The sequence below is a fragment of the Leucoraja erinacea genome, chromosome 4 (assembly GCF_028641065.1).
Source record: "Leucoraja erinacea ecotype New England chromosome 4, Leri_hhj_1, whole genome shotgun sequence".
Classification (NCBI taxonomy): Eukaryota; Metazoa; Chordata; class Chondrichthyes; order Rajiformes; family Rajidae; genus Leucoraja; species Leucoraja erinaceus.
Window position 1 is genome coordinate 50,024,246 of NC_073380.1, and position 288,358 is coordinate 50,312,603.

The 288,358-nt window shown below is 42.1% G+C and overlaps 4 protein-coding genes across 7 annotated transcripts in view; 2 read left to right on the plus strand and 2 right to left on the minus strand.

The window, feature by feature from the left end:
• Positions 1–2,871, plus strand: part of smchd1 (structural maintenance of chromosomes flexible hinge domain containing 1) — a 130,026-nt gene extending 127,155 nt beyond the window's left edge. The window contains exons 46-47 of the mRNA XM_055633455.1: positions 666–783; positions 2,510–2,871. Coding sequence (XP_055489430.1) covers positions 666–783; positions 2,510–2,618 — 227 coding nt within the window. The 3' untranslated portion in view covers positions 2,619–2,871. The remainder of the gene's footprint in view (positions 1–665; positions 784–2,509) is intronic.
• A 27,019-nt stretch (positions 2,872–29,890) lies between these two features.
• Positions 29,891–97,582, plus strand: LOC129696364 (EMILIN-2-like). Its single transcript, XM_055634201.1, has 7 exons — positions 29,891–31,362; positions 32,297–32,422; positions 39,635–39,801; positions 49,611–51,533; positions 77,043–77,348; positions 91,447–91,578; positions 94,835–97,582. The coding sequence occupies exons 1-7, from the start codon at positions 31,190–31,192 to the stop codon at positions 95,164–95,166; spliced, it is 3,159 nt and encodes a 1,052-aa protein (XP_055490176.1). The 5' UTR covers positions 29,891–31,189; the 3' UTR covers positions 95,167–97,582.
• Positions 97,583–98,887: 1,305 nt separating this feature from the next.
• On the minus strand, positions 98,888–189,629 carry lpin2 (lipin 2). Its single transcript, XM_055634202.1, is given in 22 exon segments — positions 98,888–100,505; positions 105,691–105,794; positions 106,015–106,053; positions 106,056–106,131; positions 108,915–109,067; positions 110,083–110,169; positions 113,013–113,161; positions 114,771–114,915; positions 118,185–118,252; positions 121,572–121,661; positions 122,963–123,032; positions 125,634–125,727; positions 130,306–130,493; positions 132,879–132,978; positions 135,232–135,595; positions 139,502–139,634; positions 141,781–141,888; positions 143,754–143,851; positions 143,853–144,014; positions 152,157–152,243; positions 159,217–159,405; positions 189,426–189,629. Coding segments are annotated over 22 exon segments (2,724 nt in total). The 5' UTR covers positions 189,501–189,629; the 3' UTR covers positions 98,888–100,360.
• Positions 189,630–227,144: 37,515 nt separating this feature from the next.
• The window catches only part of myom1b (myomesin 1b), a 113,022-nt gene continuing 51,808 nt past the window's right edge, over positions 227,145–288,358 (minus strand). For 2 of the 4 annotated variants that reach the window (XM_055634204.1, XM_055634205.1), the window contains 22 exons: positions 285,906–286,102; positions 284,504–284,630; positions 282,422–282,606; positions 279,810–279,924; positions 278,032–278,188; positions 275,266–275,372; positions 274,078–274,122; positions 273,852–273,988; positions 269,610–269,754; positions 267,584–267,643; positions 265,530–265,597; positions 264,593–264,706; positions 261,456–261,543; positions 256,981–257,019; positions 256,785–256,890; positions 255,841–256,004; positions 253,350–253,386; positions 250,588–250,610; positions 250,051–250,106; positions 248,875–249,090; positions 232,820–232,946; positions 227,145–227,706 (listed from right to left, as the gene is read on the minus strand). In XM_055634204.1, the coding sequence (XP_055490179.1) occupies positions 227,546–227,706; positions 232,820–232,946; positions 248,875–249,090; positions 250,051–250,106; positions 250,588–250,610; positions 253,350–253,386; positions 255,841–256,004; positions 256,785–256,890; positions 256,981–257,019; positions 261,456–261,543; positions 264,593–264,706; positions 265,530–265,597; positions 267,584–267,643; positions 269,610–269,754; positions 273,852–273,988; positions 274,078–274,122; positions 275,266–275,372; positions 278,032–278,188; positions 279,810–279,924; positions 282,422–282,606; positions 284,504–284,630; positions 285,906–286,102 (2,474 nt within the window). In that variant the 3' untranslated portion in view covers positions 227,145–227,545. Of the gene's footprint in view, positions 227,707–232,819; positions 232,947–248,476; positions 249,091–250,050; positions 250,107–250,587; positions 250,611–253,349; positions 253,387–255,840; positions 256,005–256,784; positions 256,891–256,980; positions 257,020–261,455; positions 261,544–264,592; positions 264,707–265,529; positions 265,598–267,583; positions 267,644–269,609; positions 269,755–273,851; positions 273,989–274,077; positions 274,123–275,265; positions 275,373–278,031; positions 278,189–279,809; positions 279,925–282,421; positions 282,607–284,503; positions 284,631–285,905; positions 286,103–288,358 lie in introns of those variants that run through there. The other 2 variants (XM_055634203.1, XM_055634206.1) reach the window with 1 other exon arrangement.

Consider the following 288,358-nt stretch of genomic DNA (forward strand, 5'->3'; position numbering starts at 1 on the left):
ATGTGAAATAACATTGTTATGAGCTATTAAAGTTGGGAAAAAGGTTTGGAACCCCTGCCCCAGGACTTTACCAGGGACGTGCCCTGGTTTTACAAACCAAAGTGCAACGCCTCACATTTGTCAAAGTTAAATTCCATTTGGCAGTCCTTGGCCCAGCTTCCCAACTGATCTAGATTCTGTTGTAAGCTCAGATATTCTTCCTTACTGTCCACTCTACTACCAAGTTTAGTATTGTCTGCACATGTTAACTATATTGATAAAAATCAGTTTCACGTTGAACTTGCACATTAAAAATCAGTTTCAGGTGTATTCCAGAGTTGTCAAATTTTGTTTTTGGGTGGTTTATTGTTTATTTTTGTGTATATAACAAACTAATTAACTCTGCCAAATACTGAAATGTAATTTAATTTGAAATTTTGTAACACATCAAAATCACATTATTTCCATGTTTATTGTTGGTCGCTAACAAGATTTGAAATGTTACATTATTACAATCACATTTTGAAGGCATTTTTCTGACGAGTTCGTGATATGTTATTCTTTGAAACATGATCCTCTTATTGTCATTCCATTTTGTCATTACACATTACAATAGTTAGCAATCTTTTAAGATTAATACTGCATGTGGGATGAAGATTTGAGCTTGTTCTCTTGTATGTGCACAGGAATGACTCCAACAAGACCAGCTCCTTCCTGCAGCCCTAAAACACTGGCTTTGGATTTATCTGATGGGCAGGCTCCGAACAAAAGAATCAGAAGAGAGAGTGCAAAGAAAACCTACAGGTATTAAAAACATAGGAATTAGCAGCAGGAATAGGCCATTGAACTCTTCAGGCCAGATCCATTTGATCATAATTAGTCATCCACTTCAATTTGTCATTCTTGCTATCTCCCTACATTCCCTGATCTCTTTAACCATTAAAAAAAAAATTGGAATGCCTAATGATGTAGCCTCCGCCATCTCCTGTTGTAGAGAATTCCACAGGTTCACTGGCCTCTGGGTGAGGAAATTTCTCTTGATTTCAAAGGTGGCGCAGCAGCACCAGAGATCCAAGTTCTATCCTGAGTTTGCATGTTCTCCCTGTGATCACGTGGGTTTTCTCTGGTTTCCTCCCATATCCCAAAGATATCCCCTCTCATTCTTCTGAACTACAGAAAATATATGCCACACCAACGGCATGTGTCATTTCCCTTACTGGCAACAGAGGGGTGCAGCAGTAGAGTTGCTGCCCTACAGTGCCAGTGACCCAGATTCAATCCTGACTATGGGTGCTATCCATATGGAGTTTGTACATTCTGCCTGTGTCCACATGGATTTTCTCTGGCTGCAAGGACCTGTGGATTTGTAAGTAATTGTCTTCTGTACATTGTCCCTAGCGTGAAGGTAGAAGTAGGGTACGGGTAATTGTTGGTAGACACAGATTTGGTGGGCCGAAGGGCTTGTTTCCACGCTGTATCTCTAACTTAACTACACTAAACAATGTTATTTTAATAATTGCCATTCTATTTATCCCTTCTAAGATAATTGAATCGAGTCAAGTCAATTCAAGTCAAATTTTATTTGTCATTTGCACATAAGTGCAGTGAAATGAATTTGCCAGCAGCAGTACAATTAAAAAAAAAAAAAAAAGAACACACAATATACAATAAAAATTTAACACAAACATTCACCACAGCATTCATCACTGTGGTGGAAGGCACAAAATTTGGTCAGTCCTCCTCCATATTCCCCCGTGGTCGGGACCTCAACCCTCCGCGGTCGCCGCTGCGGGAGTCCAGATGTTCAGACAAGGTACGTCCGGGTAAGTCCTGAATCGGTGCTTCCCCACTGGAGACAGGCCGCAGGCCGGCAGTCGAAGATCTAAAGTCCCCGCTGCAGCTAGAAGCACCGCAGACTGCAGGGCAGGCAGTCGGAGCTCCTCTCCAGGGATCCCCGGCGAGGGACCCCGCTCCGGATGGCAAGTCCCAGCCGCACCCGCGGTAGAAGTAGGCCACGGGCCGGCGTTCGGAGCTCTTCTCCTCCCGGGTCCCCAACGAGGGATCCCAGGCACCAGATGCCGCCAGCTGGAGCTCTGCAGACCGCGGCTTCAAGCTGCCGTGGGCCAGTGAACGTAGTGCTCCCCTTCGGCGACCCCCGGCGAGGGCTCGCCTGCTCTGCGACGAAAACATCCTCGCTGTGCCCGCTGCTGAAGCCCCGGGCACGTCTCCGGGAAAGGCCACACCGATCCTCGATGTTAGGCCACGGGGGAAGGTGACATGGAAAAAGTCGTCTCTCCATGGAGAAGGCGACCAAAGCGGTTTCCCCCTTACCCCCCCCCCCACGCCAACCCCCACACAAGACGCACAGAGAGACATTAAAAGCACACATTAAGACACACTAAAACAACAGAAGTAGAAAAAACTAACACACTGCTGGCAGGGCTGCCGGCTCGCAGCGCCCCCACCGACCGATTGCTGGAAACTTCATGAAATGACAGTGGGTGACAACTTTTCTTTTACCTTTAAACAGTGCAGAAGAATGGGTTTCAATACCTTTGAGGAAATCACAACAGCTGCCTTCAGGATCGGGATTAATGGAAACAAACGGAAATACTTTGTCACGGAAAAGGAAGGCCTAGAGAAAATGTAGTTGTTGGGGACATATTACCTCAAAATACCATTATTATATCCTTAAGCAGTTATGTCTTTTCAAAAAATTTCGTACATTTCACAAAAGAAAATATCTCATTATAGTGCCGGGAGTCAGATAAGATTGCTTTTGAGGTGAAATAATGTACATAGCGTGAAAGAAAGACTGAGCAATGTACACGTGTTCTACAAAGATTTCTATCCAACTGTCTCAAATATATTAAAACGTATGTTGGTAGATAATATGTTCATTTGTAGTTATTTAAAATGAAAGCCTAATTTTGTACATTTAACTTTGTACTTTTTATTTTTTAACTTTTTTTCCAAACGTTCACAGAACTTTGTCACAGAGCAAGAAATAAAGCCTTTTTATAATTTGATGCTATTTTTCTTAAGCATTTTCCAAAGTGAAATCTTCTTTAACCATACAGCACATACACTAGTTTCTTTGAAACATTGATTATGTGAAACAATTGTCATTGCTTTCCCATTTGTTTCCTCCTTGAATGTTTACCGTTTCTATTTTCCTTGTTGAGAATCAGGTCAATTTGGCCCAGTAGTACATCCTTCTGTATTATTTCTACATTTAGGTGGATAAACATTCCAGTTCTTAATCTAGTTGTGGTCAACATGGGTATCAATAAAACTCTTAAATGTTTTATTTTTCTTAAAATTCAAACATTTCCAAAATGTTTTGTCCATATCTCCATTTTGTTTTTGCCTTGCCGTTTGTTATCTTGAATTGATTGAATACAATCTTAGAAATTTTAATCCCAATTTTGGACCATACCCCAACGTACCAATTTGCTCAGATGCTGTGATTCCCCTTTCCAGATCCCTCTCCCTGGTGCATTTTTTTTTTTTTTTTTTTTTAACAAATGCCATTTTGAAATATTGACGGTATCATGCATACACTTGGTTCTCCACCCTTAGTTCGACCTGGAAATACTTATCAACTTCTAGAATGTTTTTATCTATACATTAAGACGGGTAATCTGTTTTCAAGTCAAGTCAAGTCAAGTTTATTTGTCACATACACATACGAGATGTGCAGTGAAATGAAAGTGGCAATGCTCGCGGACTTTTGTGCAAAAGACAAACAACCAAACAAACTATAAACACAATCATAACACACATATTATTTTACATAATAAATAATGGAAGGAAAAACGTTCAGTAGAGTTAGTCCCTGGTGAGATAGGCGTTTACAGTCCGAATGGCCTCTGGGAAGATTGATTTGTACATTGCTTCTAGATACGTAAACCTTGTGCTTTGTTGTAATTGAATATGAATGCACAAATTCAATAGACAGTTTGGCTCTAAATGTAATGAAAACATTTTGGTGCAAGTCATCCCAGGAGTCTTTATTTATCATGTGCACCGGGTATGAACCGGAACAATGTAATTCTTGCTTACTGCACTTTATAGGCACATTAGACACAATGACAATAAATACACAATAAATGATTCGCTTTTCCAAGTAAATCAGACCATGATGGTGCTGATCCTTTTCTGACTGTTTTTGTACATTATCTTTCATGTCATACCATTTTTATGGACAACATTTTTGTGCTGCCCTGCCTTTGTTTAAAATTATCTTTCTTCTGTTCTCATGTTGCTTGTGCTAATTCTATTTCAGATATCTATTGCCTATAACTTGGGGAGGAAAAAATGTCATGTCATCTTTTCAGACGGAAATAGTTATGCGTGATATGGAAAACTGGCACTGCACTTCAAAAGCAGGCTTGTGAATTGATCAAAATATTTAGATGTGGAATTGAATCTTAGTGATAGGAGAAGAGTTTGCCCTTTAATATTTAACAATCACTTGTGGCATGGTCATATTTTATTCTGATTTAAAGGTGTGCAATAGAATTATAGGGTTACAAACTATTACAAAATGCTTTGAGGCCAAGAAAATGATGTTGGACGATATAACTGCAGACATCCCATGTCTATTAATGTAAGTTCTTGTCTTGATAGGTGTTGTATTTTAACTGGTACATTTAAATATTTCAATTGTGAGTTTACTAAATTTAAACAAAAACATTTAGTCCATGTGTTCAGCTTCTTACAAGTAACGTATCAATGATCGATTGTCAGAAAAGCATACACAAAATATCTAAATGTATGGAGATGCAACAAATTGGAGATGGTGGATTCTTTAGTAAAACACAAAGTGCCGGAGGAACTCAGCGGGTCAGGCAGCCTCTGGGGAGGGAATGGACAGGTGGCGTTTCTAGTCGGGATGCCTCTTTGCAGGAGGCCAACAGCACATTTCACAAAGACATGCACTAGAAGGCAGAAAATGCTGTGACAGTTCTTGTAGGTATCCTCAAAAGCAGAAGGTATGACATTAATAAAGCCTCTATGATGATGGAGAAATTTTTTTTCATGTGGATAACAAGTTTTGCAATGCGTGTCAATCTAGGGCACCCTGCTGGTCTTAGTCTCCCTTGCCATGTTTTTATTCTTGTGCTTGATCATTTGCCACAGTTGTTGATAATGCTTAGCGTTCATAGAGCTGTACTGCATCGGATCAGGCTCCTTCAGCTCATCTTGTCCATGCCGGCCTAGTTGACACATTTGCTATCCCCATTTGCCGGCATTTGGCCCACAGCTCTCTTTCCTATCCACATATCTGTCCAAATGTCTTTCAGAGGTCATAAATGTATTCACTTTTGAAGTGCAAAAAATTTCCCCGAGGTCATGCATAAATATATCCCCACTCACCTTAAGCCTATGCCCTCTAGTTTTACAATCCTCTACACTAGGAAAAGGACTGAGTGTTCACTTTACCCATGTCCTTCTAAGGTCAACCCATCAGCCACCTCAACTAGAAAGAAAAAAATTCCAGCCTATAAATTCAAGCCTGCTCACCAAGGTAACACTATGGTGAATTTCTTCTGCACTTTCTCCAACAGAAACATTGGATGAACCAGGATGTCGGCAATCTTCTGAGGACTAGATCGTAGGCATTCAAATCTGGCAACCCATTAAAATATAATGCATGAAGCAAGTGAGCACAAATTCAGAGCCTCTCATGATTCCTGCAGGCAAATTGTGACTAGTCAGCAAGGATTACATTTTGAAAATTTGAGCAAAGCTTTTAGTGGCGTAAATCCACACCATTAACTTCTGTTCTGATGATCACTAATAGGAGAGGTCGTTGAGTGCAATAGTGGGCAGCAGAATACTTTAATAAATAACAGCCAATTCAATGATAACATCTTTAGGGTGACTGTCCTTGGCATGTGTGTCATATCTAGAATGGCATCTTGTACTAATGATACATAAAATACTGCAAGATGCAAAAGATCCTAGGAAATTTGACACCGGTTTTTTAAACTTGAGAAAGGCTGAAAAGTCTTTTGCTAGCATTTCAAGTACAAATTCAACCAGAAGGGTGTGATAAGGTAGTGATTATGCAGCACAAAATGCTCGCAATATCTAATTCCATTGAAGCTCTAAATAAGCATTTCTATCAACTATGCACGCTAGCATTAATAGAGCACCCGCGATGCCTTACATTCGTACAGCCTTGGGGAACCAATACCTCATGACCTATGAATGGATTTTATATTTTACATTAACCTGCCTTAAAACTTGGTTAACCTCAAATATTGCTTATATAGTAAACTGGATAACTTAAGTATCATAAAGAGTCAAGAGTGTTTTATTGTCATATGTCCCAGACGGGACAATGAAATTCTTATTTGCTGCAGCACAACAGAATATGTGAATTTGTAAACATTGTATATAACGGGAAAAAAAGTTCAATAAATAACAAATATACTGCAAATAACAAATAAAAATAGTCTTTTGCTGTTCAGAGCGCATAGCTTATTCGTTGTGTTTAATAGCATGATGGCTGTGGGGAAGTAGCTGTTCCTGAACCTGAACGTTACAGTCTTCAGGCTCCTGTGCCTTCTTCCTGATGGCAATGGTGAGATAAGTGTGTGGCCAGGATGGTGTGCGTCCTTGATGATTTTGGCTGCCTTTTCGAAGCAGCGACTACGATAGATCCCTTCGATGGTGGGGAGGTCAAAGCCGGTGATGGACTGGGCAGTGGTCACAACTTTTTGTAGTCTTTTTTGCTCCTGGATGTTCAAGTTGCCGAACCAGGCCCCAATGCAACCAGTCAGAATGCTCTCTACCGTGCACCTGTAGAAGTTTAGGAGACTCCTCTTCGACATGCCGAATCTCCGTAATCTTCTCAGGAAGTAGAATCACTGATGTTCCTTCTTTACAATTGCATCTGTGTGCTGGATCCAGGAAAGATCTTAAGATATATGCACGCCCAGGAATGTGAAGTTATTGACCCTCTCCACCATCTTCCATTGTGAGTCCAAATCCCCTACTAAAGTCCACAATCAGTTTCTTGGTCTTACTGATGTTGATAGCCAGGTTGTTGTGCTGGCACCATTTGGTCAGTCGATCGACCTCACTTCTATTCTCTGACTCATCCCTATCTGTGATTTGTCCAACCACAGTGACGTCATCGGCGAACTTGATGGAGTTCGTACTATGATCGGGACGACAGATGGCGCAATGGGCTAAGTGTTCGGCTGACGACCGGAAGGTAGCCGGTTCGAATCCCGCTTGGAGTGCATACTGTCGTTGTGTCCTTGGGGCAAGACACTTCACCCACCTTTGCCTGTGTGTAAATGTAATGTAATTATGTGAAGCACTTTGGGGTCAATGCAAGTTGACTAAAAATGTGCTATATAAATAAGATTATTATTATTATTGGCTACGCAGTTATGGGTATAAAGCAGGGGCCTGAGCACGCAGCCTTGATGTGCTCCAGTACTAATCGTTACTGAGGTTGAAGTGGTTCCTCCAATTCGAACAGACTGATCTGTGGATGAGGAAGTCGAGGATCCAATTGCAGAGGGATGAGCAGAGGCCCAGTTCCGTGAGCTTGGTAACCAGATTAAAAGCCAAGCTGTAGTCTATGAATAACAGCCTGATGTAGGTGTATTTATTGTCCAAATGGTTCAGTGTGGAGTGGAGAGCCAGTGAAATTGCATCCTCGGTTGACTTGTTGTGGCAGTATGCGAACTGTAGTTGGTCGAGGTTGGTCGAGGTTCTTGTCAAGGTAGGAGTTGATGTGCACCATAACCAACCTCTCAAAGCACTTAATCACCACAGACATTAGTGCCACCGGGCGATAGTCATTGAGGCACGTCACCTTGCTCTTCTTGGGCACCGGTATTATTGATGCCCTCTTAAAGCAGGTGGGAACCTCAGACCTCAGAAGTGAGAGGTACACAATCAAGATTTTTATCTGTTTAATTTTTTTGAAAGTAATTGTATATCACATTCTTTTTTTCTTTTTCTAAGGCACTTTACAAGAAGGAGATGCAATATAAATCTAATAAACCGGGATGACCACCCAAGTCCTAAAATTCTGAGGTATTTGGTTGCACCATATGATTCAGGAATATTACCCTGATTACAATGCAAGACGATAGACAAATAAAGAATGGAGGAATTACATTTTGTAGTTGGAATATAAGGGGTGCCAACGAACCAATTAAGAGGGGTAAAATTTTTGCCCAACTAAAATCGTTGAAAAGCGACATAATGTTTTTGCAGGAGACCCACATGAAACAACAAACACAAATAAGATTAAAGGCGAATTGGATAGGCCATACTACTCCTCATTTACTTCTAAATCTAGGGGTACAGCTATTCTTATTAGGAAAGGTATTCCTTTTAAATTAAAGAATACTATATCAGATAAAGAGGGAAGGTATATTATAGTCTCGGGTGAAATTTATGCAACCCCACTAACTTTGATAAATATTTATGCTCCGAATTTTGACAACCCCCAATTTTTTGATAAAATTATTGATATAATATCAGAGTTTAATTACCAAAATGTGATAATAGGGGGGGACTTTAACTGTGTTTTAGATTCATATCTAGATAAGTCATCAAAACAAAAGAAGAGTAATTTAAAATCTAAAACTAGCGAACTTCTAAATACATATATAAAAAATACTAATATAATAGATGTATGGAGATCTGCTAATCCAGTTGGAAGGGAATACTCGTTTTACTCTCCGGTGCATAAAACTTATTCAAGAATTGATTATTTTTTAGTGGACATGAAATTAATGCCTTATACAAACAACCCAACATACCACATTAGTAGTATCTCAGATCACTCACCGTTGACATTCTCAGTAAAATTTGAGGGAATGTCGGGTAAAAAAATTTTTTGGAGGTTTAATACACATATTTTAAATGACGTGCAAGGCTATCAATATTTAAAACAACAAATGAAACTTTTTTTCGATACAAATGATATACCAGGTACTTCGCCTTCTTTATTATGGGAAACTTTTAAGGCATTTATGAGAGGAATTATAATTTCATATCAAAGTTTTCAAAATAAAAAGAATAAGACAGAACAATTGTTGTTAGAACAAGAAATCAGACAGTTAGAGTTGGATAATGCCAAAGATTCAACGACAGATAAACACAATAAGATAGTATTACTGAAATTTAAACTTAATCGAATTTTTATCGGCAAGAGTAATAAGACTATTCCAAATTACAAAACAGGAACATTTTGAGTTTGGTGACAAGCCACATAAACTTTTAGCTCGCCAATTGAAAAAACAAGAAAGGGAAAATACTATAACCAAAATTAAATCAGAGAAAGGCAAATTACTAATACTACCTAAAGATATTAATAATAGATTTGCCCAATTTTACCAAAACTTATATACATCTAAAATTAAAATAGAAGATAGTAAAATAAAAAAATTTCTAGATAACTGTAATCTTCCAATACTGGACCCTTTGGAACAAGAGGAACTAGGAGCTCAAATTACAATCAAAGAAATAGGTGAAACAATAAAATCGTTGAAAAATGGTAAGACCAGGGTTTTAATAATGAATTTTATAAAAAAATTCAGGAGATAACGGCCCCTTATTTATTTAATTTATACTCCCATGCTTTTAAAGAAAACAAACTACCTGAAACACTAACAGAATCAACTATTACGCTTATTCCAAAAAAAGATAAAGATTTAGAAGATCCGGGCTCGTACAGAGCTATATCACTTTTAAATACAGATCAGAAAATTTTAGCAAAGATTTTAGCAAGTAGATTAAGCAAATATATTAGTAAACTGATAAACCCTGATCAAACGGGGTTTATACCTAAAAGATACTCATTTAATAATCTGAGACGCCTGTTTAATATAATGTACTCGCATAAAGTAGAGGAAGAAGATATATCAATTATTTCTTTGGATGCAGAGAAAGCATTTGATCAGGTAGAGTGGCAATACTTAAATAAAGTACTACAAAAATTTAACATGGGAGAGAATTTTATAACATGGGTAAAATTATTATATGATAAACCGATGGCAAGAATTTTAACTAATAACATGTTATCTCAAAAATTTCAACTATCAAGGGGTAATAGGCAGGGATGTGCACTATCACCCCTGCTATTTGCCCTTATGATAGAACCCCTGGCTGAAAGTATAAGAATTCATCCGAATATTCAGGGCTATAATACCAGGGACTCAAAGAATAAAATCTCATTATATGCAGACGATATACTTTTATATATTACAAAGTCACAAACGAGCATACCAAATTTATTAAACTTAATAGAGGAATTTGGGTCTTTTTCTGGATATAGAATAAACTGGAACAAAAGCGAAATCATGACATTAAAACCTCATGAACCTACACACTTACTGAAGTTCCCCTTTAAAATCGCAACAGAAAAATTTAAATATTTGGGTATTCAGATTACTAAAAAATATAAAGCATTATTCAACGCTAATTTCATACCTTTATTAAATAAACTTAATACACGGATTACATTTTGGAAAACACTTCCCTTATCATTATTAGGTAGAATAAATGCAATAAAAATGATTTTCTTACCACAATTACTATACCTATTTCAGTCTATACCGGTATATATACCAAAATATTATTTTTTTAAATTAGACTCTAACATTACAAATTATATTTGGGACTATAAATCACATAGAATCACAAAAAAAAACGTATGTAAACCAAAAGAGGTCGGGGGACTTTCACTTCCGAATTTTATGTATTATTACTGGGCAGTGCATATTAAGAATATGATTTATTGGTTGGATAGTTCTACACAACAGACAGAATGGATAAAAATGGAGAAGGAGGATTGTCATCCTTGTAATATAGGAACGATCCTCTTTTCCCCCAAAAAACTGAATAACACAATATATAAGAAGAACCCAATTATATATGGTACAATAAGAATTTGGAAACAAATAAAATTATCTTTAAAATTAAGAAATCTATCACTGTTAATGCCAATTGCGAATAACCCTTTATTTAAACCATCTCTTATTGATAAGACATATAACCAATGGGAAAGTCTCGGAATTAGAAGGATCAGGGATATGTACGAAATGGGAAACCTACTATCATTCCAACAACTACAATTAAAATTTAAATTGAAAAACAACCAATTATTTTAAATATCTTCAGATTTGCGACTTTGTGAAAAAATATATACAAGGATATCAAAAAGTAACTCCTGACTTATTGGAAGAAGCAATGAATATTGAAGCTGACTCACAAAAATTAATATCCTATTTATATAATAGTATTCTAAATATAGACCTACCATCGACAGAGGTACTTAGAGAAGAGTGGGAACGGGAATTAATGATAAAAAATTACGAAGGTTAAATGGGAAAAATACCTGATATATATTCACAAATGTTCAATTAATGTAAGACATAATCTAATTCAATTTAAAATTGTACATAGATTATATTATTCAAAAACAAGATTGAACAAATTTTATCCAAATATATCCGCCACTTGTGATAAATGTCTAGTCCAAAAGGCAACTATAACACACTCCTTAGTTTCCTGCATAAAACTTTATAGATTTTGGAATGATATTTTTGAAATACTTACAAAATTATTCAAGACAAGAATGGAACCTAATACTGAAATGATTATATTTGGTGTAATGGAAGATGGGAATAAATTGAACACATCTCAAAATCTATTCCTTAATTATGGTTTAATAATAGCAAAAAAATTAATACTTAAATTTTGGAAGGGTACATCAATACCAACGCTTAAAATGTGGACTGCAAGTATGTTGGACACCGCTCATCTTGAGGAAATGCGATTCCTCCTAATGGATAAATCAGACCAATTCATAACGAGTTGGTCTCCATTCGTCGTTTTTTTGGAATCATATGGTGCAACACAATTGTAAAAAATAACTGTTTCAGGACTGGACGAGGGTTGGTCAAGACTATAAATAATGATCTCCTTTTCTTTTCACTATTTTCTCTCTCAACTTTCTTCATTTACTCATTTTCTTTCTTCACACACTATATATTTCACATCTTTCTATCCTTTACTATCTAACTTCTTTTTCTTATTCTCATCTTTTTTCAATGTAACAAAGAAGTTGTACATAAAATGTATTATGAAAATATATATTAGGCACTTTGGTGCCATATGACTGTGCTTACTTCTAATAAAATAAAATATATATCTGTTAAAAAAAAAAAAAAAAAAAGAAGTGAGAGGTTGAAAATGTCTGCAAAAACTCTCGCCAGTTCTGCACAGGTCTTGAGAGCTCGACCGGGTATACCATCGGGTTCATGCGCTTTCCGAGGATTAACCCCCCCCCCCTGAAGGATTTTCTGACGTCGGCCTCTGTGACTATGACTGTAACACCGTCAGGGCGAATAGGGGCTCGGGAAGGCACATCAGTGTTCTCCCTATCGAACCGTGCGTTGAACGCATTGAGCTCGTCGGGGAGTGATGCTTTGCTGTCGTTTGAGCCGCCTCCTGATTTTGCCTTGTGATGGCATTCAAGCCCTGCCACAGTTGCCGAACATCCGTCTCATCCTCCAGCTTAGAGCAGAAGTCCCTTTTGGCCTTTTTGTTGGCCTTACCAAGGTCGTATCTGGACTTCTTATAGACCTCTGCATTGCCAGACCTGAATGCCCCTGATCTGGTCTTCAGAAGAATGCGGATCTCATGGTTCATCCAAGCCTCCTGGTTAAGAAACACTCGGAAGGTTTTTATTGGAACGTAGTCCTCCACACATTTCTTGATGAAATTTGTAACAATTGTGGCGTATTCATTCAGGTCTGTTGCCTATATGCAGGAAGAAGCAGCACTGCTGAATGGTCGGATTTTCCGAAGTGAGGGCAAGGGATAGAGCGATAGGAGTCTTTGATGGTCGTGTAGCAGTGGTCAAGGATGTTTGTTCCTCTGGTGCTGCAGGAGACATGTTGGTGGAAGTAAGGGAGTGATTTCTCCAGGTTGGCTTTGTTGAAGTCCCGGCTGTGGTAGTAAATGCCTCGGGGTAATCTTGTTGACCATGGCGTGCAGCTCCTCCAGTGCCAGACAGACGTCTGCCTGGGGTCGGAAGTAGACCGCGGTCAGGATGATGAAGGTGAATTCCCTCGGTAGGTAGAAGGGATGGCACTTCACCGCCAGGTGTTCCAGGTTTGGAGAGCAGGAGTTAGATAGGACTGCCATGTCTGAGCGCCATGCAGAGTTGACCATGAGGCCTCCTCTCCCTTTCCCAGATGCCAGTGTACGGTCCATACAGTGGATGGAGAACCCTTCAGGCTGGACCGCTGAGTCTGGGGAGCTGGGAGTGAGCCATGTCTCTGTGAAACAGAACACAGAGCATTCCCTCAGCTCCCTTTAGTAAGGAAATACTTTTCAAAATTGAGTTGCTGCTCACTTGCCTTAACAAAAAAATCGTAAATGGATTATCTGACAAAAATATTATGACCTAGCTAACGATGAAGTTGGTCATTTTTAGAAATTGTATTGTATTGTATATCTTTATTGTCATTTCCTGAGTATTCGCATACCCAGAGGAAACAAAAAAACGTTGCTCAACCAGTGTCCATTCAGTGTGCATGAAAAAATAAATAGAAATGAAAATAAAAAATACATGTCATGAACAAATTTAACACTCTACTAAACATTCAACAGCCGTTCCGACCGGCAGTGGCACAACAGTGGCTCTGCTGCAGTGTGGGGGTTTGTGCGCGATACTTAGCAGGGGGCAAAGTCCATTTAACAGTCTTATAGCCTGTGGGAGCTGAGGAGCATCCTGCTGGTTTTGCAGCTAATGCTCCTGTACCTCTTCCCAGATGGGAGGATGGAGAAAATGTCATGCGATGGGTGGTAAGGGTCTTTGATGATGGAGATGGCTCTGTTGATACATCTCTTCCTGTATATGTCCAGCAGGAAGGGGAGTGGAGCACCAATAATCCTGCTTGCGGTCTTCACTATCCTGTCCAGTTGGTGCCGTTCGTACGCCTTGCAGCTCCCGAACCAGGAAGTGATGCCGTATGTTTGTGCTCTCAAAATCTTAATGCTGTGGTGTTTTGGTTTCAATTGTTGACAGTAATGCAGTTTTAATTAATGACATATGAGAGAAGTATCTTTGGAGAACATTTTATTTTTTGTGGCTTCTCTGTTGTATACTACTGGGAGAATAGTGGAAATCAAATAATTTGAATGATGTGCAAGATCTCACCACTATATTTACTGCATTTCACTTATTGGTCACCCACAATGTTCATCTAATTTTCCATAGTTCAATGGATGTTTTGGTGGGCAGAAAGGATCAGATTCTAAGGTAAATGAGTTGCAGGAAGGAGAAAGAATGAACACGAGAGAAACTAAATCCACAGGGAACGAGCTTTGGTCATAATGAGGAAGTTTGGACTTGGGAAAATATTTCAGTCCATGGAGAAAATGAGACTGGGAAGAAGGGAATTTGAAATTGAGGGTTATTATTCATTTGGAATAGGAACATGCAGACAAAGGGAATGATTGAATAGGCCTTGAAATCCAATACAATATTGGAATATAAGTAAAATACAGTTGGCCTTTATTCGGTTTCATTGGTATCTCAGAAATAGTACAAGCATAAAGATATTTGTCTATTTGTGTTAGCACCCTTTCTCGTTAGTTAAAATCTTAATCAATAGTTGAAGACAAGTCAAAACAAGACTGTCATTGCCCTAATACTTTCTTGCTGCGATGTTGCACCTTGCCTCAAGCAAACGTCCTGCAGGAGTGGAACTAAGGTAAAATATTTGACATATGACCACTCCAGAACCGAGGTCACCCCAACCTCCACAGTCAATCTGCAGCATTCATATGGGCGGTATTTCTACGGCATAGTGGCGCAGCGGTAGAGTTGCTGTCTTACAGCGGGAGAGACACGGGTTCAATCCTCACTATGGGTGCTATCTTACAGAGTTTGTACGTTCTTCCTGTGACCGCATGGCTTCTCTCCAGATGCTCCGGTTTCCTCTCACACTCCATAGACGAACAGGTTTGTAGCTTAATTGGCTTCAGTAAAAATTGTAAATTGTCCCAAGTGTGTTGGATAGTGCTAATGTGTGGGAGTGATCACTGGCCGGAGTGAACACGATCTGCTGAAGCACTTGTTTCCATGATGTATCCCTAAAGTCTAAAGGTGCCATTTGTATTTGGGCACCTTTTGGGCACTCTTGACATTGGAATGAAATCTAAAGGAGGTTAGACATCAGGAGAGAATGGAGGAAGTGTAGAGCTGCTATTAAACCAGTAACTAATAGAGGCCAATGATCTAGTTCAGCCTCAGACACAATGCAGAAAGAGAAATTGTGTTGCTGTTTGTGGAACTGTATTGGACAGGCTAGATGCAGGAAAAATGGTTCCGATGTTGGACGAGTCCAGAACCAGGGATCACAGTTTAAGAATAAGGGGTAGGCCATTTTGGACTGAGATGAGGAAAGACCCCTTCACCCAGAGAGTTGTGAATCTATGGAATTCTCTGCCACAGAAGGCAGTGGAGGCCAATTCATTCAGGAGAAAGTTAGATATAGCTCTTAGGGCTAACGGAATCAAGGGATATGGGGAGAAAGCAGGAACGGGGTACTGATTTTGGATGATCAGCCTTGATCATATTGAATGGTGGTGCTGGCTCGAAGGGCCAAATGGCCTACTCCTGCACTTACGTTTCTATGTTTCTATTGCAGTGGGAGACAATAATGATGGCTTCAATTAAACAATTTTTATGTCAAAGGGGGATGGTAATAAGAGAACGTGCAGAAATGTTTTGAAACAAGGAACTGCAGATGTTGGTTTACGCAGAGGGACACAAAATGCTGGAGCAACTCAACGTGTCGAGCAGCATCTCAACTGGTTCAGCAGCATCTCTGGAGAACATGCACTGCTGATGATTCAGGTCAGGACCCTTCTTAAGGTTAAGACTTCATTACCAGATGACCTAGCTTAAAAATGGATAATAACCAAGGAATTATCATGGTGAGTGCATCAGAAGTGGCAATGTGGGAGTAGGTAAAAGAGCCATACAGGTGAGTTCTTTTGGAAATTAGCTTTCTGTTAACAAGATAAAATAATGTTTGGAACTTCCTGCACAAAAGGAAGAATCTGGATATTAGGTAGACCAACAATGGATACCATTTAGGAAACATACCATAGTGCAGCAGTCACACTATTCCTCCTCGTACCACTGTTTAAGAAGTCCATTGAACTCACATTGAGCCCTTATCAGGTTTCTTGACTCAATGTCATTTCAAATGACCTCTTATGAAAATTGCAGAATTACATAGCGAACACTGCCTTTGTCAACTGCTAAATCTAACGGAAGTATCAACTAATAAAATGGGAATGCTGGAGTAACTCAGCAGGTCAGGCACCATTTCTGTAGATAATAACAAGGAACTGCAGATGCTGGTTTACCAAAGAAAGACACAAATTGCTGGCAATAACTCAGCTGGTCAGGCAGCATCTCTGGAGAACATAGATGTGTAATGTTTCAAGTCAGGATTGCGGTTGGGGGGGGGGGGCGGGGAGGGAAGAGGAAGCTGGAAGAGAGGAGGAGCAGGACAGAGCATGGCCAGTAATAGGTGAAAAAATTGGCGAGTGGGGGGGGATTTCTGGAGGACAGTATGATATAGATAAATGTGAGGTTATCCACTTCGGCGGCAAAAACAAGGGGGCAGATTATTATCTCATTGGGGTTAGGTTAGGTAAGGGGGAGGTACAGCGAGACCTGGGCGTCCTTGTACACCGGTCACTGAAAGTTGGCTTACAGGCACAGCAGGCAGTGAAGAAAGCAAATGGAATGTTGGCCTTCATAACAAGAGAATTTCAGTATAGGAGTAAAGAGGTTCTTCTGCAGTTGTATAGGGCTCTAGTGAGACCACATCTGGAGTATTGTGTACAGTTTTGGTCTAATTGGAGAAAGGACATCCTTGTGATTGAGGCAGTGCAGCGTAGGGTCACGAGATTGATCCCTGGGATGGCGGGACTGTCATCTGAGGAAAGATTGAAAAGACTAGGCTTGTATTCACTGGAGTTTAGAAGGATGAGGGGAGACCTTATAGAAACATATAAAATTATAAAAGGACTGGCTGGCCAAGCTAGATGCAGGAAAAATGTTCCCAATGTGGGGCGAGTCCAGAACCAGGGGCCACAGTCTTAGAATAAAGGGGAGGTCATTTAAGACTGAGGTGAGAAAAAACTTTTTCACCCAGAGTTCTGAATTTATGGAATTTCCTGCCACAGAGGGCAGTGGAGGCCAAGTCATTGGATGGATTTAAGAGAGAGTTAGATAGAGCTCTAGGGGGCTAGTGGAGTCAAGGGATATGGGGAGAAGGCAGGCACGGGTTATTGATGGGGACGATCACAATGAATCAAAGGGCCGAATGACCTCCTCCTGCACCTATTTTCTATGTTTCCATGACATGGACCAGTGATATTTCGGGTCAGAGTCCTACTTCAGACTGATTGTGGTATGGGGAGAAAGTTGGAAAAGTGATGGAGGTGGGACAAAGCCTGGCCAGTGATGGGTGGATAAAGGTGAGGGGCTGGGGGGGTTGGGTAGTTTGACAAATGGATGGACAAAGGCCAGAGATGGGAAGAAGAAAAAAGGATGCGAGATAAGGAGGGAAGAGATGTAAAGCCAGATAGAGTGATATACTGCAGGTAGAAGGCGGTGGGTGGGAAAGAATGGGGTGGGACAACAGAAGAAATGCTGCACGGTGGCGCAGCGGTAGCGTTGCTGGCTTGCAGCACCAGAGACCTCGGTTCGATCCCGATTACGGGTACTGTCTCTGTGGAGTTTGTACGTTTTCCCTGTGACCGCATGGGTTTTCTCTGATATTTCTGTTTCTTCCCACACTCCAAAGACATACAGGTTTGTTGGTTGATTGACTTGGATTTGCATTCTTGATACTAGTGTAAATTGTGTGTGTGTAGGTTTGTATTAATGTGTGGGAATCGCTGGTCGTTGCGGAGTTGGTGGGCCGAAGGGCCTGTTTCTGCGCTGTATCTCTAAACTAAATTAAAATCGGTGGGAGGATGTGGGATGCAGGGGAGGGGGAAGAAGAGAATGGAGTACACAATACTCCAGATGTGGTCTCACCAGAGCCCAATACAACTGCAGAAGAACCTCTTTACTCCTAAAATTGGAGAATTCAACATTCATACCATAGGGTTGTAACTTCCTATTTGCATGTGGCCTCAATCTGAAAATAGAGGAGACCCAGGACAGAAAGGTTGGTATGCGAAGGTGAATTAAGGTGAATGGTTAGACACAATGAACTGCATGTGCTGATTTACAAAAACAAAGAAAGTGCTGGGGAACTCAGCTGCAAAAGTTGATAGGGTGGCGTTTCAGGTTGTGACCCTTCTTCGGATTTGGAGCAACCGGCTATTCCTGTTTAATCTGGACTGAAACATCTTATAAATTGTGAAGTATGTTCATTTTGAGAAAAGCAGACGAACTATTAGGCGTTATTATAATAGTCACACTGCATTTGCTCCCAGCAGTATAAACTAATCTGTTCCTCAGACGCCTGAGAGATTCTCTCATCGCGGTAAATTGCTCCGAGCCCGACGTTTATATCCATAAAAGGAAATCGGACAAGAATGTCCGGTAGGTGTCCTAATTCCATCTTTGATTGGGTCCAATTTAAACAAATATCTGCCTGCAGTAAATTTGCGAAGTGTTGGTGCAAACGTTACACACGTGCACACCGGGGTGGGGTAGGGTAGGTGGGCGTTGCGAAGGCAGAGGGGATGAAGAGTGTGTGTGTGTGTGGAGGGTGGGGGTGGTGGAGGGGGGGTTTGAGTGCTGAGCTGATGTTTCATCCCACGGACGCCCGAGTCTGGGATTCAGTGTGAAATTATGCTCTGCTCCGTGACTCATGCTGGCAGCGAGACCAGAATGTGGGATTCGGAGCTGGAAACATTTATTCACAGGGGTCCGAAATTCAACACGGCCCAGCCCAACCCATTATTATATGCGAGTTTTCGTGAAGAAAAAGAAAATCACCAAGTTCGCCTTATACTTTGAAACAAGTATGTCACAACTAAACCAAAAGTTTATTTCTTCAACACACACACACACACACACACACACACACACACACACACACACACAATAAAATCCGAGAAAGCAAATCCTTAATTCTCTCTGATTTAATCACAAACGTCAGCTGGTAAAACTAACTTTTTTAAACTGTTCCTGGCACTTCTGGATTATTTTAGATGAAATTATACTATTTTATGTGTAACAAAGTTTAATTTGATTTAATCTACAAAATCTAATGAAAAGAATCACAGTGATGTTAGACTGTAAGCATAAACCACAAACGGCAGGCAATATAAATATCAGTGAAGATTTCTTATTCAAGTTATGATTAACATTTTGGACGATGCCCACAAATTACCACTTTCTGAAATGAAAATACTCTTTCTTTTTCTCTCCCCCTCTCTTACAGATGGCTGCTCTTCAGTGTCAATGTCAAATCAGAGGCATCCTTTAAAGGGTCTCACCTAACAAGCCAGTCTGTTGTATGTTTCATAAAATGAATGCTGGGAAGATGATTCAATCTTGGGATCTTTACATTTGAAGCCAAGGCTATCGCTCCTAACATCTACTGTAGCCAGCAAATGTGATGTCATTAGCTGGAGTAGGACTCTTAGTCATGGAGCGTACAGAACAGAAACAGGCTGATCAAGATTCCCCATCTACACTAGACCCACTTTTGGCCTATATCCCTCTTAACCTTTAACCTTTTAACATAAACTAATAAACTGCCAACCTGCATGTCTTTGGGATGTGGTAGGAAACCGGAGGAAAACCACACAGTCACAGGGAGAATGTACAAACTACACACAGACAGCACCCGAGGTCAGGATCACACCTGGGTCTCTGAGGCTGTGAGGCAGCAACTCTACTGCTGTGCCACACGCTGCCCAGATAATATAGTAGATGTTATAGTACCTACTTCTAGTACCTCCTCTGGCAGCTCGTTCCATATACCCACCACCTTCTATTTGATGAAGTTGCTCAAGTTCCCATTAAATCCCCTCAGCTTAAACCTATGGTTTATGATTCCCCCACTCTGGGTAAAAGACTATGCATTTACCCAATCTATTCCCCTCGTGATCTTATGCATCCCAACCTCCCTTAGCTCAGGCCCTTAACATCCTCATAAATCTTCTCTGCACTTTGAACAGCTTAACAACATCCTTCCTATAGCAAGGTGCCCAAATCTCAACACACTATTCCAAAAGTGGCCTCACCAACAACTTGTACAACTGTAGCATGACATGACAACTTCTAGACTCAATACTCTGATTGGTGATGGCTGCAGTACTGAGGCCTTCTGTCAAGAAACTATATAGTTGCCCTCCTAGATCCCTCTGCTTTACGACACACCACAGGGCCCTGCCATACTCTTTCAAGGTCTTGACTTCCTGAAATGTAACATCTCGCACTTACTGTATGTGCATTGAACTCCATTCGTGTTCTTCAGCCCATTTGCCCAACTGATCAAAATCCTGCTGCAATTTTTGAGAATCATCTTCATTCTCTACTATACTACCACTTTAGTGTCATCTGCAACCTTACTAATCAAGCATTTTACATTCTCATCCCAATCTTTGATGTAAAGCACAAACAGCAGTGGACCCAGCACAGATACAACTGTGCAGGATTAGCACACCTGCCTACCAGAGTATTGGGGATAGACACAAAAAGCTGGAGTGACTCAGCGGGTCAGACAGCATCTCTAGAGAAAAGGAATAGGTGACGTTTCTGGTTGAGACCCTTCTTCAGATTGAGAGTTAGCATCTAACTGGTATGAATATTGATTTTTGTAACTTCAAGTAACCCTTGCATCCATCTCCCATCCCCCTCTCCCCCTCTCCCCCCTCTCCCTCTCCCCCCCTCCCCTTCCCCCCCCTCCCCCTCCCTCCCTCCCTCCCTCCCTCCCTCCCTCCCTCCCTCTCTCCCTCTCTCCCTCTCTCCCCCCACTCCGAATATGACGTTCCACTGCACCTTGTCTATTTTCTGGAAATTTTGATCACACAAACAATCCAACTGCTGTCTTTTGAAATCTACATAAAATAGAAGAAGATAATTTAAAGGCTGAACAAGCTGACATCTCTAGTTTGCATACTTTGATACCACACCGGACACTGCATTTTCCCATTGAGGATTTATTCTCCTGTTTGACTAGAAATAGACCATTCTCCAGTCTCTTTTAGTTACCCTCGACTGTGTGATTATAATTAAGAATAAGGCTGTTGTAATTACTTCTTAGATTATGTAGTTTGCATTAATGAGGTCAGTTTTAACTATCCAATGTATGTGATGAATAGATAATCAAGCAAACTGGAAAATGAGTTTAACCTAAAATATATTAATGTTTTCAACCCATTTAGTTCCCATAACTCTCTCAGAGAAACTTTTTAACTTGTAAAACCACATTGATTTTACTGGAAGTAAATGATTTTCTCTTAGATAGAATTTTGAGAAATAATATAGTATAAATAAACAAGATTGCATTCCTCCAAAGTTTTGCACACATTTTATTTAAAAGTGCAGTTGCTGTTGGTGTACAGAGAAAAGTTGCAACTGCTTTTGCAAAACAAGATCCCATAAGTAATGTTTTAGTTTAGAGATACAACACAGAAACAGGCCCTTCGGCCCACCGAGCTCGCGCTGACCAGCGATCCCCACACTAACACACTAGGAACAATTTACAATTTTACCAAACCAATTAGCCTACAAACCTGTACATCTGGAGCACCCGGGGAAAACCCATGCAGGAGAACTTACAAACCCCATGCACACAGCATCCGTGTCCAGGATTGAACCTGTGCCTTCAGCTCTAAGGCAGCAACTCGACCGCTGCGCCACTGTGCCTCCAAAGAAGAAACAAACACTAATTTGCTTTTCTGTACTGTTGTTTTGTGGGAAGAGTATTGATTGCTCAGTGTATTGTGTATTCACTTATCCTAAAATAAATAAATTCCTTTGTCTTTACACATTGTCTTAGATTTTTTTTTAAAGCAAAAATATTATTAGATTTTGGCACTATCAAGAAAATACAATCAGTGTAGAGAATCAAACCAGACTGAGTAAATGCAGGTCTGATGTGCTGTCAAACGATGCAAACTGGAAAATCACCAAGCCTGTAAATCATCTACAAATACTACCCGGTGCTGTGGGGTCATGATAATCTGCTACAACTTTCCAGGACTAAAGAAAAGAAAATCAGCCAAGCATCCACTCCTGCCTGTTATCCATATGTTTGCTAGAAACATTGGGGGTGTTAAAAGACGATAGGGCATAGTTTTAAGGTGAAAGGAGGCAAAGTTTAATGGAGATGTGCAGGGCAAGTTTAAAGGAGATGTGCATAATCAAAGACAATTCACATCCCGGCCACTCCCTCATCTCCCCTCTTCCATCAGAAGTGTGAAACTGCTCACCTCCTGTTTCAGGGACAGTTTCTTCCCAGCTGTTATCGGGCAACTGAACCATCCTACCAACAACTCTAGAGGAGTCCTGGGCTACAATCTACCTCACTGTCTACCCTCGGACTATCTTTGAACAAACGTTACTGGACTTTATTTGCACTTATCCTTAATTACGTTATTCCCTTTATCGTGTATCTGTGGATGGCTCGATTGTAAACATGTATTGTCATTCTGATTCAATTCCCTCGTCCAAATCATTAATATATATTGTAAATAGCTGGGGTCCCAGCACTGAGCCTTGCAGTACCCCCACTAGTCACTCCTTGCCATTCCGAAAAGGACTGGTTTACTCCTACTCTTTGCTTCCTGTTGGCTAGCCAGTTCTCTATCCACGTCAATACTGAACCCCCAATACCATGTGCTTTAGGTTTGTATACTAATCTCTTATGTGGGACCTTGTCGAAAGCCTTCTGAAAGTCCAGATATGACAGTGGTTCTCCCTTATCCACTCTACTAGTTACATCCTCGAAAAATTCTATAAGATTCGTCAGACATGATTTACCTTTCGTAAATCCATGCTGACTTTGTCCAATGATTTCACCACTTTCCAAAAGTGCTGCTATCCCATCTTTAATAACTGACTAGCAGTTTCCCCACTATCGATGTTAGACTAACTGGTCTGTAATTCCCCATCATCTCTCTCCCTCCCTTTTTAAAAAGTGGGATTACATTAGCTACCCTCCAATCCTCAGGTACTACTCCAGAATCTAAAGAGTTTTGAAAAATTATCACTAATGCATCCACTATTTCTGGGGCTACTTCCTTACGTACTCTGGGATGCAGCCCATCCGGCACTGGGGATTTATCGGCCTTTGATCCATTCAATTTACCTATCACCACTTCCTGGCTAACCTGGATTTCACTCAGTTCCTCCATCTCATTTGACCCGCGGTCCCCTGCTATTTCCGGCAGACTATTTATGTCTGTACACAACACCCACTAGTGTTTTCTGCCCCTTAGTGTTTCGCAGCTCTACCCATATCGATTCCACATCCTCCAAGCCAATGTCTTTCCTTATTGAATGCGTTAATCTCCTCTCTAACCAGCAACGCTACCCCACCTCCTTTTCCTTTCTGTCTATCCTTCCTGAATATTGAATATCCCTGGATGTTGAGCTCCCAGCCTTGGTCACCCTGGAGCCATGTTCCCTGGAGCCATTTAAGAAGCTTTTAGATTAGCACATGGATATGCGGGGAATGGAGGAACATGGATTGTTTGTAGAGAGAGAGATGATTAGTTTAACTTAGCATCATGGCCGGCAGACATTGTGGGCTGAAGGGCCTGTTCTCATGCAGTACTTTTCGATGCTGTATGTGTAAAGAGATGAAGATCCACTCTAAATGTTAATTTATCCTTATTATGATAAGTTATGATTGCAGCATTGTGTTTTGGATTTCACTTCTAGCAGATTATTGTTTTGACTCATTTCACTTTTCAGATGGGCAAACCATGGAGAGATTGAGTAGGAAGGAACTGCAGATGCTGAATTAAACTGAAGATAGACACAAAAGGTTCTGAAGAGGGTCTCGATTGAATCAGCCATGATTGAATAGCGGAGTAAACTTGATGGGCCAAATGGCCAACTTCTGCACCTACAACTTATGAACCTATGGTGGGCTGAAGGGCCAGTTTGTGTGCTGCACTGTGTTGCTGTATGTTCGATATGTTCTGTCCAGGATTTAATCATCCTCAGAGTCAGGGTCAGGCCACAACATCCAATATTCCCAAAGCAACACATTAATCTGAGCTCCATTACACTGAGATTTCCTGAAGGATAGAGAAAACACTTCAAGGATATTCTCGATACATTCTTAGGCAAAATGCATCATCCTCACTGACTCTCAGTGATCCCTGGTGTGATAAGGAGCAGCTGGAAATGCACCAAGCAGCTCATATGAAATGCACAGATGTCAAGTACAAACTGCAGAAGGCAATGCACAACTTTCTCAAAGAACCCTCCCAGCTGGTTGAACATTTTTTTTTAGACTTTCGATTTTAGAGTTACAGTGCGGAAACAGGCCCTTTGGCCCACTGAGTCCGCGCCGAACAGCAATCACCCCAGTACACTAACGCCATCCAACGCACTAGAGACAATTTACAATTTTACCGAAGCAAATTTGTCTACAAACCTGAGGGAGGAAACCAGGTGGTGCAGTCACGCGGTCACGGGGAGAAAGTACAAACTCCACACAGACAGCACCCGCAGTCAAGATCAAATCCGGGTATCTAGTGCTGTCAGGTAGCAACTCTACTGCTGCGTCACTGTGCTGTCCTCTTTTTTAAATAATTCTATGAGGTAGCTGGAGACGTGGTTTTAGATCACACGCCTCACCTGTGGAGGAGTCCGCAGATCCCACATCTCACTCCCAAAGAGTCTTTAACTCTTCAGCCACTACAGAACCCACTGTAACAAAGTCAAAGCATATCATCCTCAAACCAGGAGGTTGCTTAAGAAGAGTGTATAGCTGAATATCTTAATAATTAAACTCACTGAGTTCCAGGTGCAGTTTTCTCCCCAGCTGTTACCAGGCAACTGAACCATCCTATCACCAACTAGAGAGAAGTCCTAACCTAAGATCTATCTCATTGGAGACCCTTGGACTATCTTTAATCGGACTTTATCTGGCACTAAACGTTATTCCCTTTTTCCTGTATCTGTACACCTTAGACGGCTTAGTTTAGTTGTTTTTGTTTAGTTTTAGTTTAGAGATACAGTGCAGAAACTGGCCCTTCGGCTCACCGAGTGCACGCCGACCAGCGATCCCCGCACATTAACACTACCCTACACACACTAGGGACACTTACACATACACCAATCCAATTAATCTACATACATGCATGTCTTTGGAGTGTGGGACGGAACCGAAGACCTCGGAGAAAACCCACGCGGTCACAGGGAGAACGTACAAACTCTGTGTGTACGGACAGCACCCGTAGTTGGGATCGAACCCAGGTCTCCGGCACTGCAAGGCACTGTAAGGCAGCAATTCTACTGCTGCGCCACCATGGCACCCTGATTGTAACCATGTATAGTCTTTCCGCTGGCTGGAACAAAAAAGCTTTTCACCGTAATATGGTAACATGACAATAAACTAAACTAAATGGGTGCTGTATGTATGGAGTTTACATGTTTACCCCGTGATCTGCCTGGGTTTTCTCTGGGTGCTCCTGTTTCCTCCTACAACCAAAGTGGTACATATTTGTAGGTTAATTGGATTTGGTTAAATGGTAAGTTGTCCCAAGCGTGTAGGATGGTGTTAAGTGTGCGTGCACGGGGATCGGAGGGCCGTGGGGCCTGTTGCAGCGCTACATCTCTAAACTAAACTAATGCAACCTAAACTTAAAGTGTGAATCACAAAATTCAAAACCAGTTTCTGAATCGTTTGCCCCCGCTACGTTGATTTTATTCTGTAGACAGTTGTTGCAATGTTGCAGCAACATTATAACAATGTTACAACATTACAATGAGTAATGTTTCTAAAGTTGATGTCAGCGATTTCATCTAAACACAGGGAATAGCCATTCTCCTCAGTGGCCATATGGATGGATAAATGTTATCTAATGAACCCTGCCTGTGAAAGGAAAAAGCTGGACAACGCTGGCGTCATTTTGTGACAGTGTATAAATCTCTTGTTAGATAGGAGCTTTACCACATCTTGGAATTTTGCCTAAGTCAGTGTGTACAATCTTAATCTAAAACAAATGTAACCAAGTGAATATCCCTTGGGCCATCCCACTTACATACTCGTAAAAATTACCAGCCTTCTGTCGTCAGAAAGAAATGAAATTTCTTGTTATTATCAGTCTGATTGTAAAAAGTGCTTCGAATAAACTCATTTTCAGCCCATTTAATTGTATCTGCGGTTTCTAAGTACACTAACATTTTATTTCACTTCAGTACTCTAAATGTCTTTTGTAATTTATTATACTCCACTAACTTGATTTCTTTGGTTGAAATGGCTGGGGAATATTTATCCTCAATTAAGACAAAGTTAAAAATATCCACAAAACGACTACAAATTAAATAAAATGAATCAATAAAAGACATTTGGGATCTAGCCTATAAATTAACTTTATGGTCAATACCCCCAACTACCACTATACTCTCCAATCATTTATTTTCAGTAGATAGACACAAAAAGCTGGAGTAAGTCAGCGGGACAGGCAGCATCTCTGACGTTTCGGGTTAAGACCCTTCTTCAGACTTTTTCATGATTATTTTATTTATTTCACTAGTTTTCGGTACTAGTTTCTGTAATGAAAAAAAATAGATGGTTTTACATAAATGTAATGAAGGATTGTAACTATAAGAACGGAAGGTAAATTGTGATATTTCTTTATTTATATTAGCCAATAGGCACATGATGGAACTGTATTAAGCATTACACTATGATCCATATTATGTCAGGGTGTTTCCAAAGAGTCATGCAACATGGAACAGGCTCTGACGCATCAAGTCCACACTGACCATAAATCTACCATTAACACTAACCCTTTATTCTTCCCATATTTCCATTAACCCTCCCCAGATTCTACCTCTAGTCTACAGATTCAGGGATATTTTAGTCACCAATCCTCACCACTTGTGGACATGAAGGGGAAGGGCTGGGTGGGGGGAACAATAAACTGCAGAAGCTGGAATCTTGAGCAAGAAACAAACAGCTGGAGGAACTCAGGCAGCATCTCTGGAGGGTATGGGCAGATGATGTTTTGAGTTGGGACTGTTCTGAAGACTGATTGTAGTCGGGGGAGAATGCTGGACAAGAGGTTGGGTAGAACAAAGTAAATTGGCCTCCACTGCCTTCTGCCTGCAGAGAATTCCACATTCATAATTATCTGCCTGAAAAAAATGTTTGTCCTCATCTCAATCCTAATTTACATTATTTTACATTATAAAATAGATTTAAAGTGTCATCTTGACAAAGAGATTCCTGTGCAACAAAATAATTAATAAAGTTTGCAGATGCTGAAAATTTGGAAAAAAAAAACGGAAAACACTGGGTACACACAGATGGTGAAGCATTTCTGCGAGAAGTGAAACAGTGAAATGTTTAGGTCAATGAGATGAGATCAGTTTAAGCAGATGAGATCAGTTTAAGCGGGCACAGAAAGCTGTAGTAACTCAGCGGGTCAGGCAGCATCTCTGGAGAAAAGGAATAGTTGATGTTTCGGTTTGTGACCCTTCTTCAGACTGAGAGGGAACCGAGAGATATGAAAAGGTACAAATTAATGAAAGATATGCAAAAAGACAGATTAAAGCCAGCATTGATGATCGGGGGGAAATGGAGCCCATAGGATCCATTGGTGACTGTGGGGAAGGTGTTAATGAGTACTACAGTGAAACACAGCAGGACGACAATGAAAAGAGTATGATGACGAGGGTGGGGGAGTTACTCCAGTATTTCACCAGGTAGTGCCGTCAGCGATGGCAGCCTCTTTTTGAAAAGACTGGCAGGTGGGCAGAGGGGGTGGGGTAGCTCAGTTGGTGAGGAATTAAATTCAGTAAGGGGTGGCATAAAATCAGGATATAGAGTCAGTATGGATAGAACTGAGGAATTGTAAGGGTAAAAAGACCCTAATGGGACTTATCTACAGACCCCCAAACAGTAGCCTAGATATAGGGTGCAAATTGAATCAAGAGTTAAAATTGGCATGTAGTAAATGTAGTACTACGGTTGTTATGGGAGATTTCAACATACAGGTAGACTGGGTAAATCAGGTTGGTACTGGACCCCAAGAAAGGGAGTTTGTGGAGTACCTCCGTGAACTGAAGCGCTGAAGCCTACTAGGGAGAAGGCAATTCTGGATTTAGTGTTGTGTAATGAACAGGATTTGATAAGGGAACTTGAGGTTAGGGAGCCATTAGGAGGTAGTGACCATAATATAATATTTTAATCTACAATTTGAGAGGGAGAAGGGTAAATCAGAGGTGTCAGTGTTAGTTGAACAAAGGGGACTGTGGAGCCATGAGGGGAGCTGGCCAAAGTTGACTGGAAAGATACCCTAGCAGGGATGACAGTGGAACAACAATGGCAGGATTTTCTGGGAATAATACAGAAGGTGCAGGATCAGTTCATTCCAAAGAGGAAGAAAGACTCCAACGGGAGTAAGGGGCAACCGTGGCTGACAAGGGATGTCAGGGACAGTATAAAAATAAAGAAAAGAACGACAACATAGCAAAGATGAGCGGGAAGCAAGAGGATTGGGTAATGTTTAAAGACCAACAGAAGAGAACTAAAAAGCCAATACGGGGAGAAAAAAAGGCCAAGAATATAAAAGAGGATAGTAAAAGCTTCTTTAGGTATGTGAAGAGGAAAAAATTAGTTAAGACCAAATTTGGACCTTTGAAGACTGAAAAGGGTGAATTTATTATGGGGAACATGAAATGGCAGATGAGTTGAACAGATACTTTGGATCCGTCTTCACTAAGGAAGAAACAAACAATCTTCCTGATGTACTGGTGGCCAGGGGATTTGGGGTGACGGAGGAACTGAAGGAAATCCACATTCAACAGCAAATGGTGTTGGGTAAACGGATGGGACTGAAGGCTGATAAATCCCCAGGTTCTGATGGTCTGCATCCCAGGGTACTTAAGGAAGTGGCTCTGGAAATCGTGGATGCATTGGTGATCATTTTCCAATGTTCTATAGATTCAGGGATCAGTTACTGCAGGTTGGAGGGTATCTAATGCTATCCCACTTTTTAAGAAAGGCATGGAATTATAGACCAGTTAGCCTGAAATTGGTGGTGGGGAAGATGCTGGAGTCAATCACAAAAGATGAAATAGAGGCACATTTGGATAGCAGTAATAAGATCGGTCCGAGTCAGCATGGATTTACGAAGGGGAAATCATGCTTGACTAATCTTTTGGAATGTTTTGAGGATGTAACAAGGAAAATGGACAAGGGAGAGCCAGTGGATGTAGTGTGCCACCAAAATGGATAACCTCACATTTATCCACATTATACCTGGAGGGACTAATGCTTCAGAAAGCATTTGACCATAATTGGTGGTGGGGAAGTGCCAATCACATAGGAGATAGTCGGGCAAAAATTAGGGGGCACATGGTATCTTTTGGAATGTTTTGAGGGGTAGAAAGTGCTGACATGGATAGACTTTCAGAAAGCATTTGATAAGGTCCCACATAGGGATTTGGCAGGGACAGGAAACAGACTAGTAACGGGTCTAGTTAACGGGTCCCTTTCTGAATGGCAGGCAGTGACTAGTGGAATGCAGCAAGGTTCGGTGCTGGGACCGCAGCTATTTACAATATATATTAATGATTTAGATGAAGGAATTACAAGTAACATTAGCAAATTTGCAGATGGCGCAAAGCTGGGTGGCAGTGTGAACTGTGAAGAAGAGGCTATGAGAATGCAGGGTGACGGACAGGTTGGGTGAGTGGGCAGATGCATGGCAGATGCAATTTAATGTGGATGAATGTGAGGTTATCCACTTTGGTAGCAAAAACAGGAAGGCATATTATTATCTAAATGGTGTCAAGTTGGCAAACGGGGAAGTACAATGGGATCGTTGCATCTCCCCTTTTCCTAATCGGCCACCATTCAGATAATAGTCTACTTTCCTGTTTTTGCCACCAAAGTGGATAACCTCACATTTATCCACATGACTGTATGGCAAATCAAATTCCTCGTCTGTTGCAAAACATACTTGGCTAATAAAGTATGATTATGATTTTGTGTCTATCTAGGGTGGGGGAGGGACGGAGTAGGAATTATGTTCGGCACAAACATTGTGGGCCGAAGGGCCGTTCCTGTACTGTACTTGAGACCAGCAACCTCAATTGAATCTGCTTCAAACTGACACACCTGTAACCGAATAATATGCAAATCAACACCGCTTCACATTGCACAGAATTCCCGGTTTATATGGTACGAGTCTGATTTTATTGTCTTCTTTCAACGTGAAAACCAAAAATCTCCCTATGACTGCCAGCAGTAATAGGCTCATGCAAAGTTATCGTATAATGTTGAAATGCAATTACTGTAAAAACGAGCCAAAAATGAGTTGTCCCACCAAGATTACAACATGCGCTATTTTTATCTAATTTACAGCGAGCTGGAGCCAAACTGATTTTTTTTTCTCCTTTTGCCAAGCGAGACTTTGTGAAGAAGTTACTATTTCACCAAACGGAGACGGTGTAATGCGGATGAGGAGGTGAATTGGCATCGCCCTGACATTCCCTCCACCTCGTGTAGCTCAGTCATTATTAGTTCGCTTTTTGAAGCCTTCGCTTTGCTGCAGTTTGTTCACTCTATATGGTTATACGGTGAAGTTACAGTCACCTCCCATCCAGGCGTGGGGATGGAGCTTAAAGCCAACTTTTTTTGGGGAACAGAGAAGCAAAGTTCCTAGTGGTGTGCCTGAAATTCCTATGCAGGAAGATCAACGTCATTCCGTAAAGAAAAAAACCCTCAGACCAGAGTAACAGGAAAAGCCCGAGACCAAGGCATTGCTCTTCGGTGTACTGGGCTGCTCATCTCCAGAGGGCAGACCCACGACCAGTTCAATTGTTGAAGCTTTCTGTCTCTCTCCTGCAGACCTGAAACCAGCTGTTCTCCGGGAGAGAAAAATAAAGTTTGCTCCATCGTTTGCACTGTCAGAGGCTGAGCTGCAACGGAGGGAAAGTGGACACTTGGAACAACTGCCCCCTGCGACAATGGCCGCAAGATTAGCTGAGAGCGAGGCAGTGTTCCTAAGCTGCTCTTTGATTCTGTTCGGTTTCTTGATGTCTGGCGTTGAAACGACTCTTCCTCCATCTGCCAGTTACAACCTCTATTCGTCCAGGTCCATTCCGCAGTTTGCTGGCAGCAGAACTCCAGGACGCAGCAAGTAAGTCAATTCTCGCCTGTCCTGTGTCCACGTTTCAAAACTTTACCAGTGACTATTATATCCGCGATAGGATCTTTGGCCACCAGTACTTCGCCTCATTCTTGCACACACCAACCTATGTTGATATTGCATTAAAACAACTTGAGCTGTCTGGGTGTGTTATCTGCGATTAAGGCGCGTATGATGTTTAAAATAACTGGGATAACTTGCCCTGTTCGGTTCGTTTAATCAAAATAAACTTCATTCAGAATTTAAAAAATAAATACAAGACAAGGACTGCAGAAAAAATCCGATATTCTCGGAGGTTGTACAGACATTCATTAGTATCGTATCCTATAGCAACCTTGTCTTGTTCAGTTTAAGAACCGCGTTCCCAGAGATATCATTGTACCCAGTACTCTTGCCCTGTTTATACACTGTGATTAAAATTGTGCCTTTGTTGCCACTGGTATCCTGGGCGCTTGAGGTCCGAGGTGAGACACCCAGCGCGTTGTCTTTGGGTCAGTGGTAGACTCATACGATCTTAAGTGACAGGAGCACAATTGGGCCATTCGACCCATCAAGTCTACCCCGCCATTCAATCGTGGCTGATCTATCTCTCCCTACGAACCCAATTCTCATGCCGTCTCCCCATAACCTCTGACACCCGAACTAATCCAAAGCTGGGGGTGGGAGACCACTTTGCCGAGTGGTCTGTTATCTCCAAGCCACGGACAAGCCCTTGTGTTAATAGACACAAAGTGCTGGAGTAACTCAGCGGGACCGGCAATATCTCTGGATGGAAGGAATGTCTTATATCCAGAGATGCTGCCTGACTCGCTGAATTACTCCAACATTTTGTGTCGGTCATCGGTGTAAACCAGCAATCTGTAGTTTCTTCCGACGCATCCCCCGTGTTAATGTGTGATCTCGTTCTACCACCCCCGGGCTACAGGAACTGGTGCGCCTACATTGTTAAGAAGAACGTGACCTGCTCGGTGATGGACGGCGCAGAGAGCTACATCAAGGCTGAATACCAGCCGTGTCCCTGGGGTCTACCCAACTGTCCGCCTGCCGTGGTGTAAGTAAGAAGCAACTCCTCTCCCCGCTTTCTCCCTTCCTGGGTTCATCTCTCTGCCTTCCCAGCAACAGCCCGGGTGCCCATTAAAGGCATAATAACAATGGGATTCCGCTGTACGAGGGTCAGGGCAATGTCACGGGCGTGTCTCTACTCTGGGGATGACGAGCTTCGGGCCTGAAGACGCTCTCGCTTTCCACCCAACAACCATCAGGTTATTTATTAAACACGACTACCTCCAACCAAGCCTCCAATTACATGGACTTGGGGCCATTGTTTTTGACTTTGCACTATTCTTTTAAATATACTGCTTTTTTTGGTGTTTAATCTGGTGTTTAAAGAGCACAGTGTAGCAATGTTACAAAATGTTGAGATTTTAAAAATCAAGTCTGCAATTTATCCCATCAGATAAAGCATAAAAATAAGTTTAATTTGACACCTAATTCACTTTCATATCTCAAGTATTTAAAAAGTTATGGCCATTTTCATACTCGGAAATTAGCATCTTGTTCCCTATGGACATAACAAAAAAGCTGTGATCCTGGACAGTCAAAAGCCCATAACTTTCTTAAAAATTAAGAGAACTGAATGAAATTTTCAGTTATCATAGATTGAAGCATTCTGAAACAAATATTAAATAATCTTACTTGGATGACTTGAAATTAAAGCATATAATTAGTTAGTTACCTAATTGTAGCTAATTCCAAACTTCAATTACTAGATCTAAACATCTATCCATTTCTTAATAAATGATTAACATTTTTAAATAGCCTAATTGTCCAAATAATATTCTCAAACAATTCACAATGAAACATGATTTTTAAATCTCATTTACATTAATTTATAGGCCAAAAGGAAGGAATTTAGTGTTTAATTGCTGTAAATTAAAGTCCATTTAGATCAGCTTTCTAGTGGGATCCTGTGAACACGCTGGTTTAGAACGTTCACAATGCGGTAGATTTGTGCCCTCAAATGCCCAGAAAAATACTGCGGGATATAATGGGCCCAAAATTAGCTACTCGCAACATTAAACTTTGTATAAAGGGATCTCAAGAAGCCCTTTTTAACGTAAAAATAAACAGCCTACCTTCCGTTTTCCCCTGTATGAGATCTGGCCCGTTGTCGGCGGTCGGGGGTTTAGAGGTTAATTTTTAACCTACTATAACAATTAAATAAAGCCCTTAAAACTAATAATAGCTCAAGCTAGGGAATCTTCCAGCGATTTTTCGTTAATAATTAACTAGGCTGAAAAACCTTGATTTGACCAGCCTAGTGAAAAATCGCGTTTTAAACCCGCCCCCCTCTAAACGGCGCCAAAATCGCGCACATGGGCTGGGACAGACTTTCAGCAATGCTTCAGGTAGGCTTTGCAACATACCTACACAGTGCTTGCATTTCGGATGTGCTTGCTGTAAGTAAGAATTTCATTGTTCCGTTTTGGGACATATGAGGATAAAACACTCTTGACTTGAAAGATACAAAGTGCTGGAATAACTCAGCGGGTCAGGCAGCATCTCCGGAGAAAAGGAATAGGCGATGTTTTGGGTCAGAACCCTTCTTCAGACTGAAAGTAGTAGTAGTGAAGGGAGGAGGGGGGGGAGGTAGATCTTATCAGAATCAGAATCACACTTTATTTGCCAAGTATGTTTTGCAGCATAGGAGGAATTTCATTTGAGAAAAGGAATAGGTGATGTTTCGGGTCTGAAGAAGGGACTTGACCTGACCTATTCCTTTTCTCCAGAGATGCTGTCTGACCCGCTGAGTTGCTCCAACTTTTTGTGTCTATCTTCAAAGTAATACCATAATGCAAAATCGCTGTGTGGATGAATGAGGGGCTAGCTTTCATGTGATGAATTGTCAGATGGTAAAATACTAAAAATCTTTTAATATCTATGGAGCTGTCCGTGAAAAGGGATTTGTTACCTTAAGAGAAAAGGATACAAATTTGAACAGTACAAATATTAACTATAATTGTGTTTAAACTGCGCATGACCTCTTTGGAGTAATGGCATGAACCTTTTGTACCATTGCTAAATGAATGATGTGCTTTAAAATGGTTACGTCTGCTGTTGGAGAACTTGGAGAACTTTATCTCTTGATCAACATGAAGATTTCCTCCATGTGCACAGACTTCAAAGCACTGAAGCGTCGAGATCTGTTGCCCCGGTTTCCAGACCCTCTTGTGCTACAATATATGCATGGTTTCCTCTCATCAATTACTTCCCCAGATTTCAACAGCCCCTATGTTTCAAAAATACCTTCTAGCCTCTCGTGAAGGAAAACAAAATAATTGAAATGCAAGTTATCTTTCTTGTCATTGTTGGCACAAGATTTCAAGCATTGTATATTTTGTTTTAGAATTGACTCACCATAGACTATGTAATACCTTTAGTGGGGCCTCTTTCTAAAATGTGAACAGGATGAGCTTAGTTCAGCTGTGTCTTCCCTATTGTACCTGTATCTTGACCCATTTCCCGGAGTATCTGACAGATATCTGTGTCAGTATCACAGCTGCATCTTTCGATTTTGGCCAGAAAGTGGCATTATGAATTGTTAAAATGATGTACAGAATAAAATATTTATGCCATAGAGAGTGAAGGATGATTATGCATTCTTAAAAAGTATCAGTTTAAAAGTTGATTTAAAAGCCCTTGCCAGTATTAGGGCAAAACTTTAAGGCCTTAATGGTCAACTTTGATCAGATCGGGAGATTCTCTCAAGGAGATCCTTTCCAATTTTCTAAAGCACGTCTGTGATTTAACCCCCGTAATTAAAACTGACGAGGGAGGGCCATTGAAATGGTCAGCTAGCAACAGTGCTATAAAATTACATTCCTTTCATTATTTTGCTGCACCTTACACTTTAGTTAATTATAAGAAGCTTCAGCTGCAAGGCAAATTTAAATAATAGTTCAACAATCTAGTCTGCAATTGCTGACTTGAGTTGGTTATCTTCCTTTAAAAAGCCCCATTAGTAACTTGGAATTGCTTACTTTAGAGCTTGTGATCCTTGTGACTTCAGGCGACAAATTCCCAGATCATTGTGATTAGACTTTCACAGATGAATGAAGTAGTTTAACTTTCAGTGGATAGTGAATATGTATTTCCAGTCTCCTGTTGAGTAGTGTAGAAAATAGAAACATAGAAAATAGGTGCACGAGTAGGCCATTCAATATGATCATGCCTGATCATCCAAAATCAGTACCCCATGCCTGCTTTCTCCCCATATCCCTTGATTCCGTTAGCCCTAAATGCTAAATCTATCTCTCTCTTGAATACTTATGTGGCAGAGAATTCCACAGATTCACACCTCTGGGTGAAAATGCAGAGAAAGTTAGAATTCTGGTTAATTTGAGCTACTTCTTCGACTTTCAAAATGCGACAATGTCTTTACATTTATTTTTGCACACTACAATGCCTTCCCCCTTTTATGCTAGTCTCACAACATGTAATTTTACTCTAGAAAGTTGCAGGGTTAAGTGACTGAGATCTCTTTGATCACCAACTTTACTACATTGCTTGATCCTGGAGACTCGCCTGTCGTTGCTGGACCCTCCATCTCTAAACCGAAGGAATCAAGTTTAGTTTAGCGATATGGCACGGAAACAGGCCCTTCAGCCCACTGAATCCGCGCTGACCAGTGATCCCTGTACACTAACACTATCCTACACACGAGGAACAATTTACTGACGCAAAATTAGTAAATTGCGATAAAAACGCGAAAACCCCTGCCGTCACGGGGAGAAAGTACAAACTCCAGACAGACAGCACCCGTAGTCAGGATCGAACCTGAATCTCTGGCACTGTAAGGCAGCAACTCTACTGCTGCGCCATCGTGCTGCCAATTCCTCCATGTTCCTTCAATATTTTCATTGTAGGATTTGCGCGCAATCCTCCTCGCAACTTTGCTCCATTTGATCTTTAGTTTATGGCATTGAGATGAAGTGGTTTACATGAGCCTTTATGAATCTCTCTCCTACACGTTCTAGATCATTCTTGGAACTATTTACCTCCAATCTCGAAAATACATTTTTGCATCTCCAATCTACCGAGCACTTGCAGCACACAAATCCTCTCTTTTAAAAAAAACCCCGACATTATGGTGATTTTTACTTTAGTTGCTTTAACTGCCTCCGTTCCACTTTCCCTTCTAGACTCGGACTGTGACCTGAGTCTTTAATGCATTAACACTTCTGCAACAATGTACCTCAGTTTTGACTGCAACTTTGGTTTATAGCTCAGGATAAAATCAGAGAGTCATGCCTTCACAAGGATGCCCGATCTCTCTTACATGGCTCTCTTTATTTAAAGTGTCATTTTCATTGTGCTTGCTGATCTCTTGGCCTCACTAATTTGAAATTAAGTGATGATTCTGAAACACTATTTCTCTTACTAGCAGTTAAAATTAAAAAAAAAAGACACAACGTGACTTTAGAGATACAGCGTGGAACCAGGCCCTTCGGCCCAACGGGTCCGTGCCGACCAGCGATCACCCCGTACGCAAGCACTATCCTACACATTAGAGATAATTTACAATTGTTTTTATCAAAGCCAATTAACCTGTAAACCTTTGGAGCGTGGGAGGAAATCGAAGCACCTGGAGAAAACCCATGTGATAACGGGGAGAACATCAAACTCCATACGGACAAGCACCCGTAGTCAGGATTGAACCTTGGTCTCTGGCGATGTAAGGCAGCAGCTCTACCGCTGCAACACTGTGCTGGAGGAACTCAGTGGGTCAGGCAGCAACTCTGGAGTACATGGATAGGTGAGGTTTCGGTTTGGGACCCTTTCCGAATTGCAAACCGTTATCCAATAGTCTCTTTGCAAATACCATGTGTTGCAAAGTTTGCTCTGAGTTTATTTGTGGTGCATTCAGTGATGGTGAGGATTTATCTCGATTTAAATCTTTTTATTTGAATTTCACAGCAATTTGCATACATACAATGATAACAGACAGTGACAGTCAAGGCATAATTGTGCAACAGTATGTAAGCGACCCTCAAAGCCCTTACCCTTACCCACCTTCAACCCACCCGAATCAGGTCGGAACCAAATGGGGACAAACAACACTCACATACATACACATCCACACAAATATGGTAAGATAAACGAAACAAAAAGTACTAAAAAAAAAAAAAAAAAAGGGGGTCACTAATAACAGTAAATAAGTAAGAAATTAAATAAATAAGTGGGGGGGGGTTAAGGGGAGAGCAGCTGCAGTAGAGCAGACAATGGTGGAGAGCACTCAGTCCTCTTCCGATGCCAGGGACAAGTTGAGAGAGTTAACAAGTTCCAAGAAAGGGTTCCATGTATCTAGGAATGTCTTGGTAGAGCCTTTGAGAGAGAACCTAAGTTTTTCAAGCTTTAAATTGTAAAGCACCTCCTTAATCCAGCGGGCGTGTGTCGGGGGACAGGTGAGCCTCCAGTTAAGCAAGCTCAGTCTCCGGGCTAACAAGGTTGTAAAAGCTAGAACCCGTTTCACCGCAACAGAGAGGTTGGTGTTGGGAGGGGTGCCGAAAATGGCTGACAGTGGGTTTGGAGGAATAGTCTGGCCGTAGGCTCTGCTTATCAAGTCAAAAGCACTCCTCCAAAAGGCTGCTAGCTTAGGGCAAGACCAAAACATATGGTTATGGTTGGCAGGAGATTGATTACATCTGTTGCAGGTGTCCCTAACAGCGGGGTAAATTCTAGATAATCTTGCATTTGTGTAGTGGACTTTGTGAAGGACTTTGCATTGGATTAGGCCATGACGGGCACTTATGGAGGAAGAATGGATCAAATCCAAGGCAGAGTCCCATTGCTGGTCTGTTAGTTTCGTATTCAGCTCACCCTCCCACGCAGCTTTTAATGAGGTATGAGGTTTCAATATAACCGACCCTAACAAGTTATACAACACAAAGATGCATTTCTTCCGGTTGGGATCTAGAGCTAAGGTGAGGATTTATCTCGATCCGTTTTGAATGGCTCTTTACCCGCATTAGAAACTTGCCATATCTTTTCCACAGTGGTCGGAACACATGTGAAAATGGCCTTGCAGACTATTTCCACATTTGCATCGGAGCTCCAAGGCTGTAGTGGGAGGGTTATACTTGCAGGCTAGTTGCTTCAGATGCTTCTCTATATGAACCAATAAACAAAGCTACTGTTTTCCATTATCAATGCCCAAATGCTCTAATGAAGTTCCCTTACTATTTTAGACTTTAGACTTTACTTTAGACATGCAGCACGGAAACAGGCCCTACGGCTCACCAATTCCGCACCGAGCAGCGATCACCCCGTACTGTAGCACTTTACAAACATAGAAAATAGATGGAGTAGGCCATTCGGCCCTTAGAGTCAGCACCGCCATTGAATATGATCAAAGTTAGTACCCCGTTCCTGCTTTCTCCCCATAACCCTTGATTCCGTTTGCCTTCAGAGCTATATCTAACTCTCTATTGAAAACATAAAGTGAATTGGCCTCAACTGCCCTCTGTGGCTGCAAATTCCACAGATTCACAACTCTCTGGGTGAAGACATTTTTCCTCATCTCAGTCCTAAATGGCCTACCCCTTATTCTTAAACTGTGGCCCCTGGTTCTGGACCCCCCCCCCCCAATATCAGGAACATTTTTCCTGCATCTAGCTTGTCAAACCCCTTAAGAATTTTATATGTTTCTATAAGATCCCTTTACATCCTTCTAAATTCCAGTGAATATAAGCCCAGTCGATCCATCCATCCACACTATCTTACGCACTAGGGATAATATACAATTTTACAGAATCTGTGGAGGACAAAGATGGGTGATGTTTAGGGGCCTGACCTGAAAATATTGCTTGTCCACTCCCTCCACCAATGCTGCTTGACCTGCTGATGTGTGATTTTACTCAAGCCCTCAGCATCTGCAGTTCCTAGTGTCTCAATAATTTTCCATTTCATTTTCAAATCTCTAGTACATACAATATTTTGCTTTCAGATGAGGAATAATAGGTCATAATTCTGGGTGTTATCCTGCAAAGCCTGGCGCCTTTCATTACAACATTAGGGCACATGTAACCAACAATGAATTTTACAGTCCGAAGAAGGGTTTCGACCTGAAAAGCCACCTATTCCTCTTCTCCAGAGATGTTGCCTGACCCGCTGAGTTTTGTGTTTGTGTTCCAGAATTTTGTGTTTGTCTTCAATGGATTTTAAATTCTGTATGTTGATGTTTCATGTAACTTTTCCCAAATAGATATCGGACACATTTTCGCCCAACGTATAAAGTTGCTTTTAAGGTGGTGACCCAGCTGGCGTGGAGGTGTTGCCCTGGATTTAAGGGTGAAGATTGTAAGGATGGCCTCTACACACGCACTGGCATTTCTCCTCTGCCATCTTCTGAAACCCGCAAGAGGAATCTTAGTAAGACCACAATTTATACCTGTTTTTTAAATCATGCTAAATTAGGAATATCTTTGTAAAATCCTAGATGATGAATCCTAAATAGAATAACAGGATGTACATTTAAAAATGGAGATAAGGAGAATTTTTTTTTTAGCCAGAGGGTGGTGAACCTGTGGAATTAAGTGTCACAGATGGCTGTAGAGGCCAAGTCAATGGGTGTTTTTAAAGCAGAGATTGATAGGTTCTTGATTAGTAAGGGTGTCAAAGGTTAACAGAGAAACATAGACCAGCCATGATCGAATGGCAGATCAGGCTTGATGGGCTGAATGGCCTAATTCTGCTCCTAAGTCTCATGGTCTTTTTGGAAATTGTACTTTAACCCCTTGCTCAAAGTTTGAGAACATTATAATGTATTAAATCATTATTGTGTACCAAAGCAGTCAGCCTCATGACCTTGCATGTTGGTTCATTATCATTTCTGAGTTGCAGTTGTATACCTTCACAAAGGTCTGAATATGTTTATCATGGAATGAAAAGAAAATACTTTATACCATAAACAATGTCATTCTGTGTTTACCTCCTAAAGTTAGTAGTCTAAAGAACCTGTTTAGTTTGGAGTAAATAGGGCAATAAGTTCATAAGTTGTACTGTAGGAGCGGAATTTAGCCATTCAGCCCATCAAGTCTGATCTGACATTCAATCATGGCTGACCCTTCTTTCCCTCTCACCCCCATTTTCCTGCCTTCTCCCCATAACCCTTGACACCCTTACTAATCAAGAACCTATCAATCTCCACCTTAAACATATCCAATGACTTGGCCTATACAGCCTTCTGTGGCAATGAATTCCACAGATTCACCACCCTCTGACTAAAGAACTTCCTCCTTATCTCCATTCTAAAGGCACATAATTTTAGTAATAAATAAGATGCCCATCGTTTTAACAAAAATCTGCAGCAATAAAATGTTGTGCTTCAAAGTAAACAAAATCTTGAAAGTTTGCTCTGATCATTTTATGAGAAACAATGTATATCAGAAACTGACTTGATATGCTGCTAATATTTGACGAAAGGTTGCACATTTCCCCCCCTTTACACATTTGCACAGGATGTGGGGATGTGCTTACTTTTTGAAAAATCCCATATTTATTCTTTCTTGATTTTGTTTATTTTGGCTATACCTGTAGTACTTTTTTTTTGCAGAAAAAGTTGGTAACGTTAACAAAGGATAATTACAGGTAGAATTTCCAGTAATTAAAATTTGATGTTAAAATTGTCAATTTTCTAAATAGTTAGGAATATTTATATAAATGTTACAAGATGGTCATACTTAATTTGTTCCAGGAAAACATCTCCCTGAAGGTTTAGCAAAATGCCTTGATGTTTGCAAGGTTCTGAGTTCATTAAAGTGCTATTTTTAGGTGTACAGATGACAAAAGATTTCAAACTCCGAAAAAGGTCATTGCTGATTTTGATTTGTTTTTCTTTTATGGATTTTCTTTTGTAACAATTTGGCTCTAATATACAGATGATTTTGGCAGCGTTATGATGTTTGGATCATAATTTTGTAATGGTGCAGGTGGCTCTGCTATAATGTGAGATATGTGTTCCTAAGAAACCCAATGATTTGAAAAAGATGATTGTGTCAGTGGGGCAAAAGGAATTAGAGGCTAAAGAGTATTGAACTTGAAATAATAAAGCCAAAATTCCCATAGAACGTTCAAAGATAAAGGTCTTTTCAGTCGCAATAAATTTTTACTGCAAGCTAAAAATGTTAAAGGTAATACGTTACATTGTTTAATAGAGTGTTCGACAAGTATCAGTAGAATCAATTGCTAGTCAATTTCAATGGCTCCCCATGGTGAAAGTAGCAGCTGTGTTTTTAAGAGACAGTGGTGTCTAATTTTTGTGGGAAGGTTACATGGAAACTGTGTGAAGTTTTGTTTTAATGCAGTTCTATTAAACATGAATTAATCTTTGCAGAGTTTTATTAGTGTATATTTATATGATCTAGTTGTTTGTGCAGTCATCACAAATTCTGTTTGGTTGGATTTATGTTATTCAATAGTTTGTATAGTAAATAAAACCTAAGGCTTGTAATCATTGCAAATAATTTAGAATTTTGGCCTTTATATAAAATTGGAAGAGCTTGCTACAGCAGGAATGTTGTGCATTGTTTAATTCTCCTTGTTTGGTAAGGGGTATACACACTTTGGAGTAAGTTCAGAAAAGTTTTGCTTGGTTGATTCATGGGAATAAGGAATGAGCTATGAAGAAAGGATGAACAGGTTGGGTCTTTTCCCTTTTGTGCATCAAGTGCCAAGAAAATGAGAAGTGATTGCATTGAAACACAAGAAACACAAGTTAGATGCAAAGAGGATATTTACACTCGTGGTGGAATCTGATAACTGGAATTTCAGAAATGGTTGTTTAATTAAGACAAACTGGAAGAATTTATTCTCTCAGTGCATCATGAATCTTATTGTTCCTACACTTAGAGACCTGTGGAGGTGGAACCACTAGTTATTTTCAAGGCCGATGTGGACAGATTTTATAACATAAGGAAAATGAGCATTACTCCTAGTTGTCCTATGCACAGGGTTTATTGTCCTATGCATGGGGTGTAATGAAATTATTTGCGTGAAGTTCACAGAGACAGTGTACATTACCTTAAGGATCAATGCAACAATAAATACAATGGCGATTGCAAAACTGCAGAATGGTGGAAAGATGTAATGCAAAAAGAAAAGTACAATTAGAGAATAGGGAACTGAGCACACGATCTTCAGTAGCACCAGTACTGAGGGACAGGGTGCTGGAAATCTTACGACCAATTCTAACAACTGAGGTCCAGATGAAGGCCCCAAGGGCAAGGTCGAGAGTTTAGGGATGAGCTCATTCAGTGTAATGGCATTGAGTGAATAGCATCTTGATATGGATGCTCTTATAGTCTGTGATGATCCATAGCTGAATGTGGTGCAAAGGAGATGATATCCCCTGTGGACCTATTTTTCCTATACATGCATTCCAATGGATCTAGATTCTCTGTGAGATATGGTTACCAGAAAAATAACCTGGTTGGCTCATTGGTCTAGCTATTGCTCGTGAATTTTTTTCAGGGTTAAGTCCTTTAGTCCTTCTCCCTACTAAGATATACACAATGCAATACAGTTATTTTAAAATAGAGCAATATTAGACTAATAAGTACCAACATCAAACATTCTATTCAAAGGGTTAGTAATATCCTGTTTTTAGAAATTTGATCTGTTTTGACAGAGGAATTTTTGATAATTTTTTCTACATTCACCATTCCACCAAAAGTCTAATATTTTATTTCAAAGTCAGGGTCGATCTTTTTTTCTTTGAAATGCTGTGAATATTTGAACACTAGTTGTATTAAAACTAGTGTATAAAATCAGTGTCCTAGTGTACAATACAATACCATACAATACAATGTATTTGTTGTCATTTGAACCCAGAGGTTCAAACAAAATTTGGTTTTGATAGTGTATAAAATCATGACAGGAATAGATCAGGTAGATGCACAGTGTCTTGTCCAGATTAGGTGAATCGAGGACCAGAGGACATAAGTTTAAGGTGAAGGGGAAAAGATTTAATAGAAATCTGAGGGGTAACTTTTTCACACAATGGGTGTATGGAACAAAGGGCCTGTTTCCATGCTGTATCACTCGATGAGTTATCTCAATAGTCCTGTTGAATTGTATTTTATTTATTTTTGTGGAAAATATGAATGATACATTCAGACAATTCAGGCAAGTGTTTCTGTGCCATGGGGATATGAACAAGCTGAGTAAGTGGGCGAGGTTGTGGAAAATGGAATATAATGTGGAAAGAAACGTGAGGTCATCTACTTACAGTAGGTGCACATAACGGAAAAGGAGGTTATTTTTGAGACTTGGATAGTGTTAATTCTCAAAGTAAACTAGAGTGCTTGTACACAAATCACTGAAGGCCATCGTGTTGCTTTCAAGCTGGAAAAGGTGCAGAGACGGTTTACGAGGATGTTGCCATGACTCAAGGCCCTGAGCTATAGGGAGAGGTTGAGCAGTCTTGGACTCTATTCCTTGGAGCGCAAGAAGATAAGGGGTGATCTGATAGAGGTGTACAAACTCATGAGAGGATTAGATTGGTTAGTTGCACAGAGTCTCTTGCCCATAGTAGGGGAATCGAGTAGCCATACGTTTGCAGTGAGGCTGGAAAGATTTAATAGGAATCTAAGGGTAAACCTTTTCACACAAATGGTAGTGGGTGTATGGAACAATCTGCTGGAGGAGGTAGTTGAGGCAGGTACTATCACAATGTTTAAGAGCCATTTAGACGTACATGGATAGAACAGTTTTAGTGGGATATATGGGCCAAATGCAGGCAGGTGGGACTCGTGTAGATGGGATGTGTAAGTCAGTGTGGGCAAGATGTGTTTCCACCTTCTATGTATCCATGTAGATCCAACGAGCTATTGGGAGTGTCAATGTTATGCAGGTTTGTATTATGAGAGAGTTTGATTTCAGGAGTAAGGAAGTCTTATTGCAAGCCTTGTTGAGACCAGCTAGAAAATTGTGTAATTTTAGTGTAGATCAATAGATCGGGCTATTTAGGACAAGGTTGGACTGGGTTTAGGGCTAGACTAGGAAGTAGGCCTGTTTAGGCACAGTGGCGTATTGGTAGTGTTGCTGCCTTACAACACCAGAGACCTTATACATCGGTGAGACCAAAAGTAGACTGGGCGATCGTTTCGCTGAACACCTTCGCTCAATCCGCCTGGACCTACCCGATCTCCTGGTTGCGAAACACTTTGATTTACCTTCCCATTTCCACACTGACCTTTCTGTCCTTGGCCACCTCCATTGTCAAAGTGAGACTAAACATAAATTGGAGAAACAGCATCTCATATTTCGCTTAGGCAGCTTACAGCCCAGTGGTATCAATCTTGATTTCTCTAACTTCAAGTAATCCCTTGTTTTCAAGTCATTGTCTCTCTCTTCATCCCTCCCCCACAAAAGTTGCACCAGTTTCTCTTTTTCACCCAACAAACAACTAACAATGGCCTGTTTCCTTTATCATCGTTACTTTTCTGCCTATCTTTCATTCATTGTTCTATATCTCTCTACATCATCGTCTATATCTCTTGTTTCCCTCTCCCATGACTTTGAGTCTGGGGTAGGGTCTCAACCTGAAACGTCACCCATTCCTTCTCTCCAGAGATGCAGCCTGTGGTGTTGCTCTCTGATAGTTGAGGCAGGAACATTTACGATGGGGAACAGAAAAAAAGGTCAGCAATTAAACAAATACTTTGGTCACCAGTATCTATTCAGAAATGTCAGGCAACCCTGAGTCTAATGAAGATGAGGAACTGAAAGAATTTAGTATCAGTAAGAAAATAACACTGGAGAAACTTAAGGCACTGAAAAATAATGAATTCCCGGTGGAATAATTTGTATCCACGAGAATTGAGGAGGCAGCCATGGAAATTGTTATAGTTTTCCAGAATTCAATATATTGTGGGATAGTTTCTGCATATTAGTGGGGTTGTAAATCGAATCCCAGAGCGAGGGAGAGAAAGCAAGGTGGTGCTGTGATAGAGTTGCTGCCACACAAAGCCTGAGACCCGGGTTCAATCCTGACTACAGGTGCTGATGTTATTGGAGTTTGTACATTCTCCAGGTGCTCTGCTTTCTTCACACATTCTAAAGACATACGGGTTTGTAAGTTAATTGACTTCTGCAGGTTGCCCGTTGTGTGTGTGATGCGAAAGTGGGATAACGTAGAATTAGTGACCGATGACCAGTGTGGAGTCGGTTGGTCAAAGGATTTGTATCCACACTATCTCTACTCTAAGGAAATGACAGATCTGTGAGTCTAACATCAGCAGTGGGGACAATGTTAGAAACCATTATAAAGGATGAGAAAACAGAACACCTAAAACATATCAGCTCAAGTCAGCCGAGATTTCTGAAAGGAGAATCATAATAAAGCTCTTTTTTAAAAAGTTTTTTGAAGATATAATTGGCAAAATAGATAAGGCATTCAGTCGTAAAATATAGAAGGGATGAACAATATTTAAAGGTACTTTTGTTACTTTGTCGGCACCTCGTGGCGACTCTTTTGTGCACTGTGTCTGCAAAAACAAAGAATATCACTGTACCTTCACAGTGTATATGACTTTATTCTCTCCTCCCCTCCGCTCCCTCCCCTCACCCCCCCCCTTCCCTCACCACCCCCCCCTCCCCTCACCCCTCCCCCCCTCTTCCGTTTCTCCTTTCTTTCTGGAATACACGTTGAAAGGCTACAGCGGCACAGTCCTACAAAATTGCAAAATTGCTTTTCACATATTAAATATCTTCAAATAAATCCAAGAGCAGATCTTTTGTTTCAGAGAGTAACTATTAGCACTGTCAGTACGAAATAGTTTTAAATTACTGCCATAGTACAGTAACCATGGTGTGAGATGAACATGATTTTCTATGGGCAGTTTTGAAGCCAGATGTATAATCGAGATCTGAAAGAGTAGTTATCAGAGATATATTGGAAGATGGATATAATAGCCCTGTGATCTGTTTGTGCATTCCTTGTGGTAAACAGTTAAATAATTTTTCCCAGCTCCTTCCTGGGTGTCCTCATCTAAGTGATTCAGAGATTCCATCTACTGTACAAGGAGTGAGTCAGATGGAAGTCATCAGTCAATGTGCTATGCCTCCAGATAATCCTTTCTTTGTGGTATTGAGCCAAAACCAATGTGGCAATGAATTCATATTGAGGTTAATGAGTGCATATCAAGGGCGGAGGGGGGGGGGGGGGGGGGGGGGGGGTTGGAGGCGTGAATCTGGGACCAATAAATAGAAATGGTGTTGTAAGACAAATGAGAATATCTCTATTAAGTACAAATCATTAAAGCCAGGCCTGAAGTTCTTTGGATATTACACTCTATTAACTGTTTTGTGTACTTTCACCAGTAGATAACAATGGTTTAAGTACAAATAAGACCCATAAGACACAGGAACAGAATTAGACCATTAGGCCCATCAAGTCTACTACTCCACCATTCATTCATAGCTCATCGATCTTTCGCTGTCTTCTCCCCATAACCCCTGACACCCGTACTAATCAAGTACTTCCCTATCTTCTTTGTAAAAATAACCAATGACGGCCTCCGCAGCTGTCCGTGACAATGAATTCTACAGATTCATCCCATTTTGGCTGGAGAAATTCCTCCTCATCCCAATACTAAAGGTAAGTTTTTATTCTGAGGTTGGGCCCTCTGGTCCTTGAATGAGAAGTTTCTGAGGATGTTCGAGAGGACATTTAAGACTCACCTGTTTACTGTAGTTTTGAAGTCATCTATAGACGAGGCTTAAGGGCCTGTCGCCTGTACGAGATAATTCAAGAGTTCTCCCGAGTTCTCCCCTGATTCGAGCTCATGTAATGTACGTAGCGGGTACGTAGGAGTTTGTGGATGTCACGTAGCGGCTCGTACGAGTAGCGGTAGGTACTCGGGGAAATTCGGTAAACTCGTGCCTTTTTTTCAACACTGTGAAAAATGTCCACGGAGAACAAAATATTCGTGCTGAAAAAGATTGTAACATTTTACTCGTAAGAGCCCCTGTGTACCCGCTACGTACATTACACGAGCTTGAATCAGGAGAGAACTCGGGAGAACTCTTGAATTCTTCGTACAGTGGGACAGGCCCTTTAGGTATGGGCTTTATGGATATTCATAATGTCATAAGGAACAATAGTGAATCAAATAGGTATTTACTGGTTTTATGATCCTAACTGTTGTTCCAACTTTTTATTAATTTAAAAACTCATTCCAAATTTCCTAGCTTCAAATGTCCTAACTGTTGTGGAAGTATTTGAACGTCTTGAATCTTTAGTTCAGGCCTCTAGTGTTTCCTGGAACACTGCATCTGAAGGCACTGCAAGAATACTTTCAACCTAAGAACTGAAAAGTTTCATGAGACTGACTTTCCGATAGTTTCCCAAGAAATTTAAATAAAAGATATGAATGCAATGAAGATAGACCCAAACTGTACACAATACTCCAGATGTGGTCTCACCAGAGCCCTATACAACTACAGAAGAACCTCTATACTTCTATACTGAAATCCTCTTGTTATGAAGGCCAACATTCCATTAGCTTTCTTCACTGCCTGCTGTACCTGTAAGCCAACCTTCAGTGACCGGTGTACAAGGACACCCAGGTCTCGCTGCTCCTCCCCCTTACCTAACCTAACCCCATTGAGATAATAATCTGCCCCCTTGTTTTTGCCGCCAAAGTGGATAACCTCACATTTATCTATATTATACTGCATCTGCCACGCACCTGCCCACTCACTCAACCTGTCCAGGTCACCCTGCAACCTCCTAACATCCTCTTCACAGTTCACACTGCCACTGCTTTGTGTCATCCGCAAACATGCTGGTGTTGCTCCTAATTCCCTCTTCCAAATCATTAATATAAATGTTAAACAGTTGCGGCCCCAACACCAAGCCTTGCGGCACTCCACTCGCCACTGCCTGCCATTCTGAAAAGGACCCGTCCACTACTACTCTTTGCTTCCTGTCTGCCAACCAATTTTCTATCCATGTCAACACCCTACCTCCAATACCATGTGCTCTAATTTTAGTCACCAGTCTCCCATGTGGGACCTTATCAAAGGCTTTCTGTAAGTCTAGATACACTGCATCCATGACACCCCTTCATCCATTTTACTTGTCACATCCTCAACATTTTTCAGAAGATTAGTCAAGCATGATTTCCCTTTCATAAATCCATGTTGACTTGGACTCATCCTTTTACTGCTATCCAAATGCCCCATTATTACCTCTTTTATAATTGACTCCTGCATCTTTCCCACCACTGAAGTCAGGCTAACTGGCCTGTAATGAACGGGTTTTGCTGTCAAGGCAAGTATTTTCTACCCATCCCTAATTGCCCCTGAGAATGTGGGTGAACCACTTTGATGACCTCTTGTGAAGATCCTTCAGTACGGTTGAGTAAAGGTTTATAGAAACCGTGCCCATTGCTGGGCATTAAGTACCATGTTACTAGTGACAGAAAAACGACCCTTCGGACTGAAAGGGGTCCCTACCTCAAATATCACCTACCCATGTTCTCCAGACATGCTGCCTGACCCCCTGAGTTACTCGAGCACGTTGTGTCTTTTATTTGTACACCAGCATCTGCCGTTCCTTGTTTCTCCAATGGCAGAAACATTTGTGGATGAACATGAAAGAAACATTGATGAAAGTTCAAATATTCTATTTGCAGATTCCCTCACTTCTGCTTATAATAACATCACTAGATCAATCCCTGGGACGTAACTGTAGTGCTTTATTTATATTTAACTGTTTAGAAATGTTATTAATTTGTGTGCCAAATGCAAGTCAGATTAGGTTTTAAATACGTCAAAGATCAACACGGCCTGGGTGGCACGTTGGCGCAGCGGTAGAGTTGCTGCTTTACAGCATCAGAGAGCCGGGTTCGATCCTGACTACAGGTGCTGCCTGTATGGAGTTTGTATGTTTCCTCTGTGATCTGCGTGGGTTCCTGCCAGGTGCACTGGTTTCCTCCTACACTCCACAGATATACAGGTTTGTGGGCTAATTGACTTGGTAAAATTGGAAATTGTCCCCAGTGTGTGTAGGATAGTGTTAGTGTGCAGGAATCCCTGGTCGGCATGGATTCCGTGGGCCGAACGACCGTTTTCCGCGGCTGTATCTCTAAACTAAACTAAACAGATCTTCTCTTGATAAGAGTGTACATTTTTTTATATAGACCTAATACTAACTGACTATATATTTTATTCAGACCCAGAAACGACAGATGGTCAACGTCATAAAGAACCATCTACTGATGTGCAAAGCCTGAAAATACAGCAGTTGGAATATGAAGTACAACGTCTTAACCAGGTTCTGGAAAAAATGCAGGCTTCAGTAACAGGACTGGGGGACAGTCTGAGGCACACTGTCCAGGAAGATACCAGCAAAACACTTGCAACATTGTTGAACAATCTAAGGCTCTCTGGCAGTGCTGTTGGCTTCGAGACTACCCATGAGAATGGAGACACAGTTTATCAATCGGGAATGGGTGAGGTGATGTCTAGGCTAACAGAAGTAAAGGACACATTGAAGAATAAGAGTGATATGTTGGATGAACTTCACGGAATGGTGAGTGGGCATGATGGACAATTGAAACAGCTGATGGAAGTAGCCCAAGGACCTATCGCTACTCATTCTCCTTTTGCCAATGGCGACTTTTACCAGTCTTACATTGATGGCAAATTTAAAACTCTGAGGGAAGAGATGATGCTCGGCATTGACATGAAGTTTGCAGATCTGAAGAACTCCTGCGAGTACAAGCTAATGTCTCTCAAGCATCAGTGCGAAGAAAATGAATTGCAGTATGAGAACATGGAAAGACGACTTGACGAGAAAGAGGATGGACTGAAAAAGGAAATCGATAATATCAGGAAGGTTCTGCAGCAATCGCCAGGTCACTACAACTGCTGTGCTTCCATAAGCACCTTAAAACGCCGATTGAATAACATGGACATAAGGGTCTACAGAATAGCAGATGCAAACCAGGCGTTGAACGCTAGATTAGACAATGAACTGGAGCGTTTTACGACCTTTAATCTGGAAAACATTTTTGGTGAGAGACTGGAAGAAATTGAATCTCGAATAAATGTGACGGAGAGGAATGCCGAGGAGCACTGCTTTTACATTGAGTACACTCTGAGAGGACATATCGACACTGAAGTTGATGGTGTTAAGGGACTGTTGAAGAAAGAGCTCCAATTGTTACGGACCAAACATGACAATGATTTGGCACTGATTGGCAACACAACTTTTGCTGCTGCGATAGACAGTGAGCTAGAATCGATACTCCAGAAAGATTTGTATTCCAGGAATGATCAAATCAATAATATCATGGAGCATATTGAGAACAGGTTGCAAGAGTTGGAAAATGTATGTCAGAGCGGCTGTACATCTGATGCCAGGGAGATGAGGGACATCAGGAAGGATTTAGAAACCTGCAAGAACAACGACAAAGAGTTGTTCCTAAAAACTGAGCAAAATTTGCATCTTTTTACGTCTCTGAACTGCACAGTTCATGAAGGTTTCAGGAAGGTTCAAGATAATACAGACTTGCAAACGACACACAGAGAAATCAACAAATTGAAATTTATCTTGAACTCCATTGAGGATACCGTACAAACTCAGTGGGAAGGTCTGAACAAGAGCTCTGAAGCACTCTTAACCGTCGAGTCCGCTTTAACGAAGAGGCAACAGGAGTTCCTGGATAAGATTTACAAGCTGCAAGAAAAGGACAGGAACTTGGAAACACAGCTGCAGAGGAATGAGAGCCAGTTAAACGAAATGAAGGAACAACTGGAGCAGCTCACAGGTCAGATGGCAAAAGACATTAACGAGTGTAAGCACGGTACCCAAGGCATCCAGAAGGAAGTCTCCCATATTGACAGCAAGATTGCACACATTGAAAACGTTTGCAGTAAGCTGGATAATATTTCTGGCAGCCTCCAGCGAATTAAAGATGGGCTGAACAAACATGTCAGTAGTCTTTGGAACTGCATCCATCAGATAAACGAAACTGTAAAATGGCACACCACAGATATAGTCACACTGAAGAAACCTACTCGCCGACTCCGAATTCAAAGCCCCAAAATTAGACACAAAGTTAATGGTTTCCTTCCACGCCACCCCATACCAGGTAAGGTTCATTAACTTGGACATATTTAGTCTCTTCCTGGGTTGCTTGAAATTCAGACTCTTGTCACCTGTTGAGGAACATGTTATGTTTTGACTTGTGTAGAAATGAACTGCAGATGTTGGTCTATACTGAAGACAGACACAAGTGCTGGAGTAACTTTGCGGGTCAGGCAACATTTCTGGAAAAAAAGGATGAGTGACATTTTGGGGTCTGAAGATGGGACCTGTCCCGAAATGTCACCCTTCCTCTTTCAATAGGCAACAGATAATAGGTGCAGGAGTAGGCCATTTGGCCCTTTGAGCCAGCACCGCCATTTACTGTGATCATGGGTGATCATCCACATTCCATACCCCGTTCCTGCCTTCTCACCATATCCCCTGACTCCGCAATCTGTAAGAGTTCTATCTATTTCCACAGAGATGCTGCCTGGCCTGCTGAGTTTCTCCAGCATTTTGTGGCTATGTTTTAACGTGTTGTGCTCATGAAATGCACATCTTATAAGTATCCAATGGCGGCATGGTGGCACAGCAGTAGAGTTCGATCCTGACTACGATTGCTGTCTGTGCGGAGTTTGTATGTTCTCCCTGTGACCGCATGGGTTTTCTCCGGGTGCTCCAGTTTCCCCCACACTCCAAAGATGTGCGGGTTTTTAGGTGAATTGACTTTTGGGGTTGAGTAAATCACACATACTCACAGATCTGGCATAACAGTATTTATTGATTAACATGTGCAACACACTACAGCATGCTACTCCTACCATGCAGCAGTACTGACTGGCAGCACATGTCGGGTTGCGATAATATGAATGGTGTGGTAGTCCTGCATCTAGCCTGTCCAACCCCTTAAGAATTTTGTAAGTTTCTATAAGATCCCCCCTCAATCTTCTAAATTCTAGCGAGTACAAGCCGAGTCTATCCAGTCTTTCTTCATATGAAAGACCTGACATCCCAGGAATCAGCCTGGTGAACCTTCTCTGTACTCCCTCTATGGCGTTAATGTGCGGGGATCGTTGGTCGGCGTGGACTCAGTGGGCCGAAAGGGTCTGTTTTCGCTCTCTATCTTTAATATAAAGTATCGAATCAGTAAAATATTGCTTGTCCATCTGACATTTTGATATTAAAGTATCGTAATTTTGGATTCAAGAGAGAGTTGGAAATATCTCTTAGGGTTTACAGAATTAAGGGATATGAGGAGAAAGCAGGAACGGAGTACTGATTCTGGATCAACCATGATCATATTGAATGGCAGTACTGGCTCGAAGATGGCCTGCTCTTGCACCTATTTTCTGTTTCAATTAAACATTGAACCTCAGGCAATATACTATAATGTTGCAATGATATCCTTAATTTATGCTAGTTCCCAACATAACCACCTCTAGTGACAGATGGAGAAATGGCAGTACATCATGCTGGTTTTAATTAACTCAACATGTTCTCTTCAGGCATTGCCTGACTTGGGAAGAACAAAACCTATGCTTATTGTGCCGAAAGTCTTTTATATTTAAAGTGAGAGTTTCACACATTATATCACTTTTCTGAAACCCTAGCTCAGACAATAGTTTTCATTCAATATTCATATTCAATAGTTGACACCACTCTAACGACAGCTGTGTTTCGCAGTGTTGTCACAGGAACAACTAGATACACACCAATTCTTATTTTGTTCATGAAACCAATTCAGTGTCTGAGCCAAGTCCAGAATTGGAGTCAGTGGCAGATTTAAATGTTCCTAAAGGGGAAGATTTGGGCATCCCTTGTCTGAAATTTCTTTCATCCAATTCCTACCCTAAGTTAAAACGGGGTAACTATTGATATTTGATGGCCTTCAATGCCTCTTGTTTTGTTCCATTTTGGCACTTGATTTTTAAAAATATTATTTCCTCGTAACATATTCCTAATTCTATAATCATCCAGTTTTGATTTCCTGTTGTTTTGGAGTTCTGATGTACATTTTGGCTGGCTCTCCCAGTGTCAAAATCATTAGTCTCCGATGTCTGTTTTCGTATTTTCTATGCTTGAGATATTTGCAGTTTTCTTAAAAAACAGAATCCTGCCCTGTCTTTGGAAGCCAGCCAAGAGGAAATGGAGAATAATATGTTTCTGGTGTGAAAGCCCTGTAACTGATGGTGTTCTCGTACGCTGGCCAGGGTGGAAATGGACGATCTTCCAAGATAGGATCCAGGCACCATGCACTTCCCCTTTCAGATACTCCTTATCTGTACCATTATCCCCTGCAGACCAATCTTAGCCTTAGAACCGGCGAAACCCCTTGTACGTACGTGCCTGTTCAATGTCAGAGTTGGGTGTCTAATAATTTTCTTATTAGCCACCCAGAATCACTGATGCCAAAATGTGCTTGCTGTAAATTCCATAAATATTCTTACTCATGCACTTTGGTTGCCAGACCTTCAAATTGAATGTTATTTTTCTTATTGATTTTCCTTCATGACCGCATTGCCTCCAATGACTGACCTTTTCAAGCCTGGTGGCTGCCTGGAGGCGAAATTTGATGGATAGATCTTTCTTCATGGGAGAATCCATCTTCTCCCTCATTCATCAGTCTGGTTTTGACAATCACTTGAGTCACTCCAACCTCTCCCATTTAAAACCTTGTTTACATCTGATATCCATGATCAACCTTTTATTGATCAAATGCATCTCTTGATGCTCCTGAACACATCATCAGTGATTTAACCTGGGGTCATTGGGTGTTTCGGGTCTTCCAACATCAGACACCCTCCCTCGCCCAGGCGACCCAGCCATGGTTGATCGAAGCACGACTTGTGTTCGGTGGCATTTGCTCCTCCCCATGGACCTCCTCCCCTGATGTTTATGAAACACCATTTCTCCAAGGTTTTTGAAGGCTCCACTTCAATGCATGGTGGTTGTGCATTTGATTGCGCTGAAACATAAGATCCTGCGGGACTGTGACAGGATGGATGTTGAGAGATCTTTCCTCTTGCAGGATAACTCAGAGCTTGGGGTCACTGTTCAAAAAAAGTTAATGGATTGGCCATTTACAATAGAGTTGGCATGTAATTCACCCTGAGAGTCGCACATATTTGTAACTCTCTTCCTCAAAAGGCCTAGTGGAAGTAAAAGGTGGCACGGTGGCGCAGCAGTAATGTTCCTGCCTTACAGCACCAGAGGCCCACGTTCAATCCTGATTATGGGCTACAGTCTGTACGGAGTTTGTACGTTTTTGTTTTGGTTAGATCTGCCGTGATATTTGTACACGCAGAACAGACTTAAGAGGCTGAATACCCTGCTTCCTGTCATAATTCATATGTTTGTATGATGTTGAATAATGTGGCAGAATCTTAGCTGCTTCCTCAGTTCAAAACCATTTTTTTTGTTTTGGCTATTAAGAGTGGCAGTGCTGGCATTCCTGTGTGACATTATAACGGAGACCCACTACACCTGCTCATATATAATTCTGTATGTAGAACCTGGAAAAGTACAGCAATGGAACATGCCCTCGGTCCACAAAGTCTGTACCACATATGATTAAACTAATCTCTGCCTATACGTTACATATCCATATGCCTTTTCTAACGATTGTATCTGCCTCCACCACCTCCCCCGGTAGTGAGTTCCTGGCACTACTACCCTCCCTGTATATAAAACAAATCTTGCGCAGTACATCACCTTTAAACGTTGCCGTTTTCACCTTAAAGCTCTGCCCTCCAGTCTTTGACATTACCACTCCGCTTAAAAGGTTCTGCTGTCTATCCGACTTATGCCTCTCATCATTTTATCTGCTTCTATCAAGTCTCCTCTCAACTTCCAGCCGTGAAGCAAAAACAATCCAAGTTTTATACCTCCTTCTTGCTAATACACCCTAATTCAGGCATCATTCTCTTCTGCATCCACTCCAAATCCTCTACATCCTTCCTGTAATGGGGTGAATGGAACTGTACACAAGTCTTATAGATTTGCGTCATGACTTCCTGACTCTTAAACTCGCCAAAACCAATGCAGGCAAGCATACCATATGTCTTGAAAGAAGGGTTTTGGCCCGAAACGTCGCCTATTTCCTTCGCTCCATAGATGCTGCTGCACCCGCTGAGTTTCTCCAGCAATTTTGTGTACCTTCATATGTCTTGAAGATAGGCACAAAAAGCTGGAGTAACTCAGCGGGACAGGCAGCATCTCTGGAGAGATGGAATGGGTGACATTTCGGGTCGTGACCCTTCTTCAGACTGAAGAATACATCATAGGTTTCTTTATTAATCTATCTACTTGCGTTACCATTCTCGGGGGGCTATGCGCTTGGACCCCAATATCCCTCTGTACATTAATGCTTTTAAAGGTCTTGCCATTAACCGTATACTTTCCCATTACATTTGACTTTACAAAGTGCAACACCTTGCACTTGCTCGGATTCAAATCCAGCTGCTCTTTCTCCCATTTAAATAGCTGATTTACATCCCGCTGTATAATCTCACAGTCCGTAACTCCAGCAATCCTGAGGTTATCTGCAAACTTACCAACCAACCCATCAAACTTTATGTCCAAGTCATTTGTACATTTATCATAAACAGCAGAGGTCCCAACGTGGATCCCTCCACTGGTTACAGACCTACGCAGAACTCCACTGGTTACAGACCTACAGCCCGAATAACACTCTTCCACCACAACCTTCTGTCTTCTATGAAGAAGCCAGTTCTGAATCCATTTAACCAAATCATTGTGAATGCCACCCATATCAATCTTCTGGATCATCCTACCATGGGGTCTTTATCAAATACCCAACTGAAACCAGGTATAGAACACTCACATAGAAACATAGAAACATAGAAATTAGGTGCAGGAGTAGGCCATTCGGCCCTTCGAGCCTGCACCGCCATTCAATATGATCATGGCTGATCATCCAACTCAGTATCCCGTACCTGCCTTCTCTCCATACCCCCTGATCCCCTTAGCCACAAGGGCCACATCTAACTCCCTCTTAAATATAGCCAATTAACTGGCCTCAACTACCCTCTGTGGCAGAGAGTTCCAGAGATTCACCACTCTCGGTGTGAAAAAAGTTCTTCTCATCTCGGTTTTAAAGGATTTCCCCCTTATCCTTAAGCTGTGACCCCTTGTCCTGGACTTCCCTAACATCGGGAACAATCTTCCTGCATCTAGCCTGTCCAACCCCTTAAGAATTTTGTAAGTTTCTATAAGATCCCCTCTCAATCTCCTAAATTCTAGAGAGTATAAACCAAGTCTATCCAGTCTTTCTTCATAAGACAGTCCTGACATCCCAGGGATCAGTCTGGTGAACCGTCTCTGCACTCCCTCTATGGCAATAATGTCCTTCCTCAGATTTGGAGACCAAAACTGTACGCAATACTCCCGGTGTGGTCTCACCAAAACCCTGTACAACTGCAGTAGAACCTCCCTGCTCCTATACTCAAATCCTTTTGCAATGAAAGCTAACATACCATTCGCTTTCTTTACTGCCTGCTGCACCTGCATGCCTACCTTCAATGACTGGTGTACCATGACACCCAGGTCTCGCTGCATCTCCCCCTTCCCAATCGGCCACCATTTAGATAATAGTCTGCTTTCCCGTTTTTGCCACCAAAATGGATAACCTCACATTTATCCACATTATACTGCATCTGCCAAACATTTGCCCACTCACCCAGCCTATCCAAGTCACCTTGCAGTCTCCTAGCATCCTCTTCACAGCTAACACTGCCCCCCAGCTTAGTGTCATCCGCAAACTTGGAGATATTGCCTTCAATTCCCTCATCCAGATCATTAATATATATTGTAAATAGCTGGGATCCCAGCACTGAGCCTTGCGGTACCCCACTAGTCACTGCCTGCCATTGTGAAAAGGATCCGTTTACTCCTACTCTTTGCTTCCTGTTTGCCAGCCAGTTCTCTATCCACATCAATACTGAACCCCCAATGCCGTGTGCTTTAAGTTTGTATACTAATCTCTTATGCGGGACCTTGTCGAAAGCCTTCTGGAAGTCCAGATACACCACATCCACTGGTTCTCCCCTATCCACGCTACTAGTTACATCCTTGAAAAATTCTATAAGATTCGTCAGACATGATTTACCTTTCGTAAATCCATGCTGACTTTGTCCAATGATTTCACCACTTTCCAAATGTGCTGCTATCCCATCTTTAATAACTGACTCTAGCAGTTTCCCCACTACCGATGTTAGACTAACTGGTCTGTAATTCCCCATTTTCTCTCTCCCTCCCTTCTTAAAAAGTGGGGTTACATTTGCTACCCACCAATCTTCAGGAACTACTCCAGAATCTAAAGAGTTTTGAAAGATTATTACTAATGCATCCACTATTTCTGAGGAGCTACTTCCTTAAGTACTCTGGGATGCAGCCTATCTGGCCCTGGGGTTTTATCGGCCTTTAATCCATTCAATTTACCCCCACCCCACTTCCCGGCTAACCTGGATTTCACTCAATTCCTCCAACTCCTTTGACCCGCGGTCCCCTGCTATTTCCGGCAAATTATTTATGTCTTCCTTAGTGAAGACGGAACCAAAGTAGTTATTCAATTGGTCTGCCATATCCTTGTTCCCCATGATCAACTCACCTTTTTCTGACTGCAAGGGACCTACATTTGTTTTAACTAATCTCTTTCTTTTCACATATCTATAAAAACTTTTGCAGTCAGTTTTTATGTTCCCTGCCAGTTTTCTTTCATAATCTATTTACCCTTTCTTAATTAAGCCCTTTGTCCTCCTCTGCTGGTCTTTGAATTTCTCCCAGTCCTCCGGTATGCTGCTTTTTCTGGCTAATTTGTACGCATCATCCTTCGCTTTGATACTATCCCTGATTTCCCTTGTTATCCATGGATGTACTACCTTCCCTGATTTATTCTTTTGCCAAACTGGGATGAGCAATTTTTGTAGTTCATCCATGTAGTCTTTAAATGTCTTCCATTGCATATCCACCGTCAACCCTTTTCGAATTAATTGCCAGTCAATCTTGGCCAATTCACGTCTCATACCCTCAAAGTTACCTTTCTTTAAGTTCAGAACCATTGTTTCTGAATTAACAATGTCACTCTCCATCCTAATGAAGAACTCAACCATATTATGGTCACTCTCACCGCCTTACCCTCTTCGATCACCTTTGACATCTCCTCAAAAAACTCGATCAAGTTAGTCAGGCATGACCTGCTGTGTACAAAGCCATGCTGACTGTCCCTAATTAGCCCATTCATTTCCAAATGGAAATAAATCTTACCCTGCAGAATCCTCTCCAATAGCCTCCCTACCACTAACATGAGGCTCACTAGATAGAGAAGATGCCAAGGCTCTGTATACACATGTACAATGTATGTGTTTGTCACTTGCATCTTCCAGAGAATTTTGGTTCAGGTTATACTATCCAAGTCATTTACTGTAGATGTCCCAATACAAATCCCAGTGGAACACTATTGGTTACAGACATCCAGCCTGAATAATGCCCTTCTACCACACCCTCTATCTTCCATCAGTAAGCCAGTTCCGAATCCATACCAGTCACTGGGAATGCCATGCATCTTAATCTTCTGGATCATTAGGTTCTGTTGAGTGAAAGCATGGCTTACTAATGCTTCAAGGTCTGTTTTTCACATTCAGCTCCTTTGAAACATGTTTTTAATAATTTCACAGCCACAAAGATCTATTGGTTCTGTCTGGGTTTTAATTTTGTTTTGAACTTTGTTAACTTTCCATCCAATAACTTTGTAAGTGGTGAAAATGTTTATAAGAACAACAGAAATATGAAATAATAATGTAAAATGTTGGGGTGGGGGGTCAGAAGATTGGGCAGTATCTGGGGAAAGAGAAGCAGTTAATGCTTTGTGTCAAACACTTCATCAGAATATCATAGAAACATAGAAAATACATGCAGGACTAGGCCATTTGGCCCTTTGAGACAGCACCACCATTCAATATGATCATGGCTGATCATCCAAAATTAGTACCCTGTTTCTGCTTTCTCCCCATATTCCTTGATTCCGTTAGCCCAAAGAGCTATGTCTAACTTTCTGTTGAAAACATCCAGTGAATTGGCCTCCATCGCATTCTGTGGCAGAGAATTCCACAGATTCACAACTTTCTGGGTGAAAATGTTTTTCTTCATCTCAGTCCTAAATGGCCTACCTATTATTCTTAAACAGTGACCCCTGGTTCTGGACTCCCACAACATTGGGAACATTTTTCCTGCATCTAGCCTGTCCAATCCCTTAAAAAATGTATGTTTCTATAAGATAGCCTCTCATCCTTCTAAATTCCAGAATACAAGCCCAGTTGACCCATTCTTTCCTCATATGTCAGTCCTGCCATCCCGCAAATTAACCTGGTGAACCTACGCTGCACTCCCTCAATAGTAAGAATATCCTTTCTCAAATTAGGAGACCAAAACTGCACACAATACTCCTGTTGTAGTCTCACCAGGGCCCTGTACTACTGCAGTAGGACCTCCTTGCTCCTAAATTCAAATCCTTTTGCAAAGAAGGCAAACATGCCATGAGCTTTCTTCACTGCCTGCTGTACCTGCATGCTTACTTTCAGTGACTTATGTACAAGCACACCCAGGTCTCGTTGAACGTCCCCTTTTCCTAATCCGACACCATTCAGATAATAATCTGATTTCCTGCTCTTGGCACCATAGTGGATAACCTCACATTTATCCACATTACACTGCATCTGCCATGCATCTGCCCACTCACCCAACCCATCCAAGTCAACCTGCAGCCTCATAGCATCCTCCTCGCACCCAGCCACCCAGCTTTATGTCATCTGCAAACTTGGAGATGTTACATTTAATTCCCTCATCCAAATCGTTAACAAAATTGTGAATAACTGGAGTCCCAGCACTGAGCCTTGTCCCCCCTCTAGTTGCTGCCTGCCATTCTGAAAAGGACCCGTTAATTCCTACTCTTTGCTTGCTGTCTGCCAACCAGTTCTCTATCCATGTCAATTCCCTAACCCCAATACCATGTACTCTAATTTTGCACAGTAATCGCTTATGTGGGACCTTGTTAAAGGCTTTTTTGAATACAATCCAAATACAACACATCCACTGGTTCTTCCTTATCCATTCTACTTGTTGCATACTCAAAAAATTCCAGATGATTAGTCACGCATGATTTCCCCTTCATAAATCCATGCTGACTTTGATCGATCCCGTCACTGTTTTCCAAATACGCTGCTATTACATCTTAATAATCGACTCAACCATCTTCCCCCTAATGATGTAAAGCTAACTGGAATGTGAATAAGGAATCAAGGACTATGAGGAAGGAGATACAAATCAGGATCCATGCCTTTGACAACAATTCAATAAGATCAGTTTAGGAAACAGCATAGATTGGAGTTTGGCGAGTGGAGTGTAGCAGCCAGCATCAATGGTTTGCACAGAGGAATGTTAACGGGACATTTCACTAATTAACTCTGAGAGAAAAGAGGCAATGTGGGACTAACATTAAGGGCCACCTTGGTTGGCATGGACAATTTGGACTAAAGGGCCTGTTTCCACACTGTATGATTCCGATATCCATGGCTGGTTTTACCTTCAAGGGGGATGATAAAAATGGTAAAACGTCTGTGAGGAGATTACATTATTGAAGCTGCTAAGGTGTTTTATAAAATTACTAATTGTTTGCTAACATTCTACCACGTTGTACCTTTAAAAAAAAATAACCGGCCCATTGTTTTACTCAACGTCGATTCCTTGCACTTTTATCAATTATCATTAGTGGAAAGGTATTTTTGTTATTGCATTCAAGTACTGAAATACTATTGCTTTTTATATCTGTAGTCGATCACGAACATGTCAAGTTACACCTTTATTAGTGGGTGACATCATGATCACTGTTTTTTATCACTATATTTGGATATAGTTGGTCAACAATATAGGCAGTCAGTAAAATAGTCATATTCAACAGTTTGTAAGTGATAGGAGCATAATTAGGCCATTTGGCCCATCAAGTTACTCTGCCATTCAATCAAGACTGATCTATCTCTCCTTCCTAACCCCATTCTCCTGCCTTCTCCCCATAACCCCTGACACCCATACTAATCAAGAATCTATCTATCTCTGCCTTGACTTGGCCTCCACAGCCTTCTGTGTGTCAGTGTGTCATGACAAGTGAAGTCATGCACAGGAAATTATTATTTGCACTCAGATTCCCAATTAAAGCCATTGCTTAAATAGTACAGTTACTAATGCATCATCATTAATTTTTGAGGAAGACATTCTCTGACCTTGAATAACCTTTGAGGGTGTAGTTTCTATTGAAAACAAGAAGCAGTAGATGTCCTTGGTGTTGAATTTATATTTAGTGCAAGTTCACGTCTTGAAGAGAAAATATGGCAGCCCTTGTAAGATCACCAAACAATATGCTTCAGAAGGAGGTACATCAGTCTGAGATGACTTAGTGTTAACCTGTTCAAGTCAAGAGTTTCTTTTTGAAAGGTTACTTTTTAAAATTGCATCTTCGGATATGTTTTGTATTAAATTGAAAACTCAGAACAAAAATACACATGATGAAGCACTGCCAAAGCCTAACAATTGGCCCGTGCAAAATCTGGAAGCAAATTGATAGCAGGTGTGGTCATAAAATTAGGCAATCCGGTCATCTTGGGATTGGTGAGATGTAGAATTTTTAATGGGATCCTGGTGCATGGAATTCATTAATTACATCATTCAAGCATGTGTTGCAATGCATGAAACTTCACCATTTCATAGACAAGACTGTGGAAATCCTTTCTTACCAGATGGCTCCGGGTCACTGTCTGGAGCCTAGGGAGATTACTCTTGAGTTGCACGGATCAGATTTTTTTCTGGATCTTGTTAGGCTTTGAGGAGCAAAAGAAAAATCAATGAGATAATGGATACTTTGCATCGTCAATGTAATTATTTCATCCACCATATGCACACAGCTTGCCCCAATCATATCCATTAAGGAACAACATATTCCCTGTCACTACATGACAAGGGGAAAATGCAAGTGAAAATGTTAAACATCAAAAAAGTATTGTTAATTTTTACTGAACTATATGCTTGAACTCCTCGTGTTGTTCATCTGCTAAAAGCTACGTCTGTTTGTGGGATACTTAACATGAACATTGATGGGTATTTTGATTTTCTTGATGTCCCTGTGATTTAATCAGCTCCAGGCAAGTTACTGCTGATGACCATCTGATCCTAATTATCTCAGAATCTCCCATTGTAACTATTAGAAGTTTCTTTAAATCAGCTGGTCTTTTAACAAGTTCTGAGCCAAAGTTGCCTGTTCAACGAGGAAAGGGGCTGTTAACTAAAAACACAAAACACAGACCTCTATTGGTTAGTGCACAAAAATACAGCCAAGACATGCCTAATTTGCAACAGCTAAGCAATTTATACTCAATTCATCACATTTCAACCCATGCCAGTGCTTGCGTTACTACATAAGAATCATATTAAAACTTTCTTCTGGAAGGTCATGAAAGATGGTGGGTACATTTTAAGGGTCTCTTGTTGTAAAATTCTCTCGTACCCAAGGTCCAAAGTGAAGCATTGTGAAGAAACACAAATAAAAAGGTCCACCTCACATGCTGGTGCTGGGGGAGAGAGCTAGTATCTATTGGAAAGCTATTGGGATCTTAAGGGTTGGGCTGGGCCATTAGATATTCAGGGTAATATTGAATGGGGAATAGGTCTTGGTCTGGGTTTTAAACCGAAGATAGACACAAAAAACTGGAGAAACTCAGCGGGTTAGGCAGCATCTCTGGAAAAAAGGAATGTTACATTTTGGGTTAAGACCTTTCTTCAGTCTGAGAGTCAGGTGTAAAGGAAACGAGTAAAATATACGGTGATATGGAGAGATATAGAATAATTAATGAAAGATATGCAAAAAGTAACAATGATCAAGGAAAGGTGGAGCCCACAATGGTCCATTGTTGGTGTTCAGCTAGGTGATAATGAGTTATGCAGACAGTGAAACTCAACACAATGACTAGAGATGCTGCCTGTCCCGCTGAGTTACTCCAGTTCATTTTGTGTCTATCTTCGGTTTAAAACAGCATCTGCAGTTCCTTCCTGCACATTGGTTTGGGTTTTATCAAGATCACTCTGCTCCAGATTTTGTCACTGGCTCAGTCAAAGAGTTTGCAGTGAGCCTGTAACATCAAGACAGCATTTAACTATTTAAAGAGGCAGGTACTGACAATCTCCAGCCCTCACGAGACATTTATTCTCTGTACCACTCATGCAGAGTGGCTGAAATGTGTACCACCTATAAAATGCACTGAGTTACTCACTTAGGTTATTGCAACAGTACATTTCAAACCCATTGCCTCTCGGACCAAAGGTATTTGATGTGTGTGTGGGATCGCAACCAGCAATAACTTCCCCTCCAAGTCGTACATCATCTTGTACTTGGAGATACATTTCTGGTTCTTCATCCTCAATGGGTTTCAATTCTGGAACAGCACTGTGAGATTACCTTCACCAGAAGGGATGGGAGTTGGTTCAAATTGTTAAGGAGGAAATCAGAGGAGGAGCATTGACTCAGAAAATCCCATAGTCTGTTTAGTTGGAGCTAAGAAACATCGAAGGGCAGAAAATGGTAAGCATTGTTAACAGGCTCCCAAATAGTTGTGGTAATGTAGGTGAAGTAATTAAACAGTGAATTGGAAAATTATGAAATAGGGGTATAACAATAGTCATAGATGACATATGTCAGATCGGGGGGAGATCCCCCCACCATGGGTACCATGTAACCTCGTGCTACCTGCTCCATGGTTGGATAGTCGGCGACTAAACCGTCTCCCCCACCTGGTTTGCCAGATGAGGAGGGGGCTGTGGACCCATGGCAAGACCAAAAACAAGACCTGTCAAAGGGCGGATGAGCCCCTAGCAATCCACACTTCAGTAGAAGTTGCGATCATTGTCGTACATAGCATTGTAAGGCACCGTGCCGGTTGATGGTTTCAACAAAGATGATGATGATGTTGATGATGACATTAAGGAATGGACCAACTGGGCTTACATTTACTGGAATTTAGATGGATGAGAGGGGATCTTATAGGAACATATAACAATCTTAAGGGATTGGACAGGCTAGATGCAGGAAAAATGTTGCCCATGTTGGGAGGAGACCAGAACCAGTGGTCACAGATTAAGAATAAGGGGTAGGCCATTTAGGACTGAGATGAGGACAAACGGAGAGTTGTGAATCTGTGGAATTCTCTGCCACAGAAGGCAGTGGAGGCCAATTCACTGGATGTTTTCAAGAGACTTAGATATAGCTCTTAGGACTAATGGAAACAAGGGATTATGGGAAGAAAACAGAAACAGGGTACTGATTTTGGATGATCAGCCATGATCATATTGAATGACGGTGCTGGCTCGAAGGGTTGAATGGCCTACTCCTGCACCTACTTTCTATGTTTTTATTTATCTACATATAGATTGGCCAAACCAAATTAGCAATAACACTAAACATTAAAAACATAGAAAATAGGTGCAGGAGGAGGCCATTCGGCCCTTCGATCCAGCACCGCCATTCATTGTGATCATAGCTGATCGTCCCCAATCAATAACCCGTGCCTGCCTTCTCCCCCGTATCCCTTGATTCCACTAGCTCCTAAAGCTCTATCTAACTCTCTCTTAAATCCATCCAGTGACTTGGCCTCCACTGTCCTCTGTAGCAGGGAATTCCACAAATTCACAACTCTCTGGGTGAGAAAAGTTTTTTCTCACCTCAGTCTTAAATGACCTCCCCTTTATTCTAAGACTGTGGCCCCTGGTTCTGGACTCGCCCAACATTGGGAACATTTTTCCTGCATCTAGGTTGTTCAATCCTTTTATAATTGTATATGTTTCTATAAGATCCCCCCTCATTTTCCTAAACTCCAGTGAATACAAGCCTAGTCTTTTCAATCTTTCCTCATATGACAGTCCCAACATTCCAGGGATCAATCTCGTGAACCTGCCTCAATCACTAGGATGTCCTTCCTCAAATTAGGAGACCAAAACTGTACACAATACTCCAGATGTGGTCTCACCAGAGCCCTATACAACTGCAGAAGAACCTCTTTACTCCTATACTGAAATCCTCTTGTTATGAAGGCCAACATTCAATTAGCTTTCTTCACTGCCTGCTGTACCTGCACGCCAACTTTCAGTGACCGGTGTACAAGGACGCCCAGGTCTCGCTGTACCTCCCCCTTACCTAACCTAACCCCATCACACTGCCACCCAGTTTTGTGTCATCCGCAAACTTGCTAGTGTTGCTCCTAATTCCCTCTTCCAAATCATTAATATATATGGTGAACAGTTGTGGCCCCAACACCGAGCCTTGCGGCACTCCACTCGCCACTGCCTGCCATTCTGAAAAAGACCCGTTCACTACTACTCTTTGCTTCCGGTCTGCCAACCAATTTTCTATTCATGTCAACACCCTGCCCCCAATACCATGTGCTCTAATTTTAGTCACCAGTCTCCCGTGCGGGACCTTATCAAAGGCTTTCTGAAAGTCTAGATACACTACATCCACTGGCACCCCTTCACCAATTTTACTTGTCACATCCTCAAAAAATTCCAGAAGATTAGTCAAGCATGATTTCCCTTTCATAAATCCATGTTGACTTGGACTCATTCGTTTACTGCTATCCAAATGCCCCATAATTACCTCTTTAATAATTGACTCCAGCATCTTTCCCACCATCGAAGTCAGGCTAACTGGTCTGTAATTCCCCATTTTCTCTCTCGCTCTTTTCTTGAAAAGTGGGATAACATTAGCTATCCTCTATTCCACAGGAACTGATCCTGAATCTATTGAACATTGGAAAATGATCACCAATGCGTCCACTATTTCTAGAGCCACCTGCCCGAGGACCCTGGGATGCAGACCATCAGGCCCAGGGGATTTATCATCCTTCAGTCCCATTAGCCTACCCAATACTATTTCTCGCCTAATTAAAATTTCTTTCAGTTCCTCTACCCCCTTTGTCCTCCAGTACATCTGGGAGATTGTTTGTGTCTTCCTTAGTGAAGACAGATCTGAAGTACCTGTTCAACTCTTCTGCCATTTCCTTGTTACCCATAATAATTTCACCTGTGTCTGCCTTCAAGGGACCCACATTTGACTTTGCTACTTTTTTTCCTTTAACATATCTAAAGAAGCTTTTACTGTCCTTCTTTATATTCCTGGCCAGCTTCCCCTCGTACTTCATCTTTTCAGCCCGTATTGCCCGTTCTGTTTCCTTCTGTTGTCCTATGAAAGTTTCCCAATCCTCTGGCTTCCGGCTACTCTTTGCTGTGTTATACATCTTTTCTTTTAGTTTTATTCTATCCCTAACTTCTCTTGTCAGCCACGGTTACCTCCTACTCCCCTTAGAATCTTTCTTCCTTTTTGGAATGAAATGATCCTGCGTCTCCCGGATTATGCCCAGAAATTCCTGCCATTGTTGTTCCACCATCATTCCTGCTTGGATCCCTTTCCAGTCTACCTTGGCCAGCTCCTCCCTCATGCCTTCATAGTCCCCTTTGTTCAACTGCATCACTGCCACTTCCGATTTAACCTTCTCATTCTCTGTGGATGAATTCCTTGTGTGCATTAAGGACCCAACCTGAGAGCAGTCAATGACCCAAAGTGCTGGAGTGACTCAGCGGGTCAGCGGGTCAGGCAGCATCTCTAGAGAAAAGGAATAGGTGACGTTTTGGGCCGGGTCCCTTCTTCAGGCCGGAAGGATCATCCATCTAAAGAAATGTTCCAACCTAAAATATCACTCATTGTTTTTCTCCAGAGATGCTGCCTGACCCGTTGAGTTACTCCAGTACTTTGTGTCTATCTTCGGTATAAACCAGCATCTGCAGTCTATTGCAGGGTATTGGGCAATAAGAATGAAATAATTACCATTCCTGGCATGTGGTCTCTCAGGGGAAAGCAACCATGAAATTATATAGAAAGCTTCATTAAGATGGAGATAGAATATGAAATGGGATTTCCCAGATATGAACAGGAAATTGCAACGGTGTGAGGCTATGATAAATTGGGCAACTTACAAGTAGATGGGTAATGGATAATATTTGAAGAATGAATCCATGACTTACAATTAGAGTCATAGTGCTATACAGCTCAGCAACAGGCCATTTTGCAATAAGTCAGGAAAGATGACTCGACCGTGGCTTACGAAGGAAATTCACACAGTATTAGATCCGAAAGGGAAGCATATTAATAGCTAAATTAAGTAGCAGGCTGAGTTTGGCAGTGTAGAAATCAACAGGACAAAAAGGTTTATATCACGGGGCAGATAGAAAGTGGAGTAAACTTGAAGTGGACATAGGACCATTGATCACACTAGTTCTATGTCACCCTGCTTTCGCATCCACTCCCTGCACACTAGGGGTAATTTACAGAGGCCAGTTGGCCTGCAAACCTGCAAGTCTTTGGGATGTGGGAGGAAACTGGCGCACCTGAAGGAATCACATTGAATGGTGAAGGAGAGTCGAATCTCCACTCTCTATTTTTCTGTGTATCGAGAAGGCCTGCAATGATTTTAGAGGCAGCTCTGCATTCTCAAAGGTAACTATTGATGGTCAATACATTTCCAACAACACAGAGATCCTGAGTAATATAAAAAATACATATGAACTCTGCTCACCCAATATCATATGTGCACATGTACGATAAACACTATATATGCTGCATATTTTGCATACATTTAAGTTAGGCATTGCCTTATATATATGTACCAGGCTTTGCCTATATACACAGTGTACTTGTAAACAAAGGCTTTTTTGTGCTGAGTCCTACATTTGTCAATTATTAATCATGGAAACCCTGAATATGCACATTGGGTATTGTGTGCATATGAACTGTACCTTGCTAAATATGTTGATTACTTAATGAACATGTGTCAGAGATGATCATGCATCATGTAGGATGCTAGTAAATTATACCCCATCTCATCGAATTGACAATCTTTTTCTGGATGCACCTGGTAAACCATTAATCATTTCCACTCCACTGTCCCTGAATTAATTCCACACCGAAACTTGAAAGTGGGAGAATATTGAAGTTTTAATTTGAGTTGTTGACTTTGATCATCAGACACAAAGCTTTGCTGTAGACACAAAAGACTGCAGATGCTGGAATCGTGAGGGTTTCTGCTTTTCCATATTTGTGTGACTGCTTTTGCAGTAATTCAGGATTTCCTCCTTACAACAAGGGAAATCAGCCAATTTCAGTTTAGAGATACAGCGCGGAAACGGGCCCTTCGGCCCACCGAGTCTGCACCAACCAACGATCCCCGCATACCAACACTATCCTACTCGCACTGGGGACAATTTACAATTGTACCAAGCCAATTAACCAACAATCCTGTACGTCTTTGGAGTGGCTGTAGTATAGACCACTGATATTTAAAAAATCGTCCAAATAAATCTTATAATTTCTGGAATAAATTCCCAGGTCGCACTTAAGCTATTAATCTTCAAAGTTAGTATGTCTACCTATATTTAAACACGCGTTTGCAACTAATACTAACATGAAGAATTAATATTGCGTTTTTTTTGTTGACTATTCACACATTTCGATTGATGATAAGAATACTGCTTACAAATATATACGCAAAAAATCTGGAGTAACTCAGCGGGTCAGGCAACATCTCTGGAGAAAAGGAATAGGTGATGTTTCGGTTAGGATGTCTGAACAAGGGAATCAACCTGAAACGTCACCTATTCCCTTTTTCCAGAGATGCTGCCTGTCCCGCTGAGTTACTCCAGCCTTTTGTGTCTACCTTCGGTGTAAACCAGCATCTGCAGTTACTTTCTATATATGTTGTCTGTGTCCAAATATGACGGAGGTGTAAAAATCTATGCTCCACTGTGGAAAAAACAGCAGCCTGCCTGCAGTTTGTGGCTGTGGGAACGTTACACAGCCAGCTGGCGTCTAGATGTAACTGCAATATTAAGCAAATGTGACCGTGGAGTAATATTACACTCTGGGAGACTACATTTACATTAAATAATGCAGTTGTTGTTGAAATAGGCTGGACCATGGCCAGCTTGATCTAGTGATCATGTTTTTGCTTTCATTTCTGTCTCCCACCATCAGCTCAGACTTTTAATTAACCTCCAGTTGTTATTATTCGATGGCCCCACTTGTCCAAGTGTTTGAACTTGGTAAGTTTCCCATGCTTGGAGCCTTGGCGCAAAATCCTATGTAGTCTCTTGAAATAACAAATATCATTTTCCCTCCCCCATTTTCTCACAGTTGTGCCTCCCAGATGGCTGGTTGTAGCCATCCTCCTTCACTAATCATGTTATTGCTTGAGTCACAGCTATGCTTTGATAGGGAGAAGCCTTCCCGAGCCCCCATATGCCCTGATGGTATTACAGTCACAGTCACAGAGGCTGAAGCCAGAAGATCCTTCAGGGGGGTGAATCCTCAGAAAGTGTCTGGAACTGATGGCATACCCGGTCGAGTTCTCACAAACTGTGCAGACCAACTGACTGGGGTTTTTGCGGCCATTTTCAACCTCTCGTTACTGAGGTCTGAGGTTCCCATCAATAATACCGGTGCCCAAGAAGAGTAAGGTGATGTGCCTCAACAACTATTGACCAGTGGCACTAATGTCTGTGGTGATTCCGTGCTATGAGAGGTTGGTTATGGTGCATATCAACTCCGACCTCGACAAGAACCTCGACCCACTACAGTTCGCCTACCGTCACAACTGGTCAACAGAGGATGTGATCTCACTGGCTCTCCACTCCACACTGGACCACTTGGACAATAAAAACACTTACGTCAGGCTGGTGTTTATATAACAACAGGCTGTTGTTTTGGGGGCTGGAAGAGGGTGTGTACCACGTGTATCTGGAGTGTGAGAGGTTGCGGCCCCTGTTCCTTTGTCCAAAGGGACAGCTCCTTGCATTCTGGCTGCATTACACACCCACCATCCTCATCTTCGGACACGCTGTGCATGGGGGAGAGGGTAGGGCCGAAGATGTCCTGGTTGGGTTGCTCCTGGGCCTGGCCAAGCTGGCCATCCACCAGTCACAGCTTCAGGTGGAAGAGGGCTGTGCCTGAGCCACCTGCCTGCCGCTTTTCTGGGGTTATGTCCGTGCCCGGGTGGTGTTCGAGAGGGACTACGCTGCGCTGCCACGGGTGCCCTGGGGGGTTTCCAGGACCGCTGGGCACTGCGGGGGGGTTAAATGCATCCTTGACAATGAGTGTAAGATAGTTGTGTAATAGTTTATTGTTTGTTGTGTATTACAGTGGTGGGTTCTGATATGTTTTTTACTGTACTGTATATATTATTGATATATGTACTGTATATGTATGTATATATATATATATATATATATATATATATATATATATATATATATATATATATATATATTTTATATATCTTATATTACTAAAAGTCTGTTCTTGACCGGTTTTGGCCATCTGTGCTGCGATTTCTGAGAGAACGCCGCCACCTACGGCTGTCATTTTTGGCCACCTTGCTCAGAGCCCGCCTCCGCCATATGTGTGCCGAGGATTTTTCCCGTCGATGAAAAATGACAGAGATATTAATGGTTTTACAAAATTCCCCATTCTCTCTGCTGCCCCCGCTGGCGGCAGGGTGGAGGGACTATAAAACCAGGAAGTGGTGTGCCTCAATCAGTGTCTGCAAGCTGGAGGAAGGCACATGGTCACTTTTCTCTGAGCTGTGAATAACACTGAACACATGTTACTCAAATGTAAGTGTCCTTGATGGTTCTAAAACACTTGCAGAATGTGTCTATTGGTTCTAAAATGTTTGCAAAAAGTGTCTCTTTTGGTTCTACAATGCTTGCAGAATGTGTCTTTTTTGGTTCTAAAATGTTTTTTAGGTCCCCCCCCCCCCTTCCTCTCTCCACCCCCCTTTCCTCTTCCCCCGCTCTCCCCCCCTTTCCTCCCCCTCCCCCTCCCCTCCCTCCTCCCCCCCCCCCCCCCCCCCTCCCCCTCCCCCCCCTCCCCCCCCCCCCCCCCCCCCCCCCCCCCCCTCCCCTCCCTCCCCTCTCCCCCCCCCTCCCCCTCCCCTCCTCTCCTCTCTCCCCCCCTCTCCTCTCCCCCCCCTCCTCTCTCTCTCCCCCCCCTCTCCTCTCTCCCCCCCCCTCTCCTCTCTCTCCCCCCCTCTCCTCTCCTCTCATCTCCTCTCCCCTCTCCCCCTCTCTCTCCTCTCTCTCCCCTCCCCCTCTCCCTCCTCTCTCCCCCCTCCCCACTCCTCCCTCTCTCCCCCCCTCCCTCCCTCTCTCTCTCCCCCCATCTCTCCCCCCCTCCCCCTCTCTCTCTCTCCCCCCTTTTTCAGTTGATTTTGGTAAGCCTATGGTTTGGCTGATGTCTCTAACAGTTTTATTCTTGTTTCTCACTCATAATGGCTTATTTGACTTTTATTGGCACAACTTTGGTCTTCATGTTGATAAACACCAATAAAAGTTTCCAAAGGTGATGGAAAGACTGGAGGAATGATTAGGTGCTGAGAGCTCTTTCATACCTGCATTAAGGAGGTAATTAAACACACCTGAGCAATCACAAGCACCTGTGAAGCCATGTGTCCCAAACATTATGGTCCCCTGAAATGGGGGGGACTATGTATAAATGTATGAAAATGGCCTTTAATAAAATCTGACAATGATTTTTTAATATTACAAATCTCAAATTGTGGAGTACATAAGCAAATAAATAAATGACGGTTCTTTGTCCCAAACATTATGAAGATATATAATATACTAGACCAAGTGCAGACCCGTTGGGTCTGTTCCCCCAACGTGTGGTTGTGGGGGAGGGAGGCGGCATGCAGCGTCACACACACTAACTATCCCCCCCCCCCCGCACTCACGCTAATTACCCCCCTTGATATTATATTAATATTATTAATTTGCTCCTTTTACTCCATAACCACCCTATCTACTGACGCATAGCCCCCAACTTGCAGTCACATCTAGAGGGGGGGGGGGAGGGAGTGGGGGTGAGGGTGTGGGGAGGGGGGTTTAGTGGAGGGATGGTGGGGGAGGGGATGAAGGGGGGAGGAGGGGGCGAGAGAGAGGGGTGGCGGGGGAGAGGAGAGGGGGGGAGAGAGGAGATGGGGAGGGGAGAGAAGACGGAGAGGAGAGAACGGGAAGAGGGGGGGGGGGGGGGGAGGGAGAGAGAGGGGGAGAGGGGGGGGGGGGGGGGGGGGGGGGGGGGGGGGGGGGGGGGGGGGGGGGGGGGGGGGGGGGGGGGGGGGGGGGGGGAGGGGGGGGGGGGGGGGGCAGAGGGGGGGGGGGGGGGGGGAAGAGGAGAGGGGGGGAGAGAGAGAGAGAGAAAGGGAGAGAGACTGGGGGGGAGAGAGTGAAAGAAAGAGGGATAGGGAGAGAGAGAGAAAGAGAATGCATTTTTACTCAACCCAAACCCACCAAACAACCATTTGCAGGCAGTGCTTTTTTCTTCAAACCATAACCATATTTTCATTTTCAAACCAAATTAAGAGTACTTACTCACAGCTGCATAGACATTTGTTCAGTCATTCAGATCTCAGACCTCCATGTTGTAGAGACTGATTGGGGCACACCACTTCCTGGTTTTATCGTCCCTCCCCCCTGCCGCCAGCGGGAGCAGCAGAGAGAATGGGGAATTTTGCAAAATCATTAATATCTCTGTCATTTTTCATTGAGGGGAAAATTCCTTGGCACACATACGGCGGAGAGGCCTCTGAGCAAGGTGGCCAAAAATGACGGCCGTAGGTGGTGGCGTTCTCTCGGAAATCGCAGCACAGAATGCCAAATCCGGTCAAGAACAGACTTTTAGTAATATAGATGTGTATATATATTTCTCTGTTTGTGTATATATATATATATATATATATATAATATGTGTGTGTGTACTTGTGAGTATGTGTATATACAAACACTGAACTTTTTTCCCCTCGTTTATCATATTGTTTACAGTGTACTATGTTTACATATTCTGTTTTGCTGCAGCAAGTAAGAATTCCATTGTTCTACCTGGGACATATGACAATAAAACACTCTTGACTCTCTCTTGACTTGACCCCTTTAGATTGTTGTAGATTGTTGAAATTCCAGAGATCTGTCTTCCCCACAGGATCTCGAATCTGAAACTTCTCTCCCAATTTGCCTCCCCTATTCACTCAGCCAGGAGCTCTGGGAATACTTGCACTAATCCGTGAAAGGCCAATGTCGTTACGATGGTGCAGTTGAGTAAATGAAGTGAAGGTCCGGTGAGAAATATGTCTGTGTAATGTTTAATTGGTCCTTTGGAGGCACCATTGATAACATATCATTGATTAGAGTTGCTGGCTCTTGCTACTGTTTGCTTCCATTGGGAAACAGGCTGCTTCCTATCCCAGAGTCAGGGAACAAATGTTGGATGAAGCACTTCTATTCAGTTACAAAACACTGGTTTCAAGTGTTTGATGTTGCTCTTACTTCCCAGCTTGTTGATTAGATGGATTGAAGTTGTGTGAAAAATGATATATTGATGGAAAGCAGCCAACGCAAATTAAATTCCCACCGTCTAATTTATTCTGGTGGGATTAATATCCTCAATGGATATTATTGTTCTAGTAGTTTATGTGTATGTGTGTGTGTATGTATATATGTGTGTGTGTGTGTGAATGTATGTATGTGTGTGTGTGTGTGTGTGTGTATATATATGTGTGTGTGTGTGCATGTATGTGTATATGTGTGTGTGTGTGTGTGTGTGCATGTGCATGTGTGTGTGTATATATATATATGTGTGTGTGTGTGTGTGTGCATGTGTGTGTGTGTGTGTGTGTGTATGTATATATATATATATGTGTGTGTGTGTGTGTGTGTGTGTGTGTATATGTGTGAATAGACAATTGGTGCAGGAGTAGGCCATTCGGCCCTTCGAGCTGGCACCGCCATTCAATGTGATCATAGCTGATCTTTCACAATCAGTACCCCGTTCCTGCCTTCTACCCATATCCCTTGACTCTGCTATCTTTAAGAGCTCTATCTAGCTCTATCTTGAAAGCATCCAGAGAACCAGCCTCCACCACCCTCTGGGGCAGAGAATTCCACAGACTCGCAACTCTTTGTGAGAAAAAGTGTTTCCTCGTCTCCGTTCTAAATGGCTTACTCCTTATTCTTAAACTGTGGCCCCTGGTTCTGGACTCCCCCAACTTCGGGAACATGTTTCCTGCCTCTAGCGTGTCCAAACCCTTAATAATCTTATATGTATATGTGTGTGTGTGTGTGTGTGTGTGTGTGTGTATATATATATATGTGCGTGTGGGTTTGTGTGTGTATGCGTGTGTATACTGTATATGCGCGTATGTGTGTGTGTGTGTGTGTGTGTATATGGGTGGGTGTATATATATATGTGGGTGTGTGTGTATATGTGTGTGTGTGCATATATGTGTGTGTGTGTGTGTGTGTGTGTGTGTTGTGTATATATACGTGTGCGTGTGTATATATGTGTGTGTGTGTGTGTGTGTGTATTTTCTTGAACTTGTTTTCTTGTTTATATGGTTTACAGTGCACTATGTTTACATATTCTGGTGCTGCTGCAAATAAGGATTTCATTGTTCTGTCTGGGACATATGACGACTCTAGTTAATTGAACATGATTCTCAATTAACTATGTTACAGATTTTCATAATTTTACATCAATTCTCTTAAGATCTCTTATTTCAACAAATATTAATGTTAGTTGAAGACAAAACCCCTCGGTATGAATCCAAAGCTATTTTATTAATGCTATTGCTTCTTTCCTTTCCTCTGATGGTAATGATTTATGCCATTGGACATGTTCTTTTTGTATGCACCCCTTTGATATGTGGTACCAGTTGCAGTTCATTTAAGAAACTCTTTTTTGCCACAAGAGCTTCATAGTTATGTCCAAAAATAATTTGTCAATGGGGCCATTTGACTGCAAAATTCATTAGTGCCAAACCTGTTGATTACCTGTCATTTCAACGTTGGTGAGATCAGCTAACTTGGGCACTTAATTAGTTTAGTTTATTATTGTCACATGTACCTAGGTCCAGTGAAAAGCTTTGTTGTTACGTGCTATCCAGTCAGTGGAAAGACCGTACATGACTACAATCAAGCAGAGACCCTTCTTCAGACTGGTAGTCTGACTGGTAGTCTGAAGAATGGCCTCGACCCGAAACGTCACCCATCCCTTCTGTCCAGATATACTGCCTGTCCCGCTGAGTTACTCCGGCTTTTTGTGTCTATCTTCGATTTAAACCAGTGTCTGCAGTTCATTCCTAAACTTTTCAATCAAGTCGCCCACCATGTACAGACACAGGATAAAGGGAATAAGTTTAATGCTAGATAAAGTCCAATTAAACAATTGAACTAGCACCTTTCTAGATTTTAAAGTCCACTTTGGCATTATGCAGTCAACCTTCTCAGTAGAGAAGCAAACTCTTCCAATACAATCAATCAAAATCAATCAAAAGACTTTATTGTCATTCAAAAATACACCAATAAATGCAAGTCTGAACAAAAAGTTGTTGCATCTGGCTCACCGTGCAACATAAAATAATAAAAGGATAAAATAGATAAAAAGATAAAATAGATAATAGTGGCGGCACATTACATGGAATTCAAGAGTCTGATGGCTCGGGCGAAGAAGCTGTTGCAAACCCTGGCCGTTCTGCTCCTTACACTGCAATACCTTTTACCTGAGGGCGGCAGAGTGAACAGTCCATGATGGAGATGTGTGGGGTCTTTTATAATGCTGTTGGCCTTGGACAAGCAACGTTTGCACGCAATGTCCCGGATTGAAGGAAGAGAAGTCCCGATGATTTGTTTCAGCCGTCCTCACCACTCTCTGCACGGACGTCCAGTCGGAGGCTTTGCAGTCCCCAAACCAGACAGAGACGCAACTGGTCAAAATGCTCTCTATGGTTCCCCCGTAGAAAGTGGTGAGGACGGGATGGGGGAGGCGAGCTCTTCTCATCTGGCGCAGAAAGTGTAAACGCTGCTGCCCACTCTTAACTAGTGATGCAATGTTTTGTGACCAGGTCAGACTGTTTGTGATTTGCACCCCCAGGAACTTAGTGCTACTGACAAACTCCACATCGATGTCATTAATGTGTAGTGGTGTGTGACTGTGCCGGTTTCTCCTGAAGTCAACAATGACCTCCTTTGTTTTGTCAACATTCAGGATCAGATTGTTCGTGTTGCACCAGTCCACCAGTTGTTTCACCTCCTCCCTGTAAGCCAGTTCATTGTCGACCCGGATAAGGCCCACCACTGTTGTGTCATCTGCGTACTTCATGATGTGGTTTGTACTATACCTGGCACAACAGTCGTGGGTCATCAGGCTAAACAGCAGTGGACTCAGGACGCAGCCCTGAGGGGAGCCGGTGCTCAGAGAGATGCAAACAGTGATTGTTCTTTAGTAACTTGTCAGTTTCTTTGTTGAACTAAATTAAGGCGCATGTTGCAATCAAAAGCGCTTGAACAATTGGTTGGCAAGATCTGATTTTGACGTGGAATCTAAAATGGTTGTTAATTTGTGTGTTTTTTTTTTAAATAGTGGAAAGGGGCCAAGCGGGACCGCCGGGACCACCCAACCCAGCAAGCCTTCCACCTGACTCACCGAGACACCCACCCAATTCGGCAAGGATCCCGCCCACCTCTCCACGTATCCCACCCAAATCGGCAAGACGTCCACACAACTCGCCGAGACTTCCACCCGCTGCCGGAACAAGCCAGAGTGTCATTCGGGAAGTTGGTTACGCAGGTCCACCAGGATCGAGGGATATCCCAGATATTAATGGCTCACCTAGGATCAAGGAACACCAAAGCACACCACCAATGACCAGGCAAAACGGAGTCACCAGTAAGTAAACTTATCAGTATGCATTGGCCATGCTTATTTATCGTGAAGCAGGAGGAAGCTGTTCGGAGGTCATCTCTAGTTGGGTAGCTTCTTTTTTTTCCTCCTCCACTGCTAATCTTCACAGCACTCATTGTTTAATGTCTGACTCCATGGCCAACTTTCGGTTTAATAGAGCTGTGATTGCCACCCTCAGCAAAGTTCACCAGCCAGATTTAACACAGAGCAGTACACGGGACAATAAACAAAACTAAACAAAACCTCTGTTGAGTCGCACTGAATAATGCTGATGCAGCAAAGGGAGTCACGGTGGCACAGCGGAGGAGTTGCTGTCTTACAGCACTTACAGCACCAGAGACCCAGGTTCAATCCCGACTACGGGTGCTGCCTGTACGGAGTTTGTCTGTTCTCCCCGTGACCGTGTGGGTTTTCGCCGAGATCTTCGGTTTCCTCCCACACTCCAAAGACGTACAGGTTTGTAGGTTAATTGGTGTAGTATAAATGTAAATTGTCCCTAGTGTGTGTCGCATAGTGTTAATGTGCAGGGATCACTGGTCAGCATGGCTTTAAGTGGCAGCCTTAACTCCTGACAATGAACAGATTAGAAAGTACTTCACTGAATTCTGCTCTGGGGCAGATGAGGACTTTTAACTGGTACTATTATAACTACAATTTAGTCCTTGTTGCCAACGTTACAGTTCGTCTCCCAAACTGTGTTCATTCACTGCAATAGCTCCATCTGTTGGAATTCTGCACATATATTTATAGTTTAATTAATGATATATAAATATGCTGAAGAAAGGAACTGTGGATGCGGGTTTAAACTGAATTAGACAGAAAAGGCTTGGGTAACTCAGTGGATCAGACAGCATCTATGGAGAAAATGAATAGGTGATGTTTCGGGTCGAGACCTTTCTTCAGACTCCACTTCAGACATACTTCAAAGATATGCTGGTATAATTTTAAATATATATGAGGAACCATGAAAAACACTGCACTTCTTGTTTAATGAGAAATAAATGTATAAAAGTGCATCAGCAAAAACAATTTTACAGACCACTGTTAGAAAAACAATCAACAATGTTGGAAATGAACTTGAATGTGTCAGTAACCTGTATGAAGGAACTGCAGATAACTAAAGATAGACGCAAAATGTTGGAGTAACTCAGAGGAACAGGCAACATCTCTGGAGAGAAGGAATGACTGACTTCAGGCTGACCTTTCATTGTCAGAGTGAGGCCCAGCGCAAATTGGAGAAACAGCACCTCATATTTCGCTTGGGTAGCTTACACTCTAGCGGTATGAACATTGACTTCTCTAACTTCAAGTAACCCTTGCTTTCCCTCTCCATCCCTCCCCATCCACCCCTCCACATTCCCAGTTCTCCGACCAATCTTACTGCCTCCAACTACATTTATCTCTGTTTGCTTTGTTGTTAACTTCTCCCAGCTAACAATGATCTATTCTACATTTTCCATAATCTCCATTCCCTCTGTCTTGTTTTCACACCTCACACTTGCTTATCCATCTATCCCTCCCCCCCCCCACCCCGACGTCAGTCTGAAGAACAGTTTTGACCCGAAACATTACCCATTCCTTCTTGCCAGAGATGCTGCCTGTCCCGCTGAGTTACTCTAGCATTTTGTGTCTATCTTCTGTCAGTAACCTATTGTCAAGGGAATACCTTGCTAAGGGTGGACAAGAGGATGACTTGAAATGGGCGAGTCTGTGTTCAGGTTTTTACATTTCCGTATAGACACAAAACACTGGAGTAACTCAGCGGGGCAGGCAGCATCAATGGAGAAAGTGGATAGGTGACTTTTCGGGTCAAGACCCTTCTTCAGACTAATTGTGTGGTGGGGGGGGGGGGGGGGGGATATATGATAGAGGACAATGAGACCTGCTTTTTAAATGGCATTTGGGCCATTGTGGCTAATAGAAATGTGAATTGAAAATCTGTTGACAGACTTCAAGAAGGTGAACAACCTAAATTTGCTGCTGTGGACTGTTCAGTCAAGGGAACGGGCTCATACTGGGCAAAGACACAGGAATGTAACAGTAAAAAGGTGCACAAAGGATTGGGGAAAATAAATAGCACCAGAACCAGAAATGAATGTTTTTAGGCATGTTCAAGCGAAGCTAAACAAGGTTTACAGTCAGATAAAAATACATTGAATAAGGAATGGTGACAAATTTCAGAATGGTGTGCGATACAAAGGCAACATGTAAGTGTGTTGTCATCTTCTGCCTCTTGGTTTTGTTTTGTTCAAGTGATAGTCATACAGCGTGGAAACAGGCCCTTCAGCCAACTTTCCCACACCAACCAATATGTCCCATCTACACTCGTCCCACCTGCCTCCGTTTGGCCCATGTCCCTCTGAACCTGTGTAGGAAGGAAGCACAGGTGCTGGTTTAAACCGAAGATAGACCCAAAAAGCTGGATTAACTCACTGGGTCAGGCAGACGTCCCTCTAAACCTGTCCGATCCATGTACCTATCTAAATGTTTCTTAAACGTTGCGATTGTGACTGCCTCAACTACCTCCTCCTGCAGCTTATTCAGACACCCTCCACCCTTTGTGTGAAAAAGTTAATCCTCATTTTCCTATTAATTCTTTGCCCCCTCATTTTAAACCTATGTCCTCTGGTTCCCGATTGTTGTAGAGGTTGCATATTTGGGAGTAGCCTGGGTGAGTAACTGCAGTCTCTTCTCTAGATAATGCACATTCATCCTACTATTACTGGAAATGAATACTTAGGGTGATGGGGTGCCAACCAAATGGAGTACCGAGGCATATAAATACATTGTGGAGTACAGAGGCAAATAAATAAATGATGGGTCTTTGTCCCAAACATTATGGAGGACACTGTATATGGCTGGTCCTGCTGCAGAGTTTCATTAGTCAGTGATGATTTTCAGTGATGATTTTGTTGACGGTAATTATGGCAATGGTAATGCTATTGAATGTTAAGGGAAAGTGTTTAGACTATTTATTGTTGGAGTTAGTCATTACTTGACTCTTTTGAGGCGTACAATTTACTTGCTATTTATTGGTGCATGCCCAATGTTGTCTATGTCTTGATGTACACAGGCATGGATTACTTAATGTGTTGAGGAGTAGTGAGTGGACTTGAATATTCTGCAGTCATCAAGGAACAAGCTTGATTTTTACTTTAGTATTGAAGGACAATCATTGATTAAGCAGATGAAGATGTTTTGTCTTAGGGCATTCTCCAGCAAAACTCCTCCAGTAATGTTCTGGGATTTTTTGACATGCACAAGTATGCTACCTACGACTTGATGGGCCGAATGGCCTAATTCTGCTCTTCTAACATGAGCATGACTGCGTGGGTTTCCTCCGAGTGCTCCGGTTTCCTCCCACCCTCCAAAGACGTACAGATTGTTAGGTTAATTGGAAAAATTGTAAATTGTCCTTCGTGTGTAGGATCGTGCTAGTTCACGGGGTGATCGCTGATCTCAGTGGGACAAAGGGTCCATTTCTGCGCTGTTTCTCTAATGCAGCAGAAATCTAATAAAGTCAAATTACTTCCCAAGATAGACATAAAATGCTGGAATAACTCATCAAGTCAGGCAACATCTCCGGATGAAGGAATAGGTAAAGTTTTGGTTCGGGACCCTGCTCCAGACTGAGATTCAGGAGAGGGGAAAACATGAGGTATGAAAAGGTTCGGAACAAAATATGAGCCGGTGCCGATGACCAAGGAAAGGTGGAGCCCACAATGGTCCATTGTTGGCTGTGGAAGAAATGATAACAAGCGGATATATGGATGCTAACAGTGAAACCAGCAGGTTGGCTAGGTGGAGGAATGGACTGGAGAGAGAAGGAATGCAGGGGTTACCTGAAATTTAGTCAGAGGGCGGTGAATCTGTGGAAATCTTTGCCACAGAAGGATGTGGTGGCTGTCAGTGAATATATTGAAGGCAGAGATAGATAGATTCTTGATTAGAGGTTATGGGGAGAAGGCAAGAGAATGGGATTAGGAGGGAGAGATAGATAGAAAATAGACAATAGATGCAGGAGTGGGCCATTCGGCCCTTCGAGCCAGCACCGCCATTTAATGCGATCATGGCTGATCATCCACAATCGGTACACCATTCCTGACTTCTCCCCATATCCCCTGACTCCGCTATCTTTAAGAGCCCCACCTAGCTCTCTTGAAAGTATCCAGAGAACCGGCTTCCACCGCCCTCTGAGGCGGAGAATTCCACAGACTCACAACTCTCTGTGTGAACTTGATTGAATGGCGGAGTAAAATTGATGGGCGGAATGGCCTAATTCTACTCCTATCACATGATCTTATTTAGGGAAATCAATATTTATATAGCTGAGTTAATCCAGAATTTTGTGTCTATCTTCAGTGTAAACCAGCATCTTAGGTAACATCGTACACAATTACTGCCCAGTCTAGTTTCAATTAGCAACAAAGTGATGGAAGGTGTTGTCTGCAATGTTATCAAATGGTATTGATGGTAATAATAGGTCACTGCTGCCAAATTGTTCTGGGACTACTCACTCTCGAAACCTCAAACATGGACCAAAGAAGGTATGATTCACTTGGTACAAACATGTGAGACCATTGCTGGATTAGTGTGAGAAACAACAGCCTCCAGGAGTCTGTCGAAAGCTACATGATAGATTGTGGCCTGTCCTTATTCCGACCTGAGTTTGATGCCTTAATTGCTGAGTGATGTAAGCCTTTCTTTAATGATTTAACATGGCAATTTTGAAAAATTGATTAGACTTTCAAAACAGACTTTAGAAACAAAGAACTGTAGACGTTGGTTTATGCCAAAGAGAGACACAAAGTGTTGGAGTAATTCAGCAGGTCAGGCAACATCTCTGGAGAAAAAGGATGTGGTACGTTTCGGGACCCTTCTTCCATCTAAAGAAGAGTTCCAATGCAAAACGTCACCCATTCTTTTTCCCCAGAGATTCTGCCTGACCCACTGAGCTACTCAAGTCAAGTCAAGTCAAGTCAAGTTTATTTGTCACATACACATACGAGATGTGCAGTGAAATGAAAGTGGCAATGCTCGCGGAACAACAAAACAACCAAACAAATTATAAACACAATCATAACACACATATTATTTTACATAATAAATAATAGAAGGAAAAACGTTCTGTACAGTTAGTCCCTGGTGAGAAAGGCGTTTACAGTCCGAATTGCCTCTGGGAAGAAACTCCTTCTCAACCTCTCCGTTCTCACTGCATGGCAACGGAGGCGTTTGCCTGACCGTAGTGGCTGGAACAGTCCGTTGCAGGGGTGGAAGAGGTCTCTCATGATTTTGTTTGCTCTGGAGTTGCACCTCCTGTTGTATAGTTCCTGCAGGGGGGTGAGTGAAGTTCCCATAGTGCGTTCGGCCGAACGCACTACTCTCTGCAGAGCCTTCTTGTCCTTGGCAGAGCAATTCCCGAACCAGATGGTAATGTTCCCGGACAAGATGCTTTCCACCGCCGCTGCGTAGAAGCACTGGAGGATCCTCGGGGACACTCTGAATTTCCTCAGTTGCCTGAGGTGGTAAAGGCGCTGCCTTGCCTTACTCACCAGTGCTGAGGCGTGTGATGACCATGTCATATCCTCAGAGATGTGGACTCCCAGATATTTAAAACAGTTCACCCTATCCACAGGATCCCCATTTATACTCAATGGAGTGTACGTCCTCGGATGATGTGCCCTCCTAAAGTCCATGATCAGCTCCTTCGTTTTTTTGATGTTCAAGAGGAGGCTGTTCTCCTGGCACCAGAGTGCTAGATCAGCCACCTCCTCCCGGTAGGCCCTCTCATCATTGTCTGAGATCAGGCCCACCACCACAGTGTCATCAGCAAACTTAATTATTGAATTGGAGCTGAACCTAGCCACACAGTCATGTGTGTACAGGGAGTACAATAGGGGGCTGAGGACGCAACCCTGGGGCGATCCTGTGCTCAGGGTGAGGGACTTCGATGTATTCCCTCCCATCTTGACTACCTGGGGCCTGGCGGTGAGAAAGTCCAGGACCCAGGCACACAGGGAGGTGTTGAGCCCCAATTCCAGTAGCTTCCCGGCCAGTCTGGTGGGGACTATCGTGTTGAAGGCTGAACTGAAGGCTGAACTCCAGCAAATGTCTATCATATGGGGGAGGAGGTCGGTCATCCTTGAGCACAAAGAACATGAGAAATAGACACATAAATAGATTGTTCAGCTCTTCATGTCAGCTCTCCATTCATTAAGATAAACGTTGAGATCTTAGCTCAACCCACTTTCTTGCATAATCCTATATCCCATGAATCTTTTAATATCTAATTAAAAAAGACTCTGGATCTCTGGGTCTGCTGAGTGGCATTTACAACAAGTCAATTGCTCTTTGTTGGCAGAAAGGAACTGCAGATGCTGGTATATACCGAAGATGGACACAAAGTGCTGGAGTAACTCGGCGGGTCAGGCAGCATCTCTGGTGAAATAGGAGGGGTTTCAGGTCGGGCCCCTCTTCAGACCCTTCTTTGTCATTAGGTCATCATTACTGAGACTAGCTGGAAGGCGCAAAGGAGAACGTTGCGTGGGGGGACCACCATGAATGGAGGGGGGGGGAGAACAATGGAGGACCCGGCATGGGGGAGCAGCCGTGAGAAGAGGAGGGGGGGTGAACAAATGGGGACCTGGGGCAGATACTTTGTCAGCGCGCTTTATGTGCCGTCTATTTGCATATCTTGGGTATGCAAGCAAAGAATTTCACTGTGACTTGACAATAGAGCATTAAAGTATTTAATCATTCATTTGAAATCCAGAGGAACTGAAATTCCTGGGTTGTTAGATCTACCTTTTGAGTTGCTAGTCTGGTAACTGGATCCCGTGTAGTCACCTTGCCTCGTTCTTTCTTTCCCTTAAGAAGTTGGGGTGCGAGGGTGATGCAGAGTATTTAATATTAGCTCTTAACGGCTGCCATTACCTTAAGTGCAGGTTGATTTGATCAATTGCTCTTTGCCCAGTGGCATTTATGTGCAGAAGCTTGCCAAACCAGTCGAGAGAGTCCTTGCATTACAATCATGTTGTTGTTGAGGTTGGGGCACCTTACCTACGCGGTTACACAAAGAAACCAGACACCACTGAAATGAACTTGTTAAATACCAGACCAGGTTTGCGATTCCACTTGGCCACCTCCCCTTTACGCCATGTTATTGTCTAACTAATTTATGAAGCAATCATCAAGGCAAACTAATGCGGCAGGATTTAATTTTAAAATATGGTTGTTTCTTTTTGAATAGTTTCCCGTGAAGCAAAGGGAGATTTTTCTATGTTATAGACCCGTAATAAATACAATATGTTGTGGTTGATAGGAGCAGTGGTTGTTGCTAGAAGAAAACTAAATCCAATGTGCTTGAAATCATGGACTCGACCCAAAACGACACCCGTTCCTTGCCTCCAGAGATGCTGCCTGTCCTGTTGTTACTCCAGCATTTTGTGTCTTTCATGGGTTTAAACCAGCATCTGCAGTTCCTTCCTACACAAAAATGTGCACAGTTGTTCCTTGGATCCAGTTATGTAAGTAGCCAAGACAATTCAATATAAGTCTGAAGTTTGAAGAAAGGTCTCAAACCGAAACATCACCTATTCCTTTTGTCCAGAGATTCTGCCTGACCCGCTGAGTTACTCCGGCATTTTGTGTCTATCTTCAATATAATGCTGGTAGTGTTTTTGCTGCATGCCAATTAGTTTACAACTCCAGGGTGTTCAGAGTGAGAACAAAAGTGTATTTATCTTTCTCTCTTTCCTGGTTCAAATGAAGTGTTTACAACCTGAGGCATTAGCTCTTGTTTTTTCACAGCAGTTGTATGACCAGCAGTTTTTATTTTTACATATTTTGATTTGTAAATAAATTGACACCGCTGTGTCACAGTCAGATGCACACTTCCAACGAGCACTAAAGAATAATAAATGTGTGACACGTGATTTACTGTTACATAAATGTGGCTGCAAGTGGGACTTTACTCTCCTTTTGGGATGGCAATAAAGATACTCCACATACCAGGCACTCTGAAGTCAAGTACCTCTATTTCTGTTAACTGCAGTAAGTCTGGCACAATACCAGGCTCCCAGTCGACAGAATTGCTGGGATTGTCATTACCACTAAGGTGATAAGTGATAGGAGCAGAATTAGGCCATTTGGCCCATCAAGTCTACACCATTCAATCATGGCTGATCTATCTCTCCTAACCCCATTGTCCTGCCTTCTCCCCATAACCCCTTACACTCGAACTAATCAGGAATCTATCTCCGCCTTAAAAATATCCATTGGCGGCCTCCACAGCCTTATGTGGCAAATAATTCTACAGATTCACCACCCTCTGACTAATTAAATTCCTCCTCATCTCCCTCCTAAAGGAACATTCTTTAGTCCTAGACTCTCTCACTGGTGGAAACATCCTCTCCCCATCTACTCTATCCAAGCCTTTCACCATTCGGTAAGTTTCATTCAGGTCAACCCCTCATTCTTCTAAACTCCAGCGAGTAGAGGCCCCGTGCCATCAAACACTCATCATACGGTGACCCTCACATTCGTGGGATCCTTCTTGTAAACCTCCTCTGGACCCGCTCCAGAGCCAGCGCATACTTTCTCAGATGCGGTGCCCAAAATTGCTCACAGTACTCCAAATGGGGCCTGACCAGCACCTTATATCAGCATTACATCCCTGTTTTTTAATTTTAGCTGGCACTGTGTTTGCCTCTCACCTGAATGCTGCTGACCATTTTGTGAAAAGCAGAACTATTAAGCAATCTGATTAATTGTATTTTCTCCCAACCCCCCCCCACACAACAGGTTAAGTGGTTTCATAATCACAGATTGACGTAGGTATTTTGTTCCTCCAGTTCGCTGGTAATTGTTTCTCCGTTATTGGCAAGGTAATTGGCAAACATGGTAATGTTTATAGCGTTTAAGGATGAAAGACAAGGATACAAGGATGGCAAGGTTGCGGAAGCCTGGGTGACAAGGAATCGTGATGGTTTAATGAAGAAAAAGGAAGCATATGGCGTGCACATGTGACTAAACTTGGCACAGAACCTTGAGTACAGAGAGTGTAGAAGAATGCTTAAACAAATTGGGAATGCACAGAGGTGATATGAAACATCACTGGCAGAATGATTAAGAAGAATCCCAGGGTATTTAAAAAGTAAATTAGAGCAAGAGGGTACTGAGAGGAAACGTACATTCCCTTGCATCAAAAGAATAATCTGTGCATGGAATCAGGGCAGGCCATTGAGATGTTAAGTCAATACTTATTTGCATTCACCAAGATATAAAACATGGTAAATGGAGACACTGTTTTTTTTTTAAAGACATAAAGTACTGGAGTAACTCAGGCGGCATCTCTGAAGAACACAAATAGGTGATATCATTGGGTCAGATTTTATTACCTTTTTGTACATTTTGACTTTCTAGCAAGTCAGTAACAGTTGCAAGCAGTTAAATATGATACATTGGTAAAGACATAGCGTTTTGGAATATTTACATATTTCTAGACAGATTACAGTCTAACATAACTAACATGAAGATGACCTGATTGTCTAATCATATAATTAATTATTTTTTATTTTGTATTAAAAATGTTTTAAGTATTAAGCTGGAATGTTGTTCTTTGGCCTAAATCTTGCAGGGCTAGGTTTGCTGGCTGTAGCCCTTGCACAACTGTTAGATACTGAGGGTCAGTCTTTCAGTATCAGTATCAGTATATCTTTATTGTTATTTCCTGAGTACTCACATACCCAGAGGAAACAAAAAAACGTTGCTCAACCAGTGTCCGTTCAGTGTGCAGTACAAATAACAACAAGTAAATAGAAATAAAAATACATATATCATGAACAAATTAAATTAAACACTGTACTCTCTACTAAACATCAACAGGCGTTCCGATCGACAGCTGCTGCAGTGTGTCCAGGTTGGTGGTTTGTGCGCGATACTTTGGCAGGGGGCTAAGTCCGTTTATCAGTCTTATAGCCTGCGGGAAGAAGCTGAGGAGCATCCTGCTGGTTTTGCAGCTAATGCTCCTGTACCTCTTCCCAGATGGCAGGATGGAGAATATGTGATGCGATGGGTGGTAGGGGTCTTTGATGATGGAGATGGCTCTGTTGCTACATCTCTTCCTGTATATGTCCAGCAAGAAAGGGAGTGGAGCACCAATAATCCTGCTGGCGGTCTTCACAATCCTGTCAAGTTGGTGCCGTTCGTACGCCTTGCAGCTCCCGAACCAGGAAGTGATGCCGCTGGTTAATGTGCTCTCGACTGTCCCCCTATAAAAAGTTCGTAGATGTGTAGTGGGGAGACCTGCTTTACGTAGTCTTCGGAGAGGATGTAGTCGCTGCTGGGCTCTCTTGACCAGTGCTGTGGTGTTGGTTGTGGACATCAGGTCATCTGACAGGTGAAGTCCTAGGAACTTCACGCTGCTGACCCTTTCCACATCAGCTCCATCGATGTGCAGAGGTGTATGGTGTTGTTTTCCCGCCCTCCTGAAGTCAACCACCATCTCCTTAGTTTTTCCCACGTTGAGAATGAGGTTGTGGGATTTGCACCATCCTGTGAGCAGCTCCACCTCCATCCTGTACGCCGACTCATCATTGTCACTGATGAGACCCACCACTGTTGTGTCATCAACGAACTTGTTGATGAAGTTGTTATTGAGTCTAGCAGTACAGTCGTGTGTAAGCAGACTATACAACAAGGGGCTTAGGACACAGCCTTGGGGTGAGACAGTGCTCACGGCTATGGTTTTTTATGTCCTACTGCCCACCCTGACTGTCTGCTGCCGTTGTGATAGAAAGTTCTCGCCCTTCACTGTACATTGACCAGAGCTCAGGTGCTTCCAGGACAAAATGTCAGGATATGCCGACAGGCTTTGATATGTTGTGGGGTGTCAGCTTTGACTGGAGATAAAGTCAAATATCTGGCTTATAGGCAAATATCTGGCCGCGTTTTTATTATTTTTTGTCTGTGTTTCTGTGTAGTGTTTGTTATTTTATGTTGGGTGTGTGTGTGTGGGGGGGGTGGGGGTGGGGTGGGGTGGGAGGGGGGGGGAAAACTTTTTGAATCTCTCCCTGCACTGAGACCCGACCTTTTCTCGTCGGGTCTCAGTCGTCGTTGAGGCCGTAACGAGGAGCGGCCTCCAACAGGAAGAGACCGGGGACTCAGGTGTCGACTCACCTCACCGTCGCGGAGCTGGCCGGGTCCGGAGCGGTGGAGGAGCGCTGCTGCTGCTGTTGCTGCTGCTGCTGTTGCTGCTGCTGTGCTGCTGCTGCTGCTGCTGCTGCTGCTGCTGCTGCTGCTGCTGTTGCTGCTGCTGCTGCTGCTGCCGGAGAGTCGGAGGCTGCTGCTGCAGGTCTGTGGACGACGGCACCAGAAGCCCACGGCTCCCTGGGGGGGAGACCGCTTTTCGGGGCTTCTGCGGCGGCGACTTCTCCCGCCCGAGTTGCGGGGTCGAAGAGCTCCTGGAGCGGGGCCTGACACCGCTGCCCCGCGCGGCTGGAATGGCCGCGGACTCTGCGAGCGCACACCAGGGGCACCAACACCAAGACCCGGTGTGCGACCTCGCACCACCCGGCGTGGCTTTAATGGCCGCGGGACAATCGCCATCGCCAGCCAGGGGCTATGACTTTGACTCTGACATCGGGGGGGGGGAGAGTGCAGTGGAGAGATAAGTTTATTTGGCCTCCATCACAGTTATGTGATGGATGTTTATGTTAAATGTAATTATGTTGTGTCTGGGGTCTATTTGTGTGTTGTGTATGGCTGCAGAAACGGCATTTCGTTTGGACCTCCAGGGGTCCAAATGACAAATAAATTGATTCTGATTCTGATTCTGAAGAGTCAAAATTTCCAAAGACTTTAAACTATAAATGCTTTCAATTAATGTACTAAGCAATAATTAGAAACAAAGCAAATTTGTAACCCAGCTGTAGAAACAAGGATGGGAAAGTCAGTCTGAAGAAGGATCCCGACCTGAAACGCCACCCATCCTTTTTCTCCAGAGATGCTGCCTAACCCGCTGAGTTACTCCAGCACTGTGTCTATCTTCGTTTCTATTCCTTTTGGAAATGCTAAAGCTCTCTGATCCTACGAGATCGGAATGAAGATTCAGATTCAATCTTTATTGTCATTGTGCAGTGTACAGTACAGAGACAACAAAATGCAGTTAGAATCTCACCCAGAAGAGCGAACATAGAATAATGGAACAGTAAAATATATATATATGTACAAACAGTAGCAGTAGTGCAATTTTTCTGGGGGAAGGAGGGGGACTGGCAATCACCAAGGTGCAGAGTTAAGTTGTGTAACAGCTGCAGGGAGGAAGCTGTTCCTGAACCTGCTGGTCCGGCAACGGAGAGACCTGTAGCGCCTCCCGGGTGGGAGGAGGGTAAACAGTCTGTGGCTGGAGTGAGAGCAGTCCTTGACGATGCTGCGCGCCCTTCACAGACATCGCTTGCTCTGGACAGACAATGGGGGGGGGGGGGGAGTGAGGAACCGGGTGATGCGTTGGGCAGTTTTCACCCCCCTCTGCTGTGCTTTCCGGTCGGAGACAGAGCAGTTGCCATACCAGACTGTGATACAGTTGGTAAGGATGCTCTCGATGGTGCAGCGGTAGAAGTTCACCAGAATCTGAGGAGACAGATGGACCTTCTTTAGTCTCCTCAGGAAGAAGAGACGCTGGTGAGCCTTCTTGACCAGTGTTTCATTATGGGTGGTCCAGGAGAAGTTATGAAGTAGTATTTCAAAGCGAATTCACCTGGGAAAACTCCAGTAGGAGTGAATACTTTTAGTAAGCTCCACAGGGAATCTTTTGGCTGGGCAATCAGCTATTGGATTACTAATCCATCAAAAATGGACTTTGGTATAAAAATGACAGAATGTCCCCAATAGCGGTGGCACAGCTGGTGGAGCTGTTGCATCACAGCACCAGAGACTTGGGTTTGATCCCGACCCCCGGTGCTCTCTGTGAAGTTTGCACGTTGGAAGTGCTGGACTTCAGGAAGCGAAGTGGTATACATACCCCAGTTTACATTGAAGGTGCCGAAATAGAGATGGTCGAAAACTTCAAATTCCTAGGAGCCAATAACTTCTCCTGGACCACCCATAATGAAGCAACGACCAAGCAAGCACACCAATGCCTCTACTTCCTTCGAAGGCTTAGGAAGTTTGGCATGTCCCCTACAACTCTCAGCAACTTCTACGGATGCACCATGAAAAGCATTTTATCAGGATGCATCGCAGCTTGGTTTGGGAACAGCTCCATCCAAGAACGCAATAAATTGCAGCGAATTGTGGACGCAGCCCCGACCATCACACAAACCAACCTATCTATTGACTCCATTTATACCTCACGCTGCCTCGGCAAGGCCAGCAGCATAATCAAGGATGAGTTGCACCCTGGCCACTCCCTCTTCTCCCATCAGGCAAAAGGTATTGACGTGTGAAAACACACACTACCAGATTCAGGAACAGTTTCTTCCCAGCTGTTATCAGGCAACTGAATCACCCTACCACAGCCAGAGAGTAGTGCTGATCTGCTATCTACCCCTTTAGTGACCCTTGGACTATCCTTGATCGGGTTTTGCTGGCATTACCTTGCACTAAACGTTATTCCTTAATCATGCATCGATACACTGTATGTGGACCGATTGTAAGTATATATTGTCTTTCGGCTGACTGGTTAGCACGCATCTAAGGCTTTTCACTAACTCAGTACATGTGACAATAAACTAAATTGTTCTCCACATGGATTTCCTCTGGTTGCTTCAGTTGCATCCCAAAGATGTGCAGGGTTGTAGGTTAATTGGCCTCTGTAAATTGCTGCTCGTGTGTAGAGTGGAAGTGTGATGACGTCGAACTAGTGTGAATGGGTGATTGATGTTCAATGTGGACTCAATGGGCCCGTTTCCATACTGTATCTTTCAATCAAAAATCTTATGCTTTAATTTTAGAACTGTTGTCCAGTGATTGATGATCAGTACAAAAAAATATAATGTGCAGTAAATAGACTTCTACAATACAACATATTGATAGTATTGGGTTCATATGATACGGTCTGACCTATATTTCTTTTTCTTTTCAGGCAATATAGGTGTCCAAAAGCACGTGGCCTTTTCCGTAGGCCTGACCAGAAAACCATTTGTTGGCGATGCAGGAATAATCCGATTCAATAAAGTTTTAGTTAATGACGGATACCACTACAATTCAAATACAGGTAACTGATAACTTGGAATTGGAATTGATGAATGGTGTAAAACAAATGCTAGAAATATTCAAGTCCGTGGTTATTTTTGGTTGATGACTTTCCATAAGAATTGGAACACTTTGGAGACAGCATAGATGGGGAGGGAGATGGAAGGAGGGACTGAGAGGACATGAAGGAGATCAGTGAATAACAAAAGGCAGGCATGTAGGTAGCATGCATAGGCAAGAGAAGTCTGAAATTATAAAGAGAAAATGCTGGAAAGAGATGCAGCTGAAATGCTTGACTTCAGGGACCTAATATGTAGGGAGAAACTGCAGATGCTGGTTTAAACCGAAGGCAGACACAAAAAGCTTGAGTAACTCAACAGGTCAGGCAGTATTCCTGGAGAAAAGGAATAGGTGATGTTTCTGGTCGAGACCCTTCTTCAGACTGGGTGTCAGTGGAGAGGGCAATGAGAGGAAAAAAGACAAATGAAAGAGACACAAGAAGCAAGTGGGATGTTTTTAAAAGTGTGATGACAAAAGCCTGAGTACATCCCCATTAGAGTGAAGAGTAAAGCAGGCAAACTTAAGGAAGCTTAGCTGACGAGGGAAAACAAGAAGGATGCAATGGGACAGGTATAGGCAACTGGGATCAAGTGTATCCCTGGAGGAGTTTCGGGAACTAAGGAGTAAACTGGAAAAAGGAGGTCAGAAGGGCAAAAGGGGGCCAGGAGATAGCTCTGGCAGGTAGCATTAAGGACAATCCCAAAAGATTTTATAAATACATAAGGGCAAAAAGGGTAACTGGAGAGTGGGACCTCTCAGGAATCAGTGGTCACTTCTGTGTGGAGCCACAGGAGGTGGGCAAGGTCCTCAATGAGTATTTCTCCTCAGTATTTACCGAGCAGAAAGGTAAAGGAAGGAGGAACTACAATTTTTTGTTTAGAATATGCCACTTGGTATTTGTTTGCTGTGGATATGATTCGTCAATGGAAGTGTCTTGGGAGCAGTCAGTGTTACCGTTGAAGAAGTACTGAAGGTACTGTCGTGTATGAAGGAAGACAAATCTCCTGGGGCCTGATCTGTCCGAGGACATTGTGGGAAACTAGAGGAAATTGCGGGAGCCCTGGTTGAAACTTACTGGAGAGTATTTTGAGGAATAGTTTATACAGGCATTTGGATGGGCAAGGGCTGATTAGGGATAGTCAGCATGGTTTTGTAAGTGGGAGGTCGTGTCTCACAAATCTGATTGATTTTTTTGAAGACGTGAGCAAAAAGATCGATGAGGGTAGAGCTGTAGATGTTGTATACGTGGACTTCACTAAGGCATTCAAACAAGGTTCCGCATGGTAGGCTGCTCAGGAAGGTTGGATCGCATGGGATCCAAGGAGAGATACTGTAGTTAAATAGATAGTACATTGGCTCCATGGAAGGAAGCAGAGGGTGATGGTGGAAGGTTGCTTCACGGACTGGAGGTCTATGACTAGTGGTGTGATTCAGGGTTCGGTGCTGGGCTCATTACTGTTTATCATCTACATCAATGATTTGGATGAGAATATACAGGGCAAGATTAGCAAGTTTGCTGATGATACAAAAGTGAGTGGTTTTGCAGATAGTGAAGACGGTTGTGAAAGATTGCAGCAAGATCTAGATGGATTGGCCGGGTGGGCTGAGAAAAGGTTGATGGAATTTAATACAGAGAAGTGTGAAGACGTCTAACAAGGGCAGCACCTACAGTGAATGGTAGGCCTTTGGGGAGTGTTGTAGAGGAGTGCAGGTGCATGGTTCATTGAAGGTCCAGTCACAGGTAGATAAGGTGGTCAAAAAGGCCTTTGGCACATTGGCCTTCATCTGTCAGAGTATTGAGTATAGAAGTTGATAAGAGGACATTTAGAATATTGTGTTCAGTTCTGGGTATCATGTTATAGGAAATATATTGTCAAGCTTGAAAGGGTTCAGAAAAAATTAAGAGGATGTTACCAGGACTTGAGGGTGTGAGCTATAGGTAGAGGTTGAGTAGGCTGGGTATTCCTTGGAGCGCAGAAGGATGAAGGGTGATCTTATAGAAGTGTACAAAATCATGAGAGGAATAGATCAGGTAGATGCACAGAGTCTTTTGCCCAGAGGAGGGGATTCCCCTATTCTGGGCAAAATCCTCTGATATCCCAGAGGATTAACTATTTCACACAATGGGTGGTGGGTGTATGGAACAAGCTGCCAGAGGAGGTAGTTGAGGCTGGGACTATCCCTTCGCTGTAAGAAACAGTTGGACAGGTTTGGACGGATATGAACCAAGCACAGGCAAGTGGGACCAGTGTAGCTGGGACATTGTTGGCCAGTGTCGGGCCGAAGGCCATGCTTCCACACTGTATCACTCTATGACTCTAAGCAACAGTATTCAAGGAAAAGATCCTTTGTGAGCTGTGGGGTAGATGGTAACGAGTTTTACAGACACGAAAACTCAGCAGGCCAACAGTGAAACTGGTTGAAATTAAAAATGAGACCAACAGCCAAAGACTGGAATTGTGCTGGATAATTAATCTAACAGAAGAGAGTAACTCAGCGGGTCAGACAGCATATCTGGAGACGAGGAATAGGTGACGTTTCGGGTTGAGATCCTTCTTCAGATTGCAGCAGGGTCTCGACCCCAAATGTCATCTATTCCCCAGAGATGCTGTCTGACCCACTGAGTTAATCCAGCTTTGTGCCCATCTTTGGCTCAAACCAGCATTTGCAGTTCCTTCCTACAAAATTAATGTGACAGAATTGGAAGCCTGATAGTTGCAGGTTTTAAAACAGCCACTAAATCTGCCCTTGGTTTCCCCAACTTTTACTATGGAATGACAAGTTATGGAACTGGGAGAAGACTATGGAGGTTGATACTATAGTTGGATATCAAATGTACTGAAACAATACTAAATAATTTCAGTGTGATGAGGTTGTGCGTTTTGATACCCCACTCTTAGGGTTCAACATAATAAAGACAAGACAGTTAAATGATTAACAACTGGCAGTTTAGTTTTATAACTGGGGAAGGGGGAGATACTGAAAGCTAGGCAAACAAAAATGCTCTCTATTTGTTTTCAGATTTCCAGTAATAGTTCTAAATTTTAGTGCAGTATAAAAATGGTGAGTTGGTCCTTTTAACGTCCAAAGAATCAACTCCAGAGGATCACAAAATGTGTTGGTGGTTTCACTCTGAAATACTATTTTTCCTCAATCTGTTGTCTCAATTTTAAGTTCTCAATTGCAGGTTGTCCAAATTATCTTTGACTTTATTCCAGGTATATTTACTGTTCCTTTGGAAGGACAGTACCTCATCACTGCAGTTCTTGCTCCTCAGAGGAATGAACACATTGAAGCAACCCTCACTGTTTCTAATCGAAGTATCACACAGATGGACACGGCTGGCTATCGGATAGAGCTGTTGGAATCTCAAAGACCCTTCCTAAGAAGAGAGATTTGTGGGGGAATCGGGACCTTCAACCTGATTCTAAATCTTAAAGTTGGGGATGAAGTGAGTGTCTTTGTGATTGATGGTAAACTAGTCAACACAGATGAAATGTACTCAACTTTCAGCGGGACTTTGCTATACGAAACATCCCCACAGAGCTAGCCAACTTGAAAACTGGGCAAATTAACGTTTAAAATACACCAATTTAGGGTGTGCAAAGGGATGTGGATATTCCTGAATCTGACAGTCAAAAAAATATATAAAATGTCACTTCCTTTAAGGACTAATTCCACCAAGTTAGAATTCTGCATAAGCTTCCGGCTTATGATTTTAACATTCAAGACTTTTAAATAATCTTTCCATAATAGGATTTCACGATCAGTCATTTTACTAACTTAAAAAGTATTGTCTGTTGTGAGAGTTACTTTGAAATAGTACAATTTCACTTGTTCACACAGTTTACCAGAATGTCACAGCTGGAGGGTTGTCCAATCAAATGTTTTACATATTTATGGGTGTGCAAACTTTATCCATGTGATGGCAATTTTTTTTTTTTTTTTTTCATTTTCTGGGTAGTTATTTTCAGTTGAACTGTTGACAATCTGTTCTTAATTCAGCAACAAAATATTCCCCCCCTTCACCCTCACTCTATATTTAAATCACAGGGAAAATGTTCCTTAAAGCTTAAACCTGCTCTGAAATGCAATCTTGGGAGTAAATAGATAAAATTAAGAATGATACAATTACATTATGTCTGTGAAGATGCAATAATTTATAGTAATAATTTACTATTTAAACCTGTGCTCCACTTTATGATATACTGGCTTGGTGTTAATGGTTATAGGGAGAAGGCAGGAGAATGGGGTTGAGTGGGAAAGATAGATCAGCCATGATTGAATGGCAGAGTAGACCTTATTAGACTGAATGGCCTAATTCTGCTCCTATCACTTATGAAAAGTAGCTTTGCTGCATACCATCAAAATGCATCATTTGAAGGGATTATTGCACTTGCATAGGTAAATTCTTGTCTTGTGCTCTCTTGCTACATTTTATGTTCCTGTATGAATCAGTGCACCAATGTAAACCAACAAAACTGAATTTAGTTATGCATGTTGCCAAAATGTTAACATGCATCATCGGGTTCTTTGGTGGAATGGGGGGGTGGTAGAGGAAGGGAGAATCATGTATTTTCTTGACACTTGCTTTAAACAACATTAAGACATGGACAACTACAAGAAAGGTAAAAAGCCATTCGGGAAAAAGCTTTGAAAAGTAAAAATATGCTAAGCGCAATAAACAATCGATGGTGGGAGAATGTGGTAGATGGAATGCAATTCATAATGAATGGCTCACACCGTAAACCACCTCAAACTCAGGTTATCATTGGCTATATTTCTTGGACTCTATAGCCAGTCTCTTAAAATATTTTGTGTCCAAATAAATAGCAATTTGCTTTTGCTAATGTCTTACAATAATGCAATTTTAGGTTGCCTTTTGGAATTAATATTCTATAAACTGAAAATGTTAATTCATACAAATTGGATATCAACTTTAACTCTTTAACACTACTTTATCACAAGCATTTTATAAAAATAAGCTAGAGAAACAATTCAAAGAACATTTGAAAGAGTATTAATATAACTTTTGATATTTATAATAGCTAAATATACAATTTTCCTACTCAACTACACTTAAACTTCAGACAATACATTTGTTAGATTTTATTAAAATAAATAGTTCATTATTTTACTTTGGAAGGTCTCCTTTCTTGTAGCATGAAGATCTTCCTTTAAACAAGATCCTTCGTTAATTTTGGTGCAAAGGAATTACTTGAGTATTCTGGTACAGACAATGGTTAGGCCCAAATGAAATGCTCACACATCCTCCTCCACAGAGCACTACAGTGTTTCAATATTAAATGTTATTTTAAGATGGAAGATGCCAGAGCAGATAATTATATTGAAAGATCCATAATGGTAATGTTTAACCTTCAGTTTTAAAGGAAAGAAAAACAAATAGGAAGTTCTGGGATATAGAAACATAAAATTTGAAATACTCAACCAGTCAGATAGTGTGTGGAGAATATTCTCTGCAGAAGTCGCTTAATTTGAGTATTTCCGGTATTTAAAAATATTGTATGGTCAATTATTCCTCGTTTTAAAAACAATGAAGATTTAGGTCCAAGAAAATTTGCACGGGTCCCCCAATGAGCTAACTTATAGAAAGTCTAGTGTAACCAGTTTTAATCAACCAATTTTTAATTGTTCATTGTTCAAACAATTTTTAAAGCATATCTTCTAAACCTAAAATAAGTAAAATACTCTAGGATCAAGTTAAAATCAGCGATCAATAATGGGTGTGGACTTGATGGGTCGAAGGGCTTATTTCCATACTTCTCTCTGACACTACAGAAGTGAAGAAAAACATGAATTCTATTGAAGTATTTTGAAACCCAAAATGCATGTGAACTTTTGCTCTTTGAATGATCTGGTCTCATGTATTATTGTATCAATGAGGATATTTTACCGTTTTATCAAGGTTAATAATCCTATTGATTAAACATATATTTTTAAAAACATGCACATTTTATGTTTACCTTGTATGCTGTTTTCCTTGGCATTAAAATAACAAACCAATACAAAGTCCACTGAACAAAGTAATACTGCCAGGCAAGTCGGTCTGTATGCAATTCTAATAAAGTTGTGGGTCTGAAACACAATTTTTTTTCTGCTCCGTCACTGAGGAAACCCAGTAGTGAAATGCCTCAAAATACCCAGTGTATAAACTAAAGAGAACTCGCTTAGACTTTGGTTTGACAGGAGTTTGCTCGTCCGTGTGTCAAACGACGTTCTGCCATCGCTTTGCCACAGCCTGTGCCACATCTGTGCCTCTGCGGAGATCGGCCACAGTGCATGCCTCTCCGCCGCAAGTCAGTAGGTGACCCATTGTCTGTACCTCTCCACGGTTGCATTTGTCAGAGTTCAAGAGGCCCCACTTCTTCAGGTTGAGTCCGCAACGTCCGACTCCAGTGCGGAGGCGGTTTAGGGCTTTCCAGGTAGTATAAGGCAGGTGGTGTCCTGATGCCATCTGTTGGTTGGTTTTGGTGCCTGGTACAGTTGGCTCTAGTTCCATGAAGCTGTTCTGACTCTTCAGGCGTTTCTTGGCATGTTGGTGATTGTGCAAGGGGCAGGAGTGAGGGAGCAACAAAGTTGACATTCTATTGTCAGTGAAATATGAGGTCTAGCATAGACACCAAAAATTAACATCCCTCTGTTACTTTATCTTTCAATAATATCACGCTTCCCTACATTACACTATTGACCAGTTCTATTTGATACAGCAGATCCATTTCTCTTGGGAACCAAGTTACAATGTGCTTGCCTTTTGCTACTAGGTCACTTCTGCTAGTTGAGAAATTGCATGTAGGACACAGTCGAATCAAAATTCTCACCTTAAGCTAAAACTTGCCTGTATTCACTCCAGATGATCAGAAAGATTGAGACATTTGGTGATTAAGGTCCTGTCAATTTCTCATCTGCACTCCCAATGTTGCAATATATATCATGGGATTCTTCCCTCACACAGGACAAACTCCCAGCTTTAATCCACTGAAACAAGTTACTTACTCAAATAAAACACATGCTGGAGTAACTCAGCAGGTCAGGCAGGAATGGATAGGTGGCGTTTCAGGTCAGGAAGCTTTTTCAGAATGCAGAAGAGTCACAATGTGAAACTTTGCCCATCCATTCCCTTGAGAGTCACTGCCAAACCTGCCAAGTTACTCCAGCATAGTTGTATCCAAATTTGCAGCATCTGCACTTCCTTGTTCCTCACCGACTCAAATCGTTTTTCAACTCACAGAATACTCTAGATCACACAAACGTACAAGATTTCTGATGTTATATTTATTCCATGACCCACCAAGAATGTGTACATACACACATGGAATGAAGATTGTATTAAACATGGTTAATAATAAGTACACATTCTGCCATACATACAATCACTAAAATCCAAGGTTGACCCACAACGGGTTTCATAAATGACACAACAAAATCAAATTTCAGCTCAGACTTTCTCTTGATAAGGGGTGTGCAAATACTTTCCATTATCAGAAACATAACAATACTGTATTTTCAACACAATGTCACTAAGTGTATAATTTCTTAATTTGAAAACTATACAGAGATGTGTTTAATTTACTACTTCATCAAAATGTGTACAGGTTTTAGTACATTGTGTAAACCTCGTACCAGGATTATAATTGATCATTAGTAGAAAGCCCCTTAGAATTGACTTGGGTTGAGTGACAAATACAAAGTTCATTATTTCTTACCACTTGAACAAATGAAGATATTTCCAGATATAACCACAAATAGTTTAAAGTGAAGAACACTGAATCTAAGAAATATGATTGCTATTTTCCTTTCACCCAGTATAATACAACCAATGTAAGCACTTTAAACAGTATAATTATCTTTTCATACGTGTTGTCATAACACACTAATCCACATCTTTCACAGAAAGAATCACTTGCTGCAATGTGAAATGCCTTCATGCAAAATCCTTCCTGTGCTGCTGGAACATGGCTGACATTTTATTTTAAATCAATGAAAGGTATTCATGAGAGAATAGATGACATTATGGCAATAGGTTACAAAATACATTTAAAGTTACAAATAGCCTGCCTCCACCCAATTAGCCAGCCGTTGTAAGAATTGTCAGGTTACACCTACATCTTTTCTCTTCTATTTAAGTGATCAGGTACCATTTAGATCTGATTTACAGGGATGGAAGTGCAATTTGTTTGATTTAAAAAAACAAAAAACAATTGAAATCACAATACAAAATTGGCATTCATTAACACCACAGATGAAGCAGCACCATATAGCATTAGGTTTTGCAATATGAATCAGACTGTTACACAAGATGTAACGGCAATTTAGTTATTGTTTGATTCCATTATATTCAACAGATTGAGCCCATTTTCCTGGCATTATCACTTTCAAGACACTGAGGAATCTCTAATCTAAACCATGATGTTTTAAAAAGTTACTAGAAGTAGCAACTGGAATGATGAGAGTAGAGTGCGAACAGTATGTGCAATGTTTTTGCATATAGACGGCACATGACTAAAATCATGTTTTTCCTTCTGCTGCAACCAGTTGGTAAAATGAACACTAGACAATATTCCTGAGAATTGTGCTGGTATTAACTGCATATTCATGCTTATACAACAATTGAATCAGTACATAAAATAAACATAGCTATCTTTAATCTATACCCGAACCAGACTTTTGGAAAAGTATGAAAAGTACTTGGGATTTCTTTGACAAGAAATCAATGAATATAATTTCTAATTAAGTTCTTCCATATTGATACTTGGCAGCACATCTCGCCAATAGTTGAAGTGGCTGTATTCTGGATAAATAAAAGCAGAACACTGTTCCTGATTTAGTAAAGGAAAGACATGTTCAACGAGCTCACTCAACCTCATATACCTAACAAGGAGAGAGAGAAAGGTCACAATTAGAACAAATTATTTTTTTTTTCTCCATTAAGTACAAAATAAATCACAAACATACTAATGTTCTCATTAAACAGATGGGATGCAAGATAAAACTCATTGCCTATCACCTATAAACATTGAAGGAAAAGCAATGCATTTTTCAAGTTACAGAATTAATGTTTGTACATTGTTCCTTCCACATCACCTTCAATTTTCATTATTTCTTGGGCAAAACTGGAGCTTCTCTGATTGAATGCCTGTTACCTTACCAAAGTACTTACTTGGATATAAGTTGCAACAGTTTTTATGGAAGGAAGTTGAACAGAAATACTACATGCCCAGCACTGTCCTCATTCGCACACTTTCTCCAGCAAGGATCACAGGATGATTATAAATGTTACTCGTGATTGAACAAAAATTCACAGAGCTCTAATAAAAGGTAATTGACCTGAAATGTCAACATAATATAATAACATAAATGACAACTCTTCTCCACAGATTCTACCTGACCTACTGAGTATTTTCAGCAATCTGTTTTTATTATTGAACATAAGATAGATATCTCTAGATATGATATGCCATTTATTGTCACTATACATGTACAGTGAAACTGAAAGCTGCTCGTACTCAGTGCATACATACAATTTTACACAAAAAACAAGAAACAGAAAAACAAACAGAAGGGAGATGGGGGGGGGGGGGGAAATAGGTGCACAAATTCTACGGCGCTACATACATATATACAGATGGAAGTCCGTGTTGGGCGGTGTAGTCAGTGCATGTGTGGATTTGAATTTATGGTAGATATAATTCTCGGGAAGCAGCTATTCCTGAGTCTGTTTGTCCTGGATTTGATGCACCTATAGCGCCTTCCAGAGGGCAGCAGGTCGAACAGTCCAAACGCAGGATGGGAGCTGTCTTTGGTGATCTTCTTTGCCCTGCTAAGGCAGCGGGAGGTGTAGATGTCCATCAGGGAGGGGAGAGGGCAACCAATGATCCTCTGCGCTGTCCTGGTTACCCTCTGAAGCCTCCCAAAGCAAGGGCCATTGATAAACAGAGATTAACTTCAGTATTAATCAAGCACTAAATTTGGGATCTTTTGAGTGTTTTTTTTGTTAACAACGCTGAAAGTGTTGCTACATACGATTTCCTGTTATATTCGCAATTTGTTTCGGTTGCAGTTCTTGTCAGCAAAAAATAACCTGTTTCTTTCTTTCCTCTGCCTGCATTGCCTCAAAGTGACCACTAAAAATTGCATGTGAACAACCAAGCCAATTATTTGTGGCAACAGAGACTTGTCTCTGTACAGTTTCTCAATCACTTCATACGGATGAGGCCAAAGTAGAGGACTGATCAAATGCTAGAACCTTCAGCTCACAGCTTAGCTAATGTGCATTAGTAAACACACCTGGAATCTGGATAAACATTTAACTGATGAAACACAGAAACATAAGAAGTTATTTTGTTGTACATGAAACTTGATAGAAACTTCCTTAAAAATGAACAAGATATTTATCAGGAATGGATTTAATACTTCACTGTGGCTTGCAGGATTTTGAAAATGCTCTAAGAGCAGTAATGTTAGAATGTTATCAACCCTATGACAATGCTATTAAAAATCTTGATTAAATCTGCATTGTTTGACATAGTAATCAAAATACATAAAGGCTTTAGCAATAAATAGGAATTTATTTGGAAGCCAAAAGGAGTGCAAAACCCCTGAAACTTACACACAAAAAAAAGCACTTCTTAAATTTATGGGATTTATTTAATGTTTATGTGTTTCTTTCCTTCCAACTGCATATCCAATTTTCTCTTGTGTCCGATTGAAATCTAGTTTGCCTGGCGTTTCTCTCCGTTTTCTTTGCGCAATCTAATTGTACTTCTCTTTACCTTGATACGTATTCTCTCAAGCTACTTACATTACAAATCTCTTTCTATCTTGAGGGTTGAAGTAAACTGGATACGATTGTACACAACTTTAATTCAAGTATATTGAGTATATTTTCTGTGAGACTATTTAGGAAATGGGAGATCAACATCGTTTATTAAGAAAATGGCCACATTATACTATTAGCAACCGTGCAATATGTGGAAGGATAATTTGGATTATAAAATTTGGTAGGGATTTGCGAGTGATTAAATGGGCATCAAAACTCAGCATTACATGACAACATCAATACCAGTAGGCCAGCGAAGAACCTGGTCCTCCATGCATCATAATCATTACTTGTCTACCCCAGTGTTGCTTTCCCGCCCAATCCTTGATACCGTTATTATCCAGAAATTTGTTCTAAAGGAATCCAATGTCTAGCCTCCAACACACACCAGAGAATTCTAAACATTTACAATATGATATAACTTTATTTATCCCAGGATGGAAATTGGTCTGCTAACAATCATAAAACACAACAAGATACATGAACCATGAAATTAAAGTTACGAGTGGAAAGACCAGGATTTGGGATGTGCAAAGATTGGGGGGTGGGTGGGGTCATTCTACCCCACGACAAAAGGGGGAAGAGTTGTGCAGTTTGATAGCAACAGGGAAAAAGGATCTCCTGCGGCATTCTGTGCTGCATCTTGGTGGAACCAGTCTGTTGTTGAAGGTGCTCCTCAGGTTGACCATGGAAGTGGTGAGCTGTATTGGCCAAGATGCCCCGCACTTTGAGGAGCATCCTCCCAAGACCATCTCCAATGAAACCAACTCCACTCCCAGGATGGAGCCAACCTTCCTGATGAGCGTGTTGATCCATTTACCACCCTGAATGAAGAAATGTATACCTCTTCTCAGTTTTAAATGACCCAGCCTTATTACAATCTCCGGGTTCCAGCCTATGCAGGATGTAGAGAATTTTGACCCAAAGTTTAAGTGGATGAAGGCTCAGTACAATTTATAATTGGAGATAATAATGGATTTTTTGCATTGGAGGAACATTAGTTGGGAAAAGTGCAGAAACTGAAGAACGGATAAGGAGTATAAGTGTCAGAAAGACATGTTGCAACTTTATAGAGCTGGTTAAACCACATTTGGCAGAGTGTGTGTAGTTCTGATTACCCCAGGAAAGATGTGGAGGCTTTGGAGTGTTGAGAGCTTTACCAGTATGCTGCCTGGATTATAAAGGATACGTGCCTCAAGGATATGTTCGACAAACTAGGATTTATTTATTCTAGAAAGTCAGAAGCTGAGGGAAGAATAATGAAAGGTTAAAATTAAGAGAGGCATGGATGGACAGAATATTTTTCCCAGGATGGAAATAATATTAGAGGACTCTCGCGGCGAGAGGGCCTGAACATTGGACCACCCGTAGCAGCAACTGCGGGGGCTCGGGAGGCCCTGACCACGGGTGAACAACAAAGAGGAGGATGACTGAACTTTTGGTGCCTTCCCTCAAAGTGGGAAACTTTGATTCCGCTGTGTGGGGATATTTATGTTAAAGTCTTTTGTGTGTTCTGGTCTTTTTTATTCGTATGGCTGTATAAATTTCACTGTACCAATTGGTACATGTGACAATAAATGTCTCTTGAATCTTGAATCTCTTAAAATCAGAGTGGAATGTTTAAATGAGATGTGCAGCAGCAACTTTAAAAAAAGAGGCACGCACATACTACCAGGAGTGGTGGTGAAAGCAGATAAAATTGCGGTATTTAAGACTTTTATATGGGCACATGAATATGCAGGGCTGGAGGCACATGGAGTATTGCAGGCAGCAGGGATTAGTTTAACTTGGCTTCAGGTTTGGCATTGACATTGTGTGCGTAAGGCCGTTTCTGTATTATGTTCCATGGAAAATTAAGTTTGGAAAAGAGCTTTGTGTAAAGGAATAACCCAGTGTCAACATTTTGGGGAGCATAAAAGATATTTATGGAGCACCACATTGTGCAGGAGTAGTTGGCAAGGGCAGAAGCTGTGTGTGGCATTTGGAAGGCTGGAACAAAAGTAAGCAATGACAGAGTGAAACAAGAGAAATAATTTGACACATTCTGCAATACTCCCTGCACCCTTCCATTGGGGGGGATGGAATGTAATGTACTAAGAATTGTAGTGAGTTGGTACAAGGAAGTTAACGACAAACTCCCCTTGTTTGTGCGATGTTGTGGTGAACATAATGTCAAGACAAACTAATCCTATCTAGCTGCACATGAGCCATATTCCTTCATATTTATGTGCTGATCTAAAAGCTTCTTAACTGCCATTGTTGTATGGCAGTGCATTCCTGGCACCCAGCACTCTCTATGTTAAAAATATATATAATTTGTACATCTCCTTTAAACTTTATCCATCTCACGTTAAAGCTGTGCTCTCTCAGCAAGGAGATTTAGTTTAGTTTATTGTCATGATGTACTAAGGTACAGTGAAAAGCTTTTGTTGCATGAGACATCCAGGAATGAAGAATGGGAAATTATGGTCATTGATGAGAATTGAGATTTGACATGTATAAAGGCAAATGGTTTTAGACTGAACACATTGAGGAAAGCTGCAACTGGTGTAGGAATTGGCACGTCAATCTGTTCCAAATTCCTTGGCACCTCCGCTCACTGGGTGTGAACCAACTACTTGGATCTGAAATGGTTATTATGTTAAAAAGTGTAAAATTACTGACAATAAAAAAAAATGTGGCAAAGTGCAGCCATAATACAAAAAAAATCTTCTACATATATATTTTACACACGCTCCCTAGTTTTTTTGCCAGCATTTTCCTTTCTCAATTTAAAATATTTTTAGTTGATTTCCCCAGTCATAGAGTTCCTTTAAATGGAACTGTTGTGGCATTTGCTGTCAGTGGTAAAAGAACAACATGTGTGGTTTACATACATGACAGGGTTTCACAGGTGCCATAAGGATATTTCTGATACTCTTTGTTGCATCTTGCACAGCTTCCTTTGGTGAGTGGGTCACGCAGAATATCTGGAGAACATAGGCACGGTTTCAGCTCAGGATCCTTCCTCAGACTGAAGGGTTCCGACCCAAAAAGTTGCCTATCGAATCAGTCTGAAGAAGAGCCCCAACCAAAGTGTCACCCATCCATGTTTTTCTAGAGATGCTGAGTAACTCCAGCACTTTGTCTCTTTTTTGTAAAGCAGCATATGCAGTTCCTTGTCTCTCAGCGTTCCTATGCAGGGCAAAGAACAGGCGGCAAAAAAAAAAAAAAGCTTGGTCCTAAAGGAATACTTACGAAGATTTATTGCCCTTGGTTTGCTCCTGTATTAGTTCGCCTTTAGGATTAACTGTAAAAATTCTGTAGTCTGGGACTCCTACTTGCTTGTAGGCACAAACATCCTAAAAACAATAGCAAAAGATGTGAAATATTGTAATCCTCCTCTTCCTCCCCTTTCCAAAAGTTCCGATATTGAAATCTCAAGTTAACAAATCAGTATTAAATGACAAAGTCTGACAAATATAGGTATTTTAACTTTGTGTGGAATTTTGCATGCTTTCCTACTGTATAAAACATTCACTAGGCCATTTTTAAACTATGGAAGTATTGGTAGTAACTTACATTCGGTCGGTTCCCAAAAGCAGCGTAGAAAGGATGGTGGTGTAAACATTAAACAGACTTTTGATGTCATTCAAACATTCTATCTTAAATTTTTCTGGTTTCTTCTCTATTACTTCTCTGCAATTAAATGGGTAGAACATCAGATGTACAATTCATTCCTGTTTATTATCATTGCTTATACTACAAGTAATAAAGGCACAATGGTGCAGCGGTAAAGCTGCTGCCTCACAGCTCGATCTTGACTACGGGTGCTGTCTGTGTAGAGTTTGCATTCTCCCTGTGACTTCACAGGTTTTCTCCGGATGTTCTGGTTTCCTACCACATCCCAAAGACATGCAGGTTTGTAGGTGTAGGAAGGAACTGCAGATGTTGGTTTAATCCGATTATAAGACACAAAATGCTGGAGTAACTCAGCGGGACAGGCAGCATCTCTGGAGAGAAGGAATGGGTGACATTTCGGGTCAAGCCCCTTCTTTGTAGGTTGATTGGTTTCTGTAAAAGTGTGTACGGGTGATGGATGGACAGCATTGACTTGGTGGGGCCGAAGGGCCTGTTTCCACACCATATCTCTAATACTAAAAAAACTATATACAGAGGGAGAATGGACTTTTACTTGTGCATAAAACCTGTTCCACAAACCTTAGTCAGGATTGTGACTTGGAATCCTACCAGCTATATGTCATGTTTTATTTGATAGGTTGAAATGCAAATAATCCATGACAGACAAATGAAACTAGTTTAGAGATAATTCCGCCTCGGGGAAATGTCACTGTCAAAGATTTTGAGTAATTTACCTTTTACTTCTGTGGTTATGAACACAGATAACACAAGTTAATTCTGGAAAATGTTCCTCTAAATGTTTTAATTTACAGCTACTTTGACAGTATTGAGAATTTTTTCAATGAAACAATAAAATGTTTAACATTAATATGGAAAACAAGCTAACAGAGTAGGAGTGAACCTATGCTGTCAGATGTTCACAACTCCACTCTACCAGATGCAATCTAGCAATATTGTTGGATTATCTTTGATGCCTGGCCAAGTCCAACAGGTTTTGTCAAGAAACATTTCCGGCACTGTAGCAGATTCAACTACCTAATAATTAAACCTCATATTTTATCAAGACATCTAATTTCTATCTACCTTGTGTGAGAACAAATGATCCCTGTCCCTCGCTACATGTGACAATAAACTAAACTAAATCTACAGAAGACCTATTAACATAGAAACATAGAAACATAGAAATTAGGTGCAGGAGTAGGCCATTCGGCCCTTCGAGCCTGCACCGCCATTCAATATGATCATGGCTGATCATCCAACTCAGTATCCCATACCTGCCTTCTCTCCATACCCCCTGATCCCCTTAGCCAGAAGGGCCACATCTAACTCCCTCTTAAATATAGCCAATGAACTGGCCTCAACTACCCTCTGTGGCAGAGAGTTCCAGAGATTCACCACTCTCTGTGTGAAAAAAGTTCTTTTCATCTCGGTTTTAAAGGATTTCCCCCTTATCCTTAAGCTGTGACCCCTTGTCCTGGACTTCCCCAACATCGGGAACAATCTTCCTGCATCTAGCCTGTCCAACCCTTAAGAATTTTGTAAGTTTCTATAAGATCCCCTCTCAATCTCCTAAATTCTAGAGAGTATAAACCAAGTCTATCCAGTCTTTCTTCATAAGACAGTCCTGACATCCCAGGAATCAGTCTGGTGAACCTTCTCTGCACTCCCTCTATGGCAATAACGTCCTTCCTCAGATTTGGAGACCAAAACTGTACGCAATACTCCAGGTGTGGTCTCACCAAGACCCTGTACAACTGCAGTAGAACCTCCCTGCTCCTATACTCAAATCCTTTTGCAATGAAAGCTAACATACCATTCGCTTTCTTTACTGTCTGCTGCACCTGCATGCCTACCTTCAATGACTGGTGTACCATGACACCCAGGTCTCGCTGCATCTCCCCCTTTCCCAATCTGCCACCATGATATTAATGAGGAAATCAGTCTGCTTATCAATAGCCAGATCCATGAACTCCTTTACAAGCCAATATATCAATTGGTGAAAGGTCACAAGATGCTGGAGTAGCTCAGGAGGTCAGATAACATCTTTGGAGAACATGGATAGGTGACATTTCTGGTTGGGACTCTTCTAGTCAAACATTACCTACCCATGTTCACCAGAGACATTGCCTGACCTGCTGAATTACTCATGCACTTTGTTTCCTTTTACTATAAACCAGCATCTGTAATTCTTTATTTCTACAATTGGTGAAAGAGTGGCGCAGCAGTAGAGTTGCTGCCTTACAGCCAATGCAGCGCTGGAAACCCGGGTTCGATCCAGACTATGGTTACTGCCTGTGCGGAGTATGTAAGTTCTCCCCGTGACCTGTGTGGGTTTTCTCCGAGATCTTCGGTTTCCACCCACTCTCCAAAGACGTACAGGTTTGTAGGTTAATTGGCTTGGTAAATATAAAAATTGTCCCTAGTGGGTGTAGGATAGTGTTAATGCGTGGGGATCGCTGGTCGGCGAGGACCCGGTGGGCCTGTTTCCGCGCTGTATCTCTAAACTAAACATAAACTAAACTAAATTAAAGCAACCTTCTGCACTTTATTTTCGATGGTTAAACTTCAGTCATAAACTATGCACAAAGTAAGTTTCAACTCACTTATCAAACCTTCGGGGGTTTGTAGATGAGGCCATGTCTCCACTAATTCCGCAAAAAGGATTTGTTATTACAACACATTTTGGAGTTTCAAAAGTGGTTAAGAACTTTCTGGGCAAGTTAGATGGCTCTCAAAATTACATTTATACCACGATTCAAGCCAAAATTAAAATCAGTCAACAGGGAATCAGCGAAATAAGAGTTTAAAATTACTGATTGGAGATCCTGCCATATACATACCTGTGAAGAGCTGAAAAGAGACTGCTAGGGGACAGCAGTACAGGTCCTCTAGGAAGGATTGTTCCTTTATCATTCACCCAATGCAAATACCCTCTCGTCATGTCTGCCATGCCAATCGCACGTGCTGAACAGTAAAGAAATTTGTAGCCATTCCTTTAAGCAAATAAAGAACAGTAAATTGTATTATCAGTGAATACGACCTGAAATGGAATACATTGTAGACATTAAAACAAGATCTCAATTAACTCCCGTACAACAAATGTTATTTATTTTATGTTAACATGAATTTGTATTCCTTGCACATTTTGATTCCTAACTTCATAAAGTCATGGTTAACCATCTGCCCCACCTACAGTGTGTGACTCTGTGGCTGATGTTGTTATGTTGTTTCTGGAAGTATAAACGGTAAAATTTAACACTTTGCAGATAAAAATGTCTAAACCAAGTAAGGAACAGCCGAATAGTAGAGGGGGCTGCAGTGAGGTGAGTGGGGTGTAGCAGAAGGATCTGGCTGTCAACCCAATCCATTCACTAATTCCAATTCAGCCAGGAAGATGCTCAGCTGGCTTGCTCTCATTCTATATACCTATCCATGATATAGACATTCTATATACCTATCCATGTTCTTCAGAGATGCTGCCTAACCCACTGAGTTACTCTAGCACTTTGTCTCTTTTTTGGCAAACCGGCATCTGCAGTTCCTTGTGTCCACAAATTAACTCTGTTTTTCTCCCCAGGGATGCTTCCTCAACTGCCATTCATTTACAGCACCTTCTGTTATTACTTGAAGTGGAATTGGCAGCATGAAAAAAAAGAATGTGACTTTTGTGTTTGGCCATTATTTTTCATAGAACATAGAACAGCAGAGGACAAGAACAGGCCCTTCGGCCCACAATGTCTGTGCCGAACATAATGCCAAGACCATCTGTTATCTGCCTGCACATAATCCCATCTCTCTCCATTTTTTGCATATCCATTTGCCTAGACAAAACGCACTACAATTGTCACTATTATATTTGCTTCAACCACAACCACTGGCAATGTGTTCCTGGCACTCACCATCATCTGTGTAAAAGACTTGCCCCACACATCTCCTTTTATCTTTGCTCCCCCTCATATTAAAGCTATGCCATCTAGTAATCCTGAAATATGGTTCCTAGATACTTACTCGTGTATCTTGTGATAAAGCTTTGCGATCCCTGGGTGGGTCCAGTCCTTGCCCAGCTGTGGAAGGATTTGTCCCAAAGCATCAGACCTAGAAGAAATATCACAATAAGTTACCTGCAGACAATAAGCTTAAAGGAAATTGTTAAAAGACCACCATAAACAGATGATCTTAAATAGACTTGTCATAAATAAGAGTACAAATTGATGGGAATTAAAATAAGTGTCTTATTAGTAATAGGAAAGGCAGTCACACATTTGATAGCTACAAAATAAAAAAGTGATTAAACAAGCACTTAATCAGTATTATTATAACCTGAAGGTGGATGCATCTTTAAAAATACGTTCCTATTTTATCCCATGTAGTGAATGTTTACAATTTACTGGAAAAGATATCTTGACAGAACAAACTTTATGGAAACAGATAATGCTGGTCAATGAATGTGCATTACCACATACATGTTAATACCGTTTTAGAAATGGGCCTGAGAGATGATGGCTAGGATAATCCCAAGAGGGCAGTGGGGTAACTAGTTGTTAATGTCTTATGTAAAATATATATATATGTGTGTGTGTGAGAGATGTATTTAAAGAGGCATGGAGAGGGTCGACAGTCTGACCCCTCGTCCCCTCCCCCAGGGAAATATTAAGGACAAGAGGGCATAGATTTAAGGTGAGAGGTAAAGCTTAAAGGAAGATGGACACAACAAGCTGGAGTAACTCAGCAGGTGAGGAAGCATCTCTGGAGAAAAGGAGTAAGTGATGTTGTGGGTCGAGACCCTTCTTCCTACAAAGTTTAAAGGAATGTGCAGGACAAGCACACAGAGATTGGTGGGTGCCTGGAATACCCAGCCAGGGGTGGTGATGGAGGCAGATACATTAGTGGCGTTTAAGAAACTTTGATATAGGCACATGAATATGCAGGGGTTGGAGGAATATGGAACACATACAGGCAGATAAGAGTTGGTCTTGGCATCATGCTCAGCATGAACACCATGAGCCAAAGGGCCTGTTCCTTTGCTGTGCTGTTTTATATTCTATGGCCTTATCAGCAGTCAAATGATATTTGTGTGAACGGGTTACGAATGGCAATAACATAATGCACCGACTGATTACAATTTATTCAAAGGCGGCTAATTAATTCTATAAGCCAGCATCTGCAATTCTTCCCTACACATAATTAATGATGGTCTTTATATCAAAAGATCTGGAAAATTTCTGGACAAAATCCTGCTTGGACCACACAGCAGACACATCTCAGCAGGACAGCATTATCTATGGAGAAAAGGAATGGGTGACGTTTCAGGTCGAGACCCTTCTCTTCCTCCTCAGAGATACAGCTTGTCCCGCTGAGTTACTCCAGCATTTTGTGTCGATCTTCGGTGTAAATCAGCATATGCAGTTCGTTCCTAGACCACACAGAGTTACTGGTGAATATATTGGTCTTGGAGGGAGCAAATAATTTTTAGGAATCCAAGGGTTAAATATCAAATGAAAGCTAGGACTAGATGCATTGAATTCAGATGGTCAATAATCTGGACAAAGATAATGAAGTAAAACAAAAGCAGGCAGGATCATATGAAAATCATCGGAGGATAATGAATGCTGCAGACTGCAATTGGACCACTAGAAAGTTCTTAGTAAAGTTTCAAAGATTGTAAGCCATACCTTTAAATAGGAAAAAGTGCAGGACATAAATTAGTTTACAAATAGCACATGATTTGGTCAAAGCTTTCAAAGATTTTAAGACGAAAAATGGCAAAGTTATTAATAAATGATTTTTCTTGTATAGGAAGTCGAGGATATTGAAACATTGTTTAAAAAAAGAGCAAGCCTTGTACAAATGAGTAACAGAGACCTGGAACTCTTCTGCAAGAGTGTTAGGGGTCGATTGTTAATTTTAAAGCTAAAAATCGATGGATTTTTGGTATAAGGAATATTGGAAAGTGTATTTAGTGCAAGATTGCAGGCTCAGTCTTCCAATGACTGCTCAATTTTAAAGTGCTAAACAGCCTTGCCCTATGCATTCTTTGAAGTTTCTAGCAGCCAGTCCCAACACAAAGGATCAAAAAGCCCAGAGATTTATGGCCCACAGTGCTCAGAGCGACTGAGGAAAAGTTTTTTTTTAAATGCACTCTTACATATATACACACACACATACAATTCTTTAAGAACACATGAAAGTAATAAAGGAGAAAATAGAAACAGATTTATAAATTAGATGACCTTTGAAAATCTTGGTCCTGTTGAGTAGAAACTTAAAACTTCACTGTAAGAAGCTGTTCAGAGTCGTTATAGAATGATTCAAAAGGATATGGACACTGGAAAAAGACAATGAAGCAAAGAACAAAAGGCTGGATCATACGAGAATCAAGAGAGTGGGGATAATGAATGCTACAGAGTGCAACAGGGCTATTAAAAAAAGTTCAAAGTACAGTTTAAAAGATCACAAGTCATTTTTAAAGAGGGAAATGTGCAGGAATGCAACAGAAATGAAACCATCACTTATGGAAGCAATCAACAAAACACACACACAGTTTAGTTGAAAACAAAAAGAGAGGGTAAGCTTCCATGATTTTTTATTGACAAGACACTAGTATGAATTCAAGAATGGCATTCAAAATACTTTTTCTTAAATTGCACAACAAATTACTTGGCAAAAAAACTGCATCATACTTAAAAGCAACAAAAACCTACATAAATTTCAAGGTTCATAGATAAAACTGTATTGAAGACAGACACAAAATACTGGAGTAACTCAGTGGGTTACTTCAGCATTTTATGTCTATCTTTGGTGTAAACCAGCATCTGCAGTTTCTTCTTACACATTGTATTAAAGGTTGTTTCAAGCAACTTGTTTGCCACCCAAAAAATCGCTGTTTTTAATGAAAAGAACCCGATAGTGTATATGTACTTTCTATTTCCACAACCTACTTAGTAATTGTTCCATCAATATCAGATATGATGACTTTGTCATTCCAATTCCAGAGGTATATCGTTCCTTCACAGCGGCAGGTACCTTGGTACTGTGTTGTTATACTAAAGACTGCATCGTTTGGCCCCTCTTTCAGTTTAAGACTTGCCTTTGGTATACATGAACACAAGAAGAAGAAAAATTAAGACTCAAGAGTTTAACTATTTTCATTCACACTTCATTCTCAAATTACATTTAACCATATAACCATATAACAATTACAGCACGGAAACAGGCCATCTCGGCCCTTCTAGTCCGTGCCGAACACTTACTCTCACCTTGTCACCAGTTTCTCTAAAACCAAGCCATCAGTCACGACTGGAGTAAACGTTTCTGGAAAAAGGTTTGGCAGCGGCACGTTGGCGTAGAGTTGCTGTTTTACAGCACAGCACCAGAGAAACAGGGTTTGATCCTGACTATGGGTGCTGTCTTTATGTAGTTTGTATGTTCTACCCATAACCTGCGAGGGTTTTCTCTGGGATCTCTGGTTTCCTCCCACACTCCAAAGACGTACAGATTTGTAGGCTAATTGGCCCTAGTGTGAAGAATAGTGTTAGTATGCAGGGATCGCTGGTCGGTGTGGACTCGATGGGCCAAAGGGCCTGTATCTGCCCTGTATCACCAAACTAATTTAAAAAAAAAGATATTTGGTCTTTTTCTGGATGGCAGACAATATATAGTGGTAGTTGCCTCAAGAAAATGTCCAAGAATGACACAGATTTCCATCATGATTGTCAAGGAATAGAAGTGAATAACTTGGCTTTTTTTCATATTAAAGTTGTAAGCTCCTCTCTTTCCCAGAATCCCTAAACCCACTAGAGTACCCTCACTGTTTTATCAGCACAAACTTTAGACCTGCCCAGAATTGTATTATTTAATTTAAAATTGGATATAGTCATACAGCATGTAAACAGGCCCTTCGTCCCAACTTGCTCACATCAGCCACCTTGTCCCAGTTGCATTAGTCCCACCTGCCTGCGTTTGGCCCATATCCATCTAAATCTGTCTTATCCATGTACCTGTCTAAATGTTTCTTAGTAATGTCTCTGTTAGTACCTTTCTCAACTATCTCCTCTGGCAGCTCATTCCATATATCCACCACCCTTCGTTATCCCTCAGGTAATGAATAAAAATAAATATACTATGCTCATAGCTCTTGCCCCAGTTTTGGTACACACTTCACGTATCTGCTGGGTTCAGAAATTCAATTGTAGAGCAAATATATTGCACACACAGCAATCTTAAACATATTTCAAAATATTGATGGCAGTACAGTGGTGTAGCAAAGGTGGCACACTAGTAAAGCTGCTGCCTCACAGCACCAGAGACCCAGACTTGATCCTGATCTCGGAAGCTGTCCATGTAGAGTTTGCACACTCTCCTTGCGACTGTATGGGTTGCCTCTGGGTGTTCCAGTTCTCTTTCCACATCCCAAAAAATTGCTGCTTTGTAGGTTAATTTGTTTCTGTAAAATTGCTCTTAATTAGCAGGGAGTGCAATAGCACACAACTAATTTGAATAGGTGGATGACATGGTCTCAGAGAGTCGAAGGGCCTGTTTCCGTGCTGTATCTCTAAACTAAAAGTACTCAAGCATTTTTGTTGCAAGAAGTTAAATGTGCATCTGAGAAATCTAGTATGTCTTGAACCCCTATGTACTAAAAATGAATAATAATATCTAAATGAAGCAAATAATCATGTGGTGGAAGACTTTCTTACAATTTGTTCCGAAGATAACCGCAGAGACTTCTTGTAGGAAACAGAGTATCCCTGAGTGGGGTTCTCAGTATGTTTTGAATCATTTGCTGCTGGTTCATTTGGTTGAGTTGGGTCTTCATCACTAGAAGAACCCTCTTCCTTGGATCTAATCAAGAGGTAAAGTAGGAAAATTATCACTCACATGTAGTGCCAAAAATTAACCGTTCTCAAAAAATTCCTTGATCAAATCCACATCAGTCATAGTTTCACAATTGATATTTGTGTGAACACAGACAGCATGCAATTATACATTTAGCAAAATAAAGCACAATGTTTTCAATTCAACATACAATAATGCAAATTCAAGTTTAAGTCAAAAATACTATATTTTGTGCAGTGTCACCATTGCTTGGGGGTCTTCTGCTGTATGCTGCAGCGGTAGAGTTGCTGCCTTACAGAGCCAGACACATGGGTTTAATCCGGACTATCATTGCTTTAGATTGGTTTATGCATGAAAGCCAATCATGGTAGAATAGCATCACTTACCCCACCCTACTGTATGATTCATACTAACACCCACTTCCTACATTACTCAGTCTTAGATGCGGTCACGATGTACTAACAACCTGCTGTACCGTTATATATGGGTACTGATTAAAGATGATCTTGAACCTCAGATTGTGTACTTTGGCTATTTACAGTTGTTGTCTGTGCAGAGTTTATACGTTCTCTGTGTGGGTTTTCTGTGGATGCCTCCCATATTCCAAAGAAAGGGAGGTTAATTGGAGTCTGTAAATTGTCCCTAGTGTGTAGAAAGTTGGATTACAGAACTATTGTATGGGTGATTGATGGTCTGCGTGGGCCGAAGGGCCCGTTTCTATGCTGTATCTCTAAACTAAATTGCATTTTCTACTCGTGCACTGCTGTGCATGAACAGCAAGAAGTAAGACAATTACACTTGCAGAAGATTTCCCAAATTGGCAGTTTAAAATATATATGGCTGGCATCACATGAATATTATCAGTTGCTTAATACAACTTGGCTGCAAACCTACTAATGGTTCTTTCCTAGATCCCACCATTGTTAGACATTATCTACAGGAGACCTGGTACCCTTTCTAACATTAGCAACTTTGTCTCACAAAATAGACTGATGCAGGAAGTTCTAGGTAGAATAATTCAGCGCAAAATTACTTGCAGATGAAAAACGAGAAGGTTTGTTGAGAGCAGCTGAGAAACCAAGGGAAAGAACATGAGGAGAAAATAAGAAGAATGCAAGAAAAAGAGATAGAAAGATCAGAAGCCATCACGTCTTCAATAGTTAAAATCTGAAGGAATAAAAACCAATGATCACAGATGAGCAGAGTATCTTTTTTCAGTGCTATATATCCATAATAATGCTCTGATTTGTCAGTCCAAGTTATGTTAAATGGCAGCAATTAATAGCTATAATCTCTATTATTTTGCATCTGTGATAATAAGTAACCATAATTGCATGTTCTATTTATATCTACCAAGATAGCAATTTAATTTAAATTACAGTGAATCAGTGGCCTTAGACATAGGACCTGATGTAGTAGTGTGTTAGATTGGAAAGAATCCAAGCATTAGTTTGTTTGGTAGTGGGAAGGAAGTTTTAGCATTTCTTGCCGAAAAGGAAATAAAATTAATAAAGATGCAGAGAAGCTTTTGTATTCAAAGTAGAAAACAGACAACTTTATTTCACTCCTTTTTTAAATGTACACATTGGGCGGCATGGTGACACAGCAGTAGAGTTGCTGCCTTACTGCGCCAATGACCCAGGTTCGATCCTGACTATGGGTGCTGTTTGTACGGAGTTTGTACGTTCTTGCTTGGGTTTTCTCAGAGATCTTCGGTTTCCTCCACACTCTAAAGACGTACAAGTTTGGCTTGGTGTAAATGTAAATTGTCCTTAGTGTGTAGCAGGCACGTGCCGTCAGGGTAGGCAAGGTAGGCACTGCCTACCCCGACTAAAATTATAACATGGTAATTACTAAATATAAATATTAAAAGCATTGGAGAATTACGCCTATCTAAGAGATCGATCTCTTAGATAGGCATAATTCTTCGTGCCTTTCATCCGCAGCACTTGTAACCCTTGAAGGTCTGTGCAGCTCACGTGCCGTCAGCGCTGCTGGAATCCGTCAATTTCAAGCGAGGCTGAAGGCAGCTGAAATTCTGCCTTTGCAGCACTGAGCAGGTGCAGCATCCTACTGCACATGTGCAGCGCTAGTTTCTTGGCGGGATTTTCAAATATGGATTGTCATTATTTTAAGTGTATCTTAGGAAACAGGGAGAGAAGAATGGAGCTTGTGTACTGATAATGTGGCAAGTACATTTCTTGGTGATGTTTTTAAATACCGTATTTCCCGGGGTGTGGGGGTGGGGGGGCGAGCTCCTTTCACAGCGTTTGGGGAGTCTGGCCCGGGGAAAAGTTGTGGGGAGGGTAGAAGCGGACCGGACAGCGGAACTGGCCGCCACCTCAGCGTCTTCTGCCGGCCCCCGCTCACCTCTGGCAGCTCTCCATCTGAAAACCTCTCTCCTGCCACTCACTGGCCCCACTCATGTCAGCTTCCCGCAAATCCTTAATTACTGACAGCGCTATTGAGGTTACTCGGTAGTGGGAATTTAAGGATTTGCAGAAAGCGGTTGACACGAGCGAGCGGCAGGTGAGAGGTGTTCAGACAGAGAGCACTGCCAGAGGTGAGCAGGCCGGCAGAATGCGTTGAAGTGGCGGCCAGTTCTGCTGTCGGGTCCCGGCAGCCGCTCGCAGCTCCCTGAGCTGCTTCTATCCCCGGCTAAAATGTGGTGGCTCCACGCCTGGAGCACTGCGGCAGCGGTGAGTGAGTTACTGGCATTATCCCCGACCCCCTCCTTGTCAACACTCCTGCCCTCCCCGCAACTTTACCCCTGGCACAGACTCTCCACACACTGTGAAAGGAACTCTCCCCCCAATTGGTCCCTTGAACAAGTGTTGTCATTCAATTAGATGACAACTGATTCAACTTTTCCCTGTGCTCCCGTTTTTCCCCACCATCTCTCCACCTGCCATCACCCTTCACCCCCCCAACTCATACCGTTTTTATTTTTATTTTTTATTTTTACGCAGAGAACAATCTGCGCACGTGCGGTTTAAGTTTTTTTTTATAAACCGACGGACTGGCTGCCCCGAGAAATTACTCACGGCACTTGCCTGGTGTATAGGATAGTGTTAATGTGCAGGAATCGCTGGTCAGTGTAGACTTGGAGAGCTGAAGGGCCCGTTTCCGCACTGTATCACTAAACTAAACACAGGTTCTCCATCTTATAAAAGCAGCAAATATTAGTGAAAGTCAAAGACATGCAAATTTAAGATTTTGAGGTTTGGCAAAAGTAATTGTTACTGGCTTGGGGTCCAAAGTGTGTCAAACTTTACCTGCTGGTGACAGTGTTTCGGAGTTGATCAGGTTTGTTGGCGTCATTCAGTTTTTCTTGTGTTTCAGGCTGCCAAAGCATGTGAAAACAACGATTACAGAAATGAGGGGAGAAGGAACCATAGAAGCAAAGGTTGAACAAACCCTCTCAAACTAATTTCTTTCAGAATTTGTCATGATTCGGCCTCAATCTATTCAAGAAAGATTTTTCCAAACAAAAATTCTCTCTACACCTAGCACAATTGGCCAGGTCAGATACACCATGTAATATGTTGAGTAATGCCTGTTAACATAAAATACATACAAAAGCACTGATTAGATTCTAAAACAGTAATATCTCCTATATATTATTTAGCAGTGTCTTGGGAGTACTCTCACCATCAAAATAGAGCATGCTGGTGTCAGAAAATAAATTCCAACAGTCCAATAATAAATTGGTTTAAAAGGTTAGCACTGCAATCTTCAGATGCCTCAGCATGGAATGCTCCATACCCGTCTGTAAATACATGTTAAAAAGCCCTCTTTCCATTTGGGTATTTGCCGAATTTTGCGGTGGACTTTCTGCCACTAGCAAGAGTAAAGCAATCATATGGCTAGAAGACATGGGCGGCACAGTGGGCACAGCAATAGAGTTGCCGCCTTACAGTGCCAGAGAACCAGGTTTGATCCTGACTGCGAGTGCTACCTGTACAGAGTTTGTACATTCTCCCTGTGACTGCGTTGATTTTCTCCAGTCGCTCTAGTTTGCTCCCACATTCCAAGGATGTGCAGGTTTGTACGTTAATTGGCTTCTGTTAATTTGTTCCTATCGTGAGTAGGATAGAACTAGTGTACAAGTGATCATTGTTCGATGCAGCAGAAGGGCCCTGTTTCATAGAAACATAGAAACATAGAATTTAGGTGCAGGAATAGGCCATTCGGCCCTTCGAGCCTGCACCGCCATTTAATATGATCATGGCTGATCATCCAACTCAGTATCCCGTACCTGCCTTCTCTCCATACCCTCTGATCCCCTTGGCCACAAGGGCCACATCTAACTCCCTCTTAAATATAGCCAATGAACTGGCCTCAACTACCCTCTGTGGCAGAGAGTTCCAGAGATTCACCACTCTCTGTGTGAAAAAAGTTCTCCTCATCTCGGTTTTAAATTCCCCCTTATCCTTAAGCTGTGACCCCTTGTCCTGGACTTCCCCAACATCGGGAACAATCTTCCTGCATCTAGCCTGGCTTTCCACGCTGTATCTCTAGGAACCAAGGAATGGTGGATATTTGACAGCTCTGGCAGGTTAGAGGGATGGAGATTCTGAAGGTAGCATTAGGCCCTGGTGCAGGAGAATACCCCATGCTTGAATCTGTCCAGCAAGGAGTTGCAGTATCACTCAACCTACCTGGACAAAATTGCCTGGCAGGATGGAGCAAAGGGAGACCCGGTGTGAGTGAGGAGGGAGCACTCTAGTTTTAAAATCCTCTGCCCAGGGGACAAGCTTGCATTTGTTTGTTTCGTTGTTCGTTCCTGTTAAGGAGCCGTGCACACGGCAGCCAGTCAACAGCCACTTGTATTTTTCTTTTTTTTTCCACTTTTAATTTAATTTTAATTTCATGTTTTTGTTTACCTTGTTGTGTGTTGTGGCTGTTGGCAGACAAATTTCCCTCTGGGGATGAATAAAGTTCTATTGTATCATATCAGAACCACTCATGCTTGCCACCTCCGAACAAGCTGTGGCTGCTCTTACTCTCAACAGATCTTCAAGTGACAATTGTTTGAAGTTTGCCTGGTAAAGACCATCCCCAGCTTTCCACCTAAATGCACCACATATGCGCAAGCCAAATTAAGATCATAAGACATCGGAGCAGGATTAAGCCATTCAGCCCTTTGATTCTACTCTGACATTCAATCATGGCTGATCTATTCCCCCCCCCCCCCCCCCCCCCCCCCCCCCCCCCCCCCCCCCCCCCTCAACTCTATTCTCTTGCCTTGTCCCAGAAACCTTTGACACCCTTAGTATCAAGAACCTTATCAATATCTGCTTTGAAAACACCCACTGTCTTGGCCTCCACAGCAAAATGTGGCAATGAATTCCACAGATTCTGGGTCTGGCGGCGCCTAACGGCAGCGGCTCGACTACAGTCGTTGGCTTTTTTAATTTTTTTGTCTTGTTAAATGTATGTCGAGCTAGTTTCTATTATTTTTTAGCTGATTATATGTGGGGGGTGGGGGGGGGCTGTGGGGGAAACCGTTTAATCTCTTCCCTGTGCGGGGACCCGACTTTTTCCCTGTCGGGTCTCCGATGTCGTTGGGCCTAACAACGAGGAGCCGGCGGCAGCCTCCGGCCGGGGACTAGCCTGAGGGCTCCAGTCACGGAGCCTGCGGAACTGACATCGCGGAGCTGGCCGTCTTCGCAGCGGGAAGAGCTGTGGTGGCGCACGGCTGTGACCTGGCTTTTGGAGCTTCGGAGGCTCCGGCTGCAGGCCCGGTGGACGGTAACATCGGGAGCTCGCAGGTCCCTGGTGGGAGACCGCTTTTCTGAGCTCCCGCAACGGCAACTTCTCCCGCTGGAATCGCAGGGTTTAAAGGACACGGAGCCGGGGCCTAACATCGCCCGGCGCGGCTTAAACGGCCACAGGACTTGCCATCGCCCACCGGGGGCTTTAACATCGGATCCCCAGTTTGCCTCGACGCTGCAGTTGGACTGCTGGACCGCGGGAGAAGAACAAAGGGAAGAGATAAAGACTTTGCCTTCCATCACAGTGAGGAGGTGTTGGAGATTCACTGTGATGGATGTTTATGTAAACTATGTTAAGTGTGGGTCTTGGGTTTTTTTTGTAATATAAAAACTGTAGGAAACAAAATTTTGTTCAAACCAAGTTGTTTGAATGACAATAAAAGGCATTCTTCTATTCTCTACCACCCTCTGGCTAAAGAAATCCCTCCTGATCTCTACGCTAATGGCACTTCCTTTTATTCTGAGGCTGTACTCTCTGGTTCTTGACTCTACTATTACTGGAGACTTCTTTCCACTTTCACTCTAACTCAGCCTTTCATTATCCAATAGGTTGCAATGAGAAACCCTCTCATCCTTATAAACTTTAGCGGGTACAGGCTCAGTGCCTTCAAATGCTCCTGGTGTTTTGATAGTTACTAAGCCATGCCTCTAGAATTAGCTTTCCGTCAAAAAGATAGTTACTAGATGTCCGATATTGAAAAAAGTATTGGACTATTAAAAAATATTGAAAAACACATTTAATACCAAATATATTTAACTTCAATCCAAAAGAATTAAGTTTCCAACCTATTTGTTGAAATAAATAGAATTACTCAGTCTAAACAAGACTACTGATCTCTCAGCAACAAGGTTAACCATAATGAAATAAATTAGCAATAGGCTTACCTGTATGACAGTACTGTCTCTTTTGCGCCAGAACCACCACCTGCCAGACTTCTTTGGCATCTTCACTTTTACCCAGTCATCAATTGTTTTCTACAAGTGCAGAATGAATGTGGGTGCGTCTTAATACAAGTTAATTATTGGACGAGTTTTAAGGTATATGACCCATTAATTTAATTTGGTAATTATCACTTTTTGTTTATTTCCATTTAGTGACTGCATATTTAGTGCCGAACTGACGTACATTTTTGCCTAATAAGACATATAATTCTGCACACCACCTACATCATAAACGTTGTCCATAATTAGGAAAAGATTATGTTAAAACTATATAAATCATTAGTTAGGTTAGTGAGAGACTGCATATTTAGTGCTGAACCAATTTGCCTATTAATGTATATATTTCCACAAACTAAACCACAAATGTGTTCTAGAGTCACAGCAAGATGATCATACTGAATCACTTCTCAGGCTAGTAAGAATATTATGTCTCTTTTTGGACACATTTCCAGTATATATGGAAAAGCATGGAGAGGGTGCTGAAGAGATTTACAAGATCAATACTTCAAAAGAGACTTCAAAAGGAAATCTGAAAGTTTCAGATAATGTGAGTTAGGACAATATCTTCAGTAGCTGGAAATCAGAGGGTACAAATTTGCAGAAATTATAATTTGTTTCTAAAGCTTAATATACTTTTAGGGTAAATTGATGTCACAGAAATAGTACTCGCTGCAGAAAGTCAAGCGTTAAAATGTCAAAAGGTGAGAAAAGTGAATTACAATTCAGAAAACAATTACATGGGGAAGTTGAGGAAGTAATGGCAGGGTTGAACAACGTAAATTGTAAAGGGCCAAGTAGCCTTCTGCACCAAACTCATTGAGAAATGTAGCTATCTTTAACATCCAACATCTGGAACACATAGAACTGATTTTCTCAGTGTGTACCTCAAAATGGATTAAAATTCCATGTGGCATAACGGCTATTTGTGGCTGCAGCAAACCACTGATCATATGCATTTGCAAAAAAATAACAGAAACATGGAACCGCATATTCTGGTTTACAATAAAAAGACTGTGCTGGAGTTACTCAGCAGGTCTGAAGAAGGGTTACAACCTAAAAAGTTACCCATTCCTTCTCTCCAGAGATGTTGCCTGTCCTGCTGAATTACTTTTGTGTCTGTCTTTGGGGTCAACCACTAAGTTGCACTGGCACTGTGTTGCATCTTCTTTTGGTGAAAATTAACACATTGTTTTTTAATAAAAGGCATATTTAACAATTAACAGCTTAGCAATGATTAATACACTGATTATAATTATATCCGTGCCATTTTATACAAATAAAACTTCTAGTAATCTTAAAAATGCAACGCAATGGTTAAAGTCTGTTTGCTTTACCTTGGGTAGGCACTTTTGGAAAGCTTGCATGCTGAGAATCATGGGTGCAGCCAATGTCCAGTTATAGTACCTGCACAGTAACACAATTTATATAAATTCGAGAAAAAGTAGACAAAATATATGCTCAACACCAAAAATATACATAACATATTAGGTTAGAAAGAATACTGACTGGTGATAAAAGTTCAGTCAAAGATAGACCCAAAAATGCTGGGGTGTAACTCAACGGGACAGGTAGCATCTCTAGAGAGAAGGAATGGTTGATGTTTCAGGTCGAGACCCTTCTTTCTTGAGTCTGAAGAAAGGTCTTGAACCAAAAAGTCACCCATTCCTTCTCTCCTGGGATGCTACCTGTCCCGCTGAGTTACTCCAACATTTTGTGTCTATCTTTGGTTTAAACCAGCATCTGCAGTTCCTTCATACACGATAAAGTTCAGTCAATGAGAATCTAAAAATTTTTTGTGAAGTGTGGATAAATGCATAATTACAGAAACTAAAGCAGCTGCCGTGCTTAAATGCACCAGGTTCCTTGCCATTCACAGTTGGTTTAGTCTAATTTTCCTCCACATTATATACGCAGTAACAGAAGCATATTCACGTTCCATTTCAAGGTAATGTAACAAATCGTCATTGCTTTAATATCAAAAATCTAGGTTCAGGAATAAATGCCCTTTGCTGCAAATAGATTTCACTACCAGTAAATGCCAGTAAGAAATTCAACCACAAGCACTTCATATTTAGATTTCTTTAATTATCTATTTTTAGAAATATTAATTGTATGTTATATTTAATTATTTTAGTTAATAATATCTGTAGAAAAGAAGCAATTAGACATGTACATGGATAAGACAGGTTTAGACGGACCTGGACTGAACGCAAGGAAGTGGGACTAGTGCAGATGGGACGTGTTGGTGGGGTGAGCAAGTTGAGCCGAAGGGCCTGTTTCCACGCTGTATAGCTCTGAGAGAAGCTAAATGATCAGATTAATTTAAATTAAGAGTAAAATCTAAGGTTCAGTTCTTAAAAACCAATGGTTCAAGACAAACAATTTGTGTAATTATTTATTTAGGGTGGATTAATGTGTATACAATGAGCTCATGCCCCGGGACACAATCTACAACAACCACAAGTCAGTAAAGCAGCATACTAATACAAGATATATTACAATGTTCAAAATGCTGCAAAATAATTACATTTTACTAGATTTGTTAAGGGTTTTGTTACAATTATTTCATGGCTCGATGTTTGTTTTAATTGGTTGAGTACTGTATGAAGCAAGGTTACTAGGTTGTTTGAACATTTGGGACGGGGTGGGGGAAGAGAAAAAAGTCGGAGTGGGAGGTGAGCAATGAACTCGAATACTTGCCCTTGAATCTTTCTGGTCCAGTATACCCAAGAGTACAAATGATTGAGTAAATTGAAGGCCTTTTAATTTTGTATCAATGTGGTCAATACATTGCAATTTCCACAGCTGTGCGATCAATAAGGGCACTATTTCATTAAAATAATTTGAGATGCTTCCGAATGGCCCTTCCATAATATAGGGTACTGTTCGATTCACCTTACCACAGAGGACACTGGATTTTTTCTCAGAAACTGAAGTGCTTCAATGCCAAGAACTATATTCAGCATTCTGTTTCTTCTCCCCTGATCTAGCTAATGTACTCAAGTTTGACTCTGAACTGATTGCATTTATGTATAGTATTATCCGTTCTATTGGATAGCATGCAAGCAAAGCTTTTCACACCACCTTGGCACATGACATTAATAAACCCAAAGACGCAAGGCTAATAGAGCAAATAGTTGGGCTTGAAAAAACAATTGAACAAAAACTAATCAACAAATAAAATACCAAAAACTACTGCTACACCGCAAGGTGTACAGTAAACCCTTGTTTTAATGTATCTTAGGTGTGGGAATGGTGTCCGTGATTGCTGATTGTCTGCTATAACTAAGGTATTATCATTGTATAAGTGGTAGAAATAAACAACTGCCGTTGCTGGTTAATACACAACAAGACACAAAGTGCTGGGGTAACTCAACAGGCCAGGCATCATCTCTGGAAAACATGGATAGATAATGTTTTGGATCAAGACCCTTCTTCAGTCTCTCGATCCAGAACGGGTCCTGGAACTCGGGTGAGTTGACAGCCCTTGCCTACTGGCGGAGAGGCAAGGATCAGTGGAATCAATTATCACGGCCCATGGGAGGCCAGAATTCACGTAAGGGTCGGTGGTGGCGCCGATGCTGTAAGGGACTAGGGAAGCTGTGAGAACTGGCGGGTGGCGTGGGCATCCGGGGCGGGCAGTGCTAGCTGGGGATGGCATGGGCAGCCTGGGCTGTAAGTGGCAGGGGAGGCAGTGCGAGCTGGGGGTGGCCTCAGCAGCCGGGGCTGTACGTGGCAGGGAAGGCAGTGCGAGCTGGGGGTGGCCTCGGCAGCCATCAGTAAGTCCATCCGCTATAACCAAAATCTGTAATAAAGAGGTCTGTTAAAACAATGATATACTGTATAGCTTCTTGTTCCACGTACACAAAGTGGAAATAAATCAAATTTGAGACAACTTGTACCTGGAAATGTTGCTTATATAATCCAGCATTTTTTCCAGTTGCATTACAAATTCTCTTTACATAAACTCTAACAACAACATGTTCATATCATCAGATATCATACCTGTTATTAATTCTTAGAACAATATTAGGATCATCTATAATTCCAGGATTTTCAGCAAATTCTTGATATGTAACAACATGTTGCAAAAATTTCTCTGCAAAAGAATGGAAGACAAGTAAAAGCTTGAATATTTGTCTATTTTGTCCAGTTCAGAGATTCGCTTTTTATGGTTAATACATTCAATTTAACTTATGCTGCTCCCCCTTTTAAATACGAAATGTAGACGAATCACACTTTTCCTTGCTCCATTTTCTCTCAATCTGTAAATCTAATCAAGGTTCAGCTGATATCTTGGAAGTACTTGGTAAAATTAATCATGAATATTTTCTAAACTCCAGACTTCACTGAATACTTGTCCAATATGGTTTGGCTGCACTTGTAAACTCAGCATGCCAAAGATTCAGAGAAAAACCCGAGTCTCACCACAACTACAGACGATGCCAACATTCTCTACTTAGTGTCATTTTATATCAATTTAAGTTGAACAAAAACTTAGCACTTATTATTACACTTATCATAAAAGGATAAAGCAAAAAATGAAATTAATCGATGTTTGCTGAGTGATTATCAATGTTGGGTTTACAATAGAAAACAAGAATGGAACATCAGAAAATAACATCCGTCCACGTACTCTTTATTTAATGAAGTAAGGAAAGTAATTTTTCATTTCCAAAATCATGAGGTAAAACTTTTTTCTTCTACCATGAAATGGGACATATCGTGAAGTGATTTCAGAATGAAAACACATGGTCAGACAAAGGATATCAAAGGTGCCCTGTGCATAAATCTTTGAGCAAGGGCATAATATGGAACAAATGCCAATTCAGCTGCACTGTACTTCATAAGCAATCTGAATGAATTTATCATTAGAAATAAAGTTACTAACCTAAGATTTAAAGGAAAATAGTGGCAAATCAGAACTACCACCAAGCAAGCCGCTGTTTTTAAACACCTTACCACTAAACTAACAACTGGGAGGGGCAGGTAGGGAAGAAAGGTAGTAGTGAAAGCTGTTTGTACATTTCTTATAAAAGAAACCGATGATCATTAAAAATACAAGCTAAAGTGGAGGCCAATGTAAATAAGTAAGTTTATTGGCCAAGTATTCACATACAAGGAATTTGCCTTGGTGCTCCGCCCACAAGTAACAACATGACATACAGTGACAGTGCATTAATAAGAAGTATTATAGAACATAGTGGCAAAAAATAGAAAATGGAGATTCAGTTAACAAGAAAAATATTAATTAGCCGTATGTGCATATCATCCAATGTATAACAAAGGTATATTTTAAGCAAGAACCAAAAATAATTGTAGGAAGAACTGATGATTGGCTTCATGATGAATAAAACTTAAATATTGCAGGATAATAATAGATTTAAATATGATAACAAAGGAAAAGGGAATAAGATGCCCATTTTAACTGAATTAAGAATGATTGAATGTGTCTCCACCCAAAGGGAATAAATGAACAGATTGTTGTATATATCACCCAATAATGGATGTAAAATGGAAGAGTTAGGCGAGTTTGGTATTCTGAAAAACGCAAGGAATCATGGGATTTGTCAAAGGTCGAGTTTATTTAAGGGGCTAGTGGAATCAAGGGATATGTGGAGAAGGCAGGCACGGGTTATTGATTGGGGATGATGAGCTATGAGCTGGCTCCTCCTGCACATATTTTCTATGTTTCTATGTCGAATGCTATAAATAAAAATCAAACAAAGCACTGTAGATTCAGTGAGTATATTCTGGGTCCGATTTTTTAATCTTTTTTCTGTGGGAGACCGGGGGGTGGTCGCAACCGTGCCCGGAACACCGGCCCCCCAAGCCCACCACCAGCACGGAGAAGCGCCAACTCCAGTTCACCTCCGCCTCTCCCGCTGGGCCAACTGACAGCCCCGTCCGACGACATCAGCGACCCCAAGCCCACAGCCAGCGCCAACTCCAGCCCAACCCTGCTCCAACTCCAGAGGAACCCACATCCTGATGGGCAGCGACAGCGACAAGTGCCAGTTTGCCCACAACCTGGCCGAGCTGCGCTCCCTCAACCATCACCCCAAGTACAAGCCGTACCTTCCACAACACCAGCATCTGCCCCAATGGACCCACTGCCACTTTATCCACAACCCCGAGGAGGAGCGAGGGCCAAGACCTCACCCAAGCCAGAGCTTCAGACTGGGCTCGCCCTCCTCTGACCTGGCGCTCGACTGGGCCACGTCGCGGGCGGCCTTCAGCCCCGACCTGGAGTTGGAGCTGGCCCAGACTCGGGCTTGAGGCTGGGCAAGCAAGGGGGAGGAGGTTGCTGCAGCCGCCAACACCACCAACAGCACCAGCAGCTCCAGCGAGTGCCCGGCCTGCCCATGGCCGGCAGGAGCCCGTCCACAGGCTCTCTCTGTGACCAGGACGACTCCAGTAGCCGTGGCTCCGAGAAGTTCGTCTTCGAGCAGGACCGGCGGCTGCCCATCTTCAGCAGGATCTCGGTGTCGGACTGAGGGGAGCGGGGTGGAGGTGGAGGGCTGCCGGCCAACCCGGCGGGACAGGCAGAGCCGAGCTGGAGCCAGTGGCTGCAGCACCGGCTGCAAGTCCAGGGCCGCCCACCCAGCCCAGGGCCACCCCAGACAGAGATGAGACATCTGGGAGGGGACGGCCCAGCAGCAACTCAACAGCGGCCACTGCGACAGAGAGCCGACCCCGACCCCGGACGAAATGCAAGCCTGCACACAGTGCAGCACCACCGTTGCCAAGATTATTTATAGCTAGTGACCTATGACCTGGGCATGCGCAGTCGGAATACCGAACTCACTTATTGAGCATATGAATTAGGAGCAGACCATTCAATCCCACAAGCCTGTTCTGCGATTTAACAAGATAACGTGGTGTCAGGGGTTATGGGGAGAAGGCAGGAAAATGGGGTTAGGAGGAAGGTATGGATCAGCCATGATTGAATGGCAGAATAGACTTGATGGGCTGAATGGCCTCAAAACTTCTGATCGAATTGTAACTTCAACTGCATTATTTGCAGTGACCTTTGACTGCTTTGTTTATTAAGAAACTATCTGCCCATTGTAAAAAATACTCTATGACTCTCCTTTCTTAATGGGTGACGTTTAATGATTCAACAGAGACCCTTTAGTTCTAGATATTCTCAAGAAGAAATATCCTCTCTAGGTCCACCTGATCAAAACCTCTTAGGATCTAAAATATTTCATTAAAGTCATCTCTCATTCTTCTAAACTGTAGCAGACAAACCTAAACTGTCCAATCTTTCCATTCTAGGCATCTTTAAACCTTCTCAGAAATGCTTCCATTTTTAATTATGGGCACTCAAGGGCACTTTTAATTGAGGGCACTTAATTAACAGCATTCAAGATGCATCTCACCTGTTATTTACAATTGAAGCATAACCTTTATGTTTATCATAGTTTTCCCTAGCAATAAACTGTAACATTATTTACTTTCTTAATTATGATGCTGTGTTGCATGCTTATCCCTTTGTGACTCATGCACTGGAATGCCTCAGACCCTCTTTATTTCAGACCTTTGCATTTCCACAACATTTGGATTTATTTTCCATTTTCATCGTCAAAATGGCGTATCATTACATTTCTCACATTAGCTCCATTTGCTGGATCTTTGCATTCTTAACCTATCTCCATCACTTTGTGGCCTTTTTATATCTTCACAACTTACTTTCCTACTGCCTTTGTGCCATCAGAAAACTTAGCAATTTCCATCCAAATCATTTATAAAAATTGGAAAAAGTTGAGATTCCAATACTAATACCACAGCCAATCATTCCTTGCATATTGTACCAAGAAAAAGCAATAATGTCTGTACTGTGTATTCTGCTAGCCAGTCAATTTTCTATCCATGTGAATGTGTTACCTCCTACAAGGTCTAATTTCTGGAAAAAACGTTTGAATCACCTTCTCAAAAGCCTAGAAGGCAGTGGTAGAGTTGCTGCCTTACAGCACTTGCAGCGCTGGAGACCCGGGTTCGATCCAGACTATGGGTGCAGTCTGTACAGAGTTTGTACCTTCTCCCCGTGACCGCGTGGGTTTTCTCCGAGATCTTCGGTTTCCTCCCACACCCCAAAGACATACAGGTTAAAATTGGCTTGATGTATGTGTAAATTGTCCCCAGTGTGTGTAGGATAGTGTTAATGTGCGGGGATCGCTGGTCGGTGTGGACTCGGTGGGCCAAAGGGCTTGTTTCCGCACTGTATCTCTAAACTAAACACAAATACATTCACTTTTAGCTGCATCGCATTGCAACTCGATAAAATGAGCACAAGGCAATTAACAGAAATCATAATTTCAACTACCACTAATAAAATGTTTGGAAGATGGAGTGGAAAGGATAAGAGAACTTGCACTGGGTACAGGGGTTACACAGCACATGGAATCAATGTGGTACACCGATTAGATTTTGTAAATGGGAGATAGACCAGAGAAACTGAGAGAAATTAGTAATTGTAGAAGAAATAGATGATCGTAATACAAAGAAAGCTGAACTGAACGGTACATTTCTATATTACAGATTCAGTATTAAGCTGATGCAACTCATCTGATCAAAGGATGAAGAGCAATCTCAATTGTCTTACAATTTAGGTACAAGTGAAGAATATTTTCATGAAACTTCAATAATGTTTTTAACACATGTTCCATCTTACCTTTGGAAATCTCAGTATTTTCACTTAGTCCCCCACAGAGCGAGAACACAAGATCTGGTAAGTCAGAGGGCGAATCATAGGGACATTCAGTGCCACTGTCCATTGCCACGTTCTCCACCAACTGTGGGGAGTGAGAAGCAGATTGCACATCTGATTCAGTCCATTGTTTAGAACTGCTGTCAAACTCACTGCAGAAGAGAAAAAAGGGTACTGCACTTTATTTAATGTACATTGCATTAAGAGCCTTGCCAACCATAACAAAGATTACTGGTATCATAATTAGTATCAATTAAACTTCTGCTCATTCCCAGATGCAACAAATGGGGGACATGCCAACCTACTTTTGCAAGTCCCAAAGAAAATCAATCTATACATGTTTACAATACCACCATTTTACAAAGTGGGTACAAAGTTAATTTCAAATATGAATAGGCAGTTCCTAAATAGTACAATTGTGAATAACTATTGAACAACATAATGTACTCATGGATATACTGGAGGGATAAATAAAGTGGAAAAATCTTTCCGGGGCATGGCGGCACAGCGGTGGAGTTGCAGCCTCACAGCGCCAGAAACCTGGATTAGATCCTGTCTACGGATGCTGTTTGTACAGAGTTTGTACGTTTTCACTGTGACTGTGTGGGTTTTCTCCAGGCACTCTGGTTTCCTCCCACACTCCAAAGATGTACACGTTTGCAGGTTAAAGCTTTGGTAAACTGTCCCAGTGTGTCGCATGGTGCTGGTGCACAGGGAACTCTGGTCGGCATGGATCAGGTGGGCCAAAGGGCCTATTTCCATGCTGTATTTCTCTAAACAGCAGGGGGCATAGTGGGGGTGGGATGGGTGGATGAGAGTTAGATTCACCATGATAAAGAGCGTTTTATTTTGAAAATAATTTTGGTAATCAGTGAGGATCACAATCCAATGAATCCTAGCACCATTGATTTATTAAATCTCAGCCTGAAAGACTTTCTGATCCATCCACTATATGTCACTTGGAACAAAGAGGCGGGCACAGTTTATCACCAAGAAGCCTTATCTAACTGAAGCTAGGAATTCAGCATAGCCCAAGAGGATAAGCTTTATCTTGCACTGTATGCAAATTTTGTTGGTTAAGTGGGCTGGGAATAAATATTATCTTAAACCTGTAATTACTAAGTATATATGGAACAAAGGGAGTCATAGAAACAACAGCACAAAGTATGAAGGTCAGAATGATTCACCTAGATGGATGTTGGGATATGAACAAATATAGAGAAGCGAGGATGGCTGCAAATATCATCATCGAATATATAAAAGTGAGGCAAGGAAATTGGTGATTGTCTTAAGACCAAAGATGATGAATACTCAGACAGGAATGCAATATCAGTAGAAGACCAGGTTTTGGTTAACCAGGTGATTAATTATTAATTTCTGAACATTGAAGGAATATAAATTGGGAGGGAGGTGTATGCCTCGTAATTCAGACTGAAGGAGATGAGCTGGGAATCCTGAAGTATTGTGTGGGATTCTAGTTACCACATGATGGCAGTGTCTAAAACAGGTCATGATTACAGGTTGAGAGGTAGGAGATTCAGAGGAGATTGGAGTGGTAACCCACCCCATACACAGAATGGTTAGAATCTGGAACACACCATCTTAGGGGATAAGATAGGAACATTTAAGAAGCATCTATTGCAGCACGCAAATCGCCAAGACAGAGAGTGAATGACTGATTAAGTATTTGGGAGGTTGAGCAAAAGACATTACTCGGTCTCATATTTGCTCGACCATGAAATTTCCATCATGAGGATATTTCCGTCAGATAGGAGGGATGTTCATTGACCCCAAATGGTCAAACAAACAAAAACATTTTATACAAGCTTAAGAATGAAATGATCAACAACTTTAATTGATCTCGTCCTGTTAAGCGAAGAAAATATGTATTTAGGTACTGATCATTTTCCTCTTCACAAGTTCATTTCGAGGCCAATTCTGTTGTGACAACAGTCTGACACAAGGCTTGAGTAGCCACATGATTAATAGTATATACAGAAATTAAATTGACACAATATACATCTGCTCTCAAATATCATTTGACTCAAATAGTTAGCTGCAAATGGCAAAAAAAAACTGATTACCAGCTATTTATCACATTGGATTAAAAAACAGAACATTTATCCGCACAGCTAAAAGCTATTAACATCCAGATGTCAGATGTCTCTCCAGTACCTTCCTTCGTCCAAATTCCCAAACCAGTCCATCAATTCAGATGGACAACATGGTATATATACAGCTGCTCCTCGACCGACAATGGGGTTACGTTCAGATAAACCCATCGTTAATTGAAAATATCGCAAGTCGAAAACGCATTTAATACAATTTGATCATGTGACCGGACGTGAGGTGCAGCTCACTGCCATTACCGAGTGTTTGCACCATCGTAAAGCTGAAATATCATGTCAAAGCATCATAAATCCAGGAACATAAGTCACAAAATAACTGCTGGAAACAATCAGCAGGTCAGGCAGAAGCCGTGGAAAGAGAAAGTGTTAATGTTTCCCTTCAAGTGGCTGTGTCAGACAACACAGTACCTTTTAGGAAAATAACGAGCAGCAACTTCTGGTTCCAACACAGTCAGATCATCCAAATAAATGTCTTCAGGTCCTTGGTGCTGACTTCGTTTATGAAGACCTGCAAAGACACACAAAACAGAATTTCTACCCATAATTTTAATAGCTTTCCACACTCTTCAATTATTTAATACCCCAATTTCCTCTCTTGATTTACTTTTGGGGGGAAAATATCTAGGCATAGTTCCTCTCAAAAACCTCACAACAAATTCAATAATTTTCTCCAAATGAAGACATGAAAGGTTTGAAAAGTTAGATATTAGCTCTGTATGAGGATTTTTGTTTTCTAACAAGCAAAGCATGCACATGCACAATTGTTGACTATTTGATATTTTGCAAACTTTACGATTCCGAACTCTTCCGTTCCTCTATCTCTGGTTTCTGCCCAGGATTTATCTATCCCAACTGCCTTCTGGAAACATTTGGGTTCCCCAAAGATGCTGATAACACAGAACACAAATACAATTGGTGCCACTGAATCTCCACTACTTTTCAACAAGATCATGCCTGACCTATAGAGAGCCAGAACCTTTTTCCCCAGGATGGAAAAAACAATCAAATACTAGAGGGCATAGCTTTAAGGTGAGGGGGCAAAGTTTAAAGGATGTGTGCAGGGCAAGTTTTTTAAATTTAAACAGAGGGTAGTTTAATTGCATTGCCCAGGGTGGCGGTGGAAGCAGATACAATAGTGACATTTAAGAGGCTTTTGGATAATGTAGGAAATGGGGGGTATGGATTAGTGCCAGCAGGAGTTTGCCATGGCATCCTGTTCGTCATAGACATTGTGGGCCGAAGGGCTTATTTCTGTGTTGAACTGTTCTATGTTCTATCTGAAACACTATTCTAATCTAATCTATCTCTGGTTTCTGCCCAGGATTTATCTATCCCAACTGCCTTCTGGAAACATTTGGGTTCCCCAAAGATGCTGATAACACAGAACACAAATACAATTGGTGCCACCAGACTGATTCCTGGGATGTCAGGACTGTCTTATGAAGAAAGACTGGATAAACTTGGTTTATACTCTCTAGAATTTAGGAGATTGAGAGGGGATCTTATAGAAACTTACAAAATTCTTAGGGGGGTTGGACAGGCTAGATGCAGGAAGATTGTTCCCGATGTTAGGGAAGTCCAGGACAAGGGGTCACAGCTTAAGGATAAAGGGGAAATCCTTTAAAACCGAGATGAGAAGAACTTTTTTTCACAAAGAGAGTGGTGAATCTCTGGAACTCTCTGCCACAGAGGGTAGTTGAGGCCAGTTCATTGGCTATATTTAAGAGGGAATTAGATGTGGCCCTTGTGGCTAAGGGGATCAGGGGGTATGTAGAGAAGGCAGGTACGGAATACTGAGTTGGATGATCAGCCATGATCATATTGAATGGCGGTGCAGGCTCGAAGGGCCGAATGGCCTACTCCTACACCTAATTTCTATGTTTCTAATCAATCCTAATTTCACCAGATTTCTTGAAAATCCAGAAATCTATCCATCTCTTTGTTGAACACAATCAAATTTGATCTTTTGTGCAACCTGTATATGGAGTTTTGTACATTCTCCATGATCAGATGGATTTCTTCCACAACCTTACCCTCCCCATCCACAACCCCCAGCGCTTTGGCGTTCTCCCACATCCCATGGATGGGGACCTTTGTAGGTAACTTGGTGACAAAATGACTCCTAATGTAGGTGGGGTTGAGAAATATTGGGAATGTGGGATGAACAAGTTATAGGGAAAATTAGTACGGGTTGCTATAAACTGGTATAGACTCGATGAGTTGAGTGGACTTGTTGTCAATTTGTATAGATGCCATGTAGAAAGCATCATATTACAACCAATCTGCGCAAGACCATAAACATTTGCAGATGGTTGTAAATGCAGCCCAGCCCATTACTCCAACCTGCCTCCCACCCCCCCCCCCCCCCCCCCCCCCCCCCCCCCCCCCCCCCCCCCCCCCCCCCCACTCCCAAGGATCACTCACACCTCAGTCATTCTCTCTTCTCCCCCCTCCATCAGACAGAAGATACAAAAGTTTGAATGCACATACCATTCTATTCAAGAACAGCTGCTTCCACACTGTTATCAGACACTTGAACAGACCTCACACATGCTAGGGACTAATTACTGATCTTCCAGTCTACCCTGTTGCTGCCCTCGCAATTTTTTTTAACCTGCACTTTTTTGTAAACCTCAACTCTGTATGAATTCTGCACTCTGTTTATTTTCTCTTTTGTACTACCTGATGTAATGTATGATTTGCCTGGATAGTATATAAATCAATGACAACACACACAATACTAAATACCATTAGATATTACCTTTTTTCTTTGATGGAGAATCTAACTTTGCAATAACTGGAGGCTCCATTCCAAGATCTGTAGCAAAGCTGTCCATCTGAGGTACTACAGGAGTTGTAGTTGCTGGGACACTCTGTAGAGGTGCGGGTTGTGAAAGTGCTTCATTGGGAATTTCCTTTGAGGATTCATCTGTGTTGTCAATAACTGTTTGGCTATTGCTCACATGTGATCGAGGCTCAGGTTTTACTAAAGTATGAGTTGTGCTTTCCCCATCAGTCACATCTACATTCATGGCATCAGAGCTGAGGATAACCCTGAAGTGAGTCTTTTCAGATGGTGTAATCGTGAAGGCTCTTAGTTGTTCCAGTTTCTCTATTTTATTAACCTGAAACATTCAAATCAAACATATTGGTCATTCCACATGCAGCTGCACACAATTTTACTTTGACTTACAAAAGCATGAAATAACATTTAACCAAATCACAAACTTAACCAATTCAGTGAATAGATTGTGTCATCTTTATTAAAGATTTGAATGGCAATGTTGATTTGTGGATGACACCAAGATTGGTGTCGTGGACAGGGAGAGAGGGCTGGGAGTGGGGGAGGTTTTCCAAGTTTACAAACATATCTGGATCAACTAGGGAAGTTGGTCAAGGAATGGCAAATGGAATTTAACTCTGATGAGAGAAGTGATGCCTTTTGGCGTCAAACCAGGGCAGGACTTTCATAATAAACATTTGGACCCTGGAGTGTGTTGTGGAGCAGAGGCTGGTTATGGGCCTGTCCCACTTAGGCAATTTGTTAGGCGACTAGGCTGTCGCCACGTGTCGCCTGTATGGTCGTGAGTAGTCTCCTCAGTCGCCCAAAGAATCGTAGCATTTTTCTGGTCGCCGCTGGACTTTGAAATGTTCAAAACTTTTCGGCGACTGTCGACTTGACGTCAATAAGCGTAGCTTGACTTCTTCTGAAGTAGGCGCTGTCGTAGGTTATCGCCAGGATGACCTAGGCTGTCGCCGGTGCTGACCAGTGAATTCCATTGGTCACTACCTACGTCGAGCTATGTCAACCAGCGACTGAATTGTCTTAAGTTGTTGTAGGTTGTCGCCAACAGGGTTGTACCTTGTCGTAGCTTGTCGCAGATGGACGTAGGTTGTCGTAGATGTGATCGTAGGTGGACGTCTTAATGCGACAGCGGTTGTTGTTAGCTTGACATCGACTAGGTGGTAGGTTGTTGTAGACATTGTCGTAGGGAGGGGGTCCAGTCACCTGTTTTTCGGCGACCTGCTACGACTATGACAGTCGCCGGCATTTGCCGAAAAAAATTGCGTAAATGTGACAGGCACATTACACATTTCCTTGAAAGTAACCACACAGGTACAGTCTACCCTCATTATTACGGACCTCTTTGTAACAGATTTTGTGTATAGTGGATGGAGCATCCCCACAGTAATCAGAGACCACTGTCTCTTTAAGAACACAGGCAGCTAGTTAAGGGGATGTCCCACTTGCGCGACCTATTTGGCGAGTTTAGAATTAGAATTAGATTCCTTTATTGTCATTCAGACCTTTCGGTCTGAACGAAATTATTTTGCCTGCAGTCATACACAGAACCAATAAAAACAAAACATACAATAAACACAAATTAAACATCCACCACAATGAGTTCACCAAGCACATCCTCACTGTGATGGAGGCAAAGTTTTAGTCTCCGTCTCTTCCCTGCGCCGAGGCATTTGATCCAGGCCGGAGATGCCGCCCTCCAGTCCAGTGGACCTCCGTGGTGATGTCGCCGCTGCCGAAAGCCGGAACGCCGTCTCCGTTCCGAGATGACCCACCACAGCATCAGCTCCTGGCAGCCGCCCCAGCTCCAGGCCGCCACCCCAGCTCTGGGTCCCGCAGTCTCCGCTCCGGGCCGCTGCCCCAGCTCCGAGTTGAAAAAAATGACATGTTGAAGACCTCCTTCGACTATGTTGAAGACCTCCTTCGACTATGTTGAAGACCAGCTTCGACTAGCGACGACTAACTTCGGAAAAATTGACTCTACTAGCCCCTAGAGCTCTATCTAACTCAATCAACACTTGTGCAATGATACACTATGAAACAATGTAACAAACAGCCTTTTGTATTTTTAGCTTGCAGTAGCAAAAATACATTTTAGCTGTTAAAAAGAACTTTGTATTTGAAATCAACTTGTTTCACGGAATGATTGCTGGGTAGTTGGAGTGAATCCATTACTTGGTTATAGCTATTTGATTTACCATACATCCATACCAAAAAAGCAAGATACAAAACTACATAAAGATTAAACATAAATAGCCGCTGTGGTGGCTATTTTAAAATTAAGAACACTAATTCAGTTCACAATATTATTCACAAACGGCTAAGTATGTAGGCACAGCATAGCAATTAAGGAATTAAATAGTGTTACAGTTTATTACGCGGGAAATGAAAGGTTAACATCAAGGCCATGCTTCAGTTGTAAATGACATTGATGAGACACATCTTGACTCAAATGTTTAATGACCCTGTCTCACGGTGCGAGTCCACACACGAGTGATCCCAAGTGAAAGAAAATCACACTCGTGGTTGTCTACGAGATTCCAAGTTTATGATCACGAGTTTAAACGAGTTCCCACGTGTATGTCTAAGTTTGCCGTTTACTTCTCATTTCTGTGAGTTACCAAGTTCATCTCCCGAGTTACTCTTGAGCCAACCGGGAATGAAGGCCTGTTTTAAGTATCAAATAGAGGAGCTGGACAGCATCTCATACAGTAAGTATATTCCGATTCAGTATTGAAAGTTATTCAATTTCAGAACTTAAAAAACCCTTTTGATTTATGGTCCTTCCTTAAGCTACGGTACTCCAATTCACCTCCCCTCTATTGTGGACACTGCACTTTGCCTATGGAACGGATGCTTTTTGATGCTGAGTACATTCTATACTCTGTAACTTCCCCTATGCTCTACTGGAGTTTGGCTTGAATGTATTGATGTGCAGTATTAACTCATCAGTTGAATAGCATTCAAGGGAAAGCTTTTCACTGCACCTCAGTACATATATGACAATAATAAAGCTAAACCTTGATAAAGTGGAAGTAGAGGACATCCTGTTCCAACTTGGATTTTCTTCTTTTTTTTCTTTTCCATGTTAGTTTCAACTTCCCCCTCACCCAGTTCAGATAATGTCCACCAATCTTTTCAAACCTTTGCAGAATTCTCCTTGATGCCCTAGGAATGCTAATCCTTTCTATTTAGTTTAGTGATACAGATACAGCGTGGAAACAGGCCTATCGGCCCAACGGGACCGCGCCAACCAGCGATCCCCGCATATTAACACTATACTACACATACTAGGGACAATTTTTACATTTACCAAGCCAATTAACCTACAAACCTGTACGTCTTTGCAGTGTGGAAGGAAACCAAAGATCTAGGAGAAAACCCATGCAGGTCAAGGGGAGAACGTACAAACTCAGTACAGACAGCACCCGTAGTTGGGATCGAACCTGGGTCTCCGACGCTGCAAGTGCTGTAACCCGACCGTTGCTCCACTATTACACCACTCCTGTCGTGTGTTAGTTCATGCATCTTTTCACTTTAGATGAATGGCATATAATACTGACAATTATTTCTATTTCATTCTTGCACTTAAAATTTAGTTCATAGTTCAAAAGCAAACTACAATGCTATTCCTTCTTACAATCAGTAATATAACAAGTTCAACCATTAAAACAATCACAGTCTTCATGATGAAGTGTGGTTATTTTATTTCATCCATGACACTTCCGAACATCACTAAAATATAGGAACTACAGATGCTGGTTTACAAAAAAAGAGTGCTGGTGTAACTCAGCGGGACAGGCAGCATCCCTGGAGAACATGGATAGGTGATGTTTCAGGTTGGGACCCTTCTTCAGAGTGAATGTGATGGGGTGTGGGAGAGGACGAGAGAGCTGAAAGAGAGGAGGGGCAGAACAAAGCCTAGCAAGTAATAGGTGGATACAAGCAAGGGGGGTTTTCATGGGCAGAGGTTTGGACAAAGGAGAGCTGCATCACCTATCCATGTTCTACAGAGATGCCATTTGACTCACTAAGTTACTCCAGCATTTTGTGTCTTCCATTCCATTCCTTTTTTTTTTTTTTTTTATAAACATTTCTTGGAAAAGTCTCTATTTCAATTTATTCCTTGAAATTCTCGTGTGCCCGATAATCATGCCATGATAGTAATAACTAAGTTAGAAAAAGCTCCAAAGGTATCACAAATATATCAGTTGGAAAATGTAATTACATTATTTACCCTTGTTGACTCGGGAAACTCTCCCCAAGACCACTGCATGTGGGACTCGGACAACAGTAACTCAGTTGGTTTCACCATCAACTCCGAATCACTTTTAGGAGAAGCAGGCTGGGAATAGGATGTACTAATAACAAATAAAAGGAAAGAATATATTTGTTAAAAAAATACATTTATTAAAGTAATGAGCCTGTCAGTGTTTTTTTTAATTATTTTTTCCGATAATCAAAAATTGGTGGTTTAAATATGGCGGACCTAGATTTACAATTTGTGAACCATTTTGAGCATAATCATGCCCACAAATAACCTTAACATTCTCTGCATTTATACAGAAAAATAAAATCCTTTCTAAGTGCCCAGTCCAAAGTAAGAGAATTTTCCTGATCCTTTTTGGCACAGGTGCTGCACAGGTACAGAATCATGATGTCATATGACGTCTTAGGCCCTTTGGCACGTTAACAATGCTGCACAAAATGCCCGATCTACATTACTCCCAACTGCCACGTTTGGCCTATATCCTTCCCATCCATGTAAACCTTCCCATCATGTCCCTGTCCAATTGCCTTTTGAATGCTGTTTATAGTTCCTCCGTCAACTACATCCTCTGGCAGCTCGTTCCATGTACCTACCTCCCTAGTACGAAAAGGTTGCCCCTCAAGTTCCTAGTAAATCTTGCCCATCCCATCTAAACCTATGTCCTCTGATTCTTGATTTCCCTTGCTCTAGGTAAAAACTGCGCATTCACTCTATCTATTCCCCTCATGATCTTATACACCTTGGCAAGACCTCTGGATACTTTCAAGAGAGAGCTAGATAGGGCTATTAAAGATAGCAGAGTCAGGGGATATGGGGAGAAGGCAGGAACGGGGTACTGAGTATAAATGATCAGCCATGATCACATTGAATGGCGGTGCTGGCTAAAGTGCCGAATGGCCTGCACCTATTGTCACCCTTCAGCCTCCTGCAATCCAACTAATAAAGTCCTAGCCTACCAAAACTCTTCCGAAAGCTTTGGCCCTCTTGTTCTGGCAATATCCTCGTAAATCTTCTCTGCACTCTTTCCATCTTAATAACATTGTTCCTGAAGCAGGATGACCAAAACTGAATAGAATATTCCAAATGCAGCCTCACCAACATCTTGTAGAGAAAATATTATTAACTGTGAACTGACTCCCATTACAATGTACTTGGGCACTAATAATATGGTTATTATTCCAGGATTCTAATCAGATGCAGAATGCAAAATGGTTTTTGTTTTTCCCACACTGCAACAGCATCGTCAAAAGTACTTTATTGGTTATAAATTGGAATGCGCTGAGAAAAGGAATGCGCTGAGAAAAGGAATGAAACAGTACCAGCCCTTGTCTTTTTGTACCCAGCTGTGAAACACAACCTTTCAGCTCAGAAACATCTTTGCATAGCACAATCGAATTGTTCATAGAAATGTCTATCATGATTCAAATAATATAGGCATCTGCAAGATGCACAACAGAATGTGTGCTTGTTCGTTTAAATATAGTAGAAAATCCAGTATATTCAACATGTTACAAACTGGACAGCAAAAACAAAGCCAAAATTATTCAACGATTCGTACTCACAGAAGGTTAAATATGACACGGATAAATAGAACATAGAAAAGTACAGAATGAGAGAACAAGCCCTTCAGCCCATAAACTTGATGCCAAGATAAATTATTCACCTGTGCCTACACATGATCCATATTCTCCGCATATCCATATGCCTATCTAAAAGCTTCTTAAAAGCCACTGTCGTATCTGCCTACCATCATTACCCTTGTCAGCGATTTCCAGGCACCCATGCCACTGTAAAAGACTTGTCCCGCACATCTCCTTTAAATTTTGTCCCTCCCAACTTAATGCAATGTCTTCTCCACTTTGACATTTCCACCATTGGAATAAAGGTTCCAAGTCACCACACTGGTTAGTGCCTCCTGTACATTTTATACATTTCTATCATGTCCCCCCTCAACCTTCAGTATTCTAGAGAAAACAATCAAAATTTGCCCAACCTCGCCATGTAGCCCAAACTCCCCAATTCAGGTAGCATTCGGGTAAACCTTTTCTGCACCTGCTCCAAAGCTTCCCCACCTTTCCTGTAATGGAGCAACTGCATGCAATACTCCAAATAAGGCCTAACACAAGTCCTACAGATAAGCACATGCAGTTATAAAATCTCTGCTCGAATATACACTGCAATTAAAAAGATGGGATAGTCTGTTATAATATTTTTTGACGTTGGACTGCAAGACGTACCTCTCAGTTGGATACAAGTCACCATCAGAATGTGGGTAAGTGACCTCATGGTGAAAAGCTGGAGATTCTTTCAAGTCATTTTCCTTCAAAGAAGAATATATCGATCCCCTGAATGAAGAAAATAATGGGATACGTTTTAAAGTTACATTTAAACATAATTATATTTAACAGTGGGATATTACAAAACAATGTTATTTATAATTAATAATGGGATATATTTATTATTATTATAATTATTAAGTTATAATCAGATCCTTTCTTAAGTGACAATATGGAAAATAACTGCAAGTAGAACACGAAACAAACACATATCAGCAACAGATGCAATTTCTTTGATCACAATTTATTCTTCCTATATTTCCTGCAAAATTAGATTCAAATTCAAGTGTAATTTACTTCCTTATTTTTCAACATTCAAATTATCCACCATGTTTACACAATGCAGTGACAAAACTGGTAGAGGTACAGTCCCAGGTTTACAGCGACAGTCCCAAGTTAGATACTGATCTCTAAATTGATCTCTAAATTGTCCCCAATTTGTAAGTGAGGGGTAGAATTAGTGGGGTGGGGGAAAAAGGTGAAGTGAAAAATGTGTGAAGAATAGAAATGGGATTAATGTAGGGTTAGGGTGAATGGGTAGTAGGACTCAGTAGTCTGAAGGGTCTGTTTCTATGCTTTGTTTCCCTTGGATTCTTTGTTAATCATTCACTAATGGAAGCATAAACATAGAAAACAAGTGCAGGAGTAGGCCATTTGGCCCTCCGAGCCAGCACCGCCATTCAATATGATCATGGCTGATCATCCAAAATCAGTATCCAGTTCCTGCTTTTTTCCCCATATCCCTTGATTCCTTAGCCCCAAGAGCTAAATCTAACTCTCTCTTGAAAACATCCAGTGAATTGGCCTCCATTGCCTTCTGTGGCATGAGGATTCCACAGATTTACAACTCTCTGGGTGAGAGTTTTTTCCATAAGGCCTACTCCTTATTCTTAAACTGTGACCCCTGATTCTGGACTGCCCCATCATGGGGAAATTTTTCTTGCATCTAGCCTGTCCAATCCCTTAAGAATTTTATATGCTTCTATAAGATTCCCTCTCATCCTAAATTCCAGTCGACCCATTCTTTCATCATATGTCAGACCCACCATTCTGGGAACTAACCTGGTGAACCTACGCTGCACTCCCTCAATAGCAAGAATAATACTAAAGGAATGGAATTGGAGGTGGACATCAACCATTTCCATGATGCTGCAGTCACATCACTTTTAAAGCCAAAAGATCATCCAGAAATGATTAACAAAGTTCATGTTAAACAAATGCAAAATAATTGTTTGTTAAAGAAACTTTAAAAAGAACAGATTGGGCATGCCTGATACCATTACTATGGCTCATATTTATAAACAAAGAGGCCATCTAATACTCAGTAAAATTGTATAAATCTTGAATAGGCTAAAGGATAATTTTTTTTCCCCCAATGAACAGAGGAAATACATTCTTTCCTAACAACAGCAACATATATTGGATTTAAGCCAGCAAGCCATTTCCTGGAACTAACAATAAAATAATAAAATTGGCCAGTAGCTCAATTTACAAGTCACAGGATTTATTTCCCCTGTACAAATCGTTGTCCCATTTCAACATTACTGACAAGTTTTCATGAAAACTTAGATGCTGCCTCACCCGCTGAGGTTCGCCAGCATTTTTGTCTACTTTCAATTTTTCCAGCATCTGCAGTTCTTTCGTAAACAAAACTTTTCATGAAGAGATCATTTGTTCACCCAACTTGCCAATCTACTGAATTTGTGTTTTTTTTTAAACTATTTCATAGCCGAAAGGTTCACCACTCCAAACAATAAGCGCCTTATTTATTCTCAAAACTCCCAAGGTATATTTTGCCAAAATCAAACGTTAAGCAGTGCTTAAAAGATTTTTTTTTACAGTACAAAATTTACAAGATAAAAATTTGCTTCAACCTGGACGAGTGTACCGGCTTGTCTTCCTCAGAACTCAAGTCCATTTCAAATATATCTTCAGGTTTAATTTTTTTCTTGCGTCGTTTCTTCTTCTTTCCCCGAGCCGGAACATATAGTCTCTGGGCCAGCGCCCTGAACAACATTCTCCAAGTTCTGCCCCTCCCTCAGATCAGTTCCAGGTTTCTCCAACTTCATTTCCTTGAAGAACTGTCCTTCTTCCGTATGGATGGGAGAGGTGGCCAAGTGAGGAGGAACTTCTTCCTGGTGAAATAAAAATCAGAAGCCCATTCAAACTGCAGGTTATGTCAACGGTAGATTGAAGATCATTTGCTGTACCATTTTTAAATATAGCCTCAAGTTCATAAAATTCAGAGAATTTAATCTAAACCTACTCAAATTGCTGCCACCTATTTCATGAACACTAACTCGGGACGGGTCTCACCCTGACCACCCCATCTTTTCCCATTTCCCATCTGGTGAAAGGTATAGAAGTGTGAAAATGCACACCTCCAGATTCAGGGACAGTTTCTTCCCAGCTGTTATCAGGCACCTGAACCACCCTACCACCAACTAGGGAGCAGTCCTGAACTTCTATCTACGTTATTGGAGAACCTCAGACTACCTTTGATCGGACTTTCGATTTATCTTTCACTAAACATTATTCATATTGTTCCCTTTATCATGTAAACCAGGGCCGGCCTTAAGCCAATTGGACCAATTGGGCCCCATGCCTAAGCGCTCTGTGCTAGTGCCGCTAATCTTCATCTAGTGAAGACTATATTGCGGTCTGCAGTTGCTTGGACTGTTGCTGCATGTGCGGGAGAGTTGAATCCCTTTTGCATTGCTTTTAGTAACGACATCTTTTATACGATGCAACGCAGCCTCACCAATTGTTCCCAATTGGGCCCCGCACCTCCTAAGGCCGGCCCTGATGTAAACGCACACTGTGAATGGCTCGATTGTAATCATGTATTATCTTTCAGCTGACTGGTTAGTTAGCATGCAACAAGAACTTTTCACTGTACTGCAGTACACGTGACAAAACAAAACTAAGCTCAGACACCTCTGAAATATTACTTTTGGATTATAACGCAGTTTGATACATTAATTTATGAAATTCTGTAAAATATTAATTGGTCCTGAATAGCTAGCAAGATACTATAGTCTTTCAAGACCTACTCATTGCTGTTAGTACATCAATGTGACCCAAGGGATTGCCCAAGGATAAACAAGCTTCCCATTTACCAGAACCATGCTCTTCTACACATTCAGTTAATGGCACACATTCCCAGGGAAACATGCTTTTTGGACAAAAGGCCAAAAACCGAAACAAGGAATTGAAGAACATCAGAGTTCAGATTTCTTAAAACTTTAGAGTAAATTTTCTTGTAAAAGCATTACATTCAAATGTTGTTGTGTCAAATTCGAGACCGTGAATACAGGAAGGCTAAAGTAGATGAAGGAAACCATGGAAACCAAAAGCTGATGAAATAAAATGCATTGTAAGAAGGCGCTCACAAAAGGCTATAGAAAGCATATAATTAAAACCACATGTCTTGGCTGCTGCCTGAAGCATATGCTCTCAACAAGAGAAGCAAATCTTTTTTTATGAGTGCAATTAGTTACTTCCTCAGAACTTTTTAAAATACCGCTGCAGGAATTTAAAAAAACAAAACAGGAATAGAGTCAATGCTTTTTAAAAAAAAAGTTATATTTCCTTGAGCAAATTGGACAGCCAAGGAAAAAAAGTTGCAATTTGAAAGGATCATGACAGACATTTTCTAATTTGAACTGTTTGTGCTTTTTTTCCCCCCTTCCTACTAAACTTAATGTTTTAGACCAAAACTTTCACTTGTGTAGTCAGCAGCAGTAGATTAAAGCTGAACTGCTCCAAATCAGTAATTGATCATTGACACAACATCTGTCTAGCACTCGGTGATCATCAATGAGACTGGCTGGCTTGTTGGCAAATTCCATGCCACTCATTCATCACGGCCGGCCGTGTGGGAAGTGTCAAGTGGCTGGTTTAAGCAAGTCAGCAACAAAGGCAATTCCCTGCTCCCCGCACCCCATTGCCAACTCTGCCACATGTAGATATCAATTTACAAGTCATGAATTTGCTTCTGGCTCCATAATTTTCTTCCCTGCCCAACCTTGACGGGATTTCCATTGCTTATACTCCGTCGTTCTATCCTTATTTTCAGCCAAAGAAAACATCAGTAGAGGTGAAAACACAACAGTGGCTGCCTGACAATTGTTTTACTTTCTCATCTTTGTTCCCCACAAAGTAGGGCCACTTTTGTGTGCTTATATATTCCGCTTTGGAAAAAGATTAACTAGCAAACTTGGCTCCCGTTTTCCTTTTCATTGAGAACAGCATGTCAAAGTAACCTTTCCATTGAGACGCAGTTTAAAAGAAGCAGTTCTTTGCCACACAATTGTAGTTCTAACAGGCCACTGCATCATGTTGCTATAACAGCTATTATGGAGCCAACTGTGCAAAAAGTCAGACAAAAATAACATCTCCCCCGTGCAGAAGAACCAAACGGATTTAAAATGAAGAGACTATTGTGGGCTGCCATCTCATTTAATAACCACATTGATTGCTTGCTGGCTAAAAATAGGAATAACGTGTACAGCAGGCACGTGCTGTCAGGGTAGGTAAGGTAGACACTGCCTACCCTGACTAAAATTATAATTATTAAATATAAATAGTAAAGGCACGGGAGAATTCTGCCTACCTAAGAGATCGATCGTGTGCAGTACATGTAACACTGGAAAGTGTGTGCAGCCCACATGCCGTGGATGCTGCTTCAAGCTGCCAATTTCAAGCAGAGCTGAAGGCAGCTGTAATTCTGCCTTTGCAGCGTGGACTTTGTACGACTCATGCACAGCGCAAGCAGCTGTAAAGTGGGAAGCGGCTGTAAAAGGACAGCGCCGCTGCTGGGGGGGGGGAAAGAGTTCCTTTCACAGCGTGTGCGGAGTCTGGCCAGCGGTAAAGTTGCGGGAGCACAGGAGCGTTGAGAAGAAGGGGGTCGGGGATCATGCCAGAGCAACCAGCTCAAGAGCAGGTCAGCGTGCGATGGATAACAGGACAGCGGGCGATGGAGCTTACTCCATGTGTCAGTGCGAGTAACCTCAATTGGTCCCTTGTTCGCGCTGACACAGGCGTGTCCACTGCCCGCTGTCCTGTTATTCATCGTCCGCTGACCCGCTACGCTGATCTTTGCTCTTGAGCTGGTCCCCTCACTGTTCAGACGGAGAGCACTGCCAGAGGTGAACGGGCTGGCAGAAGGCGCTGAGGTCTGGCGGCCGCTCGCAGCCACCCGAGCTCCTTCCCTCCCCGGCCACAATGCGGTGGCTCCGCGCCCGGAGCGCCGCGGCAGCGGTAAGTGAGTGAGTTGCTGGCATGATCCCCGACCCCCTCCTTCTCAATGCTCCTGCCCTCTCTGCAACTTTACCCCTGGCCAGACTCGCCACACGCTGTGAAAGGAACTCTCCCCCCAATTGGTCCCTTGAACTAGTATTGTCATTCAATAAGATCACAACTAATTCAACTTGGCCCGGTGTGCTCCCGTTTTTCCCCACCAACTGTCCACCTGCCGTCACCCTCCACCCCCCACCCATTCAGTAATTCAGAATGAAGAAGATTTGGAAGCCTTGGGCAAATTGAATTTTTACTTTCTTTTATTTTTATGGAGAGGAGAACAATCTGCGCATGTGCGGTTTAAGATTTTTTTTTTTTTTTTTTTTTTTTTTTTTTTTTTTAAGCCGACTGACTGCCTACCCCGAGTAATTACTCACAGCACGTGCCTGGTGTACAGTTATACAAACACAATTTATAAAATATAATTATGGCACAAAAATGAATCTACAGCAAAAATCACCCCTTTAGTAATTTTTTTAAATTTTAGCAATACAACCCTGTATCTGTATACAGCCAGCTTTCTCCCACAATAGACAATATGTGCAGGAGGAGGCCATTCGGCCCTTCGAGCCAGCACCGCCATTCAATGGGATCATGGCTGATCATCCACAATCAGTACCCCATTCCTGCCTTCTCCTCATAACACCTATCTTTAAGACCTCCATCTAATTCTCTCTTGAAAGCATCCGGTAAACCGGCCTCCACCCCCCTGGCAGATAATTCCACAGACTCACAACTCTGTCACTTTCCTCATCTCCCTTCTAAATGGCTTGCCCCTTATTCTTAAACTGTGGCCCCTGGATCTGGGCTCTCCCAACATCGGGAACATGTGTCCTGCCTCTAGCGTGTCTAAACCCTGAATAATTTTATATGCCTCAATAAGATCGCCTCTCATCCTTCTAAATTTCAGACTATACAAGCCCAGCCACTCCATTCTATCAACATATGACAGCCCGCCATACCGTGAATTAACCTGGTGAACCTACGCTGCACTCGCTCAATAGCAAGAATGTTCTTCCTCAAATTTGGAGAACAAAACGGCACACAATACTCCAGGTGTGGTCTCACTTGGGCCCTGTGAACTGCTGAAGGACCTCTTTGCTCCTATACGCAACTCCTCTTGTTATGAAGGCCAACATGCCATTCACTTTCTTCACTGCCTACTGTACCTCCATGCTTACTTTCAGTGACTGATACACAAGGACCCCCAGATCCTGTTGCACTTTCCCTTTTCCCAACTTGACACCACATTCAAATAATAATTTGCCTTCCTGTTTTTGCCACCAAAGTGGATAACCTCACATTTACCCACATTCGAACGACGTACAGGTTTGTAGGCAAATTGGCTTTGGTAAAATTATAAAGTATGCCTAGTGTGTAGGATAGTGTTGGTGTATGGGGTGATCTCTGGTCGGCGAAACAGGCACTTCGGCCCATCAAGTCCACGCCGACCAACGATCACCACGTACACCAACACTATCGTACACACTAGGGACACTTTACAATTTTACCAAAGCCAATTAGCCTACAAACCTGTACATCTTTGGAATGTGGGAGAAAACTGGAGAACCCAGATAAGATTCACGTGGTTACCGGGGGTAATGTACAAACTCCGTACAGACACCACCCGTAGTTACGATCAAACCCGGGTCTCTGGCACTGTAAGGTAGCAACTGCAACACTGCACCACCATGCCGCAAGCTGGATAAAAAGCTCTCAGCTTATTATGACCCATAATTCATAACTTCCTTATTTTCCCCTCTCTATAACCATATAACAATTACAGCACGGAAACAGACCAACTCAGCCCTTCTAGTCCGTGCCGAGCACTTATTCTCCCCTAGTCCCATCTACCTGCACTCAGACCATAACCCTCCATTCCTTTCCCGTCCATATACCTATCCAATTTATTTTTAAATGATAAAATCAAACCTGCCTCCACTACTTCCACTGGAAGCTCATTCCACACAGCTACCACTCTCTGAGTAAAGAAGTTCCCCTTCATGTTACCCCTAAACTTCTGTCCCTTAATTCTCGTCATGTCCTCTTGTTTGAATCTTCCCTACTCTCAATGGGAAAAGCTTATCCACGTCAACTCTGTCTATCCCTCTCATCATTTTAAAGACCTCTATCATGTCCCCCCTTAACCTTCTGTGCTCCAAAGAATAAATACCTAACTTGTTCAACCTTTCTCTGGAACTTAGTTGCTGAAACCCAGGCAACATTCTAGTAAATCTCCTCTGTACTCTCTCTATTTTGTTGACATCCTTCCTATAATTAGGTGACCAAAATTGTACACCATACTCCAGAATTGGCCTCACCAATGCCTTGTACAATTTTAACATTACATCCCAGCTTCTATACTCAATGCTCTGATTTATAAAGGCCAGCACACCAAAAGCTTTCTTTACCACCCTATCTACATGAGATTCCACCTTCAGGGAACTGTGCACAGTTATTCCTAGACCCCTCTGTTCAACTGCATTCCTCAACACAATACTATGCGGTTTATTTGTCACATTGCACATAAAGTGCAAGTGAAATGAATATGTCAGCAGCGGTACAATGATAAAGAACACAAAAACACAATAAAAAATTTAACATAAACATCCACCACAGCATTCATCACTGTGGTGGAAGACACAATTTGGCCAGTCCTCCTCCATTTTCCCCCGTGGTCGGGACCTCAACCCTCCACAGCCGTTGCTGTGGGCGTCCAGATGGTAAAAGGACAAGGTACAAGTCCAGGTAAGTCCAGGATCGGCTCTTCCCCATCGGAGACCGCGGCTTTAAATTGGTGTAGGACGCAGGCCGGCGATCGAGATTTAAAGTTCCCGCCGCTCCGCAGCCAGAAGCACTGCAGACCGCAGGGCCGGCAGTCGAAGCTCCCCTCCAGGGGTGATGGTAAGTCGCCACCGCGCCAGGAGTTGGCCGCGGGCCGGCAGTGATGGCTTCTTCTTCCCCCGGGTCCCCCATGAGGGATCCTGGGCTGTAGACACCGCGCCAGCTGGAGCTGTGCAGACCGCCCGCGGCTTCAGGCTGCGGGCTGCCCCGGGCCAGCGAAACGGAGCACTCCCCTCCAGCGAGGGCTCACCCGCTCCAAGCCGAGAGTCCACGCTGCGCCCGCCACTGAAGCCCTGGGCTCGTCTCCGGGAAAGGCCGCGCCGATCCTTGCTGTTAGGCCGCGGGGGAGGCGACCTGGAAAAAGTCGCCTCTCCATGGAGGAGGCAGCCAAAACGGTTTCCCCCTCACCCCCCCCACCACACCACCCCCCACACAAAGAAACATTAAAAACATACTTTTATATACTTAGCACTCTTCCCGTTTTTAATGACAATTGAAATATTTCTGTCATAGCCCCTGCTATTTCTACACTAACTTCCCTCAATGTCCTAGGAAATATCCTGTCAGGACCTGGAGACTTATCCACTTTTATATTTTTCAAATGTGTTAGTACTTCCTCTTCTTTGATCCTCATAGTTTCCATAGCTACCCTACATTTTTCCCTTACCTCACATAATTCAATATCCTTCTCCTTGGTGAATACCGAAGAAAAGAAATTGTTCAATATCTCCCCCATCTCTTTTGGCTCTGCAGATAGCTGTCCACTCTGACTCTCTAAAGGACCAATTTTATCCCTCGTTATCCATTTGCTATTAATATAGCTGTAGAAACCCTTTGGATTTACTTTCACCTTACTTGCCAAAGCAACCTTATATCTTCTTTTAGCTTTTCTAATTTCTTTCTTAAGATTCTTTTTACATTCTTTATACTCCTCAAGCACCTCATTTACTCCATGCTGCCTATAATTATTGTAGATCTCTCTCTTTTTCCGAACCAAGTGTCCAATTTCCCTTGAAAACCATGGCGCTTTCCAATTTTTACTATTTCCTTTCAACCGAACAGGGACATAAAGATTCTGTACTCTTAAAATTTCATCTTAAAATGTCCTCCATTTCTCCTCCACATCCTTCCCGTCAAACAAAATGTACCAATTCACTCCTTTTAAATCCTTTCGCATCTCCTCAAAGTTAGCCTTTCTCCAATCAAAAATCTCAACCCTAGGTCCAGTTCTGACCCTCTCCATAATTATATTGAAACTAATGGTTTTGTGATCACTGGGCCCCGAAGTGCTCCCCAACACATACCTCCCCCACCTGACCCGTCTCATTTCCTAACAGGAGGTCCAGCACTGCCCCTTCTCTAGTAGGTACCTCTATGTATTGCTGCAAAAAACTATCCTGCACACATTTTACAAACTCCCTGTTCAGAGATCAATGAAAACTCAGCATTCGAATCTCCAAATTAGGTGATTGCTTGCTGGTACGAGAGCTAAAAGGTTAAACTCCCAAAGGCTTGGAAACTAACTATCTGGCGGACACCTTTAACAACTGAATGCTAATCCAGCAATATCCCAGTGCGAGATCCTTGCCAGAACTTTAATATCATCGGGCTATCTCAACATTCTGGGAATTTCAATGGGCAAAGATCACACGGGAGTCTTGCACTCATCATAAATGTGATTATAATAATCTTTCCCATAGTCTGAGAAACAACCTATAGCTTTAGTGGCTCAGTCTTTAATCTGGTGCAAGAACAGGTACAAGGACCCTGGAATCGCTGATTATTTTCTTTGTCATCAAAAGCAATCCTTCCTTTTCATAGTTAGCACTAATATTTTTATTCAATTTTCAGGAAACAAAATAGAGTTTAGATTACAATCATATTTACTATATTCAAAAGTTATGGTAATAAACATAACCAACAGCTAGGAGTTTCAATTCACAGAAAAAAAGAGATTTCAGTTCTGCACTTTGACACAAAGCATCATTTGTCAGACAAAAATGAAATGCTACTTGACTTGATAAGCAGTCTAAAATTAAACAAGGTTGTAGAACAAACAAATCTCTCTTTCATTGTGCCCATCATTCATCACAATACCACTTTATTTGTAAATATTTAAAGTTGTTACGTACATTTTCTTCTTGTACAAAGAATGCTTCTCCATTATCGCCCAACTTCATGTGCAGATCAACAGGGTCGCCATTAATCTCGATGTCAATCTGCAAATCCCAAAATAACAAATCTCAAAAATCAAGTTCTCCGTGTATCTCCTTCATGCATTGGATCAAATCAGTTACAAAAGTGCTCAACATTTCATGAACATAACAGGATTAGGATGTCCATCAGCCATTGGTTTGAGGTGCGGACAAAGGCGAGCAAGCACGCATATAAAGCGTTGAGCATTTGCGCGTGAGAGTAACGGTTGGCCATTTGGACCTTAGGTCATCAAAGCCAGTTCTACTACTTACTAAGATCACAGTTGGTATTTTACCTCAGTTAATTAATTACATTATCCTATAACCTTTGGGTCCTTTAATATCCAGAAACTTGGGAGTTGCATTTGGAATTTCAGTTTATTGATTGAGATGAGCCTTGGCATCAAGCAAGGTTGAGAATTCCAATGATTCAGCATGAAGCCATTTCTCTCCATCTCACCCCTATCACTGGAACTGTGGCGTGAATTTGAGATCAAGGTGGGAGGCAATGGCGAAGTTGATAAAAGTTACAAAATCCATGCACGTGCTTGGGGCAATATCAATCCAATCATCAATGTACCAGGAAAAGGATTGGTACCAGAGTAGTTTGGAGTGAAAAGGTTGTGCTAACAGGGGGTCCTTACCTCACCTATCTTTTGATTTGATTTGTAGAAAGGGAAAGGAAGCAGATAAGTTGTTCAAGTCATGTTCAGTCAGGCAAAGGATAGTGTGAGTAAAGGGGAACTGGAAGTTGAAATTATAATTGTTTATCACAAGTAGGATATGTGAAGTTTAATTCACTTCTGTAGATTTATCACACAACACAGTTAGTAAGAACAAAAAGGTCACAGCTTGTATAAGAATTAAGAAAATCGGATCTATTCATTTGTTATCTGTATTACTACTTCAATTAACTGGAAACAATGACTGGAAGATTTGTTTATACTATCAGCGACTGCGTAAGTTCTTTCACTGATATTCCTGAGTAGTAATGGCAATTAAAAGTTGGACATTGGAAAGTTAAGAAATTACCATTACCTTGCCTCTCTGTGCCCTCCCACCCAGAAATATTTGACTATTCAAAGCAATAATTTTACTCTGCATTTGAATAAGTTAGCAAACTCTATGCAAAAATAAACAATAGCTTTCATTCAAGGGGTTAGTTCCAAACCAATCTCCTGTGCAGTGCATCCATCTTTAAACTGTCTGGAGAGCGCCATCCAAAAGAGCATTTGCCAAAGTCTGCTGAGATAGTATTACACACCAATTAAGGTTGCTTCAACTCTTCTCTCAACTTACTTTTGATATTCAGATTCTCACACAGTGTAATTATGGCATTGCAAAGAATTTGATGAACCACCTATTTAATATTCCATTGGTGATCTTTGGATCAAAAGATACAAGAACCACACTTATAATTCTGGATACATTTCCTGATTGTTAATTTGCATCAATAGAATGAGAGTAATGAAGTGCAGGTCATAGAGTGATACAGTGTGGAAACAGGCCTTTTGGCCAACAATGTCCCAGCTACACTAGTCCAACTTGCATGTGCTTGGTCCATATCCCTCCAAACCTGTCCTATCCATGTACCTGTCTAACCTTTTTTTTAAAACGATGGGATAGTTCCAGCCTCAACTACCGCCTCTGGCAGCTTGTTCCATACACCCATCACCCTATGTGTGAAAAAGTTACCCCTCGGATTCATATTAAATCTTTTCCCCTTCACCATGAACCTATGTCCTCTGGTCCTCGATTCCCCTATTCTGGGCAAGAGACTCTGTGCAACTACCTGATCTTTTCCTCTCATAATTTTGTACACCTCTATAAGATTCCCCCATCATCCTCTTGTGCTCCATGGAATAGAGACCCAGCCTACTCAACCTCTCCCTATAGCTCACACCCTCTGGTGCTGGCAACATCCTCGTAAATCTTTTCTGAACCATTTCAAGCTTGACAATATCTGTCCTAAAATGGTGCCCAGAACTGAACACAATATTCACAATGTGGTCTCATCAACGTCTTATACAACTGCAACATGACCTCCCAACTTATATACTCAATACTCTGACTGATGAAGGCCAAAGTGTCAAAAGCTTTTTTGACCACCTTGTCTACCGGCAACTCGACCTTCAAGGAACCATGCACCTGTACTCCTAGATCCCTCTGCTCAACAACACTACCTAGAGGCCTACCATTCACTGTGTAGGTCCTGCCCTTGTTCGACATCCCAAAATGCAACACCACACACCTCTCTGTATTAAATTCCATCAACCATTCCTCAGCCCACCTGGCCAATTGACCCAGGTCCTGCTGCAGTCTTTCACAACCATTCACTATCTGCAAAACCACTCACTTTTGTATCACCAGCAAACTTGCTAACCTTGCCCTGTTTGTTCTCATCCAAATCATTGATGAAGATGACAAACAGTGACTGGCCCACCACTAGTCACAGGCCTCCAGTCCGAGAAGCAACCTTCCACCATTACCCTCTGCTTCCTTCCATGGAGCCAATTTGCTATCCATTCAGCTATCTCTCCTTGGAATCCATGCAATCTAACATTCCAGAGCAGCCTACCATGCGGAACCTTGTTTTATAGCAATACCATCTAATCCAGGTAGCATCTGGTAAACCTCCCATGCAATCTCTCCAAGGTCCCCATATCCTTCCTGTAACGGGACGATCAAAACTGTACACAATACTCCAATTACATCCAAACCAAAATGTTTTACAAAGTTGCATCATAACTTCCTCAAGATTCAAGAGAGTTTATTGTCATGTGTCCCAGATAGGACAATGAAATTCTTGCTTTGCTTCAGCACAACAGAATATAGTAGGCATGAATGCAGAACAGATCAGTGTGTCAATATACCCTTATATAAATATATACACACATGAATAAATAAGCAGATAAAGTGCAAATAAACAGATAATGGTCTATTAATATTCAGAGTTTTGTTTCAGTTGAGTTTAATAGCCCGATGGCTGTGGGGAAACAGCTATTCCTGAATCTGGACGTTGCAGTCCTCAGGCTCATGTACCTTCTACCTGAAGGTAGCGGGGAGATGAGTGTGTGGCCAGGATGGTGCGGGTCCTTGATGATTCTGCCAGCCTTTTTGAGGCAGCGACTGTGATAGATCCCCTCGATGGTAGGGAGGTCAGAGCCGATGATGGACTGGGCAGTGTTTACAACTTTTTGTAGTCTTTTCCGCTCCTGGGCGCTCAAGTTGCCGAACCAAGCCACGATGCAACCTGTCAGCATGCTCTCTATGGGCACCTGTAGAAGTTAGAGAGAGTCCTCCTTGACATACCGACTCTCCGTAATCTTCTCAGGAAGTAGAGGCTTTCTTAATAATTGCATCAGTGTTCACGGACCAGGAGAGATCTTCAGAAATATGCACGCCCAGGAATTTGAAGCTCTTGACCCTTTCCACCATTGATATTAGCGGGACTGTGGGTCCCCACCCTACCCCTTCCAAAGTCCACAATCAGTTCCTTGGTTTTGCTGGTGTTGAGGGCCAAGTTATTGTGCTGGCACTATTTGGTCAGTCGGTCGATCTTTCTTCGATACTCTGACTCGTCCCCATCAGTGATAAAGTCCCGCAACAGTGGTGTCGTCAGTGAACTTGATGATGGAGTTCGCACTATGACCGGCTACGCAGTCATGAGTGTAGAGTGAGTACAGCAGGGGGCTGAGCACGCAGCCTAGAGGTGCTCCCGTGCTGATTGTTATCGAGGCTGACACATTTCCACCAATACGAACAGCGTGGTCTGTCGATGAGGAAGTCGAGGATCCAATTGCAGAGGGATGCGCAGAGACCCAGTTCTGCGAGTTTGGTAACCAGCTTGGAGGGGATCATTGTATTAAATGCCGAGCTGTAATCAATGAATAACAGCCTGACATATGAGTTTTTGTTGTCCGTGGTCAAGATGGCGCCTACTTGCTGCGACCTTTTGCGAACGGCACAACGGAAAACAATAAGATACAGCATTTATGAACTCACCTGCATCAGGAAATCCACTAGAATCAATGCCGTAAGTAGTGAGCTGCTAATGCATTAAATGCATTTAAAAGCATTAGTGCTACTGAGAACTCCTGTTGGTAGCACTGGTAAGGGAATCCCCGGGCAGAGGGGATTCCCCAACCTCACGGAGGAGCGCAGGTACAGCGAGAGCCTTACCTGCAAACATTGGGGAGGCCTTCATGGTCCGGAATCGAAGCCGTCGGGCTGGATCACCCAGCAGCAACGGAGCTAGAGGTGCAGACTATATGGGAATTCCTGATCTCAGGGGATTCCCCGACCTCGCGGAGACCCGTAAGTACTGTACCTGTAAACAGCGAGGAGGGCTCCATGGAGCATGGAAACAAGGCCGTCGGGCTGGACTACAGGTCAGACTGAAGCGGAGGTTACTTCAGCCCCCTCTCCCTACTATCCTACTAGCTAACGTACAGTCACTAGAAAATAAAGTGGAGGACCTAGGGGCATGGCTGCTTTATCAAAGGGAGCTGAGGGAATGCTCTGTCCTGTTTCACAGAGATATGGCTCACCCCCAGCTCCCCAGACGCAGCGGTCCAGCCTGAAGGGTTCTCCATCCACCGTATGGACCATTCGCAGGCATCTGGGAAAGGGAGAGCAGGGGGCGTCAGCCTCATGATCAACTCTGCGTGGTGCTCAGACGTGGCAGTCCTGTCCAACTCCTGCTCTCCACACCTCGAACATCTGGCGGTGAAGTGCCGTCCCTTCTACCCTCCGAGGGAATTCACCTCCATCATCCTGACCGCGGTCTACATCCCACCCCAGGCAGACGTCCGCCTGGCACTGGAGGAGCTGCACGCCGTGGTCAACAAACACCAGACGTCTTATCCCGAGGCATTTACCACCGTAGCTGGGATCTTCAGTAAAGTAAACCTCAAGAAATCGCTCCCTAACTTCCACCAACATGTCTCCTGCTGCACCAGAGGACCAAACACCCTCGACCACTGCTACACCACCAACAAGGATGCCTATCGTTCTATCCCTCGCCCTCACTTCGGTAAATCCGACCATATCGCGATGCTGCATCTTCCTGCCTACAGGCAGCAATTGAAGAGCGCACCCCCAGAGGTGAGGACTGTACAGAGCTGTTTGAGGGGCGCAGAGGAACAACTCCAGGACTGTTTGAAGTCTGTAGACTGGGCAATGTTCTGAACGAATACGCCACAGTCGTTACAGACTTCATAAAGAAATGTGTGGAGGACTGCATCCCAACAAAAACCTTCTGAGTGTTTCCCAATCAGAAGCCTTGGGTGTACTCTGAGATCCGCACTCTTCTGAAGACCAGACACTGGGCACTCATGTCTGATGATACAGTGGTCTACAAGAAGTCCAGATACGACCTTGGTAAGGCCAACAGCAGCTGTGGCGGGGCCTGAATGCAACCACCTCCTACAAGGCAAAATCAGGAGATAGCTCAAATGTCGGCGAAACATCACTCCCTGACGAGCTCAATGCGTTTTACGCATGCTTTGATAAGGTGAACACTGATGTGCCTTCTCGAGCCCCCATTCGCTGTGATGGTATTTGTCTCAGTCACAGAGGCTGACGTCAGAAAATCCTTCAGAGGGGACCAACTGGCTGGAGTTTTGACGGACATTTTCAACCTCTCACTTCTGAGGTCTAAGGTTCCCACCTGCTTTGAAAGGGCATCAATTATACCGGTGCCCAAGAAGAGCAAGGTGACGTGCCTCAATGACTATCGATCAGTGGCACCAGTGGTGATGAAGTGCTTTGAGAGGTTAATCATGGCGCAAATCAACTCCTACCTCGACAAAAACCTGGACTCACTGCAGTTCACTTACCGCCACAACAGATCAACAGTGGATGCGATCTCACTGGCTCTCCACAAGGCGGATTCTTATACTCAATATCCTAACTGATGAAAGCAACTATGCTATAGGCCTCTTGACCATCATCTACTTATCATTTTACTTTCAGACAGAGGACTTAAAAAACACATCAAATTCTTCAAAAAATCCCATTGAAGAAACCCCAACGTGTAAAACATGATGTGTCCATTTCCCTCCACTGATGTAGCCTGACCTGTTGCACTCTTCCACTAGTTTGTTTATTTTGCTCAGGATCTGTAGTCTCTCTCGTCTCCAAGCTTAGCTTAGTTTAGAGATACAGCGTGGAAACAGACCCTTCAGCCCATATAGTCCATGCTGACCAGCGATCCCCTGCACCCTAGCACTATCCTACACACCAGGGACAATTTACTATCTTTACCAAAGGCATTTACCCTACAAACATGCCATGTGTTGAGTGTAGGGGAAAACCGGAGCACCCGGATCACTTGGTCACAGGGAGAACGTACAAACTCCGTGCAGACTGCACCTGTAATACGGGTCAAACCAAGGTCTCTGGCGCTGTAAGGTAACTCTACTGCTGTGCCACCGTTCAGCCCTACATTTATGAAGATAAAGCTTTGCCCCTCTTAGCTTCATGAATACAAACAACATATCAAAAATTAGCACATTGCCCATCATAGTGAGATCAACAGTTTTATGTTATGGGCCTGTCCCACATCAGCGACTCTTTAGGCGGCTGCCAGGGACGAGTTTAAATGAAATTCACCTACGACAAAACCTACGTCAACCAACAACAGCAAAAATTGTCACCACTGTCGCCGAAAAATATTCCACTTGTTGAAAATGTTGTGGCTGTTGCCTGTAGTCGCCCAAAAAACTCGCGTAAGTGGGACAGGCTCATTATTCTACATTAAAGGCTGCATTGCATGATCACACTTTTTACAACATCAAAGGAAGCCTTTGATTTGGCACACAGAGTCTCTGCTGCTGTTGTAAAAAGACCTTTTACCCTGCTTATTTCCTGTAACCTATTCTCTCCCACATGCCTCTATTGACGTAGAGTGACAAAAAATATGACCAATATGTCGCCTCAAATAGAGTTTGCTAATTTAATGTGACTTTTTTACTAATGAAAATTAGGAACCCACCACATTTTCCTTCGACCGAAGCACCCCAAGCTTTCCAAACCGAACATGAAATGGAGAACACTGGTAAGTGCCATCTTGTTGTTGCACCACAATGACATCTATACATCCCGAGAGCGTTGCAGGATTTAACCCCCTGTACAGTTCTTTGACTGTTATCAGCCATTGTCCAACATAGTTCATGGTTTGCGACTGGAAGGGAAGCACAAAGACAGTGTTAAAACACCCGTTGCAGGGTCATTATACACTTAATTTAATTTTATGCACAATATATTTCCAATTTCAATGCAAAGCTCTAATCACATCATCAATATAAAATGATATAGTTCAAGTTCAAGTTCAATTTATTGTCACATGCACCAATTGGTGCAGTGAGATTTGAGTTACCATACAGCCATACGAATTTAAAAAAAAAGAACACAATACACGATAGTATTTAACATGAACATCCCCACACGTTCAATCAACATTCCCACTGTGAGGGAAGGTAATAAAGTTCAGATATGGGGCGGCACAGTGGTAGAGTTGAAATGAAATGAAATGAAATGATTCAATTTATTGTCATTGTCAGTGTACAGTACAGAGACAACGAAATGCATTTTTAGCATCTCCCTTGAAAGGGAGACACAGGGCGTCGCGGTGTGCCCGCGCCTGCCGCCGTAAGTGGTAAGTGCCATCTTGGGCCTGTCCATCAACTGTAGAGTTGCTGCCTTACAGCGCCAGAAACCTGGTTCAATCCCGACTACGGATGCTGTCTGTACGGAGTTTGTACGTTCTCTCCGTGACTGCGTGGGTACTCTGGTTTCCTCCCACATTCCAAAGATGTAGGTTTATTGGCTTCAGCAACAATGTAAATTGTCTCTAATGTGTAGGATAATGCTGGTGTACGGGGTGATCCTTGGTTGGCTTGGACTCCGTGAGCCGAAGGACCTGTTTCCGTGCTGTATCTCTACACTAAACCAGATGTTCACATTAAAAGTATTTAAGTATATGAAAGAACTGCAGATGCTTGTTTAATTCAAAGGTAGACACTCAGCGGGACAGGCAGCATCTCTGGAGAGAAGGAATGAATGACATTAGGGGTCGAGACCTTTCTTCAGACTGATGTCAGGGGAATGGGCAGCACAGAGATAGAATGTAGTCGGAGACAGTAAAGGGCCTGTCCCACTTGGGCACCATTTACGTGACATAATTTACGCATCACGACGCACGCGTCGTAACACACGTGTGACGCGAGCATTGAGTGCATTACGCGCGCATGGCGGGTGGTGACGTAGGCAGTGATGGGCGGTAGCGCGCGGCGCCCCAGGATTTTGGAATTCTCAAAATCCTCGCACACCACCTGCGTGACGCGCAAATGATGCCCAAGTTGGACAGGCCCTTAAGACTGGTGGGAGAATTGGGAAGGGAATAGTTAGAGAGAGGCAAGGGCTATTTGAGGTTAGAGATGTCAATGTTCATGCCGCCGTGGTGCAAGCTACCCAAACGAAATACAGAGCCCTCTATAATGTTTGGAACAAAAGCCTATCATTTATTTATTTACCTCTGTACTACACAATTTGAGATTTGTAATATTTAAAAAAAATTACATATGGTTAAAGTGCACATTGTCAAATTTTAATTAAAGGGTATTTTTATACATTTTGGTTTCACCATGTAGAAATTACAGATATATATATAGATATATATAGATATATATAGATATAAATAGATATAAATATAGATATAGATATATATAGATATATATATAATTGCTCAGGTGTGTTTAATTGCCTCCTTAATGCAGGTACAAGAGAGCTCTCAGCACCTAGTCTGTCCTCCAATCTTTCCATCACCCTTGGAAACTTTTATTGCTGTTTATCAACATGAGGACCAAAGTTGTGTCAATGAAAGTCAAAGAAGCCATTATGAGACTGAGAAACAAGAATAACTGTTAGATACATCAGCCAAACCTTAGGCTTACTAAAATCAACTATTGGAACATCATTAAGAAGACAGAGAGCACTGGTGAGCTCACTAATGGCAAAGGGACTAGCAGGCCACAGCTGATGACAGAAGAATTCTCTCTATAATAAAGAAAAATCCCCAAACATCTGTCCGACAGATCAGGCACACCCTTCAGGAGTCAGGTATGGATTTGTCAATGAGCACTCTCCGCCGAAGACTGCATTAACAGAAATACAAAGCTACACTGCAAGATGCAAACCACTGTTTTTCAACTATTTGCTCCAATGCTAACAATAATTAAATGAATAGAATATAAATTAATGTTGAAATACAAAGTGCTTGTGCTATAATACCAGGATAAACGCTCAACCAAGAAAATCAAGCCCATTGTCAAAATAGTATCTGAAGTGCTTGTACACTTTTTTGCTATAGGACAATAACTAACTCCATATTCAGTAATAAGCTATCTACATGTTAACACACACACAAGCTACATGTTTAACCAAGAAACTTAACCCAAAGGGACATGAGAATCTAAGATGCCTTTATACAGTTAAACAATGTGACAGCAAAAACTAAGCATGTAGATGCCAATATATCATTGGGGTTATCAAGTGGGCACCTCCCTTCATTGGTGTTTCATTGAGTTATGCCCACGACACCTCGATAAGGCTCAACCAACTACTGTATGCAATAGTAAATGAATGGCATAAAACATATTATTACAATTCTGAAAAAATTATTTAAAGCTTTGTGGGGGAATTTGCCTAAAGTCAGATCTTCAGTAGACCATGTACTCACAAGGCATCCTAGATAGGCCATTTCAGTACTTACTTTGGCAGCGATAATGCCAGACATTCCAGCACAAAGGTGCACACTAATTTACAGGGAACCCCCTTCTGCTGCTCAATTTAATGTCTCATATAGTCTCGCTGCTAGTCTCTGGATTCCAATCAATGAATCAATTCCACACATGTACCGAGGCGCAGTGGAAATTCTTAGCTTTGGCATACAATACACAGAGTATGCAAAGAGTATCTGGCACTGACAGAGTTGCAAAAGTACTGATTAGAGTTCCAACGGTCCCTCTTTGTTCCTGGCACCCCCACCCACCACCCAGCCAGGTCCCTCTGCTCTTCCACGGGCCCCTCTTTGTTCTCAGTTCTCCAGCCTCACCGTGCCCATCTTTGTTCTTGCCCCCCCCCCCCCCCCCCCCCCCCCCCTCTGTTGTCAATACTTGCTCTTGTTGCCCAACTTGCTTTTGTTGCCCAATAATCACTGAAAATACTCTCATAACCACAAAGCTGTCAATTCCCAGAACATATTCTCAAGGTCATCAAATCCAGTCTTTCCCCTTTGTTGCTAAATCTAAGAAATTTATTACCAACGCTAGAAAACAACAATTCAGCCAGAATTGTACATTTCACACACATGATATTTTGGTGAAAAAGTAGATGCAAAAAAACAAATTACCAGCTCAAGATACTCTACATGGGGTTCACCCTTTAATGCCACTTTAGGGCTGTTGGGGTCAAGTATGTCTAGCCTCTTATCATGGTAACAGTTCAAAAACAATCTAAATTTTAAAAAAGCATTCAAATGCTTATTGTTTTTATCCTAAATAAATGCTAATTTTTGAAAACCTGGCACAGTCCAACCTATACAACATACTCACACTCACCGCCACAGCTGCGTTGAATTATATCTTTTTTCTTAGTGCCAGTCACTGAAGAAGGGTCTCGACCCGAAATATCACCCATTCCTTTGCTTTATAGATGCTGCCTCACCCGCTGAGTTTCTCCAGCTTTTGTGTCACACTTCCAACTAATACAGGCCCACCAGTCATTTTCTGGCAACTGATGGTCTGCCCCCCCCCACCCCCCTTTAATCTGTACAAAATCAAACCCCCTCAACCCCCTCAACCCCCAGAAGTCCCTCCAAAAATGTGCACCATTCTAGGTGAGGCAGTCGATCTCAACCTCATCGGGACTTCCACAGCCAAACAGCGGGTCGAATTTGCCCTCTACGTTCGGTGCTCTGTAACTCCATTCCCAAAGCCGACTGCCACGGCTAACTTTGTGGGTCGGTATCCCAATCCCCAAGGCCGAGACTTCTGCTGGTCCGGCAAAATGGATAACACTGCCAGGCTCTTGATGGTGCCAGATAATCAGTGGTGACCCTGCACTCAACTCCATCAACCAGGTGAGCATGGTCTACTACACTGCTGTAGATCCTGCACGGTACTACAGTGCACAAGTAATACCAAAGTATTTATGTAGCCATTTAAGCAAGCAACTCACCACCACAAGCAACAACACCCAAATTCAGTATTGAAAAGCATGCATTTCTTCCAAAGTTAAATTCAAAATTATTATTATTTTTTTTTAAATGTTAATATTTTTCCATTGGGCTTAAAACCAAACTACAACTAACGCGGTTAATTGTGGCGGAAAATTAATTTAAGGATAAAAAACGTAAATGTCACCCTTTTTGCTTGTAGCAGAAGAAAACATGGCGAAAAGTTAAAGCAACATGGACCAAAATGACAAATTGCACATAACATACTTCTATACTGGATTTGAACTCACGCCAACACAGCTGAATGTTGGGGCCAACAACACAACTCATTGTTGGCCCCATCTGTCACCACCCCCACCTACACCCCTCTGCTTCCCGGCCATGTGTGTGACCCCTTCCCTCCCCAGCTCCCCGCCCATTGCGCCGGCTTTGCACCGTTTTCACGTCGGCGATGCCAGCAGGTCAGTGCCAGTCGCCGACGTGAAGACAGTGCAAAGCCCCTGCGGGTTAGGTGAGCAGGAGAGTGGGGTTGTTTGCAGTTACAGAGGGAGGGGGCAAGGGCGGTACAGTTCCCAGTCTCAGCTCCTGTCCAGGGGCGTGGCCGGAGACGTCAGGACCAACGGGACACCGACCCCCAGGCCCACAGCAAGCATGGAGAACCCAGAGACCCACAGCCAACAGCAACTCCAGCCCAGCCCCGCTCCAACTCCAGAGGAAGTCCAGATGGGCCGCTACAGCGACAAGTGGCAGTTCTCCCACAGCCCGAGATGAGGGGGCACCGAACCCACCCATCCCCCCTCCCCCTTTCCCTCCCAACTCCAGTCCCATTCCGACCCCCTGGGAAACTGAAGGGAGCGACTGCCTCGGGGCGACTGGCTTTGACCTGCTGGCATCGCCGACGTGAAGACAGTGCAAAGCCCCCGCGCCGATGCAATGGGCGGGGAGCTGGAGAGGGGGGGAGGGGTCACACACATGGCCGGGAAGCAGAGGGGTGTAGGTGGGGGTGGTGACAGATAGGGCCAACAATGAGTGGAGAAAGACAGAAACACCGACGTGCAAAGGAGACCTACAACAGTGCATGATCTCTCTCGCGTTATGGCAGGTGATTGTCGCCTGCCCGCTGTTTCTGACGCTAAAGCCTTGGGATCGTTGCCCTTCGTGTTGGCCTGGAGGGGGAGGGGGGTATTGTGCTGTTTGGACGCCCCCTGCTATCCCAGGGACAGGGAGACACAGCGGTTTTTGAGACTGGTGGGCAATCACTTCCAAAGTGTCTGCCCACACAGTCAGTACACCTCTCCTACACTTGTCTCCCGCACTAAGATCATCCCGCAGAGAATGATCCCAGCCTAACCCAAGAGCCATGTCACCCCAGCCAGTTTAATGACGTCCCCCAACCTCTCTCCACCTAAGCAGCTCAGGAGGCGAACCTGGAGCTCCGTCTCACAACAATCTGATGTGCACATCCGTCCACATTCAAAGATTTCATCTCCCGTCTCCCCGTAGTGTGTAGACATGGCAATAAAATCAATTAATACATATCAAACCTGTGTGTTTCAAACAAATCATAAGTATAACTGCTCTGGCACTGGATGGTGCGCATTTTTCCCCTTTTTAGGTCACATCAATAGATGCGGCCGCTCTGAATTATATCTTTAAAACAAAGCCACAGGATGGGGAGGTCTTAACACTGTTGCTTATTAAAACAAACCTTCAATCAGGATTGGCTCAAGAGTAACTCGGGAGACGAACTTAGAACATCACAGAAATGACAAGTAAACGGCAAACTTGTCATACCCGTGGGAACTCGGTTAAACTCTTGATCATACACTCTTGATGCAATCTCGTACACAACCACGAGTCTTTCACTCGGGGTACCTCTTGTGTCAACTCGCAACGTGAGACTCAGCTTTTAGTTCAAACCAATCTGCATAGCTACAGATCATCCACATTCATTTCTTCTATCATCTGCACACAGTAGCCGCATGGAGAACCTTTTACAAAATGTAGTGCAGTTACTCAATTGCCTTTTGATAGAGTTAATGGGTTTGTGAGGTGCCAGGGCTCGAAATTTGTGGTTGCCCGGGTGCCAATGACCACCCAAAGTGCCACCGGGCAAACTAAACGGCGAGTCATTTTGCCCGGCTGGGAGCTGCAGATACTGGTTTACACCGAAGATGGACACAAAAAACTGGAGTAACTCAGCGGGTCCGGCAGCATCTCTGGAGAAAAGGAACATGACGTTTTATGTCGGCGACGACTGTCGTGCGGGGCAAAGATACCAGGTGCAGGGTGATGAAGAGTCGGAGCTAATGATGGGCCCCGCACAGCTGCGACAGCGGCTCCTCCTCCTCCTGCTGCACCCGCCCGCCCTGATAGCGGCCGCTGCTTGCAAATCCGCTAACGGCGAAAACCGCTTTCAAAGCAAACCCTCTCGCACGCCGAGGCTGGGAGGAGGGAGGGAGGGGAAGGCCTCCTTATGCCGTCTGAAGCAGCTGCACCGCTCGGCCCCGCACCTTCCTGTTGGCCAGTGGGGGGCGGGGGGGAGGCAGTGGTGAGGAGATCCCAACCGCCTCCCCCTTCGGCGGCACTTGGCGGTGGACAGGGACGGCCAAGGCAGCAGGGTGATGCTGTCCGAGGAGCACTGACCTTCATTTCTCCCCACCTCGCCCCCTCTCTCTCTCTCTCTTCTCGTATGCCCCCCTCCTCCCCTCTTAACCTGGGACCCCCCCCCCCCCCCCATCCCGCACTGATCCCCATTCCCGCCTCTATTCAGTCCTCATTGACATCCCCTGTGCTCCCCTCCCCATCTACCCTCCCCCCCCCAATCTATTCATCCTGCGCTGATTACCCTATACATCCTGTACTGACACCCCTTCCCACCCATCCTACACTGCTCCACCCATTCATTCTGCACTGCTCCCCCACATTCATCCTGTACTGACCCCCCCCCCCTCCATTTATCCTGCACCATACCCCCAGCCATCCCGTATTGATCTCCCCATTCATCTTTTACTGACACCCCATTCATCCTGTACTGATCCCCCTCATTCATCCTGTACTGATTCCCTCATTCATCTTTTACTGAACCCCCCATCCATCCTATATTGACCCCCCCCCCCCCCCCATTCAAGAAGGGGGGGGTGTGGGAAAACAGTCTGAAGAAGGGTTTGGACCTGAAACATTGCCTATTTCCTTTGCTCCATAGATGCTGCCTCACCCGCTGAGTTTCTCCAGCATTTTTGTCTATATCCAATTCATACTGGTACCATCCATCCTGTACCCCCCCATTCAAACACCACTGACATCCCCGTGCTCTCCCCCCCCCACAATTTTACATACTCCAACCAACACATACCAATTCACCTGCCTCAATCCATCCATTCTGCACCGATTGCCTTTCTCACCCCCCCCCCCCCCCCCCCCCACACCCCCCCCCCCCGCCATCTATCCCCCCCGCCATCTGATCCACCCCACACTGATTCCCCCCCCCCCCCCCCCCCCCCCCCCCCCCCCCCCCCCCCCCCCGAACCCTATTGTGCTGGAAATGTCTTCAGAGCGAACATTGACTGTTTAATAACGGAATGCAATCAAATTTTAATACCCAATGTTATTAATTGTTTGAGTCCATATAGATGGATTAATTAAATTGTGAACATGTGAAACATTAAACCCCGAGTGTTCGATTGTCACTGCTACCGTTGACACGTTATTACAGAATTAATTTTAATGGCAAATCAATACTCTTAATATGGAGTATCAGTACTGTAGTTATTTAATGAGCAACATTCACAACTATACGTTGGATTTATCCACTTTTGCTTCTACAGTCGGTCATATACACCACAAATTTGATCTGGAAATATTTCTGTTGAAATTTTAAGGTTAATTCTGAAGTGGGAATGATGGAAACAGCGTTTATCAATAATAATATATATATATTTTTTTTTTAAATGTGGCGTGTACGAACTGGGTATCTTCATTGCAGTTCACAACACATTCATCTAATCTGAATGTCCGGTAATGTGGCATTTTGACACCTTTAAACATATTACCAAAATAACATTTGCTGCAGTTATGTCCTTTGGCCATCTCTTGTCAGTTAGTGTAATATTTAACCTGTTAGGTGCGTATAGTCGGTTTTAACACCTATTATCATAAAATGTCTTTAGAAATTTCCATGCAACCTGTATATTTTGTTATGGATAAATTATGTGGGAAGCGAGAGTGTTTCTGTGCCAATAGCAATAATGACCCATGCTATGGCCATGTCATGGTAATTTTCAGTCCTTCATAGAAAACATGCTTGCATCAATCTGTAGTGTGCATGGTTAAGCATACATGTTACCATGGTCCAGGATTTATTGACACAGGTTGATCATACGCTGAATAATCCAACCACATTTTTGTTTGGAAGTGGAAAGAACCAATAGAAATTACATTAATTGCAATGTGTAAAAAGAGTTAAGTTACTGTATTATAATTTTGCTGCATGTCATTGTGATACAGTGGCTTGCAAAAGTTTTCATACCCCTTGAACTTTTCCACATTTTGTCACGTTACAACCACAAACGTAAATGTATTTTATTGGGATTTTATGTGATAGACCAACACAAAGTGGTGCATAATTGTGAAGTGGAAGGAAAATTATACATGGTTTTCAAATTTTTTTACAAATAAAAAACTGAAAAGTGTGGCGTGCAAAAGTATTCAGCTCCTCCGAGTCAATACTTTGTAGAACCACCTTTCGCTGCAATTACAGCTGCAAGTCTTTTGGGGTTTGTCTCTGCCAGCTTTGCACATCTAGAGAGTGATATTTTTGCCCATTCTTCTTTGCAAAATAGCTCAAGCTCAGTTAGATTGGATGGAGAGCGTCTGTGAACAGCAATTTCCAAGTCTTGCCAGAGATTCTCAATTGGATTTAGGTCTGGACTTTGACTGGGCCAATCTAACACATGAATATGCTTTGATCTAAACCATTCCATTGTAGCTCTGGCTGTATGTTTAGGGTCATTGTCCTGCCGGAAGGTGAACCTCCGCCCCATTCTCAAGTCTTTTGCAGACTCTAACAGGTTTTCTTCCAAGATTGCCCGGTATTTGGCTCCATCCATCTTCCCATCAACTCTGACCAGCTTCCCTGTCCCTGCTGAAGAAAAGCATCCCCACAGCATGATGCTGCCACCGCCATGTTTCACAGTAGGGATGGTGTGTTTAGGGTGATGTGCAGTGTTAATTTTCCGCCACACATAGCGTTTTGCATTTAGGCCAAAAACTTCAATTTTGGTCTCATCTGACCAGAGCACCTTACATATAACATATAACAATTATAGCACGGAAACAGGCCATCTCGGCCCTACAAGTCCATGCCGAACAAATTTTTTTTCCCCTTAGTCCCACCTGCCTGCACTCATACCATAACCCTCCATTCCCTTCTCATCCATATGCCTATCCAATTTATTTTTAAATGATACCAATGAACCTGCCTCCACCACTTCCACTGGGAGCTCATTCCACACAGCCACCACTCTCTGCATAAAGAAGTTCCCCCTCATATTACCCCTAAACTTCTGTCCCTTAATTCTGAAGTCATGTCCTCTTGTTTGAATCTTCCCTATTCTCAAAGGGAAAAGCTTGTCCACATCAACTTTGTCTATCCCTCTCATCATTTTAAAGACCTCTATCAGGTCCCCCCTTAACCTTCTGCGTTCCAGAGAATAAAGACCTAACTTATTCAACCTATCTCTGTAACTTAGTTGTTGAAACCCAGGCAACATTCTAGTAAATCTCCTCTGTACTCTCTCTATTTTGTTGACATCCTTCCTATAATTGGGCGACCAAAATTGTACACCATACTCCAGATTTGGTCTCACCAATGCCTTGTACAATTTTAACATTACATCCCAGCTTCTATACTCAATGCTCCGATTAATAAAGGCTAGCATACCAAAAGCTTTCTTTACCACCCTATCTATATGAGATTCCACCTTCAAGGAACTATGCACGGTTATACCCAGATCCCTCTGTTCAACTGTATTCTTCAATTCCCTACCATTTACCATGTACGTCCTATTTTGATTTGTCCTGCCAAGGTGTAGCACCTCACATTTATCAGCATTAAACTCCATCTGCCATCTTTCAGCCCATTTTTCCAAATGGCCTAAATCACTCTGTAGACTTTGGAAATCCTCTTCATTATCCACAACACCCCCTATCTTGGTATCATCTGCATACTTACTAATCCAATTTACCACACCTTCATCCAGATCATTGATGTACATGACAAACAACAAAGGACCCAACACAGATCCCTGAGGCACCCCACTAGTCACCTGCCTCCGACCCGATAAACAGCCATCCACCATTACCCTCTGGCTTCTCCCATTCAGCCACTTTTGAATCCATCTTGCTATTCCTGCATTTATACCCAACAGTTGAACCTTCTTAACCTGCCTCCACATGTTTGCTGTGTCCCCCACATGGCTTGTGGCAAACTGCAAACGGGACTTCTCATGGCTTTTTTTCAACAATGGCTTTCTTCTTGCCACTCTTCCATAAAGGCCCGATTTGTGGAGTGCACGACTAATAGTTGTCCTGTGGACAGATTCTCCCACCTGAGCTGTGGATCTCTGCAGCTCCTCCAGAGTTACCATGGGCCTCTTGGCTGCTTCTCTGATCAATGCTCTCCTTGCCCGGCCTGTCAGTTTAGGTGGACGGCCATGTCTTGGTAGGTTTGCAGTTGTACCATACTCTTTCCATTTTCGGATGATGGATTGAACAGTGCTCCGTGAGATGTTTAAAGCTTGGGATATTTTTTTATAACCTAACCCTGCTTTAAACTTCTCCACAACTTTATCCCTGACCTGCCTGGTGTGTTCCTTGGGCTTCATGATGCTGTTTGTTTACTAATGTTCTCTAACAAACCTCTGAGGCCTTCACAGAACAGCTGTATTTATACTGAGATTAGATTACACACAAGTGGACTCTATTTACTAATTAGGTGACTTCTGAAGGCAATTGGTTGCACTGGATTTTATTTAGGGGTATCAGACTAAAGGGGGCTGAATACTTTTGCACCCACACCACATTTTTCAATTTTTTATTTGTAAAAAAATTTGAAAACCATGTATCATTTTCCTTCCACTTCACAATTATGCACCACTTTGTGTTGGTCTATCACATAAAATCCCAATAAAATATATTTATGTTTGCAGTTGTAACGTGACAAAATGTGGAAAAGTTCAAGGGGTATGAATACTTTTGCAAGCCACTGTATATACATGTCTTGATTAGTGAAAATATTGAGTTTGTGACTTTATTTGAAGCAGAAATTATATGTGAATGCTTCATTGAGCATAATTCTGACTGGTAACTACACAATTCGGCCGAGCACATTATCGTACGTGTCATGCAAATAGTCTTAAATGACCACCTAAACTGTCATTTGGCAACCTAAAAAGCTGCCTAGGTTGCCCGGCTAGAAACAGGGAAAAAAAGTTAAGTGAGAGCCCTGGGTGCTATCACAAGAATGACAAAACTTTCAGCACACAAGAACGGCATCAGCTGCAAGTTCACCTCCAAATGCTTCGTCACCCTGACCACGAATGGTCGTTTTTAAAACAAAACTCCATTGACAGTTTACCATTTCAAGCACTGCTCGGCTTCAGGTACTTTCCAATAGAAAGGATAACAAACATATGCACATTTACCCTTGTATTTCAAACATCCATTGCATTCATGCACACGAGGTACTGAAAAAAAAATCCAAACAACGGACATAGAAATAAGACCGAGACTAGTTCACCAAATAAATGATGCCATTTATAGGTATGTCTATCAATAGTCAAGTACCTTATTTCCTGTTCAAAACAGAACTGTGATAGAATTTCAGACTACCTTTCCTCTCAGATTTTTTAAGTGTAACAAATAATTTGTGCATTTGTTTACGCATTGCTTCAGCGTTATGACTAACTGTAATGCTCACTGTGAAAAGATTTACAATCAAAAGGGATTATTTTGTCAGAGGTTTCTACTGGCTGAATGCAAACCCCCAATTTATTTATACATGTCATCACAAACCACACTTCACTCGACCTATAACGGTCCTTGTCATACTGTTTGCGAGTAATTTCCACCAGTTTGCAACTGTTATCATCTCATGAAAGGAGTTTAAAACCTTGGTAATGTCAATATTTTAGAACTTAACATACACGCAAGTCAAAAGCCAATGATTAATATTTTCTTTAGTCAAAACCCAGTAATAGACTTTCACATGCTGTTTGGCAAACTCTTACATTTCACAATGCTGCATCTTTCTAGTGAGCAAGTCAAACACTTCCTGAACAATAATATCGTTAAGGTGGAAAGAGTGCAAAAAAGAAGAGTGCACAAGGATGTTGCCAAGACCCAAGGGCCTTAGCTACAGAGAGGGTTTGGCTAGGTTAGGACTTTATTCCTTGGAGTGCAGGAGGCTAATGGGCCTGTCCCACTAAGGTGATTTTTCAGGCGACTGTGAAGTCGCCGGCAGTCACCTGAAAAACTGGCAACTGGAACGGCGACTGTCAAAGTGGCACACACACCGCTTCCTTCACCAGCCTGTTATGCAGGCAGGGAACAGGGCTAGTGGGGGGAGCGCTGTCAAGTGAAATTCACATGGTGCAAAGCCAATGTGATACAGACACACACCATGATGAACAGGAAGGTTGGCGCGGTAATTAAGACGGTGAAAGCACAGTGTACGGGAATGGTCACATATGTCCTTTAAAAGAGGGGGAGGGGAAGAGGGGGGAGAAGGAGTGGAGACAACTTTTAAGACGCCAGAGATACACGGCTGTGAAGCTCAGCGGACATTTAACATTACCGGTCGGTTCTCCTTGGTTCTGAAAACTACTGCTTCCATTTTTTTCCCCCAATGAGTCAATGAAATTCACCAGACAGCACCGACTACAACCTACGAGAACCTTCGACCTCCTGGCAACGTACTAGGACCTCCTGGAGACCCGCCTACGGCAGGAGAATTCACGCTACTGTCCATGGCGGCTTCATTCTGATCGCCGCTAATTTTTCGACGTTGAAAAATTCGCAGCAACCATAATGAGGCAGCGACTAGTTCCCAGAATGCGGGAACTCCTCACAACCATGAAGGCGACTACCCAGCAACCCACCCGCGAACATGTGGTGACCATGTGGCATATGCCTCCTGCAGTCACCTACAAAGTCACCTTATGGGACTGGCCCATAAGAAGTGCATAAAACCATGAGGGGAATAATAAATGCACACATTTACCCAAAGCAGGAGAATCAAGAACCTGAGGACAGGTTTAAGGTGAGATGGGAAAGATTTCATCAGAGCTTGAGGAGCAAATTTTAGAGATGTATAAAATCATGAGGGGAATAGATATGATGAATTCACAGTGTTTTTTGTAGGGGAATTGAAAATCAGAGAAGGTAAGGTGAGAGGGGCACGATTTAATAGGAACTTGAGGGGCAACTTTTTCACGCAGAGGGTGGTGGGTATATGGAATGAGCTGCCAGAGAATGTAGTTGAGGCAGGTACTATAACAATATGTAAAATACATTTGGACAGGTACATAGGTAGGAAAGGTTTAGAGGGATGTGGGCCAAATGCAGGCAGGAGTAGTGCAGTCAGAGCATCTTGGTCGAACTGGAAAAGTTGGGCTAATGATTGTGTTTGTGTATCTCATTTGCTAGATCTGTAAACATGAGCATTCAGTTTCCAGAAAAACTCTCCACAATGCTGGAACACCGAGCTTTTATAACACTCCAGTTTTATTTAAAAGCACAGCATGAGCTCCATTATGGATTATGATCATTAACAGTGTTTGCCAATTCAACATTAGGTTAGAATCACTTTGTTTAAAACATGCGAAAGACAAAAATAATTATGCTAAATCCACTTTCTAACGGCCAATTTCTATAATTGCCCCAGGCACTGCTATTGAGAAACTTCAGTATTGGTGCAAGCTTCTCACAGGAACAGAAAATCACATTTCATAAGGAAGATTTCACTTCTCAACACTCAATGGCAAAAGTCAAATAACCCTAAATTAATGGTAAATGAACACTGAACAATAAAAAACTACTGTGCAGTATCAAAAGGGCTAGATGTTGATTAAGTTGCTTTGTTACATTTAGGAGAAACATTCTTTGAAACAGGCAACAATGTTTTAAATCCTTTTAATTTGTGTTCAATATACAATGTAACATATACAGTGTTGTTTAAGTTCCGGTCACATAATGGCATGAAGGCTCTGATTCTGGTGGATAAAGGGCTATGTTTGCATCACAATTAACCAAAGCTACCCAATGTCTTTGACAAAGAAAAATGCCAAGTGGAAGGAGGTTGATTCTATCACAAGTTACCAAACTGTTTAACTAAGCAAGCAATGGATTAAACATCTCTCGATAGCCAAAATGAGACACAAACCGACTCAATTCCAACAATAAATCCACATGTACATTTCACAAAAGCAAGCTATAAACATCAGAGCTCACTGATGTTTATTAATGACAGGTTGTTAAGTAAACTGCCCTATTGGGAGCAACAAAGATAAATAACTGCAGGCTATTGAATAAAACCCAATGTAGAGTAAACAAATAGGAATTAACAAGGGACAGTTTATCTTGGTGTTTGGTTTCAATTTCATATTCATGAAGGTATTGTACCTTTCAGGGAACCTTCAATGATATTAGTATCCGGAGAAGTGATTTATCTGTTATTTTTGACAAGGGGACGGAAAATGCCATGAAGGAGGATGTGGCTGAAGCACAGATGTCAAGATGAAAAATTTTAATGCAAGCAGAATTTCTGTTAATGTTCACTGATAATGTCCTTGATTCCTTGTTAGGGTAAAAACAGAGCACTGGGATAAATTTTGCTCAGCAGTTAACAATGGGAGAAACCACTTATATCTTTGTTTTGTTTAATCACCCTCGGGACTGTAACAAAAGGTGCATTGTCACACCACTGATATTTACCATTCACGATTACAAAGTCTCTCAAACATCACGTGAGCAAGATAAAACAGTGGTTGTAAGCACGTACGTTTTCAAGAGAGGGTTAGATATCACTCTTAGGGCTAATGGAATCAAGGGATATGGGGAAAATGCCAGAACGGGGTACTGATTTTGGATGATCAGCCATGATCAAATTGAATGGCTCGATGGGCCGAATGGCCTACTCCTGCACCTATTTTCAATGTCTCTATGTTAGAAGGAACAGGATCTTTAAGCTCAACTCAAACTGGATAATTTTTTGTTTTGTTTTAGTTTTAACGATACAGCACGGAAACAGGACCTCAGCGGACCGAGTCCACACTGACCAGAGATCCCTGCATGTTAACACTATCCTACATACACCAGGGACTCTTTACAATGATTCCAAGCCAATTAAACAAAAAATCTGTGTATCTTTCGAGTGTGAGAGGAAACCAGAAATCCCAGAGAAAATGCACACAGGTCACAAGGAGAGCACACAAACTCTGTACAGACAAGCACCCACAGTCAGGAACGGAACCGGGTTTCTGGCACTGTAAGGCATCAACTCTACCGCTACGCCACTGTTCCATCACATAATTGTTCCATGTATGTGAATGAACTTTGCGTTCTAACCACTCTCTGCACTCCTGCGGAAAGATTTTGGGTGCAATCAGGGGAAGGGAGAAGAGTTTGTTTAGCCTGAGTGAATCTTGAATTTATAGGCCTTAATAATGATGCCTCTTTATCTATGGCAAGAGTTGCAACCTAGAAGAAAGAAATGTCATTTGTATAAATGCCAACTTTTTGATCGATCAACACCACTCTAACCAACAGCACAGTCTACAGCCAATCTCCCAGGCAGGGAAAAGCACCAGGAGAAACAGTATGCCAATATTGGGCATACACATTAGTGCACTCACCCGTTAAGACTAACGTGCGCATTCAATTATCAGCGTCACAACGGACTATTTCTTCAATAATAAATCATTCTAAAAATAATATCTCACCAACCATACATCGTTTGGGGCCAGGTTTGAATGTGGGAGGAAGATAAATTTAAATATCATCCTACTGCATGATGGCACAATAAACTGCAAATGCTGGAATCTGAAACCAAAGGCAATGTGCTGGAAGAATTCAACAAGTCAAGCAGCATTTGAGGAAGTGAAAAGTGCAAGTTGAGACTTTTACTTTCGGTTTGAGGCCTTGCATCAGCACAAAGAGGGAAGACAAAAGATTGCCAGTATATAGCGTTAGTGTCTGGGAAAAAGAGAGACAACGAAATGCAGTAGCATCATGATGAAGGGAAATAGAAAAGGGAGGGGATGATGGGTGGGGGTAGGGAAATAATATTTAAATAAATAATAATAAGTCGGTGGGGGGGGGGGGGGGGGGGGGGGGGGGGGGGGGGGGGGGGTGATTGGCAGTCACCGAGGTACGTTGTAGAGTGACAGCGGCCAGAAAGAAGCTGTTCCTCGACATGGTTCAGCAACGGAGAGTGGGGGGGGGGGGGGGGGGGGGGGGAAGTGACAGCAGGGGCAGGATTGAAGGTGGGGGGGGGGGTGGGGGGGGGGGCGGGGGCGGGGGGGGGGGGGGGGGGGGGGGGTGGGTGGGGGGGGGGCGCCAGGGGGTAGGGGAGAAGGGGGAAAACAGTTGGGGGTGGGGCAGGCCTGGCGATGCTGAGGCTCCCCTCCGCAGCAACGGGCGCTTGCTTGGACAGGAAACGAGCGTGGGAAGATGCGTACATAAAATTGGAAAGGTGGAACCGGTCTGCAATTTTCACCACCCTCTGCAATGCCTTCGGTCGGAGACAGAGCAGTTGCCATACCATACTGTGATGCAGTTGGTAAGGATGCTCTCGAGTGGTGCAGCGGTAGAAGTTCAACCAGGATCTGAGGAGACAGATGGACCTTCTTCAGTCTCCTCAGGAAGAAGAGACGCTGATGAGCCTTCTTGATCAGAGTAGAGGTATTGTGGGTCCAAGAGAGGTCATCGGAGATGTTGACTCCCAGGAACCTGAAGCTAGAAAAACGTTCCACCTCCGTCCCGTTAATGTGGATGGGGGGTGTGCGTGCCGCCTCTGGACTTCCTGAAGTCTACAATGAGCTCCTTGGTCTTCTTGGAGTTAAGGGCCAGGTTGTTGTGCACCATGCTGCTAAGTGCTGGACCTCCTCCCTGTAGGCCAGCTCATCGTTGTTGCTGATGAGGCCAATCACCGTTGTATCATCTGCATACTTGATGATGGTGTTAGTACCATCTACAGGTGTGCAGTCATAGGTGAAGAGGGAGTAGAGGAGGGGGCTCAGCACACAGCCCTGAGGAACGCCGGTGTTCAGGATGAGGGTTGAAGAGGTGTGCTTGTCTAACCTCACAGACTGGGGTCTGTTGGTTAGAAAGTCCAGTATCCAGTTGCAGAGGGAGGGGTCGATGCCCAGGTTACCGAGTTTGGTGATCAGTTTTGATGGAATAATGGTGTTGAATGCTGAGCTGTAATCGATGAACAGCATTCTTACATAAGCATTCTTACAAAAGATTGCCAGTATATAGCGTTAGCGGCTGGGGAAAATGAGATAGAGGTCAGTAGGTCATATAGGGAATGGAAAGGGAAGTTGATGATGGGAAGATGAAAGCAGGTAGGGGGAAGGTGGTAGAGTCAATTATTGGAAGAAGAAAACTAGGCGGACAGGAAAGGGTGGGAGAAGTTCCCACGGTTTTGGGGAGTGTGGGGGGAAGGAAACGACAGCATGTTACCTAAAATTGGAAAATCAAGGTTCATAACATTGGGTTGTAAAGGTCATAAGTGATAGGATTAGAATAAGGCCATTTGGCCAATTAAGTCTACTCCACCATTCAATCATGGCTGAACTATCTCTCCCTCCAAACCCCATTCTCCTGCCTTCTCCCCATAAACCCTGACACCTGTACTACTCAAGATTCTATCTATCTCTAACATTAACACATTTGCAGATGACACAAAGCTGGGTGGCACAAAACTGTGAGGAGGATGCTATTAGGATGCAGGGTGACTTGGACAAGTTGGGTGAGTGGGCAGATGCAGTTTAATGTGGATAAATGTGAGGTTTTCCACTTTAGTGGCAAAAGCAGGAAGGCAGATTATTATCTGAATGGTGTCAAGTTGGGAAAAGGGGAGTTACAACAAGATCTGGGGGTCCTTGTTCATCAGTCACAGCAGGCAGTGAAGAAGGCAAGTTGGCCTTCATATCAAGAGGAGTTGAGTATAGGAGCAAAGAGGTCCTTCTGCAGTTGTACAGGGCCTTAGTGAGACCACACCTGGGATATTGTGTGCCGTTTTGGTCTCCAAATTTGAGGACGGACATTCTTGCTATTGAGGGAGTTCAGTGTAGGTACACAAGGTTAATTCCTGGGATGGAGGGACTGTCATATGTTGATAGAATGAAGCGGCTGGCTTGTATAGTCTGGAATTTAGATGGATGAGAGAGGATCTTATTGAAACATATAAGATCATTAAGGGTTGGGACACCCTAGAGGCAGAAAACATGTTCCCGATGTTGGGGGAGTCCAGAACCAGGGGCCACAGTTTAAGAATAAGGGAAAAGCCATTTAGAATGGAGAAGAGGGAAAAAAAATTCACACAGAGGGTTGTGAATCTGTGGAATTCTCTGCCTCAGAAGGCACCGGAGGCCAAGTCTCTGGATGCTTTCAAAAGAGTGTTAGATAGAGCTCTTAAAGATAGCGGAGTCAGGGGGTATGGCGAGAAGGCAGGAATGGGGTACCGATTGTGGATGATCAGCCGGTGCTGGCTTGAAGGGCTGAATGGCCTACTCCTGCACCTATTGTCTATCCATGTAGAAAATAGAATATTGTTCCTCCAATTTGCAAAGGGCATGCTCACAGCAATGGAGAGCAGAGGGTGAAGGTGGATCTTGATACAAAACATCAATGCTGCCTGACCTGCCGAGTTACTTCAGTGCTTTGTGTCCTTTTGAGGATAGACAGGTCTATTTGGAAGCAAGGAGAGTTAAAATGACCAACAAGTCACATACACATTTAGAGGGGCAAAGACAAAACTGAACAAAGCTGGCAAAGTCAACAGTTGATAGACAAATTTCAGGAGTAAAAACTGTGGGTCAGGACTAGGTGTTCAAGGAGGAACTGCAGATGCTGGAAGATCGAAGGTACACAAAAATGCTGGAGAAACTCAGCGGGTGCAGCAGCATCTATGGAGCGAAGGAAATTGGTGACGTTTCGGGCCGAAACCCTTCTTCAGACTGAATAGGTGATGTTTCATGTTGGAACCCATCTTCAGACTGGTGTTCAAAAAGTCAACAGTATTCCACTCAAAACCTTTCTTCAAAGATTCTTGAGAACCAACTCAAGAAGAACGTCAGTGTCAATCAGACGCCAGCTGAGAATAATACATTAAACATTTGTCACTCTGCCCTTATCTTGTTTTAAAGATCTCCGGAAAACCACTTGCGGTGTCATATCCAAAACTACTACTTCATCTCGCAATAGGCTACAGTAAACTTGCAAATTATCGTGCAACTTATCTCCAGTGAGGTGGTTTCCTGATCACTCCCTAAAGTACACCAGTTACATTCCAACATCAGATTAGACATAATCAGCTTCTGACTGATCTATTTATGCAGTTATTCCCTCATTAAATCACTAAAAATCTCCCTGCATTAATAAGACAAGCGCACACGCACCTGAAATTAAGTGGGAAGGATTTTATTTATAAAAATCTCTTTAATATTGAATCTGAAAGAATATGATGCCACATTTATAAGAATCAGTTTTCCATTGCCTGTGGCATCATGGCAGCAATCAAGATCTCATGTGTCTTTTGAAAATCACCTTGCATTAGAAAGGACCATGTGCAGCAAGTGTGTATTAGATGTGTATCAGCCAATTACAGTAGCATCAAGCTGATCCACCTAACTTGAGGCAGTGTCTCATTGATACCCATGACTTTATAGCTACACTCAGTTCCAATGCCATCTTTAAGTTCACTGACAATACAACTGTTGTTGGACAAATAACAGATAAAGGGAGTCAGAGTACAGGAGAGGGAGGCGACTAATCTAGTTGAGTGGTGCCAGGACTACATTCATGCTCTCAACGTTTATAAGACCAAACTGCCGATTCCCAACTTCAGGATTGGAAAGTCAAAGGACCATTCACCTTCCTTCATTTGTGGGACAGCCGCAAGCCGACAGATTCAAGTTCCTAGGCATGACCTGTCCTGAGCCCAGCACATTAATGCAATTGCAAATAAAGCTCATCAACACCTCTACTTCCTTAGATGTTTGAGGAGATTCGGCATGTCTAATTATTGATCTTCCACAGGTGTACAACGGAGAGCATACAGACTTGTGGCCGCACGGCTTGGTTCTGTAATTCTAATGCTTGAGAACGGAGGTGGTTGCAGAAAGTGGACATTGTCCAGTCCACAGATATTGACCTCCCTTATCATCGAAGGGAACTAGAGGAAGCGCTGCCTGAAAGAGGCAGCTAATACCATCAGTAACTCATACAACCCTGGTCACACTCTCTTCTCACTGCTACCTCTGGGAAGGTGGTAGAGGAGCTGAAGAATCATTAATGATACATTGTTGTCACATGTAGCTAGGTACAGGGAAACTCCCTGTTTTTGAATACAATCATACAACAGACCTCACCTAGGCAGTATACAAAGTCACCACATTTCTGCTGCTGACAAAAACATTACCTGCAAGTTCGAGAATAGCTTCTTCGCATTAACCACTGGGCTCATGAATAGCCCTGCACAACCCTAACCATAACCCTCCCTCAGCAACAAAGTCAGGTATAGCTCTCAGACCTAAAGGAATCATGGGATATGGGGAGAAAGCAGGAACGGGGCATTGATGTAGATGATCAGCTATGGCCATATTGAATGGCGGTGCTGGCTCGAAGGGCCGAATGGCCTACTCCTGCACCTATTTTCTACGTTTCTATTATGGACTTTGTACTATTAAGATTGTACTATGTATTTTGGCTTGCACCATCATTGTCTGGTTTACCCGGAACTGATAATTTATTCTATATTTAATCAGTTGTATTATTGCATTTAATGCACCCCTGAGCTGCAGTAAGTAAAGAATGTCATTGTTCAATGTTTAGTTTAATTTAAAGATACAGCCTTACGGCCCTCCACACTGACCAGCCATCCGCGAATATTAACACTACCCATACCCACCAGGGACAGTTTTTACATTAACCAAGCCAATTAACCTACATACGTGTACGTCTTTTTACTGTGGGAGGAAAGCAAAGATCTCAGAGAAAACCCACGCAGGTCACGGGGAGAACGTACAAATTCCGTGCAGACAGATCCCATAGTCAGGATCGAACCCGGGTCTCTGGCGCTACATTCGCTGTAAGGCAACAACTCTACTGCTGCGCCACCGTGTCACCCAGTGCCTGGTGCATATGACAATGAAACACTCTTGGCTTGCTTGATGAGATCCCATTATTGCGCACTTTCTAGATGGACGAAGGGCTGCATCTGCAGTTCCTGGTTTCTAAAGGGCTTTGCAAATTGTGCAGTTGATAGTCTGATCTCTAGAAACTGCCATGTTATTTACACTTTAACCTCATTTGGGTCTAATGGGGGGAAAAAAATCAAATATTCAGCTACATGCTACAATGCTTTTTTTTTTTCACACAGAGAATGGTGAATCTCTGGAACTCTCTGCCACAGAGGGTAGTTGAGGCCAGTTCATTGGCTATATTTAAGGGGAGTTAGATGTGGCCCTTGTGGCTAAGGGGATCAGAGGGTATGGAGAGAAAAAAAAAGTTGGATGATCAGCCATGATCATATTGAAAAAATCAAATACTCCTCATTTCTACATACGCTACAATGCTCAAATAACAGTAAAAAAAAAAAAAACTACAGAGCTCAAATCAACACCATTTTAAGTATTAACACGTTAACTTGATATTGGTAGTCAATTTTAGATATATTTTCATGCTTCATTTTCAATTAGATCGACAGCCATTCACCATTAAGTTTGGCGCCAATGCAGAAGCAAGCTTATCACGATTAGCCGCAAGAGGCAAATCAAAACCACAAATGAGCAGGAAGCTACAAGTCACAGGTTAACGCTCATTGTTGCTGCCGTACTTCAAAAATACCTCTGCAATCGTCAGTTGCAAGTTGAACAGTCAGCAGTAAATCCTGGGTAGGCACAAAATGCTGGAGTAACTCATCGGGACAGGCAGCATCTCTGGAGAGAAGGAATGGGCGACGTTTCGGGTCGAGACCCTTCTTCAGACAGGGTCTCGATCAGAAACGTCACCCGTTCCTTCTCTCGAGATGCTGCTGCCTCGGTTACTCCAGCATTTTGTGTCTGCCTTCGCTTTAAACCAGCATCTGCAGTTCTTTCCTACACGACAGTAAATCTTGATTACGATACTGTCCTTGCCTTATTTACATCACCATTTCCTCCCAATCTACACCATTCACTTTCTTACTGTGACTCATGCAAGTTTGCTTCACACATTTTTAAGATAACTTTAGAGACGGCAAAATCAATTTAAATTGGCTTCAGATACCTGGGACACTAGTTTGAGCATGAAAGTTACATCTGGGAGGGCAGCACAGTTGTTTGTCATGCAGACCAATCAACAACTCCGTGGTTATAAGCCAGTTCGGTATTACGACTGCGCTGGCACAGGTCATAGGTTGCTCAGGCTTAACACACGCAGCCGCCTTGTCGCTGCATGGGTGCAGGCCTGCGTCTCATCCCTATCCAGCCGCCGCTGGGCCATCCCCGTCCCCTCCGGAGTGTCCCGTCCGCGGGCGGCCGCGGGCAACACCGGACGGGAGCTCGTCTCCAGCTCGACTCTGCCTGTTCCGGTGGGGCGCTGTCCCATCGCAGGCCCAGGCACACAGGCGGCGCAAAAAGGAAGCACCAACTCCAGCTCAACCCTGCCCGTCCTGTCGGTGGGACGTACTCGACCTGGGGCCAGCGCTTTCCCTCCCCTCGATTGCTGCGGGCCTGGGCCGACACTCCCATCCATGGACCTCTGGATAGAAGAACCTCCTTCAGACTTCCTACACGTTAAACTTTTGCACCGTGGTTGGGATGGATGGGAGTGGGGATTTTCACGGGCACAAGGAACAAATGACCTAATGTTTGCGTTGAGTGAACTGAGTATTCTTAACATCCTCACCGTACACCGGCGTTTTGTGAGAGTGGTTGGATCCCAGCTTCAGCTCAACCAATGTCGATCACATTATCAGGACAGGCGGCGGGGGAACAGGAGCTGATGTGAGGCTTCGGCGATGCTCTGGAATCCTAGTCGGCTGCTGCCGAGCAGCGGGGTCGAGGAGGCAGCGCCCGACCCAGGAGTAGGGGTGCCTGTTCTTCCAGCAGCGAGCGGAGAGGCACCAGCTATCGCGGGCCTCTCACCTGTTGGGGGCTCTGACTCCTGGACCCCGGGATCCAACCACTCTCACAAAACGCTAGTGTACGATGAGGACAGTAAGAACACTCAGTTCACTCAACGTAAACTTTAGGACTACGTATAAACACTGCTGTATTTTCTACATGGTGAAACCAAAATGTATAAAAATGGCTTTTATTAAAATCTGACAATGTGCACTCTAACCACATGTGAATTTTTCTATTACAAATCGCAAATTGTGGAGTACAGGGGCAAATAAATAAATGATGGGTCTTTGTCCCAAACATTATGGAGGGCACTGTAGGTCAGGGCTTTGATAAGCTTGCTATATTTATACATCACAACCTGCCGTCTTTCACCAGTAAGCCAGTTTTAGGTCCATATGACCAAGTCACTGTGAATCTCGTGCATCTTAATCTTCTGGATCAGCCTACCATGGGGGCCTTTATTAAATTAAATATCTTATTAAAATCCACATACACAACATCCGCTTCCCTATCTTCATTGATCACCTTTGTCACCTCAAAAAAATCGATCAAGTTAGTAAGTTTTGACCAGCCATGTACAAAATCATGTTGGAGTAAATCCTATCACAAAGAATTCTCCCCTAAGAGGTCTATAGGGATTTAGAATTTCCTGGATGTTCTCCATTTCCCTTCTTAAATAAAGGAACAACTTTAGCTACTCTCCAGTTCTCCAGGACCTCACCTGTGGCTAGAATGGGCGTCAAGATCTTTGTCAAGGCATCCACAATCTCCTCTTTGCCTCTCTCAATAACCTAGGATAAATCCCATGAGATCCTGGGGATTTATCCACCTTAATGCTCTTCAAGAACTCCAACACCTGCTCCTTCTCAATCTCAAACTAACCTTGCAGATCAGTAATCTAAATTTGGCATATTAATAAAGTCAATTAAAGCTCGTATAACAGAGAGAGCAAAGGGGGAGATACAGAGCACCAAAAAAAAATCTCAGCATTGTTGCACATCATTTCCATTGATTATACATGCAAGAGATCCTCTTGCACCTGACAGAATGGAAGTTCAATCCGAGAGCACTCAGAACTTGGACTTCTTCCAACCTCCTTGAAGGGAAACACTGATGAACTTTAACGCTACTTTCAATATAAAAGGACACAAAGTGTTGAGAGTTTGGCTTGGAGATACAGAGTGGAAGCAGGCCCTTCTGGCCATCGAGTCCACGCTGACCATAGATCACCCGTTCACACTAGTTTTATGTTATCTCACTTTCGCATCCACTCTCTACATACCAGGGGCAATTTACAGAGACCAATTAATCTTCAATCCCACATGTTTTGGGATGCGGGAGGAAACCAGAACACCTGGTGGAAAACTTCATGGTCACAAGGAGAACGTCCAAATTCCACACGGACTGCACTAGAGTTCAGGGTTGAATCCGGGTCACTGGTGCTGTGAGGCAGCAGCTTTACCACTGCACTTGACTAAAGAAGAGTTCCAACCCCAAATATCACCTACCCACGTTCTCCAGGGATGCTTCTTGACCCGCTGAGTTACTCCAACACTTTGTGTCCATTTTGTGTAAGCCAGCAAATGCAGTTCCTTGTTGCTTCACTTTCAATATGTTATTCTGGCTTTGGCCATTTGGGAATTAAAAAATGTTTAAGATCAAGACCTTGACGTTGGCGTGAAGCTCACAATCTAAAGGGCAACATTGGCCCCTGCCCCCCTGAATGCTGCAAATTATGCAAATCTATACTCAGGAAAAATGCTCAACAGTCTCTGTAAAGCTAGGTAGGAACTGCTGCAGATGTTGGTTTAATCTGAAAATAGACAAAATGCTGGAGTAACTCAGCGGGCCTGGTAGCATCTCTGGAGTGATGGTTTGGGTGACATTTTGATTTAAGACCCTTCTACAGACTAGCCAGGGGAAAGGCAAGTCAGAGATATAGACAGTGATGTAGAGAGCTAGAGAACAAATGAATGAAATATATGCGGAAAAGTAATAATGATAAAGAAAACAGGCCAGTCTAAAATCCTCTTAATCAAGTGGTAGGATAACCAAACCATGTTCAGTGTTCTATGCCCAACATACAGGCCTGAAGTTCAGTCAGCTCCAATGAACAGGCCAAATGAATCATGTTTTCAAAATGTCCATGAAATGCACAACATCCCATGACTGCTCAAAGTGCAGCAGCAGCATTTGGGAAGGCAACAAGAATCCAAATTCCATTTGTTAGGAACACACACAAGCTCAAGTAAACACCAGAAAGAAAACAACACTGCCCAGACTACGCATTTATCCTGTCAACACATTCCCTGCCCCCTTCCTGTGACAATCTGTAAGTCGTACATTAGCACCAGCCACTTCAGAAGTGGAATGGAAAGTCATCCCTGGCACTGCCTATCAAGAATAAACCTTAAATTATGAGTTCTGGCAAGTATTAACAAGTGATTCTATCCATTTTGCATTCAGCAGCTAGAAAATCTTTGCTCCATTTTCAAAGTTCATTTGACTTGTTGACATTGAGGGGGAGGTTTAGTTTATTGTCACATATACCAAGGTACAGTGAAATGCTTTTGTTGCATGCTAATCAGCCAGTGGAAAGACAATACATGATTACAGTCAAGTCATCCACAGTATACAAGATACAAGATACATTTAATTGTCATTTGGACCCCTTGAGGTCCAAACGAAATGCCGTTTCTGCAGCCATACATTACAAACACATAGACCCAAGACACAACATAATTAACATAAACATCCATCACATCGCTGTGATGGAAGGTCTAATAAACTTATCTCTCCACTGCACTCTCCCCCCCCCCCGATGTCAGAGTCAAACAAGTAAAGCTAACAAAGCCCCGGCTGGCGATGGCGATTGTCCCGCGGCCATTAAAGCCACCCGGGTGATGCGACCGTTCGCACACGTACAGATACATGCCCCTGGGAATAATGGCGGCCACATTTAACGTTTAGTGCAAAATAAAAACGGTTGTTTTTTTTACTCCATTTTCCACCAAGTGGATCGATCTCCGACCCGTACAAACAGTCTCATCATTGGGAGAGAACGTGCCCGCGTTTATGGTGTCATCGGCAATCTTGCCGATGATTTTGAAGCACAGATCTGAATCTACGACTAGAAACTCAGACAATAGACAACTCAGGGCAGAGTTTTTGCTGCATCTACTGTAGCTGTTTCACGTGGGGTGGATCAAACTAGCTCAGACTTGGCTTGTGATAATAGGACCATCAACTGGAGGGCCACGGTGAATCCCCTACTCATCTCTTCTCGCGATTATGCTCGGCTCTTGCATTCTTGAGTTGTGCTTGGTAATCAAGATCAGTGGCATTCAATAAGTTGCTCGCCACTATTCACAACTTCCTCTTGGGGTTGGCTTCCAGACATCTGTTCGCCAAGGCATCACTCATTTGTACAAAATAAGATCATAGGTGATAGGAGTAGAATTCTGCCATTCGGCCCATCAAGTCTACGCCACCATTCAATCGTGGCTGATCTATCTCTGCCTCCTAACCCCATTACCTCCGACACCTGTACTTATCAAAAATCTTTCTAATCTCTGCCTTAAAAATATCCACTGACTTGGCCGCTATAGCCTTCTGTGGCAACATACTGTCATGGCCAAAAACTCTGCACTTTGCAATGGACATTCTGAAAACATCTTGCAACTATTTAAATTTAAGAACCAATCAAACACAAATCAGAGAAACCAAACAGGAAAATCATTTATTTTAAAAATCAGATCTAAAGTTCAATGCCAGGCAAACGAACATTCAACATAAATCCGAAAACCAATCATGATGCCAAAGGTCGAGTTATGCAAATTGAAGAATGATAAGGAGTATTTACGAGAACTGGTAGTGCATAATAGGAGGCATGCTGTAAACAAAATGCAAGCATTTTTTTTTATAGTAATAAAGAAAGTGAAAGGTTTAACTGCTGCCAATAGTTTAACTTCCCCAAAGATCTCAATTGCTTACTGAAGTATGCCTCCATGGATTTTATACATTTCCTATTCAAGTGTGTCATGCAAGTGCCCCTTTGGAAACTTCAGTCAACATACAGTGTCAATAGACTGTTCAATCAATTTGGTGACGGGGGAAGTCTGAAAGGGACGTACGGGAAGAAAGGGACACGGCAGATGCCAGGACATAAAAGCTAACCTTCATCTGTTTATTTTTCTACTTGATTCCACTTGTGCAGCAATGCCCAAAGTGTTCAATTCAATTTCTAAATTGTTTTTCTGGATATGCAAACTTGCTAGGGAGATGAATTTAGCGATATAAATGCTGGAATCTGGCTAAAATCTATCTCCAGAGATTTAAATAGGAACAGAACTGTTGCAATAGTTCACCAGAATCATAAAGGTCAAAAACCATATGTTCAGTAATGGCCTTTTCTTCACCAATACATTGTGCAGAAACTGGCACACCAATTACAAATAGATCAGTCACTACATTTAGTTTAGAGATAGAGCGTGGAAACAGGCCCTTCAGCCCATTGAGTATGCGCTGACCAACAATCACCCATATACTAGTTATACCCATACACTAGTTCTATCCTACACACGAGGGACAATTTAGAGAAGCCAATTAACCTGCATGTTTTTGGAATATGGGAGGAAACCAGAGCAGCTGAAGGAAACCCATGGGGTCACAAGGAGAACGTGCAAACGCCACACAGATAGCACCCGAGATCTGGATGGAACCAGGTTTCTGGTGCTGTGAGGCAGCAGCTCTATTGCTGCACCATAGTGTCCCCGATTTAGCACACCCTGGTCCAGACTCTAATATTAGGACATAAACAAGCCTTCTAAGCCTTCTATAAAGCCCTCAATTATCCCAGCGCTCAAGGCTACTGGTGACAAATTTATGCAACTCCCTTCTCCATTTCAAAACTGACACTACATGTACACTGCTGGTGACTACATTGCATCCCTTTCAAAACAAAATCTCCTCCTTGGGAAATCAATGCCCTAAATTAAACATCAAACTCCATCCAGTATGAAGTCTGACCAAAGCCCGGAACACATTCCCCAAGCTTCACAACAAGGTTTAAATGTTTCAAAAGGAAATACAAAACATGCACTAAGCACAATTCAGAAACAATTCAGGAAGTATTTACCGCAAAAGTAATTTCAACGTTGCTGGAAAACAATTACATGGGAAACAAACCAATGATCAAAAAATAAAGAGCTGCCATTATAATGGTAGGGTTTAAACTATAAAGTATTTTTTTAATTTTTCATTGCTGCAAACTGAAACTGAAAATTATGGAATCAATCGGACTATATCTGCAGTCTCATGGCAATGGATACATTCAGACAATCAAGGAAACTCATTGTTGACACTTAGCAATGAGTGAATGCTAATTATATAGCAATTTTTTTCCCTAAATACCTCTTGATGTTAAACATTTAAAACAATTATTCATGATCAAAACAGAATGTGCAAATATCAGAGGGGGGTTTTACATTGTAGAGCCTATTGCGTCTGTGCTCCGTTTTGGATTTGGAACATTTGCAAGGATGTATTACATTTTCACTATGGATATGCAAGGTGTTATTAAGATTTAAAATTAGCAGGGCATGTGGCATAAATAGAGTGATACAGTGTGGAAACAGGCCCTACATCCCAACTTGCCCACACCAGCCAACATGTCCTATTTGCTCTAGTCCCATCTGCCTGCGTTTGGCCCATATCCCTCTAAACCTGTCCTATCCATGTATCGGTCTAATATTTACTTAAATATAGCGATAGGAGCTGCCTCCTCTGGCAGCTCATTCCATCTGCCTGCCACCCTTTGTGAGGAAAATGTTACCCCTCAGATTCCTGTTAATCTGACATGAATTTGTTCGAAAAACAAATTAGAAAATGCTGCAGATGGAGTTCTTTAAAATGATACAAGCTTAGATAGTATATACAGAGAAAACACTATTGAGAGGGAGACTCCACAATCTTAGTTATTCCACTAAAGGAGTAAAAATTAATCACACTTATTTGCCATAGAAATGCTAGTAGCTTTTATGTTATATATTACATAGTTCAATGTACAAACATTTTACAGCTTCACATCTATTAAAATGAGGCTTTGTTTATACAGAGGCCATCTCCAGGTTATTAACACCCAACATGGACTCCCCATGTGTCTAAGTCCCTATAAAGTTATTAAATTCAGAAGTCCAACCTACGTCCTATAGGGTTATCCTACAAATGGCAGAACTAGTTTCCTTTCATTCTCCATTTTTATGAATTGTTCCTTCACACCAGTCCCGCACATTTCGTGACAATAATGTGGAGGTAGATTACAACAGGGTCATTTTGGTGTACTTTCTGGCTTAGAAGAAAAGGCAACTTAGAGATATTTGTACAAATGGAATCCATTTGTTACCCAGGGACAGCCGTACCATGTTAAAAAGTACCTTTGTGAATTGATCTCATGAGCTTTGAGGATTCAAACAGAACAATCATGTCACAACTAGTTATGAAAGTAAGCACAGATGTTTCTCACCTGCCATCTAGTTAAGGGCTTTTGCTTTAGTTATACAACTTCTCACTTACCCAGATCCAAGATTTTCCAAAAGTGCTATCTTCACTTTCACAATCCCCTTCAAACGAGGAGTCAAAGTCCTTCATGTACAATAATATTAAAGAGTATTTCCTTGCCAAACTTTTTACAAAGTGCAGCTCGTTGTATCAGTTTCACCAATACTACAGTCTCACAGGTAGGTGTCTTCAACATGCATGGAATTTCAAGTTTACCAAATGGCCTGTTATAAAGTACCTCAATTGAAAAACAAAAAAAAGTCGCTAACCAATAGAAAACACAAATCTGTACCAACCTCTTAACAGAAAGATAAAAGGACACGGTCAAAGTCTGCTCAGGGATGGAACTGATAGGCCAGTCACGCCTCTTTCAAACATAATCTTTTACCCAACAGGAAAATTTCCAAGAGATATATGGAAGCTTGCAAATAAATTAAATGCTTCTTAAAAATGGTATAAATAAACATTTGTTAATGGCATAAGTTCAGCTTTGTTGAGAGATGCAGCGTGGATCAGCCCACCAATCCATGCCAACCAACGATCCCTGCACACCAACACTATCCTACACACACTAGGGACAATTTACAATTATACAACGCCAATTGACCTACAAACCTGAATGTCTTGGGAGTGTGGGAGAAAACTGGAGCACCCAGAGAAAACTCACGCAGTCACAGGGAGAACGCACAAACTCTGTACAGTCAGCACCTATAGACAGGATCGAACCTGGGTCTCTGGCGCTGTAATGGCCCTGTCTCATGGTGCGAGTCCACCCACAAGTGACCCCGAGTTTAAAACAAATCAAACTCATGGTAATCACGTAGAATTAACGTAGCAGGAACGTCGGAATTCGTAACGCTAACGGCAGGTACTCGGGAAACTTGTTAACTCATGAATATCTTTCAACATGATGAAAGATTTCCACGAGAGAAATTTACTCTTGAAGCAAAATTTTTAAACTTTTAAACTCGTTGTAAGAACGTAGTAGCTCGTGAGTTTACCGTAGTGACTCGTGAGTCTACCGTGGGCACTCTTTAACTCAGCGGGACAGGCAGCATCGCTGGAGAGAAGGAATGGGTGACGGGATGACGTTTCCAAAATTCTTCTGCGTCTTTGTGTTACTCCAGCACTGTGTGTTCACTTTTTGTCAACCAGCATCTGCCCTTTCTTGTGTATGACATTATTTGTGTCCGTGGCAGTTGATTGTTGCTCCCTTCAGTTTCCCAGGGCGTCCGGATGGGACTGGAGTTGGGAGGGAAAGGTGGGGGAGGGTTGGGGTGACTTAGTATGGGAGACAAGTGTAGGAGAGGTGTACTGACTGTGTGGGCAGACACTTTGGTAGTGATTGCCCATGGGGTTCACTGCAGTGAGCATTATAAATAGTTGCCGCAAAAAAAAAGAAAGATTTTGTGTAGATCTGGTATATCTGGGTATTGAAGGCGCTTCTGGTCTGCAGTGTGCAATAGTCATCAAAATACACTGCATCTTTAGAAAGGAAAAATACAAAACATGTCAATCCCACTGGATAGGCCTTAGTCATGGTGCTGTACAACATGGAAACAGGTCCTTCGGCCCAGTTTGGCCGTGCCGTCCAAGTTAGCGTCTTGGGGTAGTACTATTTGCCTGCATGCGGCTCATAGCCCTCTAAACCCTTCCCATCCATTTATCTGTCGTTAATAACCTCAAGAAAATATTAAGTCAACGTGAGCCTGCTTCAGTTTCCTGGGTCCAATTCAAGAGAGAAGTCTCCCCCCTTTCCAGGGTTAATTGCTCCACTGTTTATAATGCTCTCTGCATTATGAAGTCCTCGACAGTGAACCCCATGGCAATCACTACCAAAGTGTCTGCCCACACAGTCAGTACACCTCTCCTACACTTGTCTCCCATACTAAGTCGCCCCAACCCCCCCCTCTCCCTCCCAACTCCAGTCCCGTCTTGACCCCCTGGGAAACTGAAGGGAGCGACAATCAACTGCCACGGATACAAATAATGTCATACACAAGAAAGGGCAGATGCTGGTTGACAAAACTTGAACACACAGTGCTGGAGTAACACAAAGACGCAGCAGAATTTTGGAAACGTCATCCCGTCACCTATTTCTTCTCTCCAGAGATGCTGCCTGTGTTAAGGAGTGCCCGCGGTAGACTCACGAGTCACTACAGTAAACTCACGGGCTACTACATTCTTACAACAAGTTTAAAATGTTTACTTCAAGAATAAATTTGACTCCTGGAAATCTTTCATCATGTTGAAAGATTTTCACAAGTTTCCAGAGTACCTGCCGTTAGTGTTACGAGTTCCGACGTTCCCGCTACGTTAATTCTACGTGATTACCACGAGTTTGATTTGTTTTAAACTTGGGATCACTCGTGGGTGGACTCGCACCGTGAGACAGGGGTTCATTTTATTTATTTATTTATTTATTTTTATTTTTATTTTTATGAGAAGTACAATAAGTTACAGTAATACACACCACATATATCTTATTACATTTGATGTACCCCTTCATTTTTTGAGCTTTAAGAGAGATAGAAATAAAAGAAGTAAGGAAAGTGAGAAAGAGTCGTGATAGTGCAAGAAAGTGTTGGGAAAAGAAAGCCCATTAGAAAGAGAGTTAGAGAAGAAAGTTAAGAAATAGATCCTAGAAAAGAAAGAAAAAAAGAGAAACAATCGCTCTATTATAAAAAACTCCGCAAAAAGGGATATGCCAACCATATTTTTCAGGGGTTTAAGGCAGCCCAACCACCATGCCACAATACCATTGGTCATACCACTCAATACTTCTGAAAAGTATCATTAGATTGGAAGCTTCTACAGCTCATAACGGCCACACATTCATTGCAAATGGAATGCAATGGAAATGAAACACTTTTAAAAGAAAAGCTGAACTTAAAACACAGCATTGGGAAATGGCAAATCAAACATTTTTAAATCCAGCAGTTAATATTTCTCCATCATCCATGCACTTTGGGCCACTTGAGGGAGCTAAAAGAAATCCGTAAAGACTAAATGAACTAATTGTTTAGTTAAGCCCACCCATTCTCATTAACTTGTGCCAATGGTTAAACATTTGTGGATTCCAGCATTGTTGTGAGATTTTAATGCACTTTCCTAATTGACATGAAGGTGTGCGACAGCACTCGGGTGGACATTTGGTCGTGAATCTATAGCATATTCGACTAAAGATATTATTTATTTGAACTGAAATCATGGATCTTACTATATGGAAGTGCTTAAAGATAAAAAAATATTGCCCATTTCTTTCGCTGCCTCGTGATAAATATACACGAACAATCATGAATTTAAGCCTATGGTCAAGAACCCAAGTGAGCTGCCGGACGAGGTAGCTGAAACAGGTACAAAAATGACATTGAAAATACATTTTGACAGGGACATTTATAAGGAAAGGTTTAGGAGGATATGGGCCATTCTTTGGCAGATGGAACTAGCGTGGATGAGGTATCTTGTTCAGCATGGACAGGTTGCGTCAAAGGACATGTGTTGGTGCTGTATCACTGTCTCAATGGCTCTAATCCATCATGCCAAAAACAGGTCCTTCCCCCGTAAATCAGTGGCTAAAATCAGGTTAGTTCTCCTTTGTAATCATGAACCCTATGAAAACTTTAAAGAATTAAATAATCTCACAAGACAGATAGAAATGAATGCAACGTTGCAAAAGTTAAATCCAATATGCTGCAGGACGGAACAACGATTCTACATGTTTTAGATTAAAATTCACAATTCTGCTCAGTGCTTAAGAATTATATTTTAACAAGTGGTTCGTCACTGATGACCCTCGGACTATCCTTGATTGGACTTTGCTGGCTTTACCTTGCACTAAACGCCATTCCCTTATCATGTATGTAAGGGTGGAACAATGGCACAGCAATAGTGTTGCTGCCTTACAGCGCCAAAGACCCCAGTTCAATCCCGGCTGCAGGTGTTGACTATACGGAGCTTGTACATTCTCCGTGACTGCCTGGGTTTTCTCCGGGTGCTCTGGTTTCCTCTCGTACTCCAAAGACGTACAGGTTTGTAGGTTAATTGGCTTCTGTACATTTGTAAATTGTCCTTCGTGTGTAGGATAATGTTAGTGAGCGGGGATCGCTGGTCGGCACGGATTCGGTGGGCCGAAGGACATGTTTCAGTGTTGTATTTCCAAACTAAACTACACACTGTAAATGGCTCGATTATAATCATATAATGTCTTTCTGCTGACTGGATAGCACACCACAAACAGCTTTTCATTGTACCTCGGTACACGTGACAATAAAGTAAACAATGTGTTTTTGCAACATGTAAATTCTGTGGGTCACAATAAAACATGAAAAATTCATTATGTATGGAAATAAAGTAAATAAAAACTGGAATACAACTTCTTTATCTGATACACAGTCTAATTTAACACGGGTGTGTATTATATGCTGGAAAATTACAAAGACTATTGATTATCACAACAACAAATGCTGCCTTTCAGAGTCAAAAAAGTTTCTATGGTTGATATGCACATTCTGTTTCGGGAATGCAGAAGTACTGAGAATGTCGAGCTTAAAGTATGGGAAGTACGTAATAGAATTATTACATTTGCTAAAGATAGACACAAAATGCTAGAGTAACTCAGCGGGACAGGCAACATCTCTGGATAGAAGGAATGGGTGATGTTTTGGGTCGAGACCCTTCTTTCTTGAGTCTGAAGAGGGACCTCGACCCAAAAGGTCACCCATTCCTTCTCTCCAGTGATGCTGTCTGTGCTGCTGAGTTACTCCAGCATTGTGTCTATCTTTGGTTTAAACCAGCATCTGGTTCCTCACTATTACATTTACTGTGTACTTTGCTTCAAAACAAGCAGCTGCTATGAAGAGATGAGTTTTATCTTATCCAGAAGTGAAACCAATGTACTATCTAGGTTATGCAGGTCGCCCTTCACAAAATGACTCAAAGATACCATGAACAGAAAGATATTCTGGCAAAGGCAGATAAGGTATCACATTGAAACTTAATTTTTTGTCAGTAAAAAAAATAATTTAAAGTTGAGAATAAGGAGTCGAGTCAATTGTTACATGCACTAGGAAATGAACAATATAGTTTTTACTTGATCCAGCTTTACTGGCACATTGACATAACACAACAAAATAAATATACAATAAACAATAAGTTATCAGTTATTCTAGGTAATTAGACTATAAATGTGCAAGGCAAAATTCATAGTACCACCTATAAAAATAACAGTGTGTTTGTTGCTGAAGTAGGGTTGTGGTTGAATAACGTGGTTTAAGAGCCTGTTGGTTTATTGTAAGAAGCTGCTCTTAAACTTGGTCGTAACAGTTTCTGTTTTTTCCGATGGTAACAACGGGAGGAGACTTATCTTTGTCAAGTGGTGAGCCTTTGTAATGCTCTACCCCAAATAGCTGTGAAATTTCACATATTGAATTCATTCAAAACAGTGATCAATAGATTTCCAGGCAATTGGAGAATTAAGGGATGTGGCAACGAACTATCCTATTAAGTTATTCCCTTATCTTGTATCTATGCACTGTAAATGGATCGATCATAATCATGAATTGTCTTTCTGCTGACTGGTTAGCTCGCAACAAAAAAATTTCACGTGACAATAAACTAAACTAAGTGGCACTGAAATAGGGAATCACTCATGATCTTGATAGCAAGCGAACAGGCTTGTAGAGCCTACTCATGTTTCTATTTATCACGTACTTGAATTTTGTTATATAATTCATAAAAAAACTCTGCCTAACCACTTTACTGTACATGCGTACATCCATATGGTATTTATGCAACTCGAGAACCCAAAATGGGCATGAACGACATGATTAACCACCAGAAGACAAACTACAAGAAGGTTTTGATCTCATAATACATTCAATCAATATAAATGTTTTCAATGACAAATTACAATAAGTCTCACAGCGTTCAAAATTCACAATTAATAGCAATAATTAAATTCTTGTTGACAAGTTAAAAAAATTCCTACCAACATGACCTCATCTAATTTAGGACCACTGACCAAACAGATGTTGCTATTGAAAGCGTAGGAAAGAACTGCAGATACTGATTTCTGAGCTAAACACAAAAATGCTGGAGTAACTCAGCGGGACAGGCAGCATCTCTGGGGAGAAGGGTGACATTTCGGGTCAAGACCCTTCTTCAGACTGATAAAATTGGATGATAGATTTAAATCAGCATCTGCAGTTCTTTCCTACGCTTTTAATAGGAACATCTGTTACTCCAGCAATTTGTGTCTATCTTGGCTATTAAAAGTTCACCTTTGAAGCCAAGACAAAAAGGAAAAAGGAAAATGATAGTGCTTTTGCAATTTCCCCAAAACATTGTTTTTGTTTCTTTATAGGACTTTATAAAACTTTCCAGTCAATATTTCTAAAATGAAAATTAGAACACCGTCATCTTCAACAACTGTCGAACAATCTGCAATCATAGCTTTGAGAGTTATAAAATACCACATCTGCACACAGCGAGGAAACAGCTCTGGTCAGGACTGTTCTTAAGATCCTGCAGATGTTGGAAACTTGAGCAAAACAAACACAAAGTGCTGGAGTACGGATCAGGCAGCACTGCGGAGAAAATGAATGTCACATTTCGGGTCTAGATCCTACTTCAGACTGGCCCATTGAGTTACTCCTGCACTTTTTTTTTTCAAGATTCAAGAGAGTTTATTGTCATGTGTCCCTGATAGGACAATGAAATTCTTGCTTTGCTTCAGCCCAACAGAACATCGTAAGCATTGACTACAAAACAGATCAGTGTGTCCATATAACATTATATAAATATATACATACATGAATAAATAAACTGATCAAGTGCAAATAACAGATAATTGGCTATTAATATTCAGAGTTTTGTCCGGGCCAAGTTTAATAGCCTGATGGCTGTGGGGAAGTAGCTATTCCTGAACCTGGTGGTTGCAATCTTCAGGCTCCTGTGCCTTCTACCTGAAGGTAGCAGGGAGATGAGTGTGTGGCCAGGAGGTGTGATACTGCCAGCCTTTTTGAGGCAGTGACAGCGATAGATCTCCTCGATGGAAGGAAGGTCAGAGCCGATGATGGACTGGGCAGTGTTTACTACTTTTTGTAGTCTTTTAGAAACATAGAAATTAGGTGCAGGAGTAGGCCATTCGGCCCTTCGAGCCTGCACCGCCATTCAATATGATCATGGCTGATCATCCAACTCGGTATCCCGTACCTGCCTTCTGTCCATACCCTCTGATCCCCTTAGCCACAAGGGCCACATCTAACTCCCTCTTAAATATAGCCAATGAACTGGCCTCGACTACCCTCTGTGGCAGAGAGTTGCAGAGATTCACCACTCTGTGTGTGAAAAAAGTTCTTCTCATCTCGGTTTTAAGGATTTCCCCCTTCCCCTTAAGCTGTGACCCCTTGTCCTGGACTTCCCCAACATCGGGAACAATCTTCCTGCATCTAGCCTGTCCAACCCCTTAAGAATTTTGTAAGTTTCTATAAGATCCCCTCTCAATCTCCTAAATTCTAGAGAGTATAAACCAAGTCTATCCAGTCTTTCTTCATAAGACAGTCCTGACATCCCAGGAATCAGTCTGGTGAACCTTCTCTGCACTCCCTCTATGGCAATAATGTCCTTCCTCAGATTTGGAGACCAAAACTGTACGCAAGTCACAGCCTATCCAAGTCACCTTGCAGTCTCCTAGCATTCTCCTCACAGCTAACACTGCCCCCCAGCTTAGTGTCATCCGCAAACTTGGAGATATTGCCTTCAATTCCCTCATCCAGATCATTAATATATATTGTAAATAGCTGGGGTCCCAGCACTGAGCCTTGCGGTACCCCACTAGTCACTGCCCGCCATTGTGAAAAGGACCAGTTTACTCCTACTCTTTGCTTCCTGTTTGCCAGCCAGTTCTCTATCCACATCAATACTGAACCCCCAATGCCGTGTGCTTTAAGTTTGTATACTAATCTCTTATGTGGGACCTTGTCGAAAGCCTTCTGGAAGTCCAGATACACTACATCCACTGGTTCTCCCCTATCCATGCTACTAGTTACATCCTCGAAAAAATTCTATAAGATTTGTCAGACATGATTTACCTTTCATAAATCCATGCTGACTTTGTCCAATGATTTCACCACTTTCCAAATGTGCTGCTATCCCATCTTTAATAACTGACTCTAGCAGTTTCCTCACTACCGATGTTAGACTAACTGGTCTGTAATTCCCCGTTTTCTCTCTCCCTCCCTTCTTAAAAAGCGGGGTTACGTTTACTACCCGCCAATCCTCAGGAACTACTCCAGAATCTAAAGAGTTTTGAAAGATTATTACTAATGCATCCACTATTTCTGGAGCTATTTCCTTAAGTACTCTGGGATGCAGCCTATCTGGCCATGGGGATTTATCGGCCTTTAATCCATTCAATTTACCCAACACTTCCCGACTAACCTGGATTTCACTCAATTCCTCCAACTCCTTTGATCCGCGGTCCCCTGCTATTTCCGGCAGATTATTTATGTCTTCCTTAATGAAGACGGAACCAAAGTAGTTATTTAATTGGTCCACCATATCCTTGTTCCCCATGATCAACTCACCTGTTTCTGACTGAAAGGGACCTACATTTGTTTTAACTAATCTCTTTCTTTTCACATATCTTCCTCTCCAGGACGCTCAAGTTGCCGAACCAAGCCACGATGCAACCGGTCAGCATGCTCTCTACCGTGCACCTGTAGAAGTTAGAGAGAGTCCTCCTTGACAAACCGACTCTTCATAATCTTCTCAGGAATTAGAGGCGCTGATGTGCTTTCTTAATAATTGCACCAGTGTTCTCGGACCGGGAAAGATCTTCAGAGATGTGCATGCCCAGGAATTTGAAGCACTTGACCCTTTCAACCATTGACCCGTTGATATAAATGGGGCTGTGGGTCCCCATCCTACTCCTTCCAAAGTCCACAATCAGTTGCTTGGTTTTGCTGGTGTTGAGGGCCAGGTTATTGTGCTGGAACCATATGGACAGTTGCTCGATCTCTCTTTTATACTCTGACTCATCCCATCAGTGATACGTCCCATAACAGTGGTGTCATCAGCGAACTTAATGATGGAATTCGCATTATGACCAGCTACGCAGTCATGAGTATAGAGTGAGTACAGCAGGGGGCTGAGCACACAGCCTTGAGGTGCTCCGTGCTGATTGTTATTGAGTCTGACACATTTCCACTAGTACGAACAGACTGTGGTCTGTGAATGAGGAAGTCGAGGATCCAAATTGCAGAGGGATGCACAGAGACACAGTTCGGCGAGTTTGCTAACCAGCTTGGAGGGGATGATTGTGTTAAATGCTGAGCTGTAATCAATGAATAACAACCTGACATATGAGTTTTTGTTGTCCAAGTGGTCCAGAGTGGAGTGGAGGGCCAGCGACATCGCATCCACTGTTGATCTGTTGTGGCGTGTAAGCGAACTGCAGTGGGCCCAGGTTTTTGTCGAGGTAGGAGTTGATTTGTGCCATGATCAACCTCTCAAAGCACTTCATCACCACAGGCGTTAGTGCCACTGGTCGATAGTCATTGAGGCACGTCACCTTACTCTTCTTGGGCACTGGTATAATTGATGCCCTTTTGAAGCAGGTGGGAACCTCAGACCTCAGAAGTGAGAGGTTGAAAATGTCCGTAAAAACTCCAGCCAGTTGGCCCGCACAGATTTTTAGAACACAACCAGGTATACAATTAGGTCCAGACGCTTTTCGAGGGTTCACCCCTCTGAAGGATTTCCTGACGTCGGCCTCTGTGACTGAGACTGAGATACCATCACAGCGATTGGGGACTCGGGAAGGCACATCAGTATTCTCCTTATCAAAGCGTGCGTAAAAAGTGTGGAATCTTTATGCTCAAGATTCCAGCAATGCATGGCTTAGTCTGTGGCTCCAGGCAACAAGGCTCGAATCTCCTTCACAACTTCAAATTAAAATGTTTCAATCGACATTGTATCTCAATAAGTACAAAGATCAAAGCACCGTTTGTTTGTGCAACCCATTGCAGGGAAAAAATTCCTTTGGGTAAGATCAAATTACCTTAAACTAAAGTAACTTAAATCAATCAGAAGAAGGGTCTCAACCCAAAACGTCACCCATTCCTTCTCTCCAGAGATGCTGCCCGTCCTGCTGAGTTACTCCAGCATTTTGTGTCTACCTTTGATTTAAACCAGCATCTGGAGTTCCTTCCTACACCTTAAACTAAGCAATCCTAAGTAAAGCTGTCCTTCTGAACACTGTAGATCTATTACAGACCACTGATAGAATTGGATGATACAACTTTGGAGCTACAGATGTGAGCAACTAAACATTTTTAATACACAATAACTTAATTCAGTTAAATTCCAGAAACAATACACTTGGGAGTATATTCAGAGAAAATAAACATGCATCACATGGAAACAGAAAACAGCTCTGTGGTATATTTGTTTTTTTTTCCTTTTCGATTCACTTAAATGCACTTCATTGTGTTACGTTTGCGTTCAGGACGTGCAAATGACCATTAATGTGCAGTGCAAATCAAATATATTAATGAGCCCTGTTCATGCAACGAAAATTAACTTTGTGTGGTTACAGCAAGTTTAGTTCACATTATATTGAACAGGAGTGCATTATACCAGGAAGATTTAAATTTAAGGCCCTCATTTAAAGTAATTTGATATCTTTCACTGTAATAAAAAGCATTCCTTCTTGCAGCCAACAAGAATAAGTTGACCTATTAATCAGTCATAGACACAAAATGCTGAAGTAACTCAGCGTACAGGCAGCTGGAGAGAAGGAATGGGTGACGTTTCAGGTCTAGATCTTGAGAGATGCAGCCTGTCCCGCTGAGTTAAATCAGCTTTGTGTCCATCTTCGGTTTAAACCAGCATCTGCAGTTCCTTCATACACTATTAGCCTGACAGACACCTTTTCAAATGGCAATAAGATATTTAAAAGGTTGTACTTTTCTCTTGTTCTGTGTGTGTTGCTGGAGAACTCAGACATAATACTGTTGCCTCTGGTTCTCTAAATCAGATGCTAGAATTAAAGCTTTGAATGGTCTTAATAATTTGTATTTTTGTCTGTTTCCAAGTGAACTTTTTCAACAATATAAATATATGAACAATCTTATGTCTCGGATTGATACATTTTAAAATTTAAGTGTATTTCTATGAAGCCTTGCTCCCTGCAGGGAGATTCATTGGTTATCAGTGCATGCAATCAAAGGACAAGGCCGAGCTTCCAGACAAATCTGCTCATGAATGTGGGACTTTATAAAAAAATAAAATAAAAAAAAAGCATAACTACAATAAATTTCTGCAGCGATCAAAACAGGCAACAAATCCAGTTCATTAGCAGGATGCTCCATTTTGCAGGATCCTTGGTTCGGCACATTTTGTAAATTCTGCTTTTTCAAAGTTGCATTTAGCACGTTAAACTATTTCTGCAGACCAGAACCAAGGTATGTGAATAAGCGGAACTGAAAAATCATGTGGCTTGAACAATGATGAATTCCTACACAACGAGTTACTAGGGCAGCACCACGGAGGAGTTGCTGCCTTACAGCATCAGTGTAGCCCAAAAATACATTTGTGGCCAGCCTGAATGAGCATCGGTTCATCTAACTACCCATTAAATGTTATAAGATTACATATCTCCACCATCCCATCTGGCAGTGCATTCCGATATCAACCACTCTCTGGGTGAAAATATTCTTCCTCAAACCCCTCCAGATATCTTGTCCCATATTTCAAGCCAAAGCTTCTGGTTTGGCTTGAAATAGACACAACTCTTGTTTTACATAGTTGTACTAAACCTTCTTCATTCTTATAGTTTAGTTTATTGTCAACCTGGACAGTGAAAAGCTTTTGCCGGGTGGGCGGGGGATGGGGAGACCAGGCGAAGGGGGGGGGGGGGGGGGGAAAGAGAGAGAGAGAGGGGGGAAGACACATATCGGAACATATATAGCTCTGTTCCCCGGGCAGCTCCGGATCATTGTTTAGTTCACCTCATTCCGACCTACAGGCAGAAACTAAAATCTGCTAAGCCTGTAAAAAACAATGAAAAGGTGGACATGCGAGGGCATTGAAAACCTGCAGTCCTGCTTTGACTGCGCTGGCTGACACAGGGAAGCAACCATAAGCCTCAATGAATATACAGACATCATATGTCAGCTTTTGTGAGGACAGTTGCATTCCCACTAGGACCCGGACCTGGTTCAACAACAACAAGCCCTAGTTTACAGCAGAACTCAGACAGCTCCGCCAGTCTAAAGATGAGGCTTAGAGGAGCGGGGATACAGACCTCTACAGGCAGGTCAAGTACAAGCTGAGAAGAGGAATCAGAGCTGCCAAGGAAAGGTACTCCCCCCCCCCCCACTCCTTGGACAATCGTCAGCTGACCAACAACCTGAACAAGTTCTACTGCAGGTTCTATAAACAGAAACAACCCTGGCACCCCCCCCCCCCCCCCAAAATCACCACTTCACACCTACTTACAGCCCGACTCCAGCAGGTAGAGAGGCTATGCCAAAGACAGAAAAGCCGGAAATCGCCAGGACCCATGTTTCCCCTTTTACTCTCAAGCTCTGTGCCGAACAACTGGCACCGGTCGGTCTACAAAGACATTTTCATCCAGTCCCTGCAAACCTGTACTGTCCCTGCCTGCTTCAAACTCTCCACTATTATCCCTGTACCCAAAAGACAAGGATTACTGGTCAATGACTACAGGCCTGTCGCACTGACCCTCTGTAGTCATGAAGACCCTTGAACGACATGCTGGCCCTGCTGAAAAATATCACAGGGTTTTCCTCTGCAGTTTGCTTACCCGGCCAATAGATCTGTGGATGATGCAGTCAATCTAGTTCTGCACTTCATCCTCCAGCACCTAGACCACCAGAGGACCTATGCAAGGATTTTGTTTGTGGATTGCATTCAACACCGTTGTGCCAGAGCTACTACACTCCAAACTCTCCCAGTTGACTGTGCCTGAACCCCTCCGTCAATGGATCACCAACATACTGGCAGACAGGAAGCAGCATGTGAGGCTGGGAAAGCACATCTCGGACCAGCAGATCCTCAGCATAGGAGCAACAGCCAATAGGTGCAGGAGTAGGCCATTCGGCCCTTCGAGCCAGCACCGCATTTCAATGTGATCATGGCTGATCATCCAGAATCAGTACCCCGTTCCCGCCTTCGCCCCATATCCCCTGACTCCGCTATCTTTAAGAGCTCTATCTAACTCTCTCTTGAAAGCATCCAGAGAACAGGCCCAAGGCAGAGAATTTCACAGACTCACAACTCTCTGTGTGAAAAAGTTTTTCTTCATCTCCGTTCTAAATGGCTTACCCCTTAGTCTTAAACTGTTGCCCCTGATTCTGGACTCACCCAACATTGGGAGCATGTTTCCTGCCTCGAGCACGTCCAAACCCTTAATAATCGTTTATGTTTCAATAAGAATCCCTCTCATCCTTCTAAATTGCAGAGTATACAAGCCCAGCTGCTCCATTCTATCAACATATGACAGCCCCGCCATCCCGGGAATTAACCTCGTGAACCTGTCCTTCATCAAATTTGGAGACAAAAACTGCACACAATACTCCAGGTGTGGTCTCGAGACCTGTAGAACTGTAGAAGGTACTATTTGTTCCTATACTCAACTCCTCTTGTTATGAAGGCCAACATGCCATTCATTTTATTCACTGCCTGCTGTGCCTGCATGCTTACTTTTAGTGATCGATGAACAAGGCCCCCCAGATCCCGCTGTACTTCCCCTTTTCCCAACTTGGCACCATTTAGATAATAATCTGCCTTCCTGTTTTTGCTATCACATAACCTCACATTTATCCACATTAAACTGTATCTGCCATGCATCTGCCCACTCACCCAACCTGTTCAAGTCACCCTGCATCCTCATAACATTCTTTTCATAGTTCACACTGTTGAATGTTTGAATGCTCCTTTATTAGAAAAATGTAATAGATACAGAGGGACGTAAATCAGATGGAAAGTTGGGTAGAGCGATATCACGTAATTCAATCCAGACATGAGCAAGGTAATGCAACTTGGGCTGTCCAATTTGTCTCAGACCTGTACAGTAAATAACAGGGACCTTCGAAGCATTGGTGTACAGATGCATCTTGGGGTGGAAGCTCATAGATCCCTGAAAATGATGGATAGTCGCCTACAAAGCACTTGACTTGCTGGCCTTTACAGCACAACAGTCAGAACATCATGTTACAACTGTGTAAGCCATTTCCTGCCACGTTTGCCCTGTCGCTCCTTTCTTCCAGCTTTCTTTTCTTCCCCGCACATTCACCCCACCATACAAACAGTCTGAAGAAGGGTCCCAACCCAAAATATTTCATATTTCGCTTGGGTAACTTACACACCAGCGGTATGAATATTGACTTCTCTAACTTCTTACTTTCCCTCTTACTCCATACCTCCCCCTTCCCAGTTGTCCAACCAGTCTTACTGTCTAACTAAATTTTATCTCTGTTTGCTTTGTTGTTACCTTCAACCAACTAACATTGATCTATTCTACATTTTCCTTGATCTACATTCCCCTTGTCCTGTTTTCACACCTTACACCTCCTTATCTATATATTTCCTTATCTATGTGCTGCCCACTCCCCTGACATCAGTCTGAGGAAGGGCCTCGATCCACAACGTCACCCATTCCTTCTCTCCAGAGATGCTGCCTGTCCCGCTGAGTTACTCCAGCATTTTATGTCTCTCAGATTTGTAGGTTAATTGGCTTTGGTTGTAAATTGTCCCTTGTGTGTAGGATATAACTATTAATGGGTGATCGCTGGTCGGTTTGGACACTGTGGGATAAAGGACCTGTTTCTGCACTGTATCCCTAAACTAAACTAGCCCTACAATTAGCATTTTAATCTCCTCAACTAGCAAGCCCAAAATACTAATATTTGCAAGACAATAAAGCAGACCTATAACCTAATTATTCATTTTTGAAACTTACTAAACAAGCACTCCGGGAAAAAATCGGCAGAATAGAGCTAAGTACAGTACCTGGAATTTATTAATAAACGCTGACATTTCTGTGCTGTGAAAGCCGCTAAACAAACTATTCGTGGAAATGGCTATGACAGTGGGAAAGAAAAACAGTACGATATTGAAACAAACATTGCTTCTTGATGTTAATCATCTCCAATGTGTTTCTATCCCATGTGACCAACTGAATTCAATCCCATAAATAGAAAACCAAATAGTATTAGAATTATTAACTCCCATCGGTATTCCACAGATTGACAAAACACGTTTAAATTATTGAGTACAGTCTTGCGACACGTACAAAGGTTCCCTGCACCCTTCTGCTCAAATGTAATGACTTGCTAAAAATGCAAGCTGATAAAAGTACTGTACGGAACAAAGGTCACCACAGTCTTAATTACAGGAGCATTCGTAATAAGGTGGATGAGCTGAATGTGCAGATAGCTATTAATGACTATGATATAGTTTGGATCATGGAGACATGGCTCCAGGGTGACCAAGGCTGGGAGCTCAACATCCAGGGATACTCAATATTCAGGAGGGATAGAGAGAAAGTTTGTATACTAATCTCTCCAATAAGTATTTACCATATGCAGGTAGGGAATGCAGAGCGATTCACTGACACCACTATAATAATTATGTATTTAATTGGGGACGGTCTAAAAATCTGCATTTAAAACCCTGGAATCTTAATTGAGCTCTAAAATAAATTGACCATCTTCACATGTCTTAAGACAATCGGGATTGAAGATCACCAACATTTACTTCACTTCCATGGGTTCCAACATGACTGATAAGGTAAATGTGGGGGCCTAAGCCCCCAATGTCGATGGGGCTTAACAGGATGGGCAGGTGGATAATTTGCAAGTGGTGCAATGTTTCCGCTTGGATCCTGTGTGCTCCCAACACACCAGCCCGAGACTGTTAATGCCATCCACGCAAGCTGTTAAAGTCCACATGCCAGCGATTCCCACGTCAGCGAACATAATGCATTTCACCACCATCCCCAGCCTTCCTCAGGAGGCATTGAACACATGTGAATCTTTACCTCTGTCCACCTAAGAACTTCTTGCCATGGCAAAGCACGGAATATACAAACTGTCTTGGGTGCACTAGGGACATCAAGCTTTGTTTTGTTTTGCACTACATTGTTTTCTTTTAAATTGATTGGACTTTTTGTTGGTTTATTTTTTTCTAGCGGATACCACATTTACAAACTTGTAATGCTGCAAGTAAGAATTACATGGTTCCATTTTGGTACATATGACAATTGAACACTCTTGCTTGACCCTTGGGAGACTGGTTCCACAGTCTGGTGTTGTACATGCAAATAACCTAGCCTGCAAAGGGAAATCAAATGTGAGATTAGAGTGCAATTAAAAGGGCTCCGATTCCACTGCTCATACAAGATGCAGATACAATGGGTTCTTTGCAAAATCAGGTAAAGGCAGGGGCGTAATTCTACATGTGTAAACATTAATGGCAAGTATTGAAATGAACAAGTTCTAGGAGATTCAAGAGTCAAGATCATCAAACATCATCAAAGACCCACAACATCCTGGCCACACACTCATTCACCGTTGCCAGTGGGCAGTAAGGACAGATGCCTGAAAACTGTAACATCCAGGAACAGCTTCTTCCCTACAGCCATCAGGCTATTAAACACGACAACAAATAAGCTCTGAATTACAACAGACAATTATTATTATTGCACAATATTTGTTTATTTATTGAGTATGTGTGCATGTGTATATGCACAAACTGAACTTTTTTTCTCTCTCTTACATATTCTGTTGTGCTGCTGCAAGTAAGAATGTCATTGTCTTATTTGGGACATATGACAATAAAACACTCTTGAAAACCAAAGATAGACCCAAAAGGCTGGAGTGACTAAGCGGGTCAGACATCATCTCTGGAGAAAACGAATAGGTAACATTTCTATTCTAAATGTCACTTATTCCTTTTCTCCAGAGATGCTGTCTGACCCACTGAATTATTCCAGCTTTGGGTCTACCTCTACATTAACCATATGTGCACATTTGAACATCTTCAGAGCTACATTTCTAGATTTTTTTTTGCCTAAATTTTCTAATCTAATTCAAGACCCACGTTTGAATCCTTAATTATATATTAAAATATTGACTTCAAAAGACATGCCCACAAACCTGCAGATTAAAAAAAAATCAAGGATACAATAAATTTACTTAAAGTGACATTTCCTAGTTATGATACACATTATCACGCAAACCCAAAAGATTTCTCCTTCATCGCAAAAACAAAAAAGACAACTTGACAGGTAAGTTGCAAATGAATGAGACCTAAAATTTAGAACGTGAAAAGAGACCATCACCTTAGACCAAAGATAGACACAAAATGCTGGAGTAACTCAGCTGGACAGGCAGCATCCCTGGAGAGAAGGAATGGGTGACATTTTGTGGTCGAGACACTTGTTCAGATGCAAAATCGTCACCCATTCCTTCTCTCCAGAGATGCTGTGTGTCCTGCTGAGTTACTCCAACATTTTGTGTCTACCTTGGATTTAAACCAGCATCTGCAATTCCTTCCCACAGATCACCTTAGACCATTTCAGCCATGCCATATTTAAACATTTATCTGTCTGCTAACCACTCTACGAGGCTTTATCACATTTTATCTTAAAGTTTATTCTACCACTGTATTTTACAATTTCTCCTTATGACAGGAAGACATAACTGTGTACACCACCGTGCTTAATTGTCCAAGGTTAATAAACGTCCCTAATGTCATCTTTTCTTGATCAGCCCCACCAGGGATTACCGAATAATTATAATCTTGTCGCTTCCAGTCAGAGCCAGCACGAAACACCCCAGGACTAAATGAGTTCACCGCCGTGACAGTAGTCGTAAGCACTACTGCTAACTGGGTTTTTAAAAGTAAAAGGTTAGGAAGCAATAAGATTCCGAGACTTCTGTTAATCCTTGAGAATCGTTTTCTACCGCTTACAGTGATGGATGGGGTCAAATTGTTAACGACCTAGTCGAGCCGTAAAACAATCATACAATTGAGGCTCATTTAATAGTTTGGTCCAAGACATGAATTAGGAATCGATGCATGCTCAATCAATGATCGCCATCCCAGCTTCGGCCCTATTTAAATATAATACGGCAAAGTGCCAGTTCAAACGGACCGATGAAGATACCTGCATTAATTTAAAGCAAATCGTCAGGCGAGGTGCCATTTTCATAGCACTGGCAGGCAGAAGTACCACATCATGCGAGGAACACAGCATGAAGCAAGCACTGTTGCAGACAGGATCCCTGTGTGGATCCCAGTAGAGGAGAGGCTCAGGATGGATGAGGTGGCACCATGCAAGGAGTGCGAGGTGAAGCAACCAGCTCGTTGAGCACAAACCCTGACCCTTCATCTCAACCAGCGGGGGGGAATCAAAAAGAGAAAACGGAGTTTGAACGCTACAGCAAGTAAACCACACGTATAAAGGCAAACTACTGACTATATCTGAGCAAGAAGGGGACAGAGAGAGGGGGGGAGAGGGACAGAGAGAGGGGGGGAGAGGGACAGAGTGAGGGGGAGAGAGGGACAGAGGGGGGGGGGGAGAGGGACAGAGAGAGGGGGGGGAGAGGGACAGAGTGAGGGGGGGAGAGGGACAGAGTGAGGGGGGAGAGAGGGGGCAGAGAGGGGGGGGGGAGGGGGGAGGGGGGGAGAGGGGGTTGTTGAGAGGGGGGGGTTGGGAAGCGGGGGGCGGGTGGGGGTGGGGGGGGGGGGGGGGGAGACCGGGGGGAAGAGACCGTTAATCAACAGCAGCATTAAGCAAAGATCCGGCAGGCGGCAAATGGTCTCCGGACCCCCTTTACCTTGGTTGCACCACCGCGAGGTGCTGGTGGTTTATGCACTGCGTTCAGCAGCCGCGGCGAGGGACCGAGCCATCCACAAGCGAGCCCAGCCCAGCCCAGACCAAACCCAAGCGCTGCGCCTCTTCTCTCTCCCCACCTTCTGCTCTACTCGCTGCTTTGCTGCCGACCGCCGTGTGTCTGTCTGCGAGCACCCGCCTCACGTGACGGCGCCCCGGGGCCGCGCCTCCTGTGCGCGCTCCCGGCCCCCAGTGCGCGCTCCCGCTCGGGTCCGGGCTCTGCACCAGCTCTCCTCGGGGAGCCGCTGTTCACGGTAAAAATCCACTGCACGCTCTGTTCTCTTTACTTGGAGGGGAACGCGCGTTTGCATCTGGGGAAGTGGATTGTGGAGATAATATTAGAACATAATCCAGAGCAGCCTATTATTAAAGTGGGAAGGAACTGCGGATGCTGGTTCACACCGAAGATAACCACAAAATGCTGGAATAACTCAGCTGTCCCGTTGAGTTACTCCAACCTTTTACGTGGGAGCATCTGAAACCAGAGGTCATAGTAGCAATGTTACAAAATTTTGAGATTTAAAAAATTAAGTCTGCAATTTATCCCATCGGATAAAGCATAAAAAGAAGTTTAATTTGACACCCAATTCACTTTCATATCTTCAGTATTAAAAACGTTATGGCCATTTTCATACTCGGAAATTAGGGAATTGCATTTCCATTAACTTAACACAAAAGCTGTGATCAAGGACAGTCAAAAGCCCATAACTTTCTTAAAATATTTAGAGAACTGAAATAAATTTTCAATTATTATAGATTGAAGCATTCTGAAACAAATATTAAACAATCTTACTTGGATGACCTGAAATTTAAGCATATAATTAGTTAGTTACCCAATTGTAGCTAATTACAAAATTCAATTACTAGATCTAAACATCTATCCATTTCTTAAGAAAAGATTAACATTTTTTAATAGCCTAAGTGTCCAAATAACATTCACACAATAATTCACAATATAACATGATTTTTAGATCTCATTGTCATGGATTTATAGGCCAAATGGAAGAAATTTAGTGTTTAATTCCCATAAATTAATGGCCTTTTAAATCATCTTGCGAGTGGGATTTTGTGGAACGTGATCGTTTGGAACTGTGAATTTGAACCCCATATCGGCAGGCAGAGGACGCTAGTCATTTCGCTGGTCGCTTCGCTGGTCGCTTTGCTGGTCGTTCTCCTCCGCCGGGATCAGTGTCTCCGTTTTCTCTTTTGCGACATCGGCGCCATCTCCGACTCCATGCCGGGCCAGGCCGGGCCGTTTCCCTCCGAAAAATAAGTCCGATTGGAGACCTCCGCCGGCCATCCTGAGCCTCCCACAGCTGCAGTAAAGACGCGATTGCACAGGAAGGGGCGGACCACCCCGCTGAGTGACAGTAGAAGGGACCAATCCGCGTGGCGCTGAATGGCAGGCGAGGCAATCGATCTGCGCACGTGCGGTTTTTAAGATTTTTAAACCTCGATAATTCTTACCAGCTTCCGCCGATCGGAACGAAACTTGGTTCAATCGCAGCACAGGAGAAAACTTACCTTCAGCGGCACTGTAGTTCTGTCACTGGCCGTGTGCGCGACTTTGGCGCCTTTGAGAGGGGGGCGGGCTTAAAATGCTGTTTTTCTCCAGCCTGTTCAAATCGATCTTTGTCAGGCTGTTTAGTTGCTGATGAAAAATCGCTCCGACTGCCATTATATCAAGTTTATTAAAATTACTGCTTGATAATTTAATAGAAGGAGTAAAATTAAAATCGTCTTCTAAAGCCGTCAACGCCAACAACGGGACGGATCTCAAGTACGGGACAAAGCAAGATGCGCCGTTTATTTTTACATATAAACGTGCTTCTTAGGATGCCTTTAATCAAAATTTCACGTTGCTAAAATGTGATTATGTAAATATACGAAATGGCAGTATTTTTCCTGCCGACATGGAGTTCAATTTCACTGCAACCGCAACGTTCCAAATGATCGCGTTCCACAAAATCCCACTCGCAAGATGATTTAAATGGCCATTAATTTACAGGAATTAAACACCAAATTCCTTCCATTTGGCCTATAAATTCATGACAGGGGTGGGGTGCTGAGGAAGAGGATTTCTTGGAATGTATGCGGGATAGTTATCTAAATCAACATGTAGAGGAACCAACGAGAGAGCAGGCTATTTTAGACTGGGTATTGAGTAATGAGGAAGGGTTAGTTAGCAATCTTGTTTTACGTGCCCCCTTGGGCAAGAGTGACCATAATATGGTTCAGTTCTTCATTAGGATGGAGAGTGACATTGTTAATTCAGAAACAATGGTTCTGAACTTAAAGAAAGGTAACTTTGAGAGTATGAGACGTGAATTGGCCAAGATTGACTGGCAATTAATTCTAAAAGGGTTGACGGTGGATATGCAATGGAAGACATTTAAAGGCTGCATGGATGAACTACAAAAATTGTTCGTACCAGTTTGGCAAAAGAATAAATCAGGGAAGGTAGTACATCCATGGATAACAAGGGAAATCAGGGATAGTATCAAAGTGTAGGATGATGCGTACAAATTAGTCAGAAAAAGCAGCATACCGGAGGACTGGGAGAAATTCAAAGACCAGCAGAGGAGGACAAAGGGCTTAATTAGGAAAGGGGAAAATAGATTATGAAAGAAAACTGGCAGGGAACATAAAAACTGACTACAAAAGTTTTTATAGATATGTGAAAAGAAAGAGATTAGTTAAAACAAATGTAGGTCCCTTGCAGTCAGAAGCAGGTGAGTTGATCATGGGGAACAAGGATATGGCGGACCAATTGAATAACTACTTTGGTTCCGTCTTCACTAAGGAAGACATAAATAATTTGCGGGAAATAGCAGGGGACCGCGGGTCAAAGGATTTGGAGGAATTGAGTGAAATCCAGGTTAGCCGGGAAGTGGTGTTGGGTAAATTGAATGGATTAAAGGCCGATAAATCCCCAGGGCCAGACAGGCTGCATCCCAGAGTACTTAAGGAAATAGCTCCAGAAATAGTGGATGCATTAGTAATAATCTTTCAAAACTCTTTAGATTCTGGAGTAGTTCCTGAAGATTGGTGGGTAGCAAACGTAACCCCACTTTTTAAGAAGGGAGGGAGAGAGAAAATGGGGAATTACAGACCAGTTAGTCTAACATCGGTAGTGGGGAAACTGCTAGAGTCAGTTATTAAAGATGGGATAGCAGCACATTTGGAAAGTGGTGAAATCATTGGACAAAGTCAGCATGGATTTACGAAAGGTAAATCATGTCTGACGAATCTTATAGAATTTTTCGAGGATGTAACTAGTAGCGTGGATAGGTGAGAACCAGTGGATGTGGTGTATCTGGACTTCCAGAAGGCTTTCGACAAGGTCCCACATAAGAGATTAGTATACAAACTTAAAGCACAAGGCATTGGGGGTTCAGTATTGATGTGGATAGAGAACTGGCTGGCAAACAGGAAGCAAAGAGTAGGAGTAAACGGGTCCTTTTCACAATGGCAGGCAGTGACTAGTGGGGTACCGCAAGGCTCAGTGCTGGGACCCCAGCTATTTACAATATATATTAATGATCTGGATGAGGGAATTGAAGGCAATATCTCCAAGTTTGCGGATGACACTAAGCTGGGGGGCAGTGTTAGCTGTGAGGAGGATGCTAGGAGACTGCAAGGTGACTTGGATAGGCTGGGTGAGTGGGCAAATGTTTGGCAGATGCAGTATAATGTGGATAAATGTGAGGTTATCCATTTTGGTGGCAAAAACAGGAAAGCAGACTATTATCTAAATGGTGGCCAATTGGGAAAGGGGGAGATGCAGCGAGACCTGGGTGTCATGGTACACCAGTCATTGAATGTAGGCATGCAGGTGCAGCAGGCAGTGATGAAAGCCAATGGTATGCTAGCATTCATAGCAAAAGGATTAGAGTCTAGGAGCAGGGTGGATTTACTGCAGTTGTACATAGTATTTGTGTGACCACACCTGGAGTATTGCATACAGTTTTGGTCTCCAAATCTGAGGAAGGACATTATTGCCATAGAGGGAGTGCAGAGATGGTTCACCAGACTGATTCCTGGGATGTCAGTACTGTCTTATGAAGAAAGACTGGATAGACTTGGTTTATACTCTCTAGAATTTAGGAGATTGAGAGGGGACGTTATAGAAACGTACAAAATTCTTAAGGGGTTGGACAGGCAAGATGCAGGAAGATTGTTCCCGATGTTAGGGAAGTCCAGGACAAGGGGTCACAGCTTAAGGATAAGGGGGAAATCCTTTAAAACCGAGATGAGAAGAACTTTTTTCACACAGAGTGGTGAATCTCTGGAACTCTCTGCCACAGAGGGTAGTTGAGGCCAGTTCATTGGCTATATTTAAGAGGGAGTTAGATGTGGCCCTTGTGGCTAAGGGGATCAGGGGGTATGGAGAGAAGGCAGGTACGGGATACTGAGTTGGATGATCAGCAATGATCATATTGAATGGTGGTGCAGGCTCGAAGGGCCGAATGGCCTACTCCTGCACCTAATTTCTATGTTTCTATGACAATGAGATTTAAAAATCATGTTATATTGTGAATATTTGTGTGAATGTTATTTGGACACTTAGGCTATTTAAAAATGTTAACCCTTTGTTAAGAAATGGATAGATGTTTAGATCTATTGTTTGAATTTTGTAATTAGCTACAATTAGGTAACTAACTAATTATATGCTTTAATTTCAGGTCATCCAAGTAAGATTGTTTCATATTTGTTTCAGAATGCTTCAATCAATAATAACTGAACATTTCTTTCAGATCTCTTAATTTTTAAGAAAGTCATGGGCTTTTGACTGTCCTTGATGACAGATTTTGAGTTAAGTCAATGGAAAAGCAATAGGGAACAAGATGCTAATTTCCGAGTATGAAAATGGCCATAACTTTTTTAATACTGAAGATATGAAAGTGAATTATGTGTCAAATGAAACTTCTTTTTATGCTTTACCTGATGGGAAAATTACAGACTTAATTTTTTAAATCTCAAAATTTTGTAACATTGCTACAGGACAACGGTGAGTATGCTGGCGAAAATCGTAGCGCTATCGCATACCGTTTTTGCGCAAATAGAATGACCGCCAAACAAAGATAACAAGATCAGATCTTTATTATGTATAGATAGATAGATAGATAGATAGATAGATAGATAGATAGATAGATAGATAGATAGATAGATAGATAGATAGATAGATTTTGTTAAGTCAAAGGGTGGTGAATCTGTGGAATTCATCGCCACAGATGGTTGTGGAGGCCAAGTCAATGGATATTTTTACAGATTCTTGATTAGTAAAGGTGTCATGGGTTATGGGCAGAAGACAGGAGAATGAGATTAAGAGGGAAAGATAGAAAAGCCATGATTGAATGGTGGAGCGGACAATGGGCCGAATGGCCTAATTTTGCTGCTATAACCTCTGAACGTGAAATTGTTTCTCCACTTTTTAAAGCAATCCACAGTGCTTCATTTCCATGTGCTGTTAGAGTCAGTGATGTTAACATAAACAGACAATTCTGTGAAAATGAAAGCAGGGTGATCCAATGAGACCAGGCAACATTCATACTTGATGTTCCTTACACAACTAGGTCAATGATGCTTGGTGTGACAGATTGTTCCATTTGCTGTGTAGCTACACGTGAACCTACTGAGGCTCCTCAGAGCACCAGAGACAAGATTCAAGATTCAAGAGAGTTTATTGTCATGTGTCTCTGAGAGGACAATGAAATTCTTGCTTTGCTTCAGCACAACAGAACATAGTAGGCATGACTACAGAACAGATCAGTGTGTCTATAATACCATTATATAAATATATACACACACGAATAAATAAACTGATAAAATAAACAGATAATGGGCTGTTAATGTTCAGAGTTTTGTCTGAGCCAAGTTTAATAGCCTGATGGCTGTGGGGAAGTAGCTATTTCTGAACCTGGTCGTTGCAGTCTTCAGGCTCCTGTACCTTCTACCTGAAGATAGCGGGGAAATGAGTGTGTGGCCAGGATGGTGTGGGTCCTTGATGATACTGCCAGCCTGAGGCAGCGACTGCGATAGATCTCCTCAATGTAAGGGAGTTCAGAGCCAATGATGGACTGGGCAATGTTTACTATTTTTTGTAGTATTTTCCGCTCCAGGGCACTCAAGTTGCCGAACCAAGCCACGATGCAACCGGTCAGCATGCTCTCTACTGTGCACCTGTAGAAGTTAGAGAGAGTCCTCCTTGACAAACTGACTCTCCGTAATCTTCTCAGAAAGTAGAGGCGCTGATGTGCTTTTTTAATAATTGCATCCGTGTTCTCGGACCAGGAAAGATCTTCAGAGATGTGCACGCCCAGGAATTTGAAGCTCTTGACCCTTTCAACCATCGACCCGTTAATATAAACGAGATGCATCAAAAGTTTCAGAACATTTATTGTTATGGTTCAATGTTGCGAATACCTGTTGATCTGTTTGTGCTTCTATACAATTCATTTCTCGCTTGAACTATATAATTTACCTGTGCAATGTGCTCTGAAGAGTTGAGGCTGAATGGCAACACTAGCATGGTTGAGCTTTCTCTTTAGTGGCATGCTGTCTCACCAGTTGTACTAATCAATCTACCAAGGGCTGCTATTGTGTTTTCTTAAACTTCACACCAATTAAGGTTGTAAACCATAGGTACAACAATGATCTGATGATTAAATTTAAACCCCGATCTGATAATAGGTAATTTATGTGTAGAAAGGAAGTGCAGATGTTGCTTTAAAGCAAAGACAGACACAAAAAGCTGGAGTAACTCAGCGGGTCAGACAGCATATAACCATATAACAATTACAGCATGGAAACAGGCCATCTCGACCCTTCTAGTCCGTGCCGAACACATAATCTCCCCTAGTCCCATATATCTGCGCTCAGACCATAACCCTCCATTCCCTTCCCGTCCATATAACTATCCAATTTATTTTTAAATGATAAAAACGAACCTGCCTCCACCACCTTCACCGGAAGCTCATTCCACACAGCTACCACTCTCTGAGTAAAGAAGTTCCCCCTCATGTTACCCCTAAACTTCAGTCCCTTAATTCTCAAGTCATGTCCCCTTGTTTGAATCTTCTCTACTCCCAGTGGGAAAAGCTTTTCCACGTCAACTCTGTCTATCCCTCTCATCATTTTAAAAACCTCTATCAAGTCCCCCCTTAACCTTCTGCGCTCCAAAGAATAAAGCCCTAACTTGTTCAACCTCTGGGGAAAAAGGGGCATCTGGGGAAAAACCTCTGGGCATCTCTGGGGAAAAAGGTATAGATGACGTTTCGGGTCAAGACCCTTCAGACTGGGAGTTGGGGGAGAAGGGAACAAGAGATAAAGATGGTACAAGGAAACATGAATGGAAAATATGGAAAATAATGGCGATAATCAAGGAAAGGCAAAGCCCATAATGGTCCATTTAATTTAATTTGGGTAATTTAATTTAGGTTGTGATTTAACTAATTTAGCAATTGTGATACATAAAATAGTGGTGAATAGAACAGTAACAGATTGTTGTAAAAGCCCATCTAGTTCACTCGTGTTTTTTGAAAAGAAATGTCCTTGCCTGGTGCCCCAACTCTTGTGTATTGAGTTTGCTCTTAAGCTTAGTATGTGCCGAATAGTTCATAGGTTCGAGGAGCAGAATTAGGCCATTTGGCCCATCAAGTCTATTCTGCCGTTCAATCAGGACTGCTCTTTCTTTCCCTCACAACCCCATTCACCTGCCTGCTCCCCATAACCCCTGACACTCTTACTAACAAAGAATCCGTCAATCTCAGCCTTAGAAATATCCATTGACTTGGCCTCCATAGCCATCTGTGGCAATGAATTCCACAGATTCAGCACCCTCTGACTAAAGAAATTCCTCCTCATCTTATTTCAAAAGGTATGTCCTTTTATTCTGAGGTTAAGGCCTCTGGTCCACGACTCTCCCATTAGTGGAAACGTTCTCTCCACATTCACTATATCCGAGTCTTTCACTATTTGCTATCCTACTAATGTATAGCAGGATTTAGTTTCGTTTAGAGATACAGTGCAGAAACAGGTCCTAGGACCCACCGCGTCTGCACCGACCAGCAATCCCCGATTGTAACTGAATTATTTGCAAAAAAATAATTTCACTGTGACAATAAAGTACCATTGAGACCAATTGGTGAACCCATGACACCATGGTTGCATTATTAAACCTATTAAGCCAATCAGTTCTTCAGAACTGTTGTTAGCAGTTCCCACTAATGTTGTATCTCCATGCTGCATCTTTAAACTAAAGTAAACATGGGTGTGGGATTTTGCCATTCAGCCTTGAAGCGGCACATTCATTTAAAATGATAATGGCTTCTTTCTCAACTTTATTCAAGAGCCAAGACTGTTTTATTGTCACATGTCCCGGATGGGACAATGAAATTCTTACATGCTGCAGCACAACAGAATATGTGAATATGTAAACATAGTACATATTCCTTGCTATTCTGGTGTTTCTTGATTTCCTTTTAGTATCTGAAAATCTATCACACACCTTTGAATAGACCTAAAAACCTACACATGCATAACATTCTTGGATATCAAGTTCCAAAGATTCACAATGCCCTGAGTAAAGATATTTCTCCTCACGGTAATCTAATCTAATTATTGTAAGACCAGGACTTTTCATTCTAGGCAACCAAGCAGAAAAAATAACACCTTGAAACCATTAGCTCCATCAGACGCTTTAAGAATTTTTATATCTATTTTAATCGTTCAATTTGTTTGGGCCGTAATGAAATCTCTATCAATAACAATACACAATTATTTAATTCGCTTTTCTCCCAGAGGTCCTTTAATACAATTAATACTTTTAGTTTAGTATTTTGTTTCATGTACTGAGTTACAATGAAAAGCTTTTTGGTGCTTAGTTTTTGTTGTGTGCTATCCAGTTAGCGGAAAGACAATACTTGATTACAATCGAGCCGTCAACAGTGTACAGATACATGATAAATGGAATGATGTATAGTGCAAGATAAAGTCCAGTAAAGTCCAATTAACGATAGGTTCGCGGGTCACCAATGAAGTAAAAAGTAGCTCAGGATCGCTCTCTAGTTGTCGAGTGAATGGTTCATTTACCTGATGACAGCTGGAAAGAAACTGTCCCTGACTGGAGGTATGCTTCTTCACATTTATGTACATTTTGCTGAGGAGAATCTCTTGAAAAATGTTAGATCAACACAATGATCTATAAAACTACATTCAATATATTCCAATAATGTTTCTACCCATTATTACTGAAATGTTGTTATGTTCTATCTACATGAAGATTATAGTACTCTCACTATCTATTATAACCTCTAATTTCATGATAATTATCCTACATGTAACAACAAGCTCTATTTGGGGTGCTACAACTCAGTCCATAAGTATATTCACCCTCATCTTGTTTCTTAGTTTCACTCAAGTTGTTTCACTCAAGTTGTTATTATTATCATGGTTATCACCCACCATCTGTACAATGGCTGCCTCACCCCCAGTCTGTCTCCTCCCTTTCTCTCTTTGTTGTTTTTTAGTCTGTAGTTCAATGTTGTTTTAGTGTGGGGGGATGTTTTGGTGTTGAATTTCTTCTTGAATGCTATGTTGTATTTTTATTAGTGTGCTGCATGGACATCTGAATTTCCCCTGAATAAGGGGATTAATAAAGTCTAATCGAATCTAATCTATCTTTAGTTTTGTATTATTTGGGGGGTGGTGGGGGACATTTTTAAATCCCTTTCCTCGACGAAGGTGCAACTTTTTCCTTCTCGTATCTCCATCTGCACTGCGAGAACATCGTGGAGCTGGCAGCCTCGTGCTGGGATTTGATCTTGGGAGCACCAACCACGGGAGCCTGTGGATTTAACATCTCAGAGCAGGTGATTCCTTTGCCTGGGATCGACCTCGGGAGACTTTAACCTCGTGGAGCCTGCGGACTTTAACATCGTGGAGCTCACGTTATCTGGTTAGGGACCGGCTTCGGGAGCTCCAAGCCACAGGAGCTTCAACCATCCCGATCACGGGAGCTTTGATCGTTTCCACGTGGGAGGTTCACTCGTCGGCAGCAGAAGCAATCGCCCCGACTGCGGATGGTTCAACTCCCCCGGCCGCGTGAGAAGAAGGAGGAAAGAAAGATAAGACTTTATTGCCTTCCATCACAGTGAGGAATGCGGAGGAGCCGCTGTGATGGATGTTTATGTTAAATTTTTATGTGGTTGCGTGTTTTATTGCTTTTTTGGTCTGACTGTATGACAAATCAAATTCCTTGTATGATTTACATACTTGTTTTGTTTTCATACTTAGCTAATGAAATCAATTACAATTACTCTCTCCTTTCCGATCCTGTCTATCTCTGCCAAAAGTCAAATATATAGGAAGTAATTGCTTATTTATAGCAAGAGAAACAAGAATTCGGCATTTGAATAACACTTTTAATGTAACATAAGTTCACAACAGCATCACATGAGCAGTATCATGCAAACATTGATTTTGATTTGCATCACAAAGTATTTGGACAGTGTCCAAAAGTCTGCCAGGATTTTAATTTCAGGGTGAGAATTTGTAAATTCAGATAAAGCAAGGGATGATTATTTTTGAAAGGTATAATTTAAAAGGGAACAAGGCAGTTCCTGAGGGTATAAACCATTTACAGTATCATCTAACGAGAGGTCCAGTAAGGAAGGTTTTAGGTCAACAGGATTAGGTGGATAAAACGGATTGGGTAGACTTGTCGGTGGGAGAAAGGGAGATAGAAGATCAAAGCAGCAACAGGAGAGGTCCTTGGCAAATTCTTACATTTACTGGCAGAGCAAAGGTATGAATGCTGCAGGGGCAACTAAATGGATGGCCTAACATGATGATTAAGACATTTTGTGGATGACACCAAAATTGGTGGTATAGTGGACAGTAAAGAAAGTAATCTCAGAATCAGAATCACACTTTATTCGCCAAGTATGTTTTGCAACATACGAGGAATTTCATTGGCCAGGTCAGTCATACACTGTGATGGAAAGCGAAATAAAGTGCAAGTCCTTTCCCTTAGTTCTTCCTCGGTCGTGGGCCTCGAGCCCCCGTTGACAGGACGATCTTGACTCCCATAGCCGCCGGCATTTCGGGCCCTCCGCGTCGAGGCAATCCGCTCCTGCATCGGGGGGATGTCAGCTCCCCCGCGCTGGACGATCAAACCTCGCGTCGGGACAGGTCGACCCTTCTGCCGCGTTGGAGCTCCCGACAAGCCTCTCCCGAAGACTGCGAGCTCTTGATGGAAAAGTCTGCGGTGGACACGGTGGGAGCGATCCCAGGCAAGGGATCAGCTCCGATGTTAAGTCGGTGGTGGGGCTCACGACAGTCCGAGGAGGCCTCCAGCTCCAGCAATGGAAGGCCACAGAGCCCGGAGAATGTGATCCGAAAAATAATCACATCTCCGGCAAGGTAGGAACTTGAAAAATAAATTTCCCCTGATCCCCACATAAAACAAACCGAAGAACATTCAAACAAACTTTTAACACACTAAAAAATAACAAATATAATTGAAAAACGAACAGACTGCCGGCAGGGCGGCCATCTCCCCAGGGCCCCTGTTGGTCTAAGATTAGAACTGGATGTACATAAACTGGAAAAGTGTGCCAAGGAATTGGCAGGTGGAATTTAACTCAGACTAGCGTGAGATATTGCATTTTGGTAAGTTAAACCAGAACAGGACTTACACGGTAAATGTTAGAGGCTTGGAGAGCATTGTAGAGCAATGGGGTACAAACATATCATTCCCTGCAGTGGCCACACAGCTAGATAGGGTGGTGAAAAGACACTTGGCATGCTTAGCTGCATCAATCAGGGAATTGAAGACAAGGGTTGGAACGTCATGAGAAAATTTTACAAGGCAATATACAGTCCACACTTGGAGTACTGTGTGCAGTTCTGGTGGCCCGACAAAAATCACATGGAAAGAGTGCAGAAAAGATTCACAAGGATGCTACTGGGACTGGGGGGCTTGAATAATGCGGAAAGACTGGATAGATTGGAACTATTGTTTCTGGGATCTAAGAGCCTGACGGGGACTGTATAGAAGTATATAAAATCACGAGGGCATAAATAATGTGAATGGCCAGTCTTTTACCCAGGATTGGGGAGTCCAAAGCTAGGTGGTTTTAATATAGGTGAGAGGGGAAAGATTTAAGGGGGCCCGAGGAGCAACTTTTTCACACAGGGTGATGGGAATGTGGAACAATCTGCCAGAGGAAGCAGTCTAGGTAACTACAACTACAAAGCTTAAAATACATCCGGACAGGTACATGGATCAGAAAGGATTAGAGATATGGACCAAACACAGGCAAATGGGGATTTAATCATATAGGCAACTTGGTTGGCATGGATGAGTTGGTCCAATGGACCTGTGTCTGTGCTATATAACTCCATGATTCGAGTTCCATGACTGCCATGCATTTTAAATTAAAGGCCATTGAAGTAGAATTTAATGAGTCAATTGATAATGGACTAAAGAAGCCAATAGCAGCTTAACATTCTAGGATTATCCTAAAAAAATTAGCAATGCCTGGTCATGCCTATAGCCTGGACCAGCTATATTTTATGAAGAGTTATTAAACCAGTTTGCAAAAGAAAAATTCAGATTCCATCTGTCAAGTGTGTGGATAGACACAAAAAGCTGGAGTAACTCAGTAGGACAGGCAGCATCTCTACAGAGAAGGAATGGGTGATGTTTTGGGTCAACCTTTCTTCAGATTCAAATGTGTGGGTCTACTGGGAGGGTTAGGGATCACAGGTTTAAAAAAAAAATTGAACTAAAAGAACGTCATGTATGGGGGCCATGTCTTCAGAAGATCCAGGAACTAGGGGAATTGCTCTCAGCATTCAACACCAGCAACGAAGCAGGTTAGGAGGTTGCAGAGCGGAGATTAGGATTCAGGATCAGATGACAATAGGAGTGGAAACGGATTAGGGTAGAGATGTATTTACACCTATTTGATTTAATTCATGGCATGAAGGAGTGCTCATCTTTCCAGCACCAGTTTCAAGTAAGTTGTGCTAATTGTTGCTGCCAATTCCAGTTTTCTTTTCTAGGTACAGCCTGAAATCATGCTGGCTGCTTCTGCAAAGAAGTCATGCAGGTGGCACGTCTCATGAGATAGGACTTGTATATGTATTTCTACAAGGTAATCTTTGCTCAGCAAAGCAACCAGCATATTTACTTATGGACATTTGAGAACATGTTCTACCTGCCAGAATTTCCAGTGTTGTTAAAGGGAGTCTCAAGGTCAGGTCGTGCTACCTGCTCCATGGTCAGATAGTCAGCAACTAAACCATATCTCCCACCTGGTTTGCCAGGTGAGGAGGGGGCTGTGGATCCCCAGCAGGACCAAAAACAAGACCTGTCATAGGGCGGATGAGCTTCTAGCGAGCCAACAGTCATCCACGCTTCAGTAGAAGTTATGATCATTGTTGTACATAGCATTGTAAGGAATAATAATAAAGCACACACACCAAAAGCCTATACTTCCAGCAGTGGAAGTCTGCAGGAACTGGAGGACAGAGATGTGTGATGCGTCCGTCACCGTTCCCATTGGAAACCAGCACCACTGTGTCGCTAATGTTTTCAACGATGATGAATGAATCAATCAAGTGTCTTTCAAAGAGGTGAAAGTTTTACCAAAATTGTATTAGGTTATCCTGACAATTTGCTAAAACTTTAATGGAAGTTAAACTATGGGAAGTCCAATAGGTAAGATGTATTTTCTCTGGGGTTTCCACAGATCTTCCTTCCAAATGATAAAGAATCATTAAAAATTCAATTTTTATGTTTATTTCAATCAGATTTTTTCAAATGGTATCTTTAATTTGTGGATTTTTGTCTGGTAGTTATTTTCTCAATGTCATAGCTGAATGAGTAGTTGAATTCACAATATATAATGTGATAATAAATAAGTGGGAAATTTAACCACATTGCATTGCAGAGGAACTTTAGTGGCCAAGAATACATTAAAAATTAATTACGTTATTAGAAATCATATTTTGCTTGTGCAGAAGGCGGACATGGAAATATTTTTGTCAAATATCTTATATGCAGTGTTCTTCAACTTGCAGATCATATTGGTCCAATAACTTTAATTCGCAACTCACTTATGGGTGGCTTTTAAGAACTGGAAATTTGAAGGCCTCAAGAGAGTGCCAAAAGCATGGCATCTATTTGTGTATTGCCTCGGTGAAGTCTACAATTCTTTCACACAATCGTTGCATATTAGTATTTATTTATGTTTATGTTGATGTATAGCATGATTTTACTCAATTGCATACAAACAAAATATTTCACTATATCTTGATACATGTCGCAATAAAGTAACGTTTAACCATTGAACCATTGGGGTCTTAGTGTCTCTGAGGGAGTAACCACCAAAAAGAAGAAAAGGGACAAATTTAGTAACACAGTGTACAATCAAAGCTTTGCAAGAAAGCAGTGCAGGTTAACAACAGTGATAATAAAATTGGTCTGATTTCTATTCAAAGCTCATAGGATTTGACCCAAAATCACCACTTCAAACCACATATACATTATAATAGATATCACATAGATTGCAGTCTATTTCAAAGAGCAGTGCCTCAGAGGATTCAGATGACATGATAAAATGCTTTCATGACTTTTTACAAGTGTATTACTCATCTAACCTAAATACATGACAGAAAATGTTCAAGATACTCAACAGATTAGGCAATGTCTAGGGAGAGAGAAAAATGGGGTTAAAATGTAAGTGTAATAATCTTTCACCAGAACGGGAAAAGTGAGAAAATGTGCAAGTCTTAAGTTGCATAGAGACTGTCAGTGAAATATTAAAGGCTAAGATTGTCCGGGTGACAGAACTGTTATTGTGACCTCAGATCAATGGCAATTAATGTTAGCGGATCTGATTGCAGGAGTGTAGAGGGAGAGAACAAGTACAATAGAGAGATAATTAAATGCTGCAACTTGTGAGGTGCAGAACACAACTTCAATCTGAAATAAAAGAGAAGGCTGGAAATATCCAGATGATTGGAGTCTTAAAACAGATGGGGTCAGGAATACTTTGGTTGTCCTCTTTCAAAATCATGCCGATTCTGGAGTTATTCCTGGAGATTGGTGGGCAACAGGTGTGACCCACGACTTAAAAAAAGGAGGGAGAAAGAAAATAGGGAATGGCTAATCTGTTAGCATAATGTCATTGGTAGGGAAATGATGGAATTAAAATTTATGGTTGTAATAACTGAATACATTAAAATAATAATACAATTGAGCAGAGTTAAAAAGTGATTAACTATTTATTTAAATTACTAACTCACGGTCTCCTGTGGGTATCTTGATGATCACTCCCTCCAACATTGCATCTTGAAAGAACTCCATTCCTTTCTCCCAATTTCTGCATCCCAGTGGCATTTGTTCTAATATTGAAACTTTTAATACCAATACTTCTGAGATGATTTGTTTTTATCTTGTCTGTCACTACCTTCTTCCATGATTGACAGGTCCTCTGGCAATGTTGTCTCGATTTCCTGAACTTCTACTCTCGTCTTCTCTCCTAGAAGCCGGAATAAGAATAGGGTTTCCTTTCCGCCTTTGGCCCACCAACTTCACGCCGACCGGTGCTCACCCCATACACTAGTTCTATCTGACACACTAGGGACAATTTACACATTTTTATTGAGGCTAATTAACCTACAAACCTGTACATCTTTGGAGTGTGGGAGAAAACAGGAGCACCCTGAGAAAACCCACACTGTCACGGGGAGGATGTACAAATTCCAAACAGACAGTACCCATAGTCAGGATTGAAACCGGGTCTCTGGCACTGTAAGGCAGCAACTCTACCACTGTGTCACCCTGTCATGGCACTTCCTTGTGCAACCACAGAAGGTGCCACATTTACCTTTTTACCTCTACCATTTCCAATATCTAGGGACCCAAGCAGGGTTTCCAAGTAAAGCAGAAATGTTGTGCTCACTCTTTGGTCTTCTCAACATTGGATAAATCAGGTGCAGATTGAGTGACTGTTTACACAACATTTCCATTTAGGTTACAAGGGTGATTCTGAGCTTACAGTTACCTTAAACTTTAATTCATCATTCTACTTCCACTCCGACCTCTTCGTCATAGGCCTGCTGCACTGTCCCAAAGAAGTCCAACATAAACTCAAGGAATTATCCATCGAGGCACATTTTAGCCTTAATGACTGAATATTGAAACAAAAAAATTCAAATAACTAACCTTTCCAATTTGTGTCAGAATTGGCCAGTTCCGATGTAAGTGTATCCACTTTTAGCATACAATAAAAATGTATTGCAATATTTACAGACTGTTAACATTTCCACAATTTATTTTCACGTCAGAGTTCCTGTAGCTGTGCTGGATTACTTCTCACAGATGTAGCATGGTTTATTTTTCTTTCTAATCCCATTGTTTCCCCGTATTTACACTCCTGTAGTTCGATCATCTTTGATTTTAAAGCATTCACCACTCCAATGAGGATGGTTCTGTGGATATTTCAGTCAACTGGACAATCTTAGTCTCCACTTATCACAAACATTCCCATTGATCTTTTTATCCTTCTTCATCCCTGCAAAAAAAATTTCATCACTTTTCCTGTTCTAATGATATAATTATCCTAAAATTAAACTCTTTCTCTTTCCCGATACCTGACGAGCTGAGCATCTCCTGCATTTTCTATTTTTATTTCACATTACCAATATCAGATGTTGTTTGTTTGCTTCCCTTAAAAACACTGCTGTTTTGTAGCACATTCCGATACATGTGTCATTCTATTTTTATTATGTAGTATTTCAAACTGATGTGTTATTTTGAATATATGTTAATCTACAGTCTTGCCAAGCTAATTCTTGAGCAACTTGGCTACCATCATTATTTCTAAATATATCATCTGTTTGCTTTATCGGCAACTTATCACTACTTTCAATCATTTGGATTTTGAAACATGCCTGACTGTGAAGTTTGTATTGTACAAAATTATAATGGCTGCTTATGTTCCTCCTGGTTGTTCATTTCACCTACTACTTCTTTGTTTGTGGTCAACTTTGACATTGTTTTCTCTTCCGATCCAGGAATTATTGTACAATCAGGAGTTTCTTCAATTGCAATAATTTCTTCCACCTGTGGCTTTATCAAATCTATTTAGGATATAGACAAACAATGGTGTCAGTGGGCTGGCTAACAGCAAAATTAAACTCGCAAAATCAAATAATTTACCTAAATGAAAATATTAAAATAAAGGAAATTCAAAGCCTTTTTCAAACCAGCGGAGATAGTGGAGGAATGAAAAAGGATGATGGGGAGTTCAGATAAATAATTTGAGGAAACTGAGTGCATCAAATTACTGCTTTGTTCCAGACTTAACCATTACTAAGCTTTCTTTGTCTCAAAACTTGTGAGGTGCAGAACACAACTTCAATCTGAAATAAAAGAGAAGGCTGGAAATATCCAGATGATTGGAGTCTTAAAACAGATGGGGTCAGGAATACTTTGGTTGTCCTCTTTCAAAATCATGCCAATTCTGGAGTTATTCCTGGAGATTGGTGGGCAACAGGTGTGACCCACGACTTAAAAAAAGGAGGGAGAAAGAAAATAGGGAATGGCTAATCTGTTAGCATAATGTCATTGGTAGGGAAATGATGGAATTAAAATTTATGGTTGTAATAACTGAATACATTAAAATAATAATACAATTGAGCAGAGTTAAAAAGTGATTATCTATCTATTTAAATTACTAACTCACGGTCTCCTGTGAGTATCTTGATGATCACTCCCTCCAACATTGCATCTTGAAAGGACTCCATTCCTTTCTCCCAATTTCTGCATCCCAGTGGCATTTGTTCTAATATTGAGACTTTTAATACCAATACTTCTGAGATGACTTGTTTTTATCTTGTCTGTCGCTACCTTCTTCCATGATTGACAGGTCCTCTGGCAATGTTGTCTCGATTTCCTGAACTTCTACTCTCGTCTTCTCTCCTAGAAGCCGGAATAAGAATAGGGTTTCCTTTCTGCCTTTGGCTCACCAACTTCACGCCGACCGGTGCTCACCCCATACACTAGTTCTATCCGACACACTAGGGACAATTTATATTTTTATTGAGGCCAATTAACCTACAAACCTGTACATCTTTGGAGTGTGGGAGAAAACCGGAGCACCCTGAGAAAACCCACACTGTCACGGGGAGGATGTACAAGTTCCAAACAGACAGTACCCATAGTCAGGATTGAAACCGGGTCTCTGGCACTGTAAGGCAGCAACTCTACCACTGTGTCACCCTGTCATGGCACTTCCTTGTGCAACCACAGGAGGTGCCACATTTACCTTTTTACCTCTACCATTTCCAATATCTATGGACCCAAGCAGGGTTTCCAAGTAAAGCAGAAATGTTGTGCTCACTCTTTGGTCTTCTCAACATTGGATAAATCAGGTGACCAGATTGATGATTCTGACTGTTTAAACTTTAATTCACCACACTTTCCATTCGTTAGGCCTGGCACTGTCCCAAGGGTGATTCTGCACATTTTAGCCTTACACTGAATATTGAAACCAAATAACTAAACTTTAATTCATCCATTCTACTTTTCCACTCAGACGACCTCAATTTATTTTCGTCATAGTTTTCCTGTAGCTGCACTCACAGTAGCATGGTTTATTTTTCCAATCCCCTTGTTTCCCCGAAGTCCAACATAAACTCATCAGGAATTCACCCACTCCAATGAGGATTGGTTCGATATTTCAGTCAACACATTTTAGCACTTATCACAAACATGATCTTTTTGAATATTGAAACAAAATCACTTTTCCTGTTCTAATGATATAATTATCCTAAAATTAAACTCTTTCTCTTTCCCGATACTTGACGAGCTGAGTATCTCCTGCATTTTCTATTTTTATTTCATATTCCCAATATCTGAAGTTGTTTGTTTGCTTCCCTTAAAAACACTGCTGTTTTGTAGCACATTCCGATACATGTGTCATTCTATTTTTATTGTGTAGTATTTCAAACTGATGTGTTATTTTGAATATATGTTAATCTACAGTCTTGCCAAGCTAATTCTTGAGCAACTTGGCTACCATCATTATTTCTAAATATATCATCTGTTTTCTTTATCGGCAACTTATCACTACATTCAATCATTTGGATTTTGAAACACGCCTGACTGTGAAGTTTGTATTGTACAAAATTATAATGGCTGCTTATGTTCCTCCTGGTTGTTCATTTCACCTACTACTTCTTTGTTTGTGGTCAACTTTGACATTGTTTTCTCTTCTGATCCAGGAAATATTGTACAATCGGGAGTTTCTTCAATTGCAATAAGTTCTTCCACCTGTGGCTTTATCAAATCTGTTTAGGATATAAATAAACAATGGTGTCAGTGGGCTGGCTAACCGCAAAATTAAACTCACAAAATCAAATAATTTACCTAAATGAAAATATTAAAATAATGGAAATTCAAAGCCTTTTTCAAACCAGCGGAGATAGTGGAGGAATGAAAAAGGATGATGGGGCGTTCAGATAAATAATTTAAGGAAACTGAGTGCATCAAATTTCTGCTTTGTTCCAGACTTAACCATTGCTACGCTTTCTTTGTCTCAAGAAGCCAGGCAGCCACAGGAGACAAGGGATCCAAGGCTTCCCGCCGAGCCGCAGTTGCGGACAGGGAACCCGGCTGGAGGCCTTTATCGAGGCACCACAGTCCCGATGCCACCCCGGAAGGCCCCGAAGGCTCAGCGGAGGGGGGGAGAACAAAGGAGGACATGGCATGAGATACTCTGTGTAACTTTGCCAGCACCCTTTATGTGGCGACTAGTTGTATACCTTGTGCATGCAAGCAAAGAGTTTCACTGTGACTTGTCACATGGTATGTATGCCTTTACAGCACTACTTTTTGACAGTGGAGAGCAGGACGAGCCCTCTCCCTACCCATCCCTACAGTTTAACCTATAGACCTCATCAACAATAATGATGTGCTGGCTTTGGAGAAAGTCCAGAGGAGGTTTACGAGAATTATCCCAGGAATGATTGGATTAACATACGGTGAGCGTTTGATAGCACTGGGCCTGTACTCCCTGGAGTATAGGATGAGGGGGGACCCCATTGAAACTTACCGAATAGTGCAAGGCCTCGATAGAGTGGATGTGGAGAGGATGTTTCCACTCGTGGGAGAGACAGGAGGTCATAGCCTCAGAATAAATGGAGAAGGCAGGAAACTGGTGTTGAGAGGGAAAGATAGATCAGCCATAATTGAATGGCGGAGTGACCGAATGGCTTATTCTTCCCCTATAACTTCTGAACGTATCTATCTTATATCACCGATCCACTTCCACTATAATTAATCTGTGACTCACAGTCTCCTCATTCCTCCATCCACCACAAATATTTTATCGGACCCTTACAGTCTATTTCTTTCCCCTCTTGACCTTACCAGCCTCCATAATCCCCCCCCCCCCCTCTGACTATTGAGGGGGAACCTCATTGAAACATATAGAATAATGAAAGGCTTGGATAGAGTGGATGTGGAGAGGATGTTTCCACTAGTGGGAGAGTGTAGGACTAGAGGTCATAAGCTCAGAATTAAAGGATGTCTTTTAGAAAGGAGATGAGAAATTCTTTTAGTTAGAGGGTGGTGAATCTGTGGAATTCTTTGCCACAGAAGGCTGTGGAAACCAAGTCAGTGGATATTTTTAAGGCAGAGGTAGATAGATTCTTGATTTGTCCAGGTTATGGGGAGAAGGCAGGAGAATGGGGTTAGGAGGGAGAGATAGATCAGCCAAGATTCAATGATGGAGTAGACTTGATGGGCTGAATGGCCTAATTCTACTCTTATCACATGACTTTATGACCTTTGGCACCCTCAGGTTTCCATCCTTATTTTGCCACCTCAGGTTTCTGACTCTCTTTGATCTATTCACCCTCATTGGCCCTAACTCTGACCTTCTCCACTCCTCCTCAATCTCTCAGGCATCTTCTGTGATACTCTCCCAATTCAGTTCAGAGAATGTGACATGGCAGTCATTGCTAATAAATGGTTGCAAGATTTTCAGTACAGGGAGCTAAATATTTTGACTTACAGATTCCGCAAGAATGAAAAGGAAAATGAGTACAATTAAGAAAGGAGAAAAGGATTAAAGATGCCAAACAGAATTTTATGGAGTTCTGCATGTTCCCCCTCACAGCACAAAAAGATGTGAGATAATGTATAAATGCAGGAAGTAGATAAACATGCCGTAAATACATATTGGTTTTAATGCTGAATATTAACTTCTTTCTGGATTGGGATAAGATTGGCTCAATTTTGGGACAAGCTCATAAATAAAAAGTAGAGAATTTATTAAGTTTGGGATAGTTTGCTGCAGGAATATTGTAGAACCAAAAGGGAAACTGGTTATTGCACGAGAAAACATGTTTACTTTACAGCACCTTGGTGAAATCCAGCTGGAATTTTGCATGTAGCTTTGGTCTCCTAAGGTGAGGAAGGGTGGTTTACTGGATTTATTCCAGGGATGGAAAGACTGAGATATAGATGGATGTGGGTTGATGATTGAGCTTAGCAGGAACTGGGCACCACATCTTTAAAAGAGCGGCGCGGTGATCATCCTCTGAGTCTGTCATTATTTTTCTGTCAATGGGGTGGGAACACTGGAACCCGAATCCATCTCGTGGCGTTGTCGTTACACGAGGAGTGCAGGAGAATTTTCCAGGACTCACCGTCGCCGTGACATCCGATCATCAAGCTGCTGCTGCTGCTGATACATAAGTAAGCTGCTTGTGCTTCATTGAAATGCTTAGTAGGCTGCTACTGCGGGTCTGCGGAACAGCCTAATGATTGAAGCTTTTTTAAGGGAGTTGCGGGGTCGAGAACTGATGGGATAGATTGTGGACAATTTATTTCCATTGGTTTAGAAGTCCAAGACTAAGGGGTCCCAGTGAGCTTCAGGGGTGCAGGGATATTCATGGTCAATGACAGGAGACGGTGAGGACACAATGAGCTTCAGAGGAATGTGGAAAAATATCACCTTTAAGTCTGATGCCTAACTAATTTCCAATTAGTCGGATAGTGGATTATCAAAGTCTTCTGCCCCTGTCCCACCAAGGCGATTTTTAAGGCGACTACAGACGACTAGGCTGTCGCCACATGGTTGCCGGGGTGTTGCCTGTATGGTCGTGAGTAGTCTCCTCAGTCGCCCAAAGAATCGTGGCATTTTTCTGGTCACCGCTGGATTTTGATATGTTCAAAACTTTTCTGCGACAGTTGGCTTGTCATATGTTGTCACCAGGATGACGTAGGTTGTTGCCGGTGCTGACTTCAGTGAATTCCATTGGCGACTGCCTACATCAACCGGCAACAGGTTCTGGTGACTGAATTGCCTTACCTTGTTGTAGCTTGTCGCGGGCGGACGTAGGTTGTCGTAGGTGTGGCCATCGGTGGACGTAAGTTGTCGTTGGTTATTGTTGGTGGATGACCTAATGGGTCACCGGTTGTAGGTAGCTTGCCTTAGCTGGACGTCGACTGGGTGGTAGGTTGTTGTGGACATTGTCGTTGACATTGTCATAGGGGGGTCCAGTCACCGTTTTTTCGGTGACCTGCTACGACTATGACAGTCACCGGCAGGCCCATTACTTGTTTTACCAATAGTGTGATAATAGTTCACTGATAATTGCAGAATGTTCATTTCCAATCTTAATTCCTCAGCAAATCAAACAATCCATGTCCACATGCAAGAAGATCTGGACAACATTCAGGCCTGGGCGGGTTACTGGGAACTAATATTCATGTCACAGTTACAATACAATGATGCAATCTAGTGAGAGTTTAATTTCTGCCATTGACTTTGCCTTCATTGGGTTCTTACCATCAACATTTAGGTTGGCACCATTGTCCAGTAATTCAACCAGAACAGCCATATAAATACCATGGGTAATTAGTTGAGAGGTTGGATATCCCTGAGATGAATGAATCATATCCAAACATAGCAAAGTCTTCCAGCATCCAACATCTCATATGCCAAGGTCTATGGGATGCTTGCTTTCATAGGTCGGGGCATTCAGTATAAGCCAGGAAGTCATGATGCAGCTTTACAAGGCTTTGATTAGGCTGCATTTGGAGAATTGTATGCAGTTCTGGTTACCGCTTTACTGGAAGTGTGTGGAAGCTTTGGGAAGAGTGCTGAGGAGGTTTATTAGAATGATGCCTGTATTAGGGGGTATTGGTTACAGGGAGAGGTCAAGCAGACTTGGATTGTTTTCTCTGGAATGCCAGAGGTTGTGGGAGATCTGATAAAATTGAGAGGCATAGATGGGGTAGAGAGTCAGAACTTTTTCCCCAAGATGGAAAAGCCAATTACTAGAGGGCATAGCTTTAAAGTGAGAGGGGTAATGATTAAAGGAGGGCACAAAATGGTGGTGAATGCCTGGAACGTGCTACTACTGGGGCTGGTGATTGAGGCAGATATGACGGTGGCATTTAAGAAATTTTTTGGGATATAAGGCAATAGACAATAGACAATAGGTGCAGGAGTAGGACAATTGGCCCTTCGAGCCAGCACCGCCATTCACTGTGATCATAGCTGATCATCCAGATTCAGTACCCCGTTCCTGCCTTCTCCCCATATCACCTGACTCCGCTATCTTTAAGAGCTCTATCTAACTCTCTCTTGAGACCATTCAGAGAATTGGCCACTGCCTACTGAGGCAGAGAATTCCACAGATTCACAACTATGGGTACATTTTTCCCCTCATCTCCATTCTAAATGGCCTACCCCTTATTCTCAAACTGTGGCTCCTGGTTCTGGACTCCCCCAACATCGGGAACATGTTTTCTGCCTCTCGCGTGTCCAATCCTTTAATAATCTGATACGTTTCAATAAGATGCCCTCTCATCCCTAAATTCCAGAGTATACAAGTCCAGCCGCTCCATTCTATCAACATATGACAGTCCCACCTTCTCGGGAATTAACCTCGTGAACCTACGCTGCACTCCCTCAATAACAAGAATATCCTTCCTCAAAGTTGGAGACCAAAACTGCACACAATGCTCCAGGTGTGGTCTCACTACAGCCATGTACAACTGCTGTACCTGCATGCTTACTTTCAGTGAGGGATGAACAAGGACCCCCAGATCTGTTTGTACTTCTCCTTTTCCCAACTTGACACCATTCAGATAATAATCTGCCTTGAGGATGCAGGGAATAGAGGGATGTGGATTATATGCATGCAGATAAGAATTTGTCATGGCATCATGTTCGGCACTCATTGTGTTCTTGTGCTGTATCGTTCTATGTTCTAATGGAAAGATTGCTTTGTTTTTATTGGCATCTTTCTTTGAGGTCAGTAGAGAGCGCCATTGGTTTATTGTTGACTGCAGAAACCAGCTCTATGTTTTTTGAGTGGAGTTGTGGCAAGTGTCAGAAAATATTGATAGTTTTTATTCCACTCAACTTAAACAGGCTTTACTCACCTTTGTCTGTATTTTCTCCATTTGTAGTTTTTGTTGTGACTTTGGTCAGTGATTCCTGAACATTGCCTGCAGCATCAGCCACGTACATTGCCATGCAGATTTCTCCAGAAGCTTGGACAATCATTAGCTAGTCAGAAAAATAATTAATTGTTTGCAAGAAAATAAGTTGTTCTGTGTGTAAACAATGAAAAACAAAGAACATAGCTGTAAAAATGTTGTATTTTCTTCTTATTTTAGTTCAGTTTTTAGTTTAGAGATACGTCGCGGAAACAGGTGCATTTGACCCACCGAGTCCGCACCAACCAGTGATCCCTACATATTAGCACTATCCTACACACAATTTTACATTTATACCAAGCCAATTAACCTACAAACCTGTACGTCATTGGAGTGTGGGAGGGAACCAAAGATCTTGGAGAAAACCCACGTGGTCACAGGGAGAACGTACAGACAAGCATCGGTAGCCAAGATCGAACCCGGTTCTTTGGTGCCGTGAGGCAGTAGCTCTACTGCTACGCCACCATGCTGCCCTTATTGAAATTATACGGTGGGTTACCATCTAGACATTAATCTAATTAATTTAATTAATTAATCGTTCTAAAATCTGGACACATTGAGAAAATGAAAATACAAATCTGATAACATTGTTTATATTTTTTGTAGTTTAAAGGAATAGTATTGCTAAATTGATCATCACGAGAAACTGTAGAAAAGAGATATCAGTATACAGCACCATCCAACACTGACCTCTACACAACAATAACTAAAAATGTTCAGAAATGTCCTGCTCGCAAAAGGACAAATTCAATTCAACTTGCTATCAGCCCAAATAGTCTACTCTAACTCATCAGTGAAGAGGTGGAAAATGTTGTTTACAGTTCTTGTAATCAACAGTTACTCACTAATAAGATGGTTACCGATATCCAGACTTCACCATAGCCTGTCCAAACTTGACCAAATCTGAAGGTTAACATTGAGCGAAAAGCGATGACCCTTCACATTTGACTAAGTGCAACATTAAAGAGCTCTGGAAGAGAATGGTAATCCAGAGAAACACATTCCAATAGTTGAAGTCAAACACAAAAGAGATTAAGAATGTTAGAATCTAGAAGAAAAACAAAATAGAAGGCTGGAAGAATTTAATGGGTCAAGCAGCATCTATGGAGGTGAAAGGTGCATGTCAACATTCCGGTTCGAGACCCTACATTGAGATTGTAATGGAAGAGGAAAGATTGCCAGCATATAGCTGTATCAGGGAGGGGTAGGACAGAGTATGGTGTGTGATTGATGGAACCACTCGGGGAAGGGATGGATGGTGGACAGATGAAACCAGGTGGGGGATAGAGAAGGAGATGGGAAAGATGAATCAAGGGAAATTAAATCTAGATGCTCGTTTGTGGGAGTGTGTGGGTTGCAGTTGTCGGAATGGTTGGAATCATACCTTGCACAAAGGACAATGGTTGTAGCTGCTGGAAGTCAATCTTCCCAACCACAGGACAATGGTACACACGTTCACATGTCATAGGAGTAGAATTAGGCCATTTTGTCTCTCAAGTCTACTCTGCCATTCAATCATGCCTGATCTCTGCCTCCTAATCCCATTTTTCTGCCATCTCCCCATAACCCTATGACCCCTGTTCAAATCACGAATTTGCCTATCTCTGCCTTAAAAATATCCACTGATGACCTCCACAGCCCTCTGTGGCAATGTTCCACATATTAACCACCCTCTGACTAAAGAAGTTCCTCCTCATATCCTTTCTGAAAGAGCGCCCTTTAATTCTGAGGCTATGACCTCTGGTCCTAGACTCTCCCACCAGTGGAAACATCCTTTTCACATCCATTCTATGCAAGCCTTTCATTATTCTGTAAGTTTCAATGAGGTCCCCGCAACCTTCTAAATTCTAGCGAGTAGAGAGGCCTGTACTGTCTATCGCTCATCATATGCTAATCCACTCATTTCTGGAATCATTCTTGTAAACCTCCTCTGGACCCTCTCCAGAGCCAGCACGTTCTTCCTCAGATATGGGGCCCAAATTTGCTTACTCCCAATGTGGCCTGACCAGCGCCTTGTAGATCCTCAGCGTTACATCTGTGTTTTTGTATTCCAGTCCTCTTGATATAAGTGCTAGCTGCTCTAATCAGTGTCCTGGACCGAACCATCTTCAGCCACATTACCCATGGCCTTCTTTCCATCTTACTGTCAGAAGTGAGGTTGTTCACAGCTAAGTGGAAAGTGTTAATTTCTGATCTCAACTCTTCAGCAAATGAGGCAGCCCATGCTCAAATGCAGCATGATCTAGACAACATTCAAACATTCTGGCTAGGGTGGATACGTAGCAAGTAACATTCACTTGTTACCAGGCAATGACAAACTCTAAAAAGACCATTTAACTATCACCATTGACACTACCTTCATCGAGTTCTTGTCATCAACATTTACCAACGTTTCAACCGGAACAGCAATGTAAATACCGTGGTAGCAAGGGCAGTTTAAAGGTTGGATATCCATGCAGTGAATGACTCACCTCCAGACACTGCAAAGCCTTCCAGCATCTACAAAGCATAGGTCAGGAAAGTTATGGAATACCCCCCACTCACCTGGAGGAACAGTATCTCATATTTTGCTTGGGCAGCTTACAGCCCAGTGGTATGAGTATTTATTTCGCTGACTTCAAGTAACCCTGACATTCCCTTTCTCTCTATCCCTCCCAAACCCAAGTTGCACCAGATTCTCATTTGCACCCAACAAACAGCTGCCAATGGTACTGTTTCCTTTATCCTTTTTTGCATATCTTTCATTTATATTCTTTATCTCTCAACATCATCGTCTATATCTCTTGTTTCCCTTTTTCCGAATTAGTCTGAAGAAGGATCTCAACCCGAAACGTCACCCATACCTTCACCCCAGAGATGCTGCAGAGTTACTCCAGCTTTCAGTGTCTATCACCTGGATGAGTGCAGCTCCAATAACATTCAAAAACCTGGACACCATCTGACCAAAGCAGCCTGCTGGAGTGGCACCCAAATAACAACTTTAAACATGTATTCCCTGCACTGTTGTCGAGGGATAGGCAGTAAATATTGCCTTGTTGCATTCACCCAGATACTATCAAATAAGTAAATCAAAATGAGGGCATACCTGTCAGCCAAGGTATGCTGTGGTGGAATGTGTGCATATTCTCAGTAGTTGAGAGTATTGCTTGGTAGTGAATAGTTACGACTTGTTTTGGACGTTGAAGCTGAATATTACAGATGGTGGGAAGGCCCTGTGGTCAGAAGATATGGTGGTCACTGCATACTAGGACGTTGCTGACAGGAGACTTGGTGATGACAACACGGTTGAATGAAAATAATGAGTAATTAGACTCATTTCTCTTGATGTTGTGAGGAGCAGATTGATAAATATCAGCCCATGAATGTTATCTAGTTTTTCCTGCATGTGGTGGATAGATCCAGGTTTATTAAGCAGCAATTGCATTATATTAAACATCCAAGTAATTGGACGTTGGGTCGTGGGCTTGCAGTAGCCTGGGCTTACCTGGGCTTACCTGCATCGGTGGTGCTCCAGTCATTCCGGCATGTGGACTGGACTTTGGACTTTTTCTTTCTCTTTGTAAACTGTGCCAAAATATGGCGATTGTGCATTTGTGGGTTGTGCAAAAGAATTTCACCATGCTGCGCATACGTGACAATAAAGAACCATTGAGTTTCAGCAGCTTCAATAACTATGTTCTGTCTACCATAAAGTCATGGAGGGGACTTACTTCGCAATATTCAAATTACTTGGATTTATTTGGACCGTTTTTTAGTTTTATTTAAATTATTGAAAGTATTTGGAACCATGATACTGTACGTACTCTGTTTCCTTCCACAGCTCAAAGACGTACAGGTTCGTCAGCTAATTGGCTTGGTATAATTGTAAGTTGTCCCTCTATATCACCGTCACCTGTGCGGGGATTGCTGGTCGGCAGGGACTTGGTGGGATGAAGGGCCTATTTCCGCACTGTATCTCTAACTAAAACGAATTGGTCTATGAAAAATCTACTGTTGTGTTCTGGGACTGAGATCGATTGGCCTTTGATAATTGTAACCATCTTTCTTTTTGTTTGGAATGGTTCCAACAATTGGGGAGTTTTCCCTTTGTTTCCCATTGAATGAGCTTTTATGAGGCTGCTTTTCGAGTGCTTCCATGCTGGCTAGGACAGGTTCCATTCATCTATCTCTGGGATTGAGCTCTTTCCTTCCACCTTTGGAGCAAGGTTGCAATGACTGGAATGGAGCTGTCCTGGTGGAAACTAAATTCACCATCATTACTGGAAAATGGTGCTTAATAACATTGTCAGTGCAGCCCTTCATCTATTCGACCATTGGCATCAGATAAAAGGGATGTAGATACATTAAGTGGTTGAGCTTTAATCTGGCAAAATGTCATGAACTTTGATAAGAGGAATCTAAAAGTGAGTTATTATCAAAAAGAAGTGAGACTGCAAATAAGTGAAATTCAGACATGTCAATATGTTCTGGAATCATCAGAAGTTAGCAGGCTGGTCTGACAAATAGTTAAGAAGTTAAGTGGTGAATTGGAAAAGGGCTGAAGTTTAATAATACGGTGGTTTTGTCACAGTTATACGGGTGTCAGGCCTCAGAGTCTTGGTCCCCTTGGCTTCAAAAAGATATGGTAGCATTGGAGGCAGCCCAAGGAGATTCACCGACTAATTGCTGGGGTGAATTCCAGGGATGACTATCAAAAGAAGTTAGAGAGTTTAGATCTGTAGTCCTTGGAGTTTAGAGGAATGAAGGGTGACCTTAATGAAACATATGTTCCTCAGGAGATTTGATAGCTTATATGTTGAGATGATATGTGGCAGAATCATCAGAGACAAGAGGAGGGTCTGGCTATTTAAAATGTGGATGTATAGAAATGTCTTATTTCAGAGGGTGGTGAAAGCCAGATCATTAGATATATTTAAGGTGAAGGTGGGTGAAGATTTGAAAGATTAAGGAATTGAGGATTAGGGGGGAATTGGCATGGATGAGGGGTAATGCCAATATAGATTAATCGTGGTCATATAGAATGGCAGGGCAGGCATGATGGGCAGAGTGGACTACTCTTGCGCCAATTTACTTGTGATCCTCTGTTTATATGTTGTGCTAACTGGCTGAAATTGATTTTCCCTTGTTTGTCTTTAGGACATATTAGTCTAGTTTTCTATATAGTTGGACATTTGGCAATGTCAAATTTGTACCGGAAAAATTGTTAAGGAGAAGAGACACTTCTGGAGCATTCAGCACTGCATCCACCTTTCTGTTTAAGATCATAGACTTTGTTATATACAATGTATTCAGCCCTGCATTGGGTTCAGATGGAGTGAGTTGAAATAACTGAGGACTGGCTTCTGTGCAGGTTGGATGCCACGAGGAAGCTGAGATGGATCAGCGACTTAGCACTTTCACTGAAGATAGTTGCAAACACTTCAGCCATGTTTTTCATAGGCTTGGCTGGATTTCATTATGATAGTGGATGGGAATGTCCAGGAGGCTTCGTCAGTCTAGTAGTGTTTAATTGTCCACCATCACTTATATCTGGATGGGACAGGACTGTAGAGCTTTGATCAGATCAATTGGTTATGGGATTGCTTAACTCCAGACAGATGTTTCTACTCTTCAATGTGCACAAACCCCTATATTTGAGTTTGAGTTTAGTTTATTGTCAGGTGTACCAATGTACAATGAAAAGCTTTTGTTGTGCGCTAACCAGTCAGCGGAAAGACTATACATGATTACAATTGAAGAAAAAATATTGCAGTTAATCATCTTCAGATGAAAAGGACTCCATGGAATACCAGAGGAAAATACTCAGACTGGAAACCTGGAGCCATCCATCCACAGTGTACAGATACATGATAAAGGGAAATAACGTTAATAACCTTCAGTGCAAGATAAAGTCCAGTCAAGTCCAATCAAAGATAGTCCCGTGGTGTCCAATGAGGTAGATAGTAGCTCAGGACTGCTTTCTAATTGTTGGTAGGATGGTTCAGTTGCCTGATACGTTGTATGAAAACCCAATTTTAGGTTTGCTGAGTTGGTTCCCCAGATTGACAATGGATCTTTAAATCACTATCCAACATCTCCCAAGGCCTGTACTTAAACAGAATTGTGTTTATATTCCCATTTTATTGAGTGTTTTTGCATACTTACTGAATATCTTTTTGAAAGCTCTCCATTTCGATTTTGCCCTTGAACGCTTGAAATGTCAAAAGATCAACAATGTTGATGAGGAAGATTCTTTGCATTCTATAATCCTCACAATTACATACAGGTATTATCACCAGATGGTTGGTGCATCTATAGAATATGATTATGGCTTTGTGCAAATGGATATACAATTTATGTCAACATTTCTCACCAAAAAGTCATCACGTTCCTTTGAATACTGTTCACTAAAGCAGTTGAGAATTGAAGAAAAATATTGCAGCTAATCATCTTCAGATGAAAAGGACTCCGTGGAATACCAGAGGAAAATACTCAGACTGGAAACCTGGAGCCTTCTAAGTGTTAGCAGGACTACAAATTAATCTGGGAAATAAAGGAATAATTGAGATTCCAGTGCCTGCAACTTTCCTAAACAATTCTATTGAATTCAAATGGCCTGGGTCAAAAGGACACAACGTATCAGATGATGCTTTCTTGGCTTTCAGTGCTCAGTCTTGACTATAGTTATAATGGCTGAAGCACACAGCAGCAGTGAGTCTGAACCTCCATTATCAATTGGATCATGAAGATGAGGAAGTGTGAATGAAATCACAGAATAGTACAGAAGGAAGATTTAACCTATTGTGTGTATCTATCTCTGGAGTAGAATTCTCCCTCCCCAACTCTATGGTATGTTCATTTAAAAATAAAATTCAGTGCTCCCTCTTACAAAAATTACCTGATGAAACTCGGTCATGATTTGTAGATGGGTGCTTCTAATCATTCATATGTCAGCACTAGATTAAATTGAAAAGGAGATGATGTCTTTTTATCTATGAGAAATTTAAGAGTAATTATTTCCACACCATTAAATTAGTTTTCTGTGCAAATGCCATCCTTTTCTGCATATAAGAATGTTTGCACACGTGTCAGTTATTAGGTCAGATTGAAGTTATTTGCACTTTGATTCTTGTTTGGTGGGCAAATGTTCTGCTTTGTTTATGAAGGAATTTAGACCAGTAGATCTTCTGCAAAATCAGGAGGTGATAATGATGAGAGGTGATAGTGATATAGAGGATGAGCAGGGCTGAGGTGAGTGAAGAAGGCATAGAAAATGCTATCATTGGCCTGTTTGTGGCTATCCTCCATGACCCCACCTTTATCTACAAGGGAATATGGTTTTGTCAGTGCTTGTTCTTTCTTTGTGTATTATTTAGCCATGAAACACATCACAATTGAGTTTGATCTTGTCATCGAGTATGATGGTTGCCACAAAGGAAATTAACAGGCTATTTTTTTATTCTCTTCTCACTAAGTCAAAGTATTAGCAGCAAATGAAATCCATGCTAGTGCGTGGATATGTGCAATAGTTTACTTTGGTATGAAATATACTTACAAAATCTAAGAATGGCAAAATTGCAGAGCTTCAAGGTCGACAGGTATCAGGTGTCTGAGTGTGTGATTCAGAAAAGGCATGTGCAAAAAGTATTTAGGAAAGTTGGTATTTGTGGAGGGACTGAATATAAAAATAATTGAGCCAAATATTAATTGCTGGAGGAACTCAGCAGCTCAGGCAGCATCTGTTGAGGGAATGGACAGATGATATTTCCTGACCTGAAATATCATCTGTCCATTCCATCCACAGGTACTGACTAACCCACTGAGTTCCTCCAGCACAAGATTCAAATAGTTTCTTATGTCTACAGAAATAAGGGGTTTTGCATCAATTATATAAACCATTGGTGAGACAACGTCTCTAATATATCAGTCTGATTTAAGAAAGTATGTAAATCCAGTTGCAAGCAATTCAGAAGATATTTACCATCTACAGCATGGATGGATTGTCCATTTAGCATGTTTTGGACAAACTGTGCTTATAACTACTGTTGTTTAAAAGAATGGGGGAAGGTGGTTTGATTGAAACATAAAGTCCCGAGGAGTCTTGACAGGGTAGACATAGAAAAGATGATTCCTCTTGTGGGAGAACAAAACATAGGTGTCTTTAGGCTTTGGAGATACAGCGCAGAAACAGGCCCTTTGGCCCACCGAGTCTGCGCCGACCAGCGATCACCCCGTACATTAACATTGTGGATGATTTACAATTCACAGAAGCCAAAAAACCTACAAGCATGTATGTCTTTTGGAAGATGGAAGGAAACCGGAGCACCCAGAGAAAAAACCTACACGGTCACAGGGAGAACGTACAACCTCTGTATGGAGAGCACCGTTAGTCAGGATCGAACTCGAGTCTCTAGCACTGTAAGGCAGCAACTCTGCCGTTGCGCCACTGTGCCACCCGCGGCAAAAGTTTTTTTTTCTCGCTGCTGGTTATGAGTTTGTGGAACTTCCCCATTCCTGGCTCAGAAGAAAACACCTAAATAAGACAGTGAGAGATAACTGCAGGGAGATGGGAAAGCAAAACTGTGATTACAAACAGATATGCAATGATCTTATTGACTGGCAGAGAAGACCCCAAGGAAGACAGACCTGTTCATAATTCTTGTTTAATTAATCACAATATGCTTCAACTTTCAAAGCATGTGCTTTAGTCCACATAATGTATGAGCGATATTGCGTTTGGTAATGAATGATTAGATACTATCCCACTAGACCTATACACGAGCCGTGTGCTGGAGCTAGTTTATATGCTTTGATAGAATTTTAATAAACCTACAATGCTTGCATAAAAACATTAAATAGGAAAAGCATTCAATTGACTTGGATCTTGAGCTCTGAGAAGACAATTTGTTCGAAATCCAATATTAGGAGGGTTGAGTTACTCTGTGAATAGATGGCTTGGCAAATATATGGATGCAAAGTGCGTTGTACTCTATGGAATGTTAGATTATCATTCTACCGTCTGAAATACTCTGGAGAATTTACCGCTCCTGCCAAGCTGCCAGCTATCACAAAACCTTTGCTGATTCCTCCCAATGAAACTGCTGAATTGAGAAGAATGTTTTGAAATGAAGTTATGGACAGTGAGTAAAATGTGTTGATATCCATCAAGATCCCGGGGGGCTGTAGAGTCACCAATGTGGTTTCTTTGTTCAAGAAGGAATTAAGAGATATCTCTGGAATTTATAGGTTGTGTCTTACTAACTTGATTGAGTTTTTTTAATGACGTGAAAAAGACGACCGATGAAGGTATGGTAATGGGTATTGCCTACGTGGATTTTAGGAAGGCATTTGATAAAGTCCCTCATGGTAGGCTGATCCAGAAGATTGAGATACATCAGATCCATGGTGATTTTGTAGTCTGTATTCAAAACTGGCTTCCCCATAGAATACGGAAGGTTGAGATGGAAGGGGGTTATTCTGGCTGAGATTTGTGACCAGTTGTGTTCCGCAGGAATTTGAGCTAGGACCTATTGTTTATGTTACATATAAATGACATGGACATAAATGTAGATGGGTGGTTAGCAAGTTTACATTCTACACCAAAACAGGTAGTGAGAAAGGATGACAAGGATACAGCAGGATTTAGATCAGTTACTAATATGGGCTGAGAAATGGCAGATGGATTTTATGATGTGAGCAAGTGTGAGGTGCTGTACTTTGGGAGATTGAATGTAAAGAGAAAGTACATGGTTAATATGAAAACCCTTAACAGAATTGATGTCTAGAGGGATCTTGGGGTCCAAGTCCATAGCTCCCTGAAAATGGTGACACAAATAGATAGTGGTAAAGGTGAATGGTATACTTGACTTTATCGGTTGAGAGGTTGAATACAAGAGTCAGGGAGTCATGTTGTATAAAGTTTAATAAAACTTTGGTAAGGCAGCATTTGAATATGTGTGCAATTTTGGCTAACCCATTGCAGAATGGATTTGGAGGTTTGGGATAGGATGCAGAAGAGGTTTATTGGAATTAGAGAATATTAGCTGCATGGATTGGAGGGTATTAGCTGTATGGAAAGGTTGGACACATTTGCATTGTTTTCTCTGGATCATCAGAGGTTGAGGGAACACCTGATAGAATTATATAAAATCACGAGAAATCACCATAGATAGGGTTGACAGAACCTTTTTCCCACAGTGGGAATGTCAAAAACCAGAGGGTATACAAGGGAACTGTTAAAATGTAGTTTTTGGGACTATATTTGTCTGTCCAGCGAGAGAGATTGTCAAGTGACCTTCAGATGGGCATTTTGGTATGCAGGGAATGGAGGTGATATGGATCACATATAGGCATAGGAGATTAACAGCATCATGTTCAGCTCAGACATTGTGGCCTCAAGAGCCTGTTCCTGTGCTGTATTCTATGCAGTATGTACTTCAGTTCCCAAAAGTGATATATTGACTGTCCCCCTTTCTAAGTGCTCATCATAGAATGTGTTTCCTCCTGAGTGATCTGTATTGAACATAAATTTGGCAGCTTTTTCTGTGAATGTTCAGCAAGGTGTTATGTTCTTTAGAAGTGTCTTTAAATAAATCGAACTGCTGAACATTTAGAACTACTTCAAAAAGGGCACGTCATCATTTTGAGGCCTATAAAAAACTTTAGGGAATCCCAACTACTGCCAATCCTGCAAATGGCAGATTCAGCAAAGACCAAGAATTGCATTATGATGACAGGGAAGGCCATTCCTAAATGTTAAGGAAGGCCTGTGCTGAGTGCGATGAGAAGAAGGGATTGGGTTCTTCGATCATGTTGCCCACAATTAAATCACCCAGCAAAACTCATTGCTAACATACGAAGGGCAATTTCCTGTGCAACGTGTTAGAGCTTGGGGTGACCTACACTTACTTGAGACAGATAAAGAATCACCAGGAAATTAATTTGACTGAAACCCATGAATGGCTTCTCTTGTCTGTCTATCCAATGTTTCCAAATTTTTAATCTTATTTGTATAAAAAGAATGACTGGTAGAAAAGTATTCCCAGTGCAAATAGTGATCCTTGCCAACATCTTTGGCATGCTACTCATTTCAGATAGACACAAGATGCTGGAGTAACTCCACGGGTCAGGCAGCATCTCAGGAGAAAAGGAACAGACAGAAGTCTGAAGAAAGGTCTCGACTCGAAACGTCAGCCATTCCTTCTCTCCAGATATGCTGCCTAGCCGCTGAGTTACTCCAGCATTTTGTGTCTATCTTCAGTGTAAACCAGCATCTGAAGTTCCTTCCTACTCATTTCAGATATCATCTCCGGAAGCAGGGCTCAGTGCTCTCTGCATACCTCCACATATATTTTTTTCACTTAATTTGATCAGCGAATGCTGATTATTCGAACAATAATTTAAGATTAAAAAATCAACGTGTTACTGTGCGATACATGGTTTCTTTCTCTTCTTTCCATGCTAAATAAATTGAACTGCCTAATTACCCAGAAAATACTACCAGAAGGTTGTTTCTTTTAAGGTAGTCTTCAGTTCTAACTGGCCCTTCAATTTAGGCAGATTCCTTACTAGTGGAAAGTCCAGGATTGGGGAAGGGGACGGGGTGGGGATTGGGGGGGGGGGGGGGGGGGGGAGGGGGATCAGTCTACCCCCACAACAGGGGGAGGAGTTAAACAGTTTGATAGCCACAGGGGAAAAGAAATTCCTGTAGTGTTCAGTGCTGCATCTTGGTGGAACCAGTCTGTTGCTGAATGTGCTCCTCAGGTTGACCAGTGTTTGATCAATGTGAATGCTAAGCTAAATTTACTGGTATGTTGCATCTCATATGCTATGTTCAATTACCCCACTTTCAAACAAAAATACACGTTCACTGAACAACTATGGGGGTTAATGGGTGCTAGTGGCCCAGCTTTGCCACAAAATAGAGGGATACAGGTTTATTGCAAGCAAATGCAATTCACAAAGATAGGCATCACGATCGCCAGTGAAGAGGTTGGTAGAAAGAGCCCATTTCTGTACTGTATGATTCTATGAAAATGCCAGAGATGCAACTTGATGACTGTTTAATGAGGTAAATGAATACTTGCTGCCTGCTGAATATTCATCCCCTATCTTTGACATTTTAAAGCAGCATAGAAACAAATAGAATAAGATGTATGATGAACTAGACTCTAAAGTAGATACAGTGAGAAATAACTGGAGAGCAAAGAAGTCTAGATTCATAAAGAGAAAGGAGAAAGGTTGGAAAGATAAGTAAAACACATAAAGTGTTATATTTTGCAGTAATGAGGTGAGATAGTTTCAATTTTCACTTTCTGTATCTCTAAAGTCTAGCAGAATGGCAGGAATATAAATCTTATCGTTACGTGGATTCTTATGATACCAATAATGGCTTTCACAGTAAACCTATCTTTTATGCAATTTCTGTGCCATTTATGTCTAACTTTTAATTCATAAGGATTTATGAAAATTACTGTTTGAGTCAATGGCCTAATAATAATTATACATACAATTTTCATAACTTAAATAAGGTAGACAAACCAGAATGAACTCTGCCTGATATGATTATGACAACTGCTGGTTTCCCAAGTTTGTGTTTTATGTAAATAGTACTCATTAAAATTTATATTCATAATTTACTTTCCATTCATGATTATCACAATGGATTTGATATTTACAATAAAAGTTTTATCTTGGTCTTATCATATCACAAGTCCCCTCCAGTTGCCAAACATCTCAATTATTGGCATCCCTAACAAACATGCATCTGGTAGACCAGCAGGATGGATGGGAATGGATTTGCCAGCTGCAGTGGGGCTGCAGCAGCATCTTCTTCTGCTGGGCGGGAATGGGGATATCTGCGTGCCCTCCCATTCCTCACCAGCAATCTCTGGAGAGAAGGAATGGGTGACGTTTTGGGTCTAGACTCTTCTTCACCCATTCCTTTTCTCTAGTGATGCTGCCTGTCCCGCTGAGTTACTCCAGCATTTTGTGTCACAGCTTTTTCTGTGATCCTCTCCTACACACTCTGCTCATTTCCAACTCATGAACAGCTAAGGTTTTAGTCTTAGAGATATAGTGTGGAAAGAGGCCCTTTCAGCCCATTCTGACCATTGTTCACCCAAACACTAGTTCTATGTCCTAGACAAGGGGTGACAAACTCGTGGCCCGCGGGTCGGATGAGGCCCGCAAAGGGGTCTGATCCAGCCCGTGGGATGATTTCCCCGGTGCCAGAGTGGGCTGCAGCTGCTCGCGATGCCGGATCGGGCTACGTCCGCGTGTGCGCGACGCGATCTGGTGCGCATGAAGTCGCATTTTGCCCGTGACTTAAAATTAGTTTAAATGAGTTTGACACCCCTGTCCTAGACTGTGCAGTGGCTAATTAACTTACAAACCTGCATGGCTTTGGAATGTGGGAGGAAACTGGAGCATCCAGTTACAGGGAGATCATGCTAACTCCACACAGAGAGCACCCATTGTTAGGATCAAACTCAGGTCTCTGGCGCTGTGAGGCAGCAGCTCTACCAGCTGTGTCACTGTGCCGCCCAAAAGTTGGAACAGTTTTCAGGAATTAAACCCTATTGTAACCTGGCGACTTTCTGTACTTTGTCAAGAAATACTTTCTGCATCCCGCACTTCATTCCCATTCAATGTTATATGAATTGAAGTTTGCCTATTAAACAAAATTAAAATATTAGTTAATTTAAGTGATAATCATTACTGTGTTTGTGTTTCATATTCCACAGAAAGTGAGTTTAGTAAAACATTCAGGTCAAGAAGCATCTGTCATTTATTCCAGTTATAATGAAATATTATTTTAGTGTTGGGAGTGGAGTGACTAAAGGTTTTAATATCAAGGGATGAGCTAGTACTAAGTTATTTGTTGTCTTAACATACAGACACACACTAAATCCCATACACAGTGAGCCTGACCAAATGACCACAAAATCATTGACAGATCAGTTAGGTTAACAAGTGTGTTCATATAAAGAATTAACATTGGAAAACAATAGTTAATCTTTTTCATTTAGAATTCATTGTTGCTCCCATATTGAACATGTGAAAATTATAGCATTCTCTATTAGGAATTGGCATTGAGCCCTTACTGATATTTGGAATCCATCAGTATATTTGAATCTCTATCACTAAATTCCTTGAGTTGTTTATTTTTGAAGGTTAAGGGCCTCTCCCACTTGCCGATTTTTTCGGCGACTGCTGGCGTCGTATCAGTGTCGTCAAAAGATTTTGAACATTCCAAAATCCAGCGGTGACAAAAAAATGTTGCGACACTTGAAAAAACACCGCGTGTCAAACGTCATCACGCCACAAATTTTTTGGTGACCTAATACGTTAGTCAATGATGCGGGCAGTCACTGAAAAAATTGCCAAGCGGGACAGGTCCTTTAGATGCTCTTTGCTGCAGTAGTCTAGTTATGTGTGTGTTAACCGTCATTTGCTCATCACGCAGGTGGCACACGAAGATTTTGTGAATCGCAAAATCCTGGTGCGCTGCACGTGACCGCGCGTCACTGCCTACGTCACCATGCACCATGCGCGCGTAATGCATGCAACGCGTGCGTCGTGACGCGTAAATGATGTCGCGTAAATGACGTGCAAATGACGCCCAAGTGGGACAGGCCCTTAAGTTACTTTAATGTCAATACAGCATGGAAATAGGTCCTTCATCTGACCAAAGTCCATGCCGACCATTGATCACCTGTTCACACTAGTTCTATGTTATTCCATTTTGCCTAGACATTAGGGACAGTTTACAGAGTCCAATTAACCTAAAGACCTGCACATCTTTGGGATGTGTGAGGAAATCAGAGCACCCGGAGGAAACCCATGCGGTCACAGGGAGAATGTGCAAACTCCACACAGACAGCACCCAAGGTCAGGATCTCTGGCTCTACACCACTATGCCACCCCAGTGTCCACCACTTCCAGAAGCTGGTTCAGTGTCTGGAGCACAAAAATGCCACATAGAGGAAAACTGACAAAACCCTTGAGGGCAGCATAAAAGTTAAATAATGGGTGACTTCAACTGGTCAAATTGGTATTGTTTAAACACACCCAAGGCAAACCCTACTGCATGACAGTACTACAAAAGAGTTCATGTTCATAAGTTCTAGGAGCAGAATTGGGCCATTCGGCCCATGAAGTCTACTCTGCCATTTAATCATGGCTGATCTATATTTCCTTCTCAACCCCATTCTCCTGCCTTCTCCCCATAACCCCTGACACCCGCACTAATCAAGAATCTATCAATCTCCGCCTTAAAAATACCATAAACGTGGCCTCCACAATCGTCTGTGGCAATGAATTCCACAGATTCACCACCCTCTGACTAAAGAAAATCCTCCTCATCTCACTTCTTCCCTTCAAATACTCATTATATATTAACCCAATCATTCCTGCGATCATTCTCATAAATGAGCACCTCATCCTTGAATGGAAAATGTGTCAAATTCACTGCAGCATGGGTCTTGCACGGCAGGGGTTTAATTTGAATGAATGAAGTTATCATTGGAACTTAAAGTGCAACATGGGAGCCAATGAACCAGGAAGAAGTAGTGAACAAATGTGACAATATTCCTCAAAAGAAAACACAGTGCAAACAGGTGGAGGTAAGTGTGAAGGATTTGTGCACCATTTATTAGTGAATTGGGATTTTATTCAATACAACATTGACATCATTTGGTGTTCACATTTATATGTGGGACACAAGAAACAGTTGACCAAAAATACTATATTACGGGATACTAATTCTCTAATTCAAAACTTTAGATTCATTCGGTGACTAGTTTAGTAGACCTGCTCAAAGTCTCAAAAATTGCTTCTCGAAAGTCATTCCTTCAGACTCATCGCGTAACAAACTAACCTCCACATCAAAAACATACACACTGTTGATAATATATGTTAGCTTTCTTTTTATCTTCCTCAACACAATTGCCTCACTTTTTCTTTGTTGCTTTCTCCTTTTCAACTTGCTCCTCTTCCTCGGGTAAGAAAACACTTACTGTAAAGTCACCTGTCTCGGTGCCGTATTTGTTTTTCACGAGGATGCTGTATTTGCCAGAGTCCGTGGTCCTGACATCGGTGACGGTAAACGAAGCAAACTTTCCAGATTCAAACTTAAGTATCAGATGATCATCTCCGATGAGTTCCTTTTCGTTCTTCAACCAGGAGACGGCAGGAACTGGATCTCCCCACACGTTACAAGTAAGGTTAAGTGACTACAAACACAATAATGATATTCAATAATTTTATCAACAAACTACAAGATTGCTGTTTAAAACAAAATATGCTTATTTCACACTCAAAATGCATTTTCTTCAGTTTGTACATTTTCTGATAGAGATACAGCATGGAAACAGGCCCTTCGGCCCGCCGAGTCTGCGCCGACCAGCGATCCCCGCACACTAACACTATCCTACACACACGAGAGACAATTTACAATTAAACCAAGCCAATTAACCTACAAAACTGAACATCTTTGGAATGTGGGAGATCCCGGAGAAAAGCCACACAGGTCACAAAATGTACTAACTCTGTACAGACAAGCATCCGTAATCAGTATTGAACCCTGGGTCTCTGGCGCTGTAAGGTAGCAACGGTAGGGCAGGCACCATGGGGCAGTGATAGAGTTGCTGCCTTACAGCACCAGAAACCCGGTTTCGATCCCAACTACAGGTGCTGTCTGTACTGAGTTTGTACTTTTACCCCGTGACCAGGTGGGTTTTCTCCGAGATCTTCGGTTTCCTCCCACACTGATACAGGTTTGTAGTTTTCCTCCCAAGACATACAGATTTGTAGTTTAATTGGCTTGGTATAAATGTAAATTGTCCATAGTGTGTGTAGGATAGCATTACTGTGCGGGGATTGCTGGTCGATGCAGACTCAGTGGGTCAAAGGCACTGCTTCCACGCTGTATCACTAAACTAAACTCTACTGTACCACTAATGCCACTGTGCCGCCATTTAGATTGTAGTCATGTGTATTTGTAATTAGTTCTTTTGTTAATCAGTGGAAAACTACCAGGTGCAACATCTGTCTTAATAATAATTGGAAATCTAGTAGGTCCAATATCTGTGATGATATGTTTGACATATTATTAATCTTTACTTAGTGTAATATTCCATTAAATATAGAAAGTTTGCATCACACTTGCCATCTAGAAGTATGCCAACATTTACCTTTCTTTCTTGGATTGTGACAACATCAGGCAAACCTCCAGTAACCCGAGCGCGATCTAATAGAAGAGATTTCAAAAATGTTTTTGGCGTTACACCAATTAAGCCATGTATCAAATTACAAATCTTTGGAATCTAAAATTATGGGTGTGCAGTCATCTAGTCGAGCCAGAAACGCACAGAGATTAGGTGGGAATTTGGTGTTTTCTCTATGTGGAACACAGAAATATTAGAAGTAGAATGTTAAAACATTATTAATGTCATATCCTTAGCTGGGCATTTCTTGAGGAAATTGCAGAACACTTGACATGCAACTGAAATGGTCCCAGTGAATGCTGGAAGAGGTTTAAAGTGGTGAATAGCTGCCCTCTGAATCAATAACTATGTAATTTCCAGATAAATATATAATTCTATATTCTCAGGAACAAAGTAGGATTTTAAATATATCTATTATAATTATTAGTAAATGATTTATTAAAACTGCAATTTTATATTAATATTTTTATGTAATCATAATATATCTAAGAATGTAATACTCACTTTTCTCAGCAATTGCAGCCTGTCTGTATTTAGAAAGTTGAAAAAGAAATTAAGACAAAATTAACCAATCTACATGTGATGTATACAATCATAAAACATGTTTTATCTCAAAAGAACCATACTTCCTTAGAAGTGCTTGTTTAACTATTAGTGTTCATAAAGATAGGACTCCATTAAGAAGAGGAAATATAAATAATTCTAATGATTTACTCATTGTGGTAGACTGAAGGCAGAAAACCTTGTAATAAATAATATAGCTGTTTACAAACCAACATATTTACATACAAATGACACATGGTAATAAATTATTTAATTAGGTAATAAATTTATTTGAGCTGATTTAGCAATTTAATTTAATGACTTTCTTATTGTTATCCCAATTTACTGGGATGAGAATCCAGTTAAACGATATTGTAGTGTCCTGTGAAAGCACAGCTGTTTAACACTGATAAACATATACAAGAGCTACATCCCAAATAAAAGGAGGGGGGGGGGGATGGGGGGGGGGGGGAAGGGGGGGGGGGGGGGGGGGGGGGGGGGGGGGGGGGGGGGACATGAGAGGAGGACATGAGTGGGGCTGTGGGGAAGAAAGAAAGAGTGGACATGGGGAAAGATCGAGAATGGATAAAGATTGCAAAGGAGACAAGAGATGTACTGACGGTGAAAGAATGGGAATTATGGATGAGGAATGAGAAGAGAATGGATAGTGTGAAGGGGAAAGGAAAATAGTGATGTCAAAATCTTCCAATGCGATGAAGTGAATTTCTAGGGAAGGCTTTAGCAGGAAATTCCTCTTTTTTTTTTAATTAACTTGGAGCAAAAGGGATGTTTGAAAAACTAGGCTTCACCAGAGAACACAGCATCTTCTGTTTTTATCTCACTGATATCAGTCAAGTTTCTGTGTCTACAAATCCAACCCAAGTTGGTAGAGATTGAGTGGGGATTGTTTTGATACATTGATTTGATAGCAAGGTTCACTACTCTCCCAAAACACTTACATAAAGATACATGAATTCAGATTTCAAATTTCAAGGGAGAATAAAAATTGCTACATGGTAATCCAGAGTTACTATATGTTAGCAAATAACAGTGAAAGCATAGACAGATACTTCAGACAAACTTGATGTAAAATGTATCAGTTCAATATATAACTATATAAAATGTCTTTCAAAATATATGATATAGCGTCAAACTCTGTGTGCATTTTTCATCAAGTTAAAAATGACTTGCATTAATGTGTTTCAAGATCTCAGGAAATCCCAACAAAACAATAATTACAGGCAATTAATTATGTTTTGAAATCCAGTCACTATTGTATTGCTGAAAATGTAGCAGGTAACTTGCATGCTCTCACGAAGAGTGGAACACCAATGTCCAGATATCTACTTTATTAATATCCATTGATTGTTAAATACGAGCAATGGCATGGCTACTTTCCTCATCAAAATAATGCAATGAGAGCTTTCAAGCATAGTTTAACATTTCATCCACAATCATGTTTCACCACCTAATTACTAGACTGGAATGTCTCCCCAGATTTCAAGTGACTGAAGCAGGATGGTCCCATGAGAGTGCTGTTAATTTTAAAATTTAAGGTAAGATGGACAAAATGTAATAGGAACCTATGGGATAACTTTTTCACTCAAGTTTTCACTCAAGTGGCGAGCATGTGGATCGAGCTGCCAGCAGGGGAAGTTGAGGAAATATTAGTTGATATTGGAAAAAGTTTTTTCATCTGAGGAAGGACAAGCCATATGCAGAGACGGACCAACTGATTCCTTTGTCTTATCAAGTTTATACTCAAGATTGGACGGGATCTTATAGAAACTTACATTCTTGTGGATCGAGCTGCCAGTCCAGGGGAAGCTTAAGGATAAGGGGGAAATCCTTTAAAACCGAGATGAGAAGAACTTTTTTTACAGAGATTGAATCTCTGGAACTCTCTGCCACAGAGGGTAGTTGAGGCCAGTTCATTGGCTATATTTAAGAGGGAGTTAGATGTGGCCCTTGTGGCTAAGGGGATCAGGGGGTATGGAGAGAAGGCAGGTACGGGATAAAGGATGATCAGCCATGATCATATTGAATGGCGGTGCAGGCTCGAAGGGCCGAATGGCCTACTCCTCACCGTTATTTTCTATGTATACAATGAAACTAGTTTGGACAGGACAAAAGGAGATATTTAGAGGGATATGGGAAATTGGGAGGCAAAAAGGACTAGTTTAGATGACTCATCTCGTTCTGTATGGATGAGTTTGGAAGAAAAGCCTGTTTCTGTGCCGCATGTACCTGTACAGATATAGAAATGCAGTGCAGAAACAGGCCCTTCAGCCCACCAAGTCCACGCTGAACAGCAATCCCCGCATATTAACACTATCCAACACACACAAGGGAAAATTGACATTAATACCAAGCCAATTAACCTACAAACCTGTAAGTCTTTGGAGTGTGGGAGGAAACCAAAGATCTCAGAGAAAAGCTCCACGGGTCATGGGGAGAACGTACAAACTCCTTACAGGTTTGAACCTGGATCTCCAGCGCTGCAAGCGCTGTAAGGCAGCAACTCTACCACTGTGCCCCTTGAATGCTAATCAAACCATAGTTGTAAAGGACACATAGTGTGCGCACTTGTCGTGCATTTAAAAAGGCATATTGAGCAAGTAGAAAATCTGTAGCAGTGGATATACATTCCAGTTAGGCCATGCAACTGAAAAGTCCCCATAAAAATGGACAAATGAAATACTTAGTAAAATGTTAGTACTTACTTCAGCCTCTGGAATTCTGCAAACGCTTCATCAAATACTTGAAGAGGAACAGAGACAGGGATGGTTGTTAAAATGTATCAATTCGTTCAGCAAGTGTAATTAAACGAATGCAACCAAATAGATTTGCAATTTCCTGTCCTGGTGGAAAACTGCTATTGAAGATTGCTTGATACTATGGAAACTGATCAATTTTCTGTTTCAGTTTTTCCCGATAAGTTGCCAACATGCACAATAGGATGAAAATCCACACCAGATGTTCATATTATAATTTCTGCTGTCATGGAATTTCAGTTCTTTCCACAGATCACGCCTCCCATTTTCTATTTAGGAAGGAAATTTGGCCGTTCTGTTGCACCACACCAAACATCACGAAACTTGAGTTTATGACTTCATCCCCACATACCACGTGAAATTCAGAGAAAATTAAATTAACCACACTGACTCCAAACATTTCCCTGTCAAAAGAACTGCCCTTCTTTTTCACCTGAAACGTCACCTGCTCCTTCTCTCCAGAGATGCTGTCTGACCCCCTGAGTTACTACAGTTTTTTGTGTCACCCTTCTTTGAGGCTATTTTTTGAATGCAACTGGTTAAAGAAGTAATGAAACAGGTCTTTTTCTTGAAGCAAGAAAGTCAGATAGAATGGCTGGATCGAAATGAAGGAAAGTGCTTGTGGAGTACCATTCTTCACTATGATAAAGCACTATGACTGAATTGTCAAATGCTGATTCTGAAGTCTTATTTCATCAAATATATAAATTTTCAGAACTTTATAATGCAAGGCGCTATATGGGGTGCACAGCAATCAGCACAGAGTTCAAACTCCATACAAACTGAAAGTAATATAAATTCTGTCAGAATGAATTCATTACTTTCAAAATAGAAATAAATAAAAGTTTAAAAAAATTGTTATTCATAATAAAGAAAGAAAAGATATTCTCATTGATATGGGTCAGCGATGTGCACATATCATTACATTAACTAGTTGACACATTTTGAGATTGGTGCTTCTGATTGGTACCACCGAGATAGCAATGCTTAAGATTTAATCTCCAGTCTTTTAGCAATCATAAAACAATGTCGATTTTTTTAATGTTCTTGTTGCTTCTTGACACAAGGCAATTTTTCACTGATCATAATCAACAGGTGAAGTTTCTAGTTTGTTTTTCCACCTCAAAGTTTATCATTGTTTGACTTTTCAATAGATCTATTCTTAGGAATTGTTCTTGCTTATCAAAGTAAATGGGAAAAATTGTGGGAAAATGGGAATTTATTTAAACTACGTTGGCAGTCAATACGATATTGACTTTGAGCACACCTGCTTAATTATAACATGGACTAAAGGCTCCCTTGAAAAACATTTTTCAGATTAAAGCTCAGTTCCAAAAACATGATGATTATATTATTTACATCCTTCATCTTTCTGAATAACATCTTCAACATGCCATAATTCTTTCCAACACATTTTCTTTATGAATTTTACAAATATTGGAACATAGAGTGTGATTTTATCAGCAAAACATGTGAGAGGAGAGGAAACACATTACAGTCTATCATGGAGCACCTTGGTTTCACTTTATATCAGATTTGACGGTGCCTTGATTGATAATAGTAAAATCAATTCCAGAAATTCTAGTGCCCTGGATCACAAGTAATGTTTATCAGAATGCTGTCAGGATTAGAGGGTTTTAGCCTCAAGGAGTGGTTGGATAGATTTGGATTGTTTTCTCCAGAAAGTCGGAGGTTGAGGGGAGACCCGATAGGTTATGGGAGATAAAAATGATGAGAGGTATGGATAAGGTAGATGGTTGAAACCTTTTTCCCCAGGGTGGAAATGTCCAACACCCGAGGGCATAGCTGCAAGGTGAGAGGGGGAAAGTTTAATGGAGATGTGCGGGGCAAGTTTTTTACACAGAGAATGGTGGGCGCCTTGAATGCATTGCCAGGGTTGGTGGTGGAGGCAGATATGATAGTAAGTAGTTAACAGTTTAGGAAGGCAGTTGCAGCTAAATAGTAGTTTGAGGCTTTTAGATCGGCACATCAAAGGGCGGGGAATAGAGGGATATGGATAATGCACAGGCAGTTGAGATTAGTTGAACTTGGCATCAGGTTCGGCACAAACATTATGGTCTGGAGGGCTCTTTCCTGTGCTGTGCTGTTGTTCTATGTTGAATGTTATATTAACAGGTAATGGCTCACCTAGCTGATTATATTCAAGCCACATTATCAAATATGCTTACACTGCTAAATTGTCCCCATTCATTTGAGGAAAGCTCATTTACATTGCAGGTGGCTTAGATGCTGCCAGCAATGTACAAATATTCCTGATCCCAGCAAATGGGATATGGCCATGAGGAGCTTTGCCCCAAATCTGCTCTGGTCGGCTCTCCATCCGAGCTTCTGGTGGGTTTTCAGTGGGAGGATGGACCAGCAGCAACATTTTATTACAACATCATCATTAAACTGCATGAAGTAGCTCAGTCACCCTTACCAGTTCCGCTCAATTCGACAGATTTTTTGTGACCCTCCTTTCCATCGAAGAGTTCCAGAGTATATTTTCCCTGGTCCTTCTGTGTGGGCTCATTAATCTGCAGCCAGATCTGTTCCCCTGTAACACCACTCTTTACTCTATCCGTCGATGCAAGTTTTGTGTCGCTGCAGATAGACAACTGGCATTTTAAAGGCATTCGGAACTCTAGGTTGCATTTTTAAAAATTCCGTTCCCAAATAATGTAATGAGAAACCAGGTCAAATACCAGGCACTGTTAAACACTGTTAAACTGGCACAACATTTAAAATACATTGAGGCATGCACATGGATAGGAAAGATTTAGAGTAAAGGGATATGCACCCACCACGGGCAGGTGGGGCTAATGTAGATGGGCCAAAGATGGCATGGGCAAGTTCATAAGATGTAGGAGCAGAATTGGGCCATTCAATCATGGCTATTCTATATTTCCCTCTCAACCCCATTCTCCTGCCTTCTCCCCATAACCTCTGACACCTGTACTAATCAAGAATATATCAATAGGCGCCTTAAAATGATCCATTAACGGCCTCCACAGCAGTCTGTGGCAATGGATTCCACATATTCATTACCCTAAAGAAAATGCTCCTCATCGCACTTCTTCCTTTTATTCTGTGGCCTCTGGTCCTAGACTCTCCCACTAGTGGAAACATCCTCTACACATTTACTCTACCCAGGCCTTTCATTATTCGGTAAGTTGGGCCGAAGGGCTTGTTTCCATGCTGACTCTATGACTGACTCTATGACTGAACACCCTACCTAGTTATGCTTCACTGTGAAAAAAAATACAAGAGGAGAGTTTTGGGAGCCTCTCTGATTGAGGCAGCAGTTGGAAAATTAGTCATGGTCAACCCACCTGCAAAGCTCCTAACCTTCAGGTACGAAGTGTATTGAAAATGATTTCTTACTTGTGGTGCCAGATGATCTTCAAATCCTCCAGGTAGTAACTAACAAAGGAGTAGAGTCTGATGCCGTGCTCTGTACTCTGTACCTTCACCTCAGTTGCAGTCAGAGCTACAATGTTAACAAATAAACACTCAGTTTCAAAGGTCAATTTGGGAAAGCGGAAAATTAGCAACAATATGTTCTTCAGAAAAAACTCACCAGCCATACGACAAACTTCAGTTATCAGGTCACTGAAAGCTGCAAAATTAAGATCAAATGAGCTGGATGTAGATATAATAATATTCTTTCTGCTTCAATTTATCATAGATGACACATATTACATTGCAATAGATTCTGCTTCATATTCCTCCTACCTACTTATTTATGCATAGGGAGCCAGTCAAAGGTTAAAATGTCTGTTAATTTAGTTGTTTAACAAAGGAGGTGGGTGGGGAGGAGAGGTTTGTTATATACATGGGAATGTATAGGATTTACAAGTAGCATTACCCAGAGGACTGAAAGCCAATGTTTTTACTTGTAACCTTTGCATTTAATATTTTGCAACTTCACATTACCTCTAATACATCCCTTCATTTTTAGTAGGAAGGAATTGCCAATGCTGGTTTACACCGAAGATAGACACAGCCGGAGTAACTCAATGGGACAGGCAGCATCTCTGGAGAGGAGTCTGGAGAAGGGCAGGGCTGCCAACATTGGGTGAAAGTTGGGTGTGAAAAATTGTGGGAGACCAAGCCTGAGGTGTCCCCCCTCCCATTGGTACAGAGCTTTCACATTTTTCAGCTTGAAATTGTGCAGTCTGGTGCATACTGTAGTGAGTCTTTTAACTTGCACTTGAATGCAATATTTATGATTTAAATTGGATTAGCTATGAATAAGGTTAGGCTAAATTACATTCCAAATTACATTCCACAGTACAGCCAGGCTCTGATCAACAGGTGCAGCACATGAATGATCTTAACATATTCATGTATGGAAATCAGATTATAATCAAACACTTGGCCCATGTTGACCAACCTGGGTCTCACTGCACACCTGGTACTACTCCTGACCCTGACTCCAGTTGCATACCTTCTCTCATTCCTGACCCTGAGTCCAGCTTTACACCTGGCCCCCTATTCTACCCTGATCATAGCTGCTTAGCTGCTTAGGTTCCCAGTCCTGAACATTCCCATTGTCCCAACTTTGACTGCACACCTAGTACTATCCCAGATCTTGACTGGATGCACACTTGGCCTTGCTCCTAGCCCCTCTGCACTGACAATATATCTGGCCCACACATAAAGCCCCATATCTGACCCCCTGGACTTAACCTATTACGTTCAAGTCCACAGGTGCTTATCTAATGCAGTAATCTTTTATGGGGCACTTCACAGACCAAATTGTCTACAACAAAATTTGCCACATCCATTGGCTTCCTAGTTATCTAACATGCTAATTACTTTGTCAAAGAAGTCATCAATTGTTTGAACACAATTTCTCATCCATAACATTATACTCACTCAGCTCTATAAGTATTCTATTACCATTTCCTTCATTTTCTTAACAAACTGTTCTGAAGTCATTTTCACCCCCAATATTTTCAGTATTTTGCTCTCTTCCTCTCAGCTGGGACTTTTCCGAAATGCAAAGTCCAATAACTATATATTTAAGCAATATTATTCTATTAAATGTGATCTTGAGAGTACATAATATTTTCTGTGGTATTCATAACACAACAATGATAAAAAAAATCTTTGTTTTGATTGCACCTACCAACATGCATACATTATTATATTACAGTTAATATGTACCGAGGGCAAATCTTTGTTCCAATGCTCCCCATTCCCAATTACTTTTACATTGAAGTTCCCCGCTCACATCTGGCAATGATCTCTGTCTGAACCAGGGGCCACAGAGCTTTTTTTAAAGTGGGCTGAGCGATTACTGATCACTGGCCTTAGGGTGTAACTGGCGAGAGAGTGGAGCAATTAAGTGGGGGGAGGGTGTGGGAGGGGGAGCGTCCCCCCTCCCACGGTAGGGACCTTTTGAAATGTTATGTATTAAAATCATGTTTTAGTGCATTGTAGAAATATGATTTCAATGTTTTTTGTTTGAAGTATTTTTAAGAGGTAACTTTTTAAGGGGTAACTTTTTCCACACAAAGGGTGATGGGTGTATGGAACAAGCTGCCAGAGGAGGTAGTTGAGGCAGGGACTATCCCAACATTTAAGAAACAGTTCGACTGATACATGGATAGGACAGGTTTGGAGGGATATGGACCAAAAGCAGGTGGTGTAGCTGGGACATGTTGGCGGGTGTGGGCAAGTTGCGCCGAAGGGCCTGTTTTCATACTGTATCACTATGACTACATTATACGTCCACCATGCATGAATGCTTCAAAATCAAGTGGTCGAGTTTTATTGCCATATACTCAAGCATAGAAAAATAGAAAATAAGTGCAGGAATAGGCCATCGGCCCTTCGAGCCAGCACTGCCTTTCAATATGATCATGGCTGTTCATTTAAAATCAGTACCTCGTTCCTGATTTTCCCCCATATCCCTTGATTTTGTTAGCCCCAAGAGCTAAATGTAACTCTCTCTTGAAAACATCCAGTGAATTGGCCTGCACTGCCTTCTGTGGCAGAGAATTCCACAGATTCACAACTTTCTGCGTGAAGAAGGTTTGTCCCCATCTCAGTCTGAACTGGCCTACCCTTTATTTTTAAACTGTGACCTGTGGTTCTGAACTCCCCCAACATCGGGAACATTTTTCCTGCAATTAAAGTAAGTGAAAATCTAGCAGGCAAGCAGGATGCTTTCACCAATCACCCCCATTTGAAGTCCACTATCTTCCACTGCTTCTACCCAGTGTTTGGTACTTACTTCTGGTTGTCCTCCAGGATGCACCGAGCCGCAGCCTGATCCATGCCAGTCACCTGGGTGAATTCGGCACAGAGTCTCTCACGGCAGCGGCGCAACGCTTCCGACGCCTCCGACGGCCTGGGACTCTTGAACTGAGGCTGCTCCATGGCCAGAGTGCATGCCTCCGATGGCCCTGAGGCTTGCACTGAGGCTGCTCCATGGCCGGAGCTGCAGTGAGTGACTCGCCAGCCCGGCAAACACTCGCCAGCTCCGGCTCCCCGTCCGCATCTGACCCCACCACTGCTTCTGCTTCTGCTTCTACTTTCATCCCTCCCTCAGCCCTGGCTCTCCAACACCCGCGGCCCATGCACTTTTGAAATTTTCGTTGATCACAGAATTTCTCACGACAGAGTGTGCGAAATTTGTGGTCAGCGTGAGAGCGTGAGAATTTGGCCAAATGCATGATTCTCACGCTCAATGCGTGAGAGTTGGCAGCTGTAAGAAGGGTCTCGACCCAAAATATTTGTTCTCTCCAAAGAAGCTGCCTATCCCGTGGTGTTACTCCAGCATTTTGTGTCTATCCCTTAATTTTTGTTATCTGGTGTCATTCTCGAGGGAGCTAGAAATAAAGGAAGAAAACGCTGGAAACACTCAGGAAGCAGGTCAACCAACAAATCCTGAGTATTTCTAGCAATTTATGCTTTTTATTTCAGATTTCTAGCATCTACAGTCTTATTTCTTTTTCAGGGGGTCCACTATTGAATGTGGTTAAATCTGGAATAACCTAAGCATCAATTCAAGCTCATGGCCTATATTTTTCGGGTCTGTTACCATCTAAACATATATTATGATGCACAACAGATTTAAAGCAGGGGGCATAGTGAAAAGCTTATTGTTATGTGCTAACCTGTAACCAGATTGTGAAAAGAGAGCCAAAATGGAAGGAGGCTGTGGGAACAGATCAGAGCTTTACTCATGGATGGACTGGGATCTCAAGGGTCACATTGGAGTATCAAGAATGGGGTGGAGGGTGGATGAGAGGAGTGCTATAGGCTGCTTTGGGAGGTCAGGGGCATAGCTGGGCCAGAGTCTAATGATTGTAATTCCTGATGGTGAACTCCACTGAGTGTGGTTTATGTTGGCAACAAAAAGAGCTAAATCTTCATTTCACTTCTATAGAGGAAGTTTCACTTCCACAGGCTTTGTAAAAAGTCTTAAAACTGGGCCATCATTAATATCTGGGTCACATTCTTCAGATTATATTTTCTTTAGTACCTGTACCTCACCTGGCTTGTGCATATGACAATTAACTCAACTCGACTTCATTTGAAAGTGTGACTTTAGAGTTGGCAATTCCTCAGCCAGCGATCAGCTGGATGGCTTCCAAGTGGGTCGGCAATCCCCTAGAGAAGGCTCCAAGATCAAAGCAGTTTGGTCCGCTCCTGATAATTGATTATTCCTAATCTCCATGAGGGGGTAATTTTGGGAACAATTTGATTCCCAACCCTACAGATCTTTTCACGGGAGTATGTTCTGATGTGGGTGAGATTACAAGGAGGGTACTCCTGCCGCCAGCTTTCCCAGGTCAGCCGTGAAAAGCAGATTAAATCAGTCACCAGCTCGAGTGAGGTACTTGCATTGGCAACCTGCCCAGATCAGTGGGTTGACAGCCTAGGCCTTCAGAACACTGCTTAACACCTGGACGTTGGCTTGTTGAAACCGTGTTCCTAACACATTCACAATTGCTCTTGATTTAACTCCTTACTGACCGCCAACCACACATTCTCAATCATGTAAAATCTGGGACATGGTAAATGTCAGTAAAACCGTACCTTTCTCAAGCAGTCGAAGTACACTTGAATCTCTTCCTCTGTCGTCTTTCAGTACAATTTCATAAACACCAGCGTCCTTCTTTGAAAACTATTGGTAAATATTAAATCAGGAATATTGCATCAAGCACAGATATTTATGTTTACCATAATTATTCTTTGCCAGCAACCTTTTGAAAATGTGGCCTGTGTGCCTTTTAAAAATAAATTCCAATATTCACATACAAACTCTAGTGGAGTTTATATCAGCTTATTTTAGGATGGTAATAAGGAGGTATGTATGTATGTATAAAAATCTGCAGCGAATCACATTGCTATTTCATATTGTGGTGAGGCGATTTAAAGTACTAATAATCCAGATATACCCTTTAATTTTCTGTTGGCTTTGGAAGCAAGGCTGTGATAAATTTATCTCTATAGTCAAATAGCCCAAATGCGTGCTGGGGGTTCATAAGTTTGTAAGTTCTAGGAGCAGAATTAAGACATTTGGTCCCATCATATTACTCCGCCATTCAATCATAGCTGATCTATCTTTCCCTCTCAACCCCATTCTCCTGCCTTCTCCCCATCACCACTGACTCCCGTACTAATCAAGAATCTGTCAATCTCTGCCTTAATAAATATCTCTGCTGCCAATATACATTTCCTTTGACATTAATTAGTAGAACTGCTTTCCATCTTTGCTGGCAGCTGTTCTCTTATACGTTGAGCTATTCCTAGAAACTTTGATGTGTGGTGTGGGTTAATTTAGTGCAGTAATTCAATAGATTGATTTTTTTTTGACTGGAGAGGAATGCAATATAGAAACATAGAAAATAGGTGCAGGAGGAGGCCATTTGGCCCTTCGAGCCAACACCGCCATTCATTCTGATCATGGCTGATCGACCCCTATCAATAACCCGTGCCTGCCTTCTCCCCATATCCCTTGACTCCACTAGCCCTTAGAGCTCTATCTAACTGTCTCTTAAATCCATCTAGTGACTTGGCCTCCACTGCCCTCTGTGGCAGGGAATGACATAAATTTTGTAGAGTTTTGGGTTGGGCTTTTCAACTCTGAAAATTCAACCAGGCATTTTTAGATGGAATTCACTCCAGAAAACCTGATGCGATTTCTGCATCAGAAATCAGGTGGCAAGGTGGTGCAGTGGTAGAGCTGCTGCCTTACAGCACCAGAGACCCGGGTTTGATCCTGACTACGAGTGCTTGTCTGCACAGAGTTTGTACGTTCTCCCCTGACCTGCGTGGGATTTCTCCAGGTAGCTCCGGTTTCTTCCCACACTCCAAAGACATAGAAACATAGAATATAGGTGCAGGAGTAGGCCATTCGGCCCTTCGAGCCTGCACCGCCATTCGATTTGATCATGGCTGATCATCCAACTCAGTATCCCGTACCTGCCTTCTCTCCATACCCCCTGATCCCTTTAGCCACAAGGGCCACATCTAACTCCCTCTTAAATATAGCCAATGAACTGGCCTCAACTACCTTCTGTGGCAGAGAATTCCACAGATTCACCACTCTCTGTGTAAAAAATTATTTTCTCATCTCGGTCCTAAAAGACTTCCCTCTTATCCGTAAACTGTGACCCCTAGTTCTGGACTTCCCCAACATCGGGAATAATCTTCCTGCATCCAGCCTGTCCAACCCCTTAAGAATTTTGTAAGTTTCTATAAGATCCCCCCCTCAATGTTCTGAATTCCAGCGTGTACAAGCCGAGTCTATCCAGTCTTTCTTCATATGAAAATCCTGCCATCCGTCTGGTGAACCTTCTCTGTACTCCCTCTATGGCAAGAATGTCTTTCCTCAGATTAGGAGACCAAAACTGTACGCAATACTCCAGGTGTGGTCTCACCAAGACCCTGTACAACTGCAGTAGAACCTCCCTGCTCTTATACTCAAATCCTTTTGCAATGAAAGCTAACATACCATTTGCTTTCTTCACTGCCTGCTGCACCTGCATTCCTACTTTCAATGACTGGTGTACCATGACACCCAGGTCTCGTTGCATCTCCCTTTTTCCTAATCGGCCACCATTCAGATAATACAAAGACGTACAAGTTTGTAGGCCAATTGGCACGGTATAATTGTATTTTGTCCCAAGTGTGTGTGGGATGGTGCTAGTGTACGAGGATCTCTGGTCGGCGCCATCTCAGTAGGCCAAAGGGTCTGTTTCCGCAAACTAAACTAAACAAATGTGTACATTCATGGAATTCCCGCTGCATTATTCCTGTCTGGAAATTAGTACATTGTTTTAGCTGGGAAAAACATTGGGTATTCCAGGGACAACCAGGCTGTCACTGCAGTACCTCAGGTTGTAATTTCATTCAGGGAAGTGTCACCCTCCAACTCCTCTCCTTGTACCTCCATGCTGCCAGCATAACCCTGCACATTCTCTCACATCTCACCCCCAACTTGGCATTGGCCTGAATCCTTCAATGTCCTGACCAATCCAGGACACCGGCACTGATATCCAAGCCTGCCCCTCAGCAGATCCTCCTCCACGACCTTTCCTGTGTACCGGGAATTAGGTCACACCCGCATCCCTGGATTGGTCTGTCCAACAATTCAATTCAATTCAATTATACTTTTATTGCCACATATACCTAGGTACAGTGAAATACTTTGATGTGCATACAACCCTGCAGATCTCACCTAGGCAGTACTCAAGTGTCACATCATGTCTACTGCCGACAAAGTTACAAAAGTTCACCGAACATTTCTATCTACTGCCTGCCCATTGCAAGTTGTGGGCCCCCCCCCCCCCCCCCCCCCCCCCCCCCCGCTGGTTCCCCCCATTCAATCGTGGTGGCTCCCTGCTGGTCCCTCCATTGTTCTTGACGGTTCACCCCACTTATGATGACCATTCAGCATTGGTACTGATTTCCAATACTCAATATCCTGCTGGGCCCAGGGTTGAGAGCTGCCTGCTCCTGCGGTCTCCAAGTCAACTCGAACAAGGAATCCGTCAAGAAAAATAGATGTTCGTGGTGGCATTAAAACTCCACAACATGTGTGGGAAACCTGTGTCCACATTTCCCGACTGCAGTGGTTCCATCTATTGCTTCAACCCTGCTGCCTCTAACAGGTCACACTTCCTATTGTCCGGGTAATTAGTCTAGATATCTGAACATTACTTTCATACCTGTTGCACCAACAAAGTACACACACCATCCTTGAAGTCATGCTTCTCATCAAACATTATCTCTCTGTCATCTTTATACCAGATGATTGATGTCTCTTTCTTAATATTAGCCACCTAAATGGAAAGAAAGAAAAGAGGAGTTTTAGCTCATATGTTTGGTTCTCCCTTTCTTCTGAAATGTTCCAGGCGGCACAGTGGTGCAGTGGTAGAGACCCGGGTTCGATCCTGACTACGGATGCTTATCTATACGGAGTTTGTATGTTCTCCCAGTGAATCTCCCAGTGCATTAATGGGTTTTCTCCAGGATCTCTGGTTTCCTCCCACACTCCAAAAACATATGGGCTTGTAGGTTAATTGGCTTTGTATAATTTTAAAATGTACCTAGTGCATGTAGGATAGTGTGAGGATTGCTGGGCGGCGCAGACTCGGTGGGCCGAAGGGCCTGTTTCCACGCTGTATCTCTAAACTAAATTAAAAGATTCACAAGCATGGCAATGGGGTGTTCTATTTGTTTTTCACCTCTTCTCAAAACCTCTCTCCAAACAATTCCTCGAGTTGGCCTGTGATTCAATTAGCATTCGTTAATCTCAGAAAATTATAGAAAATGTGATATTTGGCATTAATATTGTTCTTTTAAAATATATTAATTCCTATTTGGAAGGGCCCATCTATCAGCATGACATCTGGAATAGAAAAATAAAAGGTCAGGGATGTTCCCTTCCCAATCACTTTTCTAATGCATAATAGGATTTATGCATTAACTCCAGTGTTGTTGCTGTGTTTTGCATGCTTTTACAACTTTTATATAAAGAAAACACTGACTATTATCTTTCTCTTCCGGACAAGATACTTAACTGCCCTTTAAATATTTAAGTCATTAACTCTTTTATTGAATTGGAGAATCAAAGAGCATGCTTTAACAAAATAATTGCTTCACCTTGCATTTCAAAAGTACGTTGCATTCGCTTGTAACTTCCCATTCAAGATACTCAACAAAATGTGGACCTGTTGGCACAGAATTTTCCACAAGATTAAAAATAATTCAGTTTTGTTTTTATCCCATTGATGGAATGGACATAGATTTCATCTCGTGTGTTTTATCATCTGTCTTTACATTTAAAGAAAACATTTCTATGACTTTCTTAGCATTTTTGTTAGCAAGGATCTGCTTAAGAAGTAATAATGTTATATCATTGGTTTCATAAACAACTATATTGTATCTGATAGGAAGGGAGTGGATACATTAAGTGCTGGTGTAACTCAGCAGATCAAGGCAGCATCTCTGGAGAATATGGATAGGTGATATTTTGGTTCAGGACCCTTCAGGCGGATTGTGGTGGTCGGGGGAAGGGGTGAGAAAGCTGGAAGAGAGGACAAAGCCTGGTAAGTGATTGGTAGTTACAGGTGAGTGTGAGAGAGGGTTTGGATAGACAGATTGTTGGACACTGGCCAGAGATGAAAAGACAAAAGGTGTGAATCAAGGATGGAAAAAATGTGAATTGTGAGTCAACCCCATTTTACCTTGGGCTGATGGTCCTGTGAATAGGGACAGGGAGAGGCAGCAATCAAGTGATGCAGTGTGGTATTAGCTCCTGATTATAGTCCATGGAGGTTCGGTTAGATACCTGTGGCAAGTGGTTGCTCAGCTGAAGGAAAAATATGTTACCCCGCAGATAGCTCGCATAGAGAAGCAAATAAACCTTGGATCTTTTCCCAGTTACTTGGAAATGGGTCACAAGGGCAACAATATTTCAGGCCTGGGCTAACATTTATCCAGCATCAGATTCATTGGTTGCATCCAACACAACTCTCAGAAAGTGGAGCTTCCAGGGGAAACCTACAACCTTCAATCATAGAGTCATAGAATGATAAAGTGGGGAAACAGGCCCTTCGGGCCAACTTGCCCACACCGGCCAACATGTCCCAGCTACACTAGTCCCGCCTGCCTGCATTTAGTCCATATCCCTCCAAACTTGTCCTATCCATGTACATATCTAACTGTTTTTTAAAAGTTGAGATAGTCCCAGCCTCAACTACTTCCTCTGACAGCTTGTTCTTTACACAAACCACCCTTTGCTTACAAGACACACGAAGAGCACATTCACAGACTTGGACACAACCTATTGTGGCTCAACCCTTGTTTTGTAAGTGCTCCGCAAGACATCTTTGCTGTTGCGATCTATGCTTCCATTATAAAGCCTGACATCACCTGGAAGACTAGTCGGTTGACGGGACCAGGAACTTTGCCCGAGGGCTCGTCAGGGCCCACCTGAAGGCTCATAGGACGGAGTAACCGACTGCTGACATTGGGCACAAGGAGGGTGAACTGGGGTAATGCCTCTAATGCCTTCAAGGATGGCTGTAGGGGGCACTCCTGGGACACAAAGATGGTCAGGAGAGGAAAGCAGATGGACGTCTGTCCATGGGAACTGCTCCAGTCCACTGAGTGCATGGGCCAACCGGAATTTGGACTTTGAATGATGGTGCCAAAAAATGGCAGGGGTAGCTTGTGTAATATATGCAAAATGAATTTCACTGTGCAGTTACATATGTGACAAATAAGACACCATTGACCATAGGACAGCACTCAAGGTTAGGATCGAACCCGTCTCTGGCGCTTTGAGACAGCAGCTCTACATGTGGGCTACATGTGACACTCCACTACTGCATCCTACCTTCCTCAGCCCCCAGCCTTCCCAATTCACTTCTCCAACAGCCTTTTACACTGCTGTCCTTTTGCTGCGAAGGGTGGAACATTCTCGAGTATGTTGCACTATATCTCGTTTCCCAGTGATCTCAGCAACAAGATCCCAAAGGATCTCTTGCTTAGTTCTTTAGCCTTGGATCAAAGTAATTGTGATAGCTTTTTTTGCCCGAAACCTTTCAGGAGAAGGGTTGGCCTTTTGTTCTTTATGGAAAGCACGTTCACACATCAAGAATTGATGAATTCCAGTTTCTGCATAACAGTGCGTTAGTCGAAAAGTGTATTACCTTGTTTCCTGAGCCACTCGCCTCTCTGGAATTCTGCCTCTTTCTGCAGATTCTTAAACACTGAAAGTAGGAATAAAACACAAGAACAGTTGAAGTCTCACTCAGAATTTGTGACATCAAATTGATCGACATTGGCTTGTCATCAGTTTCACTGATTCTGTGCATCTTAGGCAAAAATCAGAAAAATTGTATTTGTGAATCAATGCTCTTTTACAGGCCGTGGAGCTTGGCAGCTTTCCCCATTACAATCATAGGATTGCAGATTGGTAGAATAGTCTCCAGAAATGAACAAATTACACTTCCTAGTGGGAGACATTCTGCAAATAGATTTTTAATGATGTACTCAAACATACCAGACAAAATTAAATATATTATTTTATGTCCATGGATTGTAATTCGCTCAAATAGTTCAAAGGTTGATAGCTTGAGTTCATGTCATACTTGCAGAATTAGGCCATTCAGTCCATCTACTTCACCATTTAATCGTGGTTGATCTATCTTTCCCTCTCAACCCTATTCTCCTGTCTTCTCCCCAAAACATTTGACACCCTTATTAATTAAGAAACTGTCAATCTTTGCTTTAAAATACTCTTTCTGCAGATTCTTAAATACTGAAAGAAGTTCATAAGTTCATAAGTTATTGGAGCCAGAGAAGACCATTCAGCCCATCAAGTCTACTCCACCATTCAAACATGAATGATCTATCTTTCCCTCTCATTCTGCTCATATCGCTTATGAACCTATGCCAACATAATGGAATGATACAGCGGGTTGGATGCAATGTTGGAATCATCTACATTCAATGAACATCACAAATTGTGCAGTAAAAAAATGTGCTTCAGTAGACTCTTTTAGAAATACATCAAGAGATGACCTATAAATAGTGCTATTAATAAGTGAATTTAAAATTAGAATCTTAGTATTATTCAGTGCATCCTATCTCTATTAATTGTGATTGGCATCTGTGTACACAAAGCCTATCATAGAAACATAGAAAATAAGTGCAGGAGTAGGCCATTTGGCCCTATGAGCCAGCACCGCCATTCAATATGATCATGGCTGATCATCCAGAATCAGTCCCCTGTTCTCGCTTTCTCCCCATATCCTTTGATTCCATTTGCCTTAAGAGTTATATCTAACTCTCTCTTGAATCCATCCAGTGAATTGGCCTCCACTGCCTTCTGTGGCAGAGAATTCCACAGATTCACAATTCTCTGGATGAAAAAGCTTTTCCTCATCTCTATCCTAAAACACTTACCCCTTATTCTTAAAGTGTGATCCCTGGTTCTGGACTCTCCCAACATTGGGAACATTTTTCCTGCATCTAGCATGCCCAATCTCTTAAGAATTTTAAATGTTTCCACAAGATCCCCCTCTAATCATTCTAAATTCCAGTGATATAAGCCCAGTCGATCCATTCTTTCATCATATGTCAGTCCCGCCATCCCAGGAATTAACCTGGTGAACCTACACTACACTCCCTCAATAACAAGAATGTCCTTCCTCAAATTAGGAGATCAAAACTGCACACAATACTCCAGGTGCGGTCTCACCAGGGCCCTGTACAACCGTGGTAGGCCTCCTTGCTCCTATACTCAAATCCTCCCGCAATGAAGGCCAACATACCATTAACTTTCTTCACTGCCTGATGCACTTGCATGCTTACTTTCAGACTGATGCACAAGGACACCTAGGTCTCATTGCACCTCCCCTTTTCCTAATCTGACACCATTCAGATAATAATCTGCCTTCTTGTTCTTGCCACCAAAGTAGATAACCTCACATTTACCCACATTATACTGCATCTCCCATGCTTCTGCCCACCCACCCAACCTATCCAAGTCACCCTGCAGCCTCATAGCATCCTTGCAACTCACACTGCCACCTAGTTTTGTGTAATCTGCAAACTTGGAGATGCTACATTTAATTCCTACATCTAAATCGTTAATATATATATTGTAAATAACTGGGGTCCCATCACTGAGCCTTGTGGCACCCCACTAGTCACTGCGGTACAAGGACTCACCATCTCCAATCAGAACCAGAGTCGACTGGTTACTTGCTTTACCATCTTGGAGTTGAACAGTGAACGTGCCTTCATCTATATCCTCCAATTTCTCCATAATCATTTCCACCAATCCAGTCTTGTGATCAACCTTTATTTTATATTTCTGGAAAGGACAAAGGATGTTTGAAACAAAATAAAAGCAATTTTACTTGCAGGCCTCCTCATTCTGTGGGATATTATATCACAATGGCATAATTATATGATGTATTTAACATGGCCAAAAGCATTACAGGAGAGATATCACAGTTGATTTCAAATTGAGCCACCTATATATATATATTAGAGAAGAAGCCAAAAGGCTTGGTTGAAGAATTGGGTCAGAGAACCAGTGGTCACGGTGGTGCAGCAGTAGAGTTGCTGCCTTACAGCGAATGCAGCGCTGGAGACACGGGTTCGATCCCGACTACTCTGTACGGAGTTTGTATGTTCTCCCAGTGACCTGCATGGGTTTTCTCCGAGATCTTCGGCTTCCTCCCACACGCCAAAGACATACAGGTTTGTAAGTAAATTGGCTTGGTAAATGTAAAAATTGTCCCTGGTGGGTGTAGGATAGTGTTAATGTGCGGGGATCGTTGGTCGGCGCGGACCCGGTGGGCCAAAGGACCTGTTTCTGCACTGTATTTCTCATCTAAACTAAACTAAACCATAAGATAAGATAGAATCACATAGGATGAACAGCATGGAAACAGGTTACTTGGCTTATCAGATTAATGTTTGCATTTATGTTTCACTCAAGTTGCTTTTTTCTTGCTGAATTGTTTGGCTTCTTTTCGGCCTCGAGGTTAGTTTTGTTTAGTTTTTTAGTTTATTTTATTTTAGATACATCATGGAAACAACCTCTTTGTCCCACAGAGTCCACACCGATCAGTGATCACCCAGGAAGGAACTACAGATGCTGGTTTAAACCGAAGATAGACAGACACAAAAAGCTGGAGTAACTCAGCAGGACAGGCAGCATCTCTGGAGAGAAGAAATGGGTGATGTTTCAGGTCAAAACCCTTCTTCAGAGGATGCTTCCACTAGTGGGAAAGTCTAGGACTAGAGGTCATAACCTCAGAACTAAAGGACGTTCTTTTAGGAAGGAGATGATGAGAAATTTATTTAGTCACAGGGTGGTGAATCTGTGGAAGGCTGTAGAGGCCTGTAGAGGCCAAATCAGTGGATATTTTTAAGGCAGAGATAGATAGATTCTTGATTATTACAGGTGTCAGAGGTTATGGGGAGAAGGCAGGAGAATGGGGTTAGGAGAGAGAGAGATACAGTAGATCAGCCATTATCAACCTCTTATTTTGAACCTGTGACTATGGTAATCTCATTCAGGACAGGATGAAGAAGGGTCTTGACCCCAAAACGTCGCCCATTTCTTCTATCCATAGATGCTGCCTGTCCCGCTGAGTTACTCCAGTTTTTTGTGCCATCAGCCATACACTAGTTCTATCTTACATACTAGGGACAATTTATAGAAGCTAATTAACCCACAAACCTGCATCTTTGTAGTGTGAGAGGAAACTGGATCATGTGGAGAAACCTGTGTACCTGGAGAAAACCCATGCATTTACAGGGAGAATATACAAACTCCCTGTAAACCTGGTCTGAAGAAGGGTCTCGACATACAGGTTTGTAGGTTATTTTGGCTTCGGTAAATATTATACATTGTCCCTGTCCTGTAAGAAAGTGCTATTGTACGGGGTCGCTGGTCGGCACAGACTGGGTGGGCCGAAGGGCCTGTTTCCGCACTGTATCTCTAAACTAAACTAAATAAATTACAATGAAAAGCATGGAAAGTCTTTCATCCCAACACTGTGTCAATTAACTTTAAAATCCGTTGCTGGTTTGCTATCTGCTCTCATACTTCAAGTATCAACACTGCTATGTAATTTTCCCAAAATAAATTGATTTATTTTGGGACAGAGAGGTTTCTGGTGTGAATACCAGTAGTGTCTGTTACTCCACAGCTTGTGGCTTGTCAGTAGCTTGATTTAGTCTGACTAATCTTATTTTATACTGATAACAACTGCTATTCAGTGCATTGTCTCTAAGTCGGCATCGAGGGGATTCATCCCATCAGTCACATTCCCCATCTCCCTATATTTCTGTATTCCTGCAAATTTCTCTCACACTTATGCTCATCAATACCGCTTTGCTTATTTTTGCCATTGACCTACGCCAAGTGGTAATTTACACTAGCTAAATATCTTACGTCCTTTAGACGTGGGAGGAAACTGGAGCTCTTTGAGCAAGCTGATGCAGTCACCGAGAGAATTTGCAAACACCACCAAACTGCCTGAATCTGCACCAACCATCAATCACCCATCAACACTCAGTACACTGAGGGCAATTTATAGAGGGCAATTAATCCACAATAATCAATAGACAACAGACAATAGACAATGGGTGCAGGAGTAGGCCATTCGGCCCTTTGAGCCAGCACCGCCATTCAATGTGATCATGGCTGATCATCCACAATCGGTATCCCGTTCCTGCCTTCCCCCCATATCCCCTGACTCCACTATCTTTAAGACCCCTATTAAGTTCTCTCTTGAAAGTATCCAGAGAACCAACCTCCACCGCCCTTTGAGGCTGAGAAGTCCACAGACTCACAACTCTGTGTGAAAAAGAGAGCCCCACATCTTTGGGATGTGGGAGGAAATCAAAGCGGCTGGAGGAATGATCAAATAGAAAATGTGCAAACTCCACACAGACAGCACCCAAGGTCAGGATCGAACCCTGGTCTCTGGCACTGTAAGGCAGCAGCTCTATTAGCTGTGCCACTATGCCACTTTGATCAACAGCAATAATATAATTTAAACATGGTCATTTTGATGGAGAAAAAAATCCCTCCCCGTGACCAGATAACGGTGAGAACATTTCACTAGTTGGCTTTCACATTGCTGTTGTAGGAGTTGGACATTATATCAAGGTTGAGAGACCACAATTTACACCATCTAAACAATAGAAGCAAAGGAAATAGAAGGGAGAAGAAACCATCTCACCCCTCGTGCCCACATCCCTATTCACTGCCTGATATTTTACCTCAAATCCATTCTCCCTGACTAATCCGCTATGCCTTGGTTCCCTTGATATTTGAAGATCTATTAACCTCTTTCTTAAATATGCTCAGTGCAAAGACTCACTCCCATCTGGGTGAAGACATTTCTTCCCATCTCTATACTGAATGGACTACTCCTTATTTTAAACCTGTGGCTATGGTAATATGAGGTAGATAAAGTGCAGATGAATTTTCCAAATTAGGGGGGAGTTTAAATGATTAGTTGCCAGTGGAGAGACATGAGTTAGTTATTATTTTAATGGGCCAGAAGTCTAAATAGAGGTGGGTCAACTAAGATCAAATCGTTCACCGTTGTAAATATCCTTCACCACCCTAACCAGAGATGATCATCTAAATGATGTTTAGCTGCTCTGTCTTCTCGTGAATGATACTATTGTTAAAAAGAAGAGGACTAACAGAGACTAAAACTATTCCTGCAGTTAATATCACTGATACTATTTGGAAATAGTGGCGACACAGTGGCACAGCCGTAGAGATGCTGCCTCAGAATGCCAGAGTCCTGGGTTTCGATCCTGACCTCGGGTGCTGTCTATGTGGAGTTTGCGCATTCTCCCTGTGACTGCATGGGCTTCCTGCCGATGCTCTGGTTTCCACCCACATCCAAAACATGTGTGGGTTTGCAGGTTAATTGGTCCCTGTAAAATTTCTCTCAGTGTTGGGGGTGGATGAGAATGTGGGAAAAATATTATTTTTTCTGTTGGAATTGTTCACAATCGTTTTAAAATCTATCAACAACTCCATTATTTTTAGCCTTCATCGTGATAATAGGGAATGTTTAAATAACACAATTCATGTGCGTAGGAAATTTAGTTTAGTTTAGTTAAGATAAACAGCGTGGAAACAGACCCTTCGGCCCACCGAGTCCACGCTGACCAGTGATCACCCGGACCCTATCCTGCACACTAGGGGCATTATACAGAAGCCAATTAACCCACAAACTTGCATGTATTTGGAATGTGGGAGGAAACCAGTGCATCCAGAGAAAACCCACGCAGGTCACGGGGAGAACGTATAAACTCGGTACAGACAGCTCACGTAGTCAGGATCGAACCCGGGTCTCTGGCGCTGTAAGGCAGCAACTCTACCTCTGCGCTGCCCTTTGAGTTTCATAAAGAAGTAAAATAACTCACGTCATCATTTTTAATCTCTTTGTCATTAAATACAAATTTACACTGTGCATTTGGAGAGAGATGTTCAGCCTCCAACCAGAATCGCACTTGTCCTTTGTCCAGGAGTTCAACAGCTAGCTCGGACTTCAGAGGTACAACTGTGAACACAAGTAAGGTGATGGCGTATGACTATTAATCTGCATTACGAACAACCACTACTCCAGCTAACCATGTTCACAATACTTACCTGGGAATTTGTGTTCGTGACTAAGTTCAAGAAGACGCAAGAGCTCTGCAAAGACAAAAACACGGATTCAGACAACTTAACAACATGATACAGTTGCATGAATTTGTCTGTAAATTTTCTCCAAGTTTGTTAACTGGGAAAATATAATCTGTGTTTTAAACACGTTGCGATGGAGTCAACAGACGTTTGTAATTACATAGAAACATAGAAACATAGAAAAATAGGTGCAGGAGTAGGCCATTCGGCCCTTCGAGCCTGCACCGCCATTCAATATGATCATGGCTGATCATCCAACTCAGTATCCTGTACCTGCCTTCTCTCCATACCCCCTGATCCCTTTAGCCACAAGGGCCACATCTAACTCCCTCTTAAATATAGCCAAACGTGATAGATCAAAATTGTGACATCTTCTACCTTTATCATATCTACTGCTGCCCTGAAATCACCGACCCCTATCCTTGTTCCAGCATGGCCCAAGCGTGGTCTTTTGCTGGGAATTTGTTCGAATGCTCAATAGGAGTTGTCTCAGGCCAAGGCTAACAGCTGGGGTCACAGAAGCACTGTGACAGCCGGGGAGACTCTGCAGCCAGCAAACCCCAAATAAGAAGCGGATGAAATGCTAGCCGAGAAAACATTGGAACAAATGTCAAAAGCTGTCAGCGTGTTCAAGCCCATGGAAAGGTTGACATTCACAAACATTCAGCAACACCCAGGGCATGTAAAATGAAAATGCATGGCTAGTTTCTTTTAATATCTGTACAGCTCATCTACATATTTAAAATAAATTAAAAATTAATGACGAGAATTTTATTTTTTTTAATCCCCAGGAGCTGACATTCCTATTCCAAGCCACCCTGCTTGACGCAGGCACCCCAGACAGATTTCCCACTTGAGCCCTGACAACCTCAAGGAAGATTGTACAACCCTTCTGGAGGGAAAGATAAGTTTTCCCATTTCACAACCATCACTCACAAAATAAGGCGCTAAAAGATTTAGCTAAAGGGCTGTACATAATATCTTTATCTCTTAAACAGGGATGAATCATTTAACTACCCTTCATCGCTGAAACCAGTGGAAGATAGGAGGTGGCTGGCTAACCGGAGAGAAATAATGTGTTCTAGGAGGCTGTCAGAAGTCGTCACTAGTTTTTTTCCATAAACATAATTTTTAGAATAAGATATAACATACCTGCTTCATCTATGGCATAGCTGGAAGAAACTCCATCTGTATCAGTGACCGCGCAAGAATAAACACCCAAATCGTCCTTCCCTGGATCATTGAAAATGAGTCTCGTCCTATTTGACAAAGAAATAATAAAAATATTTCTGAACACACTGTTGAGCAGGGTATGCAATGCATTCATTCCTACATAGCAGTTGGTTGCTTTCGTCTCCCCCCTGTCATTATGGTAGATGATAGAAAAAGTTTATCTACCTATAACGATAGTGCTTAGCAACTTATTTACCTATCTTTTACGGATGTACATATGATATTCCCTCCCTTCCTGAAAATAACTATTCCTGCCTATTACCTCTTGGATTGCACAGATGAGATCTAATTGACATAACAGAGGAAATGGTGGGGAATGTGCCATATCAATTCACAGCATGTGTTTCTGGATGTCAATGCCCTGTACTATCTTTCTATACTTTCCTTTAACATTATTGTCACAAGTTTCCTGAAAATAATTTACAGTGACTCATGTTGATAATCAAAGTAGTTTTTGCTCTGATCACTTAGTTTAGTTTAGTTTAGTTTCGAGATATAACACGGAAACAGGCCCTTCGGCTCACCGGGTCCGTGCCGACCAGCGATCCCCACACATTAACACTATCCAACACCCACTAGGGACAATTTTTACATTTACCAAGCCAATTAACCTAAAAACCTGTACGCCTTTGGAGCGTGGGAGGAAACTGAAGGTCTTGGAGAAAACCCACGCAGGTCATGGGGAGAACGTATAATCTCCCTACAGACAGCACCCGCAGTCGGGATCGAACCCGGGTCTCCGTCGCTGCATTCGCTGTAAGGCAGCAACTCTACCGCTGCGCCACCGCGGCAAGAATTTAGGGCACAACTTGCTGCACAGCTTATTCATCAACACTAAATCATGAAACCCAGGATAAAGCAAGTGCAAAGGGGCCGATAAAGAAAAGACACAAACTGCTGGAGTAACTCAGCAAGTCAGGCAACATTTCTGGAGAACACGGATATGTGGCGTTTTCGGTCGGGACCCTTCTTCAAACATTTTGTATCTTCCCTGGGTAAAGCAGCACCTGCAGTTCCTTGTTTATACAGGGTTGATAACTGCTGTCTCATGCTGTGCCCCTTCACTGTCAGACCATTTACTCTCCTTGGCTGTTTTATTATTGTGCAGGATATGCTCAGAAATGAAGATCTGAAATTTTCCAATGCCAACCATCACCGCCAACACATTGTGCTGGTTTACACTGAAGATAGACGAAAAATGCTGGAGTATCTCAGCAGGTCAGGCAGCATCTCTGGAGAAAAGGAACAGGTGACGTTTCGGGTCGAGACCCTTCTCCAAACTCAAAGTCGGCCCAAAACGTCACCTTTTCTCCAAAGATGCTGCTTGGCCTGCTTAGTTACTGCAGCATTTTGTGTCCATCTCTGACAACACTTTGATCCAGCAATAACATTTGGCTCATCAAGCTAATGTGAAAATAAACCATGAAAGAATTTCCCATCAAACTGAAGAAATCTAGTTATGCAATTATAAGGTGACTTCAGCTTCCATTGCACTTAATTGGCATGGATATTGCAGTGAATCACTGTTCTGTCAAGTATTTGTCATATGACCCTTCAATAAAATGTTCTTAATATAATAATTAAACTCTGATGTGGTACAACATGACATTTCAAAGGTGTTGAGGCATTCAATCCTTAATATCAAATTAACATTCTTCTGTTGGCAAGGATATCAGATAATCATTGCATCAATTAAGCGGAAATTTCCTCCGGGTAAAGTACGGATAAATTATTAAATAATCCTTTAACTTATTAACTCTCTGTATAATTCATAAACTCATCCATAAATGTTTGTCAGAGGTTGATGTTGATGCAGATTAGAACTTTATGAAAATATATACATTAAACCCTCGCTCTAACGGACCACGGGAGAGGGGGAGGGGAATGGTGTCCGTTATTGCTGATTGTCTGCTGTAACAGAGTGAGAGGGGTAAAATGTAACCAGAGGCGGGGAGGGAAGAAACGTGGCTTTGGGGTGGGTTAGAGAAGAGGGAATTCACAGGCGGGGGGTTGCAAATGCCCCGGCCCCACACGCAGTGCGCCAGGGATGGGTACTCGCATTGTCTTCATGCTGTTCACTCTCTCCGCTCCTGCAACTGGAAGCATGCCTTATGATGCCAGCTCATTGTTTAACTGGCAGTGGTGGGGGTGGGGGGTGCAACGGTAGCCTCAGTCTGCTATAATCAAAATCCATTATATAGAGCGGCCCTATTTCCGTTATATAGGGCGCCACGGTGACGCAGTGATAGAGTTGCTGCCTTACAGCGCCAGAGGCCTGTGTTCGATCCTGACTATGTTGTGCAGTGATAGAGTTGCTGCCTATACCAAGTTTGTATATTCTCCCTGTGCCCACGTGGGTTTGCTCCGGGTGCTCCGATTTCCTCCAACACACCAAAGATGTACAGGTTTGTAGGTTAATTGGCTTTGGTAAAAATTGTAAATTGTCTCTAGTGTGTAGGGTAGTGTTAGTGTACGAGGTGATCGTTGGTTAGTACGGACTCGGTGGGCCGAAGGGGCTGTTTCTGTGCTGTATTTATACAGCCTAAAAAGGTCCTTTATTGCAAGGGTTTACTGTATTTCATATATTTCGAGCAAAATAAAGATAATTTTGCCCCGTTAGTTACGAGAAAAAAGTTCAACGATAAACAACATGGGTCCTTGTATTGACAGCAAAATTGTGATTACTTTCCGCCTTTCGTCTCCACGGTAACTCTTGATGAGTCAATGAGTTCTTCATAATTCTTAGACCAAATGAATTTTGAACCTCCAGCCATATCCGTGCACTCAAAGATCAGGGAAATGACTCCATCATCATCCACATCTACGACCATCTCTTTGGTACCTATAAAAGATAAAAAGAGTTAGTTGCAGAATTCTAATTTTTCATACGTTTGCTGTTGATAATTTCTGTGCTTGCAGGCTAGAATGGTAAAATACTTTGTTAAAAGTTTAGTAGAAGCATTATCTCTTTCACATGTAGTAGGAATCTCAGCAGACCTCAGCTTTCAAGATCCAACACCTTTCCAGGAGAATCCCTTTTCTAATAACAGTTGCAAATTCATATTCTATACTTTATGTGAGCAAGTGGTTACCTATTGAAAATAGAGGTTTTGTCTCGATGGTCTTGTCATTCTTTCCAATTGTTGCCTGGGCCCAACAGTATATTTTAAAACATTTATTAACAGGATGTGTATAGCATTGGTAAGGCCAATATTTATTGTTGATCCCTAATAATCATATTACTTATAATAATATGTGTATTATCAACAGTTATTATAATTTTATCATATTATCCCATTATTCTTTATCCATATTGTCAGAGAGAAGCGAGGTAATATTTCAGTGCCCATTTAATATAAGGTACATATAGTACGTAATGTCATTTCCCCCATATGTATGAACCAAAATTGAGTTCCCAATAATCAACAAGTAGTTTCAAATAATAAAGAAGTTTAGTATTTTTTGCTTCTCTTCGAAATGTACCATTTTTTTAAAGAAATTAGGATTTGTTCATCTCTCTGATCAAATTCTTTCTCCATGATGTCATGGTTGAATATTGTCGCTCACAGCCAGTAATCTTAGCACCAGAATTCATCTAAATCTGAGATTTGTAGGTTGTGTAAACAATAAATAGATAAAAAGTTGAAATCTACAAAAAAACAGGATACGTGATAAAAGTTTCTCATTGGCTGCGTTAGCGAGGCTAATTTCAGTTATACAAATCCGAAAGTCCAAAATGTTACTTTTAATTTGTGCTGACTGACATGATATCAATTTGAGAATTACAATGGATATCATAAAAGCTCTTGCTGCCTTAAGGCCAAGTAAGGATATAAAACAGCCATGGCCATTTTGTTACGACCTGTGATTCCTACTTAGATTAACCACAGATGTTTCAAGCACCTTCTGATACTTTACCCAAGTGCACATTTTATAAATGGGAGGCGGGATTGTGTCACCAAGTTACTTAATACCATAGCATATTAGAACTGAAACTAACCTGCACACAGAGAAAAACAAATAGCCAGGAAGCTGCTAGGAAAATATTGATCATTTAGGTTAAATTCTGCCATAGTGGAATTAGTTATCCAAATACAGATGAGGTATTGCACGTTTTCCATGAGCCAATACTTTCCAATATGAAAATATGTTTTCATGCTTGGTTGTGTAAATCAGTGCACACTATGTGTAGTTGAATAAAGCAATGAGTAATATGTGTAATATCATATTAAGCAATCATGGTTTGTACCCTGGATATGGTACGTTTTACACTGTTGGGAGAGGAACCAATAGAACCCGAATGAAATAAGACCCAATATGACAGAATAAGCCACCTTATTGAACAGAAGGAAGTGGATAAAGAGAGTGGCAATTATGAGCAAGGCCATTTGCTTCAATTACACTTAATTCAGTCACTGCAAAAATAACTAATAATTTCTTATTCATAAAGTGGTAAAACAAACCTGGGCTTGTTTCTGCAGTGATTGGCTCTGTTAAATCGGATGGTTTTCCAACCCCTGCCATGTTCACAGCCCGCACACGGAAAACATAACTCACACCTTCTTTTAGTCCTTGTACCTATTGGTAATATTAAGGCATTGGTGAAACACAGAGCTAATTTAAAAGTCAATACCATTTAATGATATCCATTAATGGATCTGATGGAGAACTTCATTGTTCTCTTCAGCACTTGTCAATGTTCTACATGGCGCAAAATACAGATTATTTTTCCTTGCCCTTCCCAGCCAATCTTCGAGTCCAGAAACAATCTGAATAGAAATACAAGATACAAGATACAAGATACAAGATACATTTAATTGTCATTTGGACCCCTTGAGGTCCAAACGAAATGCCGTTTCTGCAGCCATACATTACAAACACATAGACCCAAGACACAACATAATTTACATAAACATCCATCACATCGCTGTGATGGAAGGCCAAAAACACTTATCTCTCCACTGCACTCCCCCCCCCCCCCGATGTCAGAGTCAAAGTCAAAGCCCCCGGCTGGCGATGGCGATTGTCCCGCGGCCATTAAAGCCACGCCGGGTGATGCGAGGTCGCACACCGGGTCTTGCTGTTAGAGCCCCCGGCGTGCGCTCGCAGAGTCCCGCGGCCATTCCAAGCCGCGCGGGGCAGTGATGTTAGGCCCCGCTCCAGGAGCTCTTCAACCCCGCAACTCGGGCGGGGGAAGTCGCCGTTGCAGGAGCCCTGAAAAGCGGTCTCCCTCCAGGGAGCCGCGGGCTCCCGGTGCCGCCGTCCACAGACCTGCCGTTGGAGCCTCCGACTCTCCGGTAGCAGCAGCAGCAGCAGCATCAGCGCTCCTCCACCGCTCCACCCGCTCCGGACTCGGCCAGCCCCGCGACGGCGACGGTGAGTCGTAGCACCAGAGTCCCCGGCTTCTTCCTGTTGGAGGCCGCTCCTCGTTGCGGCCCCAACGACAACGGAAACCCGACGAAAAAAAGGTCGGGTCTCCAGTGCAGGGAGAGATTTAAAAAGTTTTCCCCCCCCCCACACACACACCCCAACAAAAAATAACAAAAACTACATTAAAACACAGACAGAAAATAATAAACCGCGGACAAAATACACAAAGATCTCAGAGTGTGGGCTTCAAACAACTCCTCATTTCCCATCACAAAGATTCCAATATGTAGGAAAGAACTGCAGATGCTGGTTTAAATCAAAGCTAGACACAAGATGCAGGAGTAACTCAGCCGGACAGGCAACATCTCTGGAGAGAAGGAATGGGCGACATTTGAGGTTGAGACATTCTTCAGACTCTGAAGTCTGAAGAAGGGTCTTGACTCGAAACGCCACCCATTCCTTCTCTCTAAAGATGCTGCCTGTCCCGCTGAGTTACTCCAGCATCTTGTGTCTACAAAGATCCCAATGGTTCTTTTAGTAATGTGTACTACATACCAACATCTTGACCATCAATATAACCAGCATCACACTTCAAGACAGCAATGAGCTGCAAATTATATTTGCCAAATTAGAGACAAGTGCAGATGGGACATGTTGGATGCTGTGGGAAAGTTGAGCCAAAGGGCCTGTTTCCATGCTGTATGACTAACCACTCAGTAACAGCTGTAAACTCTCTGATGAGAATTAAGTATACAAAAATAACTGAAATATCAGAAGGCCACAAAGGGCTGGAATAAGTTAGTGAGTCAGGCAGCATCTCTGGAGAACATGGATTGGTGACGTTTCGGGTCAGGACCCTTCAATTTTAGAAGAGAGTTGGATGTCAACTTTGTAGCAATTTAAAAGTTGATCTTTTAGCAAATTGGGAATATTGCTATGATACCAAAGTGTCCCAACCCGAAACGTCACTTATCCATGTACTCCAGGAATGCTGCCTGACCCACTGACTTAAGGGCCTGTCCCACTTGGACAACCTAATCCACAAGTTTAGAAGACCCTAGAGTTTAAAAAAATGTCAAGGTCGTGTTGACTCGCTGAAGTAAAAGACCTCCTATGACCTTCTACGACTATGTCTACGACCTCCTACGACCCTCCCTCGACCTCAGTCTTCCACACCTAAGACCAACTACGACTAGCTACGAGTGGAAAATGATCGCATGATAAAATGATGTCATGTTTGCATTTTTTTCTCGGGCCAGTTACCGACCGACGACTACACACGACTATCTACAACTACCTACGACTACCATCACGGCCTACTACGACCTACCTACGAGTAATAAATATCAATTTTTTCCATGCCGACCTTTTTTTTTTACTCGTGGACATTTTATATCAGGCTGGAAAAAACGCCGCAACCTACTTGAGGCCACGAGTACGCAGAGACCACTCACGAGCATGAGGAAGAGTTACGAAGACCTCCTACGACCTTGTGGCGACCATGCTGCGAGTATAAGTCAAGAGCAAACTCGGCAGAGATCTCCAATTGTGTCGTGAAAGTGAGACAGGGGCTTTACTCCAGCATTTTGTATTTTTACTTGCATGATACAACTGATACAAAGTGATACAAAAAAGCTGACCTGTCCAAAAAACTGTGTTCATATAGTTGTATTTTTGAGTATAGGAATTACTGAATGGCCTTTACCTTTATGAATCTCTTTGATGTTGCTTTTTCATTGATACTTGACCATTGTTCTTCGTTTGCATCAGTCTCCCGGATATCAGCATAGTACCCTGTCACCTCGTTCCGTCCAGTATACACTGGAGCTTTCCAGGTGAGGACCACAGAGTTCTTTCTAACCTCAGTGTGCATAAGATCATGAGGTGGCCCTGCAATGATATGGAAAATACATCACCCAAAATACATCCGGATGAATTACAGGAATTACAGCAAACTTAAAGTAAACTATAATACATGTAAATAGGAAATCCCTATGTGTCAGAACAGCCTTCATTCATTAATTCATCATCGTTGAAAACATTAGCGACACAGTGGTGCTGGTTTCCAACGGGAATGGTGACGGACGCATCATACATCTCTGTCCTCCAGTTCCTGCGGATTTCCACCGCTGGAAGTATAGGATTTTGGTGTGTGTGCTTTATCATCATTCCTTACAATACTATGTACGACAGTGATCGCAACTTCTACTGAAGTGTGGATGGCCGTTGGCTCGCCAGAAGCTCATCCGCCCTTTGGCAGGATTTGTTTTTGGTCCTGCTGGGGATCCACAGCCCCCACCTCACCTGGCAAACCAGGTTTAGTCGACGACTATCCAACCATGGAACAAGTAGCACGGGATTACATGGTACCCGTGGCGGGGGGAATTCCCCCCGACCTGACCAAAGAACAACCTCACAGGATTCAATTGTGCGTTTCTAATGTAACTATAAATATTTTCTTCTCAAAAAATCGAATGGAAGAAATGTTGCTTGTGGTTGGAATACCAAACAGTACCTTGTCAACCATTGCTGCCACAGTGTATTAATCACATGGTGTACAGTGCGACATACTTATCACAAACTTAGTAGCAAGTGCTGATCATTTTGAAGCTCAAAATGGATAAGCAAAATAGTTATCACAAAGCACAACACAACAGTTTGTCATTCATTTAATTTAGGCATAATGTCCAGGAGACCAAGGGAAAGACCTATCCAACTGTTAATTGCTCATCAAAAAGGTTGCCACCCAGCATTTGAAAATTTGATAGTTTCATGGCTCTGTTCACTCTCATGAAGAAACTTATTAATGGACAATCAAGTTCTGGAAATAAAGGTATTGTGCCTGCTTCAAAGTGATTGATTGACCTCTATGACTGTGTACCCAGCCACATATGTGTCCTGGGCCACATTGATTCAATCACAAAGAAAGCTCACCAATGCCTCTGCTTCCTTAGAAGATTGAGAAGATTTGGTAACTCGCCAATTACCCTCTCTAACTTCTCAAGGCGTGAAGTAGAGAACATCATGGCCTGATTCGGTAACTCAAATGCCAGAAATGAAGGAGGCTTCAGACAGGAGTAGACATTACCTGGTCCATCCCCCCCCCCATCAACCAGGAGGTGTTGCCTCAAAAGAGGAGCTTATATCATCAGACCTACACCACCGTGGCTATGCTCTGATCTTGCTACTACCATGCACTGCACTTACCCTACTTCAGCAACCATGACCTACTATAGACTATGGAATTTGGTTTGGTTGTCCTATATACCTCAGTTTTGCACTGTTATGCTCTGGAAACCTGGTGTTACTGTTAGTTAACTTACTATGTTATTGATTATTGCACATTTATTTGTGTGTTATTGTAATAGTTACCCTGTTAAGCTGCAATCAGTAAGAATTTCACTGCTCGGTTGCATGTCCATATGACAATTAAACTCTTGACTGTTAAATCGGTAGGGTAGGCATGGTGCAGCCAGCTATATGCGCTGGGAGGCCTGACTCTTAAAAGGGATAACTGGAGGTATCTCTACCGAGATCTTAGAGAGGCCTTCAGTGGTCCATTTTAAGGGCCAGGTTTTATCTATTTTCCTTCGGAAGACGTTGAGGCACCATGGTCTGCAGGAAATCTCTATGAGGCTACAAACAAGTCTTCCTGACTTCTGCCAGCCTGTTCTCATGCTTTGATTCCCAGCACCAGTGTTTTCCAATCCACAGCGTCCCTGATTCTTGCTTTCGGACTCTGCCTCTACATTGTAAATAGATTGATGTGGAACATTAGTAGACCTGCCTGGAACAGCGATGGTCCATTCTTCACACTTAAACTTGTCACTCGGTGAAGAAGGTAGACCTACTCCTGCCATGTTGGCTGCACGGACTTGGAATTGATATATCATGTTCTCCTTTAGGTCATTGATCTAAAGAAAGTAAGTTGCAAGAACAAGAATTAGAAGAAATCTATGCAAACAGATACATTGATTAACATAATGCACTGGATGTCAGATATTAAAACTAAATGTTGGAGCTCTCTGTCGATCTAGGAGCATGTGTGGAAAGAGAAACAAGATGTAATATTTTAGATCCTGCATCACTGTAATCCTTTCTATTTAATCAATTCCTGTCCTCTGTATTCATCTCTACTCACCTTAAACATCTCACTCAAGTGATCCCTCCCAATCTTTCAACTATTCTGCTGTAACAATTCTCCCTTCTTCCGTCTGATTTTATTAGATGCAGGTAATTAATGGTTTTGTTTGCCTGGTATTATCATCTCTTTGGCCATTTCATCATTTTCATTGTCCACCTAACATCCTTCTAAGCCTATCCCTGTACGTGTCCAAATGGTTGTTTTAGCTTAGTAATAGTACCTAACTCAACTACCTCCATATACCTCGTTCCATATACCCACCACCCTTTGTGTAAGAAAGGTATCCCTAGGGTTCCTATTATATATATCCCCCCTCACCTTCAACCTGTCCTCTAGTTCTTGATTCCCACTTCTCTGGGTAAAAGATTCTGTGCATTCCATCCTATCTATTCCCCTCATGATCTTATACATCTCTTTAAGATCACCCCTCATCCTCCTGCGCACCAACGAATAAAGTCCCAGCCTGCTGAACCTCTCATTATAGCTCAGGCCCTGGAGTCCTGGCAAAATCCTTGTAAATCTTCTCTGCACCCTTCCAGCTTTTTCAATTATCTTGACTATCATTGATTTCTAAAGAAATGTAATTATTTTAATCCTGTTGCTCTCTCCACAAACGCTCTCCGACTTGCTGGGAATTTTCGGTATTATCCATTGATTTATAGATTGTTAATGTAAAGCTTAAATGAGTCTAGTTCTGCACAGCACACAAAATGTCAGCATCACTTAATATAGTTTGCTGTAACACATGGCCTGTCAATAAGCACCGGGATCAAGTGCTAGTCTATTTCCAACAAATTATTCACATGCATATCTGGGACAAGGGTAACATGCCGACATGTCTGCGACAGATGGAATGACTTTAGTTGAAAGACGTGCAAGTTGATGGGTCCTCAGGGTAATAAAATTAAAATCATTTCTATGCCTGTGATGCATAAGTTAATTCCTTTAGTATTTTCAGGTGGATGGGTGAGATCCACATTGAATTAAAATGCTCTATTTTACATTGTCAAAACAGGATCAGAAAATAAGCTATTGTTTCACCTACTCTATATGCCCGCTCACTGATAGCCTTGATATGTGCTTCGTTCCACTTTCCAGGCTTATTGTTAATAATTTCACGGTAATCCACAAAATAGCCAGTTATGTCGGAACCACCATGGAATCTGGGTTGCTTCCATCCTAACACCATCGAGTCATGGACACTTTCAAGCACCGTGATGCTGCAAGGTGGAGTTGGGGCAGCTGTTTGAAGTCAGAGCACATGAGGTTAATATTTGACTCCACTGGACAGTTCAACATTTTCAATATAAATCTGGCTGTATGGATCACTTCTGTGTAATGATATATACAAAGTACATTTTGTATATTGTACAAGTAATGTCTCGTGATTTTGGAAATGATCAGTATCATGACCTTCAAATGCAAATATGCAGGTTATGTCTTTAAACTAGATTTGAAATGGAAATTTATATTATAGTGCAATTACAATGTGCCAAAAAATTGAAGTTCAATCACAATCTCAGTCTCTTCAGTTTGCCATCAATTATCGAATCGGGCACCAGTTAGAACGTAGGCTGTTCCTGACTATGTGAACACTTTTGGCAAGAGTCTATATTCCAATATTATGTGGTGCCACTTCATGCAAATATTCCTCAGTGTCATGTCACAAAGAATGGATAAAAATGTGTGAAATATTCTCTTCAGTTACTGGGTCCAAACCTATCTCAATGCTCATGGACATGTGGCTGCTGTGATCCCTGCCCTCTTGTACACTTCTGAGATATGGGCTACTTAAGTGGACAGTGCAAAACAAAATGTACAGATGCTGTTGGCACTATCTCCACAATATCTTCAAAACTCACTGGCGGGAGAAGCAAACCAGCAGCAACATCCCTTCCCAGGGCAACATCCCTGCGCTGAAGCTCGGTACAGGTGAAAGGTATAAACAAAGAACTACAGATGCTGGTTAATACCAACCTGCTTTTTTTCCAGATATGTTGCCTGAGTTACCCGAGTACTTTGTGTCTATCAACGGACAGGTGACATTGTTTTCACACCTAACAGCATTGTTCTGCTATAGACAATCTATTCTGAGGTCAGTCAAGCTAGGAGATTACCTAGTTGACAGGAAAAGATTTAGTAACATTTTAAGTAATTGGTCATACAGTATATTTGCTTGTTGGACCAAATGGGACTCTGCTTGTTGTCATTACTCAGCCAACATTACCTCCTCTTAGCAGAACATTGAGTGCTGGAGTAACTGAGCAGGTCAGGGTGCATCTCAGGAGGACATGTATAGGTGACATTTCGGGTCTGGACTCTTCCTCAGACCATTTTCCCAAGGCTGCATGACCCGTTGTGTTACTGTGTCTTCTTTTGTAAACTGCATCTGCAGTTCCTTGTTTCTACATTAACTCCTCTTACATGTTGTACCAATTCCACACTCAGTGTTTGCTTTATATTGACTCAGTGTACTACTACTGTACACGTACTTGAATCTAAGTGCTTATGTATGGTTATGTACTAAACTGTATGCAAAAATTAATTTCACTGTTACTCGGTACATTTGACAAATAAAGTACCATTGAACCATTGAATTAATTAGATCATATGGAGACTCAAATTCCACTTTACTTTGAGCTTGAATTTGACTGAGTTAATGTATCTTATTGTGAGCTCAACACAGATATTTTTCTGAGCATCACTAGCTGTGGAATCTGCTGGAACTCCAATTAATTTGCTCTGTTATTAAAGGAGGCATAAACTAAGCTTGAGTCAATAATGGATCAGATGCATAACTTCATATGGTGAGTTTTGCAGCTCAAAAGTGACACCAGAAATTGACACAATGGGTACTTCTACTTCTCCACAGGAATAGAGTCAATGCCACCCGGAGAGTCAATCCAAGGAGAGCCAAGCCGTGGAGAGCCAATCCATGGAGAGCCAAGCCGTGGAGAGCCAATCCATGGAGAGCCAAGCCGTGGAGAGCCAATCCATGGAGAGCCAAGCCATGGAGTCAAGCTGAGATCCAGCCTCTCTGAGCATTTTTCAAAATGGAGGAAAACTAGTATGTTCAAGACAAAACATGTACATTGAAAAATATGACACAGATTGATCCAGGCGACCACTCTGGTGATAGTGGGTTAGAATTTAACAGTGGCAAGCATTCATTTTGTGTTTATGAGTGGCAAAGGTGTTTCACACAAGTGAAAGCACATCTATTAAATCACTTTCGAAATGTCAGTACTTGATTTCTTGCATAGAGAATGGCACTGTGGTAAAAAACACAATGGTAAATTATCATGGTGAAATTAACTTATATTATATTAACATCTCAATGATCTAACTAACTAATTTCAAATAATACAGCCTACCTTTATCATCCTTCATTCAATTGCAGCATAATGCTAAAATTCCCTAATAGTCATGTTTAAATGGTGGTCCAGTGTTATAATTGGGAAAATAGGTTATCAGAGGGTACTGCAGTGCAACCAATAG

Bases quoted from the DNA above. Each gene is read 5' to 3' on its own strand.
- LOC129696364 (XM_055634201.1), top strand. From the start codon at position 31,190: ATGGCCGCAAGATTAGCTGAGAGCGAGGCAGTGTTCCTAAGCTGCTCT. The intron at 32,423-39,634 runs GTAAGTAAGAAG...TTTCCCAAATAG, and splicing joins AACTGTCCGCCTGCCGTGGT to ATATCGGACACATTTTCGCC. The intron at 51,534-77,042 runs GTAAGGTTCATT...TTTTTTAAATAG, and splicing joins TCCACGCCACCCCATACCAG to TGGAAAGGGGCCAAGCGGGA.